General features: G+C 37.3%; 20 protein-coding genes, 1 long non-coding RNA gene and 1 pseudogene across 51 annotated transcripts; 12 read left to right on the forward strand and 10 right to left on the reverse strand.

Moving 5' to 3' along the window:
• Positions 1-56,559: 56,559 nt before the first annotated feature.
• On the reverse strand, positions 56,560-58,856 carry LOC129355916 (gastrula zinc finger protein XlCGF8.2DB-like; annotated as a pseudogene).
• A 13,037-nt stretch (positions 58,857-71,893) lies between these two features.
• LOC129355915 (gastrula zinc finger protein XlCGF8.2DB-like) lies at positions 71,894-73,348 on the reverse strand. Its single transcript, XM_055025561.1, has one exon. It carries the CDS (start codon positions 73,142-73,144, stop codon positions 72,104-72,106), a length of 1,041 nt encoding a protein of 346 aa, XP_054881536.1. The 5' UTR covers positions 73,145-73,348; the 3' UTR covers positions 71,894-72,103.
• A 5,432-nt stretch (positions 73,349-78,780) lies between these two features.
• LOC129355926 (uncharacterized) lies at positions 78,781-82,858 on the reverse strand. Its single transcript, XR_008605334.1, has 3 exons — positions 82,766-82,858; positions 82,568-82,666; positions 78,781-78,810 (listed from the first exon to the last, which is right to left on the reverse strand). It is a non-coding gene; the product is annotated as an uncharacterized LOC129355926 (long non-coding RNA).
• Positions 82,859-85,920: 3,062 nt separating this feature from the next.
• Positions 85,921-88,855, forward strand: LOC129355904 (gastrula zinc finger protein XlCGF57.1-like). The gene has a single exon (XM_055025537.1). It carries the CDS (start codon positions 86,199-86,201, stop codon positions 87,723-87,725), a length of 1,527 nt encoding a protein of 508 aa, XP_054881512.1. The 5' UTR covers positions 85,921-86,198; the 3' UTR covers positions 87,726-88,855.
• Positions 88,856-90,235: 1,380 nt separating this feature from the next.
• Positions 90,236-93,142, forward strand: LOC129355908 (gastrula zinc finger protein XlCGF57.1-like). The gene is made up of 2 exons (XM_055025551.1): positions 90,236-90,484; positions 91,683-93,142. The coding sequence occupies exons 1-2, from the start codon at positions 90,421-90,423 to the stop codon at positions 93,098-93,100; spliced, it is 1,482 nt and encodes a 493-aa protein (XP_054881526.1). The 5' UTR covers positions 90,236-90,420; the 3' UTR covers positions 93,101-93,142.
• A 2,883-nt stretch (positions 93,143-96,025) lies between these two features.
• Positions 96,026-101,509, forward strand: LOC129355895 (zinc finger protein ZFP2-like). Of its 2 annotated transcripts, none has more exons than XM_055025515.1 (3): positions 96,026-96,461; positions 96,784-97,587; positions 99,618-101,509. In XM_055025515.1, exons 1-3 carry the CDS (start codon positions 96,293-96,295, stop codon positions 100,796-100,798), a joined length of 2,154 nt encoding a protein of 717 aa, XP_054881490.1. In that variant the 5' UTR covers positions 96,026-96,292; the 3' UTR covers positions 100,799-101,509. The 2 variants fall into 2 exon arrangements, with proteins under 2 accessions (XP_054881490.1, XP_054881491.1); XM_055025516.1 differs by having other exon boundaries at positions 96,784-97,503.
• Positions 101,510-105,750: 4,241 nt separating this feature from the next.
• LOC129355912 (gastrula zinc finger protein XlCGF57.1-like) lies at positions 105,751-112,928 on the reverse strand. Of its 3 annotated transcripts, XM_055025558.1 has the most exons (5): positions 112,675-112,928; positions 111,682-112,125; positions 109,772-109,919; positions 107,679-107,813; positions 105,751-106,195 (listed from the first exon to the last, which is right to left on the reverse strand). In XM_055025558.1, the coding sequence occupies exons 3-5, from the start codon at positions 109,833-109,835 to the stop codon at positions 105,834-105,836; spliced, it is 561 nt and encodes a 186-aa protein (XP_054881533.1). In that variant the 5' UTR covers positions 109,836-109,919; positions 111,682-112,125; positions 112,675-112,928; the 3' UTR covers positions 105,751-105,833. The 3 variants fall into 3 exon arrangements, with proteins under 3 accessions (XP_054881533.1, XP_054881532.1, XP_054881531.1); XM_055025557.1 differs by lacking the exons at positions 105,751-106,195; positions 107,679-107,813 and having other exon boundaries at positions 108,839-109,919; XM_055025556.1 differs by lacking the exons at positions 105,751-106,195; positions 107,679-107,813; positions 109,772-109,919 and having other exon boundaries at positions 110,678-112,125.
• Positions 112,929-117,645: 4,717 nt separating this feature from the next.
• On the reverse strand, positions 117,646-136,769 carry LOC129355888 (zinc finger protein 568-like). Its single transcript, XM_055025506.1, has 5 exons — positions 136,514-136,769; positions 133,933-135,253; positions 133,553-133,583; positions 120,456-120,591; positions 117,646-119,436 (listed from the first exon to the last, which is right to left on the reverse strand). Exons 1-5 carry the CDS (start codon positions 136,680-136,682, stop codon positions 117,833-117,835), a joined length of 3,261 nt encoding a protein of 1,086 aa, XP_054881481.1. The 5' UTR covers positions 136,683-136,769; the 3' UTR covers positions 117,646-117,832.
• Positions 121,660-127,503, forward strand: LOC129355914 (gastrula zinc finger protein XlCGF8.2DB-like). The gene is made up of 2 exons (XM_055025560.1): positions 121,660-121,832; positions 125,672-127,503. The coding sequence occupies exons 1-2, from the start codon at positions 121,769-121,771 to the stop codon at positions 126,685-126,687; spliced, it is 1,080 nt and encodes a 359-aa protein (XP_054881535.1). The 5' UTR covers positions 121,660-121,768; the 3' UTR covers positions 126,688-127,503.
• Positions 136,770-137,238: 469 nt separating the features above from the next.
• On the reverse strand, positions 137,239-140,984 carry LOC129355909 (gastrula zinc finger protein XlCGF8.2DB-like). 3 transcript variants are annotated; one of them, XM_055025554.1, is made up of 3 exons: positions 140,750-140,984; positions 138,737-139,243; positions 137,239-137,533 (listed from the first exon to the last, which is right to left on the reverse strand). In XM_055025554.1, the coding sequence occupies exons 1-3, from the start codon at positions 140,907-140,909 to the stop codon at positions 137,478-137,480; spliced, it is 723 nt and encodes a 240-aa protein (XP_054881529.1). In that variant the 5' UTR covers positions 140,910-140,984; the 3' UTR covers positions 137,239-137,477. The 3 variants fall into 3 exon arrangements, with proteins under 3 accessions (XP_054881529.1, XP_054881527.1, XP_054881528.1); XM_055025552.1 differs by having other exon boundaries at positions 137,239-139,243; XM_055025553.1 differs by having other exon boundaries at positions 137,239-139,243; positions 140,742-140,809.
• Positions 140,985-141,864: 880 nt separating this feature from the next.
• On the reverse strand, positions 141,865-144,649 carry LOC129355898 (gastrula zinc finger protein XlCGF57.1-like). The gene is made up of 2 exons (XM_055025518.1): positions 144,376-144,649; positions 141,865-143,805 (listed from the first exon to the last, which is right to left on the reverse strand). Exons 1-2 carry the CDS (start codon positions 144,530-144,532, stop codon positions 142,055-142,057), a joined length of 1,908 nt encoding a protein of 635 aa, XP_054881493.1. The 5' UTR covers positions 144,533-144,649; the 3' UTR covers positions 141,865-142,054.
• A 1,222-nt stretch (positions 144,650-145,871) lies between these two features.
• On the forward strand, positions 145,872-149,797 carry LOC129355902 (gastrula zinc finger protein XlCGF57.1-like). Its single transcript, XM_055025533.1, has 2 exons — positions 145,872-146,149; positions 147,179-149,797. The coding sequence occupies exons 1-2, from the start codon at positions 145,981-145,983 to the stop codon at positions 148,723-148,725; spliced, it is 1,716 nt and encodes a 571-aa protein (XP_054881508.1). The 5' UTR covers positions 145,872-145,980; the 3' UTR covers positions 148,726-149,797.
• A 720-nt stretch (positions 149,798-150,517) lies between these two features.
• Positions 150,518-162,239, forward strand: LOC129355892 (chimeric ERCC6-PGBD3 protein-like). 3 transcript variants are annotated; one of them, XM_055025511.1, is made up of 5 exons: positions 150,524-150,616; positions 151,369-152,710; positions 153,851-154,349; positions 159,299-159,354; positions 160,187-162,239. In XM_055025511.1, exons 2-5 carry the CDS (start codon positions 151,454-151,456, stop codon positions 161,963-161,965), a joined length of 3,591 nt encoding a protein of 1,196 aa, XP_054881486.1. In that variant the 5' UTR covers positions 150,524-150,616; positions 151,369-151,453; the 3' UTR covers positions 161,966-162,239. The 3 variants fall into 3 exon arrangements, with proteins under 3 accessions (XP_054881487.1, XP_054881486.1, XP_054881485.1); XM_055025510.1 differs by lacking the exons at positions 159,299-159,354; positions 160,187-162,239 and adding exons at positions 154,885-155,518; positions 156,381-158,312; XM_055025512.1 differs by lacking the exons at positions 151,369-152,710; positions 159,299-159,354; positions 160,187-162,239 and adding exons at positions 154,885-155,518; positions 156,381-158,312 and having other exon boundaries at positions 150,518-150,616.
• Positions 162,240-162,619: 380 nt separating this feature from the next.
• Positions 162,620-166,678, forward strand: LOC129355894 (oocyte zinc finger protein XlCOF6-like). 2 transcript variants are annotated; one of them, XM_055025514.1, is made up of 3 exons: positions 162,620-162,878; positions 163,531-163,549; positions 164,229-164,309. In XM_055025514.1, the coding sequence occupies exons 1-3, from the start codon at positions 162,695-162,697 to the stop codon at positions 164,269-164,271; spliced, it is 246 nt and encodes an 81-aa protein (XP_054881489.1). In that variant the 5' UTR covers positions 162,620-162,694; the 3' UTR covers positions 164,272-164,309. The 2 variants fall into 2 exon arrangements, with proteins under 2 accessions (XP_054881489.1, XP_054881488.1); XM_055025513.1 differs by lacking the exon at positions 163,531-163,549 and having other exon boundaries at positions 164,229-166,678.
• A 1,022-nt stretch (positions 166,679-167,700) lies between these two features.
• LOC129355897 (gastrula zinc finger protein XlCGF57.1-like) lies at positions 167,701-171,456 on the forward strand. Its single transcript, XM_055025517.1, has 2 exons — positions 167,701-167,920; positions 168,520-171,456. The coding sequence occupies exons 1-2, from the start codon at positions 167,770-167,772 to the stop codon at positions 170,316-170,318; spliced, it is 1,950 nt and encodes a 649-aa protein (XP_054881492.1). The 5' UTR covers positions 167,701-167,769; the 3' UTR covers positions 170,319-171,456.
• A 977-nt stretch (positions 171,457-172,433) lies between these two features.
• LOC129355889 (gastrula zinc finger protein XlCGF26.1-like) lies at positions 172,434-176,870 on the forward strand. Its single transcript, XM_055025507.1, has 3 exons — positions 172,434-172,660; positions 173,711-175,342; positions 176,860-176,870. Exons 1-3 carry the CDS (start codon positions 172,498-172,500, stop codon positions 176,868-176,870), a joined length of 1,806 nt encoding a protein of 601 aa, XP_054881482.1. The 5' UTR covers positions 172,434-172,497.
• A 2,051-nt stretch (positions 176,871-178,921) lies between these two features.
• Positions 178,922-183,244, forward strand: LOC129355906 (gastrula zinc finger protein XlCGF57.1-like). Its single transcript, XM_055025539.1, has 2 exons — positions 178,922-179,091; positions 181,641-183,244. Exons 1-2 carry the CDS (start codon positions 179,043-179,045, stop codon positions 183,110-183,112), a joined length of 1,521 nt encoding a protein of 506 aa, XP_054881514.1. The 5' UTR covers positions 178,922-179,042; the 3' UTR covers positions 183,113-183,244.
• Positions 183,245-184,361: 1,117 nt separating this feature from the next.
• LOC129355903 (gastrula zinc finger protein XlCGF57.1-like) lies at positions 184,362-188,993 on the forward strand. 2 transcript variants are annotated; one of them, XM_055025535.1, is made up of 2 exons: positions 184,362-184,783; positions 185,972-188,993. In XM_055025535.1, the coding sequence occupies exons 1-2, from the start codon at positions 184,594-184,596 to the stop codon at positions 187,477-187,479; spliced, it is 1,698 nt and encodes a 565-aa protein (XP_054881510.1). In that variant the 5' UTR covers positions 184,362-184,593; the 3' UTR covers positions 187,480-188,993. The 2 variants fall into 2 exon arrangements, with proteins under 2 accessions (XP_054881510.1, XP_054881511.1); XM_055025536.1 differs by lacking the exon at positions 184,362-184,783 and adding an exon at positions 184,804-184,992.
• Positions 188,994-190,010: 1,017 nt separating this feature from the next.
• Positions 190,011-201,242, forward strand: hsf1 (heat shock transcription factor 1). 4 transcript variants are annotated; one of them, XM_055025532.1, is made up of 16 exons: positions 190,011-190,441; positions 191,926-192,034; positions 192,154-192,290; positions 192,748-192,872; positions 193,105-193,180; positions 193,356-193,417; positions 193,624-193,702; positions 194,103-194,224; positions 194,304-194,373; positions 194,449-194,530; positions 195,305-195,458; positions 195,836-195,907; positions 197,201-197,306; positions 197,395-197,448; positions 198,187-198,229; positions 198,305-201,242. In XM_055025532.1, exons 1-16 carry the CDS (start codon positions 190,310-190,312, stop codon positions 198,490-198,492), a joined length of 1,611 nt encoding a protein of 536 aa, XP_054881507.1. In that variant the 5' UTR covers positions 190,011-190,309; the 3' UTR covers positions 198,493-201,242. The 4 variants fall into 4 exon arrangements, with proteins under 4 accessions (XP_054881507.1, XP_054881505.1, XP_054881504.1 ...); XM_055025530.1 differs by having other exon boundaries at positions 194,304-194,530; XM_055025529.1 differs by having other exon boundaries at positions 194,304-194,530; positions 198,187-201,242.
• Positions 201,243-201,302: 60 nt separating this feature from the next.
• On the reverse strand, positions 201,303-216,260 carry si:ch211-80h18.1 (uncharacterized protein LOC555593 homolog). Of its 9 annotated transcripts, none has more exons than XM_055025521.1 (29): positions 216,191-216,260; positions 215,602-215,663; positions 215,435-215,506; positions 213,638-213,676; positions 213,200-213,244; positions 212,420-212,449; positions 212,012-212,071; positions 211,449-211,484; positions 210,882-210,905; positions 210,376-210,672; positions 210,210-210,272; positions 209,921-209,950; positions 209,154-209,213; positions 208,879-208,923; positions 208,202-208,252; positions 208,033-208,125; positions 207,074-207,190; positions 206,923-206,976; positions 206,433-206,459; positions 206,306-206,347; positions 205,421-205,492; positions 204,620-204,661; positions 204,511-204,537; positions 204,370-204,432; positions 204,074-204,139; positions 203,948-203,983; positions 203,753-203,790; positions 202,648-202,710; positions 201,303-201,860 (listed from the first exon to the last, which is right to left on the reverse strand). In XM_055025521.1, the coding sequence occupies exons 1-29, from the start codon at positions 216,199-216,201 to the stop codon at positions 201,732-201,734; spliced, it is 1,794 nt and encodes a 597-aa protein (XP_054881496.1). In that variant the 5' UTR covers positions 216,202-216,260; the 3' UTR covers positions 201,303-201,731. The 9 variants fall into 9 exon arrangements, with proteins under 9 accessions (XP_054881496.1, XP_054881497.1, XP_054881498.1 ...); XM_055025522.1 differs by having other exon boundaries at positions 210,231-210,272; positions 210,882-210,908; XM_055025523.1 differs by having other exon boundaries at positions 206,923-206,955; positions 210,882-210,908.
• A 9,432-nt stretch (positions 216,261-225,692) lies between these two features.
• Positions 225,693-240,179, reverse strand: LOC129355907 (dentin sialophosphoprotein-like). 10 transcript variants are annotated; one of them, XM_055025541.1, is made up of 31 exons: positions 240,081-240,179; positions 239,170-239,228; positions 238,195-238,212; positions 237,946-237,978; positions 237,822-237,857; positions 237,648-237,674; positions 237,504-237,545; positions 236,785-236,817; positions 236,387-236,431; positions 236,147-236,179; positions 236,015-236,056; positions 235,878-235,928; positions 234,936-234,956; positions 234,704-234,730; positions 234,583-234,624; positions 234,359-234,400; positions 233,985-234,020; positions 233,819-233,866; positions 233,691-233,738; positions 233,557-233,598; positions 232,471-232,518; positions 232,354-232,395; positions 231,571-231,597; positions 231,414-231,449; positions 230,139-230,186; positions 229,940-229,960; positions 229,066-229,107; positions 227,862-228,257; positions 226,714-226,758; positions 226,527-226,576; positions 225,693-226,135 (listed from the first exon to the last, which is right to left on the reverse strand). In XM_055025541.1, the coding sequence occupies exons 1-30, from the start codon at positions 240,089-240,091 to the stop codon at positions 226,551-226,553; spliced, it is 1,467 nt and encodes a 488-aa protein (XP_054881516.1). In that variant the 5' UTR covers positions 240,092-240,179; the 3' UTR covers positions 225,693-226,135; positions 226,527-226,550. The 10 variants fall into 10 exon arrangements, with proteins under 10 accessions (XP_054881516.1, XP_054881515.1, XP_054881521.1 ...); XM_055025540.1 differs by having other exon boundaries at positions 235,857-235,928; XM_055025546.1 differs by lacking the exon at positions 236,147-236,179.
• An 11,469-nt stretch (positions 240,180-251,648) lies between these two features.
• On the reverse strand, positions 251,649-256,826 carry si:ch211-133n4.6 (uncharacterized protein LOC797776 homolog). Of its 2 annotated transcripts, none has more exons than XM_055025567.1 (10): positions 256,693-256,826; positions 256,201-256,262; positions 256,082-256,108; positions 255,960-255,992; positions 255,370-255,402; positions 253,976-254,008; positions 253,451-253,483; positions 253,279-253,308; positions 253,140-253,181; positions 251,649-252,436 (listed from the first exon to the last, which is right to left on the reverse strand). In XM_055025567.1, exons 1-10 carry the CDS (start codon positions 256,701-256,703, stop codon positions 252,225-252,227), a joined length of 516 nt encoding a protein of 171 aa, XP_054881542.1. In that variant the 5' UTR covers positions 256,704-256,826; the 3' UTR covers positions 251,649-252,224. The 2 variants fall into 2 exon arrangements, with proteins under 2 accessions (XP_054881542.1, XP_054881541.1); XM_055025566.1 differs by having other exon boundaries at positions 251,649-252,439; positions 256,693-256,825.
• Positions 256,827-268,035: the final 11,209 nt, after the last annotated feature.

Below are 268,035 nucleotides of genomic sequence, written 5' to 3' on the forward strand. Positions count from 1 at the left end.
AACAGCAAATGGCTTAAATGTCCCTGGAAGTCCTTTCAGGATCATGGCGATCAAAAGTCCATCGCTCAGCACCTCACCTGCATTCCTTAAAGCGGTGATCGCGGTCTCAGCTCTGATGATGTACTCTGTAACCGATTCACTGGTGATTTCTGCAGCGAAGTCAGTTCAGTGTACAAGTTAATTACTCTGGGCTTTCCTTTGCCGGCGTAATGGGCCGGCAGGATTCCAAGTGCCGCACGTCCATCGTCTGCCGCGTCATGCATGATAAGTGAGACTCTTGTCATCCAAAAACTGAATGAGCTCGGCATAAGCTTCAGCATTTTTCTTCGCGTGTTCCTCTTCATCGTCATCATCGGAGGGACTTGTCAAAATTGTCTGTTTCAACCCTTGCAGTCGAATATGTCCTAAAAACTTGGTTTCCCATAGTTCATAATTTTTCTCATCTCCATCAAAAAGAAGTCTTGACCAGCGGCTGTGTGCCATGTCTTTTTCTTTCTGTTCATTTTCCTCGTTTACTTACACAGCAGGTGTTCACGGTCTGTCGAGACATTCACCTGTTTCTTCATTGATTCTGGCCCATAACCTGTTAGCAGAATCAGTTTTCGGCACAGCGTTCAGCGTGACATCAAGAAACTCGCACCGGTTTGGCTTTCGTGTTGTTCTCCCTTTGTTTGGAGGACACACCCTTTTATGTACAGAAGTGTGTTCAATTAGACAGGTCACGTGATGTGACACACAATATCCAATAATGAGAAAAAAAAACAACAACAACAACAACAAATGAGAGCACAAAAACATTCATAATGTCAACAGAGAGTCAGTGGAGTGGAGCCTTTTTTCATTCAGTGTAAGAGAACCAACAGTAAGATAAAAAGGCAGGAAGAAACGATATAGACGATAATTGAAATGAGGTTGATAGTTTTAATTTATTGTGTGATTAATTGATTTATCGTTTATCGCGACAGGCCTATATCGGAAATACTTCTACGGCTTTTCACCAGTGTGAATCCTCATGTGCTTAGTTAAATGCTCTTTTTGACTAAAACTTTTTCCACAGTTTCCACATGAAAACGGCTTTTCACCAGTGTGAATCCTTATGTGTCGAGTTAAATTCTGTTTTTCACTAAAACTTTTTCCACAGTTCACACACATGAAAAACGTTTTTCATTGGTGTGAATTCTCATGTGCAGAGTTAAACAATGTTTATGACTAAAACGTTTTCCACAGTTCACACATGAAAAAGGTTTTTCATTAGTGTAAATTCTCATGTGCCGAGTTAAACAAAGTTTTCGACTAAAACTTTTTCCACAGTTCCCACATGAAAACGGCTTTTCACCAGTGTGAATCCTCATGTGCCGAGTTAAATGATGTTTTCGACTAAAACTTTTTCCACAGTCCACACATGAAAACGGCTTTTCACCAGTGTGAATCCTCATGTGCTCAGATAAATTCTGTTTATGACTAAAACTTTTTCCACAGTTCCCACATGAAAACGGCTTTTCACCAGTGTGAATCCTCATGTGCCGAGTTAAACACAGTTTATCACTAAAACTTTTTCCACAGTTCAACATGAAAACGGCTTTTCACCAGTGTGAATCATCATGTGCCGAGTTAAACACAGTTTATGACTAAAACTTTTTCCACAGTTCACGCATGAAAACGGCTTTTCACCAGTGTGAATCATCATGTGCCGAGTTAAACACAGTTTATGACTAAAACTTTTCCCACAGTCCACACATGAAACGGCTTTTCACCAGTGTGAATCATCATGTGCAGAGTTAAATTCTGTTTACGACTAAAACTTTTTCCACAGTTCACACATGAAAAAGGCTTTTCACCCGTGTGAGTTCTCATGTGAGCATCAAAAACAGATTTGAAAGTAAAATCTTTTTACAAATGACACAAAAAAGGTTTCCTTCTTTCCTGATTTTGTTCTCAGTTTCATCAGGATTTGTTAAGATGTCTTGGTTCCCATTTGGTTCTGATTCAGTTTGGTATGTTTGCTCATCAACAGGAACCACCATGCAGGTATCAGTCTCCTGTTTTTAATTCAATCAGTTCTTCACCCTGACTGCAGTAAACTTCTTTCTCTTCCTCTTTTATCTGCAGGTGTTCTAGATCCTCCTGTTCTTCTTTTATCTGATGATCTTCTGGTTTCTTCCTGTTCTTGTTTCACCTGCAGAGGTTCAAACTCATCCTGGTCCAGAGTGGATCTCCTCTCCTGTTATAAACGTTACACTTCAGGAAATCTGGATAAGCAAACAGAGAAAAGAGTAATTGTTAACTTTACTGAATTAAATAGGAGAATTCATTCAACATTAAAACAGTTCCTTTGTTACTTGCTTTTCTAAGTCAGACAGGAAGAACTGTGGGTCCATTTCCTGTAAGTATAGGGACTGGTAAGGACCAGCATGCACTGGTTGGGCCTGTGGGTTTTGACCAGAGCAGGAGAAGAAACAATGAAAAGTAGTGATGGTGAGATGAAGCTTCATGAAGCTCTGAGGAACTCCATCCCATCATGGACTCATGAGCCGATGCACCGCGGTGCTTCATATGCTCCACTGTGACATCAAGTGGACAATATATGTAAAATAGGCAACGTGAAAACAACACGAAGCCTTACAATGAGTAAACAAGTAAAAGATGTTTGTGATTCTGATTAATCTGTTTGTATGAAACAATGGCTGCATCATAAAGGAAACTAGAAACAAATAGAAAACAGAGAGTTGTGATTGGCTTGTTATTCGCTGTTTCACCAGGGGCAACGATTTATTACTAAAAATAAAAACTTTAACTGTATTCTGGTTTAGGTGAGTTCTCTCTTTTATGTGCTTCATTAAAATCCTCCTGGATTACTCGACACATCACTAATGAAAAGTTTATTTTATTATTTGCTTCTTAAACTAGAAAAATAAACTATAAAAGGAATCTTAAAGTTTTTTGAACTTTGAACTTCTTTTATCTAAGTATGAAGCAAACAATCGCCACAACAATTTATTTATTACAAATTATTACATTTTACAGCTTCTAACACCGCTATTATTAGTTTATGCTGCTTTCTTAACTAACCTCGCGCTGCATTGTTCACATTTCTCCCGTTTTCAAAAGAAAGACTCAGTAGTTAAAGGAGGAAGAGCCATAAAAGGTCATTTTCTCTCCATAAATCAGTCATTCTCATTGTGATGTCTGCGTTCATCCCCCTGCTAACAAACCATCTATCCGGGCAAAGAGCGTTTACTAAAATGATCCTCATGCAGAAAGGTGCAGACATTTAGACCTTAACCTGCATCCAAACGCTGCTGTTTCCTACCTATTCGGTGTAAGATGATCTGGGGAGTCCGGGAGAAATCAAGCAGTCTGCGCTGATCATCCATCTCTTCCTCCGACTGGACGATGATTTCTTTAAACTCTGTCAATGTTTCTGCAGTCACTGCTCGCCGATTCACTCGTTTAAGCTGGACTGGAGATATTTATTAGAGAAACACTCAAACACTCAACAACACAGACCACGTGCTGTCCTCTTTGTCTTCTACTTCTTTTTCTTCTACTACTACTTTTTCTTCTTCTTCGGGGTTTTAAGACTGTCGTTCATTCATGTCATCGCATTACCGCCACCTTGTGGATCCTACGATCATTACAGCTACAGATTTCTCATAAAGTGCCAGTTCTCTTTGCAGAACCTAAAATCTTTTCCTAGTAACAGAATAAGCTGCAGCAGAAAAGAGAAAAATACAACTAAGACAAAAGAAACACTAAATTATTGAAGACAATAATAATCAACCAACTACAGAGACAACATGCAAGTTTTTATACAATGATAAGGAAGGAAAAACAAGGGCAAGACGGTCTGGTTCTTATTCAGCTGTGGAAAACACCTTCCAGCCTTGTACAAGTAACCCAAATAGTTCTTTACAAGAATTCAATTCTTTTGGTCAGAGTTCACAAACATTCACATGACATGACTAGAGATGTGACCTTACTGTAATTTTTCCATGACAACTCGTTAAGCTGGACTGGAGATATTTATTAGAGAAACTCAAACATTCAACAAAACAGAACATCCGCCATCTCATTGTTCTTCCTCCTATTCTTCTTCTTGGAGTCTTTATGACAGTCGACATTCACATTGTTTATTCTGGATAATTTGAGCAAATAGGGTGAAATATCATTCACCTAGCACTCGAAAAGTGAGACAAAGATGGGCAACCGCCGGTCAGAGATTCGGTTGTTTTCCGAGTTTTCAAATCAGTTTCAATCTCATTTTACTTTAAAGGCAAAACTATCACTAATACTTTTCTGCTAATTTTTTTTTTTAACAAACTCAATCATCATATACATTCTATTGTCGAGTTAAAAAATAATAATGATAATAATCCCCACAAACTTTCTCTATTGTACAGAATAATACAAATCAATCCCTCAAGTCCAATCAAGTGGGAATGTTCTGGAAGGGAGTCAAACTGATAATGCATGAAATTAGTCACAATGGACCACAATGTCTCTTCATCTATCAGCATCATACTGGCTCTCCTCAGGGCTCTGAGCTGAGCCTCTGCTCTTCACATTGCACACACTACATACAGTTTGACATAACAGCATGTTAATACAATAACATACAGTTTATCATAATTCTTTTTTGATACAGAATATGCCAAAAACTACAACAGATCTCGGAAGGAAAATGTCATGGCTGCACATCTCCAAGTATCTAAAGGTGAAGATCCAAATGATCCCATTTAACAAATACAACAATTTCAGCTCTATAGACATGAAATCCCTCCAGTCTTTCATTCCAATTTTTAACAAAATCAATTCTTTCGTGAACCTCAACATAGAATATGTTTGGAAATTAGGCCTGTCACGATAACAGATTTTGCTGGGCGATTAATTGTTTCAAAAAATTTGTGCAATAAACGATAATATTATTTGAAGACCTTTATACACTGATTTAATGGAAATTACGTAATAATACATGCGGTTTCCTGCCAAAGATAGAAACACTTTACTTTCAAAAGGACACTTAACACTGGGACTGATACACAAAATAAATAAAACCAAAACCAAAATAAAATAGATTCTCAGTCTCCATTAACAATAAATGTACTTGAATAAAAACTAACAACATAAGCCAAAGTGGAAATAAACACTGCATTCACCAAAAGAGTGCAGATTATGAGTCAGTATTGTATATTGGCCTTCAGTAATAATTAGATTTAAATAGAGAAGAATCCGACTTCCTGATGCAATAGTTTAAAATACAGGATTTTTTACCCCGATGACAATCTTAGAACGATATTCGTTCAGAGATTGTGACTTGTGTGGTTTACGGAAGATCGTTGTGGCCGCTCCGATCTAAATCAAGGATTTACCCAGACTGGGAGAGTGACGCAGCTTGTTGACTGTGACCTGTAGCCAATCAGAAAGCGCGGATTCTCCTCGCGCTTTCTGAGGGGAAACACGGAGGGAATCCCGAACAGCTGACACGATGCAACCCGAAGTCCAGCGGACATCGGAAACAACATGAATGTTTATTCAACAGTTCGTGCAAAAAAAAACCCATAAATAAACTAGGGGAGAAGTTAAATTTCTACCAGAAAACCCCGTAACTTTTCAGCTTTCTTCGTTAACGTGACATAAATAGGTTATAATGATTTTCATTTAGTCAGGACTGACACAGCCACATGCATTGCAGATAGATTGTAGTGAGGAATTGATTAATGCCTGGTTTCAAAGTTAGTGAACTGGACTTATTATTTGTGCCCATTGTTGGACACAAACACGGTTCGATCAAACCTTTATATCTAGGATTTCTGTCGGCTAATGTGTCTCTGAGGTTTTGATAAAAGAGTCAACAATTCGCGACATAATGTGTGCTGGGCATTACACTAAGGAAGTAAGGAAGGGAGGTGTTAGCAGAATCAGTTTTCGGCACAGCGTTCAGCGTGACATCAAGAAACTCGCACACCGGTTTGGCTTTCGTGTTGTTCTCCCTTTGTTTGGAGGACACACCCTTTTATTGTACAGAAAGTGTGTTCAATTAGACAGGTCACGTGATGTGACACACAATAATCCAATAATGAGAAAAAAAAAACAACAACAACAACAACAAATGAGAGCACAAAAACATTCATATGTCAACAACCCCACTTGCTCACATTTGGGTAGCTTCCTCTAACTCTTAATATTTCAACCAAATACATTCATGATTCGCCAAACATAAACATTTCATACTTCCTCAACTTAATCTTTGTTGCTGGTTTAGTTAGTACATCTGCAACCATTTCATTAGTTGGACAGTACTCTAGAAATACTTTTCCTTCATTTACAACTGTTCTGACAAAATGATATTTAGTATCAATATGTTTAACATCTTTGTCTATTCACAGGATTTTTGGCTAAGGATATGGTACCCTGATTGTCCTCATAAATCTTAGCTAAATAATCCAGACCATCCATGTTGAACAACAGTTGTTTCAAGTATAAGCATTCCTGTATAGTAGCAGCTAGTGCCATGTACTCTGGTTCACATGTAGATAGAGCTACTGTAGGCTGTCTTTTGGTCTTCCATGAGACTAACGGACCATCTTTATTTAGACTCATACAGTAACCTGTTGTACTCCTTCGATCGGATACGTCACCTGCCCAATCAGCATCACTGTATGCATATATAAGGTTATCACAGGCACCCCTTTTAAAACATAGTTCTTTATCTTGTGTGCCTCTTAGATACCTAAAAACATGCTTTACAGTATTCCACTGCTCTGTGGTTGGGTTTGCAAAGTACTGTGTCAGTTTACTTACTACATAGCTTAAATCTGGTCTTGTACATGTTGACAAATAGATTAAGCTTCCTACTGACTCCCTGTATTTTCTGACATCACTCATTACTTCAGCATTATCATCATAATTAAGTTTCTGCTCACAAGGGGTAGTTCGTGGCTTACAGTTCTGCATGTCAAACTTTTCCAGTATTTTCTTCACATACTTCGACTGTGACATTTTAACACTGTCAGCCTCTTTTTCAAAGTCAATGCCAAGAAAATGTGTCAACTTTCCTAAGTCCTTCATCTTAAATTTGGATGCAAGTTTCTCTTTTACATCTTTAAGGATATTTGTATCACTGGCAGCAATAATCAAATCATCGACCCATGATGAATGATATGTACAGTTTCAGTATCATTAATCTTGTGTAAACACAATTATCAGCAGGGTTTTGAACAAACTTGATTTCACATAGGTAGTCATGCAACATTTTGTTCCAGTTTCTGCCCGACTGTTTGAGTCCATAAAGAGATTTTTGCAGTTTATACACCAGTTTCTCATTTTCTTGAGATTCCTTCTTGTAGCCCTCTGGTTGTTCAATATAAAGTTCACATTCAATTGGAGCATGTAAATATGCTGTCTTTACATCCATCTTGTGAACAAACATGTTCTCCTGTGCTACCTTTTGCATCAACACTCTGATGCTCGTCATGCTAGCAGTTGGTGAAAAGGTTTCTTCATAGTTCACACCTTTCTTTTGACTGAATCCTTTAGCAACATATCTAGCCTTGTATTTATCTGATCCATCATTATTCTTTTTGATTGTATACACCCATTTACCCCCCACTACAGCTTTACCCTCAGGTAAGTTGGTCAGGGAAAAAGTAACATTGTCCTGTAATGACTGCATTTCCTCATCCATTGCTGTAACCCACTCTTTGCATTCACAGACGTTACAGCTTCTTTGTAGGTTTGAGGTACTCCACTTATCAGTCTGTAACAATGATCAATGTTAGCTATTTGCTCTTCATCATCAATGCTACATACATAGTCATCTAAATAATCTGGTTTCTTTCTTTCTCTGACAGGGTATCGCCTCTCAGGTTCTTCATGTTTTGTTGTGTGACTGGTACTCGCCATTGGTTCTTTTTCTATGCTCGGGTCCTGATTTACTGGATCAGCATCTGAAGTTTTGGTTGCTTTGGGACTAATTCTTATCATATCATCATCATCATCATCCAAAGTTACAGTCTCATTTTTCTCTCTGGATACAATTTCCACAAGCCTATGTTTGTATAGTTTCTGGATTTTCCTGCTGTTTGGATAGTAGACCATATAAGCTGGGCTATTCTTGTCATACCCTATAAAAATGCCTTTTTCACACCTTGAATCCAGCTTCCCTTTCTCTCGTTTGTAAGTGTAACAAACGCATCCAAACTTGTGCATCCTAGAAATGTTAGGCTGTCTGCCTGTCAACATGAAGTAAGGTGTTTGTTTTGTGCGATTATTAAAACATCTGTTTCGCACTACAGCAGCTGTCTGAACTGCATATGGCCATAACATTTTTGGTAACTCACCATCGATTAACATACATCTAGCCATGTCAAATAAAGTTCTCCAGTTTCGTTCTGCCGTACCATTTTGATGTGGAGAATATGGTGCGGAGGTCTCGTGTCTGATACTATTTCTGCTCAGTAATGCCTGATACTCTTTTCCTGTGAATTCTGTACCATTATCTGACCTCATACATTTAATCTTTCCATGTGGATTCATGTCAGCAATAAACTTTTCAGTAGCTTGTACTGTATCACTCTTGTTTTTCAAAAAATATACAAAGACTGCACTGGAATAATCATGTGTGAAGGATAATGCATATCTGTGACCATCTTTTGACATTGGATCTATAGGTCCTGCTAAATCTGTGTGGACCATTGCTAGTGGTTCTTTAGCTCTTGCATCTGGCTCCTTGTTCCTAGTTTGAACAAATTTTCCTTTTGTGCAAACTTCACAATATGGCATTGGTTCACCTCTCCCTTTAATTTCCATGCCATGAACAACATTTTCTAGCTTCAGTACATCTCTGGAATTGCAATGTCCAAGAATCTCATGCCAACCTTGTAAGTCATAACATTTTTTACACTGATCACCACATTCATTGTCCGTCGTTTGCAAATAATACAATTTGCTACATACGTGAATGGGGAACTTGGTATCGTCTCTGAGAAGAACGTTCTTTCCTTCTTTGAAGATCACCGTTGCTCCGCTGGATGTTGCAGCTTTCACTGAGAAGATGTCCTGCGGATATGAAGGGATGTACAATGCGTTCCTCAGCACCGTTTTAAGACGTCGACCTCTGTTGTCGATCAAACACACTTCCGCGTCTCCTCGTTGCTTAGCAACCCCAAAACACCTGGATCCATCAGCCAATTCCACGCAGTGCGTCTCGGCCTGGAAACTCAAGCTTCCGAAACTTCCCGATGTCGGTGATTATATGCGATGTTGCACCAGCGTCCACCATCAGACCTCTCCTCCTGATGTCCACTCGCGTGTCAGCGTCGCTCACCCGGAATGCAAACTCTTTGTCGCCGCCCGTCTCTTCGGCTACTTTCCGTGCGTTGTCCCGTTGTTTTCTCCGTCTGCAGGTTGCGTTGCTGTGACTGTTATTCTTACAGTAACTGCACCATTGCTTCCGTTGGCAGGTTCTGCTGATGTGGCCTTTCATCCCACATTTAAAACACACGATCTCAGAATTTCCTGCTCCAGGATCATTTGCGCCTCTTGGTGCGCATTTTGTGCCAGAATGTGCTTTAGCTTTCATCACATCGTCTTCAGATACTGTAGCACGCATATTCTCAATGTCTTCAAAACTTCTGAGTTTAGTCTTAAACTCTGCAAAAGTCAATTTATCACCATCTTCGCTTTGCGTAATGTAAACAGCAAATGGCTTAAATGTCCCTGGAAGTCCTTTCAGGATCATGGCGATCAAAAGTCCATCGCTCAGCACCTCACCTGCATTCCTTAAAGCGGTGATCGCGGTCTCAGCTCTGATGATGTACTCTGTAACCGATTCACTGGGTGATTTCTGCAGCGAAGTCAGTTCAGTGTACAAGTTAATTACTCTGGGCTTTCCTTTGCCGGCGTAATGGGCCGGCAGGATTCCAAGTGCCGCACGTCCATCGTCTGCCGCGTCATGCATGATAAGTGATAGACTCTTGTCATCCAAAAACTGAATGAGCTCGGCATAAGCTTCAGCATTTTTCTTCGCGTGTTCCTCTTCATCGTCAACATCGGAGGGACTTGTCAAAATTGTCTGTTTCAACCCTTGCAGTCGAAGATGTCCTAAAAACTTGGGTTTCCCATAGTTCATAATTTTTCTCATCTCCATCAAAAAGAAGTCTTGACCAGCGGCTGTGTGCCATGTCTTTTTCTTTTCTGTTCATTTTCCTCGTTTACTTACACAGCAGGTGTTCACGGTCTGTCGAGGCATCACCTGTTTCTTCATTGATTCTGGGCCCATAACCTGTTAGCAGAATCAGTTTTCGGCACAGCCCCAGCCAGCACGCATGAGTGGGCCCCACTTGTGTTTGATGTGGGCTACATGGGTAATGAGTGGGCATGGGTTTTATCTGGGCGAACTGCATGGGACACATATGGTTAACCTAAAAGGAGACCCATATGGGCTGGCCCATATGGGCTAAATGCATGGGCCCTATTCAGCAACTAGGTGGGCTATCTGGGAATGGGATAGTACTGGGCAACACTATATGGGGCCTATGTGGTTTCAGTATCATGGGCCCAACATGGGAAGCCCATGTGGGCAGACCACATTGAACCCACATGACATCAGCATGGGCTGACCATATATGGGTTAGACCTGGGTGTGGATATGTAGGCCCCAGTCCTTTTTTAAGTGGGCTATCTGGGAATGGGATAGAAACGGGCAACACTATATGGGGCCCATGTGGTTTCAGTATCATGGGTCCAACATGGGAAGCCCATGTGGGCAGACCACATTGAACCCACATGACATCAGCATGGGCTGACCATATATGGGTTAGACCTGGGTGTGGATATGTAGGCCCCAGTCCTTTTTTAAGTGGGCTATCTGGGAATGGGATAGTACTGGGCAACAGTATGTGGGGCCCATGTGGTTCTAGTATATGGGCCCAACATGGGAAGCCCATGTGGGCTGACCACATTGAACCCACATGACATCAGCATGGGCTGACCATATATGGGTTAGACCTGGGTGTGGATATGTAGGCCCCAGTCCTTTTTTAAGTGGGCTATCTGGGAATGGGATAGAAACGGGCAACACTATATGGGGCCCATGTGGTTTCAGTATCATGGGTCCAACATGGGAAGCCCATGTGGCAGACCACATTGAACCCACATGACATCAGCATGGGCTGACCATATATGGGTTAGACCTGGGTGTGGATATGTAGGCCCCAGTCCTTTTTTAAGTGGGCTATCTGGGAATGGGATAGTACTGGGCAACAGTATGTGGGGCCCATGTGGTTCTAGTATATGGGCCCAACATGGGAAGCCCATGTGGGCTGACCATTGAACCCACATGACATCAGCATGGGCTGACCATATATGGGTTAGACCTGGGTGTGGATATGTAGGCCCCAGTCCTTTTTTAAGTGGGCTATCTGGGAATGGGATAGTACTGGGCAACAGTATGTGGGGCCCATGTGGTTCTAGTATATGGGCCCAACATGGAAGCCATGTGGGCAGACCACATTGAACCCACATGACATCAGCATGGGCTGACCATATATGGGTTAGACCTGGGTGTGGATATGTAGGCCCCAGTCCTTTTTTAAGTGGGCTATCTGGGAATGGGATAGTACTGGGCAACAGTATGTGGGGCCCATGTGGTTCTAGTATATGGGCCCAACATGGGAAGCCCATGTGGGCTGACCACATTGAACCCACATGACATCAGCATGGGCTGACCATATATGGGTTAGACCTGGGTGTGGATATGTAGGCCCCAGTCCTTTTTTAAGTGGGCTATCTGGGAATGGGATAGTACTGGGCAACAGTATGTGGGGCCCATGTGGTTCTAGTATCATGGGCCCAACATGGGAAGCCCATGTGGGCAGACCACATTGAACCCACATGACATCAGCATGGGCTGACCATATATAGGTTAGACCTGGGTGTGGATATTGTTAAGAATTATAAAGATGAAGAACTTGATCTTAGCTCGTTAATTAATTCTTAGTCCCGAATTCCTGTGTCTGTGTAAGTGTGCAGAGAGAAAAGAGCAATCGTACGACGTCAGACTTCAGATATTCAGAGTTTTATCCAGAGAAAATCAATCCAAGAAGAACTTTACAATAAGCCTCTCACCTAGAGCAAAAGTCCAAGATATTACAAAACAGAGACAAAGAACTGAGTAAAAAAGACAACAGATTAACAGAAGATGCATCCTCCGGGAAAACTCTCACTCAGCACAAAGAGATTCCAACTTCTGCTGTAAACCAAATCATTTTATAGAATGCGTAATCTCATCATTTAAATATATGCATTAGGAGGTGTGTTCTTTTCCTTTGTGGGTTGTCTCAATGTTAATTTTATTACCTCCTGCTAAAGAGCCCCGAAAGCAGATATACGGCAAACCCTTCTCGTATCAGCCGCTGTCCAGTTTGATATATGATTGCAGCTGCAGCGCTATCTGTGCCTCAAAATGTTTCCACAAGAAAGTAGTTTGTATTTTTAACCAAGCTTGCACACAATGTAATGCTAAATAATGACTATAAGTTTGGATCTAATAAGTAACTAATTAAAAACATGCTTAAAGAAATATAGTTAATTCTAATATAGATAAAATTATTTATAAAAAGTTTTAAGATCCTAGTGAACTCTTGAACCATGCTCAGGAATTCGTTAATTGCCTGGCATATAGGCTCCTTATCTCAAGAGATCCAAGGAGTCTAGGCTGTTCAGCGTGACATCAAGAAACTCACACCGGTTTGGCTTTCGTGTTGTTCTCCTTTGTTTGGAGGACATACCCTTTATTGTACAAAGTGTGTCAAATTAGACAGGTCACGTGATGTGACACACAATAATCCAATAACGATAAAAACAAAACAAAAAAACAAATGTGAGCACAAAAACATTCATAATGTCAACAGAGAGTCAGTGGAGTGGAGCCTTTTTTCATTCAGTGTAAGAGAACCAACAGTAAGATAAAAAGGCAGGAAGAAACGATATAGACGATAATTGAAATGAGGTTGATAGTTTTAATTTATTGTGTGATTAATTGATTTATCGTTTATCGCGACAGGCCTACATCGGAAATACTTCTACGGCTTTTCACCAGTGTGAATCCTCATGTGCTTAGTTAAATGCTCTTTTTGACTAAAACTTTTTCCACAGTTTCCACATGAAAAAGGCTTTTCACCAGTGTGAATCCTTATGTGTCGAGTTAAATTCTGTTTTTCACTAAAACTTTTTCCACAGTTCACACATGAAAAACGTTTTTCATGGTGTGAATTCTCATGTGCAGAGTTAAACAATGTTTATGACTAAAACGTTTTCCACAGTTCACACATGAAAAAGGTTTTTCATTAGTGTAAATCCTCATGTGCCGAGTTAAACAAAGTTTTCGACTAAAACTTTTTCCACAGTTCCCACATGAAAACGGCTTTTCACCAGTGTGAATCCTCATGTGCTTAGTTAAATGATGTTTTTGACTAAAACATTTTCCACAGTCCACACATGAAAACGGCTTTTCACCAGTGAATCCTCATGTGCTCAGATAAATTCTGTTTATGACTAAAACTTTTTCCACAGTTCCCACATGAAAACGGCTTTTCACCAGTGTGAATCATCATGTGCCGAGTTAAACACAGTTTATGACTAAAACTTTTTCCACAGTCCACACATGAAAACGGCTTTTCACCAGTGTGAATCATCATGTGCCGAGTTAAACACAGTTTATGACTAAAACTTTTCCCACAGTCCACACATGAAAACGGCTTTTCACCAGTGAATCATCATGTGCAGAGTTTAAATTCTGTTTACGACTAAAACTTTTCCCACAGTCCACACATGAAAAAGGCTTTTCACCAGTGTGAATCCTCATGTGCTGAGCTAAGTTCTGTTTTTGACTAAAACTTTTTCCACATTTCACACATGAAAACGGCTTTTCACCAGTGTGAATCCTCATGTGCCGAGTTAATGCCTGTTTTTCACTAAAACTTTTTCCACAGTTCACACATGAAACGGCTTTTCACCAGTGTGAATCCTCATGTGCTTAGTTAATGCCTGTTTTCACTAAAACTTTTTCCACAGTCCACATGAAAAAGGCTTTTCACCCGTGAATCCTCATGTGAGCATCAAAAACAGATTTGAAAGTCAAATGCTTTTTACAGATGACACATGAAAAAGGTTTCCTTCTTTCCTGATTTTGATTCTCAGTTTCATCAGGCTTTTTTAAGATGTCTTGGTTCCCATTTGGTTCTGATTCAGTTTGGTATGTTTGCTTATCAACAGGAACCACCATGCAGGTATCAGTCTCCTGTTTTAATTCAATCAGTTCTTCACCCTGACTGCAGTAAACTTCTTTCTCTTCCACTTTTATCTGCAGGTGTTCTAGATCCTCCTGTTCTTCTTTTATCTGATGATCTTCTGGTTCTTCTTGTTCTTGTTTCACCTGCAGAGGTTCAAACTCATCCTGGTCCAGAGTGGATCTCCTCTCCTGGTTATAAACGTTACACTGCAGGGAATCTGGATAAGCAAACAGAGAAAAGAGTAATTTCTTAACTTTACTGAATTAAATAGGAGAATTCATTCAACATTAAAACAGTTCCTTTGTTACTTGCTTTTCTAAGTCAGACAGGAAGAACTGTGGGTCCATTTCCTGTAAGTATAGGGACTGGTAAAGGACCAGCATGCACTGGTTGGGCCTGTGGGTTTGACCAGAGCAGGAGAAGAAACAATGAAAAGTAGTGATGGTGAGATGAAGCTTCATGAAGCTCTGAGAACTCCATCCCATCATGGACTCATGAGCCGATGCACCGCGGTGCTTCATATGCTCCACTGTGACATCAAGTGGACAATATATGTAAAATAGGCAACGTGAAAACAACACGAAGCCTTACAATAAATAAACAAGTAAAAGATGTTTGTAATTCTGATTAATCTGTTTGTATGAAACAATGGCTGCATCAAAAAGGAAACTAGAAACAAATAGAAAACAGAGAGTTGTGATTGGCTTGTTATTCGCTGTTTCACCAGGAGCAACGATTTATTACTAAAAATAAAAACTTTAACTGTATTCTGGTTTAGGTGAGTTCTCTGTTTTATGTGCTTCATTAAAATCCCCTGAATTACTCGACACATCACTAATGAAAAGTTTATTTTATTATTTGCTTCTTAAACTAGAAAAATAAACTATAAAAGGAATCTTAAAAGTTTTTTGAACATTGAACTTCTTTTATCTACGTATGAAGCAAACAATCGCCACAACAATTTATTTATTACAAATTATTACATTTTACAGCTTCTAACACCGCTATTATTAGTTTATGCTGCTTTCTTTACTAACCTCGCGCTGCATTGTTCACATTTCTCCCGTTTTCAAAAGTAAGACTCAGTAGTTAAAGGAGGAAGAGCCATAAAAAAGTCATTTTCTCTCCATAAATCAGCCATTCTCATTGTGATGTCTGCGTTCATTTACCTGCTAACAAAACATTTATCCGGGAAAAGAGCGTTTACTAAAATGATCCCATGCAGAAAGATGCAAACATTTAGACCTTAACCTGCATCCAACGCTGCTGTTTCCTACCTATTCGGTGTAAGATGATCTGGGGAGTCCGGGAGAAATCAAGCAGTCTGCGCTGATCATCCATCTCTTCCTCCGACTGGACGATGATTTCTTTAAACTCTGTCAATGTTTCTGCAGTTCACTGCTCGCTGATTCACTGGTTTAAGCTGGACTGGAGATATTTATTAGAGAAACACTCAAACACTCAACAACACAGACCACGTGCTGTCCTCTTTGTCTTCTACTTCTTTTTCTTCTACTACTACTTTTTCTTCTTCTTCGGGGTTTTAAGACTGTCGTTCATTCATGTCATCGCATTACCGCCACCTTGTGGATCCAACGATCATTACAGCTACAGATTTCTCATAAGTGCCAGTTCTCTTTGCAGAACCTAAAATCTTTTCCTAGTAACAGAATAAGCTGCAGCAGAAAAGAGAAAAATACAACTACAAAGGAAACACTAAATTATTGAAGACAATAATAATCAACAAACTACAGAGACAACATGCAAGTTTTTATACAATGATAAGGAAGGAAAAACAAGGGCAAGACGGTCTGGTTCTTATGCAGCTGTGGAAAACAACCTTCCAGCCTTGTACAAGTAACCCAAATAGTTCTTTACAAGAAATTCAATTCTTTTGGTCAGAGTTCACAAACATTTCACATGACATGACTAGCAGACGTGACCTTACTGTAATTTTTCCATGACAACTCGTTAAAGCTGGACTGGAGATATTTATTAGAGAAACTCAAACATTCAACAAAACAGAACATCCGCCATCTCATTGTTCTTCCTCCTATTCTTCTTCTTGGAGACTTTGACAGTCGACATTCACATTGTTTATTCTGGATAATTTCAGCAAATAGGGTTAAATATCATTCACCTAGCACTCGAAAAGTGAGACAAAGATGGGCAACCGCCGGTCAGAGATTCGGTTGTTTTCCGACTTTTCAAATCAGTTTCAATCTCATTTTACTTTAAAGGCAAAACTATCACTAATACTTTTCTGCTAATTTTTTTTTTTAACAAACTCAATCATCATATACATTCTATTGTCGAGTTAAAAAATAATAATGATAATAATCCCCACAAACTTTCTCTATTGTACAGAATAATACAAATCAATCCCTCAAGTCCAATCAAGTGGGAATGTTCTGGAAGGGAGTCAAACTGATAATGCATGAAATTAGTCACAATGGACCACAATGTCTCTCTTCATCTATCAGCATCAGTACTGGCTCTCCTCAGGGCTCTGAGCTGAGCCTCTGCTCTTCACATTGCACACACTACATACAGTTTGACATAAACAGCATGTTAATACAATAACATACAGTTTATCATAATTCTTTTTTGATACAGAATATGCCAAAAACTACAACAGATCTCGGAAGGAAATGTCATGGCTGCACATCTCCAAGTATCTAAAGGTGAAGATCCAAATGATCCCATTTAACAAATACAACAATTTCAGCTCTATAGACATGAAATCCCTCCAGTCTTTCATTCCAATTTTTAACAAAATCAATTCTTTCGTGAACCTCAACATAGGATATGTTTGGAAATTAGGCCTGTCACGATAACAGATTTTGCTGGGCGATTAATTGTCTCAAAGAATTTGTGCAATAAACGATAATATTGTTTGAAGACCTTTATACACTGATTTAATGGAATTACGTAATAATACATGCGGTTTCCTGCAAAGATAGAAACACTTTACTTTCAAAGGACACTTAACACTGGGACTGATACACAAAATAAATAAAACCAAAACCAAAAATAAAATAGATTCTCAGTCTCCATTAACAATAAATGTACTTGAATAAAACTAAACAACATAAAGCCAAAGTGGAAATAAACACTGCATTCAACCAAAGAGTGCAGATTATGAAGTCAGTATTGTATATTGGCCTTCAGTAATAATTAGATTTAAATAGAGAAGAATCCGACTTCCTGATACAATAGTTTAAAATACAGGATTTTTTACCCCGATGACAATCTTAGAAACGATATTCGTTCAGAGATTGTGACTTGTGTGTTACGGAAGATCGTTGTGGCCGCTCCGATCTAAATCAAAGATTTACCCAGACTGGGAGAGTGACGCAGCCTGTTGACTGTGACCGGTAGCCAATCAGAAAGCGCGGATTCTCCTCGTGCTTTCTGAGGGAAACACGGAGGGAATCCCGAACAGCTGACACGATGCAACCCGAAGTCCAGCGGACATCGGAAACAACATGAATGTTTATTCAACAGTTCGTGCAAAAAAAAAAAAAACATAAATAACTAGGGGAGAAGTTAAATTTCTACCAGAAAACCCCGTAACTTTTCAGCTGTTCTTCGTTAACGTGACATAAATAGGTTATAATGATTTTCATTTAGTCAGGACTGACACAAGCCACATGCATTGCAGATAGATTGTAGGAGGAATTGATTAATGCCTGGTTTCAAAGTTAGTGACTGGACTTATTATTTTGTGCCCATTGTTGGACACAACACGGTTCGATCAAACCTTTATATCTAGGATTTCTGTCGGCTAATGTGTCTCTGAGGTTTTGATAAAGTCAACAATTCGCGACATAATGTGTGCTGGGCATTACACTAAGGAAGTAAGGAAGGGAGGGTGTTAGCAGAATCAGTTTTCGGCACAGCGTTCAGCGTGACATCAAGAAACTCGCACCGGTTTGGCTTTCGTGTTGTTCTCCCTTTGTTTGGAGGACACACCCTTTTATTGTACAGAAGTGTGTTCAATTAGACAGGTCACGTGATGTGACACACAATAATCCAATAATGAGAAAAAAAACAACAACAACAAATGAGCACAAAAACATTCATAATGTCAACAACCCCACTTGCTCACATTTGGGTAGCTTCCTCTGACTCTTAATATTTCAACCAAAATACATTCATGATTCGCCAAACATAAACATTTCATACTTCCTCAACTTAATCTTTGTTGCTGGTTTTAGTTAGTACATCTGCAACCATTTCATTAGTTGGACAGTACTCTAGACATACTTTTCCTTCATTTACAACTGTTCTGACAAAATGATATTTAATATCAATATGTTTACATCTTTGTCTATTCACAGGATTTTTGGCTAAGGATATGGTACCCTGATTGTCCTCATAAATCTTAGCTAAATAATCCAGACCATCCATGTTGAACAACAGTTGTTTCAAGTATAAGCATTCCTGTATAGTAGCAGCTAGTGCCATGTACTCTGCTTCACATGTAGATAGAGCTACTGTAGGCTGTCTTTTGGTCTTCCATGAGACTAACGGACCATCTTTATTTAGACTCATACAGTAACCTGTTGTACTCCTTCGATCGGATACGTCACCTGCCCAATCAGCATCACTGTATGCATATATAAGGTTATCACAGGCACCCCTTTTAAAACATAGTTCTTTATCTTGTGTGCCTCTTAGATACCTAAAAACATGCTTTACAGTATTCCACTGCACTGTGGTTGGGTTTGCAAAGTACTGTGCCAGTTTACTTACTACATAGCTTAAATCTGGTCTTGTACATGTTGACAAATAGATTAAGCTTCCTACTGCCTCCCTGTATTTTCTGACATCACATTACTTCAGCATTATCATCATAATTAAGTTTCTGCTCACAAGGGGTAGTTTGTGGCTTACAGTTCTGCATGTCAAACTTTTCCAGTATTTTCTTCACATACTTCGACTGTGACATTTTAACACTGTCAGCCTCTTTTTCAAAGTCAATGCCAAGAAAATGTGTCAACTTTCCTAAGTCCTTCATCTTAAATTTGGATGCAAGTTTCTCTTTTACATCTTTACATCATTACTGGCAGCAATAATCAAATCATCGACCCATATAATGATATGCACAGTTTCAGTATCATTAATCTTTGTGTAAACACAATTATCAGCAGGGTTTTGAACAAACTTGATTTCACATAGGTAGTCATGCAACATTTTCTTCCAGTTTCTGCCCGACTGTTTGAGTCCATAAAGACATTTTTGCAGTTTATACACCAGTTTCTCATTTTCTTGAGATTCCTTCTTGTAGCCCTCTGGTTGTTCAATATAAAGTTCACATTCAATTGGAGCATGTAAATATGCTGTCTTTACATCCATCTTGTGAACAAACATGTTCTCCTGTGCTACCTTTTGCATCAATACTCTGATGCTCGTCATGCTAGCAGTTGGTGAAAAGGTTTCATCATAGTTCACACCTTTCTTTTGACTGAATCCTTTAGCACATATCTAGCCTTATATTTATCTGATCCATCATTATTCTTTTTGATTGTATACACCCATTTACCCCCCACTACAGCTTTACCCTCAGGTAAGTTGGTCAGGGAAAAAGTAACATTGTCCTGTATTGACTGCATTTCCTCATCCATTGCTGTAACCCACTCTTTTGCATTCACAGACGTTACAGCTTCTTTGTAGGTTTGAGGTACTCCACTTATCAGTCTGTAACAATAATCAATGTTAGCTATTTGCTCTTCATCATCAATGCTACATACATAGTCATCTAAATAATCTGGTTTCTTTCTTTCTCTGACAGGGTATCGCCTCTCAGGTTCTTCATGTTTTGTTTTGTGACTGGTACTCGCCATTGGTTCTTTTTCTATGCTCGGGTCCTGATTTACTGGATCAGCATCTGAAGTTTTGGTTGCTTTGGGACTAATTCTTATCATATCATCATCATCATCATCCAAAGTTACAGTCTCATTTTTCTCTCTGGATACAATTTCCACAAGCCTGTGTTTCTGGATTTTCCTGCTGTTTGGATAGTAGACCATATAAGCTGGGCTATTCTTGTCATACCCTATAAAAATGCCTTTTTCACACCTTGAATCCAGCTTCCCTTTCTCTCGTTTGTAAGTGTAACAAACGCATCCAAACTTGTGCATCCTAGAAATGTTAGGCTGTCTGCCTGTCAACATGAAGTAAGGTGTTTGTTTTGTGCGATTATTAAAACATCTGTTTCGCACTACAGCAGCTGTCTGAACTGCATATGGCCATAACATTTTTGGTAACTCACCATCGATTAACATACATCTAGCCATGTCAAATAAAGTTCTCCAGTTTCGTTCTGCCGTACCATTTTGATGTGGAGAATATGGTGCGGAGGTTTCGTGTCTGATACTATTTCTGCTCAGTAATGCCTGATACTCTTTTCCTGTGAATTCTGTACCATTATCTGACCTCATACATTTAATCTTTCCATGTGGGGTCATGTCAGCAATAAACTTTTCAGTAGCTTGTACTGTATCACTCTTGTTTTTCAAAAAATATACAAAGACTGCACTGGAATAATCATGTGTGAAGGATAATGCATATCTGTGACCATCTTTTGACATTGGATCTATAGGTCCTGCTAAATCTGTGTGGACCATTGCTAGTGGTTCTTTAGCTCTTGCATCTGGCTCCTTGTTCCTAGTTTGAACAAATTTTCCTTTTGTGCAAACTTCACAATATGGCATTGGTTCACCTCTCCCTTTAATTTCCATGCCATGAACAACATTTTCTAGCTTCAGTACATCTCTGGAATTGCAATGTCCAAGAATCTCATGCCAACCTTGTAAGTCATAACATTTTTACACTGATCACCACATTCATTGTCCGTCGTTTGCAAATAATACAATTTGTTACATACGTGAATGGGGAACTTGGTATCGTCTCTGAGAAGAACGTTCTTTCCTTCTTTGAAGATCACCGTTGCCCGCTGGATGTTGCAGCTTTCACTGAGAAGATGTCCTGCGGATATGAAGGGATGTACAATGCGTTCCTCAGCACCGTTTTAAGACGTCGACCTCTGTTGTCGATCAAACACACTTCCGCGTCTCCTCGTTGCTTAGCAACCCCAAACACCTGGATCCATCAGCCAATTCCACGCAGTGCGTCTCGGCCTGGAAACTCAAGCTTCCGAAACTTCCCGATGTCGGTGATTATATGCGATGTTGCACCAGCGTCCACCATCAGACCTCTCCTCCTGATGTCCACTCGCGTGTCAGCGTCGCTCACCCGGAATGCAAACTCTTTGTCGCCGCCCGTCTCTTCGGCTACCCAGCCAGCACGCATGAGTGGGCCCCACTTTGTTTGATGTGGGCTACATGGGTAATGATGGGCATGGGTTTTATCTGGGCGAACTGCATGGGACCATATGGTTAACCTAAAATGAGACCATATGGGCTGGCCCATATGGGCTAAATGCATGGGCCCTATTCAGCAACTAGGTGGGCTATCTGGGAATGGGATAGTACTGGGCAACACTATATGGGGCCCATGTGGTTTCAGTATCATGGGCCCAACATGGGAAGCCCATGTGGGCTGACCACATTGAACCCACATGACATCAGCATGGGCTGACCATATATGGGTTAGACCTGGGTGTGGATATGTGGGCCCCAGTCCTTTTTTAAGTGGGCTATCTGGGAATGGGATAGTACTGGGCAACAGTATGTGGGGCCCATGTGGTTCTAGTATCATGGGCCCAACATGGGAAGCCCATGTGGGCTGACCACATTGAACCCACATGACATCAGCATGGGCTGACCATATATGGGTTAGACCTGGGTGTGGATATGTGGGCCCCAGTCCTTTTTTAAGTGGGCTATCTGGGAATGGGATAGTACTGGGCAACAGTATATGGGGGCCATGTGGTTTCAGTATCATGGGCCCAACATGGGAAGCCCATGTGGGCAGACCACATTGAACCCACATGACATCAGCATGGGCTGACCATATATGGGTTAGACCTGGGTGTGGATATGTGGGCCCCAGTCCTTTTTTAAGTGGGCTATCTGGGAATGGGATAGTACTGGGCAACAGTATGTGGGGCCCATGTGGTTCTAGTATCATGGGCCCAACATGGGAAGCCCATGTGGGCTGACCACATTGAACCCACATGACATCAGCATGGGCTGACCATATATGGGTTAGACCTGGGTGTGGATATGTGGGCCCCAGTCCTTTTTTAAGTGGGCTATCTGGGAATGGGATAGTACTGGGCAACAGTATGTGGGGCCCATGTGGTTCTAGTATCATGGGCCCAACATGGGAAGCCCATGTGGGCTGACCACATTGAACCCACATGACATCAGCATGGGCTGACCATATATGGGTTAGACCTGGGTGTGGATATGTGGGCCCCAGTCCTTTTTTAAGTGGGCTATCTGGGAATGGGATAGTACTGGGCAACAGTATGTGGGCCCATGTGGTTCTAGTATCATGGGCCCAACATGGGAAGCCCATGTGGGCTGACCACATTGAACCCACATGACATCAGCATGGGCTGACCATATATGGGTTAGACCTGGGTGTGGATATGTGGGCCCCAGTCCTTTTTTAAGTGGGCTATCTGGGAATGGGATAGTACTGGGCAACAGTATGTGGGGGCCCATGTGGTTCTAGTATCATGGGCCCAACATGGGAAGCCCATGTGGGCTGACCACATTGAACCCACATGACATCAGCATGGGCTGACCATATATGGGTTAGACCTGGGTGTGGATATGTAGGCCCCAGTCCTTTTTTAAGTGGGCTATCTGGGAATGGGATAGTACTGGCAACAGTATATGGGGGCCATGTGGTTTCAGTATCATGGCCCAACATGGGAAGCCCATGTGGGCAGACCACATTGAACCCACATGACATCAGCATGGGCTGACCATATATGGGTTAGACCTGGGTGTGGATATGTGGGCCCCAGTCCTTTTTTAAGTGGGCTATCTGGGAATGGGATAGTACTGGGCAACAGTATGTGGGGCCCATGTGGTTCTAGTATCATGGGCCCAACATGGGAAGCCCATGTGGGCTGACCACATTGAACCCACATGACATCAGCATGGGCTGACCATATATGGGTTAGACCTGGGTGTGGATATGTAGGCCCCAGTCCTTTTTTAAGTGGGCTATCTGGGAATGGGATAGTACTGGGCAACAGTATATGGGGCCCATGTGGTTTCAGTATCATGGGCCCAACATGGGAAGCCCATGTGGGCTGACCACACTGAACCCACATGACATCAGCATGGGCTGACCATATATGGGTTAGACCTGGGTGTGGATATGTAGGCCCCAGTCCTTTTTTAAGTGGGCTATCTGGGAATGGGATAGTACTGGCAACAGTATATGGGGCCCATGTGGTTTCAGTATCATGGGCCCAACATGGGAAGCCCATGTGGGCAGACCACATTGAACCCACATGACATCAGCATGGGCTGACCATATATGGGTTAGACCTGGGTGTGGATATGTAGGCCCCAGTCCTTTTTTAAGTGGGCTAACTGGGAATGGGATAGAACTGGGCAAAACTATGTGGGGCCCATGTGGTTTCAGTATCATGGGCCCAACATGGGGAGACCATGTGGGCAGACCACACTGAACCCACATGACATCAGCATGGGCTCATGTCATGGGCCCAACATGGGGAGACCATGTGGGCTGACCACACTGAACCCACTGTGGGTTCAGTGTGGTCAGTACATATCCACGCCCAGGTTGGACCTGGGTGTGGATATGTAGACCCCAGTCCTTTTTTAAGTGGCTAAATGAGACAAAATTGTAGAACAATGTACAGGGGTTGGACAATGAAACTGAAACACCTTTCATTTTAGTGTGGGAGGTTTCATGCCTGAATTGGACTAGCCTGGTGGCCAATCTTCATGAATTGCACATTGCAACAGTAAGAGCAGAGTGTGAAGGTCCAATTAGCAGGGTAAGAGCACAGTTTTGCTCAAAATATTGCAATGCACATAACATTATTTGGGACATACTGGAGTTCAAAAGAGGGCAAATTGTTCACCAGACAGCAAGTCTTTGTGATTATCAAGAGCCACAGTATCCAGGGTAATGTCAGCATACCACCAAGATGACGAACCACATCTAACAGGATTAACTGTGGATGCAAGACGAAGCTGTCTTAAAGAGATGTTTGGGTGCTAACCTGGATTGTATCCCAAACATAAAACCACGGTGCCCAAATCACGGTAGAATTAAATGTGCACCTCAACTCTCCTGTTTCCACCAAAACTGTCCGTCGGGAGCTCCACATGGTCAATATACACAGCCGGCTGCTATAGCCAAACTTTTGGTCACTCGTATCAATGCCAAACGTCGGTTTCAATGGTGCAAGGAGCGAAAATCTTGTGCTGTGGACAATGTGAAACATGTATTGTTCTCTGATGAGTCTACCTTTACTGTTTTCCCCACATCCGGGAGAGTTACGGTGTGGAGAAGCCCAAAGATGCATTCCAGCCAGAGTGTTTATGCCAGAGTGAAGCATGGGGGTGGATCATTGATGGTGTGGGCTGCCATATCATGGCATTCCTTGGCCCCATACTTGTCCAAGACGAATTGATGCTGTATTGGCCTCAAAGGAGGCCCTACACCACGCTAATAAGTTATTGTGGTCTAAAACCAGGTGTTTCAGTTTCATTGTCCAACCCCTGTAGTTAACCTGTCACTTTCAAAATTTTGACTGTATGTCAAAGCAAAAGCTGCAAGAGCAAGATTCTCAAAACTTGGAAAGAATTACCCGAGATGTCAGCTTTATAGTCTTTGCCAAGGCAATTGTTACTCAGCTGGCCTCTAATGGAGTTGATGTAAGGTAAATTGTAGAATTTAATTTTTTCCTTGTAGGAAACCTCGACGATAGTAAAGGTTGGTGACCTTGACCATTGTCGAGGTCTCCAGGACGAAGGTGACCTCGTCTTGGAGATCACCCAAGGATATATTTTGCTGATAGAACAGAACATCCATGTCTTCCTAATGTTTGAACCTAAAACATGTTCACTGTGTGATATCTATGCCTGGCTCATTTACAAACAATAGGCTTCCAGAGGACCAGGATATTAAAACATTAAAAATAATTCTACAATGCTTTATTTTTTTAAACCAGTTCAGTATTGCTCTAGCCACACTTTGAACCCTTAACATTTTTTCATGTTATTATTTTATGCTAGAACAGTCCAGTCCAGTCTCCAAGCCAGTACGCATGAGTGGGCCCCCCTTGGGTTTGTAGTAGGCCATATGGGTAATGAGTGGTCATGGGTTTTTATCTGGGCAAACCTTATGGGACACATATGGTTAACCTAAAATGGTACCCCTATGGGCTGGCCCATTTGGGCTAAATGTATGGGCCCTATTCAGCAACAATGTGGCTAACTGGAATGGGACAGCAATGGGCAACACTATTTGGGGCCCATGTGGTTTCAGTATCATGGGCCCCACATGAGAAGCCCAATGTGGGCTGTCCACATTAAACTAACATGACATGAGCATGGGCTAACCATACATGGGTTGGACCTGGGCAGGAAAATGTAGCCCCTAGTACTTTTTTTCATGGTCTAAATGGGACAAAATTGTAGAACATTTTAATCGACAATGTGGTTACCCTGTCACTTTCAAACTTTTCACTGTATGTCAAAGCAAAAGCCAGTTCAGTATTGCTCTTGCTACACTTTGAACCCCTAACTTTTTTTTCATTTTATTATTGCAGTCTGAATGTCTTAAAACATTTTTTTGAAATAATCTGTTTGAAATATATACGTAAACTCATATTCTGGTGCTTACTCAAAATTAAGCACAGAGTGGTCATGGTTGAGCTTTAGTTCTTGTTTTATTTTTAATAATAACTTTTTATTTTATTTTTATTATTATTTTTTATCAATTGGATGTTTAGACATCCATAGAGTTTACTGCAGCCTGTTCGCAGCAAGATTTAAATTTTTATTTGGACAAATAGTTCAGATCAGACCATTGTGAAAAATATCACAAAATGTTTAGAAAATAAACAAAACTCATTAGCAAGTGAGAGACAAGAGTAAAATTTTGAGCATCTGTTTTTTTCATATATTTGCAAACATTTTCCAAGTCATCAGTATAAATAAAAATAAAAAATAAAAAACGTAACATTTCTGTTAATGATTCATTTGGTTCCAATTACCTTTTTGTTCATTGTTTGCTCTGAGGCACCGTTGCCAATAAAGGTTGGTGAATTGAAGTACCGGTAGGCACTTTACACATCCACTGAAGAAAATAGTTCCAAAACATATTTGAATAAGGAGGACAACGAAATGTATTTATTTACATTGAGAACTTTTGCTACATCGGTTTTACATTTGTTAAACCGATGTAGCACTCTCAAAAATTAATCTTGTGTTTCTTGGAAAACGTAAAATGACCCGCGGATGGATATGCGGTTTCAAAATCAAGCCTGTTCTCTTCATCAGTCCGTTGGCGCGGAGTCTGCCGGCTGATCTACGAAAGAATCTGTAAGTACATTTCTTCTGTTTTACCTAGTACCAAATTTTAGGGAGAGATTTTAAATCGCTTGTTAAAAAAATTGTTGCTCGTAACAAATCGGACGACAGTATCCCAAAAGAGACTTAATTGTTATTGTTATTTTTGCTTTTCTTTAGGTGATACTTTTTCTGATATTGCTAACACACACAGCTACACACAATAAGCAGATTTTAGTGCAGACCGATTTCAAACGCAGCGTTGTGGCCAAACCATTTTCAAACCGCCGCCATTCTATTTGTTGAGCTGCCATTGGTTCATTTGAGCGCCAACGAGGCAGAATGAAATCGGTTCACTGAAGAATCTATGTTGCTAGCAGAGGTTGTTACAAAGTGTCTGGACACAATAAAACCATTTGTATGATTTAAAAAGAGTAACTATTGTGCTTTCATTCTATGTACTTGGGCTTTTAATAATCTTTCTCACAGTCACATCAGCATGCATGGGTGGGTCTCATGTATGGATTCAGGCTGGTTTGGCTGGGACCCATGCAAGATTATTATTGTCGTTTTTTTCAATAAAACTGCATTGAATCGTTTAGCTTTGGGCTATATAGGTAATGATAAGAGGGCATGGGTTTTATCTGGGCCAACTGCGTGAGGCTCAAAAGGTTAACCGAAATGGGACTCATATTGTTGGCTCAATTGGGTTAAATGTATGGGCCCAATTCAGCATTAACGTGGGCTAACTGGGCATGGGACAGAAATGGGAACACTATATGGGGCCCATGTGGTTTCAGTATATTGGGCCTAAAAGGTTTTTTGTAAATAGGATGAAGGCATTGTAGTTCATATTTTTAAATTCTTTTTTTAATTGTTGTGTGACACTTTAAAGCGTTTTGTTATGTCATAGTTTATTTCAATCTGCCTATTGTGTTGGTCTAGAGTAGTCATCAGTGTCAGGGTTCCTGTGTGTGTGTATGTGAGTGTCGCATCTTATTTCAGCGAGGATCTTTGTGAGGAGCCCGTGGAGCTTGGCACAGGTGGAGGAGCAGCAGAATCTTCAGTCTACGCTAGATTGACTGAAGATTCTACTGGTGTATGCTAGATGGTTGCATACACCGGTAGTCACTCTGGCCTCTCCTGTTGTGACAGTTTTCTGAGAACGTTTCTGTGTCTACTAGAAGTCACCTGGTCTCTGTGTTTGTTCGATCCTAGGGGTTTTGTCGCCTCATTCGAGAACTCACCAGTGAATACCTGCGTGCTCGCTCCGCCGATTCCACTGCCTCCACTCCACCCTTCGAGCTTCCAGCTCTCTTCCATTCCCACCTCGCATTTACCTTCGGAACCGCTGCACACCCTCTCTCAGGAACCTGGCATCTCACACCCACGCCTCGAAAGACCCGCACCGAAGTAAGCCTGTTCCTGTTTCCCCTCCAATCACTCATTCTAAGCCCGTCATAACTAAGTTCTCGTTTCAGGCCAACCTGGTCGAGTGGTCCTCACCCTTCCGCTGATGTCCGGGAAATAGATTTTATTTTGTCCTGTTGTAAATAAATCACTCACTCATCCCTATCCAACGTGTGGTTACTGCATGTGGGTCCGTAAATTGAAACCCATCATGTCAATCAGTGGCCAAGCCTGAAACAATATTGAAAGATGAAGAAATTCTTTTTGATATTTTTGCAATATTTAGCTAGCAGTTATGTGAAATGTACTTATATTTAATTGTAGCTCTAATTTTTTTATATGTACATGTTTTAGGCTTTATTAGTTACATTTATAGTGATTTTCTAAACTTCTCTTAAGAGTAATACTACTGTCTTAGTCCTGTCACGTTAACAAAGAAATTAGGATAATTGCAAAACTGTTCAGTGTTTACAATATAAGGCTTCAGTAGTTAATCTATACAAAGGCTGTTTTGCCTTAATTTTTTAATTTTTTTGAAAAGTCTAAATGTTATATTGCACTAATAAAATATATATTTTTGCAGGCTTCAAGAGGATCAGCGTGTGAAGATCACTTTATAATGATTTGAAAAAGGTAGATTAATATGTTAGTAAAATTAAGCACATAAGAGTGATATAATGACAAACTGATGAACAAAAACAAAATGTTGTCCTGTTATTGTCATTGTACTTAAGGTTGCCATGGCTACAGAAATTGGAGGAGCATCCTTAGATGACACAATACAACCAGCTGTGCGATTCCTCATGTCCCATGAACTGGAAGTCCAGTTCAACCTTTTTGGCCACATTGGAAACAAGCTCTTGGACCTGCGTCTCTTTGATGTTTTGTATGGTAAATATCAGTTTTTATTGTCAGAGTAACTTTTTTTTTTCACTTTTCTTTCTTAAACATAGTTAATTTATTTGGTTGTTTTATGCTTTTGTTTGTTATTTTTAGTAATGTTTTTAGGTTAAAATTGAGTCTTCAATTTTTGGTTTTATTTGAACAGTATTCTTTCACTGTTGTTAAGAACTTAAAATTTGAAGGTAATATTGTTTGCATTTCAAACAATATTAAAATAACCACGATAGAACCTAGTAGTTGATTTATATAGATGGATATATTTTAAATTTACAGTAAGAATATAGTTTCTGTACATAATAATGATGACTCAGAGTCCTTTTGATTATGGCATATCTGCAAGCATTTTTGCCCCATGAAGGGGGAGATGCAAATCTCATGAATGTTACATTGTGCTAAAATGAAACACTAATACAATTTCTACCTTTGCTTGTTATTTCAGGGGACTTAAAAGAAATTATCCATCTACAGAATCACACAAGCATACAGCAAAGACTCTCGAAGTGGTTTACTGGAGCCCGAGTGGAAGTGAAATAGACTAGAGAGACTGCCAGTTCAAACTCAGGTTGGGGAGGTCTTTCAAGATGGACAGTTTCAGTAAAGTATGAGAGATTTCAAATTTAAGCATGCATATGGCATGTAGGTTATTTTTAAAAATGTTTAACAAAAATGTATTGTGAAAGATCTATATAGGTGTGTATATTCACATTGTGTGTATCAATGTGAATATACGTGTATAAAGTTATATAGATAGTATTTAGATGTATACATTTATAGACCTGTAGGAAAATATGTAGGTGTCTTTATTTGTGTGCATCTATAGATATATATTTATAGATCTGTTTATAAGTTTGTTATAGTAAACTAGCTTCTGTTATTTTCAAAGATGTCGTGAATAATTGCAGATTTCTTTTTGTGGCACCATTCCCTGAGTATTAATGAAGTTCTAATAATTGCTGTAGTGAGGTAAAAAATAACTCCTGACAATATTTTAAATTACTAAATAAAGCCTTGAGCAAAATAAATTTTTCATCTCTTTTTTTTTTTTTTTTTATTTGAACACGTTTTAAGCTGGACTTTGGATTGTTGATCAAGATTGCATATCTATGAATGTAATTCACATCCAGGTTAGATGAGAATTGTTCCTACAGGATTAAGGCATCTGGGTCCCGCTGAAAGCCCGTTAGCACCCATTAAATCTACTTGGGCAAACCCATGTGGGGCCACCATGGAACCGTGGACAACCCACTTGGTACCCATATTCTAGCTCAGTTCAGACCCATTGGGACCCAGGTAAATATTCCTGACAGCACCCTAGTGGGCCACAGATGGGCCCACTAGGGTGGGCCCATGTGGGGCCACCATGTTGAGTTAACCATGTGGGACCCACTGAAAGCCCAGTTAGCACCCATTGAAATCACCTGGGCAAACCCATGTGGGGCCACCATGGAAACCGTGGACAAACCACTTGTTACCCATATTCTCCCAGTTCCCAATTCAGACCCAGGGACCCGTAAATATTCTTGACAGCACCCTAGTGGGCCACAGATGAGCCTCATGTAAGTTAACCATGTGGGACCCACTGAAAACCCAGTTAGCACCCATAAAAATTTACTTGGGCAAACCCATGTGGGGCCACCATGGAAACCGTGGACAAACCCACTTGGTACCCATATTCTAGCCCAGTTCAGACCCAATAGGGACCCACGTAAATATTCTGACAGCACCCTAGTGGGCCACAGATGAGCCTCATGTAGTTAACCACATGGGCCCCACTGAAAACCCAGTCAGCACCCATTGAAATCACCTGGGCAACCCTTGTGGGGCCACCATGGAAACCGTGGACAAACCCACTTGGTACCCATATTCTAGCCCAGTTCAGACCCATTGGGACCCATGTAATATTCTGACAGCACCCTAGTGGGCCACAGATGGGCCTCATGTAGTTAACCATGTGACCCACTGAAACCCAGTCAGCACCCATTGAAATCACCTGGGCAAACCCATGTGGGGCCACCATGGAAACCGTGGACAAACCCACTTGGTACCCATATTCTAGCCCAGTTCAGACCCAATTGGGACCCAGGTAAATATTCCTGACAGCACCCTAGTGGGCCACAGATGGGCCTCATGTGAGTTAACCACATGGGCCCCACTGAAACCCAGTCAGCACCCATAAAAATTTACTTGGGCAAACCCATGTGGGGCCACCATGGAAACCGTGGACAAACCCACTTGGTACCCATATTCTAGCCCAGTTCAGACCCAATAGGGACCCACGTAAATACTCTTGACAGCACCCTAGTGGGCCACAGATGGCCTCATGTAGTTACCATGTGGGACCCACTGAAACCAGTCAGCACCCATTGAAATCTACTTGGGCAACCCATGTGGGGCCACCATGGAAACCGTGGACAAACCCTTTTGGGACCCATATTGCCTGCCCACTTATATCCCATATGGGGCCCACCTAGGTGTGCTGGCTGGGCTGTTAGCAGAATCAGTTTTTCGGCACAGTGTTCAACGTGACATCAAGAGACTCCAACAGTTTTGGCTTTCGTGTTCTCCCTTTGTTTGGAGGACATACCCTTTATTGTACAAAGTGTGTCAAATTAGACAGGTCACGTGATGTGACACACAATAATCCAATAATGAGAAAAAAAACAACAACAACAACAAATGAGAGCACAAAAACATTCATAATGTCAACAGAGGGTCAGTGGAGTGGAGCCTTTTTTCATTCAGTGTAAGAGAATCAACAGTAAGATAAAAAGGCAGGAAGAAACGATATAGACGATAATTGAAATGAGGTTGATAGTTTTAATTTATTGTGTGATTAATTGATTTATCGTTTATCGCGACAGGCCTATATCGGAAATACTTTAACGGCTTTTCACCAGTGTGATCCTTATGTGCTTAGTTAAATGCTCTTTTTGACTAAACTTTTTCCACAGTTTCCACATGAAAAAGGCTTTTCACCAGTGTGAATCCTTATGTGTCGAGTTAAATTCTGTTTTTCACTAAACTTTTTCCACAGTTCACACATGAAAAACGTTTTTCATTGGTGTGAATTCTCATGTGCAGAGTTAAACAATGTTTATGACTAAAACGTTTTCCACAGTTCACACATGAAAAAGGTTTTTCATTAGTGTAAATTCTCATGTGCCGAGTTAAACAAGTTTTCGACTAAAACTTTTTCCACAGTCCACACATGAAAACGGCTTTTCACCAGTGTGAATCCTCATGTGCTCAGATAAATTCTGTTTATGACTAAAACTTTTTTCCACAGTTCACACATGAAAACGCTTTTCACCAGTGTGAATCATCATGTGCAGAGTTAAATTCTGTTTACGACTAAAACTTTTTCCACAGTTCACACATGAAAAAGGCTTTTCACCCGTGTGAGTTCTCATGTGAGCATCAAAAACAGATTTGAAAGTAAAATACTTTTTACAAATGACACATAAAAGGTTTCCTTCTTTCCTGATTTTTGTTCTCAGTTTCATCAGGATTTGTTAAGATGTCTTGGTTCCCATTTGGTTCTGATTCGTTTGGTATGTTTGCTCATCAACAGGAACCACCATGCAGGTATCAGTCTCCTGTTTTAATTCATCATTCTTCACCCTGACTGCAGTAAACTTCTTTCTTCCACTTTTATCTGCAGGTGTTCTAGATCCTTCTGTTCTTCTTTTATCTGATGATCTTCTGGTTCTTCTGTTCTTTGTTTCACCTGCAGAGGTTCTAACTCCTCCTGGTCCAGAGTGGATCTCCTCTCCTGGTTATAAACGTTTACACTTCAGGGATCTGGATAAGCAAACAGAGAAAAGAGTAATTGTTAACTTTACTGAATTAAATAGGAGAATTCATTCAACATTAAAACAGTTCCTTTGTTACTTGCTTTTCTAAGTTAGACAGGAAGAACTGTGGGTCCATTTCCTGTAAGTATAGGGACTGGTAAAGGACCAGCATGCACCGGTTGGGCCTGTGGGTTTTGACCAGAGCAGGAGAAGAAACAATGAAAAAGTAGTGATGGTGAGATGAAGCTTCATGAAGCTCTGAGGAACTCCATCCCATCATGGACTCATGAGCCGATGCACCGCGGTGCTTCATATGCTCCACTGTGACATCAAGTGGACAATATATGTAAAATAGGCAACGTGAAAACAACACGAAGCCTTACAATGAGTAAACAAGTAAAAGATGTTTGTGATTCTGATTAATCTGTTTGTATGAAACAATGGCTGCATCAAAAAGGAAACTAGAAACAAATAGAAAACAGAGAGTTGTGATTGGCTTGTTATTCGCTGTTTCACCAGGGGCAACGATTTATTACTAAAATAAAAACTTTAACTGTATTCTGGTTTAGGTGAGTTCTCTGTTTTATGTGCTTCATTAAAATCCTCCTGGATTACTCGACACATCACTAATGTAAAGTTTATTTTTATTATTTGCTTCTTAAACTAGAAAAATAAACTATAAAAGGAATCTTAAGTTTTTTGAACATTGAACTTCTTTTATCTAAGTATGAAGCAAACAATCGCCACAACAATTTATTTATTACAAATTATTACATTTTACAGCTTCTAACACCGCTATTATTAGTTTATGCTGCTTTCTTTACTAACCTCGCGCTGCATTGTTCACATTTCTCCCGTTTTCAAAAGTAAGACTCAGTAGTTAAAGGAGGAAGAGCCATAAAAAGGTCATTTTCTCTCCATAAATCAGCCATTCTCATTGTGATGTCTGCGTTCATTTACCTGCTAACAAAACATTTATCCGGGAAAAGAGCGTTTACTAAAATGATCCTCATGCAGAAAGGTGCAGACATTTAGACCTTAACCTGCATCCAAACGCTGCTGTTTCCTACCTATTCGGTGTAAGATGATCTGGGGAGTCCGGGAGAAATCAAGCAGTCTGCGCTGATCGTCCATCTCTTCCTCCGACTGGACGATGATTTCTTTAAACTCTGTCAATGTTTCTGCAGTTCACTGCTCGCTGATTAACTGGTTTAAGCTGGACTGGAGATATTTATTAGAGAAACACTCAAACATTCAACAACACAGACCATGTGCTGTCCTCTTAGTCTTCTTCTACTTCTTTTTCTTCTACTACTACTTTTTCTTCTTCTTCGGGGTTTTAAGACTGTCGTTCATTCATGTCATCGCATTACCGCCACCTTGTGGATCCTACGATCATTACAGCTACAGATTTCTCATAAAGTGCCAGTTCTCTTTGCAGAACCTAAAATCTTTTCCTAGTAACAGAATAAGCTGCAGCAGAAAAGAGAAAAATACAACTAAGACAAAAAAAAACACTAAATTATTGAAGACAATAATAATCAACCAAACTACAGAGACAACATGCAAGTTTTTATACAATGATAAGGAAGGAAAAACAAGGGCAAGACGGTCTGGTTCTTATGCAGCTGTGGAAAACAACCTTCCAGCCTTGTACAAGTAACCCAAATAGTTCTTTACAAGAAATTCAATTCTTTTGGTCAGAGTTCACAAACATTTCACATGACATGACTAGGAGATGTGACCTTACTGTAATTTTTCCATTACAACTCGTTAAAGCTGGACTGGAGATATTTATTAGAGAAACTCAAACATTCAACAAAACAGAACATCCGCCATCTCATTGTTCTTCCTCCTATTCTTCTTCTTGGAGACTTTATGACAGTCGACATTCACATTGTTTATTCTGGATAATTTGAGCAAATAGGGTGAAATATCATTCACCTAGCACTCGAAAAGTGAGACAAAGATGGGCAACCGCCGGTCAGAGATTCGGTTGTTTTCCGACTTTTCAAATCATTTTCAATCTCATTTTACTTTAAAGGCAAAACTATCACTAATACTTTTCTGCTAATTTTTTTTTTAACAAATTCAATCATCATATACATTCTATTGTCGAGTTAAAAAATAATAATGATAATAATCCCCACAAACTTTCTCTATTGTACAGAATAATACAAATCAATCCCTCAAGTCCAATCAAGTGGGAATGTTCTGGAAGGGAGTCAAACTGATAATGCATGAAATTAGTCACAATGGTCCACAATGTCTCTTCATCTATCAGCATCAGTACTGGCTCTCCTCAGGGCTCTGAGCTGAGCCCTCTGCTCTTCACATTGCACACTACATACAGTTTGACATAAACAGCATGTTAATACAATAACATACAGTTTATCATAATTCTTTTTTGATAGAGAATATGCCAAAAACTACAACAGATCTCGGAAGGAAAATGTCATGGCTGCACATCTCCAAGTATCTAAAGGTGAAGATCCAAATGATCCCATTTAACAAATACAACAATTTTCAGCTCTATAGACATGAAATCCCTCCAGTCTTTCATTCCAATTTTTAACAAAATCAATTCTTTCGTGAACCTCAACATAGGATATGTTTGGAAATTAGGCCTGTCACGATAACAGATTTTGCTGGGCGATTAATTGTCTCAAAAAATTTGTGCAATAAACAATAATATTTTTGAAGACCTTTATACACTGATTTAATGGAAATTACGTAATAATACATGCGGTTTTCCTGCCAAAGATAGAAACACTTTACTTTCAAAAGGACACTTAACACTGGGACTGATACACAAAATAAATAAAAACAAAACCAAAAATAAAATAGATTCTCAGTCTCCATTAACAATAAATGTACTTGAATAAAAACTAAACAACATAAAGCCAAAGTGGAAATAAACACTGCATTCAACCAAAAGAGTGCAGATTATGAAGTCAGTATTGTATATTGGCCTTCAGTAATAATTAGATTTAAATAGAGAAGAATCCGACTTCCTGATACAATAGTTTAAAATACAGGATTTTTTACCCCGATGACAATCTTAGAACGATATTCGTTCAGAGATTGTGACTTGTGTTTTACGGAAGATCGTTGTGGCCGCTCCGATCTAAATCAAAGATTTACCCAGACTGGGAGAGTGACGCAGCTTGTTGACTGTGACCGGTAGCCAATCAGAAAGCGCGGATTCTCCTCGTGCTTTCTGAGGGGAAACACGGAGGGAATCCCGAACAGCTGACACGATGCAACCCGAAGTCCAGCGGACATCGGAAACAACATGAATGTTTATTCAACAGTTTCGTGCAAAAAAAAACATAAATAACTAGGGGAGAAGTTAAATTTCTACCAGAAAACCCCGTAACTTTTCAGCTGTTCTTCGTTAACGTGACATAAATAGGTTATAATGATTTTCATTTAGTCAGGACTGACACAAGCCACATGCATTGCAGATAGATTGTAGTGAGGAATTGATTAATGCCTGGTTTCAAAGTTAGTGAACTGGACTTATTATTTTGTGCCCATTGTTGGACACAACACGGTTCGATCAAACCTTTATATCTAGGATTTCTGTCGGCTAATGTGTCTCTGAGGTTTTGATAAAGAGTCAACAATTCGCGACATAATGTGTGCTGGGCATTACACTAAGGAAGTAAGGAAGGGAGGGTGTTAGCAGAATCAGTTTTCGGCACAGCGTTCAGCGTGACATCAAGAAACTCGCACCGGTTTGGCTTACGTGTTGTTCTCCCTTTGTTTGGAGGACACACCCTTTTATTGTACAGAAGTGTGTTCAATTAGACAGGTCACGTGATGTGACACACAATAATCCAATAATGAGAAAAAAACAACAACAACAACAAATGAGAGCACAAAAACATTCATAATGTCAACACCCCACTTGCTCACATTTGGGTAGCTTCCTCTGACTCTTAATATTTCAACCAAAATACATTCATGATTCGCCAAACATAAACATTTCATACTTCCTCAACTTAATCTTTGATGCTGGTTTAGTTAGTACATCTGCAACCATTTCATTAGTTGGACAGTACTCTAGAAATACTTTTCCTTCATTTACAACTGTTCTGACAAAATGATATTTAATATCAATATGTTTACATCTTTGTCTATTCACAGGATTTTTGGCTAAGGATATGGTACCCTGATTGTCCTCATAAATCGTAGCTAAATAATCCAGACCATCCATGTTGAACAACAGTTGTTTCAAGTATAAGCATTCCTGTATAGTAGCAGCTAGTGCCATGTACTCTGGTTCACATGTAGATAGAGCTACTGTAGGCTGTCTTTTGGTCTTCCATGAGACTAACGGACCATCTTTATTTAGACTCATACAGTAACCTGTTGTACTCCTTCGATCGGATACGTCACCTGCCCAATCAGCATCACTGTATGCATATATAAGGTTATCACAGGCACCCCTTTTAAAACATAGTTCTTTATCTTGTGTGCCTCTTAGATACCTAAAAACATGCTTTACAGTATTCCACTGCTCTGTGGTTGGGTTTGCAAAGTACTGTGCCAGTTTACTTACTACATAGCTTAAATCTGGTCTTGTACATGTTGACAAATAGATTAAGCTTCCTACTGCCTCCCTGTATTTTCTGACATCACTCATTACTTCAGCATTATCATCATAATTAAGTTTCTGCTCACAAGGGGTAGTTTGTGGCTTACAGTTCTGCATGTCAAACTTTTCCAGTATTTTCTTCACATACTTCGACTGTAACATTTTAACACTGTCAGCCTCTTTTTCAAAGTCAATGCCAAGAAAATGTGCCAACTTTCCTAAGTCCTTCATCTTAAATTTGGATGCAAGTTTCTCTTTTACATCTTTAAGATATTCGTATCACTGGCAGCAATAATCAAATCATCGACCATATAATGATATGCACAGTTTCAGTATCATTAATCTTTGTGTAAACACAATTATCAGCAGGGTTTGAACAAACTTGATTTCACATAGGTAGTCATGCAACATTTTCTTCCAGTTTCTGCCCGACTGTTTGAGTCCATAAAGACATTTTTGCAGTTTATACACCAGTTTCTCATTTTCTTGAGATTCCTTCTTGTAGCCCTCTGGTTGTTCAATATAAAGTTCACATTCAATTGGAGCATGTAAATATGCTGTCTTTACATCCATCTGTTCTCCTGTGCTACCTTTTGCATCAACACTCTGATGCTCGTCATGCTAGCAGTTGGTGAAAAGGTTTCATCATAGTTCACACCTTTCTTTTGACTGAATCCTTTAGCAACATATCTAGCCTTATATTTATCTGATCCATCATTATTCTTTTTGATTGTATACACCCATTTACCCCCACTACAGCTTTACCCTCAGGTAAGTTGGTCAGGGAAAAGTAACATTGTCCTGTAATGACTGCATTTCCTCATCCATTGCTGTAACCCACTCTTTTGCATTCACAGACGTTACAGCTTCTTTGTAGGTTTGAGGTACTCCACTTATCAGTCTGTAACAATAATCAATGTTAGCTATTTGCTCTTCATCATCAATGCTACATACATAGTCATCTAAATAATCTGGTTTCTTTCTTTCTCTGACAGGGTATCGCCTCTCAGGTTCTTCATGTTTTGTTGTGTGACTGGTACTCGCCATTGGTTCTTTTTCTATGCTCGGGTCCTGATTTACTGGATCAGCATCTGAAGTTTTGGTTGCTTTGGGACTAATTCTTATCATATCATCATCATCATCATCCAAAGTTACAGTCTCATTTTTCTCTCTGGATACAATTTCCACAAGCCTGTGTTTCTGGATTTTCCTGCTGTTTGGATAGTAGACCATATAAGCTGGGCTATTCTTGTCATACCCTATAAAAATGCCTTTTTCACACCTTGAATCCAGCTTCCCTTTCTCTCGTTTGTAAGTGTAACAAACGCATCCAAACTTGTGCATCCTAGAAATGTTAGGCTGTCTGCCTGTCAACATGAAGTAAGGTGTTTGTTTTGTGCGATTATTAAAACATCTGTTTTCGCACTACAGCAGCTGTCTGAACTGCATATGGCCATAACATTTTTGGTAACTCACCATCGATTAACATACATCTAGCCATGTCAAATAAAGTTCTCCAGTTTCGTTCTGCCGTACCATTTTGATGTGGAGAATATGGTGCGGAGGTCTCGTGTCTGATACTATTTCTGCTCAGTAATGCCTGATACTCTTTTCCTGTGAATTCTGTACCATTATCTGACCTCATACATTTAATCTTTCCATGTGGGGTCATGTCAGCAATAAACTTTTCAGTAGCTTGTACTGTATCACTCTTGTTTTTAAAAAAATATACAAAGACTGCACTGGAATAATCATGTGTGAAGGATAATGCATATCTGTGACCATCTTTTGACATTGGATCTATAGGTCCTGCTAAATCTGTGTGGACCATTGCTAGTGGTTCTTTAGCTCTTGCATCTGGCTCCTTGTTCCTAGTTTGAACAAATTTTCCTTTTGTGCAAACTTCACAATATGGCATTGGTTCACCTCTCCCTTTAATTTCCATGCCATGAACAACATTTTCTAGCTTCAGTACATCTCTGGAATTGCAATGTCCAAGAATCTCATGCCAACCTTGTAAGTCATAACATTTTTTACACTGATCACCACATTCATTGTCCGTCGTTTGCAAATAATACAATTTGTTACATACGTGAATGGGGAACTTGGTATCGTCTCTGAGAAGAACGTTCTTTCCTTCTTTGAAGATCACCGTTGCCCGCTGGATGTTGCAGCTTTCACTGAGAAGATGTCCTGCGGATATGAAGGGATGTACAATGCGTTCCTCAGCACCGTTTTAAGACGTCGACCTCTGTTGTCGATCAAACACACTTCCGCGTCTCCTCGTTGCTTAGCAACCCCAAAACACCTGGATCCATCAGCCAATTCCACGCAGTGCGTCTCGGCCTGGAAACTCAAGCTTCCGAAACTTCCCGATGTCGGTGATTATATGCGATGTTGCACCAGCGTCCACCATCAGACCTCTCCTCCTGATGTCCACTCGCGTGTCAGCGTCGCTCACCCGGAATGCAAACTCTTTGTCGCCGCCCGTCTCTTCGGCTACTTTCCGTGCATTGTCCCGTTGTTTTCTCCGTCTGCAGGTTGCGTTGCTGTGACTGTTATCTTACAGTAACTGCACCATTGCTTCCGCTGGCAGGTTCTGCTGATGTGGCCTTTCATCCCACATTTAAAACACACGATCTCAGAATTTCCTGCTCCAGGATCATTTGCGCCTCTTGGTGCGCATTTTGTGCCAGAATGTGCTTTAGCTTTCATCACATCGTCTTCAGATACTGTAGCACGCATATTCTCAATGTCTTCAAAACTTCTGAGTTTAGTCTTAAACTCTGCAAAAGTCAATTTATCACCATCTTCGCTTTGCGTAATGTAAACAGCAAATGGCTTAAATGTCCCTGGAAGTCCTTTCAGGATCATGGCGATCAAAAGTCCATCGCTCAGCACGTCACCTGCATTCCTTAAAGCGGTGATCGCGGTCTCAGCTCTGATGATGTACTCTGTAACCGATTCACTGGGTGATTTCTGCAGCGAAGTCAGTTCAGTGTACAAGTTAATTACTCTGGGCTTTCCTTTGCCGGCGTAATGGGCCGGCAGGATTCCAAGTGCCGCACGTCCGTCGTCTGCCGTCATGCATGATAAGTGATAGACTCTTGTCATCCAAAAACTGAATGAGCTCGGCATAAGCTTCAGCATTTTTCTTCGCGTGTTCCTCTTCATCGTCAACATCGGAGGGACTTGTCAAAATTGTCTGTTTCAACCCTTGCAGTCGAAGATGTCCTAAAAACTTGGGTTTCCCATAGTTCATAATTTTTCTCATCTCCATCAAAAAGAAGTCTTGACCAGCGGCTGTGTGCCATGTCTTTTTCTTTTCTGTTCATTTTCCTCGTTTACTTACACAGCAGGTGTTCACGGTCTGTCGAGGCATTCACCTGTTTCTTCATTGATTCTGGGCCCATAACCTGTTAGCAGAATCAGTTTTCGGCACAGCCCCAGCCAGCACGCATGAGTGGGCCCCACTTGTGTTTGATGTGGGCTACATGGGTAATGAGTGGGCATGGGTTTTATCTGGGCGAACTGCATGGACACATATGGTTAACCTAAAATGAGACCCATATGGGCTGGCCCATATGGGCTAAATGCATGGGCCCTATTCAGCAACTAGGTGGGCTATCTGGGAATGGGATAGTACTGGGCAACACTATATGGGGCCCATGTGGTTTCAGTATCATGGGCCAACATGGGAAGCCCATGTGGGCTGACCACATTGAACCCACATGACATCAGCATGGGCTGACCATATATGGGTTAGACCTGGGTGTGGATATGTAGGCCCCAGTCCTTTTTTAAGTGGGCTATCTGGGAATGGGATAGAAACGGGCAACACTATATGGGGCCCATGTGGTTTCAGTATCATGGGTCCAACATGGGAAGCCCATGTGGGCAGACCACATTGAACCCCATGACATCAGCATGGGCTGACCATATATGGGTTAGACCTGGGTGTGGATATGTAGGCCCCAGTCCTTTTTAAGTGGCTATCTGGGAATGGGATAGTACTGGGCAACAGTATGTGGGGCCCATGTGGTTCTAGTATATGGGCCCAACATGGGAAGCCCATGTGGGCTGACCACATTGAACCCACATGACATCAGCATGGGCTGACCATATATGGGTTAGACCTGGGTGTGGATATGTAGGCCCCAGTCCTTTTTTAAGTGGGCTATCTGGGAATGGGATAGTACTGGGCAACAGTATGTGGGGCCCATGTGGTTCTAGTATATGGGCCCAACATGGGAAGCCCATGTGGGCTGACCACATTGAACCCACATGACATCAGCATGGGCTGACCATATATGGGTTAGACCTGGGTGTGGATAGTAGGCCCCAGTCCTTTTTTAAGTGGGCTATCTGGTAATGGATAGTACTGGGCAACAGTATGTGGGGCCCATGTGGTTCTAGTATCATGGGCCCAACATGGGAAGCCCATGTGGGCAGACCACATTGAACCCACATGACATCAGCATGGGCTGACCATATATGGGTTAGACCTGGGTGTGGATATGTAGGCCCCAGTCCTTTTTTAAGTGGGCTATCTGGGAATGGGATAGTACTGGGCAACAGTATGTGGGGCCCATGTGGTTCTAGTATATGGGCCCAACATGGGAAGCCCATGTGGGCTGACCACATTGAACCCACATGACATCAGCATGGGCTGACCATATATGGGTTAGACCTGGTGTGGATATGTAGGCCCCAGTCCTTTTTTAAGTGGGCTATCTGGGAATGGGATAGTACTGGGCAACAGTATGTGGGGCCCATGTGGTTCTAGTATATGGGCCCAACATGGGAAGCCCATGTGGGCAGACCACATTGAACCCACATGACATCAGCATGGGCTGACCATATATGGGTTAGACCTGGGTGTGGATATGTGGGCCCCAGTCCTTTTTTAAGTGGGCTATCTGGGAATGGGATAGAAACGGGCAACACTATATGGGGCCCATGTGGTTTCAGTATCATGGGCCCAACATGGGAAGCCCATGTGGGCAGACCACATTGAACCCACATGACATCAGCATGGGCTGACCATATATGGGTTAGACCTGGGTGTGGATATGTGGGCCCCAGTCCTTTTTTAAGTGGGCTATCTGGGAATGGGATAGTACTGGGCACAGTATGTGGGGCCCATGTGGTTCTAGTATATGGGCCCAACATGGGAAGCCCATGTGGGCTGACCACATTGAACCCACATGACATCAGCATGGGCTGACCATATATGGGTTAGACCTGGGTGTGGATATGTGGGCCCCAGTCCTTTTTTAAGTGGGCTATCTGGGAATGGGATAGTACTGGGCAACAGTATGTGGGGCCCATGTGGTTCTAGTATCATGGGCCCGACATGGGAAGCCATGTGGGCAGACCACATTGAACCCACATGACATCAGCATGGGCTGACCATATATGGTTAGACCTGGGTGTGGATATGTAGGCCCCAGTCCTTTTTTAAGTGGGCTATCTGGGAATGGGATAGTACTGGGCAACAGTATGTGGGGCCCATGTGGTTCTAGTATCATGGGCCCAACATGGGAAGCCCATGTGGGCAGACCACATTGAACCCACATAACATCAGCATGGGCTGACCATATATGGGTTAGACCTGGGTGTGGATATGTAGACCCCAGTCCTTTTTTAAGTGGGCTATCTGGGAATGGGATAGTACTGGGCAACACTATGTGGGGCCCATGTGGTTCTAGTATCATGGGCCCAACATGGAAGCCCATGTGGGCTGACCACATTGAACCCACATGACATCAGCATGGGCTGACCATATATGGGTTAGACCTGGGTGTGGATATTGTTAAGAATTATAAAGATGAAGAACTTGATCTTAGCTCGTTAATTAATTCTTAGTCCCGAATTCCTGTGTCTGTGTAAGTGTGCAGAGAGAAAAGAGCAATCGTACGACGTCAGACTTCAGATATTCAGAGTTTTATCCAGAGAAAATCAATCCAAGAAGAACTTTACAATAAGCCTCTCACCTAGAGCAAAAGTCCAAGATATTACAAAACAGAGACAAAGAACTGAGTAAAAAAGACAACAGATTAACAGAAGATGCATCCTCGGGAAAACTCTCACTCAGCACAAAGAGATTCCAACTTCTGCTGTAAACCAAATCATTTTATAGAATGCGTAATCTCATCATTTAAATATATGCATTAGGAGGTGTGTTCTTTTCCTTTGTGTGGGCTGTCTCAATGTTAATTTTATTACCTCCTGCTAAAGAGCCCGAAAGCAGATATACGGCAAACCTTCTCGTATCAGCCGCTGTCCAGTTTGATATACGAGTGCAGCTGGCAGCGCTATCTGTGCCTCAAAATGTTTCCACAAGAAAGTAGTTTGTATTTTTAACCAAGCTTGCACACAATGTAATGCTAAATAATGACTATAAGTTTGGATCTAATAAGTAACTAATTAAAAAACATGCTTAAAGAAATATAGTTAATTCTAATATAGATAAAATTATTTATAAAAAGTTTTAAGATCCTAGTGAACTTTTGAACCATGCTCAGGAATTTGTTAATTGCCTGGCATATAGGCTCCTTATCTCAAGAGATCCAAGGAGTCTAGGCTGTTCAGCGTGACATCAAGAAACTCGCACGGTTTGGCTTTCGTGTTGTTCTCCCTTTGTTTGGAGGACACACCCTTTTATTGTACAGAAGTGTGTTCAATTAGACAGGTCACGTGATGTGACACACAATAATCCAATAACGAGAAAAAAAAAACAAAAAAACAAATGTGAGCACAAAAACATTCATAATGTCAACAGAGAGTCAGTGGAGTGGAGCCTTTTTTCATTCAGTGTAAGAGACCAACAGTAAGATAAAAAGGCAGGAAGAAACGATATAGACGATAATTGAAATGAGGTTGATAGTTTAATTTATTGTGTGATTAATTGATTTATCGTTTATCGCGACAGGCCTATATCGGAAATACTTCTACGGCTTTTCACCAGTGTGAATCCTCATGTGCTTAGTTAAATGCTCTTTTTGACTAAAACTTTTTCCACAGTTTCCACATGAAAACGGCTTTTCACCAGTGTGAATCCTTATGTGTCGAGTTAAATTCTGTTTTTCACTAAAACTTTTTCCACAGTTCACACATGAAAAACGTTTTTCATTGGTGTGAATTCATGTGCAGAGTTAAACAATGTTTTATGACTAAAACGTTTTCCACAGTTCACACATGAAAAAGGTTTTTCATTAGTGTAAATCCTCATGTTCCGAGTTAAACAAAGTTTTCGACTAAAACTTTTTCCACAGTTCCACATGAAAACGGCTTTCACCAGTGTGAATCCTCATGTGCTTAGTTAAATTATGTTTTTGACTAAAACATTTTCCACAGTCCACACATGAAAACGGCTTTTCACCAGTGTGAATCCTCATGTGCTCAGATAAATTCTGTTTATGACTAAAACTTTTTCCACAGTTCCCACATGAAAACGGCTTTCACCCAGTGTGAATCATCATGTGCCGGTTAAACACAGTTTATGACTAAAACTTTTTCCACAGTCCACACATGAAAACGGCTTTTCACCAGTGTGAATCATCATGTGCCGAGTTAAACACAGTTTATGACTAAAACTTTTCCCCAGTCCACACATGAAAACGGCTTTTCACCAGTGTGAATCATCATGTGCAGAGTTAAATTCTGTTTACGACTAAAACTTTTCCCACAGTCCACACATGAAAAAGGCTTTTCACCAGTGTGAATCCTCATGTGCTGAGCTAAGTTCTGTTTTTGACTAAACTTTTTCCACATTTCACACATGAAAACGGCTTTTCACCAGTGTGAATCCTCATGTGCCGAGTTAATGCCTGTTTTTCACTAAAACTTTTTCCACAGTTCACACATGAAAACGGCTTTTCACAGTGTGAACCTCATGTGCTTAGTTAATGCCTGTTTTTCACTAAAACTTTTCCACAAGTCCACACATGAAAAAGGCTTTTCACCGTGTGAGTTCTCATGTGAGCATCAAAACAGATTTGAAAGTCAAATGCTTTTTACAGATGACACATGAAAAAGGTTTCCTTCTGTCCTGATGTTGGTTCTCAGTTTCATCAGGCTTTTTTAACATGTCTTGGTTCCCATTTGGTTCTGATTCAGTTTGGTATGTTTGCTTATCACAGGAACCACCATGCAGGTATCAGTCTCCTGTTTTAATTCAATCAGTTCTTCACTATGACTGCAGTAAACTTCTTTCTCTTCCTCTTTTATCTGCAGGTGTTCTAGATCCTTCTGTTCTTCTTTATCTGATGATCTTCTGGTTCTTCTTGTTCTTGTTTCACCTGCAGAGGTTCTAACTCCTCCTGGTTCAGAGTGGATCTCCTCTCCTGGTTATAAACGTTACACTGCAGGGAATCTGGATAAGCAAACAGAGAAAAGAGTAATTCTTAACTTTACTGAATTAAATAGGAGAATTCATTCAACATTAAAACAGTTCCTTTGTTACTTGCTTTTCTAAGTCAGACAGGAAGACTGTGGGTCCATTCCTGTAAGTATGGGGACTGGTATAGGACCAGCATGCACTGGTTGGGCCTGTGGGTTTTGACCAGAGCAGGAGAAGAAACAATGAAAGTAGTGATGGTGAGATGAAGCTTCATGAAGCTCTGAGGAACTCCATCCCATCATGGACTCATGAGCCGATGCACCGCGGTGCTTCATATGCTCCACTGTGACATCAAGTGGACAATATATGTAAAATAGGCAACGTGAAAAAACACGAAGCCTTACAATGAGTAAACAAGTAAAAGATGTTTGTGATTCGATTAATCTGTTTGTATGAAACAATGGCTGCATCAAAAAGGAAACTAGAAAACAATAGAAAACAGAGAGTTGTGATTGCTTGTTATTCGCTGTTTCACCAGGGCAACGATTTATTACTAAAAATAAAAACTTTAACTGTATTCTGGTTTAGGTGAGTTCTCTGTTTTATGTGCTTCATTAAATCCTCCTGGATTACTCGACACATCACTAATGAAAAGTTTATTTTTTATTTTGCTTCTTAAACTAGAAAAAATAAAACTATAAAAGGAATCTTAAAAGTTTTTTGAACTTGAACTTCTTTTATCTACGTATGAAGCAAACAATCGCCACAACAATTTATTTATTACAAATTATTACATTTACAGCTTCTAACACCGCTATTATTAGTTTATGCTGCTTTCTTTACTAACCTCGCGCTGCATTGTTCACATTTCTCCCGTTTTCAAAAGAAAGACTCAGTAGTTAAAGGAGGAAGAGCCATAAAAAGGTCATTTTCTCTCCATAAATCAGCCATTCTCATTGTGATGTCTGCGTTCATTTACCTGCTAACAAAACATTTATCCGGGAAAAGCGTTTACTAAAATGATCCTCATGCAGAAAGGTGCAGACATTTAGACCTTAACCTGCATCCAAACGCTGCTGTTTCCTACCTATTCGGTGTAAGATGATCTGGGGAGTCCGGGAGAAATCAAGCAGTCTGCGCTGATCATCCATCTCTTCCTCCGACTGGACGATGATTTCTTTAAACTCTGTCAATGTTTCTGCAGTTCACTGCTCGCTGATTCACTGGTTTAAGCTGGACTGGAGATATTTATTAGAGAAAACACTCAAACATTCAACAACACAGACCATGTGCTGTCCTCTTTGTCTTCTACTTCTTTTTCTTCTACTACTACTTTTTCTTCTTCGGGGTTTTAAGACTGTCGTTCATTCATGTCATCGCATTACCGCCACCTTGTGGATCCAACGATCATTACATCTACAGATTTCTCATAAAGTGCCAGTTCTCTTTGCAGAACCTAAAATCTTTTCCTAGTAACAGAATAAGCTGCAGCAGAAAAGAGAAAAATACAACTAAGACAAAAGGAAACACTAAATTATTGAAGACAATAATAATCAACAAACTACAGAGACAACATGCAAGTTTTTATACAATGATAAGGAAGGAAAAACAAGGGCAAGACGGTCTGGTTCTTATGCAGCTGTGGAAAACAACCTTCCAGCCTTGTACAAGTAACCCAAATAGTTCTTTACAAGAAATTCAATTCTTTTGGTCAGAGTTCACAAACATTTCACATGACATGACTAGGAGATGTGACCTTACTGTAATTTTTCCATTACAACTCGTTAAAGCTGGACTGGAGATTTATTAGAGAAACTCAAACATTCAACAAAACAGAACATCCGCCATCTCATTGTTCTTCCCTATTCTTCTTCTTGGAGACTTTATGACAGTCGACATTCACATTGTTTATTCTGGATAATTTGAGCAAATAGGGTGAAATATCATTCACCTAGCACTCGAAAAGTGAGACAAAGATGGGCAACCGCCGGTCAGAGATTCGGTTGTTTTCCGACTTTTCAAATCAGTTTCAATCTCATTTTACTTTAAAGGCAAAACTATCACTAATACTTTTCTGCTAATTTTTTTTTAACAAACTCAATCATCATATACATTCTATTGTCGAGTTAAAAAATAATAATGATAATAATCCCCACAAACTTTCTCTATTGTACAGAATAATACAAATCAATCCCTCAAGTCCAATCAAGTGGGAATGTTCTGGAAGGGAGTCAAACTGATAATGCATGAAATTAGTCACAATGGTCCACAATGTCTCTTCATCTATCAGCATCAGTACTGGCTCTCCTCAGGGCTCTGAGCTGAGCCCTCTGCTCTTCACATTGCACACACTACATACAGTTTGACATAAACAGCATGTTAATACAATAACATACAGTTTATCATAATTCTTTTTTGATAGAGAATATGCCAAAAACTACAACAGATCTCGGAAGGAAAATGTCATGGCTGCACATCTCCAAGTATCTAAAGGTGAAGATCCAAATGATCCCATTTAACAAATACAACAATTTTCAGCTCTATAGACATGAAATCCCTCCAGTCTTTCATTCCAATTTTTAACAAAATCAATTCTTTCGTGAACCTCAACATAGGATATGTTTGGAAATTAGGCCTGTCACGATAACAGATTTTGCTGGGCGATTAATTGTCTCAAAAATTTGTGCAATAAACGATAATATTTTTTGAAGACCTTTATACACTGATTTAATGGAAATTACGTAATAATACATGCGGTTTCCTGCCAAAGATAGAAACACTTTACTTTCAAAAGGACACTTAACACTGGGACTGATACACAAAATAAAAAACAAAACCAAAAATAAAATAGATTCTCAGTCTCCATTAACAATAAATGTACTTGAATAAAAACTAAACAACATAAAGCCAAAGTGGAAATAAACACTGCATTCAACCAAAAGAGTGCAGATTATGAAGTCAGTATTGTATATTGGCCTTCAGTAATAATTAGATTTAAATAGAGAAGAATCCGACTTCCTGATACAATAGTTTAAAATACAGGATTTTTTACCCCGATGACAATCTTAGAACGATATTCGTTCAGAGATTGTGACTTGTGTGTTACGGAAGATCGTTGTGGCCGCTCCGATCTAAATCAAAGATTTACCCAGACTGGGAGAGTGACGCAGCCTGTTGACTGTGACCGGTAGCCAATCAGAAAGCGCGGATTCTCCTCGTGCTTTCTGAGGGGAAACACGGAGGGAATCCCGAACAGCTGACACGATGCAACCCGAAGTCCAGCGGACATCGGAAACAACATGAATGTTTATTCAACAGTTCGTGCAAAAAAAACATAAATAACTAGGGGAGAAGTTAAATTTCTACCAGAAAACCCCGTAACTTTTCAGCTGTTCTTCGTTAACGTGACATAAATAGGTTATAATGATTTTCATTTAGTCAGGACTGACACAAGCCACATGCATTGCAGATAGATTGTAGTGAGGAATTGATTAATGCCTGGTTTCAAAGTTAGTGAACTGGACTTATTATTTTGTGCCCATTGTTGGACACAACACGGTTCGATCAAACCTTTATATCTAGGATTTCTGTCGGCTAATGTGTCTCTGAGGTTTTGATAAAGAGTCAACAATTCGCGACATAATGTGTGCTGGGCATTACACTAAGGAAGTAAGGAAGGGAGGGTGTTAGCAGAATCAGTTTTCGGCACAGCGTTCAGCGTGACATCAAGAAACTCGCACCGGTTTGGCTTTCGTGTTGTTCTCCCTTTGTTTGGAGGACACACCCTTTTATTGTACAGAAGTGTGTTCAATTAGACAGGTCACGTGATGTGACACACAATAATCCAATAATGAGAAAAAAACAACAACAACAACAACAACAAATGAGAGCACAAAAACATTCATAATGTCAACACCCCCACTTGCTCACATTTGGGTAGCTTCCTCTGACTCTTAATATTTCAACCAAAATACATTCATGATTCGCCAAACATAAACATTTCATACTTCCTCAACTTAATCTTTGATGCTGGTTTAGTTAGTACATCTGCAACCATTTCATTAGTTGGACAGTACTCTAGAAATACTTTTCCTTCATTTACAACTGTTCTGACAAAATGATATTTAATATCAATATGTTTACATCTTTGTCTATTCACAGGATTTTTGGCTAAGGATATGGTACCCTGATTGTCCTCATAAATCGTAGCTAAATAATCCAGACCATCCATGTTGAACAACAGTTGTTTCAAGTATAAGCATTCCTGTATAGTAGCAGCTAGTGCCATGTACTCTGGTTCACATGTAGATAGAGCTACTGTAGGCTGTCTTTTGGTCTTCCATGAGACTAACGGACCATCTTTATTTAGACTCATACAGTAACCTGTTGTACTCCTTCGATCGGATACGTCACCTGCCCAATCAGCATCACTGTATGCATATATAAGGTTATCACAGGCACCCCTTTTAAAACATAGTTCTTTATCTTGTGTGCCTCTTAGATACCTAAAAACATGCTTTACAGTATTCCACTGCTCTGTGGTTGGGTTTGCAAAGTACTGTGCCAGTTTACTTACTACATAGCTTAAATCTGGTCTTGTACATGTTGACAAATAGATTAAGCTTCCTACTGCCTCCCTGTATTTTCTGACATCACTCATTACTTCAGCATTATCATCATAATTAAGTTTCTGCTCACAAGGGGTAGTTTGTGGCTTACAGTTCTGCATGTCAAACTTTTCCAGTATTTTCTTCACATACTTCGACTGTAACATTTTAACACTGTCAGCCTCTTTTTCAAAGTCAATGCCAAGAAAATGTGCCAACTTTCCTAAGTCCTTCATCTTAAATTTGGATGCAAGTTTCTCTTTTACATCTTTAAGAATATTCGTATCACTGGCAGCAATAATCAAATCATCGACCCATATAATGATATGCACAGTTTCAGTATCATTAATCTTTGTGTAAACACAATTATCAGCAGGGTTTTGAACAAACTTGATTTCACATAGGTAGTCATGCAACATTTTCTTCCAGTTTCTGCCCGACTGTTTGAGTCCATAAAGACATTTTTGCAGTTTATACACCAGTTTCTCATTTTCTTGAGATTCCTTCTTGTAGCCCTCTGGTTGTTCAATATAAAGTTCACATTCAATTGGAGCATGTAAATATGCTGTCTTTACATCCATCTGTTCTCCTGTGCTACCTTTTGCATCAACACTCTGATGCTCGTCATGCTAGCAGTTGGTGAAAAGGTTTCATCATAGTTCACACCTTTCTTTTGACTGAATCCTTTAGCAACATATCTAGCCTTATATTTATCTGATCCATCATTATTCTTTTTGATTGTATACACCCATTTACCCCCCACTACAGCTTTACCCTCAGGTAAGTTGGTCAGGGAAAAAGTAACATTGTCCTGTATTGACTGCATTTCCTCATCCATTGCTGTAACCCACTCTTTTGCATTCACAGACGTTACAGCTTCTTTGTAGGTTTGAGGTACTCCACTTATCAGTCTGTAACAATAATCAATGTTAGCTATTTGCTCTTCATCATCAATGCTACATACATAGTCATCTAAATAATCTGGTTTCTTTCTTCTCTGACAGGGTATCGCCTCTCAGGTTCTTCATGTTTTGTTGTGTGACTGGTACTCGCCATTGGTTCTTTTTCTATGCTCGGGTCCTGATTTACTGGATCAGCATCTGAAGTTTTGGTTGCTTTGGGACTAATTCTTATCATATCATCATCATCATCATCCAAAGTTACAGTCTCATTTTTCTCTCTGGATACAATTTCCACAAGCCTGTGTTTCTGGATTTTCCTGCTGTTTGGATAGTAGACCATATAAGCTGGGCTATTCTTGTCATACCCTATAAAAATGCCTTTTTCACACCTTGAATCCAGCTTCCCTTTCTCTCGTTTGTAAGTGTAACAAACGCATCCAAACTTGTGCATCCTAGAAATGTTAGGCTGTCTGCCTGTCAACATGAAGTAAGGTGTTTGTTTTGTGCGATTATTAAAACATCTGTTTCGCACTACAGCAGCTGTCTGAACTGCATATGGCCATAACATTTTTGGTAACTCACCATCGATTAACATACATCTAGCCATGTCAAATAAAGTTCTCCAGTTTCGTTCTGCCGTACCATTTTGATGTGGAGAATATGGTGCGGAGGTTTCGTGTCTGATACTATTTCTGCTCAGTAATGCCTGATACTCTTTTCCTGTGAATTCTGTACCATTATCTGACCTCATACATTTAATCTTTCCATGTGGGGTCATGTCAGCAATAAACTTTTCAGTAGCTTGTACTGTATCACTCTTGTTTTTAAAAAAATATACAAAGACTGCACTGGAATAATCATGTGTGAAGGATAATGCATATCTGTGACCATCTTTTGACATTGGATCTATAGGTCCTGCTAAATCTGTGTGGACCATTGCTAGTGGTTCTTTAGCTCTTGCATCTGGCTCCTTGTTCCTAGTTTGAACAAATTTTCCTTTTGTGCAAACTTCACAATATGGCATTGGTTCACCTCTCCCTTTAATTTCCATGCCATGAACAACATTTTCTAGCTTCAGTACATCTCTGGAATTGCAATGTCCAAGAATCTCATGCCAACCTTGTAAGTCATAACATTTTTTACACTGATCACCACATTCATTGTCCGTCGTTTGCAAATAATACAATTTGTTACATACGTGAATGGGGAACTTGGTATCGTCTCTGAGAAGAACGTTCTTTCCTTCTTTGAAGATCACCGTTGCCCCGCTGGATGTTGCAGCTTTCACTGAGAAGATGTCCTGCGGATATGAAGGGATGTACAATGCGTTCCTCAGCACCGTTTTAAGACGTCGACCTCTGTTGTCGATCAAACACACTTCCGCGTCTCCTCGTTGCTTAGCAACCCCAAAACACCTGGATCCCAATTCCACGCAGTGCGTCTCGGCCTGGAAACTCAAGCTTCCGAAACTTCCCGATGTCGGTGATTATATGCGATGTTGCACCAGCGTCCACCATCAGACCTCTCCTCCTGATGTCCACTCGCGTGTCAGCGTCGCTCACCCGGAATGCAAACTCTTTGTCGCCGCCCGTCTCTTCGGCTACTTTCCGTGCGTTGTCCCGTTGTTTTCTCCGTCTGCAGGTTGCGTTGCTGTGACTGTTATTCTTACAGTAACTGCACCATTGCTTCCGCTGGCAGGTTCTGCTGATGTGGCCTTTCATCCCACATTTAAAACACACGATCTCAGAATTTCCTGCTCCAGGATCATTTGCGCCTCTTGGTGCGCATTTTGTGCCAGAATGTGCTTTAGCTTTCATCACATCGTCTTCAGATACTGTAGCACGCATATTCTCAATGTCTTCAAAACTTCTGAGTTTAGTCTTAAACTCTGCAAAAGTCAATTTATCACCATCTTCGCTTTGCGTAATGTAAACAGCAAATGGCTTAAATGTCCCTGGAAGTCCTTTCAGGATCATGGCGATCAAAAGTCCATCGCTCAGCACGTCACCTGCATTCCTTAAAGCGGTGATCGCGGTCTCAGCTCTGATGATGTACTCTGTAACCGATTCACTGGGTGATTTCTGCAGCGAAGTCAGTTCAGTGTACAAGTTAATTACTCTGGGCTTTCCTTTGCCGGCGTAATGGGCCGGCAGGATTCCAAGTGCCGCACGTCCGTCGTCTGCCGCGTCATGCATGATAAGTGATAGACTCTTGTCATCCAAAAACTGAATGAGCTCGGCATAAGCTTCAGCATTTTTCTTCGCGTGTTCCTCTTCATCGTCAACATCGGAGGGACTTGTCAAAATTGTCTGTTTCAACCCTTGCAGTCGAAGATGTCCTAAAAACTTGGGTTTCCCATAGTTCATAATTTTTCTCATCTCCATCAAAAGAAGTCTTGACCAGCGGCTGTGTGCCATGTCTTTTTCTTTTCTGTTCATTTTCCTCGTTTACTTACACAGCAGGTGTTCACGGTCTGTCGAGGCATTCACCTGTTTCTTCATTGATTCTGGGCCCATAACCTGTTAGCAGAATCAGTTTTCGGCACAGCCCCAGCCAGCACGCATGAGTGGGCCCCACTTGTGTTTGATGTGGGCTACATGGGTAATGAGTGGGCATGGGTTTTATCTGGGCGAACTGCATGGGACACATATGGTTAACCTAAAATGAGACCCATATGGGCTGGCCCATATGGGCTAAATGCATGGGCCCTATTCAGCAACTAGGTGGGCTATCTGGGAATGGGATAGTACTGGGCAACACTATATGGGGCCCATGTGGTTTCAGTATCATGGGCCCAACATGGGAAGCCCATGTGGGCTGACCACATTGAACCCACATGACATCAGCATGGGCTGACCATATATGGGTTAGACCTGGGTGTGGATATGTAGGCCCCAGTCCTTTTTTAAGTGGGCTATCTGGGAATGGGATAGAAACGGGCAACACTATATGGGGCCCATGTGGTTTCAGTATCATGGGTCCAACATGGGAAGCCCATGTGGGCAGACCACATTGAACCCACATGACATCAGCATGGGCTGACCATATATGGGTTAGACCTGGGTGTGGATATGTAGGCCCCAGTCCTTTTTTAAGTGGGCTATCTGGGAATGGGATAGTACTGGGCAACAGTATGTGGGGCCCATGTGGTTCTAGTATATGGGCCCAACATGGGAAGCCCATGTGGGCTGACCACATTGAACCCACATGACATCAGCATGGGCTGACCATATATGGGTAGACCTGGGTGTGGATATGTAGGCCCCAGTCCTTTTTTAAGTGGGCTATCTGGAATGGGATAGTACTGGGCAACAGTATGTGGGGCCCATGTGGTTCTAGTATATGGGCCCAACATGGGAAGCCCATGTGGGCTGACCACATTGAACCCACATGACATCAGCATGGGCTGACCATATATGGGTTAGACCTGGGTGTGGATATGTAGGCCCCAGTCCTTTTTTAAGTGGGCTATCTGGTAATGGGATAGTACTGGGCAACAGTATGTGGGGCCCATGTGGTTCTAGTATCATGGGCCCAACATGGGAAGCCCATGTGGGCAGACCACATTGAACCCACATGACATCAGCATGGGCTGACCATATATGGGTTAGACCTGGGTGTGGATATGTAGGCCCCAGTCCTTTTTTAAGTGGGCTATCTGGGAATGGGATAGTACTGGGCAACAGTATGTGGGGCCCATGTGGTTCTAGTATATGGGCCCAACATGGGAAGCCCATGTGGGCTGACCACATTGAACCCACATGACATCAGCATGGGCTGACCATATATGGGTTAGACCTGGGTGTGGATATGTAGGCCCCAGTCCTTTTTTAAGTGGGCTATCTGGGAATGGGATAGTACTGGGCAACAGTATGTGGGGCCCATGTGGTTCTAGTATATGGGCCCAACATGGGAAGCCCATGTGGGCAGACCACATTGAACCCACATGACATCAGCATGGGCTGACCATATATGGGTTAGACCTGGGTGTGGATATGTAGGCCCCAGTCCTTTTTTAAGTGGGCTATCTGGGAATGGGATAGAAACGGGCAACACTATATGGGGCCCATGTGGTTTCAGTATCATGGGCCCAACATGGGAAGCCCATGTGGGCAGACCACATTGAACCCACATGACATCAGCATGGGCTGACCATATATGGGTTAGACCTGGGTGTGGATATGTGGGCCCCAGTCCTTTTTTAAGTGGGCTATCTGGGAATGGGATAGTACTGGGCAACAGTATGTGGGGCCCATGTGGTTCTAGTATATGGGCCCAACATGGGAAGCCCATGTGGGCTGACCACATTGAACCCACATGACATCAGCATGGGCTGACCATATATGGGTTAGACCTGGGTGTGGATATGTGGGCCCCAGTCCTTTTTTAAGTGGGCTATCTGGGAATGGGATAGTACTGGGCAACAGTGTGTGGGGCCCATGTGGTTCTAGTATATGGGCCCAACATGGGAAGCCCATGTGGGCTGACCACATTGAACCCACATGACATCAGCATGGGCTGACCATATATGGGTTAGACCTGGGTGTGGATATGTAGGCCCCAGTCCTTTTTTAAGTGGGCTATCTGGGAATGGGATAGTACTGGGCAACAGTATGTGGGGCCCATGTGGTTCTAGTATCATGGGCCCGACATGGGAAGCCCATGTGGGCAGACCATTGAACCCACATGACATCAGCATGGGCTGACCATATATGGGTTAGACCTGGGTGTGGATATGTAGGCCCCAGTCCTTTTTTAAGTGGGCTATCTGGGAATGGGATAGTACTGGGCAACAGTATGTGGGGCCCATGTGGTTCTAGTATCATGGGCCCAACATGGGAAGCCCATGTGGGCAGACCACATTGAACCCACATAACATCAGCATGGGCTGACCATATATGGGTTAGACCTGGGTGTGGATATGTAGACCCCAGTCCTTTTTTAAGTGGGCTATCTGGGAATGGGATAGTACTGGGCAACACTATGTGGGGCCCATGTGGTTCTAGTATCATGGGCCCAACATGGGAAGCCCATGTGGGCTGACCACATTGAACCCACATGACATCAGCATGGGCTGACCATATATGGGTTAGACCTGGGTGTGGATATTGTTAAGAATTATAAAGATGAAGAACTTGATCTTAGCTCGTTAATTAATTCTTAGTCCCGAATTCCTGTGTCTGTGTAAGTGTGCAGAGAGAAAAGAGCAATCGTACGACGTCAGACTTCAGATATTCAGAGTTTTATCCAGAGAAAATCAATCCAAGAAGAACTTTACAATAAGCCTCTCACCTAGAGCAAAAGTCCAAGATATTACAAAACAGAGACAAAGAACTGAGTAAAAAAGACAACAGATTAACAGAAGATGCATCCTCCGGGAAAACTCTCACTCAGCACAAAGAGATTCCAACTTCTGCTGTAAACCAAATCATTTTATAGAATGCGTAATCTCATCATTTAAATATATGCATTAGGAGGTGTGTTCTTTTCCTTTGTGTGGGCTGTCTCAATGTTAATTTTATTACCCTGCTAAAGAGCCCCAAAAGCAGATATACGGCAAACCCTTCTCGTATCAGCCGCTGTCCAGTTTGATATAGAGTGCAGCTGCAGCGCTATCTGTGCCTCAAAATGTTTCCACAAGAAAGTAGTTTGTATTTTTAACCAAGCTTGCACACAATGTAATGCTAAATAATGACTATAAGTTTGGATCTAATAAGTAACTAATTAAAAACATGCTTAAAGAAATATAGTTAATTCTAATATAGATAAAATTATTTATAAAAAGTTTTAAGATCCTAGTGAACTTTTGAACCATGCTCAGGAATTTGTTAATTGCCTGGCATATAGGCTCCTTATCTCAAGATATCCAAGGAGTCTAGGCCGTTCAGCGTGACATCAAGAAACTCGCACCGGTTTGGCTTTCGTGTTGTTCTCCCTTTGTTTGGAGGACACACCCTTTTATTGTACAGAAGTGTGTTCAATTAGACAGGTCACGTGATGTGACACACAATAATCCAATAATGAGAAAAAAAAAAAAACAACAACAAATGAGAGCACAAAAACATTCATAATGTCAACAGAGAGTCAGTGGAGTGGAGCCTTTTTTCATTCAGTGTAAGAGAACCAACAGTAAGATAAAAAGGCAGGAAGAAACGATATAGACGATAATTGAAATGAGGTTGATAGTTTTAATTTATTGTGTGATTAATTGATTTATCGTTTATCGCGACAGGCCTATATCGGAAATACTTCTACGGCTTTTCACCAGTGTGAATCCTCATGTGCTTAGTTAAATGCTCTTTTTGACTAAAACTTTTTCCACAGTTTCCACATGAAAACGGCTTTTCACCAGTGTGAATCCTTATGTGTCGAGTTAAATTCTGTTTTCACTAAAACTTTTTCCACAGTTCACACATGAAAAAACGTTTTTCATTGGTGTGAATTCTCATGTGCAGAGTTAAACAATGTTTATGACTAAAACGTTTTCCACAGTTCACACATGAAAAAGGTTTTTCATTAGTGTAAATCCTCATGTGCCGAGTTAAACAAAGTTTTCGACTAAAACTTTTTCCACAGTTCCCACATGAAAACGGCTTTTCACCAGTGTGAATCCTCATGTGCTTAGTTAAATTATGTTTTTGACTAAAACATTTTCCACAGTCCACACATGAAAACGGCTTTTCACCAGTGTGAATCCTCATGTGCTCAGATAAATTCTGTTTATGACTAAAACTTTTTCCACAGTTCCCACATGAAAACGGCTTTTCACCAGTGTGAATCATCATGTGCCGAGTTAAACACAGTTTATGACTAAAACTTTTTCCACAGTCCACACATGAAAACGGCTTTTCACCAGTGTGAATCATCATGTGCCGAGTTAAACACAGTTTATGACTAAAACTTTTCCCACAGTCCACACATGAAAACGGCTTTTCACCAGTGTGAATCATCATGTGCAGAGTTAAATTCTGTTTACGACTAAAACTTTTCCCACAGTCCACACATGAAAAGGCTTTTCACCAGTGTGAATCCTCATGTGCTGAGCTAAGTTCTGTTTTTGACTAAAACTTTTTCCACAGTCCACACATGAAAACGGCTTTTCACCAGTGTGAATCCTCATGTGCCGAGTTAATGCCTGTTTTTCACTAAAACTTTTTTTCACACATGAAAACGGCTTTTCACCAGTGTGAATCCTCATGTGCTTAGTTAATGCCTGTTTTTCACTAAAACTTTTTCCACAGTCCACACATGAAAAAGGCTTTTCACCCGTGTGAGTTCTCATGTGAGCATCAAAAACAGATTTGAAAGTCAAATGCTTTTTACAGATGACACATGAAAAAGGTTTCCTTCTGTCCTGATGTTGGTTCTCAGTTTCATCAGGCTTTTTTAACATGTCTTGGTTCCCATTTGGTTCTGATTCAGTTTGGTATGTTTGCTTATCAACAGGAACCACCATGCAGGTATCAGTCTCCTGTTTTAATTCAATCAGTTCTTCACTATGACTGCAGTAAACTTCTTTCTCTTCCTCTTTTATCTGCAGGTGTTCTAGATCCTTCTGTTCTTCTTTTATCTGATGATCTGGTTCTTCTTGTTCTTGTTTCACCTGCAGAGGTTCTAACTCCTCCTGGTTCAGAGTGGATCTCCTCTCCTGGTTATAAACGTTACACTGCAGGGAATCTGGATAAGCAAACAGAGAAAAGAGTAATTCTTAACTTTACTGAATTAAATAGGAGAATTCATTCAACATTAAAACAGTTCCTTTGTTACTTGCTTTTCTAAGTCAGACAGGAAGAACTGTGGGTCCATTTCCTGTAAGTATGGGGACTGGTATAGGACCAGCATGCACTGGTTGGGCCTGTGGGTTTTGACCAGAGCAGGAGAAGAAACAATGAAAAGTAGTGATGGTGAGATGAAGCTTCATGAAGCTCTGAGGAACTCCATCCCATCATGGACTCATGAGCCGATGCACCGCGGTGCTTCATATGCTCCACTGTGACATCAAGTGGACAATATATGTAAAATAGGCAACGTGAAAACAACACGAAGCCTTACAATGAGTAAACAAGTAAAAGATGTTTGTGATTCTGATTAATCTGTTTGTATGAAACAATGGCTGCATCAAAAGGAAACTAGAAACAAATAGAAAACAGAGAGTTGTGATTGGCTTGTTATTCGCTGTTTCACCAGGGGCAACGATTTATTACTAAAAATAAAAACTTTAACTGTATTCTGGTTTAGGTGAGTTCTCTGTTTTATGTGCTTCATTAAAATCCTCCTGGATTACTCGACACATCACTAATGAAAAGTTATTTTTTATTATTTGCTTCTTAAACTAGAAAAATAAACTATAAAAGGAATCTTAAAAGTTTTTTGAACATTGAACTTCTTTTATCTACGTATGAAGCAAACAATCGCCACAACAATTTATTTATTACAAATTATTACATTTTACAGCTTCTAACACCGCTATATTAGTTTATGCTGCTTTCTTTACTAACCTCGCGCTGCATTGTTCACATTCTCCCGTTTTCAAAAGAAAGACTCAGTAGTTAAAGGAGGAAGAGCCATAAAAAGGTCATTTCTCTCCATAAATCAGCCATTCTCATTGTGATGTCTGCGTTCATTTACCTGCTAACAAAACATTTATCCGGGAAAAGAGCGTTTACTAAAATGATCCTCATGCAGAAAGGTGCAGACATTTAGACCTTAACCTGCATCCAAACGCTGCTGTTTCCTACCTATTCGGTGTAAGATGATCTGGGGAGTCCGGGAGAAATCAAGCAGTCTGCGCTGATCGTCCATCTCTTCCTCCGACTGGACGATGATTTCTTTAAACTCTGTCAATGTTTCTGCAGTTCACTGCTCGCCGATTCACTCGTTTAAGCTGGACTGGAGATATTTATTAGAGAAACACTCAAACATTCAACAACACAGACCATGTGCTGTCCTCTTTGTCTTCTACTTCTTTTTCTTCTACTACTACTTTTTCTTCTTCTTCGGGGTTTTAAGACTGTCGTTCATTCATGTCATCGCATTACCGCCACCTTGTGGATCCAACGATCATTACATCTACAGATTTCTCATAAAGTGCCAGTTCTCTTTGCAGAACCTAAAATCTTTTCCTAGTAACAGAATAAGCTGCAGCAGAAAAGAGAAAAATACAACTAAGACAAAGGAAACACTAAATTATTGAAGACAATAATAATCAACAAACTACAGAGACAACATGCAAGTTTTTATACAATGATAAGGAAGGAAAAACAAGGGCAAGACGGTCTGGTTCTTATGCAGCTGTGGAAAACAACCTTCCAGCCTTGTACAAGTAACCCAAATAGTTCTTTACAAGAAATTCAATTCTTTTGGTCAGAGTTCACAAACATTTCACATGACATGACTAGCAGACGTGACCTTACTGTAATTTTTCCATGACAACTCGTTAAAGCTGGACTGGAGATATTTATTAGAGAAACTCAAACATTCAACAAAACAGAACATCCGCCATCTCATTGTTCTTCCTCCTATTCTTCTTCTTGGAGACTTTATGACAGTCGACATTCACATTGTTTATTCTGGATAATTTCAGCAAATAGGGTTAAATATCATTCACCTAGCACTCGAAAAGTGAGACAAAGATGGGCAAACCGCCGGTCAGAGATTCGGTTGTTTTCCGACTTTTCAAATCAGTTTCAATCTCATTTTACTTTAAAGACAAAACTATCACTAATACTTTTCTGCTAATCTTTTTTTTAACAAACTCAATCATCATATACATTCTATTGTCGAGTTAAAAAATAATAATGAATAATCCCCACAAACTTTCTCTATTGTACAGAATAATACAAATCAATCCCTCAAGTCCAATCAAGTGGGGAATGTTCTGGAAGGGAGTCAAACTGATAATGCATGAAATTAGTCACAATGGACCACAATGTCTCTTCATCTATCAGCATCAGTACTGGCTCTCCTCAGGGCTCTGAGCTGAGCCCTCTGCTCTTCACATTGCACACACTACATACAGTTTGACATAAACAGCATGTTAATACAATAACATACAGTTTATCATAATTCTTTTTTGATAGAGAATATGCCAAAAACTACAACAGATCTCGGAAGGAAAAATGTCATGGCTGCACATCTCCAAGTATCTAAAGGTGAAGATCCAAATGATCCCATTTAACAAATACAACAATTTTCAGCTCTATAGACATGAAATCCCTCCAGTCTTTCATTCCAATTTTTAACAAATCAATTCTTTCGTGAACCTCAACATAGGATATGTTTGGAAATTAGGCCTGTCACGATAACAGATTTTGCTGGGCGATTAATTGTCTCAAAAAATTTGTGCAATAAACGATAATATTATTTGAAGACCTTTATACACTGATTTAATGGAAATTACATAATAATCTGGGTAAATCTGATCTAAATCAAGGATTTACCCAGACTGGGAGAGTGACGCAGCCTGTTGACTGTGACCGGTAGCCAATCAGAAAGCGCGGATTCTCCTCGTGCTTTCTGAGGGGAAACACGGAGGGAATCCCGAACAGCTGACACGATGCAACCCGAAGTCCAGCGGACATCGGAAACAACATGAATGTTTATTCAACAGTTCGTGCAAAAAAAACCCATAAATAACTAGGGGAGAAGTTAAATTTCTACCAGAAAACCCCGTAACTTTTCAGCTGTTCTTCGTTAACGTGACATAAATAGGTTATAATGATTTTCATTTAGTCAGGACTGACACAAGCCACATGCATTGCAGATAGATTGTAGTGAGGAATTGATTAATGCCTGGTTTTCAAAGTTAGTGAACTGGACTTATTATTTTGTGCCCATTGTTGGACACAACACCGTTTGATCAAACCTTTATATCTAGGATTTCTGTCGGCTAATGTGTCTCTGAGGTTTTGATAAAGAGTCAACAATTCGCGACATAATGTGTGCTGGGCATTACACTAAGGAAGTAAGGAAGGAGGGTGTTAGCAGAATCAGTTTTCGGCACAGCGTTCAGCGTGACATCAAGAAACTCGCACCGGTTTGGCTTTCGTGTTGTTCTCCCTTTGTTTGGAGGACACACCCTTTTATTGTACAGAAGTGTGTTCAATTAGACAGGTCACGTGATGTGACACACAATAATCCAATAATGAGAAAAAAACAACAACAACAACAACAAATGAGAGCACAAAAACATTCATAATGTCAACACCCCCACTTGCTCACATTTGGGTAGCTTCCTCTGACTCTTAATATTTCAACCAAAATACATTCATGATTCACCAAACATAAACATTTCATACTTCCTCAACTTAATCTTTGTTGCTGGTTTAGTTAGTACATCTGCAACCATTTCATTAGTTGGACAGTACTCTAGAAATACTTTTCCTTCATTTACAACTGTTCTGACAAAATGATATTTAGTATCAATATGTTTACATCTTTGTCTATTCACAGGATTTTTGGCTAAGGATATGGTACCCTGATTGTCCTCATAAATCTTAGCTAAATAATCCAGACCATCCATGTTGAACAACAGTTGTTTTCAAGTATAAGCATTCCTGTATAGTAGCAGCTAGTGCCATGTACTCTGCTTCACATGTAGATAGAGCTACTGTAGGCTGTCTTTTGGTCTTCCATGAGACTAACGGACCATCTTTATTTAGACTCATACAGTAACCTGTTGTACTCCTTCGATCGGATACGTCACCTGCCCAATCAGCATCACTGTATGCATATATAAGGTTATCACAGGCACCCTTTTAAAACATAGTTCTTTATCTTGTGTGCCTCTTAGATACCTAAAAACATGCTTTACAGTATTCCACTGCTCTGTGGTTGGGTTTGCAAAGTACTGTGCCAGTTTACTTACTACATAGCTTAAATCTGGTCTTGTACATGTTGACAAATAGATTAAGCTTCCTGCCTCCCTGTATTTCTGACATCACTCATTACTTCAGCATTATCATAAATTAAGTTTCTGCTCACAAGGGTAGTTCGTGGCTTACAGTTCTGCATGTCAAACTTTTCCAGTATTTTCTTCACATACTTCGACTGTAACATTTTAACACTGTCAGCCTCTTTTTCAAAGTCAATGCCAAGAAAATGTGCCAACTTTCCTAAGTCCCTTCATCTTAAATTTGGATGCAAGTTTCTCTTTTACACTTTAAGAATATTCGTATCTGGGCAGCAATAATCAAATCATCGACCCATATAATGATATGCACAGTTTTCAGTATCATTAATCTTTGTGTAAACACAATTATCAGCAGGGTTTTGAACAAACTTGATTTCACATAGGTAGTCATGCAACATTTTGTTCCAGTTTCTGCCCGACTGTTTGAGTCCATAAGACATTTTTGCAGTTTTACACCAGTTTCTCATTTTCTTGAGATTCTTCTTGTAGCCCTCTGGTTGTTCAATATAAAGTTCACATTCAATTGGAGCATGTAAATATGCTGTCTTTACATCCATCTGTTCTCCTGTGCTACCTTTTGCATCAACACTCTGATGCTCGTCATGCTAGCAGTTGGTGAAAAGGTTTCATCATAGTTCACACCTTCTTTTGACTGAATCCTTTAGCAACATATCTAGCCTTATATTTATCTGATCCATCATTATTCTTTTTGATTGTATACACCATTTACCCCCCACTACAGCTTTACACCTCAGGTAAGTTGGTCAGGGAAAAAGTAACATTGTCCTGTAATGACTGCATTTCCTCATCCATTGCTGTAACCCACTCTTTTGCATTCACAGACGTTACAGCTTCTTTGTAGGTTGAGGTACTCCACTTATCAGTCTGTAACAATAATCAATGTAGCTATTTGCTCTTCATCATCAATGCTACATACATAGTCATCTAAATAATCTGGTTTCTTTCTTTCTCTGACAGGGTATCGCCTCTCAGGTTCTTCATGTTTTGTTGTGTGACTGGTACTCGCCATTGGTTCTTTTTCTATGCTCGGGTCCTGATTTACTGGATCAGCATCTGAAGTTTTGGTTGCTTTGGGACTAATTCTTATCATATCATCATCATCATCATCCAAAGTTACAGTCTCATTTTCTCTCTGGATACAATTTCCACAAGCCTGTGTTTCTGGATTTTCCTGCTGTTTGGATAGTAGACCATATAAGCGGGGCTATTCTTGTCATACCCTATAAAAATGCCTTTTTCACACCTTGAATCCAGCTTCCCTTTCTCCGTTTGTAAGTGTAACAAACGCATCCAAACTTGTGCATCCTAGAAATGTTAGGCTGTCTGCCTGTCAACATGAAGTAAGGTGTTTGTTTTGTGCGATTATTAAAACATCTGTTTCGCACTACAGCAGCTGTCTGAACTGCATATGGCCATAACATTTTTGGTAACTCACCATCGATTAACATACATCTAGCCATGTCAAATAAAGTTCTCCAGTTTCGTTCTGCCGTACCATTTTGATGTGGAGAATATGGTGCGGAGGTCTCGTGTCTGATACTATTTCTGCTCAGTAATGCCTGATACTCTTTTCCTGTGAATTCTGTACCATTATCTGACCTCATACATTTAATCTTTCCATGTGGGGTCATGTCAGCAATAAACTTTCAGTAGCTTGTACTGTATCACTCTTGTTTTTCAAAAAATATACAAAGACTGCACTGGAATAATCATGTGTGAAGGATAATGCATATCTGTGACCATCTTTTGACATTGGATCTATAGGTCCTGCTAAATCTGTGTGGACCATTGCTAGTGGTTCTTTAGCTCTTGCATCTGGCTCCTTGTTCCTAGTTTGAACAAATTTTCCTTTTGTGCAAACTTCACAATATGGCATTGGTTCACCTCTCCCTTTAATTCCATGCCATGAACAACATTTCTAGCTTCAGTACATCTCTGGAATTGCAATGTCCAAGAATCTCATGCCAACCTTGTAAGTCATAACATTTTTTACACTGACCACCACATTCATTGTCCGTCGTTTGCAAATAATACAATTTTGTTACATCCGTGAATGGGGAACTTGGTATCGTCTCTGAGAAGAACGTTCTTTCCTTCTTTGAAGATCACCGTTTGCTCCGCTGGATTTGCAGCTTTCACTGAGAAGATGTCCTGCGGATATGAAGGGATGTACAATGCGTTTCCTCAGCACCGTTTTAAGACGTCGACCTCTGTTGTCGATCAAACACACTTCCGCGTCTCCTCGTTGCTTAGCAACCCCAAAACACCTGGATCCATCAGCCAATTCCACGCAGTGCTCTCGGCCTGGAAACTCAAGCTTCCGAAACTTCCCGATGTCGGTGATTATATGCGATGTTGCACCAGCGTCCACCATCAGACCTCTCCTCCTGATGTCCACTCGCGTGTCAGCGTCGCTCACCCGGAATGCAAAACTCTTGTCGCCGCCGTCTCTTCGGCTACTTTCCGTGCGTTGTCCCGTTGTTTTCTCCTCTGCAGGTTGCGTTGCTGTGACTGTTATTCTTACAGTAACTGCACCATTGCTTCCGCTGGCAGGTTCTGCTGATGTGGCCTTTCATCCCACATTTAAAACACACGATCTCAGAATTTCCTGCTCCAGGATCATTTGCGCCTCTTGGTGCGCATTTCGTGCCAGAATGTGCTTTAGCTTTCATCACATCGTCTCAGATACTGTAGCACGCATATTCTCAATGTCTTCAAAACTTCTGAGTTTAGTCTTAAACTCTGCAAAAGTCAATTTTATCACCATCTTCGCTTTGCGTAATGTAAACAGCAAATGGCTTAAATGTCCCTGGAAGTCCTTTCAGGATCATGGCGATCAAAAGTCCATCGCTCAGCACCTCACCTGCATTCCTTAAAGCGGTGATCGCGGTCTCAGCTCTGATGATGTACTCTGTAACCGATTCACTGGGTGATTTCTGCAGCGAAGTTCAGTTCAGTGTACAAGTTAATTACTCTGGGCTTTCCTTTGCCGGCATAATGGGCCGGCAGGATTCCAAGTGCCGCACGTCCATCGTCTGACGCGTCATGCATGATAAGTGATAGACTCTTGTCATCCAAAAACTGAATGAGCTCGGCATAAGCTTCAGCATTTTTCTTCGCGTGTTCCTCTTCATCGTCATCATCGGAGGGACTTGTCAAAATTGTCTGTTTCAACCCTTGCAGTCGAAGATGTCCTAAAAACTTGGGTTTCCATAGTTCATAATTTTCTCATCTCCATCAAAAAGAAGTCTTGACAGCGGCTGTGTGCCATGTCTTTTTCTTTTCTGTTCATTTCCTCGTTTACTTACACAGCAGGTGTTCACGGTCTGTCGAGGCATTCACCTGTTTCTTCATTGATTCTGGGCCCATAACCTGTTAGCAGAATCAGTTTTCGGCACAGCGTTCAGCGTGACATCAAGAAACTCGCACCGGTTTGGCTTTCGTGTTGTTCTCCCTTTGTTTGGAGGACACACCCTTTTATTGTACACAAGTGTGTTCAATTAGACAGGTCACGTGATGTGACACACAATAATCCAATAATGAGAAAAAAAAAACAACAACAACAAATGAGAGCAAAAAACATTCATAATGTCAAAAGAGGGTCAGTGGAGTGGAGCCTTTTTTCATTCAGTGTAAGAGAACCAACAGTAAGATAAAAAGACAGGAAGAAACGATATAGAACGATAATTGAAATGAGGTTGATAGTTTTAATTTATTGTGTGATTAATTGATTTATCGTTTATCGCGACAGGCCTATATCGGAAATACTTCTACGGCTTTTCACCAGTGTGAATCCTCATGTGCTTAGTTAAATGCTCTTTTTGACTAAAACTTTTTCCACAGTTTCCACATGAAAACGGCTTTTCACCAGTGTGAATCCTTATGTGTCGAGTTAAATTCTGTTTTTCACTAAAACTTTTTCCACAGTTCACACATGAAAAACGTTTTTCATTGGTGTGAATTCTCATGTGCAGAGTTAAACAATGTTTATGACTAAAACGTTTTCCACAGTTCACACATGAAAAAGGTTTTTCATTAGTGTAAATCCTCATGTGCCGAGTTAAACAAAGTTTTCGACTAAAACTTTTTCCACAGTTCCCACATGAAAACGGCTTTTCACCAGTGTGAATCATCATGTGCCGAGTTAAACTCTTTTTTGACTAAAACTTTTCCACAGTCCACACATGAAAACGGCTTTTCACCAGTGTGAATCCTCATGTGCTCAGATAAATTCTGTTTACGACTAAAACTTTTTCCACAGTCCACACATGAAAACGGCTTTTCACCAGTGTGAATCATCATGTGCCGAGTTAAACACAGTTTATAACTAAAACTTTTCCCACAGTCCACACATGAAAACGGCTTTTCACCAGTGTGAATCCTCATGTGCTGAGTTAAACACAGTTTATGACTAAAACTTTTCCCACAGTCCACACATGAAAACGGCTTTTCACCCGTGTGAGTTCTCATGTTAGCATCAAACACAGATTTGAAAGTAAAATGCTTTTTACAAATGACACATGAAAAAGGTTTCCTTCTTTCCTGATTTGGTTCTCAGTTTCAGCAGGCTTTTTTAAGATGTCTTGGTTCCCATTTGGTTCTGATTCAGTTTGGTATGTTTGCTCATCAACAGGAACCACCATGCAGGTATCAGTCTCCTGTTTTAATTCAATCAGTTCTTCACTATGACTGCAGTAAACGTCTTTCTCTTCCTCTTTTATCTGCAGGTGTTCTAGATCCTTCTGTTCTTCTTTTATCTGATGATCTTCTGGCTCTTCCTGTTCTTGTTTCACCTGCAGAGGTTCAAACTCATCCTGGTCCAGAGTGGATCTCCTCTCCTGGTTATAAACGTTACACTTCAGGGAATCTGGATAAGCAAACAGAGAAAAGAGTAATTGTTAACTTTACTGAATTAAATAGGAGAATTCATTCAACATTAAAACAGTTCCTTTGTTACTTGCTTTTCTAAGTTAGACAGGAAGAACTGTGGGTCCATTTCCTGTAAGTATGGGGACTGGTAAAGGACCAGCATGCACTGGTTGGGCTTGTGGGTTTTGACCAGAGCAGGAGAGGAAACAATGAAAAGTAGTGATGGTAAGATGAAGCTTCATGAAGCTCTGAGGAACTCCATCCCATCATGGACTCATGAGCCGATGCACCGCGGTGCTTCATATGCTCCACTGTGACATCAAGTGGACAATATATGTAAAATAGGCAACGTGAAAACAACACGAAGCCTTACAATGAATAAACAAGTAAAAGATGTTTGTGATTCTGATTAATCTGTTTGTATGAAACAATGGCTGCATCAAAAAGGAAACTAGAAACAAATAGAAAACAGAGAGTTGTGATTGGCTTGTTATTCGCTGTTTCACCAGGGGCAACAATTTATTACTAAAAATAAAAACTTTAACTGTATTCTGGTTTAGGTGAATTCTCTGTTTTATGTGCTTCATTAAAATCCTCCTGAATTACTCGACACATCACTAATGAAAAGTTTGATCTTTATTATTTGCTTGTTAAACTAGAAAAATAAACTATAAAAGGAATCTTCAAGTTTTTTGGACATTGAACTTCTTTTATCTACGTATGAAGCATCACCTCAGTGCAGCTTGTTGATTGAACTTTTATAGGATGTTTGGTTTGACAATTTATTTATTACAAATTATTACATTTTACAGCTTCTAACACCGCTATTATTAGTTTATGCTGCTTTCTTAACTAACCTCGCGCTGCATTGTTCACATTTCTCCCGTTTTCAAAAGAAAGACTCAGTAGTTAAAGGAGGAAGAGCCATAAAAAGGTCATTTTCTCTCCATAAATCAGCCATTCTCATTGTGATGTCTGCGTTCATTTACCTGCTAACAAAACATTTATCCGGGAAAAGAGCGTTTACTAAAATGATCCTCATGCAGAAAGGTGCAGACATTTAGACCTTAACCTGCATCCAAACGCTGCTGTTTCCTACCTATTCGGTGTAAGATGATCTGGGGAGTCCGGGAGAAATCAAGCAGTCTGCGCTGATCATCCATCTCTTCCTCCGACTGGACGATGACTTCTTTAAACTCTGTCAATGTTTCTTGAAACTTTTTTCACTAAAACTCCAACATTCGACGAAACAGACCAGGCGCCATCTTCTGTTTCTTCTACTTCGTCTGCTGCTTCTTCTTCTTTGGAACTTTTTTAATGTTTACTTATTTATATTCCGCCACCTTCTGGATAGTATGAGCATGACATCTAATGATTTCTAATAAAGTAATAGTTATCTTTGAAAACACTAAAATCTTCTCTTCCACTTGATTTAAATGAGACAAATACAATATTAGTATTCTGGTTCTCCGTAAATACATAGGCAATATGGGGAGTCCAGGAGAAATCAAGCAGTCTGCGCTGATCCTCCATCTCTTCCTCCGACTGGACGATGATTTCTTTAAACTCTGTCAATGTTTCTGCAGTTCACTGCTCGCTGATTCACTGGTTTAAGCTGGACTGGAGATATTTATTAGAGAAACATTCAACAAAACAGACCATGTGCCTCTCTGTCTTCTTCTTCTGCTTCTTCTTCTGCTTTTCACTGTAACGGCGGTATGCGTCCATTGCTCTTGTGCTACTGCCACCTATTGGATCCTCATGTCAATGTCTCAAATTCTCATAATGATCCCAGTACTTTTTTAAAAAGCCCAAAATCTTCTTTTCCCTCTCAATAGTATTTAACTGATCAACCACAGGCTCAATGGATCACAATGTCTCTTCGTCTATCAGCATCAGCTCTGTGCTGCGGCCACTTGAAATATCACAGCCGGGAGAAGCTGCTCCTTGGTCTAGGGGTATGATTCTCGCTTCGGGTGCGAGAGGTCCCGGGTTTAAATCCCGGATGAGCCCATTTGAAAGCTTACGTGTTGCAAAAATGTTACTATTTCCTATGAACCACTAAGAAAACAGTAGCACAAAATCAAATCAGCCTCGTGGGACATGTTATTCATGCCGACAGACTTTTAAAACAAGTATTAAACAAATTAAAGCGTTGGAGGCTGTTGCAGCTCAACGCCGCTCTGTCCTTATTGTGTCTGTGTGAGCTCCATCAAAGCCACTCGCTCGCCACTATCAACTTTCTCACGCAGTTCCCACACCTGTCCGTTATACACTGTTGTGTTCAGCAGTGCTCCATGATGATGCACAAAAAAATCTGCTGCAAATCTGTGAGATATAAAGGAGAAATAGCTGTTGGAATATCCTAGGTGGCGCAGTGGAGTGACATTACAACTGAATGCCATTGGGTTCTACAGAGGTTAACAAAAGTCAGTCATAACAAGATCAGTGCAAATATAATGATGCATGTATGATTTTGAAACAAAGGTATGGAAACAGTGAGGGATTAGTATTCGCCATTCAGCCACATCCACATGCTGCCGCCAGCCGGTGTTGAGAGAAGGATTTACCATCATGTTGTTCAACTTGCTTAAACACAGGTTGAAATCTGCATGAACAGCCGAGTAAAGGGAAGAGAAAGAGCAGGAAAACATGTTACTTCCTGTTGAATGGGGCAGGAGTTGTGATGTCACTAATTGATTATGTGAATGTGATGAGCTCTGGTCTGTGATGCCACAAATGAAGCTTTATCCATCTGGGAGCTTATGTGGGGATGTTATTCCACCTTGATGTTTCATGGCAAATGGTCAGATTTGAGGCTTTGGTGAACAATTTTTTTTACCACCCACCAAGATGTACATGTGTGGTGAATTTTATGATTGTCGGCCAAAGCGTGGCTTGGGGCTGATTTTTGATATGATTCTAGGGGACGCTGTGTAAAAATTAGGCCAAACCCACCAAATATTGGACCGCATTCCTGCCAGAGGTTGGACAAGGATCAATCAGTGAATTTGGTCCAGCTCGATTAAAACAGGTGGGATTTATAGCCAAACGTATGGCAGCAGCGTAAACCGTCACGTCGCCGCGCCACCATTGCCACTTTCAGAAAAGTGAGACCAGCTTGTTGTCTGTCATCAGACACACGATCACACTGATTATGTCAAGACAAGGAACTTTTCAAGAAAAAGTAACTTCCTGTTTAGAGGGGGAGGGGCTCAGATGACGTCAGATTATGACAACATTGTCAGGGATCCAACCAGGATCATTCATGCCAAGTTTTGTGCCAATTGAACTTAAGTGAACATCATAACGTTTTGTTTGTGTTGGTGAGTACACCAAATTCACCACACCACCTGAACATATACAAAAACTCAATTTGTTTGATAACTTTTAAAGCCCCACCCCTTAACTGCATCCTGGCCAAAAATGAAGCCTATAGGTTGAAATCCACAGTAGTTTGTTAAAGTTATATGTGAATGAAAGTGAAAAATGACAAATTTTTGCACAGAGGAAGACTCTGCAGAGAATCATGAAATTTGCCCAGAGGACTATTGGCTGCTCTGCCTTTTCTCTAAGAACATTTTAAAAGACTCCTCACAACCCGGTCACAGTTTGTTCCAACTGGCTGCAGATAAAGGAGCATTGAAACAAGGACAAACAAACTGAAGATCAGTTTATACCCAGTAACCACAAGAGCATTTAATGTCACGTAATACAATGTATCACCCAATTTATTTGTAAGAATTCATGTCATTTATTGAATTGTTTATAGAATAAGAATACAGTTTGTCATGATATTTGATGCAGAATAGAAAAAAAACCACATCTCTCACGGAAAATGTTTCACATGTCTAAATATCCAAATGTCAAAATGTATAGACATGAAATCCCTCCAGTCATTAATTTTAGTTTTTAACCAAATACATTTAATAGTGAACCTCAACATGAGACACAAATGGAAAAATACTTCTACGGCTTTTCAATTGTGTGAGTCCTCATGTGCCGAGTTAAATGCTGTTTTAGACGAAAACTTTTTCCACAGTTCACACATGAAAACGGCTTTTCACCAGTGTGAATCAACACGTGATAAATTAAAGTTTGTTTTTGACTAAAACTTTTTCCACAGATTCCACATGAAAAAGGCTTTTCACCAGTGTGAATCATCATGTGCTGAGTTAAACTCTGTTTTTGACTAAAACTTTTTCCACAGTTCACGCATAAAAACGGCTTTTCACCAGTGTGAATCATCATGTGATGAGTTAATGCCCGTTTTTGACTAAAACTTTTTCCACAGTTCACACATAAAAACGGTTTTTCACCAGTGTGAATCATCATGTGATGAGTTAAATTTTGTTTTTTACCAAAACTTTTTCCACAGTTCACACATGAAAACGGCTTTTCACCAGTGTGAATCTTCATGTGCTGAGTTAAATCTTGTTTTTGACGAAAACTTTTTCCACAGTTCACACATGAAAATGGCTTTTCACCAGTGTGAATCATCATGTGCTGAGTTAAATTTAGTTTTTTACGAAAACTTTTTCCACAGTTCCCACATGAAAAAGGCTTTTCACCAGTGTGAATCCTCATGTGCTGAGTTAAACACAGTTTATGACTAAAACTTTTCCCACAGTTACCACATGAAAATGGCTTTTCACCAGTGTGAATCCTCATGTGCTGAGTTAATGCCGGTTTTTGAATAAAACCTTTTCCACAGTTCACACATGAAAACGGCTTTTCACCAGTGTGAATCATCATGTGCCGAGTTAAATTTAGTTTTTTACGAAAACTTTTTCCACAGTTCACGCATGAAAATGGCTTTTCATCAGTGTGAATCATCATGTGCCGAGTTAAGTGCCATTTTACACTAAAATTTTTTCCACAGGTCACACATAAAAATTTTCTTCTTTCCTGATTTTTGTTCTCAGTTTCATCAGGCTCTTGGAAGATGTCTTGGTTTCTGTTTGGTTCTGACTCAGTTTGGTATGTTTGCTCATCAACAGGAACCACCATGCAGGTATCAGTCTCCTGTTTTAATTCAATCTGTTCTTCCCTCTGACTGCAGTAAACTTCTTTCTCTTCCTCTTTTATCTGCAGGTGTTCTAGATCCTTCTGTTCTTCTTTTATCTGATGATCTTCTGGCTCTTCCTGTTCTTGTTTCACCTGCAGAGGTTCTAACTCCTCCTGGTCCAGAGTGGATCTCCTCTCCTGGTTATAAACGTTACACTTCAGGGAATCTGGATAAGCAAACAGAGAAAAGAGAAATTGTTAACTTTACTGAATTAAAAAGGAGAAATCATTCATCATTTAAGACAGTTCCTTTGTCATTTTCTTTTCTAAGTTAGACAGGAAGAACTGTGGGTCCGTTTTCTGTAAGTATAGGGACTGGTATAGGACAAGCATGCACTGGTTGGGCCTGTGGGTTTTGACCAGAGTAGGAGAGGAAAAAAATCATTTGATTTATTACAAAATTAAACATTGTAGGGATTGTTGTTAGTATTTATAGTAAACTGTATTATTTAAATATATTATTTTTTTATTACTTTGAATAATAGTTAAATGTAATTTAAATCTAATTTTCGTACACTTTAGATCTTTGGGGTTGAGTTATAAACATGAGTTTATTTGTAGGTTAATAGTTGTTTAGGTTTTGTTCCTTTATTATTTGCTTTTCTAAGTTAGACAGGAAGAACTGTGGGTCGATTTCCTGTAAGTATAGGGACGGGTAAAGGACCAGCATGCACTGGTTGGGCTTGTGGGTTTTGACCAGAGCAGGAGACGAAACAATGAAAAGTAGTGATGGTGAGATGAAGCTTCATGAAGCTCTGAGGAACTCCCATCATGGACTCATGAGCCGATGCACCGCGGTGCTTCATATGCTCCACTGTGACATCAAGTGGACAATATATGTAAAATAGGCAACGTGAAAACAACACGAAGCCTTACAATGAGTAAACAAGTAAAAGATGTTTGTGATTCTGATTAATCTGTTTGTATGAAACAATGGCAGCATCAAAAAGGAAACTAGAAACAAATAGAAAACAGAGAGTTGTGATTGGCTTGTTATTCGCTGTTTCACCAGGAGCAACGATTTATTACTAAAAATAAAAACTTTAACTGTATTCTGGTTTAGGTGAATTCTCTGTTTTATGTGCTTCATTAAAATCCTCCTGGATTACTCGACACATCACTAATGAAAAGTTTATTTTTATTATTTGCTTCTTAAACTAGAAAAATAAACTATAAAAACAATCTTCAAGTTTTTTGGACATTGAACTTCTTTTATGTACGTATGAAGCAAACAATCCACAACAATTTATTTATTACAAATTATTACATTTTACAGCTTCTAACACCGCTATTATTAGTTTATGCTGCTTTCTTTACTAACCTCGCGCTGCATTGTTCACATTTCTCCCGTTTTCAAAAGAAAGACTCAGTAGTTAAAGGAGGAAGAGCCATAAAAAGTTCATTTTCTCTCCATAAATCAGCCATTCTCATTGTGATGTCTGCGTTCATTTACCTGCTAACAAAACATTTATCCGGGAAAAGAGCGTTTACTAAAATGATCCTCATGCAGAAAGGTGCAGACATTTAGACCTTAACCTGCATCCAAACGCTGCTGTTTCCTACCTATTCGGTGTAAGATGATCTGGGGAGTCCGGGAGAAATCAAGCAGTCTGCGCTGATCATCCATCTCTTCCTCCGACTGGACGATGATTTCATCAAACTCTGTCAAAGTTTCTTCAGCAGGAGTTAACTGCTCGCTTATTAACTCTCTCTGGGACTAAAGTGGAGACAGAGTTACTACAAACACTCAAATATTTGCTAAAATACACCAAACCCAAACAATTTAACTGAAGAAAGGCTAGCAACTAACTGTGCTTTGTTTTCATTTCTTGGGTGTTTCACGGAGGCTCCACTGAAGAAACACGAAACTTATTTTTAGTTCCGCTTTGAATTTCTTAATTCCCTCTCAATGTGAAGCAGACTGTATGAGTAAAAATGATGTTTTTAATCCTCCTGCAGTCTTAATGTGAGGCGCTGTCAAAACAAAAAGTAAAACATGAGAAAGTTTTCTCATCTTTGTGAATCCTCGTGTGACAATTTAAACCTTTTATTTCCATTTTTCCCCCCATCAATTATACAGGTGAAATGATTCTCACCTATATGAGTCCTTGTGTGGTTTGTCAAGGACTCGTTTTAGAAAAAGATTTTATCACAAATTTTACAGGAATACACATTTTGGTCAAGGTGCGTTTTTTGGGGCTTATTTTGTTTTGAACCTTCAGTAGTTCTTTTTTTGCTATCTTGTTTTATTTCTGCTCTTTGTCTCTCTGGTTCCTCTAAGTCCAGTTTTATTTTAAAAGGCTCTGGTTTCTCCTTTCTCAAGTGGACTTACTCTTTTTGTGAACATTTCACTTTAATCTATTGGTGCATCTGAATAGGCTTTATTTTGATTGAAAACGAAAAAATTTCCCTCTGACTGCTAGGATATTTGTCAAAATATATTACGTTGTACCAGAGATCTCAGAAAAGAAAAAATGATCAGTTTTAAATGTTATTTGATGAGACAAAGAAAAGACAGAATTCTTCTCCACATAATGCTCAACTCAGTTTCTTTATCTTTAGTGTCTTAACTTTTATTATCCAGTGAAACAAAATCAGAAAAAAATAACTCTTTGCAAACAGGCTGCAAAGGCCTGTTTGCAGCGAGGCGCTCCAAAGGTCTAATTTAATCGTACTGTTTCTTCTTATTTTCCTTCTGTCAAATGAATTGGCTTTTTTGATGCCTTAACATTTCACATCTGAACACTGAGCAATTTTAGTGAATGCTTCTGGACTGCATGAAAATTATGTATCTTAAGGTAGACCCAAAAAATCGCAACAGATATGGCTTTCAAAACACCCTTTGCATTGAGACATCTCAGTCCAGAAATGTGCAGTCCAAGGCACAGCCAAGACACTGCACAGGACCCTCTAGCTCCCAGGCCTCTGGTAGAGGACCCGAGCTCAGAGGATAAGAACCACCCGTGGTGGGTGAGAATTTTAATATTCAGTGATTTACTTTATTATGTAGATGTGACATGGAGGTTCATGACAAACTGCCAGGCTTTGTAATGCATACGAGAAGTATGTACATGCAAATCATTTGTGGTCCATAATTTCCTACAAAAAGAATTTCACCGCCTTGGATGTTTTACTCTTTATTGCCTTACAAAATCATGACTAAATTAGGCTTTTCGTTCAAAAAAAGAAAGCAATTGAATATCAAAGAAAACTATTTTCTACAAAATTACTAAAATACAAAACATAAGTGATTTCATATTCAGTCCAGTCAATTCAGTTGTAAATGCATTTATGTTATCTAGATTCAATTTTAGAAAATATTAATCCAAGTAAAGGTAAATCATGCAGCCTACTAGTCTGCACATTTGAACATGTATCCAGTAACAAAAATATTTAAAGAAAAATACAAAGTACAGCAAAAGAACAAAACTTTTTGTCTTTACTTATTTTCACACATTTGTATCTACATATGCACATAGCTGAGTGATTCTATTTCACATATACTATTGTAACAAAAGTCAAAGTAAAAAAAATCCACTGCAAAAGAACTGAAACCCATTGTTCTTTAAAAAAATACATTCAAAACAATTTTCTGAAGACACTGATGATCTCACTGAAAAAAAAAATTTAAATGTTAAAGTGAAAGTCCAAAAAATTATTAATTTTATAAAGTATTTCAGCTAAACTTATTATTTGAAGACATTACATGTGATTCATTCAGTCTTCATGAAATTACTCTTTTCTAAACAAACATTTCCTACCTTGATAATTCAAGTTCGCATCACTTTGTCTCACATTTGTGTGATGTAGTAAAGGACATTTCTGCTCAAAAGCTTCTCAACAGAACAGCAGCAGAAAAGGCTCCTAGCCTGTATGAGTTTTCATGTGAACAGTTAACCCTTTTTATGGCATAGCTTTTCTCACATATTGTGCATGTGAAAGGTTTCTCCCCAGTGTGACTTCTTATGTGCAAAATTAAATGAGAATTATGAACAAATCTTTTTCCACAGGTCACACACAGAAATGGCTTTTCCTCTGTGTGATTCTCATATGGTAATTGAAACTACTTTTATTATGATAACCTTTACCACAAGTTGAACATGAGAAATGGCTTCTCATTTGTATGAGTCTTCATGTGAAAAGTTAAGTTACATTTCACAGAGAAACTTTTTCCACATGTCATGCATGAGAAAGGCTTCTCCCCTGTGTGACTCCTCATGTGACATATTAAATGAGACTTTCTAAGAAACCCTTTTCCACAGGTCACACATGAGAAAGGCTTTTCCTCTGCATGATTTTTCATGTGGTAATTTAAACTACTTCTTCCACGGAAACTTTTACCACATATTGCACATAAGAAAGGCCCTTCATCCCTATGAGTTTTCTTGTGAATAGCCAATTCACATTTCTCAGTGAAAGTTTTTCCACAGGTCACACATGAGAACGTCTTCTCAATTGTGTGAGTTTTCATGTGATGTGTTAAAAAGGATTGTTTTCGGAAACTTGCCTTACAGGTCACACAGGAGAAAGGTCTCTCAGCTGTGTGAGTTTTGACATGATAAGCTAAACCACTTCTCTCACTGTAAGTCTTTCCACAGGTGGTACATGAAAAAGGCCTCTCACCTGTGTGTCTTCTCATGTGATTTCTTAAAAGGCTTTTGTGACTGAAACATTTCCCACAAGTAGAACATGAAAAAGGCTTCTCACCTGTGTGAGTTTGATGTGCTCAGATAAATTACCTTTATGAGTGAAAGTTTTTCCACAGGTCATGCATGAAACGGGTTTCTCACCTGTGTGAGTCATCATGTGATACCGTAACTGACTTTCTGACTAAAACGTTTCCACAAGCAATACATGAGTAACGTTTCTCACCTGTATGAATTATAAGGTGAGAATTTAACACGCTTTATTAGAAAACCTTTTTCCACAGGTTGTGCATGAATAAGGCTTCGATCTGAGTGAGTTCTCATGTGAGTATGTAAAGCTGAACTTTGACGGAAATCTTTCCACAAACAAACACATTTGAACCCTTTCCCCTGTGTGAGTTCTCATATGAAAATGTAAAGAAACCCTGCTACCATAGCTTTTTCCACAGGTTGCACATGTGAACGGTTTTTCCCCAGTGTGGGCTCTCATGTGCAGATTTAAACCACTTCTGCTATAGTAACGTTTTCCACAGGTTGTACATCCATATGTTTTCTCACGCATGTGATTTCTCATGTGTATTGTAAAACCCTTTTCTCCAGAAAAGATTTTATCACAAATTTCACAGGAATACAAACTGTGGCCTGGGAGAGTCCCTGCTGTTTTGGTTTCTGACGTCTCTCATGTTCTTTCTGATCATCTCTATTTTTCCTTGATTTTCAGAATCAATTTCTTCTTGATCCCGATTCTCAACTTCAGGAGAATCAGTCCTGTTTTGCACAAGCTGCTCTTCATCCTGACTGATGCAGAGTTGGTTTTCTTTAAATGTTGATGTTCCGGTTCCTCTTGCTCCTGTTTTATCCCCAGAGGTTCTGGTTCTCTCGATCTAAAGTGGAATTCTCATCCTGGTTATTGAGCTCAACGGGAACCTCCTCCTTCTTTAACTACAATGCATCGTGAGAGATCTGGACAAAAACACAAAATAAAAGCTTATAAATGTGAGTAAAAGAAAACACCTTTCAATTTTACTTATTAGAATCAAGTTATTGAAGAATGAGTTGATCAATCCTTTCAACCAACTAAAGATTAATTAATAAGCAACCATTTTCCTAAAAGCTAAGATTTCTCATGTATGAATAGGTTCTTCTATAATATGAAAGACATTTTTTTAAATGAAAAAAAAAATACATGTGAAGCACTATTTCCCATGAAAGAGGTGTAAAACTATAATTTAAAGACAGCAACATTAAAAAAAACAGCTAACACACTTTCAATGTGTCAGTATAACCACTGACAAATTTGAAAATTCCAGCAAAGTCAGAATTTATCTTTATAGCACATTTACAAAAGTCTCAGCTCTCCAAAGCGCTTTAAAAAAACAAAAACATAAACCAATTATAAAACAAAACATAAAAATAAAGTTTGTTTAAAAAAATAAAATAAAATAAATAAAATTCACAGAAAATACCAAAAGCTAATAAAAACCAAGACAGCTAAAACAGTTTACAAAAATTTTAAAAAAATTAAATCAGTGAAGTACTAATATTCTCCCTTATTTTGAACTAGTTTTGAAGGCCAGAGAGATAGACGTGGTTTTTATCCAAAATTAAACTGACCAACTGACTGAGAAAGCTCAACAGATAGAATGATAACCTTCTCAAAATCAGGCAGAGGAAGATAAAATGTTATCTTAGCAAGTTTCCTCTGCTAAAAGAATAACCGTGCTAATATGGTTATCAAATTTAAACAGAGGATCAACAATCACACTCAGATTTTTTCATAAATGGATGACAATGGAGGTCAGGGGGCCAAACAGCACTGTCATGGCCAAGCAGAGGATTGCATTTACAAAAAAAATTGTTCTTAGCCATGCCTGTACATCTTGAAGACGACCTGAATCAGACTGGCTGTCATTAGTAGTCACAGGTAGATAGATTTCAACGTTGTCTGCAGAGACTTGGTGCTTTTTAAAAATACAACCCAGAGGCAGCAACTAAAGGCAAAAGAGAAGAGGCAAATATTGCCATCCAGGGAACCCGTACTTCAGAGAAGAAACAGAATAGGAATGCTGTCCTAGATTCACAGACAACTCAAATTTGAAAGATGGGACAGGAACCAATTTACCATATTTTCCCACTCTAAAGCACACATCAGAGGCTTGAATTTTCTCAAAAATCGCCTTATAATTCACCTTATAATCTGTCCCTAATACGTCTCTGTGTCAGGGACAAATCATAAGTCACATACCTGACATAGGTATGAGTACAATACGGTACATAATCTAGCAGCAATACACCAATCAGAGGACATTACGTAATACATACACTTCTGCCACACCTCCGGAAGGAATACCACTGGTATACTGGAATCAACATTTGTTTTTCTGAGGCGCCGTGAAGAGACATGCTTACGGTAACTACTGCTGGACATGGGTAGGGCTTTCAAAGTGAAATTGCAAGCTGCGTGGGAGCGATGGATGACGGGCGGCGAACACACGTTTACTAAGACAAGGGACGCAGCACTTAGCGAGTTACGCCACTGTATGTGACTGGACTGTGGATTCTGGTACTAAGGTACCTGCTTTAACTGTTGTCCAAGCTTTCGCCAAAGCTGAACGGCCAACTAGCAACGAGACTCCGACAATGATGAGAGGGAAACTAGCATGTCTGATGACAAAACGGGTCAGACACAGAAGATGAGGGCTTTGATGGATTTGTGGAAGAAGAACGATAAAAAAAAAATAATGTGAGTGTATTGACACATAGTGGAATAAAGTTAAACTAAACTCACTGTTTTGCTTCAGTGACCTTTTTTTGTAGATAGTATGTTTTAGCTTTCACCTTATAATCCGGTACGCCTTATGGTCCAGAAAATATAGTGAATACCAACAGATGACTCCAGATGGGTCAAAAGGATCATGCTGTGATCCAAAAGCAGCAGACAACAGAAAAGTAAAATAACTGCTGATTTTACTGCATCAGTTAAAAAAAGACAATTTAAACTTTTAAAAGGGCAAAGTGGTTGCCATGGAGATTGAAGGATTTCTCAAACATGCAAAAAATAACATTAAAACATGACATAAAGCTAAAAATATAATTATATAATACTGTCCTTTAAACTTTAGAAACATTCAGCTGCCTGAAGGAGGCCGAGACGGTTTTAACCAAAATAACACAGAACTAAACAAATTTACACAAAATATCAAAATTTGCACAGAAACTATATTTAGACAGTTAGGTCAAATAAAGTAAACTGTCAGGCCCTCTTTTCTCCTGCAGCAAAACAATCCCACAACATGATGCTGCCACCACCATACTTCACAGTTAGGGTGGCACAACCATCACACTTTTCCCTCCAAATGTAACAATGATCATAAAGGGCCAAAAATGATTCCGCTGTAGCTTCAGTGAGCCACAGGACATGTCTCCAAACATGACGATCTTTGACCCTGTGTGCATTTACAAACTTGAATCTGGATTTTCTGTTTTCTTTGGAGTAATGGCTTCCTCAGTATTGAGTGGCGTTTAGCCCATTTGGGTGCAGAACAGGTTTTACTGAAGATAATTACACTGTTCAGTCAACATCTTATGTTTATGTATTTTGTTCTTGGATCAATCTGGACGTTTTGGACCAAAACACTTTCATTTCTGGGATACAGAACCCATCTCCTTCCTGGTAGGTATGACGGTTGGACATTCCCATCATCTACTTGTTTGGTGCTTTCAAGCATCTGTAAATTGTTCACAAGGATGAACGAGATTTGCGCAGCTCTTCCAGATGTCTTGGCTGATTTCATGTCACACAAGAAAGCAGTGTGTTTCAATTCTGGCATTAAAAACATTTACGGATGTCCCTCCAGTTAACTCAAATGTGTCAGCTAACCTATTAGACGTTGGTCAAAGGAAACCCAAATGATTTGACCCAAATCAAACAGCTTAAAAGACAGTTATCCCTGACCAAACATATGTAAACTTATTCCCTCAAAGAAAGTTATAAAAAAAATCTTTAAAATAGGTTCTTGCAAAATTTTCTGGCATTTAGCAAATATAAATAATTTAGGTAATTCTAGCAAAACTAAGACGAGAAGCTTGGCCTTATTTAATTTTAGAAAGTAAAATAAATATATTTTTATTTGGTATGAAAAAAATATATAAACTTCTGGTTCCAACTGGATAATTGAATTGAAATTATCATGTCTTTCTGGAAATCTTTTGATATTGTGAATTGATAAAGTGCATGGGCCACTGACTGGTTTCAAGATTTACCAAAACCACTGGTCAGAAATAAAGTGCACCAGTGGTAAGCTACTAGCTCTGCAAATCTATGAGTTTAATACATCTGATGCAAGAGATAGTTCAAACATAATTATGTGCTTTTTTTGTTTTCAATTCAGCATAATATAAAAATGGCCCCTCAAGACCTTCGAGTCTCTTGGTGTAACTGATAAGCCAGTTTTTCAGAAGATGGCTGCTTCTTTGAACATTAGTTGATCAATAGGATCAATAAATTTTACAGACGTGGCTTTAAATATTCTGATATTTGTGTATTTTATTTATTTTTTTTTTACTTGAGCTCATTAGATATTATCTAGTTTTTAGCCATTTTCCCAATCGGAAACTGCAATCGGACACCAACTTCAGCTTCATTTGACGGTTGATCTTTTCGAGTATTTAATTTTTACAGCCGTTATTCTGTTTGCTAAAACGCGAGGGTGTAACCTACCTATTTGGCATAAGATGATCTGGGGAGTCCGAGTGAAAACCAGCAGCCTGCGCTGATCGTCCATCTCTTCCTTCGACCTGGCGACGATTTCTTTAAACTCTGGAAACGATTTTTCAACAGGAGTTAAACACTCGTTGATAAGCTGGCATTGAAGATGGATTGGAGATATTCTTTTATAGAAAACACACATGTATTTACCTAAAACGCCGAATCCGCCTTCAAAACACTTTCTAACAAAGGAAAAGCTAACGCTGCTATTTGTGCTCCGTCTTTATTTCCCGTGTGTTCCACTGTGGCTCCACTGACAAAACAATGAAAGATGTTAAGTTCCGCTTTCAATTTTATGGTTCCCACTGAAACGCTTTCTTTACATTACATTACATTTATATTCTGAATATATTTAGAATATTGTTGCAGAGTTTATTTATTTAAAGAGCACAATTCACTAAATAAAACGCAGATTAATTACACATTGTGTAGTTTTCCACCATTTATTTATTTTTAGTTCAGCTAATGAAAACACTAGGTTTAAGATGAAAATATTACACCAGGCCAATAATTTAAAAATATATATTTTAATGAAAAAAAGTGCGCTTGATGAAGAGAAGACAGCTTAAAGATTTTCAGAATTAATTTCAATCTAATAAAGGTACCTATACCTGAAAAGAGAAAGGAAGTATAACGTTAAAAAAAGATGAATTTGTCACAATCAAATTACGTTTTTCCAAAATCTATTTATTTAACTCCACTTGATTATTTGTACCAAATTATTTAGTTTTTTAGAAAAAGTTTTAGCATCTGAATTTCTTTCAGTTTAATTAAAATATCTAATTTATTTAATTTGTTTAGATGTTTAAGCTTGGACAACAGGACTTAGCATTTTTTCATATCGACACATCAGATTGTAGTTTTAAAACAAATACAAATAGTATGTATAAATAAAATGGACAAAGGCCACTTCAACAAAGAGTGATAATCTGGTTTATATGTAAAGTTTGTCATCCAGTTCTGGAGAATTAATGGTAATGGTGCTATTATGAACAATTGTTACAATTTCAAAAGTAATAAGATAAATACAAAACTAGAAAATACATTCTAATGATGCTTGTAGTGAAATATAAAGTACCTTCTGAAAATAAACTTTAGAAAGTTTTTTTTTAACTTAAATGTTGCATTTTCATTAGCTTTAAGTTGAAAATTACCAAATTAATTATTCAAAAGTTTGAAACATCAGACAGGGAAAAATTTACAAAGCGTGTTTCACTCTGAGAATTCAGACAGTAAAATAAAACAAAATTAATGTTTGTTTTTTATTTTCTTTCAAATTCTCAGGATTTGGAAAATTCAAAGCGGAACTAAATATCTTTACCAGTTTCCTCAGGGGAGCTACAGAGAAACGCACCGGAGATAAAACAGAGCACAGCTAGCAGTGTTAGCATAACCTTTGTTAGAAGGCAGTTTGAAGACGAGCTTGTAGGTTTGATTTATATTTGAGTGTTTGCAGCAACAATGTCTTCAGTTCAGCCTCAGAGAAAATGGATTAAGGATCAGTTAACTGCTGCTGAAGAAACGGAGTTTAAAGAAATTATCGTCAAGTCCGAGGAAGAGATGGATAATGAGCGCAGACTGCTGGATTTTTCCCGATTACCTCGGATAATCTTACACCGAATAGGTACGAAACACCCTCACGTTTTACTGATGAGAGAGGTTAAAGGGTGGAGCTAAAGTCAGTTGGAGAAAAATTAAATGAAGTTGTTTGGGACGACAGTAAACTCGGCAACCTATTTAAAGTACAACAAAGTAAATAGTAAAGTAAATGACAAATCAGCTGTATCTGTAAAGGACAAACCCATACGAACATGAACCACAATAGACACGTGATCAGAATGAATCAAAACTACTTCCGATAAAACGTTGACGGGCCGCACAGCACTCTGGGAGATGAAAAATATCAGCACTTAAATTTGCAGTACGGAACTTTTAGAAAAGAAAAACATTATTTTCGTTCTTTTGTAGAAAGAAAATAAAGTTTCTAAGACAAGTTTGTTTTATTTAAATAGACCTCCTCTGCCTTCTCCCAGTGCTCCCAGTACTAACTACAAAAATGCACAGTTCAGTCAGAAACACACAATCAGAATCAGGAGAAGGGTCTTAGCGCTGTCAATCAATCTTGTGCACACCCACTCGCTCTCTGATTCAATACTGTTTGTTCACTGCAATGGAGCCTGCCACAAATGCTAAGGCTAGTTAGCATGGTTACTGATGATGGCGGATAAATGGGTGTGATTGGTTGTTTCTGACCAGTAGGTACCAGAAACGGCTATTATCGCCTTCAAATGCCAATAATAAGGAGGAGGAGAATGAGAGTATTTGTCTCATATATTGTCACGATATGGTGACAGCTTTAACAAATATGGAAAAATATACTTTTGTAAAAGTTACAGCTTTAATGAACCAATCTAAGTAAAAGCTCTCATTGAACACCACCTCTGACGACATTGGCATTGGCATGATTTGCCTGCCCACCGATTTTGCTTGTTTTTGCCTCGGAGTGGCCAAAATTGTATTATTGTATCGATTTGAAAAATTGATCGATTTGATACAGTAGGAGCTCCTAGACTTTCTGTCTCTGTCCTGTTTGACCCCTGCACGTTTTTCAGCCGTTACAAGCCAGCATATAACAAAGAACTTTGCACAATTTTTCCAAACAAGCCGTGTGAGTTGAGTATTGTTAAGATTTGAAGATGATGTCAGCTAAATGATGACTAGTAAATCCATGCCAGTATTATGTTAAGCTTGTTAACAAGAATGTTAACTAATTAACTGGTGGGAGGTTGAGTAACGTTTTGTAAAAAAGGATGCTTATATGTAGTTTCACTGCACTGTATTTCTAACTTTTACTTGAGTAGATTGAGTCAGAGATGGAAACTTTAGATTCTTCCTGCAACGTGTCAGCTAATGTTTATGCTAATTACGCATAATTACGCAGGATTTTCAACATGTGACTGTTTGCATTGTTGTTTATTTTCTATTAACAGCATGGTCTTTTCATCAAAAAAGTTGCATAAATGTTCCTTTATTTATATTAAATATACATACTATTTACACATCTACTTACCTTTTGATCAGAAAAATATCAAGCTAATTTTTATACCAAATAAAGCCTATTTAGATGTCCCTCGTTATTAACTTTTTAACTTAAATTTCAAAGCTTCTTTTTGTCTGTTGGTCCAGATCTTCCACAATGTTGTGTAAGTAAAAAGGAGGAGGTTTTCACTGAGCTCAACAACCAGGATGGGGACTCCACTTTACATCAAGAGAAATAGAACCCTTGGTGATAAAAAAAGAACAAGAAGAACCAGAGCATCTGGAAATAAAACATGAGCAAGAAGAATTAGAACATCTGGAGATAAAACATGAGCAAGAAGAACCAGAGCATCTGGAGATAAAACATGAGCAAGAAGAACCAGAGCATCTGCAGATAAAACTGTTCAAAGTGGAAGAGAATCAACCCTTCTCCAGTCAGGATGAAGAGCAGCTTGTGCTGAAACAGGAGACTGGAGACATTTTGGTGACTCCTTCCAATGTGCAAAGAAACAGCAATAAAACAGAACCAAACAGGAACCAAAAAATGTTAAAGAAAAGTGACCAAGACCAAAATTTATTTGCCTGTAAAATTTGTGATAAGACTTTTTCCGTTAACAATAACCTGACTAAACACATGAGAAGTCACTCAGGGAAGAAGTCTTATTCATGTAAAACCTCAAAAAGTTTAGATCTTGACTTTACAACTCATAAGGGAAAGACACTTTCCTCCTGTGTTGTTTGTGGAAGAAGTTTCAGGAACAAAAGTAATTTAAGTAATCATATGAGAGTTCACAAACCTCAGAAGACTTTCCCATGTCCAAACTGTCAAAAATCGTTTAACCAAAAAAGTAATTTAACTACTCACATGAGGATTCACACAGGCAAGAAACCTTTCTCTTGTGAGACCTGTGGAAAGAAATTCAAAAACAAAGCTCATTTAATTTCTCACATGAGAATTCACACTGGTGAAAAGCCTTTCACATGTTTGACTTGTGGAAAAAGTTTCACTCAAATAGGTCATTTAGGTAGTCATATGAAAAGTCACACAGGTGAAAAGCCTTTCACCTGTGTGACATGTGGAAAACAATTTAGGGAAAAAAGGGGTTTGATTTCTCACATGAGAAGTCACACAGGCGAAAAACCTTTCTCATGTGGGACTTGCCGAAAACATTTCTTCACAAAAGATGGTTTAACATGCCACCAGAGAATTCACAAAGGTGAGAAGCCTTTCTCATGCAAGAGCTGTGAAAAAACATTCACTAGTAAAAGTTGTTTAGCTTCTCACATGAGAACTCATACTGATGAAAAGCCTTACTCATGTGGGACCTGTGGAAAAAGCTTAAAGAGCAGATCTCATTTTAACTATCACGTGAAGACTCACACTGGTGAGAAACCTTTCACATGTTGTACTTGTGGAAAACATTTCATTCAAAAAAGTCATTTGGCTATTCATATGACAGATCACACAGGCGAGAAGCTTTTCCCATGTAGGATCTGTGGAAAAGGTTTTACTATAAAAAGTTGTTTAACTATTCACATGAGAACACACACAGGTGAGAAGCCTTTCACATGTGGGACCTGTGGAAAATGTTTTTCTACAAAAGATGGTTTAAACTCTCACATGAGGATCCACACAGGTGAGAAACCATTCTCATGCAAGTGCTGTGAAAAAAATTTTACCAATAAAACCAATTTAACTTTTCACATGAGAAGTCACACAGGTGAGAAGCCTTTTTCATGTACGACATGTGGAAAAAGTTTTAGGGTCAGAAGTTCTTTAACTATTCACATGAGGACTCACACCGGTGAGAAGCCTTTCTTATGTGTGACTTGTGGAAAGAGTTTTAGTGCAAGAAATTGTTTAACTATTCACATGAGAACTCATACAGGTGAGAGGCCTTTCTTATGTGTGACATGTGGAAAGAGTTTTAGGGAAAAAGGGGCTTTAAAGTCTCATATAAAAATTCATACAGGTGAGAAGCCTTTCTCATGTGAGATCTGTGGAAAATGTTTCGCCTATAGAAAGAGTTTACCTGTTCACATGAGAACCCACTCTGGTGAGATGGCATAATGTGGAACTGAAGTGCCAAGTTGCTCTGTAATGTACCTTTTATTCTGAAATTACAACTGGATCACATTTTAAAGGGGCAGTATTACGTAAAAGAGCACCCCTCTCCTACTACTTCCCACTTGGCTCCTTCAGACTAGCCAGCAGCTGTTAGCAAACGCCTAGTGGAACCGGAAACCTGTTGAGCTCATATGAGCTACTTCTTGGTACAACACTGGTAAAAATGTTGTTGAAGGTTTTATAGTGGGACGATGTTATGATGCCTTTCTGAAAGGCAGTAGTTCAGAAATAGCAAGAGTTGCAACAAAACACTCTACAAACCATTTTTACAGTGAAACACTTTACTGTAACTGTTTTTTTTTATTATTCATTCATACCGCTTCCTGCACCCCCCTGCAATGGCACTGTGTCCCCCACAGGGGCTGCGCCCCACAGTCTGGGAACCACGGTGTTAAGAAAAGATTTCAAATATTTTAAGTTGAAATAATGAAAATTTTCTGATGTCACATTTCTAAAGGTATTTAAGTGAAAACTAATCAAAAGAATGATGGATCTAAATGATTTTATTTTTTATCTTTTTATCTTTTTTAAAGTCTCTGTTTTTAATGATTTTTTTGGATCTACATTGGTTTTTTTTCCAGTTATCATGGGGGTGACCGTATCGATTGATATATCACAAAAATAATTAGATTTTGATTAAAAACTAAATATTTGACATTGCTTTCATTCTATTTTTCATTTTGAAATTCTGCTGATTATGCTGGGTTTCCTTCTAAACTTTTTAAACTATTTATAATAATTAACTGAACTCACCGTACTTTGTCATAACTGGAATCAATTGAAATGTTTGTGTGATTAAACTGAAATGATCTTTTGGTAAAGTTCCTTGAGATGACATTTGCTGTGAATTTGTGTCATATAAATAGAACTGAATTACTTACTTTTTTTTAATAATATCTTCATATAATTCTTCTAAAAAGTACTCTAAATTGTATGTTTGTTTTTGACACAGTTTTGTTTGAAAAGGTTTTTATTTTTTAACATGTTAGAAAATGTATTGATGTAAATTCAATTTGTGATTCAAAAATTGAAGTGAAAAACATTATATTTGTAATTCTCATGAAATAAACTCAATTTACCAACAAGATGGTTTTCTTTCAGTTTAGCAGTGGATTCTGAGTGACATAATAGTATAAGCAAATTCCTGCTGTCGTAATAGAAAATTTTGTTTTTAGCTTTATTTCATCTTTGATGGAACTGATGATACTTTTTGCCATTTATTTACTGATTTTATCTGCTGTGTTTTGTATTTCTGCAAGATGTGTTTTTCCATTAAAGAAGTTTCTAGATAATGTTTAGACATTTCTGCAGTATCAGGCTACACGGCTGCATTAACATATCAATGAGCTGCTCTTTGCTGTAGTTGTTTGCTGATGAACAAGATGAACATTTATGTGGCAAAAACAATTATTTTTACATTAGCTTCTCCAGAAGCTGTTCAAATTATTTGAAGACACATAATCTGTGAAGCCCTGGTCTACATTCTCTGACAAAAAATACTCACCAGTATAAATAACATTTTTAGCTGTTAAGAGTTGCACCCAAGAGAAATTAATTTTATCAAAGTAATTCATAAAGATGTGTGTATGTATTTCATCTTAATTATTATTTTGTGTGTTTCTGATTCAAGGTCAAAATACTGAATCAGAGTGAATGCCAGATTTTGTGGTTCTTATGTAATAAAGTCAATTTCCCATTGTGATGGTTTTCTTTTTTTCAGTTTAGCTGTGGATTGTGACTCATTTAAAGGTGTAGTGGGTGGCTGCATGTATCAGTGAAACCAAGCATAGACTAGTTGGACACCATCTGCTTTATTCACCAAGCTTATATTCAAATTGAAAAATACTTTTTCTGATACAAAAATGCAGGGCCGGCCCAAAGCAAAACCTGGTTTTGGCACCTCCAGTTCTGCTGACAATGTGGACTGACTGCAATCTGCACTCTGATCATTAGGTCATTCACACACCTGCTATAAACTTATTGCGTCTCTGGCAGTGCTGTTTACATTATATACATGTATAATAGGATGCATTTAGTAGCCAACTGATTTATTGACCAGTTGATTTCTGAGCCTTCAAATTATCTTAATGGACGTTTCACATAACTTAGAAGTTGATGTAAAAATAATGTTTGTTTTAGCCACCATTATGCTCAGCAGCAAACAACTACAGCATAGAGCAGCTAATCCGTGTAGCAGCTATGCAGCCTGATGTAAAAACATTTAGCTAGACAATGTCAAACATTGAGAAGTTTTAATTATTATATTCAAACGTCTAAAACATACAGGGCAGCGAGCACTGAGGACCAGATTGGGAAATACTGTTTCATTGTATGTAGTCTGTTCCACATTCAGAGGGAATTAGGAAATTCAAGTCGGAACTAAAAGTCGGTTTCGTGTTTCTTCAGTGGAGCCTCCGTGAAACACACATGAAATGAAAACAGCACAGACAGCTGTTAGCTTTTCTTCAGGTTTAATGTAGCTTGAAGACGGGTTTGGTGTATTTTATAATATATTTGAGTGTTTGTCGGAACTCTGTCTTCACTTTAGTCCCAGAGAGAGTTAATAAACGAGCAGTTAACTGCTGCTGAAGAAACTTTAACGGAGTTTGATAAAATCATCGTCCAGTCGGAGGAAGAGATGGAGGATCAGCGCAGACTGCTTGATTTATCCCGGATTCCCCTGATCATCTTACACCGAATAGGTAGGAAACAGCTTTACTGATGATACAGCTGAGAGTTGGAAAAAGTTTAAATAAAGTTTTCAGTTAAGCAAAGTTGTTTTTGAAGCTGAAGTTGGTTTTCGATTGCAGCCCCTGATTTGCGAAATGGCTAAAGGGCGATTCCACCTAATTTTTCACCACATTCAGCATCTTTACTATAGTTTTAAAACTACAACGCCGAGACTCTTCAAACGTTGGCTAGAGTATTCTCAAGTAATGGGAGAATATTTAAAACTAAGTTTAGGATTTGTGAAACCTTTATATGATTTGTGAAACTTCAATAAAGGACCATTTCAGCCCTTTTTATGCATCTGGACTCAATAAGAACTGAATTAATCCTGACATTTTCATTATTTTGCTGTTGTGTCCAACAACAGCAAGGTGTGAAAAGTAAGGCAATTAAAATATGCTCAAGGTAGATACAATTAGGTGAAATTGTTCTTTATTAAAGATTCACAAATGTCAAACTTGGTTTTAGATATTCTGATATTAGTTGCCAATAATCTAATCCAGGCTTGAAGAGTCTGGGTTCTGTAGTTTTTGAACTAAAGTAGATGAAAGAAGCTGAAGGTAGTGAAAAATTAGGCAAAGTACATTTCCTTTTCTATGGAGGTCTTAGTACTTTGTTGTGACATAATGTTGCACGTTTCGTTATTGTAGTATTGTTTTGGACATATAACGAGTTTCAGTTTGGACTTGGAGCACATTTCTATAACAGCCTTAAAGTGATCAATAAAGTTAAGGCTTAATATTTGTCTGTTCACAAATATTAAGCAGACAAATATTGGCCTGCTTGATATTTATCAAATTTGATTTTGAATAATTTTTAAATGTATTTTTGATTGAGAAAAAGCCAGGCTGCCAAGCTAACATGTTCTTTGAGACGGGCTGTAACAACATTTAAAACAGATTTTTTTTCTCTGGAAGAATGCAATATACAACTCTGGAAAAATTAAGACACTGTGGCAGAATTATCCATTTCTCTGATTTTACTCTTTACAGGTGTATGGTTGAGTGAAATGAACATTGTTCTTTTAATCTATGAGTTACTGACAACATCTCTCCAAAATCAGAGGACAAAGCTTAGTATGTATTTGCAGAACATGAAAAAGGATTAAAATTAATGTGAAATGTTTATGTTCCACTTAAAGTTATAAGCTTTTGTTTTGTCTGTTTCCAGACTTCCCACAATGCTGTGTGTGTAAAGAGGAAGAGATTCTCAAAGAGTCCAGCAAGAAGAAGGAGGAACCAGAACCTTTTAAAATAAAACTGGAGCAAGAGGAACCAGAACCTGTCCAGATAAAACTGGAGCAAGAGGAGCCAGAACCTTTTAAAATAAAACTGGAGCAAGAGGAACCAGAACCTGTCCAGATAAAACTGGAACAAGAGGAACCAGAACCTTTTAAAGTAAAACTGGAACAAGAGGAACCAGAACCTTTCAAAGTAAAACTGGAGCAAGAGGAACCAGACCCTGTCCCAATAAAATTGGAACAAGAGGAACCAGAACCTTTCAAAATAAAACTAGAGCAAGAGGAACCAGAACATCAACAGTTCAGAGAGGAAGAGAATCAACTCTGCATCAGTCAGGATGAAGAGCAGTTTGTGCTGAAACAGGAGACTGAAGACATTTTGGTGAGTCCTTCTATTGAGCAAAGAATCAATAATGAAACAGAACCAAACAGGAACCAACTCGTCTCTCATGCTTCTCCTGAAGATGAGAACCAGGATCACGAAGGAAGCAATTCTGGAGATCCAGGAGAAAAGAAAGACAAAGAGCAGACACAAAACAAGAGATGTCAGAAAAACAAACAGAAAGAAGGAACTACTGAACGTCCAAAACAAAAACAGGACAAAAAATCTCACCTGGAAAAAAAATTATATCACTGCAAAGTTTGTGATAAAAGCTATTCTCGAAACAGCAAATTGATGATACACATGAGAATTCACACAGGTGAGAAACCTTTCACATGTATTAGTTGTGGAAAGAGTTTCACTAAAAAAATTTGTTTAACTACCCACATGAGGGTTCACACAGGTGAGAAACCTTTCACATGTATTAGTTGTGGAAAAAGTTTCGCTGAGAAAGGTATATTAACTTCTCACATGAAGATTCACACAGGTGAGAAACCTTTCACATGTATTACTTGTGGGAAGAGTTTCACTAAAAAATTTAGTTTAACTACCCACATGAGGGTTCACACAGGTGAGAAACCTTTCAAATGTATGACATGTGGAAAAAGTTTTACGGCAAAAGTAAGTTTAACTACTCACATGAGGAGTCACACAGGGGAGAAGCCTTTCACCTGTATAAAATGTGGAAAAAGTTTTACGGAGCGAAAAGGCTTAACTGTTCACATGATGCTTCACACAGGTGAGAAGCCTTTCACATGTTTGACATGTGGAAAAAGTTTCATAGAAAAAAAAAGTTTAACTATTCATATTAGGCTTCACACAGGTGAGAAGCCTTTCACCTGTATGACATGTGGAAAAAGTTTTACGGAAAGAAAACGTTTAACTATTCACATGAGGAATCACACAGGTGAGAAGCCTTTCACCTGTATGACATGTGGAAAAAGGTTTACGGAAAAAAACGTTTAACTATTCATATGAGGAGTCACACAGGTGAGAAGCCTTTTTCCTGTGTGATTTGTGGCAAAGGTTTCACTCAAAAACAAAGTTTAGATATCCACTTGAAGACTCAACATGGGTGAGAAGTCTTTCACATGAGTTAGTTGTGGAAGGAGTTTCACTCACGAATGTATGTCAACTTTCCACATGAGGATTCAAACAGGTGAGAAGCCTCTCTCATCTATTAGTTGTTTTAAAAGTTTCACTCATGAAAATAGTTTATTATTCATATGAGAAATCACAGTGGTTAGACTGTTTAATATGAAACTCAAGTATCAAGTTGCTCTGTAACTTTTATTCTGTAATTACACCTGAGTGAAGTTGCCCCTCCATAACTCTTCCCTTTGTCTTCAAATTTAACAAAATCGCTGTCAAACATTTGTGCAGTGAAAAAAAAAAATCACTGCTTCTTGTGCCTTGAAGATATTGATGATGACCTCTGGAATTTCTTTTATGGATTTACTGTTTTCTTTTTTGTTTTGTTTTTTTACAGAATTTCCAACAGGATTTTTTCTTTGTGATTTAAAAATTTTTTTACGTTTTCAGAAAATTTTTAAATTATGAAAAAAATTCTGCCAGGAATTCCGTAAAAAAACAGTAAATGTGGGAGAAAATTACAAGAATATGGTTTGGGGTTTTTTAATGGAATTTCCATCAAAATGTTTCCTGCATAATGTTTAAATGTTCCAACATTTCTGTTTTGCCAAAATTTAAATTATCTGTGTTTTTACAGTTCTGATATATTCACAAACCTTGCACATTTTCAAATATTTTTGTCTTCCAAACCATTGAAGTCTGTATTCTATACCACGTATTAATTAAACTTTGAAATACATTAAGGTTAATGTGTTTAATGTATTCTTAAAATAATTTTGAAACAAAACTAAACTTTAAATCCAAAAGAAATGTAGTTCTAGACCACAAAACACTTGAAAGTAATTCATGCAGTGATATAAAAAATAAAACTATTGTACAAATAATTTGCAGATTTTATTTTGCAATTTAAGAGCATAAATTGTCACATCATCTAGAGTCTTTAAAAATAACATATGCTACTACATATTAATAGCAAAACATATTCTTGAGCTTACTAAAATTTATCTTTTGTACATCAAAACTAATTTATTGCATTTTACTATACAAATTTTCAATGTATCAATTAAATTTACAGCAGTCTTGACTCTAGTTTTTGAAGTCAAATAAACAATTTTATTAAGTTACTATAATATGGGACATAAAACAATTTGCTTTGGAACATGAAAATCATGGTTGTAAACATGGTTGTAAAATAAATGCTGAATGTCAACCACTATTCTTTGAGACATACGGGTTTAAATATTTAGTTAAAAATCAAATCCTGCATGACCACAGCCTAATGCCAATGGCAGTGGAAGACACTGGATTGAGGAGTGTGTGCTCTCATTACCTCTCGCCGCTGTGAACATAAAACAATCCGTTTTATGTTCTGCAAAAAAGAAGGTTAAGCCTACTTTTAATCCAACCAAAGTCCAAAAGAAAGATGTCTCAACGTCCAGTTACTGAGAGCTTGAATTGTCATCTTACCAGTTTTTGCCCTTTGCAAATGTTCTTGTTCCCATGATGCAATGCATAAAATTGAGAATACAGTACAAATACCTGTTAAAAATAAAAACGGAAAATTCCTTCAAATTTTTACTGTACATTTACCCATTCTATTACAGATTTTTTTTTTTTACAGTGCAGCACAAATGTTTCTGATTGAGGAAAGAAATCCTGAATAGGAGTGAATGCCAGATTCTGTGGTTTTTATGTAATAATGCAAATTTCTCATTTTGACGGTTTTCTTTTTCCAGTTTAGCTGTGGATTGTGACTCACTAAAAGGTGTAGTGGGTGAATGAGAATCAGTGAAACGAAGCTTAGACTAGTTGCACACCATCTGCTTTATTCACCAAGATTGTATTCAAATTGAAAAATACTTTTTCTGATACAAAAATGTCTGTAAATAAAACATTGTATTTTTAATTTTTATGTAATAAACTCCATTTAATATTCAGATGGTCTTATTTTGTAGCAGAAGTTTTTTTACTTTAAACTTGTGCAAATACCTGCTGCCTGATTTACACTACGTGCGTCTCCCCAGCCTTCATCGGATCATTATCACTTCTCAACTGCTGTATTTGAAGGACTGGTGCTCTGTGTTTCTCAAGTCTCCTTTTTTTTTGAACCTTGACACTCTGGATGTTCTCTGTTTCTGCAATGCTCCGCTTGTTTTGTGTCCACATCTGAGCTATTCTGATTCCCTCGTTGAAGAATTTGTCTCCATAATAAATGCTTAAACCTGTCTCCTTGTCTGGCATCTTCAATCCACTTGAGTGCATAACCTGTCAGTCCTCCCAGGTGACGCTTCCTGGTGTTCTCATTGTCTCTTGTCTGGCTCAAGAATCTTCTGTCAATGTCAACACATGAAGAAGAGCACCTGGTGTTCTGCAGCTAGCAGCCAGTCCCTGCCACCTCCATGTACAACTCAAAGTAAGCATGTTTCATATTTTCATATTACATCCCTCATTTTTGTACAAAAGTTTTTTTTGTCACGATGCTTTTCACATATTTAAAATAAATCATATTGTCACAATAGAAAGAGCAATGTCAGGGAGCAAATATAGACCAGCAGCAGGTAAGGAGTGATTGTAACATGGTAAGGAGAAGGAAAGACTTTAAAATATTATTATTTAGTATTTTAACCTATGTAGTGTGTCAGTTAGTAAATTGGGATTCTGAAAAAGAAAATTCTTACGTTGTAATTTATTTAATATCACTGTTAAAAAAGGTGGATCAAGGAGAGTTTGAAAATTCAAAGCGGAACTAAAAGTCGTTCACAGTTTCCTCCGTGGAGCCACAGTGAAGCACACAGGAAACAAAAACAGCGCGGATAGCAGCGATAGCTGTTCTTCTGCCAGAAGGCATTTTGATGAAGAGTTTTGGTGTTTTGTAGGAATATTTGAGTGATTACAACAGCATTATCTTCGATTGAGCCATAAATAGTCGTTCACCGTTTCTTTAGTGGAGCTACAATGAAACAGGAAATAATACCAGGACAAATAGCAGCGTTAGCTTCCCTTCTGTTAGAATGAAGTTTGGAGACGCGTTTGGTATTTGGAGTGAATAGAGTGTTTGCAGTAAAAATGTCTTCAGTTCAGCGTCAGACAGAGTTAATCAGCGAGCAGTTCACTGCTGCTGAAGAAACATTAACGGAGTTTAAAGAAATCATCGTCAAATCGGAGGAAGAGATGGATGATCAGCGCAGACTGCTGGGCTGCAGGCGGACTCCCCAGATCATCTTACACCGAATCGGTAGGAACCACTGAACCGTCCTAATCATTAGAGACAAGTTAAAGACAGTTGTTTGGGACCGACGCCGGAATGGGCATGAAACTAAATACTAAAAGATCACAACAATAAAAACTTGAAACAGATCAGTTCCATTCCATGACTTAGTTTGATCAACCCACCGAATCAGTGACGGACGTTTTGGGTGGTTCAAAATAAAATAATCAATATTCCGGACACAAAACGTAATTAAAAAATAAAGCCCATTTAGATGAACCAAAAGATTCAAGTGAAGACTCTGTGTTTTACTTGCATTTATAAGCTTTTGTTTTGTCTGTTTGTCCAGATTGCCCACGATGCCGTGTGTTGACAGAGGAAGAGATTCTCAAAGAACCCAGGAACAGGAAGGAGGAACCAGAACCTGTCCCGATAACAGTGGAGCAAGAGGACCCAGAAACATTTAAAATAAAACTGGAGCAAGAGGAACCAGAACCTCTCATGATAAAACTGGAACAAGACGAACCAGAACCTGTCCCGATAAAACTGGAACAAGAGGAACCAGAACCTCTCCTGATAAAACTGGAACAAGACGAACCAGAACCTGTCCCGATAAAACTGGAACAAGAGGAACCAGAACCTTTTAAAATAAAACCAGAACATCAACAGTTCAGAGAGGAAGAGAATCAACTCTGCATCAGTCAGGATGAAGAGCAGTTTGTGCTGAAACAGGAGACTGAAGACATTTTGGTGACTCCTTCTATTGAGCAAATAATCAACAATGAAACAGAACCAAACAGGAACCAACTCGTCTCTCATGCTTCTCCTGAAGTTGAGAACCAGGATCAGGAAGGAAGCAATTCTGGAAACCCAGGAGAAAAGAAAGACAAAGAGCAGAAACAAAACAAGAGATGTCAGAAAAACAATCAGAAAGAAGGAACTACTGAAGGTCCAAAGCAAATAAAGCACAAAAAATCTCACCTGGAAAAAAAATTATATCACTGCAAAGTTTGTGATCAAAGCTTTTCTCGAAAAGACTCCTTGACGAGTCATGCAAAAATTCACACAGGTGAGAAGCCTTTCACCTGTATGACTTGTGGAAAAAGTTTCACAAAAAAAATTTATTTAAACACTCACATAAGGATTCACACAGGTGAGAAGCCTTTTACATGTATTAGTTGTGAAAAACGTTTTACTGACAGAAGAAGTTTAACTTCTCACATGTGGGTTCACACAGGGGAGAAGCCTTTCACCTGTATGACTTGTAGAAAAGGTTTCACATTGAAGAGTAGTTTAGATATTCACATGAGAATTCACACAGGTGAGAAGCCTTTCACATGCACAACTTGTGAAAAACGTTTCTCACAGAAATGTCATTTAACTTGTCACATGAGAATTCACACAGGGGAGAAGCCTTTTACATGTATGACTTGTGGGAAAAGTTTCACTCTGAAAAGCAGTTTAATGACTCACATGAGAATTCACACAAATGAGAAGCCTTTCACATGTGTGACTTGTGGAAAAAGTTTCAATCAAAAATGTAGTTTAGATCTCCACTTGAGGACTCACATAGGTGAGAAGCCTTTTCCATGTATGACTTGTGGCAAACGTTTCACTCAAAAATGTAGTTTAGATATCCACTTGAGGATTCACAGAGGTGAGAAGCCTTTTTCCTGTATGACTTGTGGCAAAAGTTTCATTCAAAAATGTAGTTTAGATATCCACTTGAGGATTCACACAGGGGAGAAGCCTTTTTCCTGTTTGATTTGTGGCAAAGGTTTCTCTCAAAAACGTAGCTTAGATATCCACTTGAAGACTCAACATGGGTGAGAAGTCTTTCACATGAGTTAGTTGTGGAAGGAGTTTCACTCACGAATGTATGTCAACTTCCCACATGAGGATTCACACAGGTGAGAAGCCTCTCTCATCTATTACTTGTTTTAAAAGTTTCACTCATAGAAATAGTTTATCATTCATATGAGAAATCACAGTGGTTAGACTGTTTAATATGAAACTCAAGTATCAAGTTGCTCTGTAACTTTTATTCTGTAATTACACCTGAGTGAAGTTGCCCCTCCATAACTCTTCCCTTTGTCTTCAAATTTAACAAAATCGCTGTCAAACATTTGTGCAGTGGAAAAAAAAACACTTTGCTCCTTGTGCCTTGAAGATATTGATGATGACCACTGGAATTTTTTTTTATGGATTTCCTGGTTTGTTTGTTTTTTACGGAATTTCCGACAGAATTTCTTTCTGTATGTGTGACCTTTTGAAAAAGTTTCACTCAAAAATGTAGTTTAGATATCCACTTCAGGATTCACATGGTAATAGTTTCTGATGCATTAGTTGCAGAAAATGTTTCACCCATGGAAAAAGTTTTTATATTCACATGAGAACCCACACAGGTGAAAACTCATCGATGAAGAAAGTTAATATAAGACGTGTGACACTGGTAAATATGATTAAAGAAAATTGTTGGTGTGTGAAAGTGTAATTGGTTCCTATTGTTTTGAAGTATTGAAGTATTGTTTTGAAAGCGATTGTGTTTTCTCCTTCTTTTCTCATTCGTCTTATGATTGATTGGTTTTGGGGTGCCGTGGTGGCGCAGTGGAAAAGCACAACCCATGTTGTTGAGGCCTTAGTCCTCATGTTGGTGGCCGCAGGTTCGATTCCCGGCCTGGTGACATTTGCTGCATGTTCTCCCCCTCTCTCACAACCCACTTTCCTGTCAAACTACTTTCAAATAAAGGCCACTAGAGCCAACAAAACTTTTCAAATAAACTATTGATTGGTTTATCCGTTTGGTCATTTGTTCCTGACCTAAATGTTTAAATGAAATGTTTATTCAGATACAAATATGTAGGAATTAGCATAAATAGCACAAATAACGGCTTCTAAGCAGATTTTTCAAAATAAATTCTGAAAACTTCTGAAAAATTTAAGTGTTTTATTTGCTTCAATATACATAAAGTGGGTATCAGTGGAAAGGACAATTAAGAAACTTTAACAGTCATTTTGCTTTTGGAAAAAAAATAATTTTAGAAAGACGTTTGATGATGAAGTAAGGCCATTTTCCATGATCAGCATGATTTCTCTCTTATTCCTGAGTGAAAAAGTACCTAATTAAAGTGGAGTTTGTTTTTTACTTAAATTTATAAGCTTTTGTTTTGTCTGTTTGTCCAGATCGACCACAACGTTGTGTGTGTAAAGAGGAGGTTCTCAAAGAGCTCAGCAACCAGAAGAGGAAGTCCAATTTAACTAAGAAGAAACTAGAAGATAAACAAGTCAAAAAGGAAGAGAATCAACTCTGCATCAGTCAGGATGAAGAGCAACTTGTGCTGAAACAGGAGACTGGAGACATTTTGGTGACTCCTTCTATTGAGCAAAGAATCAACAATGAAACAGAACCAAACAGGAACCAACTCATCTCTCATGCTTCTTCTGAAGATGAGAACCAGAATCAGGAAGGAAGCAATTCTGGAAACCCAGGAGAAAATAAAGACAAAGAGCAGACACAAACCCAGAGATGTCAGAAAAACAAACAACAAAATGGAACTACTGAACATCCAAAACATAGAAAATCTCACCTAAAAAAATATACATATCTCTGTAAAATTTGTGAAAAAATCTTTTCTCGAAACAACTCCTTGAAAAGACATATGAGGATTCACACAGGTGAGAAACCTTTCACATGTGTGACGTGTGGAAAAAGTTTTATGGATAGACAAAATTTAACTTTTCACATGAGAATTCATACAGGTGAGAAGCCTTTCACATGTATTAGTTGTGGGAATAGTTTCACTCGGAAAAGTTATTTAGCTACTCACATGCGGATTCACACAGGTGAAAAGCCTTTCACATGTATTAGTTGTGGGAATAGTTTCACTCGGAAAAGTTATTTAGTCACTCACATGCGGATTCACACAGGTGAGAAGCCTTTTACATGTATTAGTTGTGGAAAGAGTTTCACTCTAAAAAGACTTTTAGCTAACCACATCAGGATTCACACAGGTGAGAAACCTTTCACATGTATTAATTGTGGAAAGAGTTTCACTCGGAAAAGTCATTTAGCTACTCACATGAGGATTCACACTGGTGAGAAGCCTTTCACATGTAAAAGTTGTGGGAAGAGTTTCACAATGCAAAGTCATTTAGCTTGTCACATGAGAATTCACACAGGTGAGAAGCCTTTCATATGTACAACGTGTGGAAATCGTTTCACACAGAAATGTCAATTAACTTGTCACATGAGAATGCACACAGGGGAGAAGCCTTATACATGTATGACTTGTGGAAAAAGTTTCACTCAAAAATGTAGTTTAGATTTCCATTTGAGGAATCACATAGGTGAGGATCCTTTCTGATGTATTAGTTGCAGAAAATGTTTCACACATCGAGAAAGTTTCTCTATTCACATGAGAGCTCACACAGGTGAAGACTCAGGTGAAGAAAATTAATATAAGATACTGTATATGAGATGCTGGTAAATAAGATTAAAGAAATTTGTCATTGTGTGGAAGTGTAATTGGTTTCTGAAGTATAGTTTTGAAAGCATGTGTGTGTTTTCTCCTTTTCTCTGTCTTCTTATGATTCATTGATTTATCCGTTTGGTAATTTGTTCCTGACCTAAATGTTTGAATGAAATGTTTATTCAGATACAAATATATGTGTGTCATTGGAACCCATGCAAATTTAGACTGTATGTGTGTGAATTGTATTTCTATCCCTATTAAGAATATAACAAATGTATGAATGATTCCTATAAATATAGTGTTTTAAAAAAAAACAATGCAGTTCTAAGTGTTTTATGTGATTAAAAACACAATAACAGAAATAAATTTCCCATTGTGATGGTTTTCTTTAAGTTTAGCTGTGGATTGTGACTCGTTTAAAGGTGTCGTGGGCGGCTGCACGTATCAGTGAAACCAAGCTTAGACTAGTTGGACAGCGTCACCCAATCTGCTTTCTTCACCAAGCTTATATTCAAATTGAAAAATACTTTTTCTGATACAAAAACGCCTGTAAATAGAACATTGTATTTGTAATTTTTATGTAATAAACGCCATTTATCATCACAGTGGGTTTCTCATTTTCTGTTTTTGACTTTAAACCTGTGCAAATACCTGCCGCTTTATTATCCTGATATACACTACGTGTGTCTCCGGTCCGAACCACTGCGAACCGAGACGTTCTCTGAGAAACATGAAATGTGAGATCATCATTCAATCAAGTTTATTTTTATTGCAACAAGGAAAGTTGAAGTGCATTATATCATAAAACACAAAGTCATAGAAGACACCACACAATCAATCAGAGGTTGTGCTAGACTTTTATGTTATCCTTTGTGTTGCCACAAGGTTTCTTTGCAGTATCCACTCGCGTGTTTGTAGAGGAAAATAAAAACTTCCACAGCGCTCCGAAATAAGGATGCAAAACAAAAATTTATTCCACAGTTTTTGTGAGATATCCTTTACAAGAGCAGTTGTATTTTATCTAACCTTCACAAACAACTACGGTTGAAAAACCGTGTGGCTCTGTAGATAAACTAGCAGCGCCTTTCCTTTCTTCCTCCTTAACGCTACAGCGTCCACACCTCATTTGCATAAATTGCGAAATGGACACTTAAACTATAAACATACAACTTAAAATAAAACACTCACTGACAACAAAACATTACAAAATTAGCTACATGCAGTACTAATAATTCTTCCTAAACTTCAATAAATTCACTTATTAAATTACATATTAAACAAAATGTTTTAACAATAACTGAATATTACTTCACGTTAACTTGGCCTCCACATCCTTCATCAGCTTTAAAAACTGTTTTTACCCATCAAATTATAATCATACCACCATAGGCTATTTAACTGAATTTTTATGCGGTTTAGATAATATTCTTAGTTCAATCGTGAATCCAGAGTCTGTCACATATGAAGCAGATGAATGCATCTAAGTTTCTCTCCGTAGTGACACAAACCACTGTCTGAAGCCAAATATTTATGATCAATTCAATTAAATGACTCCACTTAAATTTTACCTGCTGCCGCCGGAGTCTGAACACAGAGCCTCACAAATTCCTCCTGGTCGCATCTGCAGAGAAATCTGCGCTAGTTTATCAGTCAGTTTGATTCCCATCGTTAGTTAAATATAAACATTTCTCAAGGAATATTTGGTATTTTGTGGTTGTTCTGCAATAAACAACCAGAAAATATAAATGGATCACTTTGTTCTTTCACATCTCACTTTGGCCCCTTTATGTTGAGCACAACATATTTGGTGATTGCAAGTAAAAAATATAGCATTCGTCTCGGAACAACTTGGGAGACGAAGGAAATTGTTAGAGTTTATATGTGACCCAATACTGGCTTTTTTAAATCCATGCAGTGTTGTAAATACAGGAAAAGTCGGCATGTTCCATCCTCTACAAGTTAAAAACCTCCATCAGATCTTGCAGAGGATCATATTTCTCAGATAAGACAAAGTGTTTGGTCAAGCTATGCTGCAGACTCTGGGATGACTTTAAGTCCTTATTCTGTGGCAGAATGTTATAATTGATTTTGAGGCATAAAGAACATGGTTTGATCATGAAGTGAAAGGATGAGCTGAAAGACTCCAGCTGAGAATTTAACAAGAATCACTCATGATTATACCTCAAAGTTTTGTCAAAATACAGCTCATGTAAAAATGTTACACGTTCAGGATGCAACAGAGTAAGGCATCTAGCTTGCATGCAGTTTCATGTGTTTATTCAAACTACATTTAATGCTGAAATAGACTGAAAAGGCTTCTCTCCTGTGTGACTTCTCATGTGTTCAATTAAATGAATCTTTTGCCTGAAGCTTTTTCCACAGGTGGAACATTGGAAATTTTAAGGTCAATCTTCTGTGAAGTAGACAGTATGCAGCTGCGGCATATTTATTTGCTTGACAACCTATGCCTGCAATAAATTTTAAATAAAATTTAATGCTGGAGAAAATTTGATTTTCTTTTAAAGTCAATGAGAAACTGCATCAAATCAGTTTTCACCCAGAAGTCAGTCATACATACAAATATTTAGAAAATAACAGCACGATATAATGATATATATATATTTTTTATCTGCAGTAGCTGAATGGACAACTCATCGTCTGGAGTCAATATTTGCAATGAATGAAAAGACAAACACAAACATGGTGGCTTTTCACTGCAACTGATTTTTGGGAAGGAAATCTATAATCTGTAAGAGGAGGAGCAGGAAGGCCATCTTAATTGTTATGGTGTTATGGTTGTTATGGTTCCTTGAATGAGTTAGGACTGTGGGCTACACAAAACACCTTCATAACATTTTTCACCCAGAATAATTCTCAGACACAGATTTAGTCAGTTCTGACTATTTTGAGCTCCTTTCAGAATGAGCTGTTTTAGGGCCTCTTGCCTTTTCCAGCAGCCATTGTACAGCACATACAGCAAAACCAGCTGACCAAACATGCTCGAGCTTTGTAACAAGGCAATGCCTGTTGCTATGTAACATTATATTACAAAAGGTTTTTGAAACTGTTTGCTGTCTAGACACCAAAAAATATTAACTCTTTGTTCTTTTTTAAACACGTGGAGTCTTTCTAGAATCAGTAGAGACCCAAATGGATGTATAAAAATGTACAATAATTTTTTGAAGAACCTTTAATTGATGAATTGCAGCAACATCTAATTTCTATTTGGGATCAATAAAGTATCTTTTGAATTTGAATTGAAAAAGTGAAAAAGCCAGACTTTAGGCCAACATTTGATTTTATGAGAAATAATTTATATGTAAATCCCCTGAGCTTAATGTGTTTAATAATACTGAACAGACTGAGGATTTGGCAATAATTTTGCCTTTGGAAGAAATGACAACTATTTTGATCTGTTTTTTCTTAATCCATTGGCCTTATTTGACTTTAGATTATTTAATAATTAGCTTTATGTCCCCATTATATACAAGGAAGTAGTAAAACTCACATTGCACATTCTTATTTGCAAAATTTAAAGTGAACACTACATAAGAATTTTGATTTATTGTTGCTATTATGAACTCCAATTAGTGATATTTAAAAATCCCTAGAAGAGTCATTATTATCAGAGTTGATAGTTTTACTATTTTCTCCACTGGTTGTTCAACAAAAACATCAATAAATATCATTACATTTGAATATTCAAGAAGTGATATAAATTAGACTTCTTTACAAAACTAGTATTTTTCCTAAAGAAGCGCATTACAAATGGGAATGTTTTTCAAGAGCAGTCGTAGTCATAAAGTTACCTAAAAAAGATGTAATAAATAGTTCTTGTCACTTTTATAATTATCACAACGGCACCACAAAATTTAATAATAAAGTTTAAGTCCAGTCATAGTGAACAGTCACTATTTCCATATCACATTAAAATATGAGCTTTCATGTTAGTGGTTACTAACATCTTTATCTCTACACTGTATAGGCCTACAGAAGAAATGCTCCTAGCAGATGTGAGTCTTCATGTGTTTGGTCAAACTACTCTTTAGGCTGTAGGTTTTAGTACATGCATTACATGTAAACGGTTTCTCCCCTGTGTGAGACCTCATGTGTCTATTCAGACGACTCTTTAACGTGAACGTTCTTTCACAGGTGTCACATGAGAAAGGCTTGTCACCTGTATGGGTTCTCATGTGGTTATTCAAGCTACTCCTCAGGCTGAAGGCTTTCTGACACATATCACAAAGAAAAGGTTTCTCCCCCGTGTGAGTTCTCATGTGATCCGTTAAACAACTTTTCTGAGCGAACCTTTTTCCACAGATCACACAGGAGAAAGGCCTCTCACCTGTGTGGACTCTCAGGTGTTTATTCAAATGGTTTTTAGAGTTAAAACTTTTGTCACAAGCCAAACACTGAAAAGGCTTCTCACCAGTGTGAGTCCTCATATGTTCAGTTAAATTACACTTCAGACTGAACCTTTTCCCACAGGTGATACACGAGAATGGCCTCTCACCAGTGTGAATTCTCAAATGCTTATTCAAATGGTTTTTGGATGGGAAACTTTTCTCACAGGCCAGACATGGGAAGGGTTTCTCACCGGTGTGAGTTCTGATGTGCTCAGTTAGAATACATTTTAGACTGAAGCTTTTTCCACAGGTCATGCACGGAAAAGGCTTCTCACCTGTGTGAGTTCTCAAGTGAAGGGTTAAATTCGATTTTGTTGTAAAACCTTTGCCACATGTCTCGCACGAGAAAGGCCTCTCCCCGGTGTGACTTCTCATGTGTATCGTTAGGTTATTATTCTGGGAAAAGCTTTTATCACACATTTTGCAAGAATATTGTTTCTTTTCTTTGTGAGCACTGTGCCCTTCTTGATTTGAGTTCTTAGAATACTGATTATATTGTCTCGTTTCCTGATCCTGCTCATTTAGCATTTGCTCTTCATCACTCTTTGACCCCCAGTCTTCTGAAATGCTTCCTTCCTGATCCTGGTTGTCACTTTCAGGGAGTCCTGAGAGTCAAGCGGGTACCAGTTTGGTTCTGGTTCGGTGTGAAAGCTTTCCTCATCAGTAGGCGTCACCATGAAGGTGTCAGACTCCTCCTTCAGCTCAAGCTGCTCTTCATCTTGACTGACGAGGAGCTCCATATCTTCCTCTTTTATCTGCAGATGTCCAAACTCAACCTTCTCCTCTTTAATCTGCAGAGGTTCTGGATCCTCTTCATCAAAACTGGAGCTCCTCTCCTGGTCAGCGAGCGCCTCCTCTTTCCAAACGTCATCCTGGTGGACATCTGGAGGGTCGAACAGAAAAAACCTGGCTCAGTTCCTGGTCTTAAACTCCCTCTAATAAAATTCCAGCTAACACTAAAGTTAGGTGGTGATTTTGCAGCAGTGTGTGTCTTATTACCTCTGTTTTCTTGGGTTGAAAACTAAAGGATAAAATATTTCACTGTTTTTAGCATAATGCTCTTTTGAAAGTGACGTTTACAAAGCAGGGGTCTACAACTTAAGTCCTGCAGCACTCCTGAATCAAAAGGCTGAAATACTTCAATGTTGCCAGAAGTTTTTCAAAGGCCTGGTTGTTAACTCATTTGATTTGGGTGCATTGGAAAAGGGCTGCACCCAAAAGTTTGAGGACAGCAGCACTAGAGGCTGGAATTACAGACTCCAGAGGTAAAGTTTTATAGCACTCTGCTCATTGAGGAGAACAGTAATCAACAAAAAAATCTGACTGACTTAAATTTTATTTGATCACGTCTAAGTTCGTCAAGATCATATGCAACTAATTTTATTGTTGCATGATGCAGGTTAAGAAATGTACATAGAGAGTATTGTGTTTTCATGCAATACTTGTGAGTTAACTCTCAATAATGCAGCTAGTGTTCAGATTATAAAGTATCTTGAATTTTTCAATGTCTTGTTTTTCTATATAGAAATTCTATGTTTACATCTTGTTTGAGTTCTATAAAGTTTCATATTTTTGTCTTTATGTGAAAAATACCAGAGCAAAATAGGTCAAATATGTTATTTTCATTCCTACATAAACATGACAAACTTTCTGTAAGAAAGTAAATAAGCTACATCAAAATTATTTTGACTACTTGAGTTCTATTCACAGGGTAATGTCATTATCTAACAGTTGTGGTTGTATTAAGAAATAGTAGTTTTGACATACAATATTAGATAAACAAAAATGAATACAACAGTAAAATCAATTTTCAACCAGTTTTCTGCAGCAAATAGTTAATGTATAAACATGTTTTCATTGAGGATTTTTAAAGGTGTACATATGTGAAATGTTGAATTGACATTGATCACCATGTCTGTATACAAAATAGACCATGGTGTATGTAATTTATTGCGATTTACTGCGAACGAAAAAAAAGTTCCCTTAATGTCCCATAGGGCTCTTTTAGATTAAAGTAAAATAAATGAGGTGGAATCATATTTTGGTGGTTTCTAAAATTCCTAGTACAAGTCGAAAATAACTTTCTCTTCATTTCTAGATTTAAACACAAAATAAACAATTTAACTTGCAGATATTTCGCAGTAGTATGCGTCAAATACGGATTTCCTGAGATGCAACCCGTCAGGAGTGTTTAAATATAGTTTATCGCTCCAACGTTCGCAATTTTGCGCGCAGCCATGTTGGATGCTCACTTCCGGGGAGCTTCATGAGCTCCCTGGCTCTCTGGGTCGGGATCCAGAAAATAAAACGCACACAGACTTCAGAATTTAGCAGAGAAAAGACGCTAGCATCGCTCATTTTAATACCTTCTTGGGAGAAATCCAGCAGACTGGACTGATCATCGAGCTCGTCCTCCGATTTCACGATTACTTCTTCAAACCCGGGGTCGGTTTGTTCAGCAGGAGTTAACTGCTGGTTGATAAACTTCCTCTGAGACTGAACTGAAGACATAATTCACAATATTCACATATTCAGAGAATACAACGGGGAGCAATCTGTTTCTGTCCGCCGCCTCTTCTTCTACTGGTGTTTTTATTTTTTTTTCCAGCGAGTGAACACATTATCACCCCCTAGCGGATGAAAGTAGAAGATAACAAAATACACGGAGAAAATCTGATACATTTCTTAACTTTTTCTTCATATAGATTAAATCCCCGTAAAATTAGAAACCAATTTATTAACTGGTCCATATAAAACGTTCAAATATTACTTTTATTCCAATATTACTGTTTTTTCCCAACTAAAGATGAAAAACAGTATATAAAAAAAATCCCAGCAGAAAATAGTTAAATGTTGCACAAGAGTATTTTTTCAAAGACAAATGTTAAGACAACTATTAAACATAGAAACATGACGAAAAAACTTGAAAATTGGTTGGTAGAATTCACTCCATTTTATTTTTAATGACTGAAAGCATTTTATCAACAAAGCAAATTACACCGTCTTTTTTTTAATAACTAATCTTGTAAAGGGACACAGAGTGCCATTTTATATCACAATGAAGCAACTGTTCCCTTCAGTTGTTATAAAATTGTATCAAATATGATTTAAAAATAGCATGATCCATGATCTTTATTTTATATAATACTGCCCCTTCAAATGTCCTATGTTAAATGACAGACCTAGGTAAAAAATTACAATATCAGCATTTCATATCAGTCAATATAAATATTTACCATATTAATTTGTGTTTTTAATATATTTACATCCCACCTTGTTTAACATGGACACGTGGAAAAACTATTCGATGCGTCTTTGTTCATAATTTTGACAACAGCGCTTCAGGACAGCCAGTAGGTGTCGCCAAAGCTCCCAAAACCTGGAGTCCGCCCGCTGATCGCAGTATTAAGGCCCTAATTTATGAATTAACGTTTTAAATATAAGCTTTTAGGTAGAAAACGGATGAGGAAATGAGAAAACCTGTCCCGAATAACCACAAAGACTTTACGTGTTTATAAATATTGCATTTTTAGAAAAAAAATTATCACGCAAATCGGGAAACGTCTCAAAATGCTTTTATTTTGAAAGCGGACAGGAAATGAGAATACTGCATCCTATTAACTGTTCCAAATTTAAATACTTAAGCGTACAGTATGTGTTACGTCTCTATAAAGGGGAGTAATGAAAACACGGACACAATGTTACTCTTTGCATGTCCGGTGTTATAATTTCAAAACAGTTTCAGACATTACTCTGTAACATTGAACATTACACACATTCTAGTTATGCCGGCACAGTGAAACAAATCGAACACACACAGTAGCCTACGCAGTTAACCAGGAAGCTAAGTATAGCATAGCAGCTCTTAAACTAGTTATCAAAATCACCGCAGCGCTCTCTGTTAATTAAACAAACATCGCTATAACAATCACCACAACATTCTCTGTTCATTAAACAAACATCGTGTTAGAGCAATTTCTTATGAGTTCGAACTTTACCTATTCGAACTCATAAGAATAGGTAAAGTAATGAAAACACGGACACAATGTTACTCTTTGCATGTCCGGTGTTATAATGGAGCATAACCGTTACGTTCCTCTACATTCCAACAGACAAAACAATCGAGACTCGAACGACCAACAAACTCAAAACATTCGATTCAAAATGTTAGACTTTTCAAGAACCACAAACAAACATAGGCGGAAAAGCAACAAAGAAAAGTAACACAGAAAAGTAACAGTAATGAAAAATAAATTTCTTTTAACTTCTTTAAACTTAGGCTACCTTTTGCCGTATCTGTACCGTTATCTGCCTGTAGTGCTGAACTTGAGAGACCAGAATAATCGATCGCAGATCAGTAGATCTTGTTTTCCTTTTTTGTTGTTTGAAATAGTTTTATAACCACTACATATGCATCCTTCGTCTTCAGTAAAACATTATAATCTCAGGTGTTTCGTACCTTTTCGGTGTAAGATGACCTGAGGTGACCCAGTGAAATCCAGCAGTCTGCGCTGATCATCCATCTCGTTCTCGGCCTCTATCTCTTTAAACTCTGCGAATCTTTCTTCTGCAGGAGTTAACTGCACGTCGTTGATCTTCAATTGAAGCTGAAACGAAGACATTTGACTGCAAACTCTCACATATTCAGCCAACAGATGACCAGACTCTCAAGAATGACTTCAAGCAAAAGAAGCTGCTAACACATTGTTCTTCTTTTATATAATGGTGGACTTCAAGGTGTATATCGCCAAGAGTATTTATTGGCGGTTGATAAACAACAAATGAGATAATTAGAGCCACCAACTAATTAGGAGGGTGAACAGCAACGTCACTTTGACCGAAGATAATCAAATATTGCCAGAAAACTATTGAGTAATTTTAAAGTAAGTTTTATTATAATTCTGTTTGATCAATTCTTTGTTTATAAGTATGTTATAAACAAATATATCGTCCCCTCATCTCCACAGCAATCAAAGTTTTGATAATTCTGACCTAAAACAAGAGAAGTTGGGTTTGATTAACTTCAGACAACATGAATAAACCTGCTTTTTTTTTTACTTGGTGTATATAAACTTCAACTTTTTCTTAAACCAGACTTTATTTTTCTCACATCTAGTAACAAAAAAAATACAATAAATGGGGTTACTATTGTAGACAACATTGTTGGTACCCTTTTGTTTATAATCAGAAAGCTGAAATAAGTAGAAATGGACAAGTGACAAAAATTTACTGAAAATGAATAAATGAAAACCAGACTTTGCTTTTGATGTAATTGCTTCAAAAAACTAATTAATGAAATCGGTCAGGACAAAATTGATGGCACCCATAACTCTGGAAATATTGGTGAAAATCAGAAACAAAAACGTTTAATGTTGCTTTCTTCTTTAATTTCAGCAAGTATTGCATTAACAGGACACTATGACATGAGTCATACTTCTTTATTATTCATTCACTTATTATTCTTTATGATTGGTTTCATTTTAATCCTACCTAAAATCTGTAGTCTTTGACTTTATTTTCTACCACAAAATAAAAAGAAACATTCTGACAAAAACTGAATTTTACATTGGTGCCTGTGGCCATATGTTAATCTGTTTTTCTCATAACTTTCACGGAAGGAAAAAGCTTCTCATTTGTGAGTTAGCAAATGAGCTTTAAAGCTGTTATGGTGGATGAATGCTCTTCCACAGATCTTGCACAAAAAGGGTTTCTCACCTGTGTGAATTCTCATGTGTCTTTTCAATGCATCCTTTCTTTTAAAAGATTTTTCACAGATATCACAGGGAAAAGGCCTATCATCTGTGTGATGCGTCATGTGATAAGCCAAATGCTCTTTTTGAATAAAGCCTTTGCCACAAATTGTACAAGAGAAAGGCTTCTCACTAGTGTGAATTCTGACATGTCTTTCAAAATTAGACTTGGTTGTGAAAGTTTTTCCACAGAAAGAGCAAAGCTTCCCATCTGTATGAGTTTTCATGTGAATTGTGAAATGTACTTTTTCTTTGTAACTTTTTCCACATGTTCTGCACTGAAAAGGTGTCTCTTTTGTGTGAGTCATCAGGTGAGTTCTTAAGCTACTGCTTTCTTGGAAAGCTTTTCCACAAATCCCACACAAAAAGGGATTCTCAACTGTATTATTGCTCAATGGATCTTTTGATGTGTACGTTTTCTCATGGGTATTCCAGGAAAAAGGCTTTTCATTTTTGTGGCGCCTCATGTGATAATTCTTAGTATAATTTCGACTAAAACTTTTGCCACAAATGGCACAAGAAAATCGCTTCACCCCTGTGTGGGTTCTGACATGAGAGTCCAGAACAACTTTTGTAGTGAAACTGTTCCTACAGAGCCAACATTTGAAAGATCTCTCACCTGAATGAATCCTCATGTGATCTGTTAAATCTCTTTTTTTAGAAAAACCTTTTCCACATGTCCGACATGGAAAACGTTTCTCAGCTGTGTGACTTTTCAAGTCTTGAGTGACGTTTTCCTTAGGAATAAATGATTCTTTTTTAAAGTTCTGAGAGACAACTTGGTTACTGATTAGTTCTGATTGAATGTGGTTCTTTTCTTCATAATTAGGAGTCAACATTAATGAATCTTCAGTCTCCTGCTTCAGTTCAAGATGCTCTTTATGTTCATTTATGCAGAGCTCCAATGGTTCCTCTTTAGTCCATGGATGTTCTGGCTTTTGCTGCTCTTCTTTCAGCTGCAGAGGTTCTGGTTTCTCCTGGTCCAAACTGGGACCTGTCTCAGGTTTACAGAGATGCTGGTCAGAGAAAACCTCCTCTTTCCAAAACTGATCCAGTAGGTGGTCTGAAAAACATAAAAATGGTCTGAAACATCCTAATCTCAGTCTAGAACAATCCAGTCTATGATTAAAGAGTCTAAGTTTCATAGTTTACCAATTAGAGCAGACTGGAGATGCTCAAAGTAATAAAATGAAAATTATGGACAAGCCTGACCATCCTTTTATGAGACTGACTTGGGAAAACAGAGCGTCTTCAATCAGAGGCTTCTTCAAATTCTCTGTAATACAGACTGCTCACAAGAGATCTTTCCTCCCAATACAACCAGTATTTTAGATTATAGTCATTGCAATCTACAATAACTCTCTTAAGAATTAGGATTAATATGTTACAACAACATTTATTCTTCCTTTGGGCTCCATAAATTATTTTTGAACTCGAAAACAATCGGTGGAATCGCCCTTTAGTCTGTTTTGAAAGTGGAAGCCACAACCGGAAGCAAACTTTAGCTTCGTTGCATAATCTCCGCTAATGAAGCTCCCAAATGAAAGCTTTATAGCCACAATCTGCATCCTGAGTCATCGGTAAAAAAGTTGCCATCGCGGGTGTTTCATACCTATTCGAAATAAGATGATTTGAGGTGTCCGGGTAAAAACCAGCGTCTGGTCATCCATCTCTTCCTTAAACTCTGTGTATGTTTCTTCAGCAGCAGCTCGTTTAAAACCTCGTGTTGAATCCAGACTGGAGATATTTTTTACTGCAAACACTCACATGTTCGGCTCACAGATGGTCTGACTCTCTATGATGGCTTCAAGCAGAGCGAAAGAAAGCTAAAGCAGCTAGCATCACATTTAGCTTAATTCTTTTGGTGTTTATTGACGGTTGGCAAACAACGAATCGGGTCATTATCGCCACCAACTGGTGTGGAGGATGAACTGCACCGTCACTTTGGTATAAAATTCTACAAACACGTGCATTTGTCTTAAGATAATTAACTATTGCCTGTGTAAGTTGGGAATTTTAATTTTGTAGCATTATTATAGTGTAATGATTGAAAACATGTTGATATCTTAGGAAGTTCATGAGACACACTTTATTGTTAGCAATGACCCTTACAACACACACTTCTGTCTGTTGCACTGTGAGGTTAATCTGCCTTTATTGCATTGTTCCTGGGTTACTTGGTCTCGGGAACTTGGTATTCTGGAATCATATTTTCGCTGGATCTTGACTGAACCCTGAGACTTGGGTTCTGATCAGTATGTAGTCTGGATATTGGATCAGTTCATGCACTGCATGTTAGCACGGGGATTTTCAACATGGTTTTGGGCTCTTCCTGCTACGTCTTGTCCTCAGTTGAGAGTACGTCAATTGTGACATCCTCACAATGTCAGTTGGCCGCAGAGGGGTGGTGGTGGTTCTGTGTAGAGATGATCCAGCAGTCTCTATGTGAGTCTGTCAGGGTTGGGGTCGCTGAGCTCTCAATGTTCTGGACTTCACAACAACCATCCCCTTGTACCAGGTTAGGATTGGCTTTTTTATTTATCACTTGGTGACCGAGATGTTTATGGACCTGTGAGGTGTTCCTTTCTTTTTGGTGTGTTGGCTATTCTGTGGCATCCTTCCTTCTGGTGATGTTGTTGGTGGGTTGAGAGGTTTGTGTTTTTGGCTCATTTGTGTATTAAGTGGTGAAGGTGTTTGTGTTGGCTAGTGTTTGCATTTTAATTGGCTCCTTTCTTTGGGGGTCTGGTATTGTTTGCTGTCAGTCTTGGTGTTGGTATGGGGTGTGATAAATTGCTTTGCTAGCCTATTTGTGGCCACAACCTGGTGCTGGGCTGGGATTCAGGGTTGTGGGCTGGTATTCTTGTTCTGGATATTGCGCTGGTCCATTTCTTGCATTGGGGTTCTCTCGGTCAACCGCATACCGTGTCCTTTTTCATTGGGACTAGATGGACCCTTTGGTTGGCTGGCTGGGTCTGTGACTTGGGATAGGGGTTTGATTGAATGTTTCTGAAGCTGGTGGTCCTGGTTCTGGTTGGTTGTTGGAACTCTGTGTATGAGGAATTCAAGTGGGTGTATAGCATCCATTTTTTTGTTTTATTTTGACATTGGATGATTGGGTTTGAATGTGTACACATCAGAATGGGAACATGTGATTTTGCCTGTCAGGTTAGGTCTCTGGCTCCCCCTCTCTGTGATCACCTGTATGTCAAGTTGGATGAGAGGAGGGTGCCCCTATAAAACTTTTTTCTCACCTTTCTTTTCTCTTCTGCTTTCTTCTGTCTCATTAGAATTGAATAAAATAAATCCAAAGCAGTTTCTTATAAAGTTTCATGTAAATATATCAGGCAGGAGCTGTAATGCTTCACTTATGCAAGTCTTTAGGGCTTAACCTTGGTACTCTACATGCTGAATGCCACACTGCCAGACAGGACCAGTTTAATAAAAAACAGAACAAAAAGACAAAATTCAAGTGAATAGTTAATGGTTGATGCACAATCGCTGCCATCTGACTTCTGACTAACAGCAGGCAAGGCAGGTTTGATGCCTTGCTTAAGGACTCAACAACCTAGATGGATGTGGGGAATTTGAGTCGGCAACCCATCAATTACAGGAACAACAGTGACTACACCCAGTACGGGTGGAATGCTGCCATCTTCTGCGTTCAAGGAGAAGGCATAACGTACACTAAAGGAAAACTCAAAACATTTAATCTTAAATGAGGTGTTACACTTTTATTTCTTTCTAAAATACATATATGAATACACAGAAAAATTGTTCCAACATAAAAAGACAGTAATCCAACAGCTGCAGCAGAAAAGAGCAAACAATTGAAATTTATCACATGTACTATGTGCAATCGATGCATGAAAATTAGTTTGTGATGAATCTTGCATTTTATGTAAAATGCAAATGCATTTTCTAAAAATATGAATAGTTGTTAATTAGGTAGAGTAAAACTGGTTAATATAATTTGAAAGAAATTAAATCAGTTTCAATCTCATTTTACTTTAAAGACAAATACTTTTTTGGAGATTGTTTGAAAACACTCAACCATTACATACATTCTATTGTCAATTTTATAAATTTAAAAAAATAAAAGCACACAAACTCTACTGTACATAATACAGCCCAAAAAAATCATTGGCGACCCTCTCCACTCACTGGAAGACTTGTACAATGACCGCTGTCTAAAAAAAGCACATCACAAAGGACACTTCCCACGCCGGACACTCTGTTCACACTGTTGCCTTCAGGAAGACGATACAGAGCAATCAGAACAAGAACCAACCGACTTAGAGACAGTTTTTATCCGAAAGCAATAACAAAACTAAATGTAATCAAAAAAATAACCATCAATCATCATGAATGATGTGTATTAGGTATTTGTTATTTATTTCTCTAACCCTAACCCTACCCTAACCCTAAATTGTGAGTTTGTTAAGCGTATGGACTGACTGACGGCACTTTTTTAAATTTCGTTGTTCCTGTCACAATGACAATAAAGACTTTTATCTTCCATCCATCCTTTCATTTCCTGATCACCTTTCTCCCTAACGGGGTCGGGAGTCGCTGGTGCCAATCTGCAGCTGCGTTCGGCATCTCTATGACATTTGATAAAGTCATAGAGACTTTATCAAATGGATTGGTGTGCTATACTCTGGACCCACATCCAAAGTACGGGTGAATGGATGCTCCTCAAAGAAATTTGGTTTAAAAAGAGGAACTAGGCAAGGATGTCCCCTCTCGACTCTACTATTTGCCATTAGTATCGAGCCCCTGGCAGAAATAATACGGACAGATTCTAGAATTTATGGAATAACAGCAGGTGGAGTCACCCATAAAATTTCGCTTTATGCGGATGACATTATTTTGTATATTTCTAATCCTCAGAGCTCAATACCTTGGCTTATGACTTGTTTAAAAGATTTTGGAGAAATCTCAGGCTATAAAGTTAACAAAACCAAGTCAGAAGCTATGATGCTGGTGGGGAAATGGCCGACTGGTTTAGATAAAGAGGTCACCTTTAACTGGTCCAAGAGGGGATTCAAATATTTAGGTGTGATGATTACACCACAAAACTCGCAACTATTTAATGGAAATTATAGCAGATTAATCACACAAATAAAATCAGACTTGGCTAGATGGGAGATTCTCCCTCTGTCCCTCCTGGGCAGAATAGAAACAGTGAGAATGAATGTGCTCCCACGATTAATGTACCTATTCCAGGCACTCCCGATTTGGATACCTGCCTCCACTTTTAAAATTTTTGATAAAATTATTAATAACTTTATTTGGCAAAGGAGGAAACCAAGAATCATACAGAAATTATTGTTAAGCCTAAGAGAAAAAGGTGGCCTTGGTCTGAGTTACAAAATAAATATGGACTATGCTCAAAAGATTTCTATAAGTACCTACAATTAAGGGATTACCTTTTATCGCACAAAGAATGGCCTACCTTGAAACAAAATACATCGCCCGTAGAAATATTCCTGATAAAATGTGTAGAGGACCATAATAAGAGGAAGATTGTATCTAATGTATAGAAACATTTACAGATGCATTTCTCTGACAATTCTACAGACATAAAGCAAAAGTGGGAACTAGAAATGAATATTGTTATTGAAGATGAGGAGTGGGAGGAGATCTGTGTACAAAGTTTTAAGATCACCCACAGACCAGGATGGAAGGAATTTGACTGGAAATTAAAAATGAGGTTCTTCAAAACACCTTTCAGTATTTCAAGATATGACAGAAAAGCCACAAAATTTGTGCTGGAGGGGCTGTAATCAGATTGGGGATTACACTCACATTTTTTGGGACTGCCCAGTGCTGATTCCATTCTGGCAGGGGGTTCAGACAGAAATCAAAAAATATTTAAGTTTACATTACCACTGAACCCACTGCATTATATACTGGGTTTGACCTTAAGAGAAGATAAAAAGGAAGCCCAGTTATTACAGATTCTGTTACTGATAGCAAGGAAAATGACTCTTTCCTGGCTAAAGCCCTTACCTCCCACCCTTCAACAATGGAAAGAAAGATTGAAGAATGTGTATATAATGGAAAAGATAACAGCAAAACTTCATGTAAAAATGGACATCTTTCTGAGTATATGGACCCCAGCTATTTCCCACTTTGGATGGCCACATGGGTAAAGGTGTCAATGGGCTATAAAAAGATGTGTCAGCGCCCTTTGTATATCTCTCTTTCTTAATGGAATACACTGGATATGTACACTTCCCTGTCATGTGACGAGGCCTTCTGTATGGTATATATATTGCTGAAATGGATTTAACTGTTTGCTGACCCCTTTTATTTTATTTTTTTTCTTTCTTTCTTTCTTTCTCTTGTGGTATTATGGAAGCCCATGTATAAATGTGCATATGCATATATGTTGGATTCACAATATTGTTAAATAAAGAATGTTCAAAAAAAAAAAAATTGTCACAATGGACCACAATGTCTCTTCATCTATCAGCATCAGTACTGGCTCTCCTCAGGGCTCTGAGCTGAGCCCTCTGCTCTTCACATTGCACACACACAACATACAGTTTGACATAAACAGCATGTTAATACAATAACATAAAGTTTATCATTATTGTTTATTGATACATAACATGACAAAAAAAAAGCATCTCTGAAGGAAAATACAACAAATACAACAGTTTTCAGCTTTATAGACATGAAACTCCTCCAGTCTTTCATTCTAGTTTTTTAACCAAATCAATTTTATAGTGAACCTCAGCATAGGACAAGTATGGAAACTACTTCTATGGCTTATCTCCAGTGTGAATCATCATGTGCTGAGTTAAAAGCTTTTTATGTCTAAAACTTTTTCCACAGTTCCCACATGAAAACGGCTTTTCACCAGTGTGAATCTTCATGTGCTGAGTTAAATACTGTTTACGACTAAAACTTTTTCCACAATTCACACATGAAAACGGCTTTTCACCAGTGTGAATCCTCATGTGCTGAGTTAAAAGCTTTTTATGTCTAAAACTTTTTCCACAGTTTCCACATGAAAACGGCTTTTCACCAGTGTGAATCATCATATGCTGAGTTAATGCCTGTTTTTCACGAAAACTTTTTCCACAGGTCACACATGAAAACGGCTTTTCACCAGAGTGAATCCTCATGTGCAGAGTTAAAAGCATTTTATGTCTAAAACTTTTTCCACAGTTCACACATGAAAACGGCTTTTCACCAGTGTGAATCCTCATGTGCTCAGTTAAAGTCCTTTTAGATCTAAAACTTTTTCCACAGTTCCCACATGAAAACGGCTTTTCACCAGTGTGAATCATCATGTGCCGAGTTAAATTCTGTTTATGACTAAAACTTTTTCCACAGTTCACACATGAAAACGGCTTTTCACCAGTGTGAATCATCATGTGCTGAGTTAAAAGCTTTTTATTTCTAAACTTTTTTCCACAGGTCACACATGAAAACGGCTTTTCACCAGTGTGAATCATCATATGCTGAGTTAATGCCTGTTTTTCACGAAAACTTTTTCCACAGGTCACACATGAAAACGGCTTTTCACCAGAGTGAATTATCATGTGCCGAGTTAAACCCCGTTTCAGAGTAAAACTTTTTCCACAGTTCCCACATGAAAAGGGCTTTTCACCAGAGTGAATCATCATGTGCTGAGTTAAAAGCTTTTTATGTCTAAACTTTTTTCCACAGTTCACACATGAAAACGGGTTTTCACCAGTGTGAATCCTCATGTGCCGAGTTAAATACTCTTTTCGATTAAAACTTTTTCCACAGTTCCCACATGAAAACGGCTTTTCACCAGAGTGAATCATCATGTGCTGAGTTAAAAGCTTTTTACGTCTAAAAGTTTTTCCACAGTTCACACATGAAAACGGCTTTTCACCAGTGTGAATCCTCATGTGCTCAGTTAAACCCTGTTTCTGACTAAAACATTTTCTACAGTTCCCACATGAAAAAGGTTTTTCACCCATATGAGTTCTCATGTGAGCATCAAAAATGGATTTGCAAGTCATACGCTTTTTACAGATGACACAAGAGAAAGATTTTCTTCTTTTCTGATTTTTGTTCTCAGTTTCATCAGGCTTTTTTAAGATGTCTTGGTTCCTGTTTGGTTCTGATTCAGTTTGGTATGTTTGCTCATCAACAGGAACCACCATGCAGGTATCAGTCTCCTGTTTTAATTCAATCAGTTCTTCACCATGACTGCAGTAAACTTCTTTCTCTTCCACTTTTATCTGCAGGTGTTCTAGATCCTCCTGTTCTTCTTTTATCTGATGATCTTCTGGCTCTTCCTGTTCTTGTTTCACCTGCAGAGGTTCTAACTCCTCCTGGTCCAGAGTGGATCTCCTCTCCTGGTTATAAACGTTACACTTGAGGAAATCTGAATGAGCAACCACAGAAAAAAAGTAATTGTTAACTTTTTTTGAAGTAAATAGGAGAAATTGTTCACAGTTTAAGACAGAAATGAACAAAAAAACATTAAAAATTTAACAGCGTAGACAGAGATACACATCAGTCGACAAATCCAGCTGACATCTGGAGAATTCTCAAATGAACTGATTAAAAAAAAAAAAAAAATATATATATATATATAAAAATATAATATATATATATATATATATATATATATATATATATATATTTTGTTACTTTGAATAACAGTTATATCAAATTTTTGTACACTTTAAATCTTTGGGGTTGAGTTATAAACATCAGTTTATTTGTAGGTTAATAGTTGTTTAGTTTTTGTTCCTTTATTATTTGCTTTTCTAAGTTAGACAGGAAGAACTGTGGGTCCATTTTCAGAAAGTATAGAGGCTTGGAAGTGACGTCACTGCGTGTGACGTTTACGTCCCTGGACGCCATCTTGTATGGCCACATACCAAAACAAACCTTTTCTGATGGTTTTATCGCGTTTCCGCTGTATCTTCCTCTTCCATAATGCTGAAAAGCAGTTTGAAACAAAGTGGGCTATATTGCGAAAAGCTTCTCCCAGAAGCCCCAAAAAAACGCTACATGGAAAAAATATCTAAACTTGGACAAATCGACCCGTTAGAAATAAAGAGTTGGAGCAGAGACCCTGATCATCCTCTAATAACAAGATAGAAAGACTTTGAATTAATTTGGATTTACACATGTACAATGAAAGAAAATCCAGTTGGAAAAGTGCAACTAAAGTGTGAAATATGTACAATATAAACCTAAATATGCAACTGCCGGAGATGCATCAGAAACTCCATTTTCTCTCCATAAATCAGCCATTCTCATTGTGATGTCTGCGTTCATTTACCTGCTAACAAAACATTTATCCGGGAAAAGAGCGTTTACTAAAATGATCCTCATGCAGAAAGGTGCAGACATTTAGACCTTAACCTGCATCCAAACGCTGCTGTTTCCTACCTATTCGGTGTAAGATGATCTGGGGAGTCCGGGAGAAATCAAGCAGTCTGCGCTGATCATCCATCTCTTCCTCCGACTGGACGATGATTTCTTTAAACTCTGTCAATGTTGCTTCAAACTTTTTTTCACTAAAAGTCTCCAATATTCAACGAAAAAGACCAGGCGTTTAAGCTGGACTGGGCATATTTATTTGAGAAACATTCAACAAAACAGACCTGGCGCCATCTTCTTTTGGTTCTTCTTCTTTGGAGTTTTATGATTGTCGTTCATTCATGTCATCGCATTACCGCCACCTTGTGGATCCTACGATCATCACAGCTAAAGATTTCTCATAAAGTGCCAGTTCTTTTTGCAGAACCTAAAATCTTTTTCTAGTAATAGAATAAGCTGCAGCAGAAAAGAGTACTCAGGGAAAAGGAAATAATAGGAAAGGTCTGGTACTTGAAATTCAACATAGCTCATTTGGATTATATAGAGGTGGCATTGATATTCGGTTCTGTTGGGTATCAGCACATGAAGGTGTAAAAAGCAATGAAAGGGCAGATAAATTAGCAAAAAGGGCTTTAGATCAGGCAATAACGATTGCCTGATCTAAAGGCGATTTTCCTTCCCCTTTTCCAATAGGTATCTATTGGAAAAGGGGAAGGAAAATCAATTATTAAGAATAAAGAAATGCATATATGGTAAAAAAAAAAAAAAAGAGGTGGAATGAAGATAAGAAAGGAAGGAAATTATATCAAATAAAGAAGTCAATATTTAGTAGAAATATTAAGGAGTGAAATAGAAGGGAACAAATAATTATTAGATTAAGAGTAGGGCATACATATTTAAATGATACTTTATATTTAATAGGGAAGAAAAATAATGATATGTATGAAGAATGTGGAGAGAAAGAAAATGTAGAACATGTGTTGATGAACTGTAAAACATGAAAGTGAAAGTGAGAAATTGAGAAGAATAGTTGGAAGGTCAGATCAAGAATAGAGTTTGAAAGAAATACTGGGAAATGATGGGAATATAATGGATATTTGCATATTAAGGAAAGCATTATTTATTTATCTACAAAATTAAAAAATAGAATCTGACTGACGTAAAATACCTTTGCTACACACTCGTGTACAGTAGGTGGCGGTATGCACCTTAAAGTTTCTTACGATCCTCCATAATAGAAAATAAGAAGAAGCAGCAGACGAAGTAGAAGAAACAGAAGATGGCGCCTGGTCTGTTTCGTTGAATGTTGGAGAGTTTTAGTGAATACAAGTTTGAAGAAACATTGACAGTTTAAAGAAATCATCGTCCAGTCGGAGGAAGAGATGGATGATCAGCGCAGACTGCTTGATTTCTCCCGGACTCCCCAGATCATCTTACACCGAATAGGTAGGAAACAGCAGCGTTTGGATGCAGGTTAAGGTCTAAATGTCTGCATCTTTCTGCATGAGGATCATTTAGTAAACGCTCTTTTCCCGGAGAAATGTTTTGTTAGCAGGTAAATGAACGCAGACATCACAATGAGAATGGCTGATTTATGGAGAGAAAATGGAGTTTCTCACAATCTGAGCTTTGTGCTGCGTCAGTGTTTCGTTGTGTAGTGGAAGTAGTGTCAGTAGTCAGTTAAAACGTTGTAGCTCTGGAAGAAGGGACTTTGTAACGGGTGTTATGCCGAGAAATGCATCCCCTGTCGCGGGAGCGCGCATCGCTCTAAACTCTCGCATATTGATGAGTAAACGGGCTGAAATCCGACCGAAGAGGAAACTTTTAAAGATATTCGTAACATTATCAAGTCTATTAATCATGTAAGCGCTAAAATTGTGGGTTTTATTTCGCAAATTAATTAAAATAAACACTGATTTTTTTTCACGTTTACTGAGCCATATTTGTCGAACGTTCTTCAGTGTCTGATGAACAAGTTCTCCGCAGCTGCTTTGAAATTCCAAGATTTTTCTTTTAACACCATAATAGCTTAAAAACTTTACAAAACCGAGGCCCAATTACGTAGAACATTTTATATCACGCTTAGCTGTCTAGTGTATTAATGTAGGGGAGATGCATTTTAATTTCTGAGCCTGCTAATATTTGCATCCCCTGTCTATTGTCCTGTTCATATGAAACTTATAGCGGTAACTCAGGGAACAAGTGACATTATGTAGAAAAAATATAATTTCCAAGTTAGCAGGGGATGCAATTTTTGGCAATATGGATTTCTAGCTTGCCAAAATCTGCATCCCCTCTACTTTCATCAAATATGATAGAGTTGTCATGAAACTCATACCAGCAGTTCTTAGAGCTACTCTGGTGATGTAGAAAAAGTTTTTTCACTCTCAACTCTGTGTTTCTCCAAGTTAGCAGGGGGATGCATTTTCCGGCAATTTTTGGCAAGCTGAAAATCCATGTTGCCAAAAATTGCATCCCCTGCTAATTTGGAGAAATAAAGAATTAAGACTGAAATACGTTTTTCTACATGACCAGAGTAGTTCCATGAACTACTGGTATTAATTTAATGTCATATCAACAATATTTGATGAAAGTAGAGGGGATGCAAATTTTGGCAAGCTAGAAATCCATATTGCCAAAAATTGCATCCCCTGCTAACTTGGAAATTATATTTTTTCTACATAATGACACTTGAACAGGACAATAGACAGGGGATGCAAATATTAGCAGGCTCAGAAATTAAAATGCATCTCCCCTACATTAATACACTAGACAGCTAAGCGTGATATAAAATGTTCTACGTAATTGTAAAGTTTTAAGCTATTATGGTGTTAAAAGAAAAATCTTGGAATTTCAAAGCAGCTGCGGAGAACTTGTTCATCAGACACTGAAAAACGTTCGACAAATATGGCTCAATAAACGTGAAAAAATCTGTTTATTTTAATTAATTTGCGAAATAAAACCCACAATTTTAGCGCTTACATGATTAATAAACGTGATAATGTTACGAATATCTTTAAAAGTTTCCTTCGGTCGGATTTCAGCCCGTTTACTCATCAATATGCGAGAGTTTAGAGCGATGCGCGCTCCCGCGACAGGGGATGCAATTCTCGGCATAACAACGGCAGCCCCAAAACAAATACACACATCATGTGCAAATAAAGTTGCCGAAACTGAAGAAGAGTCTGTTTCGTGAGTGCAACACTATTTGTGTGTTTGGTTTCCATGCATCCGTTTTCTAACTCGCTTATCGCGAGAGATGCTGATGCATCTTGTTGAACTTGGAGGAATAAAATTTACTTGGCTCGTTAATTTTCCTCTAGTCTCCCAGATCCAGGAACTCTGCATGCACAGTGGAAAGCACAGAGAACAACCATTCAACATCAAACTTCAGACATATCTAGAGATTTTCAGTGAATTGAATGCATATAGAATGTTACATCAGCATTACACTCAGATTATCAAGAAGTCCAAACACATAACAAAACATACAATTACCTGCAACAAGTTGGAAAGGAAAACACAATAGGAGACACAAAAATGCATTCTTGGGAATTGCTCTCACGCTGCAAACAAAGAAATTTTATTTATTTATTTTTTTTTTTTTGCTGCAAAACAGACATTTTATAAGGAGGTGTATTCCCTTAATTTAAAAATATGCATTTGAAGTTGTGTCCTCCCCTTGTAGGACTGTTTAAAGTTAATTTTATTACCTTCTTTGAGACCTGTTCAAACCCAAAAGCAAATATATGGAGAGAACAAAGGTCATTCTCAAACAGGGTCTTCCCGTACCAGTCCTCCTTTAAACATTCCAGACCAAAATTTATGCTTCAGCAAGACCTCAGAAACTGATTCCTGTTATAAACACACTGACACAGAAATCTGGTGTCAGCTGATAACTGTGAGTTTGGATCTAAACGTTGCAGGATTATCTTCTTTTAGAAAAAACTCTTTTAGAATACCTGAAATATTTTACTTCTAAAACTTTTAGTTTCCTAATCATGTTCTATTTTAGTAATCTAAGATGCATGCAAATTAATATGGATAAACACTCACTAGTTCAGAACATGCTGTTAATACTTAAAAGAAATATCTTAATACATTTGATCATAGTTCTAGAAGAATTGTTTTCTAAAGGTTTTAGTGTTTTACTGAACTCCTAAACAAACACCAAAGAATTTGACTCATCTTGTGAACAGGCAGACCCCCTCAACATCTGCTTTCTATCCGCTGGTACAACACTCCCTTTCTGAAGGCCCTCTTTAGTGATTTATCTAAGTTCAGAAAGTCAGCAGTTGTTTTACTTTGAATCTTTATCCAAATTTACCTAAGTTAAAATCTACTAAAAATATTCATGCTACATCTAATATTTCATATGCACAAAGGTTAAGTGTTTCTATAATGAATATAACCAAACTTATATTGCCAACAATCTCCAGCAGTTGCATATTTAGGTTTATATTGTACATATTTCATACTTTAATTGCACTTTTCCAACTGGATTTTCTTTCATTGTACATGTGTAAATCCAAATTAATTCAAAGTCTTTCTATCTTGTTATTAGAGGATGATCAGGGTCTCTGCTCCAACTCCGTATTTCTAACGGGTTGATTTGTCTAATTTTAGATATTTTTTACATGTAGCGTTTTTTTGGGGCTTCTGGGAGAAGCTTTTCACAATATAGCCCACTTTGTTTCAAACTGCTTTTCAGCATTATGGAAGAGGAAGATACAGTGGAAACGTGATAAAACCATCAAAAAATGTTTGTTTTGGTATGTTGCCATACAAGATGGCGTCCAGCGACGTAAACGTCACACGCAGTGACGTCACTTCCAAGCCTCTATACTTTCAGCAAATGGACCCACAGTTCTTTCTGTCTAGCTTAGAAAAGCAAATAATAAAGGAACAAAAACTAAACAACTATTAACCTACAAATAAACTCATGTTTATAACTCAACCCCAAAGATTTAAAGTATACAAAAATTACATTTAACTATTATTCAAAGTAATAAAAAATAATATATTGAAATCATACAGTTTACTATTAAATACTAACAATAATCCCTACAACGTTTAATTTTGTAATAAATAAAATATATTTTTTTTATCAGTTCATTTGAGAATTCTCCAAATGTCAGCTGGATTTGTCGACTGATGTATATCTCTGTCTACGCTGTTGAATTTTCAAATGTTATTTTTTTCATTTCTGTCTTAAACTGTGAACAATTTCTCCTATTTACTTCAGTAAAGTTAACAATTTCTCTTTTCTGTGTTTGCTTATCCAGATTCCCTGAAATGTAACGTTTATAACCAGGAGAGGAGATCCACTCTGGACCAGGAGGAGTTAGAACCTCTGCAGGTGAAACAAGAACAGGAAGAGCCAGAAGATCATCAGATAAAAGAAGAACAGAAGGATCTAGAACACCTGCAGATAAAAGAGGAAGAGAAAGAAGTTTACTGCAGTCAGGGTGAAGAACAGATTGCATTAAAACAGGAGACTGATACCTGCATGGTGGTTCCTGTTGATAAGCAAACATACCAAACTGAATCAGAACCAAACAGAAACCAAGACATGTTAGAAAAGCCTGATGAAACTGAGAACCAACATCAGGACAGAAGAAAACCTTTGTCAGGTGTCATCTGTAAAAAACAATTGACAGCTAAATATGCTGTCAGTGATCATATCAGAATTCATAAGGGTGAAAAACCGTTTTCATGTGTGAACTTTGGAAAAAGTTTTAGTCGTAAACAGTATTTAACTCAGCACATGATGATTCACTCTGGTGAAAAGCCGTTTTCATGTGTGAACTGTGGAAAAAGTTTTAGACAAAAACAGCATTTAACTCAGCACATGATGATTCACACTGGTGAAAAGCCGTTTTCATGTGTGAACTGTGGAAAAAGTTTTAGTGAAAAACAGAGTTTAACTAAGCACATGAGGATTCACACTGGTGAAAAGCCGTTTTATTGTGGGAACTGTGGAAAAAGTTTTAGACAAAAACAGCATTTAACTCTGCACATGAGGATTCACACTGGTGAAAAGCCATTTTCATGTGAGAACTGTGGAAAAAGTTTTAGTCGAAAAGAGTATTTAACTCTGCACATGAGGATTCACACTGGTGAAAAGCCGTTTTCATGTGGGAACTGTGGAAAAAGTTTTAGTCAAAAACAGCATTTAACTCAGCACATGAGGATTCACACTGGTGAAAAGCCGTTTTCATGTGGGAACTGTGGAAAAAGTTTTAGACATAAACTTTGTTTAACTCAGCACATGAGGATTCACACTGGTGAAAAGCTGTAGAAGTATTTTCCATACTTGTTCTATGTTGAGGTTCACTATAGGATTAATTTAGTTAACTACTAGAATTAAGGACTGGAGGGGTTTCATGTCTATAAAGCTGAAAATTGTTGTATTTGTTAAATGTGATCATATGGACGTTGTGCAACCATCCAACAATAATGATAAACTGTATGTTATTGTACTTATATACTGTTTATATCAAACTGTATGTTGTGTTTGTACAATGTGAAGAGCAGAGGGCTCAGCTCAGAGCCCTGAGGAGAGCCAGTACTGATGCTGATAGATGAAGAGACATTGTGGTCCATTGTGACTAATTTCATGCATTAACAGAGTTTGACTGGACATGGACTCCCTTCCAGAACATTCTCACAAGATTGGACTTGAGGGATTGATTTGTATTATTCTATTCTGTATAGACAAAGTGTGAGGGATGGATGATGTTTTTCTTAATAGACTTATTATCAAAAATACAATGTGTTGTTATGCACTGATTTTACATTTTCTTTGATGATTATATAAAAAATCCATTTTAAAAACTTTATGAAATCACTCATTGATTGTTCTTGATTTTTTAAAGTTTGGTTGATTATTATTGTCTTCAGTAATTCTGTGTGTCTTTTGTCTTAGTTGTATTTTTGTTTTTTCTGCTCTTTTCTATTACGAGGAAAACATTTCACGTTCTGCCACGAGAAGTGGCACTGAGAAAAATCTGTAGATGTGATGATCGTAGGATCCACAAGGTGGCAGTAATGCAATGACATGAATGCAGTTAGTCATAAAACCCCAAAGAAGAAGACAAAGAGCAAAAGAGATGAACTGAGGTTATGGCTGTTCATAACAATATGTGAACAAAATAAAAATGTAATATAATTTTGGATTCCTGCTCATGTGGGTATTTTGGGTAATGAAAGAGCAGATAGGTTGGCTAAGGAGGCTATTAAACAAGAAGTTGTTGATATGCCAGTAAAGTGATTTAAATATGAAGGCAAAAGTATAGTTTGGAGAGGAAGCAAAAAGATTTGGAAAATTAGGTGGGATGATGAAATAAATAGAATAAGAAGCATTCACAGTTTTTTAAATGAGGATCCAATAGGTGGCAGTAGTGCAAGAGCAATGGATGCAAATGCCTGTTACAATGTAAAGGAGAAGAAGAAGAAGAAGAAACATTCGAAGATTTTTGATTTTGATTGATTTTTAACAAACCGTGTATCATACAATAAACCCAATTATTACATTATTTCCTCAAGTCAAGGCACTAATAAATACATAAGTAAATAGACATATTCACGATAACAATTTGTTATAAATTAATACCTTCTGGTCTGAAATGGTGCACAGTACATTTTGAAAAACCCACAAGTCTAAAAAACCCGACAAATTCCCAGTGACTCTGTGGAAACAAAACTCCAACCTCAACCTGGCTTTGATGTTGACCGTCCACAGAGCCGCAGCGTCAAGTTGATGTCCAGCCTGCATTCTGTCCCGTCGAGTGATATAAATAGCCATTTTCGCTTCGGAAATTAAATAATTTAAAATCCGGGATTTAAAACTAGTGGTTTTACTGTGATGTACACCATTGATAAAGACATATTCAAATTCACATCCATACAACCCAATGTGTTTTATTTATTTAATTAATTAATTGATTTCTAACAAAATTTTCCTAAAAACTTTGTTACGGCCCAAGGCTATTCCTTTGGGGTTTAGCACCCTTGCTCCAGATATTCTCATTGGTGCTGATTGGAAGTGGAGGCAGCTGGCCAGTGTCTCCATCAATGACATCAGATGAGCATAAAATTTTGAGCATAAAATTTTCTCATCAGCCCATCCCTTTTCTTTCTGTCTGTCCACTTCTCCTCTTTTTTCCCTTTCCTCTCCAACCAGCTATGATTTTTGTTAAATAAATCCTATTTTAAGTTATCCCATGCGTTGCTTCCTTTAATTTGTTATGGTATTAGAGCCAGACCATAACAAATTGGGGGCTCATCCAAATTTATGTTATAGTTTGGCATGACAGTTTTCTTTTTTGTTAGTAAGTTTTGTTTATTAATTTAATTGGGAAATTAGTGTGGGAATCTTGAGTTAATCTGAGAGAAATGTTTTTCTTTTTCTCTGCTTTTTCTGGTTTGGGGTTTGCTTTCATTTCATCTGATGACTCAAATAGTAAGTGTGATTGTTGACTGGTTTGTGCAATTAAGTATGACTGATCTGATTCTCCTTTAGGCCTCAGCGTGTCTCCCCTTTGGGATTCATGTGCTCAAAAATAGTAGTGTGAGGTCATATGGTTGGAGCATTTGTCTCAGGGTCACTGCCATAGTATTGGGGGGTTTGCCAGTTTTCTGGTCGCTTTTTTCCACTCTACTGGAATTAATGCATAAGTACCCACTGTCCCAGATCTCTGAAGTTGAGCTACAGTAGTTAGTTTCTGATAGGCAGTTAGAGGGGAAGTTCAGGTTGGTTTTTTTGTGTTGCACAGATTGTCAGCAATTTACTTTAAATTTTGAAAAACAGTTTTCTTATTAAGAACTTAATTATGTCTGTTGAAGATTTTAATAAAAATCCATCAGCAGGATTTCTGGATTTGTGTTCAAGAGAACAATTAGTAAAAATTGCTGAGCACTATAAAATAAGTGTTGGTGATAAACGGTTGAAAGAAAATGTTAAAGCAATTTTAAGGGAAAACTTAATTGAAATGGGCGTTTTGTCTTTGCCTTCAATGAAGAGTTGGATTCAGAGGTTGTAAAGCCTAAACTTTTGGATTTTGAACAACAAAAAGAGATGTTAAGATTAAGAATGCAACTGGAGAAGGAAAAGGAGTTGGCTTTGGAGAATTTACGACAGCAAGCAGATTTGGATAAGGTTCTTGCTTTGGAAAAACTAAGACAGGAAACTGAATTGGCAAAAATAAATTTGGAAAGTGAGAAATTACATCTGATGAAAGAAGTGAAATTGTCTGTGGAATCTTGTGTTATGGACTCAAAATGTAAGGCCTCTGACATTTTAAGTGACTTGTGTTTGGTGCCTAAGTTTAGTGAAAAAGATGTTGAAACTTTTTTCACTTTGTTTGAAAGGGTTGCAGAGACAAGAGACTGGTCTGATTCAGACCGCATAGTTTTGCTTCAGTGTGTTTTGGTTGGTCGTGCTCAGGAAGCTTTTGCTATGTTGAGCTTAAATGATGGCCAGAATTATGCCAAGGTTAAAGCCGCAATGCTGAAAGCGTATGAATTAGTCCCTGAAGCATACAGGCAGAAGTTTAGAAACTGGAAAAAAGGTGACAAAACTTATGTAGAGTTTGCAAGGGATCTGGAGATTCATTTCAATCGTTGGTGCTCTTCCTCTGAGGTTAAAACACTTGGTGACCTCTGTAATTTAATGGTTCTTGAACAATTTAAGAACTCTGTTTCTCAAGGCATTGCAATGTACATTAATCAACAGAAGGTAAAAACTGTATCAGAAGCTGCAGTGTTGGCAGATGATTTTGTCTTGACACATAAAGATACTGGTGGAGAACACACAGATGGGATGAGTGCTCCAAACTGGCGTTCAACACGTTCTGGAGGGTTTTTTTCAGACCGTAGTATCCGTGAGCCGGACAAAATTTGTAATTATTGTCACAGAAAGGGTCACTGGAAGAAAGACTGTGCTTTGTTGAAATCTAAAAATAAAAATGGAAATCAGGTTAAACCAGCAGCACTTGCTGCATCAGTTTTAAATGTTTCTAACAAAATGACTGAAGTGCCATTTGCCGGAAAACCTGATTTGAGTTCTTATAAACCATTTCTTATGGAAGGAGAAGTTTCTTTAATTGGAAGTGACGTCAGGGTACCAGTTACCATTTTAAGAGATACTGGTGCATACGATTCATTCATTCTGGCATCAGTGTTGTCTTTTTCAGATGAGTCTGACACTGGATTATCAATACCTGTGTTGGGTATGGGCATGTCTGTGTTTTGTGTTCCAGTACATAAGCTTATGCTTCATTCGGAGTTGTTTGAAGGAGAAGTAAGGATGGGTGTTAGACCTGCGCTACCTGTGGTTGGTGTCACAGTTATATTGGGGAACCATATAGCTGGAGGGAAAGTCTGGCCTGATAAACCAGAATCTCCAGTTATTGTTTCAGTGAAAAATCACACCCAGAAGTTTTCCAAGCATGTGCTGTGACACGAGCAATGAAAGCATCCAGTGATGATCATCAGGATGAAAACTTTGAAAAAGATACACAGACGTCCTCTTTTTGTTGGTCTAATATTCCTTTTTCTATTTCACAGAGTGATTTGGGACAGGAGCAAAGATCTGACCCCACAATACAGCATTTGTTTCAGTCTGCATTACCTGCTGAGGAGATGCAGAACCATGCTCATGGCCACTTTGTTGAGAACGAGGTACTGTTAAGGAAGTGGATGCCATGTGGTGACGATGTTATTGGGCAGCCAGTTTATCAGGTTGTGGTGCCTTTGAAATTGCGTGACTTGGTTTTGCAGGTATCCCATGATAAGTCCGGACACATGGGAGTCAGAAAAACCTATGACCGCATTTTGAGAAGTTTTTTTTTGGCCGCGGCTGAAAAAAGATATTGCTTCATATATCAAAACTTGTAATATATGACAGGTGTGACACCTGTCACAGGTGTGACAGGTGTCACACCTGTCAGTTGACTGGTAAACCCAATCAAGTCATAAACCGGGCACCACTGTATCCTATTCCAACTATTGGTAAACCATTTGAGCACTTAATAATTGACTGTGTGGGTCCTCTTCCACCTTCACGTTTGGGTGCTAAGTATCTTTTGACAGTTATGTGCCAAAGTACCAGGTATCCAGCAGCCTATCCATTGCACACACTTACTGCAAAGTCTGTGGTGCGAGCGCTTGGGCAATTTATTGGTATTTTTTCATGAAATTCTTGGGTTTAGTTGGGTATTATAGAGCCTTCTGCAGAAACTTTTCGAAGGTGGTTGCACCTCTGACAGATCTTTTGAAAAGTAATGTGAAATACAGCTGGTCCTCTGTCTGTCAGCAGGCTTTTGAAGATGTGAAGAGGATGCTATGTGATTCTCCTGTTTTGTTGGCTCCAGATATGAATAAGTCTTTTAAACTACAGGTTGATGCCAGTCATGTTGGTGCAGGGGAGTCCTTTTGCAAATGGATGACTTTTTGATTGAGAGACCTGTGAGTTTTTTCTCTAGGAAGTTTAATAGACATCAACTGAATTATTCAGTCATAGATGCTCTTATTTGGTCATTACAACATTTTGAGGTTTATGTGGGCTCAGGTCCTTTAACTGTCTTTACAGATCACAATCCTCTGACCTTTTTGAACTCTTTTCGATGCCCAAATCAGAGACTTGTGAGATGGTCGTTGTTTCTGCAGTCATTTTCTTTAGATATTCGTCATATCAAGGGAAAGGATAATGTCATCGCAGATGCTTTGTCAAGAGCGCAAAGTCAGTAACTTTTTTTCCCTTTTACCTGTCTGAGTCACTTCATGGTACCAGTTGTCGACTTGGACATGGGATATAAAAGGATCTGTTTCTGTTTCATCTCAGCTTGTCTGAGATATCGTGAGTGTATTTAAACTTGTTTTTCTATTTTTTTCAGATGTTGATACATAGGTTGCCCAGGGTTCCAGTAGGGACCCTGTTTTGAAGAGGGGGGGTGTTACGGCCCAAGGCTAGTCCTTTGGGGTTTAGCACCCTTGCTCCAGATATTCTCATTGGTGCTGATTGGAAGTGGAGGCAGCTGGCCAGTGTCTCCATGAATGACATCAGATGAGCATAAAATGCACCACCTTTTTCTCATCAGCCCAGCCCTTTTCTTTCTGTCTGTCCACTTCTCCTCTTTTTTCCCTTTCCTCTCCAACCAGCTATGATTTTTGTTAAATAAATCCTATTTTAAGTTATCCCATGCGTTGCTTCCTTTAATTTGTTATGGTATTAGAGCCAGACCATAACAACTTGATCATAGAAAATCATTATTTTCTTTATATTTAGTAAGTACTTTTATTCTTAACATATTTTACAGACTCCATTTTTTCCTGTTACAGATCCCACTTCACTTTTTATGCCCTTATTTTTAAAAAAGAAATATCATTTTTATTGCTCATGGGAGGAATTTAATTTGTCTACACTTTTTTCTCAATGTACACACTTTTGAAATATAAGTATATAGACACGGTTTTGTTTTTGCACTTTCGTCAAACTTCAACAGCTTCAGATCATCAAAATAATTTTAACGCTGGTGAAAAAGCCAAAAACGTCAGTTTGTGACATTGTTTATCATTGTGAATGCCTTTTGCATATTTAGATATTTTCTTAATACTAAGTTTTCAATTTATGTTTTTGTAGAAAAGCGCCACCTAATGGACGTAATTGAAAATCCGTAAAATGCTGTTTTGATTTTAGGCAAAGAAATTTGAATGTGTCGGGTTTTCATTGGCTCTTTCTTGATGAATGATTAAAGAATCATTTGTATCATCTGCTCAAAAAAAGTAAAGTCGATCTTGTGTGGATTTTTAGAAGTACTTCTTTAATTCACTAAGAGATGCACAAGAGCATACTGTGGAACAGAAACACGTCAAGCTCAGAGCTAAGCTAATGGATGTAAACAAAGGAGAGAAAACCAAGGCTTGTTGAACTATATAGTGGCTTTAAACAGAACGAAATAGCAGCCACTACAGCTGGAATGAGATAACCTTATTACAGTATAAAAAACACATTTCAATTTATTAAAGGAAAAAGTAAATCAATGTAATTCATTAAACTTGCTTGTAGACTTGATTGGGCAAAGATTCTCGGTCATGCCAGATTCTTTGTCTGTTTGCACTCTGGCTCTAAACAGAAATGAAAACTGTGATTTTTCTGTTTGTACCTGGATGAAAATGGACTTTTCCATTTGTCTCCTGCAAATGTAATAACACAAAAAAGACAATCGAATTTCCCAGTATGCTCAACTACATGCACAACAACACATAGTAACTTCAAAAACATCAATTCAACATAATAAATTGGCATAGCTTTACAAAACTGCTATATACATTCCATTGCAACTTCTTCATATTTATAAACACTGCATTGGAAATCATTATAAGAACAGTTTATCCTATCCAAGTCAGGTTTAGACTTTTTCTAAGTCTAGAGATGGTGAGGTGTTTCCATAATTTTGCATACATATGTGCAAATCTGTGTGTTTTATTACAGATATTTCCAGTTTTGTTTGAATGTTTTTTTTTTTTTTTGGAAGACTTCTACTCTGTGTGAGTTTTCATGTGTAAATTCAAATTACTTTTTAGGCTAAACGTTTTATTACACATGTTGCATGAGAAAGGCTTCTCACCCGTGTGAATTCTCATGTGATCTGTTAAATGAGTTCTTTGAAGGAACCCTTTTCCACAAGTCATACACAAAAAAGGCCTATCACCAGTGTGAATCCTCATGTGATCCGTTAAATGAGTCTTTTGAAGAAAACTTTTACCACAGGTCAAACAGGAGAAAGGTCTTTCACCTGTGTGAGTTCGGAGGTGTTTGTTTAAAAGACTTTTGATGGTGAAACTTTTTCCACAGGTCAGACATGGAAAGGGCTTCTCTCCTGTGTGAGTTCTCAAGTGACAAGTTAAATTTCCTTTTTGACTGTAACTTTTTCCACAGGTCACACATGAGAAAGGCTTTTCACCTGTGTGGCTTCTCATGTGTAGTTGTAACTGACTTCTTTGAGTGAAACCCTTTCCACAGATGCTACAGGAGAATGGCATCTCACCTGTGTGGATTCTCATGTGATAAATCAAATTACCTTTCTGATTAAAGCTTTTTCCACAAGTCACACACGGGAACGGCTTCTCGCCTGTGTGGATTCTGACGTGTATATTCAAACTGCTTTTGAACCTAAATGTTTTCCCACAGGTCAAGCATGAAAAAGGCTTCTCATCTGTGTGAGTTGTGGAGTGATGAGTTAAATGAGTTTTTTTAGTAAAACCTTTTCCACAAATTGAACATGAGAAAGGCTTTTCACCGGTGTGAACTCTCGCATGGTTGGTCAAACAACGTTTCTGAGAAAAACTTTTTCCGCAAGTCGGACATGAGAAAGAATTTTCCTTTGTGTGATTTTCAATGCTTTGAGACAAAAGACTATTGTGAGGAGTAAATTCAGCACAAATTTCACAAGAACAGATACTGTTATTATGTTGGCATCTCTTGCTTTGAATTTGCTCTTCTTCATCTGTCTCTAATTCTGATTCTTCATCACTGCTTCCTTTCTGATGCTGGATCTCAGGTTCAGACGGATCCTGAGAGATGACCTGGTTCCAGTTTGGTTCTAGTTCAATGTGGTATTTTTCCTCATTACAAAGAGTCACCATAACGGTCTCAGTCTCCTGCTTCAGCTCAAAACGTGCTTCATCATGACTGACGCAGAGTTCATCCTCTTCCTCTTTAATCTCTGGATGTTGTAGCTCATTCAGTTCTTCTTTGATCTGCAAGGGTTCTGGTTCCTCCTGGTCCACTGGGAGGATCCTCTCCTGGTCCCCAAGCTGCTGGCCAATGAGAACCTCCTCCTTCTCAACATAATGCTGTGAATCTGAAGAAGCAAACAGAAAAGAAAATAGCTTATATTGTGGATTTTTTTTTTAACCAAACACTGTCAGGTGTTTGGTTGTGCACAATATAGAGAGCTTGTGTGACAATCAATAATGAAGCAGGTCTGGGTGAAAAGCTCTGCTGAGCAGAGTCAATACAGGTTTTATACCAAAGTAAGGAATTCAAAACAAGGGGCGACAGTCTGGTTCCCTTGCAGCTGTAGAAAACAACTTCCAACCCTGTACAGGTCACCCAAAGAGTGTTATATTAAAAGGCATTTAATATAACATGATCAGCAGATGTTAACTTAGTGATTTTCCACCACAGTTATTAACCAAGTAAAATAAAAGCACTTAAAAAAATCAGCACAATATTATGGGGCTGAGCTGACAACAGAGACACGTGTTATGCTTCATTCAATAACTCAGCAGCAACCGCTGGCAGCTGTGTCAAACATTCACTGTTTACAACTCAGTGAATGTAAACAGTAGCTCAATGGTCTGGTTCTGTCAGCCACTTGTCCTGTAATGCAACCAGGTAAGATCAGTGCAACCAAGCAGTTAATCATGATGCACAACTACAAATTACCATTACGAATTTAAGTAAACTTACTCAGCTGCACATTCCTTGCACAGTTGTGCAGTATTGTTCAAGTTATAATCTCATAATTACTTACAGTATATTCTCAATGGTTTTTTTTTTTACATTTGATATGTTTTAATAGTTTTTTTTATGTCTTAGTGTGAACCTGCATGCTGTTGTTATACCTGAATTTTATTTTATATATATGTGTGGAAGATTTGCCCCAAGAGTAAAATAAATAAATAAATAAATAAATAAATAAATAAATAAAATAAAAGACAAAATTCTGAGAAAATATTCTTAGAATTTTGGTTAAATTAAAAAGAACCAAATGAAACGTGAGACTCCTCTCTGATGGATGTTTATAACTAACAGATCGCAAACACCTGCCCCAAAGAGCTCTAACGCCGTAATACACCGCATATGAGCGGCGCTTAATTTCAGCCCAGGGCGACCGTTGGCTTGTTAGACCACTAATGAAAAACGGTTTGAAGATTGACTTAAGAAAAGGCAAAACCTGGTAAACAAGAAACGGTGTGGACGAAATGAAATGGATAACGCCATTAAACTTACGTGACTGGTCTGTAATACGTAAACATTAAAAATGAACTGCAAACCGAATCAGTTTGCAGTTCATTTTTCTCATCAGGTAAAGGTCTGAACTCCTGGTGTTTCATACCTATTTGGTGGACGATAATCTGGGGTATCCGGTTGACATCCAGCAATCTGCGCTCGCCACCGATCTCTTCCTCGGACTTTACGATTATTTCATTGAGCTCCGTGGATGTTTCTTCGACATGAGTTAATTCGTCGTCACTAATCTCTTCCTTACAACTTACTGAAGACATTTTGATTATCGAAACCCATAAATTCAGCTCAAACGCCACAACGGGACCCAAAATGACGCCAGACAAAGATAAGCTAACACCGTTAGCATCTCATTTGGAAGATTCTTCTTCTACTACTTCTTCTTCTTCTGTGATGAATTATTGCCACCCCATGGATGAATTGTGTATCACAATGGCTTTACAGCATGTCTATGGCAAAAAGTATTTTAATACGAACCGATAAATAAATATTTAAGGAAACAAAACCATATATAAATAATTAATTTCTACACTTATTTAGTTATGTTGGATTTTATGTCATCTATTGTCAAATTTGGTAGGGTAAGTCCTCCTCATTTTAAGGTCCACATTTTCCTGAAATACACCATAACTTTAAAACTGAAAAACCAAAACAGTCTGAAATAAATTGACTAAACTTACTCCGGCCTGTATTATGCTGATTAGTCTTCATGGGTTTAGTCTTGAAAATTATATACAACACATACAAGCACACATGATCAAAAACAGCTGTAAAGTTAGATATACCATCTCTTATGAACAACCAAATAACACAAAGTAATGATTTTTATTATTTATTTGTATATTTCATCAATAAAATATAAATACAACTGCTCTCAAGTACAATGCCGGGATTGTTCTGTTATGTGCTGTAAAGAAAAGTTACATAGATTTGATAACGGGGTCATAATCAACTTACTTGCATTCAACAACCAAGATATAAAACGAGACATATTTACAAACCTTTACACATTGACCTCTGAACTCCTCATGACGTCACATCCAGTTTAAGTTTGATCACGTTGCAAAGTGGGAACCAATGGAGTCGCTGAGTCTGGTGCTCAGTGACAAGGCTGTTAGTAGCAATGCAAATCAATACCTTTGTCAGTATGTTCAGGTCATTTTAACAATAAGGCAGCATGTCCTAAAATATTATCAAAAACCGATGTGCTCACAGTTTTAATGAGACACAAAATTAGTTGTTCAAAGTTGTTGACCATTTTAAAAACTCATATCATGTGATTGACTATGTTTAAAGTTTTTCTTTTGAACAAACTTTACAGCCCCAATTTTGCTCTGTTGTTGCCGTTCCATTCATGGTAAACTTTAGTAGGAGAGATAGTTTTTACATGAAGCTGGTGTTTATTTAGCTTGAGTTTGTTTTGTATGACTTAATGTCACTCTATAGTGATCCTCTGTGTGTGTAAAAGCAAACAGTAGTTTTATTTTTCCTTATTGCTCTTACGGTGTGTTCAACACAAGATTGTACTGAAGACACATTCATTTATTAGAAATGTGTTCAAGTGAACATTACTCAGACAAGGATACTTTGGATTTTTACATTCAAGTAACCAAAAAGCAAAATAAGAAATAAGTGAGGGGATAATTTAAAGTTCACAGCTATATAAAATGCTTCTTAGCTCCTTAAACTGAGACACTTCTCACAGGTCACACACAGGACTTTTATCTTGTGTGAATTCTCACGTGTTTTTTTAAACGACTTCTTCGACTGAAGGTTTTTCCACAGGTGCTACATGGAAACGGCCTTTCACCTGTGTGAATTCGCATGTGAACTGTCAAATGGCCTTTCTGACTGTAACTTTTTCCACATGTCAGACATGAAAATGGCTTCTCACCTGTGTGAGTTCTCATGTGATCAGTCAGGTGACCTTTGTGACTGTAACATTTCCCACAGGTCGCGCATGAAAAAGGTCGGTCACCCGTGTGACTTCTCATGTGAAGCGTTACTTGACTTCTTTGACTGAAGCTTTTACCGCAGGTCACACATGAGAAAGGCTTCTCGCCCGTGTGGATTCTCATGTGCTGCTTCAGATTGCTTTTCAGGTTAAAAGATTTATCACAAGCATTGCACAGAAACGGTTTCTCACCTGTGTGAATTCTCATGTGATCCGTTAACTTATGCTTGAGAGTGAAACTTTTTCCACAGGTCAGACATGAAAAGGGCTTTTCACCTGTGTGTATTCTCAGGTGATTGTTCACAATACTTTCTCTACTGAAACATTTTCCACAAAACTTGCATGAGAAAGGCTTCTCACCTGTGTGTGTTCTCATGTGGTAGATCAAGTGAGTCTTTTGAGAAAACAATTTATCACACATCGTACATGAATACAGATTTTTGTCTTTGTGAGTTTTCTTCTGCTCTTTTTGTTTTAATTTGCCAGAATTGTTATCATACCCTCTGGTTTTCTGACGTTTGTTATTTTGTTTCGGTTCTTCATCGCTGCTTATTTCTGTGTCTTCATCGTTGCTTTCTTCCTGATTTCGGTTCTCAGCATCACAGCCGTCCTGAGAGATGAGTTGCTCCATGATTAGTTTGGGTTCACTGCAGCTTATTTCTACATCGGTAGGAGATGCAGGGAAGGTTTTCATTTCCTGCTTCTTCACCACAAGTTGTTCTTCATCCTGGGTAATGCAAAGCTCATTCTCTTCTTCTTTTATCTGCAGATGTTGTAGCTCACCCTGTTCTTCTTTCATTGTCAGAGACTGTGGTTCCTCCTGGCCAGAAAAATCCTCCTCCTTCTTTACATCATGATGTTGAAGGTCTGCGCATGCAAACAAACATAAAAAATGATCAATTGTCCAACTTATCCCCAAAACAACAAATGATTTAATACCAACTGAATTGAAACCTAAAATAACCGAACTTTGTTATGGTGAGCAACAAGAATTCACAAAAAGAGAAAATCTTCTAAAATAAAAATATGGACTGCATATTATGTTAAGACTGGATGCACGGCTGCTTCTGTATCTGCATCATGTCATCTCTTCAGTTTTCTCTTTCTTTAAATTGTCAGTTTGTTTCACTTAAACCTTTACAAGTAAGCATTCTATTGCTCATTTTGGAAAATCTTGTCCTTTACTGTTATTCTCCCTTCTTTAAAGTATTTCCCTATTCCAAAACGTTTTCTGAGCCAAATTCCTTCCTCTAACCCTCACTGGATCCACTTTGGTCTGCTTTGTTAACATAAAGAACTCCAAATGAAGAGCAAATTCACTCAGTGTGGTGCTGCAGAGGCAGGTGTGGAAATGGAAATTGATGAGCAAAAATTAAACATTTCTTTCACTTGCAAATATTGCGAAAATGCGCAAAATCTCAGACAAAATCTTTAGTCTTTCTCAAAATCTTTTAGGACAACAAAAATGATGACTATTCACTAAATGCAAGAATAAAAACAAGAGATCAATTTTAAAGCATTCACCAAAATCAGTAGTTAAACTACATTTATGAAACATTTGGTAGAAGGATGAACCACAGCTCCACAAATCTCTCCTCCAACCATTGAAGAGTTAATTGAGCTTTTCCAAACTTAAAACTTTGGATTATTATTATTGGCATAATATAAGCAATGTGACAGGTTTACTTTGTAATACCTAAAAAGATAATACACTAAAATTAACTTTTTAAAGAAGTTTCTGACAACAGGGAAGAAAAACATTTTTTTAAATTGTTGGCTGAATTTGTCCTCTTTAAACAGATTTAGAGAATATTCTGAAATATTTCCGTATTGTAGATAATATATATTTTAATATGCAAATATTTATGAAAAGTTTTTTTTTTTTTATGTTAGTTCATATCCCTAATTTCTAGGTGTGTATTTTATCGAAATATTTTTGCAAATAAGCATAAAAAGGCTAAAGTATCTTTTATTTTATTTTTATTATTACATAATTAAACTCCGTATTTTAAGTGATTTCAATAATAACCAACTTGAAGTTCACAGATGCAATAGCAGCACACAAACAATACTGAAACCGTAATACACAGTGTATATGCGCAACTAATACACAGACAAACGGTCGGGTAGCTTGGCTGCTCTTTTGCCTCCCTGTTTCAAAAACTCCCATGTAAAGGCGCTCCTTACAGTATAATTATACTATTAAAAACCGCACCAAAAATATTAAATACTTCAGCTTTGCGTCCGTATAACCACAGCTTATGTAATTGGATGTTCTCTGTAGCTCTAAAATTAAATTTAAACGGCATCACACAACATTCAGACACACGATCTTAGCGGCATAAAGACGTCACCACACCCGGACCTTCACACCTGTACGTTTTACGACGAGCTGGGTTTTTTCGCTGAAATCCAAGCTGTCATCGATCTCTTCCTCGGATTTTACGATAATTTCTTTAATGTCTGGTAATGTTTCTTCGGCAGGCGGTGAAGGCGCGTTGGTGAACTCTCTCTGAGAGGAAAGCGAAGACATTGTTGCTCCAGGTTGTCATTTACTCAGCTCAAACAAAATGTAAACAAAGCTGGCTAGCAGCAACGTTAGCTTCCGTTGTTTCATTGAGTGACGCGCCGGAAGTACGTCATTCTCCGACAGCTGAAATTCAACAGCCTGCATTACTGCCATCTTCTGGAGAACGTCGGTATTACCTGTTTTCCAAACGACCCCAAAAACATGCAGAGGTGTTTATAACTACATTCACTTCAATTCCTTTTTGAAAAATAAAATGAAATAAATAAAATCAAGAAGATAAAGCAAACACCATAAACCTTGTTCTAACATGTATACACCACCTGCTGTACATTTTAGTCTTATATTTTTTTCTATTGAAAGGTTTTGATTTGATAAAGCATTTCTTATCCCTGAATTTTGTTTTGTAATTATGTCACTTTCATGGTCATATACCAGAAGTTTTTTCAGAGAAATATTAAAATAAATATTTATTTCATGTTCTGGTCAGTTAGGCACTTAAGTACATTTTTATTAAATACTTTTTTTTTGCTTTTACTGTAGATTGAAAAACACTTTACTTTTATTTGCACATTGTTCACAGACAATAAACAAACTCGTTCAGTCACTCTTATGAGCAAGGTTCAGCAATCTGAATAATGTCTTCAAGCAGCATCATGTGATGCAGCATCTTGACACACTAAGTTCTCACTTATTGTGCTTTGACTGAATTCATAGTACCTGGTTTGCAAATAATTAGTGGAATTGCACCAAGCAGGATAAGAACCTTTTAAATATTAATTTTTTATATCTATTATTTTAACTTTCCTACATTAGCGCTAATGTATGATCTTGTACTTGTGAATGTGGTTCCTAACCTCCAGAAATACTGGGGGTCCATTTTATTTGCCTTCTGAAAAGGAATAAAAACAGACACAATATATGTAGAAGAACATCTTTAATTTATTCAAAAACTGCAAGCATTATACACTATTAAATACATTACATGCTTTGAAATGTTTAGACATGTCTGAAGGCATTTTTGCAGTTATTGTTTTTAAATGTGAAGCTTTTTTACATTTTGCTTACTTCAGGTTCTAAAAACGTGCCCAAGCTCCTTGAGGCTAAAAAACTTCAAAGCATTCACCAAATTACATCCTCTCTACATCTTCTCATCTTCTCATGCAGGATTCACATGAATCCTGCATGAGTTCATGTGAACTCATGTGAGTTCGCATGTGACAAATCAAATGAGCCCTTTGCCTGAAAGTATTTCCACAAGCAGAACATGAGAAAGGCTTCTCGCCTGTGTGGGTTCTCATGTGAACTGTTAAAAAGCTTTTCCGAGTGAAACATTTTTCACAGGTAGAACATGTGAAAGGCTTCTCACCAGTGTGAACCCTTAGATGAACTGTTAAAAAACTTTTGCGAGTAAACTGTTTTCCACATGTGTTACACAAGAAAGGCTTCTCACCTGTATGGCTTCTCAAATGAGATTTGAAAATATCTTTTTTGCAGAAACTTTTTCCACAAGTACTACATGAAAACGGTTTCTCGAGCGAATGTATTCTCATGTGATACGTTAAGCTACTTTTTTGAATATAGCTTTTCCCACAGATTTTACATGTGAAAGGTTTCTCACCTGTGTGAGTTCTTAGGTGAGTATTAAAACTCTTTTTTTGGCTGAATGATTTTCCACAGGTAATACATGAAAAAGGCATCTCACCTGTGTGAATTTTCAGATGATTTGTAAAGTTTTCTATCTTACAGAAATTTTTTCCACAAGTGACACAGTGGAACGACTTTTCACATGCGCGATTTTTGGTGTGATATATTAAATTGCCCTTCAAAGTAAAACTCTTTCCACAATTTATGCATGAAAAAGGTTTTTCACCAGTGTGACTTCTCATATGATACGTTAAACTACTTTTTTGACCAAAACATTTTCCACAAGCACTACACGAAAAAGGCTTCTCGCCTGTGTGACTTCTGTTGTGATAAGCTAATTGACCCTTCTGGCTAAAATTCTTTCCACAGATCATACAGGAGAAAGGCTTCTCATCTGCATGAATTCTCATATGAATCGTTAAATGGCTCTTTTGACTGAAGTTTTTTCCACAAATGCTACACACAAAGGGTTTCTCGCCTGTGTGAGTTCTTATGTGATCAGTTAAATGACCCTTTTGTCTGTAACATTTTCCACAGGTTGTACATGAAAAGGGCTTCTCTCCTGTATGAGTTCTCAGATGCCTAATACAAGTGCTGTTATGAAAAAATGTTTCATTACATATTTTACAAGAATACCTGCTCTTACCTAAAGATATTCTTTTCAGGCTTTTTTGTTTTGCATTGTCAATGTTGTTTTTATGCTCTCTGGTTTTCTGAAGTCTTTTATTCTGTTTTGGTGATTCTGCTCTAGTTGATTCTGAATCTTCTGGCTTTCTTCCTCCCTGGTTCTGAGCTTCAGGAAAATCACAAGAGTTCTGTTGGTTTCTGTTTGGTGCTGGTTCACTGCAATATTTTTCCTCATTAGTCAGCGTCGCTGTTAAGATATCAGTCTGCTCTTGCAACCGAAGCTGTTCTTCATCTTGCCCCACAAAGCCAGGATGATGTTCTATATCTTCTTCTTTTATTTGCACACGCAGTATTTCCTCCTTGTCCTCTTTTATTTGCAGATGTTGTATTTCTTCCTGCTTGTCTTTAATGAGGAGATGACCTAGATCGTCCTGGTCTTCCTTTATTAGAAGATCTTCTGGTTCTCCTTGCTCTTCTTTTATCTGGTGATACAATAGTTCCCCAGACTCCTTTTTTATTTGTAGACCTTTTAGTTCCTTCTGGTCGAAACTGGAGGTTGACTCCTGGGTACACTGTTGCTGGTCAATTAAAACCGTCTTCCCCTGAAAATCGTAATGTTGACGCAGGTCTGGAGAACGAAAAAGAAAAGCAAAAAATAAAAACTTTAAAAAGGAGGTAAAATACAGCAAAAGTCATATTAATTCATTAGTGCATCTGAAGACTATTTTCTTAGTCCATATGTCTCCATAAAAATGAAACTTCAGTAGTTCAGGATAACATTTCCACAACAAAATTACATTAAAGTACTAGTAATGTTTACTTTGATCTATTTTTATTAGACATAAAACTGTGAGGAAACATCAACACCCCCTATCAGTGTAAAATATTTCTGTTCAGGTTTGGATACCGTTGTTGTACAATTTTGTCCCCAATCCCCCCAAAGAACATTTTAAACAAATATAAAAGATAGGTTAATTGTTCTTAAAATTTAAATGATCTATTCATATATTGTACATTTCTAGCTAAGTTCCTTCTACAACAAGGTCCCACAAACAGAAAGTTGGTGGAATAGCCCTTTAATCCAGCTCCACATCAGTCGTAAAACACCGTGTAGAAGCGCAACAGATACGGAAACACAATCAGCTCGACACAACAATCATTTCCTTAGTAAAACGTTATAATCGCTGGTGTTTCATGCCTGTTTGTTGTGAGGTGATCCGAGGAGTCCGGGTGAAATCCAGCAGTCCACTCTGACCATCCGTCTCTTCCTCGGACTTGACGATGATTTCTTCAAACTCTGTGAATTTTTCTTCGGTGGGATTTAGCTGCTCGTTCTGAAGCTGAACCGAAGGCATTTTTACTACAAACACTCACATATTCAGCTCGCACACATTTCTCGTTTTCAAATTCACTAGAGCTGAAGGAAAGCTAACGCTGCTCATGTTGTTATGTTTTGGCTTTTCCGTGTGTCACACAAATACGACACGGAGAAACAATAACTTAGTTTAGTTCCGCTTTGAATTTTGACTGCACGTCTTCTTCTTCTTTTACTCTTGTGGCGGTTGGTAACCTACTTAAAGTGCTTTCCTGCCACCGACTGGGAGGGAGTTTAACCAGATCCCGAACTACTGTACAGCGTGGCCTATAAGTTTCTATGCATAGGAGAATGTAAAATGTATATTTCTTTTATATTTCAGATACCCAAGAAGATGCGTTTGACAAAAGAGGAAGGAATTGAAATTGTACTGATGGCTGGATCGGGAAGCAGATGCATGGTTGCACAAAACTTTAACAGAAAACATGGAACAAGATTCACACGCACATGACATTGTGGTGAAACTTATTTGCAAGTTTCAGAAAACTGGAAATGCTGCAGATTAACAATGATGTGATCCAAGACATGCAGCAATTACAGAGTCCCACAAAATAAAAACGGTTGTCCAAATATAAAGCGTTTATTTTTTCTATGTATGGAAACTTAAGGTCCACCCTGTATTTTACTAATGTGCTAAGATAATTATTGTCTGATAACTTTTATTTCTAGTTATTTCTAAGTAACTAAACCAAATATAGTTTCATTTTAATCCTATTTAAAATTTTGAAATGATGAATCGTTATCTTGCTTCCTCTTACTTTTGACAGTGTAATACAACATCCCTTCATCCTCCTATTATTATTATTATTATTAATTATACATCCATGTATTCTAAATAATTTTGTGTTTTTTTAATGGAGAGAACATCTTTCACAAATAGAAAGGCAAACAAATGAACAGAATACAGCATATGAATAAGTATTGCAGGGATGTGTACTTCCACAGTAAATACTTTGGTACAAATACAACAACAACAACAACAATAAAAAGCATACGTTATAACAAATTAAAAATATTAAATTGCCTATAACCTTTATATGTGTTCACATATGGGAATAGTGAACAAATACTTCAATTTCCTTAATCAAAATCAAAACTGCAAAAAGGGGAGAAGATGATGAACATTTATATTAATTGCCAATCTTGTACTTATATTAGTATTTTCACCATGAAAACCAAACATAGTATGCTCATACCTTAGCAAAAAAGTAACATTAGAAATTGGGGATTTTTTGTTGTTTCCTCTCTTTTCTCCAGCAGGTGGCGGTAAAGCGCCTTGCAGTTGGTCTGTCTTGCGCTACGAAGCACAAAGAGGAGAAGCAGAAGAAGAGAAACTCAGGAATGGGATGAGATGGTGAAACATCCGACAGCAACGTTTATATCGGAGTCTTTTTGGAGACTCGTATCTTCTGTGGTTCAGCTGTAAAAATGTCTTTAGTTCACCCCGAATGGGAGTTCATGAACGAACAGTCAACCTCCGCCGAAGAAACACCAGCAGAGTTCAAAACAATCGTCGTGAAGGCCGAGGAGGAGGTGGACGATCAGCGCAGGCTGCTGGATTTAACCCGAACACCGCAGATTATCTTACACCGAATAGGTACGAAACACCTGCAGTGCTAACGTGTAATTAAGAAAGAAATGGCTCTTTGCAGATTAAAGCAGTAACTTCTGGAGCTTTTAACAACGGAGACCCAGTATTTAGACATATAAACATGTCGAAAAAGGGAAAAGTAATTGTTGAAACGCTGTTAAAATGACGTAAAATGAGTGAAAATTGGCTTCCTTTCATCCCAAAGGAAGCGATGCTAACTGCACCGAGCAGCAGACTGCCTGATAGTGTTAAAACATATCGGCCTTCAAGCGCTACAGGTAACCTTGGTCTGAATCTGCAGCTGTTCATCTTACAGAGAGAAACACCCTGCTGCAAAAATACTCAGTATCTTAAAGCCTCTACTTCACAACAGTAGTGCATATAAGAAATGGAACAAACTAGGATATTTTTGGATATATTGAAATGTTGAGCTAAAATCAAGAAAATGACCAGAAATCCTCTACAATTTGTATTTTGTTAAGCATCTGTTACAAATTTTGAGAAATTACTTTTAATGGAACTACACAGTTCATTATTGGTTGTGTTGTTGCCACACATCAATTTATGACAGTAACTCTGAAGAAAAAATTTGAAAGTCACTGAATGGTTTTGCACAAAATATACAAATAAAGACTTTTTGGTTACCTAGCAACTCACTAGGTACTTGTTCAGCAGCTTAAATTTCCGCCACTGTTCCTCAGAGCTGCTTAAAATAAAAATAAAAAAACAACAGCGTGGATTAGGGGTTGCACCTATTAGTCAGCTGGTCGATTCTTTTTTCTGCAATGACTTTTTTTCGGGCCAGTCGACTAGTCGCAATCACGTGACAAAACAGATTTTTCCAAAGAAATGAAAGAAGGTGAACTAGATGAGTTTGAGTTTTGAAAGCTCAAATTGTATAAAACTATAAATAATTTACCAAAGAGAAGCTAGTAGCTAATTTCATTTCTATCCGTGCAGTTTTTAAGATGATTTCAGAACAAACTGTCTCAAATTCTGTTTTTGATAAAAGCTTCTGTTTGCTTGCCTGACCAGACTTTCTGCATCCTGATGATGTGAAGGAGGAGCATCTGTTTAAAAAAGAGAACATCTCTAGTTTGGACCAGGAGGAACCAGAAGCACTGAGGATAAAGGAAGAACAAGAGGAGCTGCCATGTCAGCAAATAAAAGAAGAGATGGGAGACCTGGAACATCAGGAGTTAAAAGAAGAGCAAGAGAGCCGGGAAATAGAGCAAGTCGTGGTGAAGTGGGAGACGGATGAGTTCATGGTGACTCCTACAAACAATCACAAAGAATCAGAATCAGAAAGAGATGAAGAGCCGCAGCAAAATGATGATGAGAATCATCATAGTACAAAACAAAATCAGCTCACCGGAACTCAAGATAAAAATTTGTATTCTTGTAGAATTTGTGATGAAACGTTTACTGAAAACAGTTCATTGACTAAACACTTGAAAATTCACACAGATGAGGGACTTTTTTCATGTACAATATGTGGAAAAACTTCCAGTCGAAAATGTCATTTAGATGTTCACATGAGAACTCACACAGGTGAGAAGCCATTCATGTGCAACCTTTGTGGAAAGGGTTTCAGTCAGAAAGGACATTTAACCATTCATACAAGAACTCACACAGGTGAGAGACCTTTCTCTTGCAAGATTTGTGAAAAAGGATTCATTGAAAAAGGTTTGTTGACTGATCATATGAGCATTCACACAGGCGAGAGGCCTTTTCTGTGCAAGGTTTGTGGAAAAGATTTCCGTCTAAAAGCTGATTTACGTCGCCACACGATGACCCATACAGGTGGGAAGCGTTTCGCTTGTGTGATTTGCTTCAAAACATTTTGTCGAAAAGGCCGTTTGACTCTTCACATGGAAAGTCACACAGGTGAAGACCCTTTCTCGTGTAAGATTTGTGGAGAAGGTTTCTGTGAAAAAGATTTTTTAACTGAACACATGAAAATTCATACTGGTGACAGGCCTTTCCCTTGTAAGATCTGTGGAAAAAGCTTTAGCCGAAAAAGTAGTTTAACTGTTCACGTGAGGACTCATGTTGCGGAGAAGCCTTTCTCTTGTGAGATTTGTGGGAAAGGGTTCTGTGCAAAAGCTTTTCTTAATCTTCACATGAGAATTCACACAGGTGACAGGCCTTTTTCTTGTGTCATCTGTGGAAAAACCTACACTCAAAAAAATCATTTATCTGTTCATTTGAGAACTCACACAAGTGACAGGCCTTTCTCATGCACACTGTGTGGGAAAAGTTTCCAATACAAACAGTCTTTAACGGAACACATGACTATTCACACAGGTGAGCGGCCGTTCTTGTGCAAGGTATGTGGAAAACGTTTCCGTGAAAAATGCCATTTAACCGTCCACATGAGAATTCACACGGGTGAAAAACCTTTCTCATGCAATGTTTGTGATAAACGTTTCTGTAAAAAATGCCATTTAACTGTCCACATGAGAATTCACACGGGTGAAAAACCTTTCTCATGCAATATTTGTGAAAAACGTTTCTGTAAAAAATGTAGTTTAATTCTTCATATGAGAAATCATGCGAGTGAGAATTCGGTCTCTTGCTAGACATGATGACTCATAAAGGAGAGAAACATTTTTGTGCGTGATTTGTGAAAAATGATTGAAAAATGTTGACTGAAAATCAGCAGTTAAAAAAAGTAAATTAACTACATTATTTAAATAGTCGAAAGTAGAAACAGTAGAATAGTAGAAACAAACTGTGGAAACTGTGGAAAATATTTCAAACAAACCTTTCTCACAAAACACTCCTGTCAGAGATGACTTCCTCTCAGATCGCCTTTTTATCATTCATAAATCAAATGAGCAAGATCTGGCACACGACCTTAAAAATGTCAGGAAACTAAGCTTGAAATGTCTGATACTTTAAGAAACTCCTTCCTGGTGTCATTTTTCAAAGTTTGAAAAATGAATGAAAATAAAGGAAAAATCACTAAAATCTGCAGCTCCCATTCTAATAATGTAACCTTTGAACTTTAATAAAGCTATGCATCGACTAATTTTCAGTGAATTCGGAGTGATGCTCTGCAAAAGTTTAGAAATGATTCTGGCTCTTTCTTGTCTTTAATTTGTAATTTAACCATTGTTTTAAATTTCTTTCATTCCTGCTGCAGTTGTTTTTCCATGTAGATTTTCTTCTTTTTGTGATGGAATAAGGCCAAAATTTAGCTTGGAGACATAAATACTTTTTTTCTGCTTTACTAAAAATTTTTGAGAAGTGAAATTAACCAAGATATTATAATGTCTGTATTTGTGCAGCACTTTATTTAGTCCTGAGGACCCTGAAACGTTTTACACTACATTCACTCAATCATGCACACATTCAGACACTGCTGATTTAAATTAATGTTGACATCAATCTAAAAGTCTGACCATTTCTTTTGAAGTAATTACTCACAGAGCCAACTTACTGTAAGCTAATTCTGTATGTTCATATATGCTAATCAGGATTTAAACAATATGTTTAATGTTTTAAATTGCGTACAATGCATAAAAATGTTATTGGTATGGTTTACTAATGCTTCATTTGTTCATTTTTTAAAAAATTGTATATGAAAACATGCACGGTTAAAGTGAATGAATCAACATGCAATTAAATAAAATTGAGTTTTCAAATGGTTTATATTCCTTATTTTTGTGAATTTGTTTTTCATTTTTATTTGAATAAATGTAAACAGCAACATTATTTCTGGAAGCCAGGAATAATGCGTGCTTTTTCCAAAACACGAGAAGGTGTAAAGAGGAAAAAAGTTTTTTTTTTTATTGACGAAAAAAAAAGATGTGCTATGTTCAGAGTTATTCATACACTTAACAATCATCAATAGAAAAATGTTTATTGGTTAGTACAGCAACTGATCATTGAGGATATTACAGACTCCCATAATGGATGTCTCTGCTGCCCAGTGTTTTTGCCAGTAGGCAAAATGAAAATAAAAAAAGAGATAAAATCTAATTTAAGGGATTATGTTTCATTATGTTGTTGGTAGAAGTCATCTCTTATGACAAACTGCTGTTTCTGGACTCTAGATGGCTGAATATTCAATCTGAACATTCAAATATTGTAAAAACTCTCTTTAAATCACTGTATCTCTTTAAGCAGTATAAAGTCAATAAAAGAGTTTGGAATCACCTCAGGTACACACCTAAAATAAATATATACATATAAATGCATAATTAAGAATGTATTTTTAAAAATATAAGGGATGACTTTTATTTAGTAAAGGGTAATATATTTGTTTCCGCCTCCTCGCTGTTCACCATCCAATCCAGTAGGGGTCAGTAATGGGCCTTGCAAACGGTTGAGTTGAACCCGAGCGGAAGATTTTGTTTCCGGGTGAAATTTCTCTCCATGATCTGCAGCGAGACGCTTCGGGAGGAACAACGCGCCAGCGTCGTACTTTGTTTTATTTTTTTGTGTGTTACTTTGAGGAAGGAGTAGGTGAGTGTTGAGTGTCTTCGGTTAATCTTCAGATAGATTTCATTAAGCAATAGTTAAAATCCACACTATGTTAAGAAATCATCGTCGAGTCCGAGGAAGAGCACGACGGACGCGCTAACCTACCGAACAGATTTGAAACACCGGTGTTGAGAACAATTAGGAGAAGTTGTTGAATGCAGTTCCGATGTTTGTATTGTCACCACTATTCCGTCTTAGATTATGTATACACGAGTTTTCTTGTATCCGAGGCTATCAGTAGATGGATTAAATAATTTTGTGCTTATTCTGACTGGGAAATAAAACAATAACACCCCTTGAAGTTCTTATTGCGAATAGCAAAGTCTCCGTTGGCCGAGCAATGTGTTTGGTATCCAATATGGCTGCCCGTCTGCAGAATGCGGTGTTAGTTTGTTAGTATGCTGTTTATTACAGTTTTTGATGGCTTATTTCGCATTTATCCGATTACACACATGCTAATTTAACATCTAGTTTTTAACAAGTTCCCCTAAGTGTTTTGTTTCCAGAAAATGGAGAGAAATATGTTATCGGGATTGTGTTGCTAGCATTAGCCACCATTCATCTATATTGGAACAGTTAGACTTGTTTCATACGGAGTATTAACAAAAATGAAAGGCTAAATGTGAAATAATATAAAGTTGTAAGTAACCAGTACTATAAAACCTGTTTGACTTGCGTTGAACCATGCGGCTTATGCGAAGGTGCGGCTTTTCTGTGTTTTCTTTAACCGCCAGGGGGCGCTTTAGCAAGAAGTGACTCATAGGACGTCAAAGTTGGAAATCAAAGAAGAAACTTCCGGTTTAAACTTTGCACAAACACATGGTAGCAGCAGGTTTTCTTTCAAACTCATACCTCATCATGGAAACCGCACGAAGAACTTCATATGATGCCGCTTTTAAGTTGAAGGCTATCGACCTGGCAGCACTGGAGGGAAATAGAGCTGCTGCACTTAAGCTCGGCGTGAACGAATCCATGATTCGGCGTTGGAAACGGCAGCAGGTAGAACTCAAGGAATGCCAAAAGACAAGAAAGGCTTTCAGAGGACATGAAAGCAGGTGGCCTGAACTTGAAGATGTTCTTGAGGAGTGGGTAAACACTCAGAGAGCAGGCGGCCGAGGCGTATCCACAATGCAAATCCGGCAGAATGCCCTATCAATTGCCCGCCAAATGAATATTGATGATTTTATTGGAGGACCGTCTTGGTGTTTGAGGTTTATGAGAAGAAAGAACCTGTTCATCAGGACACAGACAACTGTCTGTCAGCGAATCCCCCCGGACTACCAGGAAAAAGTTACAAATTTCCGACAATTTGTTGAAACACAGATCACGGAGAACACCATTGGAACAGACAATATTCTAAATATGGATGAAGTCTCATTGACATTTGATATGTCTCTGACCAAGACTGTAAACAAGACAGGTTCAATGGAGAAAACCAATGGACACGAGAGGACACATTTCACTTGTGTCCTGGGCTGCACCGCTTCTGGAAAAAAGCTCCCCCCGATGGTGATTTTTAAACGCAAAACTATGCCAAAAGACCAACTCCCGAAGGACATTTTAGTCAAAGTGAACCTGAAAGGACGGATGACAGAAAATCTGATGAAGAACTGGTTAACGGAGTGCTACGGAAAGCGCCCGGGAGGATTTTATCAGCGGCAAAAAGCGCTGCTTGTTTTGGATAGTATGAAGGCCTACATCACTGATTCAGTGAAAGAAGTCATCAAGAAAACCAGCTCAATTCCCGCCGTTATTCCTGGAGGTACAGCAAAGTATTTGCAACCCCTTGACATCAGTGTGAATCGAGCATTTAAAGCAGCACTCAGGAGTGAATGGGAGGCTTGGGTGAGTAGCGGGAATAAATCCTCCACAAAAACTGGCCGAATGCGAAGAGCGTCATTTTCTGAGGTCTGTCAGTGGATCCTAACAGCGTGGAGCAGAGTGAATGAATCCACCATCATCAGGGGGTTTCGAAAGGCTGGACTGCTGCGTGAAGAGGGAACTACAGCTTCAGAGCCAGCTGTGCCCCGGGATGACAGCGACACGGAGAGTAACACTGACATAGAGAAAGAAAAGGTATGTGATGAAGCTGTTCAACTCCGACACTAAAGAAGATGACTTCGGTGGTTTCAGTGCTCAGGAGGAAGATGAATAAACCAATCAATAACTTTTCTGTTTTGTTTTACTATGTTACAGGCACTGTTTGGAAATTACCTTAATCAGTTCATTTAAAGCTAAACTTGGCAGTTTTTTCTTTTTTTTCAACCTTAATAAATTTGTTTACAAATTAATGTGATGCCAAAAATGTTATGAATATGTTTGACTAATAATATATTGACCTGTTATGAATCAAACTTTGGGTTGTCTGTCCCCCTCTACTGTTTTGTTGGGGAGATATCAGCGGCTTGTAGCCCGGTGCAGCTTATCAATCAGTCAAATTTTATTTGTATCTCACATTTTAGCAACAAGGCATTTTGATGTGCTTTGCATCATAACAAACACAAAGTCATGTAACATAGAATCAACAATCAAAACATTACATGAAATCGAGTGTCATCATTCAACTTATAATCAATTACGTTTCAAATACAACTGTAAACAGGTGGGATTTTAGTTTTAAAGGAAGTCAGTGTTTTAGCTGTTTTGCAGTTTTCTGGAAGTTTGTTCCAGATTTGTGGTGCAGAGAAGCTGGATGCTGCTTCTCTATGTTTGGTTCTTGGGATGAAGAGGAGAACCAGAAGGCCTGAGAAGGTTGATACAACAACAGCAGATGTATTGTGGTGCTGAACCGTTCAGTGATTTATAAACAACAGTATTTCAAAGACTATTCTCTGAGCTACAGGGAGCCAGTGTAGGGACTGGGGTGATGTGCTCTACCTTCCTGGTTTTAGTGAGAAAGCGAGCAGCAGCGTTTGGATCAGCTGCAGCTGTTTGATTGATTTGTCTTATATATGTACTTTTCCTTTTTTCTTTCTTTTTTTTTTACTTTATGGCTGCGGCTTATAGTGAGGTGCGCTTTATAGTCTAGAAAATACGGTACTACGAAAAATTTAGATTGCAGCTATATCTGTGTACTTGTTGATCCACTGTATTTTTATGTATATTGTTTAATGTTGAGGTGCTAAATAATGCATTTGTGTAAGCAAAGAGTAAGGAAAGTATGGTTATTTGACCTACTATTTTTATTTTTTTCTGTTTTCCTTTCTACAACTATAGTATGTTGAAATGGAGCAGCACAGCAAGCAAGAAAGGAACTGCAATTTGCACCAGAAGAAAGCAGAACCTCTGCAGGTTAAAGAAGAGCAAGATGGGGCAGAAAATCAACAGATAAGGGGGCATCAGGAAGAACGAAATTCCCCACTACTTAAAGAAGAGCAGCAGGAGTTTGAAGCTTCCCAAATAAAAGAGGAAGAGGAGGAACACTGTGTCAGTCAGGATGAAGATCATCTTTTACTGAAGTGGAAGACTTATACCTTTGAGGTTTCTCCTGTACACGAAGAAAAATACCACCTTGAACCAGACGGACACCAAGTGGACCCCCTGGATGCTCCTGAAGCTGAGAACCAGGTTCAGGAAGAAAATGACTCACAATTAAGGCAAGACGAAGATCTGGAACCAAATGGGAAATGCTGGAAAAATCTGTTCTCTGAAGAAATGCATGATGGGTTTTTTCCTCAAGATGGCTCCAAGAGGAAACACATGAGAATTCACACAGGTGAGTTGCTTTTCTACTTAATGGAAAATCCTTGATTACAAAAAATATTTACTTGTCATATGACAATACAAATATTTCTTTTTATATAACCCATTATTTTTTTTAAACTAATATCATCTAGTACAGATGACTTAGACTCATACGAGCTGAGGCATATCACAAACACCTTCGCTAATCCGCTAATATTTTGCTAACTTTAAAAGCGTTTAGTGCAATTAGCTTCCCCTAAATTAATTTTCCCAGACAAATCCTAAAGTGCCATTTTAATTATTTTGCAAACTTTCAAAAACCTTCAGTTGACAAAAACCTTACCAAAGAAATAAATAATTTCGTTGAAGATAAGTTGTAATTGGTTGACAACGTGCCAACATAGCTCACCATGTGTCATGTGACAAGACGTGATGTGTGGGTGCTAAATAATGCATTCATTTAGTAATAAATGAATGCATTATGTAAATGCATTTAATTTATTCGACTCAGTGGTGGGAAGCTAAACGAAGCATTGTGTAACGCTGCAGTCTTCCGTTGTTTTCAGCTCGCTTACAAAGCGTTTATTTTGTGGATGAACCACGCGTAGAAGAGGAGTCGGCAACAACGGCTGTAGGTGAGGCAAAGTTCGCTGAGGTTGAGAGCCTGGAGTCTCACCCGTGGCCCCACCTGAAGGACTACTTTTTTTTCGAGGCCAGGGATAAGTCCAACGAAAAAACCCTCCACTTCCAGTGCGTCCTGTGCCAACCCAAGAAGATCACCATCAAGGGACAAGCGAAGAGTCTGTACAATTTAAAGTCGCATATCAACCGGAAACATCCGGCGCATGCCACCCAGTTCGAGGAGGACATCAAGGCCGGCTCTTCACGTGGGAAACACAGACTATCTGTTAGCAGCAGCGCGAGTAGCCAGTCGTCACAGCCATGTGCAAAGAGAGCGCGGCAGCCCAGCTTTGGTGAGACTTCTTCCAAAACTGCTGGAACTGATGTCAGCCAGTCTATGGTGGACAAACAGATTGTGGACCTGTTTGTCCACAACATTCTACCATTACATGTAGTGGAGTCCCCCACCTTTGTTGGCCTGATAAAGATGTTGAACCCCATCATGACGTCCATGTCCCGTCGCACCCTGAGCAGGAGCATCTTGGCCAGCCATGATCAGCTGGAAGAGTATCTCATAAGGTATTTGTTAATCAGTTTTCTTATTTTTAGAAAGGTGTAGTTTATAGTTCAATGATTGGCTAGTTTGACTTTGTTGATCGTAGTGTAATAAAAGAATAAACAAAGTTACATCGCAACAGTCGACGGCAGACAAATAGACTGACCTTATATTCCGACCATCCTCCATTCAGAGGTGGGTACAAAAATTGTACTCAAGAAATAATAGCACTGCTTAATGTATTTTTACTCTAAAAGTCAAAAGTAGCCATTCAAGAAGCTCCTTAAGAGGTTATTGAAGTACTGAGTAACTAATCAGAATATTTGATTTAATATTCTACAGGAACTTGTATAAAACAACAAATTGGAGTGTTGTGATGAACAGGGTTTGAATTGTTTGACACAGTGCAGTGTGAAAGCAAATCACACCAACATTTGTAAGACTACAATGTTTGAAAACACAGTTACAGTCAACCAACATCTATAATCAGTGTCCCTTTTAACCTTTTACACTTAAGGTGGTTAACATACATTTCTCTTCAGTATCTATACATTTATTTAGTTTACTTGTTGATAGTCATTTACACCACGCAGAACGTTACAGAGCACAACATGTATTTACCAAACAAAAACATCAAATTAACCAATTAATATTTCTGTCACATAATACACCAAGAATACCAAGGACAGTTTACACTGAATATTGTATGTGTTGCAATAAGCAATCATTTAATAATTTACTCACATGATGCTAAAATGAGCTCAGTAATTTCTGTTCTAATGAACTATCATATGAGAGATTAGTTTGATTGTTTTATATTGTGCTCAACTTTATCTATACAGAGTAAATTTATGTTAAATATTAATGTTTTGTTTTTAAATGCAGATTGCTTGAGGACATCCCGTGGGTTGCGACCACTGCGGACTGTTGGTCTGCCCACAACAGGTCCTACCTGGGCATGACGGCACATTGGCTGGACCCCAAGACTCGCACAAGACGCCACGCCCTCTTGGCCTGCACTCGGGTCAAAGGTCATCACTCCTCTGATGATCTCGCCCAGGCCATGCTGGTTACCCATTCCAAGTTCAATCTGCAAGACAAAGTGACCAGAACCACGACGGATAATGGTAAAAACTTTGTGAAGACGTTTGTGCAGTTTGGTGCAGAAGCCGAGTTCTTGCCAAACATTCCTGAAGCCGCTGCTGATTCGGAAGAAGATTGGATCCAGGATGTGGATCCCGAGGCTGGAGGCGTGGAGTACATCTCCGTTGATGCCACCCTTGACAAGTCCAGCAACCTGGGCCATAACCTGCCAACGCACATGAAGTGTGCAGCTCATACCTTTAATCTGGTAGCCAGTGTGGATGCCAGTGAGGCTCTGAACTGCGCTCTGTTCAGGTCAGCCTACAGGAAGGCCATGTCCAAAGCTCGGGCGCTGTGGAACCTGCAGAGCCGCAGCACGGTGGCGGCAGCCTGCATATTTGACGCGTTGAAGAGGAGGTTGGCGGTCCCCACCGGTACCAGATGGATCTCAACTTATGACTCTGTTGTAGTCCTCAACAGCCTGCTTGAGAAAAACAGGGATGCTGTGAACAGGGTGACGACACAGCTGAAGCTGCAGCCCTTCACCGACTCTGACGTCGGCTTCCTGAGTGAATACGGGCAGGTGATGTGTAACGTCGCCAAGGCTTTGGATAAAATCCAGGGGGAGGACCAGGCCTATCTCGGTAGCCTTCTGCCAACAGTAGCAGCCACCGTGATGAGGCTGAAGGAGGTCAAGTTAAAGCGTCTGCTGCATTGCAGTCCTCTGGTGGACGCAATACTGGCAGGAATCTCTAAAAGGTTTGGGCCCCTCCTGGAAGACCTGGAATGCCAGCTAGCTGCTGCCTTCCACCCCAAGTTTCGTCTGTTCTGGTTGGAGCAGTTCAATAGCAGCCAGGTTGGCAGAGTGACCAAAGCAATGGAGGCAGTCGTACTGGCAGCCCTGAGCGCGCTCAGTGAGGAGGGCAGTGACTCCCCCAGCAATGAGGAGGAGGAGGATGATGAGGAAGATGACTTCTTCAGCAACATCACTCGGTCCTGTGACGGCAGGAGCCACAGGTCGCTGAAGTGGAAGGCTCAGAACCTGGTGAAGACCTGGCTGGAGGCCGGATCCAAGGACGCCATGACGGATCGGGCCTTTCTGGGCGAGCAGGTTTTGATCGACTTGTTCACCAAATATAACACGCCCGTCCCGTCCAGCGCTGCCGTCGGGCGCCTGTTCTGTCAAGGCAACGACGTTCTGAGGGCAAGTTTGTCGGATATTAACTTTGAGAGTCTGATGTTTATGAAGGGAAACCAGCATCACATCGAGGACATGACCAAGGCCCAGTTAGAGTAGTCACACTGCAAAACACAATGTTTTTACCAACTTTCTCGTCCAAATATGTTTGAGCTTGAAATAACACAAAACTATCTTATATGCAACTTTTCAGAAAGCTAATGTTTTTTTTAAGTCAATCATTTCTAAATATTGATGAAAAAGTACGAATATCTGATTATTATTTTACTTCCTACATTTTTCTTGTGTTAAGTGAAACTAGAACTTTTTCACAAACTTTGAGGAATTATTTACCTAAAGCAAAGCTTCTATATATTGCTGAAAAGTTACTTAGAAATTATTTTTGCCTTATTTCAAGTGTACTAAGATATTTGCTCTACTTGGTAAAAATGTATTTTTTTTAAGTTCAGTTAAAGATACATATGAAATGAAATTAAGCTTTTATTTTTTAAATTCTGTTTACGCCATTTCACATGTTTTCCTACTTGATGTTTTTAACCGAGTGAAGCTGTTTTGTTTCATTTTATTCAATTAGTTATGCTTGTTATCTTGTTGAATTGATGTTTTGTTTTAAACATCAAATAAAGCAACTAAAAAAAAGTGACATTTGATTTTGCTCATGTGTACATCACTTGATCTTGGCATCATGTGTGTTTTTGCGGAAATAAAAGGTGCCGAAATACAAATTAGGGTCATTATCAATATCCTGTATTAAAAGTCGCAGTTATAGCCGATATTTAAAAATATTAAATACATATGATGTATCACAGGTGCAGACCTTTGAATTCTGAATTGATTCAAAATGCTCAAAAATTAACTTGTCTGCTTAATCATTTATAGAAATGTAATTTGAATAATTTTACTTAAGAAAATGCCTTACAGCAAAATTAACCTAATACTATAATTTAAATAAGTTTTGTGTAAACCCCCCTTGTTTTGGTTTGTTTTACGCTGTTCTCTCTTTAAACAGAATCTCCTGACTGAACTATTTGAAATGTTAACTATTTGCTTCAGATTCAAAGCAGTTTTACAAATGTCTTGAAAAACCTTTTGAGGTCTTTAGGTCTAAAGTTTAAAATTGTAAACTTTCAAAAAGATTGAAAGTTTAAAATTTTCAGTGATGAAGACATTTGGTGGAAAACTGGAGCCACGTTCTCCACCTGTGATCTGCTCCACTGCAGTAAATGACATTTAGTCTGTACCCAGAATGCATTGCTGCAGTTTGAAATCTACTTATGTCTTCGACTGAGTCCCTGCTGGGATCAATTAGGCAAAAATCAGAACCAGAGTTAGCAAAGCTCAAGTATAAAACTGAAACAATGAGCGAAAAGTCTGTCCAAAGACTCACTTCCTGAAGTTCAATCGTACAGGTACGTGTGAAAAAAAAAAAGTTTTTAATTTGTCCCTGTTGTGTGACGGTTAAAATGAATGTTTTAATTATTTATAAGTCACATTTTAATCACCACCTTTCTGTGTCGATTAGACCGTCCCACGTTGTTCAGAAGACAAACAACTAGACGTCAAAGCAGTGAAACACAGGTGAGAAAATCCACACACAAGTTGCTGAAGAATGTTTTAATTCACTAAATATTTATGCCATTCAAATTGGTATTTAGTAGCAGCACCAATCTATATGGATGTGTCTCAATCAAGAAGATCTAGATGCAGATCTTCTTGCAGCTAGCACATCCTGTTGTGATTGTTAGATACCATAGCCACGTAGGATGGTCAATAAACGGTTTTCCTGCAACATATAGTTGTTTCTCCACTATTAGAACAATTAGGAGCGAGGACACGAGATTGATTGACGGCACCAAGATCCTCCTCCTGGCTCTGATTGGTTGTTTTTGGTCAGACTGCTATAGTAGCTCAGGGAGGGGGAGACCAATCTTTCACAGATTATCTCATTAAATTTTAATGGAGTTTTAACAAAAATGTAAAAAAAAAAAAAATGTAAATAAAAATTACACACCACACTTTTAAAGTCTTTTTTTGTAATTTTATTTGTCAAAACAACCAAATTTTGTTGCTCATTACTGATTTGTAAAAATATAATAGGTTAAACATTCACTACTTTTGAAAGGCACTGTAAATGACAAGCAAATAAGAAAACGAGTGGTTTTATTAAAATACCAGGGAATGCAGAATAGAAATAAAAACTATTTATGTAACATTTAAGGGAAAAGTCCAATAAAAACAGAATCCTGCAGATTTGTACCTCTACCTTTAATAATAATAGTTTATTTTCATAGCACTTTTCTAAACACATAAATCTAGTAAAATTACAAGATGACCAAGAACGTCAAACAAAAATCATAAGAGGCGAGGACTTAAATATTTAAAAGCAGAACCTAATCATCGCTTTCTGCAGGACTGCAGGCTTCGAACCAGAGTCCCACCAGTGGAAAGCGATGACAGCTGCCTCAGTGACAGCGACGACAGCGATGAGGACAACAGACCTAAACCAGGTGATGAAAGCAGCAGTGATGAAGACTCCGACAGCGACAACGATCCAGCTGCCAGCACCAGCGCCGCTACCGCATGGGCTCAACCGGCCTCTGCAGAAACGAGACGATGGCGAAGGTTGTCGTGGGAGACGGTGCAGTCAGAGGACTCTGCGAAAAACATCCCAAAGTGGCGAGGTTCTCTTCCCACGTCTGATGGGTTCTCTGATGAAACCAGAGAACCCATTCAGTATTTCCGGGACTTCTTCGACGCGGATCTTTTGGATATTATTGTAGAACAAAGCAATCTGTATTTCTCTCAAGAAAGCACACGCAATCGCTACTCTGGCCTCAAGCTGGATCGAAATGAACTCGAGCAGTTTATCGGGACGTTAGTGTACATGAGTATTCTACATCTTCCAAATTCAGGAATGTACTGGTCCAGCGAGTGCAGAGTAGAGTATGTGGCTGATGTGATGACCCGGGAGCGATGGAAGAAGATTAAGGAGTTTCTTCATTTCAACGACAACAGCACCATGGCCGCCAACAGCGGAGACGCACTCTTCAAAATCAGGCCGGTTTTTGATTCACTTCTCCAAAAGTTTAACAACCTCCCGAAAGATCAGATGCTGTGTATTGCTCAGCAAATGGTCCCTTTAAAATGTGATTCTAGTCTGGTGCAATATATCCCTAAAAGGTTACGCAGATGGGGATACAAGATCTTCGTGTTGTGTGATACAAAGGGCCTGATTCACTCGTTCAATGTAGTTACAGGGAAAATGGATCCTCTACCTGGAGAACCAGACATCGGGGCAAGTGGAAACATAGTCCTGAAGCTTGCACAAGTCATCCATGGTTCTGTCAATCATCTTTTGTATTTTGGCAGTCAGTTTACGTCCATTGATTTGTTTGCAGCTCTCACAAATAAGGGGATACCAGCCCTTGGTGCTGTGGAGCAAAATGGCCTCCAAGGCTGCAACTTTAGCACCGACTCTGAGATGAAGAAGAAGGGATTGGGGTCTTTTGAGGAGAAACGGGTTGCCGTCGATGATTTGGAAATAAGAGCAGTCAAGTGGTTTTACTATAAGGGGGTGATCGTTGCTAGCACCTTTGCTGGTGCTCAGCCTATGACCAATGTCCAAAAATGGAACAGAAAGCTGAAGCAAAAACATTCAGTGGAATATCCCAACATCATCAACCTGTACAACAAGTTTGTGGCCGGCATCGATGCCCTTGATGTGCTGATTACATCCTATCGCACCCAGATTAGGTCCAGGAAGTATTACCACAGGCTGTTTTGTCATTTCCTCGATATGGTCATTGTGAACAGCTGGCTGTTATACAAACGTGATTGCGAATCGCTGGGTATTCCAAGACGGAGGCAGAAGGACTTTCTTGCTTTTAGGGTTTCAATTGCACAAGCTCTTTTCATGCAAGGCAAAGACCTGTCCAAGAAGAAGAGGGGATGGCCTTACTTTGACGTGGAAAGTGAATTTGAGAAGAAGAAACGTCGGGGCCCAGCTAAGGAGATCCCGACACTGAAAGTGCGTTCAGATGCTGTCGGTCACTGGCCGGTGGTGGAAAGAGGACGGCAACGCTGCAAGATGCCTCAGTGTAAGGGCCAGACCGTCTTCAAATGTTCAAAGTGCAAAGTGCACCTGTGCATCAAGAAGAACAAGACCTGTTTTCGACAATTTCACAAGTAACTTTTTTTTTGTTGGTTTTCTTTCTGCAAAAGAGGGGATGACAATCCTCTTCTGTGACTGCAGAAAAAATGATTGAACACTCTACATATCAGAGACTGGAAAATGTATATATTTACAATCACAGGGGATGTTAAAATGTATAATTCCTAAATTTAGATCTATTATACTCAGCAAATTTTGATTTAAAATTAAAATAAGCTTTTTCTTTTCTGATTCTTTGTGATTAATTCAGAATTCTGTTTTTTTTTAATTATGGTGATTCCACATATGAACAATACAGACCATTTTATTTTCTGCTATAACCCATTATGTGAAAAATAAAGTGCTAAATCTAATCTCTCACAAAGATAATATATATACGTGTGTGTATGAGAAGTACCTCATTTATTGATAAAACCTTTATTAAATTTCTGAAGGAAATGGGATTAAATACAAGAATATAGTTTAAGTAGCTAAGATAGATACTCTGGTCCACACTAAGCATGTAATGCCACAAAAAAGAAAATTACTGTTTTTAACAATTTAGATAGATGTGTATTTGTTTAGAGAATTAATTAAATCCTCATGAGCCACTCTCCTTACCACTAGGTAGCGGTAATGCTTAACTAACGGCTTTTGCCAACCGGCAATTAAACTCAAGAAGAAGAGCTGTGATGCTAGCAGCGTTAGCTTACCTTCTGCTTGGACTCACCCTGGAGACTTTTGACCATCTGCGGGAGGAATATGTGAATGTTTACCGTAACGATGTCTTCAGTCCCGCTAAAACGAGACTTGATCAGCGGGCAGTTAACTCCTGCTGCAGAAACATTCACGGAGTTTAGAGAAATGATCGTGAAGGAGGAGGAAGAGACGGGCGATGAGCGCAGACTGCTGGATTTCTCCAGGTCTCCTCAGTTCACTTCACGCCGAAAAGGTAGGGAACACAAATGATGCCAACGTCTCACTGGTGAGGTTTCGGTTTTAAAGCGTTAATTTTGGGACATATCGGCGGAAATTAGGCAATGAAGCTGAAAAAAACAGATATGATTGACAGAACCCTCTGAAATTAATTACCAAACACTGTATAGTTTTTTACTGAATATCTAGTTTCTTTACTCTGCGTTAATGTCACTGAATAATTCTTAGATCATTTAGATCAAGGATGTCAAACTCCAGTCCTCGAGGGCCACAGGTACAAAACACTGGATTGAAATGGCTGAATTACCTCCTCCTTGTGTTGATAAGTCCTCCAGAGCCTTCCTAATGACCTAATTGTTCCATTCAGGTGTGGTGCAGCAGAGACACACCTAAAAGCTGCAGGACTGGAGTCTGACACCTGTGATTTAGATCAGTTGCTTGTAATCCGCCATAACAGAAAAGAAGAAGAACATTGAGGACCAGGGTTGGGAAACACTGGCTTAGATGGATGCAACCACAAAAAAGTTGTTTTGTTTTCCATTTTATTGATCACACATTGATTTATTTTCTCCTATAATATTTTCTCCCTTCCTGTTTTCACCTTTGTTTATTTACAGATTTGTTTCTATTTTCCCTCATGTTTTGCTTTTCCTTCTGACTCTTTGTAGGAGGTAAAGTGACAAAGCGGTAAGGATGAGGGAAGGGAGTCAGTTTCTCTCTTATTGACCAACATCAAGATCCAAGCTCTAAGTTGGGAAAGTTCTTATTTTAAATTTTTGATGCAATATTTGCTACTTTATTTGCTTTATTGAGCCATTTAGTTATTCATATTTTTGTTGCCAATAAAGTATTCTATATGACCAAAGAAGTTCTAAAAAGGGGATAGTTCATTGCAGAAAGTTATTCTAGAAAGAGACGAGGCAGAGGAGAGAAAAAAAAGTTGGAGGAAAAGGAACAATTTAAATCAAATAGTTTAGATGATCTGTGATGCCAGCTCGGCAAATACAGAAATCATGTGTTCAATTAAACTATTTAGGAATTTTTTTCAACAAAGTTGTTACTATTGAGAGAAAAGCATCTGAGATAGAAAAATGATGAGGATATGAAGGCAAAAGGGAATAGAGAGCCACAAAAACTGTTATGATGACAAATAGACAAGAAATTTAAAAGGAACAGTGATTACAAAGGATGTATTTTTTTTAAAACATACCGTAGCTTATTAGACTACAATACATTCAGACTAAATTACTATTTTTCCAAAACATTTTAGAATTTAATACTTAAGTTAGCTACTTATACATTAAACTTAAATGTGTTTTTTTTAAACCCACAATAGAAAAACTTTCTACTGTGTTTTTGTTTCTAGACGATCAACAGAATTATGTTTGGCAAGAGGTGGTTTCTTCTGACCAGAAGCTCTGGAAACAGGAGACTGATTCCAGTTTGGACCAGGAGGAACCAGAACCTCTACAAATAAAAGAAGAGCAGCAAGATACAGAACATCCATGGACTAAAGAGGAAGTATTGGAGATCTGCATAGGTGAGCATGAAGACCAACTTGAGCTGAAGCAGGAGACTGAAGATACACTTATGGTGACTTCAAATGATGAAGAAAAGAATCACATTAAACCAGAACCAATCAGGAGCCAAGTCATCTCTCAGGACTTCAGTGAACCTGAGAATCAGGATCAAGAAGGAAATCATCATAAAGGCTCGGGATCAAAGCAAGATAAAGCACAGAAACCAGATAAGAGATGTCTGAAAACCATAAAGCGTGACAAATGTGACAATTCAAAACCCAGAGGGGACATTTTCACTCAAAACAGTCACTTGACCCAGCCGTTGAAAAGGCACATATGTGAGAAGCGTTTTCCATGTACAACATGTGGAAAATGTTTTATTAAAAAAGGACATTTAATAGTTCACATGAGAATTCACACAGGGGAGAGGCCTTTCAAATGTATTTCATGTGGAAAAAGCTTCACTAAAAAATCAGTTCTTGATGAACATGTCAGAATTCACTCAGGTGAGAAGCCTTTCTCTTGTGTGATTTGTGGCAAAAGTTTTGGCCGAAAATGTAATTTGACTTATCACATGATGCTTCACACAGATGAAAGGCCTTATTCCTGTAATAGCTGTGAAAAAACATTCAAATCAAAAGTTTCATTGAATGATCATATGAGAATTCACACAAACGAGAAGCCATTTTTGTGTGTGACCTGTGGGGAAGGGTTCATTCGAAAATGCCAATTAATAGTTCACATTAGAACTCACACTGGCGAGAAGCCTTTTACCTGTCAGTCCTGTGGAAAAAGTTTCATTACAAAATCTGATTTGAATAAGCATGTCAGAATTCACACGGGTGAGAAGCCTTTTAAATGTCTGTACTGTGGAAAAAGCTTTACTAGAAAATCAGATTTTAATAAGCACATCATAATTCACACGGGTGAAAAACCTTTTAAATGTCTGTACTGTGGTAAAAGCTTCGTAAGAAAATCAGATTTTAATAGGCACGTCAGAATTCACACAGGTGCGAAGCTTTTCTCTTGTACGATTTGTGAGAAAACTTTCAATGAAAAGGCTCATTTAACCAATCACATGAGATGTCACACAGATGAAAGGCCTTTTTCCTGTAATATTTGCAAAAAAACGTTCAGAGCAAGAAGTTCATTAACTGAACACATGACAGTTCACACAGGTGAGAAGCGCTTTTTGTGTGTTACCTGTGGGGAAGGGTTTAATCGAAAAGGCCAGTTAGTGGTTCACATTAGAAGACACACAGGTGAGAAGCCCTTTCTGTGTGGGATCTGTGGAAAAGCTTTCCATCATAACCACACCTTAAGAGTTCACTTCATGGCTCACACATTAGATACTCATTTTCAATGTACAACATGTGGAAAAAGTTATGAAGAAAAAGTACATTTCACAATTCACATGAGAACCCACACAGATGAGAAGTCTTCCTCTTGTACGATTTGTGGCGAAGAATTTGCTCAAAGAGGGGATTTGTCTGATCACATGAGAATTCACACAGATGAAAGATCTTTTCCCTGTGATACTTGTGAAAAACCCTTCAGATCTAAAGATGCGTTGAATAAACACCAGAGAGTTCACACAGGTGAAAAGCCATTCTTTTGTGTGGTTTGTGGCAAAGGTTTTTCTCAAAAAGTGCATTTGACTAATCACATGAGGACTCATACAGATGAAAGGCCCTTTCCCTGTAATATCTGTAAAAAAACTTTCAGAAGAAAAGATCTATTGAATAGACACATGCGGGTTCACACAGGGGAGAAACCATTTTTGTGCAAGACATGTGGAAAAGCATTTTGCCACAGCAGTAGCTTAAAAACTCATTTTGTAACTCACACAGATGAGAAACCTTTTCAATGTGTTGTGTGTGAAAAAAGTTAGCTTAGAAAAACAGATTTGATACTTCACATGAGAACTCACTAGTGAGTCTAAATTAGAACACTCAAGAGTTCTCATTCTAGTCAGTTCTCATGAAAGGAACAATAGTTTTGTTTTTGTTACATTAAATTAGAAACAAAAATATTGAACAAGTTGTTAAAGTTTTGTGCATTTCTTTATGATTCATTCCTGAAAATTTTGATTTTAATTATTTTCTCTCAAGTGAACATCTTCTTTTACAGATGATATTCTTTATAGTGTTGCACAGCTTTACCCAAAAGGTGAAGCCTGATAAAGCCTTATGTTTGTTGTAAATACAGTAAGTATGAACTTTGCTTTTGAACAGTTCTGTGAAAAAATTAGAATTGCAAAGATCATATGCAATAAAAATGTAAGACATGTATTTGATGTTTGGCGCTCATTTACATCACTAACTGTAGATCTCTTTTATCTGTGCAAATTATAGTTAGTGGTTTCAAGCAGGAACTGTTTACCCAGATCTGACTTTTTTGCAATGAAAAACACTTTCAGAGTGAAGTATCATAATGAAAACACGACAAATCCATTTTACAATATTTTTAATGAAGAGTGGTGTCCAGATCTCAGCAAGTGTGTTAATTGTTTTGAGAAAGGCACTAGCTGTGGTGAAAACCTTAATGCGAGAAAAGCAACAAAGCTACTGAGAAAAAATTTCAGAACTGAAACGTCCATAGTTGGCAGAATGTTTTCACTTTTGATTACATATTTTAGACTAACAGAGTTTAACTCTGCTGCTCAAGATAAATAATTGTGAAGCAGGAAAGATGTGACAGGCTAAATGTGATAATTTCTCATCTTTGTGGTTTTTTTAATCATTATTTTTTATGATTTCATTGTTTAGCTCTAGAATTTGTGTAACAAAAAAAATAATTTAGTAAAACTTGCAAAATATTAAAACTTCAGAATGTTAAGAACTTTGTTTACAGGCTGGCGTCAGTAGTTCACTTTTATTCTGAAATCCAAAAACCACAAATTATTTTTTCTTAAAAGTTAAACAGCATTAAAGTTGAGTTTATTTGAATTATTTGAAAATTTGAAGTTTGAATTATTGCTTAGTTATAAACTGCTTGATGTTTGGTGCTCATTTATCAGGCTTGGTGAATATGAAATATTCAGAATATAAAATCAAATCCTCTTATTTTCTGCCTCACATAACTTTTTTATGAGCTCCAAGCACTTCCACTAGAGCGTGTTTTTGCTCAAAGACATAAACCACCATCATAAAGTTACGCAATTATATTTTTGACTCTTCCACAGGCAATATTTTATCTTTTTCTGACATATTTTGCATGTCAGTATCTTGCGCTTTGCGGTCAGCCCAGTTGGTGGCGGTAACGATCTGTTTAAATGTTTGCTAACCGCCATAACATATCAAGAAAAAGAAGAAGACGAGCGTTAGCTTTTCTTCTGCTTGCAGAAGAGACTTTGATCCTCTGAATATGTGAGTGTTTGCAGTAGAAATGTCTTCAGTCCGGCTTGAGCGAGAGTTTTTCAACGAGCAGCGAACTGCTGTTGAGGAAACATTCACGGAGATTAAAGAAATCATCGTTAAAGAGGAAGAGACGGACGATCAGCACCGACTGCTGGATTTCTCCCTTTTACACGGAAAAGGTATTAAATACAGGCGATGCTAACGCTCTAATGCCGACGGCGGTTTTAATGTCATGTTTTTAGAGCTTTATTAACTTTATCTTGGTTTATCAACCAAGATAAAGTTGCCTTTCGGTTGTAGCTTCAGCTTTAAGAAACGGCTAACGGTGAATTCACCCAGCTTCTTTCTGCCATGAACATTTTAATCTGTTAAAGCTAGAGGACTTTTTAAACCTAGACAGGATTGTTTCATTTGAATGGTTCAGTCTTTCAGACATAGTTTTGTGATTTTCACAATAAAGTATAATTAGTTGGTAGAGACACTTGACTTACTGCACCATTGTAGCATGCCATATGGTGGAGCAGCCTCACATTATGAGGTTGTAAGGAAGTCCAGACTGCTTCTAGAGCTCAAATTAATTGTCATTTCCTTTGTGCAGATCTAAAACTGCCTCTTGTTACAGGATATTGTCTTTAATGGCTTGATAAACTGAAATGCGTAGAGACTAAAGTCTTCATCCGATTCAGTTAATTTTAGGACTAAATACTTCTCAAAGCCTGTTTATATGCATGAATTAAAGTGAATAGAAACCCTCTCTACTGTTTTGTTTAATTTCCAGATGATCTACAGGATTATGATTGGAAAGAGGAGCAGCAGCAGCTCTGTAAGCAGGAGAGTGATTCCAGTTTGGACCAGGAGGAACCAGAACCTCTGCAGATTAAAGAAGAGTGCCAGGAACCAGTACTTTCGTGGATTAAAGAGGAAGTATTGGAGATCTGCATAGGTGAGCATGGAGAGCAGCTTGAACTGAAGCAGGAGACTGAAGATACATTTTTGTTGACTCCTTCACACAAAGAAAATTACCACATTGAACTGGAACCAATGAGAGACCAAATAATCTCTGAGGACTTAAATGGTACTGAAAACCAGGATCAAGAAGGAAACCATCAGAAAGACTCAGGATCAAAGCACTATAAAGTGCCAAAACCAAATAAGAGATGTAAAACCAGGAAGCGTAAAAACTGTGCAAATTCAAAACCAAAAAGACATGGTAATTTGTGTTCTTGTAAGTTATGTGGTGATTTCTTACCTCAAAATAGTAACTTGGCTGAGCACTTGAATTATCACACAAGTGAGAAGCGTTTTCCATGTGCAACATGTGGAAAAAGTTATATAAACAAAGGACATTTAACTGTTCACATGAGAATTCACACAGGTGAGAGACCTTTCAAATGTCTGTCTTGTGAAAAAAGCTTCACTACAAAACCTTTTCTTGAGGCGCATGTCAGAGTCCACACAGGTGAGAAGCCTTTCTCTTGCACCATGTGTGGCAAAAGTTTTACTCAAAAAGGTAATTTGACCACTCACATGAGGCTTCACACAGATGAAAGGCCTTTTTCCTGTGATGCCTGTGAAAAGACTTTCAAAAGAAAAGATTCCCTAAATGAACACATGAGGGTTCATACAGGCAAGAAGCCATTTGTGTGCAAGACATGTGGAAAACACTTCAATCGGCGATATCTGTTGATGGTTCACACAAGAATTCACACTGGTGATAAGCCTTTCAAATGTCTGTCCTGTGGAAAACACTTCACTACAAAACCTGGTCTTGATGCACATGTCAGAATTCACACAGGTGAGAAGCCTTTCTCTTGTATGATTTGTGGCAAAGATTTTACTGACAAAGGTCATTTGACCAATCACACAAAGTGTCACACAGATGAAAGGCCTTTTCCTTGTAACACGTGTGGAAAAACATTCAGATCAAAACATTCGTTGAAAGAACATATAAGAATTCACACCGGTGAGAAGCCCTTTTTGTGTGTGACCTGTGGAAAAAGGTTTAATCAAAAAAATCAGTTAAAGGTTCACATAAGAAGCCATACAGGCGAGAAGCCATTTCTGTGTGTGACCTGTGGAAAGGGATTCAACCAAAAACACCAGCTAATTGTTCACACAAGAAGCCATACGGGTGAGAAGCCCTTTTTGTGCGTGATCTGTGGGAATGCATTCAGCGACGGCAGTAGCTTAAAAGCTCACTTCTTGACGCACACAAATGAGAAACCTTTCCAATTTGTGACATATGGAAAAGGTTTGATTCATAAAAGTCAGTTAACGGTTAACATGAGAACTCGCAAGGAAGAGAGGCTTTTCAAATGTCTGTTCTGTGGAAAAAACTTCACAAGAAAATCTGTGTTCGATGAGCATGTCAGAATTCACACAGGTGAGAAGCCTTTCACTTGTATGGTTTGTGGCAAGGGTTTTACTCAAAAAGGTAATTTGACTTCTCACATGGCACATCACACTGATGAAAGGCCTTTTTCCTGTAATACGTGTGAAAAGACCTTCAAAAGAAAAGATTCATTAAATAAACACATGAGAGCTCACACAGATGAGAAGCCACAAGAATGTACATAAGAGGCCTTTCATGCTAGTATGACTTGTGTAAAAATGTCCATGTGTCATTTTAATCTGTAATCCAACAGTTAATTTGAAAACATGTAACTGAAAAATGTAATATTGTAAACCTTGTAAAAATGTCCAACATCGCAATTCGAAAAATGTTTAAATCTGTTTCCCTCATTTGATTTAATGTTTAAATTTTTGAGTTTTATCATTTGACTTGGCAAAAAGCCGTTTGAATTAGAATACAAATTTATTTAGAGATGCTAAACTCCTCTATAAGTTTGGACTTTCTACTTTTTAGTTTCTTTAATGTGCAAATTCAATAACTAATTTCAGTGCTGCTGCTTTTGATTCTTCGGATGTGTTCTGTAAATTTGTGTTCTTTGTATCTTTGTTTTCTGTTGTGAATGTTGCTCCTTAAATGAATCGAAGAATTAAAAAATGCTTTGATTTTTAATATGGTTTTCTATGAATGACAAATATCTTTGTTTTCTCACATTTTCAGACAACCTAAAATCTTTATGTATATTTTCTAATGGTATTTTGTAAGAGTATGTTTACAGAATTTGATCAGTTATTATTTTTGTGGTCAATGTTTGGTCAATTTAGTTGTTTACTCAAGATAAAGTTTACTTAAACAAATAAGTTTGAACATGTTGGTTGGCTGTTGGTAAGAAAATTGGAACATTTCTTTAAAGAAACCTGAACACAGTATGGAACAGAAAACAAACATGTTTGGTGAGTTACTGGGGATAGTATGCTCCTTTTTCTATTTGGATGATTAGTCACATATTTATATTTTGTGTGTAAAATATGTTGGAAGGTAGAAAAGGTGAAAAACGTTGTCCTTAATTGTTGAATTGATGCGGAACAGAAAAGGTTAAGAGTAAAGTAAGAATGTCAAATATACTGAATCATTTTACAAAAGTAAATGTTTCAGTTAAGAAAACAGACACCTCCAGTGTTGCGTGGTTTTTCTCAGTTTGAGACAGGACAGCTTTTGGACATTGCACCAAATGAAAGACAACTTTCAGGGAAACTTTTGGCTCCACATTGAACCTGAGAGTCGTTGAGGACATTTCTGTTCACCTGCAACTGTGATTTATTTATTTATTTTTTTATGCTTTGAAAATAAATCTGCGCAGCTGGATCTGTGTTGATGCTATGACATGTTTAGCTCCAGTTTGGAGCTAAACATTTATTCTCTCATATCCCAGAAAGAAACAGCACCACCCTTATTTCTATGATTAAAAAAGACAGCAGTAAGTTAGTTGATATTTTAATTTCAGGTTCTAGATATTAAAGTGTCAATGTAGGAGCAAATTTAAAGTAAATTGTCCAGGAGTTTTTGTTGAATGAAGTAGAAGTAAAAGGAAAATAAATACCTATTTAATCCAGAAGATGGCAGCAGTAGGTGGAGTAAACATTCTTGGACAGTTTCACGTCACAAACAGTCCATTTTACCAGAGTTTTCACTCAAAGTAGGGAAAAGCATAAATAACAGTATTTCAGCATACACAGGAGATGTTATTGCAATATTAAATTCAGAACCATGAAAATCAGTTAATTGTTTGGATTCCAGTTCACAGCATAACAAGATAATTATTTGGTAGCAGATCAGAGATCTTAATATAAATTGAACTAAGAATGACATTATTTTTGAAACCCTGAGAAAAGAAAAGAAACTTAAAAGGGCAAATATTTAATTCAACAATGTCAATTGAAAATAAGTAACTAAAAAAATGCCCCACTTTACACAAGGAACTCTGCCACCTTTTCTTATCTATTGAAATTCATGGACAAATGAATTGTATAATAAACAATCTAAAACTACTGAAAAACCCCTGGTCGTTTTTTTTTATATATATTTTTCTCATTTATTTATCTATTTTGGTTTATAGATTACTTTTCTCTTTTTTTCTCACTTGATTGTGTTTGGAAGCTATTTCCGCTTCGAATACATCTGACATTGATGCCGTATTTGTTGTTAATAACTGAGAAAAAAAAAAGAAAAGAACATTAAAAATGCATCTTGCTGTTGACCCTCCAGACCAGCTGGTGGCGGTAAAGACCTGATTCGATGTGTGAAGAATAAGAAGAAGGAGCTAAAACGTGGTCATAGCAACGTTAGCTTTCCTTCTGCGTGGAGTCATTCTGTGGATTTTGGTCCATTTATGGGCTGAATATCTGAATGTTTGCAGTCAGAATGTCTTCAATCAAACCTCAACGAGAGTTGAGCAACGAGCAGGAAACTCCTGCTGCAGAAACAGAGTTTAATGGGACCGTAAAGAAGGAGGAAGAGATAAATGACTGGGACAGACTGCAGGATTTGCGGACCGCATTACACCCAACTGGTATGAAATAATGTTGCACTATATTATGTGATCAGCGTTTATTACTGCAGGGATGTCAAACTGTTGTGCCAGAATAAAACCCATGATCATACAGTTGACATACTAGTAAATAGATGTCTAAATTTGTTAAATACTTCTTAAAATTAAATGATATTGAACATTTTCCACATAGATCAATCCAGCTAGGACTTTATGATTGTATTTGCAATCAAAATAACTTCAAATTCAGAAATATTTGCAAGACATTTAGTAATATTTGTGCTGTAATTTTGATTTTTGTTCTTCTCCACCTTGATCAGACTATAATGTTAAATGTTTTTGAACATTTTTGCAGAAAACGTGTGATAAACTCACAAGTATACATTAGAGCTCCTTGTGAGATTGAGCTAAAGTTAGTTTCCTTTATATCTTCTTCCCTGTGTGGTTATTAGAGTTGCATCATTCTCTTTTGGTTCTGAACTCTACCCCTTTTCCTGTTTTCTCTTGCCTAATATTTTCTTTCTCTCTGTATACCTTTTTTTAAAATCTCTTTCTAGAAAAAATGTTTCTGCAATAAATCAGCGAGTTTTCATAAGCCGGCTCAAGGCATTTGCAAGTAACCAGTTGCTTAGGGCCCCGGCACCACTAGGGGGTTCCCAAGAGCATCATATGTTTTTATTTAGTATTGACGGATTTAATTTTTTTTTTTTCATATTTTACACAACTGCTCCTAATTCTCAAAACAAAACATACTAAACTTGTCACCTTAAAGTCAGGATTTGTCTGTACATACTTGCAAATTGTGAAAATAATTTTGAACCACTTTTTCAGAATGCAAATTAATTAAAGCATCTTTGCTTTATGATGCTCCTGTAAGGTTAAAATCATTATCCATATAAGTAGTACAGTATAATCTAATCTAATCACAAATTACACTTATAATAGGAGACATGTTACATTCATAGTGTAGCCTTGGAATAATGGTGGGGACCAAATTAAAATCGGTACTAGTAGCTCTAGCAGATGATAACCTACAAAGAGCATTTCTCCTATGTTTGTTTGCCTTTCTAGATCAACTACAGAATTATATTTGGAAAGAAGTGGCTCCCTCTGACCGGGAGCTCTGTAAACAGGAAACAGATTCCAATTTGGATCAGAAGGAACGAGAACCTCTGCAGATGAAAGACGAGCATCAAGAACCAGGATATCCCTGGACTAAAGAGGAACCATTGGAGCTCTGCATAAGTAAGCAAGAAGAGCAATTTGAATTAAAGCAGGAGAATGAAGATACATCAATAGTGAGTGCAACACATGAAGACAAGTACCACATTAAACCAGAACCAATTGTGGATCAAGCTGTCTCTCAGGATTATAGTCAAACTGAGCTCCAGGATTGCAAAGGAAATCCTAATAAAAACTCAGGATCACAGCAAGATGAAGGGCTGAAACAAAATAAGAGCCATCAGAAAACCATGAAGCGCAACAACTGTGTTAATTTGAAATGCAAAAGGGACAAGAAATCTCACACAGAAACTGCTGTGTATTCTTGTAAAATATGTGGTGAGGGTTTTAGTGAAAGTAGTAACTTGTCTCAACACTTGAAAAGTCACAAAGGTGAGAAGCGTTTTCAGTGTACGTGTGGAAAAAGTTTTACAAAAAAAGGAAATTTAACGGCGCACATGAGAATTCACACAGGTGAGAAGCCTTTTTCCTGTAACACCTGTGAAAAAACGTTCAGAATAAAACATTCATTAAATAAACACATGAGGATTCACTCGGGTGTGAGGCCATTTAAATGTCTGTCCTGTGGAAAAAGCTTTATCACAAAACCTGCTTTTGATAAACATGTCAGAATTCACACAGGTGAAAAGCCTTTCTCTTGTACCATTTGTGGTAAAGGTTTTATTGACAAAGGTCATTTGACTAATCATTTGAAGACTCACACAGATGAAAAACCCTTCCCCTGTAACTCCTGTGAAAAAACCTTCAGATCTAAATATTCATTAATTGAACACATGACAGTTCACACAGGTGTAAAACCCTTTTCGTGTGAGACCTGTGGACAAGGATTTATTAAAAAACGACAGTTAATGGTTCACATGGGACGTCATACAGGTGTGAACCCTTATTTGTGTGTCATCTGTGGTAAAGCGTTCAGCCACAGCGGTAGTTTAAAAACTCACTTCCTAACGCACACAAATGAGGAGCCATTACATTGTGTGACGTGTGGGAAACGTTTCATAAGCAAAACAGGTTTAACACGTCACATGAGAATTCACACTGGTGAGAACCTTTTCAAATGTCAGTTCTGTGGAAAAGGCTTCACTCAGAAATCTTTTCTGGATGACCATGTCAGAATTCACACAGGTGAGAAGCCTTTCACATGTGTTATTTGTCTCAAAAGTTTTGCTCGAAAAGTTAATTTGACTGATCACATGAGACGTCACACAGATGAAAAGGTGTTTTCCTGTAATACTTGTGAAAAAAGTTACAGATCAAAACCGTCATTGAACAAACACATGAAAATTCACACAGGTGAGAAGCCTTTTGTGTGCAACACTTGTGGAAAAAGCTTTTTTACAAAGGCTGAATGCAATAAACACATGAAAATTCACACAGGGGAAAAGCCTTTTGTGTGCAACACTTGTGGAAAAAGCTTCGCCGCAAGCTCTGATTGCAACAAGCACATTAGAATTCACACAGGTGAGAAGCCTTACTCTTGTACCATTTGTGGCAAACGTTTTACTCTGAAAGCTTATTTGCCTCAACACATGATGAGTCACACAAATGAAAGGCCTTTTCACTGTAATACCTGTGAAAAAACTTTCAAAAGAAAAGATTCACTGAGTAAACATGAGCGTTCACACAGACAAGAAGCCCCTTTTGTGCAGGACCTGTCAAGCATTGAGCTAAAGTAAAAACTTGAAAACAATTAATCACAAATCGGTGTACCGTGCAGAAAAAGTTTAGTCTAACACAAGTACCTGTTCCCTTCAAGTGTTATATAAATAGTGTGTATATTAAACATTGCTTAAAAAAATTTTTACTTTACAACGTGATGTCTTGAAAATGGCCTCTCTCTCTTTAAGAAGCTCCTATCCTATCCAGTAGAATATTTTTACTGTTGACAAACGTTCTTAGGAGTGTTGGACTAAAGAAGTTCATATAAGCTCAGCCTACAAGCAGTTCTACCAGGTGTTTACTAATTGCTGCTGCCACTAGTCTAGAAGAGCAGAAGCACATCTTGAGACGGCAGACTTTATGGAAATAGGTCGATCTTTATGATTGCAAGTGTTTAGCACCCCTGAATAGTTACCATGTACATTAAATGATTTCTCAAACATGCATGGAAGAATCAAAATACAAGTATGTTTTTGATGAGGGAATAACATAAGATGTTCAAAATTGATTTTTACATAATACCCCACATAAAAAAATAATAAAACATAAGGACTCACACTGGTGACAAGCAGAAGCCACAGCAGCCATTTGGATTTCCTAAATGACTCATATAGTTATAAACAAATGTGGATTTATTGAGAAAGATTCAATAGGAGAAGTTTACCACAATTTCTCTGATTAGAAATAATTTCTCACAACATTTTGTCTATTCTGCTCATTGTACTAGTTGCTTCTTATTCCTTCCTACAGATTGCAAATCTTGTTTCCATAGCATCCTCTGGTTTTTTATTTTGCATAATTTGCTTATGACGTGTCAAATTGTGCTGTCGGTATTAATGCTGAATTATCGTCGTTGAACTGTCAAGCCAATGTTTTTGTTCAGTTATTCCTGAAACTGTCTTCTAAATCAAACTTTTTCTGTCAGGTGGACCTCAGTACATTGCTTTCGTGTGTTATTGTTAATAAATTACCGTATTTTCCGGACTATAGAGCACACCATACTATAAGCCGCAAATATAAATAAAAATAAAACTGGAAACGTACAAATATAAGCCGCTGGAATCTCTGCCGCTCTCAGTTTTCCATAGTTCTAAATAAAAATCAGCACTTTCTTCTTTGATTTCCAAATTCGTCCGAAAAATACGGTCAAACTGCAAAGAGCATATGCGGTAAAAATGTCAAAGATATTCAGTACCTAACATACTGCAACTGTAGATTTGAAACAGCTTTGCAAGTATTTCTACAGTGCTGTCTTGAGTATTTTAGGGTACTATCACCAAGATCTGATTGTTTTTTGGGTTTTTTTTCTTTTTGTATAGGAAAACAGTGAATTGTCAAAATGAAAATATAAAGCCATTTGTAGGTTAACTTTTTGACGTTGGTTGTAATTGTTTTCAGAAACACACTAGTTGTGGCGCAAATGTTATGGTGAAAAATGCAACAACCAAACTGAAGGAAAAAAACTATAAAACCCAAAGTCCCCAAAGCCTGCTTTGACTCTTGATGACTTTTTGAGACTCTTTGTCTGATAAGCTTGAAGCTAAATTAAACTAAAAACTACTCTTTTTCTCCAGCAAACATATCATTGTATTGCTTGTATATATATTAAACTACAAACATGTTTATTGTTTACATGGTACTATGATAACTAATTCCTGATGATTTGTGGAAACCAGATTATTTTTGGTGGATTTTTATACCCGGCTGACTGTTGCCCTTCGCTAAGTGCGTGATCTCGACCTGATGAGGAAGTGGTTGTTTTATTAAGTGGTAATCCAACAGTTTTTATTTTATTTTACAAAAAGTTTGTAAATCTTGTCAACATCATGACGAAGTCTGTCGTTCATTACTAAGCTGAAGTCCTAAAACCACTGAAACATTTTTTTGTCCAAGAGTTTAATGAGATTAAAGCATTTTCATTTAATTTAAATGTGAAATTATTTTAGTTTTATCTTGATTTGACTTGATTAAAAACCCTTTTATGTTAAGAGACATAGAAAAGACAAATGTATTTAAAGAAATTGTACTCTTCTAGTTCAAACTGTATTTTTAGTAATTTAGTAGTTTTCTTTTTATGTGCACATTTGGCATCAACTAATTTTATTGTTCTGCTCTCTACTTGCTAACATTAGGGTAAACTATCCTTACCGTTTGTTATTGCATTATTTTCTGCTGTCTGTGTTTTTCATTGTTTTCTTCTTGATTGATGAACCAAACTGGAATTTATTGTTTTTAATGCACAAATTGTTAAAAGAAAAATTTAAGATGATTTTATATGAATTACAAAAGATCTTTCAATTAAAAAATTCCGAGGTTGTTTCAAAAACCTGCATGCACAGAGCATTTTGTATTTGTGGTAAATACTTTGTACATTTAATTGCTTATTTAATATTGAGCTTAACCAGCTGGTGTGATTTTGATGAAACTGTTGTGACAGTATGGTATGAGACATAACTTTATAAAAGTTGCATAATTCAGCTATAATAAAGCTAATAGAATAAATTCATTTGGGATTAACATTATTCTGTCCTTCCGTATATTCCAGTCCTGTAATGTTATTATAACACTGTATGCTGTTTTATCAACGCATCCTAAAATACTTTAGCTAAACTCGGGCCATGTTGGTTAATTTCTTTTTTTCCCCCAATGAGTACTCAATTGACCAGTGGTGGGCAGAGCAGTTAAAAATTGTACTCAAGTAGAGTAACACTGCTTAAACATATTCTTAATCAAGTTAAAGTAAGACATAGCAATCCAAGAAATTACTCTGAGTAAAAACGTATCTGGTAAAAAGTCTACTCAAGTACTTAATAACTGATCAAATGATCAATAATTTAATATTTAAAAATTACATAATCAGACAGGCCAAAATATAAAGGTAAGTGGAAATGTTGGTATTTTAAGGACCAAAATGATAATTTATTTAAGTGAAAACCACTAAATCAGGCAAGATAATATTTTTCCAAATCAGTTTCTTTCAATATAAAACTGCAGGTGTATGTCTGTGTTTGATGAGTTTTTGTTTTATTTTGTTTTTGTTTTTCATTCAGTGTGTACAAAATCCAGACGTTTTACTCAAGTAAGAGTAGTGAGACTATAATATACAGAGCCTCCTGTGTTTATGAAGAAGAGGAAGAACCAATAGAGCATAAATTCAAAAATATCTGGAATAAATTCCAGATAATAAAGTTTTAAAGAAGCACTATATTTAGCTAATTTAATTAGAAATAAACGCATTTCTTTTACATTCTAATTAGATTTGAAAGTAGTCTTCCAAACCAGTAGGTGGCGCTGATGACCTGATTGATTGAGCGCCAAGAAAAAGCAGAAGACGCTAACGTCGCTGCGATGCTAGCGGCGTTAGCTTTCCTTCGGCGCGGAGTCACTCCAGAGTTATCATATGTGAGTGTTTGGAGTTAGCGTGTCTTCGTTCCAGTTTTATCAAGAGTTGGACAACATCAACAACTAAGTTCTGCTGAGTTTAAATAAATCCGAGGAGGACATGGACGATCAGCGCACCATGACGCCACGGATCGTCTTACACCGAATAGGTATGAAACACCGGTGGTGCGAACTGATGACGCAGGGCGCAAATTGCGGTTTTAACCTGTTAATTTTGATACATTTGAACAGAAATTATTGTAGGTTTAAATGGACCGGAGACCAGTGGGGGTTTTGTGTGTGTTGGGGGAAACGTTGGGCTTTGAAATGGAGTCCCGCCATTTCCCTCCCTCAGCGAAGGAACAATGCGGATTTACGTAGTTTTTTTTCATAGTTTGGCCGGGGGTGCGATTTATACTCCAGAGCGATTTATAATCCGGAAAATACAGTAATTCAAATTAAATTAAGAAATAATTTAATAATCCCAAAGTCAAAATAAATGTTGTAACTCTCCAATTCTTCAAAGAATTATTGTAGGTAATTTGCAGGGCAAATCTCTTGTAGCCGTCTGTATTACATTAAATCTGAAGAAGCCTCTGACTGAAGACACTCTGCCTTCCCAATACAATCCCATGAAGAGGATGGTCACAGTTTCCCATAATCTTTATTTTATGAAGAAAACAGAAACTGTCTTCCCCAGAACAATACTGGAGCAGAACCAGCATCACAGGAAATCACAGGGGATGTGGAGGGGCCCATACCCCCCAAATTTAGAAAAAGTCTAGAATTATCCCCCCCAAAGAAATCATGAAAAATACCTTTGTATTTAAACAGTATCGATAAGAAAAAGTGAAAGAAACAAGAAAAAAATAAATAAATCTGCCATTCATCTTTAGAAAAACATAAGAATAAATGTTTATGTCCATCCACGCCATTGTGAGAACAATGCTTTAGTCCAGTGCTTCTCAAATAGTGGGGCGGGCCCCCTTTGGGGGGCGCGGTGCGATACCTGGGGGGGCGTGTGATCCTGGGGAACAGGCTTTTTTTTTGGCCGTACTAGTATAAAGTGTAATTGCGCACAGTAGGCGGCAGTGGCGCTCTCATTGTTACTTCTGTCACGTTTGCGACAGTGCAACATTTTACGACTTACAAGACAACAGGTTTGCCTTGGTTGGCAGTGTTAAGTCAACAAAAAGCTCCGACTGCGTTCTGTCTATGGCGTCCGTTATTCAACAACCCCCAACATGAAAAAGTTTTTCACAGGGATGAAAAGAAAAGCGGAGAGAGACAAAGATAATGAGACAACAGAAAGTCAACCGGAAGCTAAGAAGAGGAAATACGACGAAGCGTATTTAGCGCTTGGCTTCACTGTGACTACAGTTGGAGAAGAGGAAAGACCGCTGTGTTTGCTGTGTCTAAAAATGCTCGCAGCGGACAGCATGAAGCCAAATAAATTAGTGCGTCACTTAAATACGTTACATCCCAATCACGCCGATAAGCCGCTTGAGTTTTTTCAGCGAAAACGTGCTGAATATTGCCAACAGTCATCCCGCTTTGTGAAGGCTACTTCAGTAAACCATCGAGCGCTGCTAGCATCATATAAGGTGGCGTACCAAATTGCGCAGTGCAAAAAGCCCCACACCATAGCAGAGGAGCTGATACTGCCTGCAGCAGTAGACATGGATTTATTTATTTTTTATTTCAGGCATTGATGCACTTAAAATCTTTTCTGTTGCAGACTTAAAACACAATTTAATAAAGTTATTCTTTGTAAGTTTGACCATATGTCTTTCTTTTTTTCTTTAATGTTAATAAGGAAAAAATGTTATGCAGAGATGGATAGTCACGGTGGGGAGTGGGGGGCGCGAATAGTTTTCTTCTTGCTAGGGGGGGGCGTAACGGAAAATAATTGAGAAGCACTGCTTTAGTCCAATGTGTAGGAGGAGCAACCGTAGCCTCATTAGAGCCGCTGAAGTGAGGAGCTAGCTGTTAGCTGTGGCTCTGCAGCACAAACAAAAATCCCTACAGTAAGTAAATACTTAAAGCAAGATATTAACACTTTTTATTTACTTTCACTGCTCAATAGAAAGAAACATGTTAACAATAAAAATCAGACTGCAGTTTGTCATTTTATGACTGGCTGAATCATGATAAAGTCCTTCATTATGTCTTGTAAATCAAAACTAATAAAACTGGCTGCATTGCTTTGATAGACTTAAACTTTTTTTTTCATCAAAGGAGTTACTCATTACAACTTGTTTTTATTTAGAGCCTAAGCCCTTCTCAGGGTGCACCAAAGATTAGTTCACTGACACTCATCCAAACCCATTTCTAAATGTTTTAATGTTAGTTTGAATTCTATGTGTCAACAGTTTGCTTCCTGAAAAAGACACATGCATTGCCACCAACTACTCAGTTTTGATCCTGTAGCTTTAACACATTTCACATTACATTTCACTGGAACTTTGCTGACAACCCCAAAATTGGTCTTAGGAATTGTTGCTGTTTATTGTCTCCCCCCGACCCCCGAAATGTCCTCCCTTGAGAATCAGCCTTCTTTATGTGGCTGTTGAGCCTTTTTTAGGTCCCTGGCTCTTATGCTGCTCTCAGTGCTGGATACTTTTCTAAGCATCTTTATGTTCAGGGAATTATTAAATGAAGTGTTCTTTGTTTAGCATACAATAGAAAGTCTTTCTCCTGTGTGTGTTTTCCTTTTCAGACCATCTACTGGGTTATGTTTGGAAAGAGAAGGATCCCTCTGACCAGCAGCTCTGTGACCAAAATACAGATCCCAGTTTGGACCGGAAGGAGCCAGAACCTCTCCAGATGAAAGAAGAGCAGCAAGAGCCAGAACATCCCTGGACCAAAGAGGAAACATTGGAGCTCTTCATAGGTGAGCATGAAAAGCAGCTTGAACTGAAGCAGGAGAACAAAGATACATGCACTGTGTCACCTACCCATGAAGAAAAGAACCACAGTAACTCAGAGCCAGTTAGGAACCAAATCATCTCTCAGGAAATTGACAAAACTGAAAACCAGGATCAAAAAGAAAACCCTCAGAAATATTCAAGAACAAAGCCAGGAGAAGAACTGACACCAAATATGAAAGGCCAGAAAACCATGAAGCATATAACCAGTGTTGACAATTCAAAACCCAAAAAGGACAAGAAAACTGACACAGAGAGCTATTTGTATCGCTGTACAATTTGTGGGGATTTTTTTACTCAAAATACGACCATGGCACAACATTTGAAAAGTCACACAGTTGAGAATTGTTTTCCATGTATGACATGTGGAAGAATTTTTACAAAAAAAAAATATTTAATAATTCATGTCAAAATTCACACAGGTGAGAAGCCGTTCTCTTGCACGATGTGTGGCAGAAGTTTTTCTCGAAGACACCATTTGACTTATCATACGAGGATTCACTCAGATGAAAAGCCTTTTTCCTGTAATACCTGTGAAAAATCTTTTAGAGCAAAAGGTGTTTTGAAGAAACACATGCGCGTTCACACGGGTGAGAAGTCGTTCTCTTGCACAATTTGTGGCAGAAGTTTTTCTCGAAGACACCATTTGACTTATCACACGAGGATCCACTCAGATGAAAGGCCTTTTTCCTGTAATACCTGTGAAAAAACATTTAGAACAAAAGGTGTATTGAAGGAACACATGAGCGTTCACACAGGTGAGAAGCCGTTCTCTTGCACGATGTGTGGCAGAAGTTTTTCTCGAAAAAATAGTTTGACTTATCACATGAGGATCCACTCAGATGAAAAGCCTTTTTCCTGTAATACCTGTGAAAAAACATTTAGAACAAAAGGTGTATTGAAGGAACACATGAGCGTTCACACAGGTGAGAAGCCGTTCTCTTGCACGATGTGTGGCAGAAGTTTTTCTCGAAGAGATCATTTGACTTATCACATGAGGATTCACTCAGATGAAAAGCCTTTTTCCTGTAATATCTGTGAAAAAACATTTAGAACAAAAGGTGTATTGAAGGAACACATGAGCGTTCACACAGGTGAGAAGCCGTTCTCTTGCACGATGTGTGGCAGAAGTTTTTCTCGAAGAGATCATTTGACTTATCACATGAGGATTCACTCAGATGAAAAGCCTTTTTCCTGTAATACTTGTGAAAAATCTTTCAGAGCAAAAGGTGTATTGAAGAAACACATGAGTACACACAGGTGAAAAGCCATTTTTTATGTAAGACCTGAGGAAAAAGTATAATCAAAGATGCTAATTAATGCGTCACATAAAAGTTCACACAGGTGAAAAGCCTTTTCTCATTAGAGAGAAAAGTGAACATTTCTTGCTAATGGAATTAGACATTTGAATACATCATAAGAATATCAAAGCATTTAATAAAAAACCAAAGCTGTTTTTTTTTTTTTTTATACATATATATCTTAAGCGAATGCAGTATAAAGAATATTCTGCTGAGATGAAAAATACCTTCCATTGGCTGGTGTAGTAGCTCATTTACAGACATTTTGTCCAGTTCCAAACACAGACAAAAGAGTAAAGTGTGACCCAAAACGCGTATTGCGCGAGTCTCAATGTTTCTTAGTGCAAATGTGTGAGATTTTCAATGTTTACTAATGCCATTCTTACCTGAAACAAATTAAACCATACACTTTCTGTAAACGTGTATGGCTCTTAAAGAACAGTGACAGAACAAACATGACCTTTTCGAATATGATGCATTAAACAACCTAATAGTATTAGCTAAAAATGCAACAACCACATTAAAGCAGTGTTATTAATGTGAAACCATTAAATATAATGATTTCTCTTTTACGATTTGTGGCAAAGGTTTTCACAAAAAACCTAATTGTACTCAACACTGATTTTATCGGCAGGAGTCTGTAGTTTGCTATCAAAGTTAATCTTGAAATCAGTGAAAAATTTTCTTGATGTCTTTAAAGTTTAAATTGTTGGTTAGTTTGAACATTCTTGGTTAAAAAGCCTTTTGATTTTTTGTGTAAAAAATTATTTAATAAGATACTGTTTTGTTTTCCAAGCAGATAGTGCCATTTTACAGCACAGTTAAGTAACTATGGTACCTTCAGTTGTTCTTAAAATGCTGTATTTATTGACCATGAAAGATATGACTTCTTTGTTTAATTCCTACTCAAAAGTTATGCTATTAATCTGTCAAACATCAGAACCCATATTGTAATTCATTGTCACATTTTATTTTACCCAATATTTTTTAAGTGATTGAAAACAAATTAGAAGTTATGAAGAAATTATTAAAAATTAGATTAACATGCTTATTGTGAAGGTCATTCAACCACTGCTGCACTAACTCAGAAGACAAATTACCTTTTAATTATTTGCATTTTATTGATTTAGTTTAGTTCTTTGTGAGGAAAAAAATAGACAAGTGATTGGAGAGCTAAACAGAGTAAAAAAAGAACAATATTTGATTGATTTACTTAAGTATGCCTCATGAAATAATTATCAGGCAACATTTAATTATCTTAAACTAACTCATCTGGATTACATGACCGTATCATGACGCTGCAGTCCACCTTTCGGACCAGTTGGTGGCGGTAGTGACCTGCAATGTTGTTTCTCAACCGCCAATAAACAAACAGAAGAAGAAATGTGATGCTAGCAGCGTTAGCTTTTCTTCTGTTGGAAGTCTGGTCCTCTGTGGGCTGAATATGTCAATGTTTGCAGTAAAAATGTATTCAGTCCAGCTTCAAGGAGAGTCGATCAACGAGCAGCTAACTCCAGCTGAAGAAACATTCACAGAGTTTAATGAAATAATCGTGAAGGAGGAAGAGATGGAAGATCAGCGCAAACTTTCCCCGGATTTCATCACGACACCCCAGACAATCTTACACAGAACGGGTAAGAAACACATTTACTGATGAATCGGGTGGCATATCACGGTTTAAAGCGTTCATTTCAGGAAGATTTTTTTAACAGAAACTAGGCAACGAAGCTAAAGTCACTTCCGGTGGTTTATTTTTGAGAAACGTCTAACGGGCGAATCCACCGACTCTCGAAACCTGGAGTAGATGGTTCTACAACAAGGGCATTAAAATCGAGTCATCCAGGTTTGGTGTCCTGCAACTTTTAGATTTGCCTCTAATTCAGCTCACTGGACTCAGACCATAAGCTTAAACATTTTGTGCAAAAACAACAATGTGGCACTCCCTAATAAATACAGAGCTGCCTCCTCACATACAGATTAGTTACACACAGACTGATGTTTTAAATTATTTCTTTCAATGATGATTACTTGCTTAGACTTAATTAAAACGTGATATTTAAGATTAGAACATTAGACCAGGCCAATAAAGATTTTGTTTAATTCCTACTCAAAAGTTATGCTATTAATCTGTCAAACATCAGAATTCATATTGTAATTCATTGAATATGACTGTATATTTATAAATTCTTAATGAAAAAGTTAAAAATAACCAACTAATTCAATGAAATTCTAGGGCTTCTGCCAACTGTTTCAGACTAAGCGGCCACTTTGCTCTGTGACCCTGTGACTCGTTTGATTGATTTATTAATTTAGTTGCATCTCGACCAAACAAGGACTGGACCAGTTCAAAAACTGTGATGGTATAAATCAAATATATCATTTTTTGAATATAACAGGTTAACTGTTTTTCTTCTGTAGCCAAATTGTGGCATTTTAAAGATATGCATGTCTCCCAACATGCATAGTTGCAACTCTTAAGTTGCTGTAGAAACTCCTCTCTGTGTCTCATTCGAACTTAACCTGAACTTTTCCAAGTTATTGTAATTTATTTTAATTTCAAATGGTTATAGAAAAAATATTTTTATAGTCATTTGCTTTTATATGTAGAACTTAATAACATCATTTGATAACAGGATATTCCTTCAAAGCCTATTGGATTGAAATGTGTTTTTGATTAAAGAAATTTTTAAATCAAGGTTTTGCTAATATTAGGACTGGATACTTTTCTAAGCATCTGTATGTACAGTGAATGATTAAAGTCAAGTGTTCTTTGTTGAATATACAATAGAAAGTCTTTCTCCTGTATGTGTTTGCCTTTCCAGACCACCAGCTGGGTCATGTTTGGAAAGAGGAGGATCTCTCTGACCAGCAGCTCTATAAACAAGAGGCGGATCTCAGTTGGTACCAGGAGGAGCCAGAACCTCTGCAGATGAAAGAAGAGGAACCAGAGCATCCCTTGATTAAAGAGGAAGTATTGGAGATCTGCATAGGCGAACATGAAGATCAGCTTGAACTGAAGCAGGAGAATGAAGATACATTTATGGTGACTCCAACTCATGAAGAAAATAACCGCATTAAACCAGAACCAATGAAAGATCAAATCATCTCTCAGGACTTTAATGAAACTGAGAATCAGGAGCAAGAAGAAAACCACCATACAGACTCAGAATCAAAGAAAGACAATGGGCTGGAACAAAATGAGAGATGTCAGAAAACCATAAAGTGTAAAAACTGTGTTGATCATTCAGAACCCAAAAGGGACAAGAAAGCTCAAGCAGAAAACTTGGCTCAACACAGGAGAAGTTGCACAGATGAGAGGTCTTTTAAATGTCTCACTTGTGATGAAAGCGTCACTACAAACTGTAATATTCACGGGCACGTTAGAAATCATTCAGCTGAGAATCATTTTGTATGTGTGACATGCGGAAATAGACATAATCAGAGATTCCTATTACAGGTTCACATGAGCACCCACACAGGTGAAAATCTGTTCAAATGTCAGTCCTGTGGAAAAAGTTTCCCTAGAAAAGAGCATTTGACTAAACACACCAGAGTTCACTCTTGTGGCAAAGGTTTTACTCCAACAATGCATTTGACTACTCACATGAAGCTTCACACAGATGAAAGGTCTTTTTCCTGTAATACATGTGAGGAAACTTTTAAAAGCAAAAAAGGATTGACTAAACACATGAAGGAACACACACATGTGAAATCCATTTCGTGCGTGACCTGTGGCAAAAGATGTAGTCACAAACATCAGTTAATGAGTCACATAAGAAGTCACACAGGTGAGAAGCCCTTTTTATGTGTGACCTGTGGAAAAGCATTCAGCTATAGTTGTTGCTTAAAAACTCACTTAATAGTTCACACACGTGAGAGACTTTATCCATGTCAGACTTGTGGAAAAAGTTTTATGAGAAAAAACGATTTAAGAGTTCACATGAACTCTCACACAGGTGAGACACGTGTCCAATGTACCACATGTGGAAAATATTATATGGACAAAAATAGTTTAGCACGTCACATGAGAAATCACACAGGTGAGAGACCTTTCATATGTCAGTCGTGTGGAAAAAGCTTTACCCGTAAAGTTATTCTTGATCAGCATGAGAGAATTCACACAGGCGAGAAGCCTTTCTCTTGTACGATTTGTGGCAAAAGTTTTAATCAAAAAGCTTCTTTGTCTCATCACATGTTGCTCCACACAGGTGAAATGCCATTTTCCTGCAACACCTGTGGAAAATCCTTCAGATCAAAACGTTCATTGAATAACCATGAGAGTTCACACAGGGAAGAAGCCCTTTTGGAGACGCATTCAGCGACAACTTAAAAGTTCACTTCATAACAAACGAAAAACTTTTTTAATGTTAAAAAAGTTTTGCAAACAAGACAGAATTGAATTTTGAAAATCTAACAACATGGCTTCACTAGTAAATATCTCCCGATAAAGTACAGTACAATGTTAGAAATTTTTGAGTGCCGTGGTTAATGAAGATTAGTAACATACAGTAGATGGAGCTGTTCTGTTAGACCTGAGTTCTGCTTTTGACCTATTTGATTGCAATTTTCTGTCAGATAAAACTAAGGACTAAAATTGTTTATTTGTATATTTGTACATTTAAGTACTTCTTGCTAGTTATGCATCTCAGCTGAAGCGATACTTTAAAATAGCAGTTTTTAATTTCTAAAAGAATTGTGTGCAGTTCCACCGGGCTGTTGCTGAGGACCTTTATTGTTTTCCATTTTCACCAATGACTTGCCTTTTGTCTCATCACTAACACTTTCTTATCTCACTTGCAGTATTGCAACATTTGGTCCAGAGAAACATCTAAACCAACTTCAATTAGTCCAAAGTGAGGCAGCATTTCTTGTACAAACTGTCCCAGGTATAAAAATATTCTTGGCATGAACAGAGCTTTAGGTTGGTCATTGGTGAAAAATAAGACTGAGAAGACTTAGAAATATTTTGTTATTCTAAAATGCAAAATATTTTGTATGCTGTTTGCATTTTTCAATTCCCGTTTGTAAACAATAAGGTGTTTTTGAATTGAATTGAGTTGTAAACATGTTGCTAGGCAGCTTAAATTTGGTGTGTTGTGTCAACAGTTTGAAACTACTGGACTATTCAAGCTGTCTTCTGTTCATTTCAAGTTGTAATTCTTCACATCTTCTTGTCCACTTGATGTGAGTCAAGTGACATTTTGTTTTTCCTAATGAAGTTTGACAGGAAAAAAGAACATGTAGTGTCTAGACAGGAAAAGCCAAAATGGAAGAAGAGAATAAGCCTTGAATAAACAAATATTACAATTTTATTATTCTAATAATAAAAACTTGTTTGAAGTAAATCATAAGATAATTTGTCGGTATTTATAACTTTGTTAATTAATAATACGGAGTCCCCTAAGAAATATGGGAAATTTTTTTCTTTTGTGTTTCTTGGTCTATCCTAAAGAAAAATATATAAAATGTCAGATATCTCACAAATGATATTAACAATAAATGGAAAAACCTTATAACAGAAAGTGCGATGGCCACCCTAAGAAAGACGTTCAGTGTGCAATTCTGCTGCAGGAACTGATCAGTACATTATTGGAAGAGAATGCAAAACCTTTTGCAAGGTAATACAAAAAAAATCCTCTATACCTGCTAGGGGGTTCTGTAAGAAATGCACCACAAATAAAACTACGTGCAGAATGCAAAAAACAGGCCAAACATGGGTTTTCCATCTGTTTCCATCCCTTATAAAATATAAACACAAACTTTCTGTAAGAAAGAAAGAAAAAGAAAAATTACATCCAAACTATTTGGACTATTTTCACAGGTTAATAAAGTCATCTGACAGTTTTGATTGTGTGTGTATTTTTTTGGTTGTCTAAATGGTTAATAAAGAGACATTTTTATGTGCTGCTCCATCTCAACCCTAAAACAAACAGAGACATGCAGTGAATAAATCGATTTTCAGTCAGGTTTGCACCTAAGAGTTAACAACACATAAACAGGTTTTCACTGAGGCTCTTTAAAAATGTGTATATTTGAAATTTTAAATTGATATTTATGTTTTGTTTTCAAATGCAGGTATTGCAAATGGAAGAAATGTGAACATGTACATTTGCAAAAATATATTTTATAGTTACGTTTCACACTTGTTCCACATGCCTGACATGATAAGTGTTTTTAGTGCAAGCTTGACAGGATTTTGTTTATAGACATACAAATAAATTGTAATGAACACATTCAAAGTCTTAGTGAACTACATCAGGTTAAGATGTTGAATAAAAGGTTATTTTGAGCACTTACAGTCCTACAATATTGTAATAGTTTAAAAACACCCAGTGCTGAAAACACAGTAACCTGAAAAGCTTACTGTGTTTTCTGGTAGTTGTTTCTGATAGATGTTGAAAGTATTGTTCAAATCATCAGAGAAGAACGTAACATGTTTAAGCCATTATTTTCTAATACCAAACAGTTTGACAGGCTATATTAAAAATATTATAAACCACATTCACACCACTTCAGTTTTGCTTTAACAGGGTATTATTTCATTATTTTTTGTCTGGCCTTATTTTAAAATTCTTCATATGACAGTTTTTCCTTTATTTCACTGTGTTGTGCAATGAAATAGGTAAATGATCACTTATATTGTCTATTAGGACTCTGGTGTAGACAGGATTTCCTGTTTCATTTGTAAAAAATATGATCAATTAGAGTTACACTAGTGTTAGAAATTATGTTGGAAAAATCACACCCAAAGAAATATAAATACGATTTAACCCTTAGAATCTGTTATTTTTGTTAATTATGAAAAATCCACATCGCGGACGTGACATGAGGTTTTCTTATGACGTCATCGGTATGCGACAGAGAGACAGCCACCTAGCTACGCAGTTGTTTGCTTTATCGGATTTGTTGGAATTTTCCACTACGGAGTTTGTTTACAATATAGTTTAGAAGTACCGTGTAGACTGGAGGATAATATACCAAAACAAAACCGGAACGGAGCTTTTCGAGAAATAGTTGCGATCTCTCAGGGGCTACGTTTCGCAGTTCATCTGTTTTTTTGTTTTGGACTTTGAGGAGCGGATGGGGTTAACTAGCTGTTAGCATCGTTCGGTTAGATAAGCTACTGGAGCCCGGAGCGGGGTTAGCATTTAGTAGTTGAGATGGAGTTTATTGGAGTTGGCGGAGGAACAGGTGGAGTGGTGGTGAGCGGTGGTAACGTCCCGGCATTTCTTACTAAACTGTGGACGCTTGTGGAAGACCCGGAGACGGACCCTCTTATCTGCTGGAGCCCGGTACTCACTTCACCACACCTAGCTTAGCTTAGTCTAGCCTAGCCTGGTAAAGCTAACTCCACACGGGTTCATTAGAGTTGTCAAACAACAGATTTCAGACATTATTTTTGGAACAGGACACACTATTTGTGGACTTTGTTTTGTTAAGTGATGCTAATTATGCTAACCTTGCATCGTGAGGCAAATTAATTAAGCAGGGTATTTCGTTAGCTTTTAGGAAATTAAATCCAAGTCTTGTAAAGTGTTAAGTTGATTAGCGCTACATTTTTGGGTTTACTGGTCTTAAAATAATTGTTTTTTGATAATATATATTTTTTACAAATCGCATATCCTGAGGTGTAGGTATACTTGTTTTATAAGTGATCGAATGTATTAAATTGCTCACAAAATTGTTAGTTTTCTGTACTTTAGGCTGTACAAACCAATGCGTTTATTCTGAAATACAGAAGACAAGTGTGTAGCTGAAAAATTGATGTAGCAGAAATTTATGATGAGCAATTTACATTAACGCCTGTAAAAATACGTGACCCAAATTTACATTTAATTTTACACAAAGATATACCTTTACAAAGTATCAGTTATGTGACTATTTTGTCATTGTCTCGTGGTGTTGTGTACCTTTCAGCTTTTGCTCCTTGTAGTTTACTATCTACTTTTACTCGTGAGAAATGGTTGGTACCTATTTTAGTGCTCATGAGTACAATAGAAATATCTTTTATTGTCCCTTAGTGGGGAAATTCAAGTTTACTAACAGCAAGAGTGGTTAGACAAGGCAAAGCATGCAGCTTCACAAAAATAAGGAACTGAGGAGACTAAATTTAAGAAATGTACAAAATGAAACTCACACTGTCAAACTTCAGTTACTTAGTGTAGACCCACATTTAGGGACTACATTTATTTTTCTTTTGCAAAATATTCCTAGCTCTGTTATATTGGTTGGAGAACATCTGTGAGTGTTGATTTCTAATGAATATTTAATACTGGAACTGGAAGACAATTTGAATATCCAAAATAAACAAAACAACAGAAACAACAAATGAAGTGAATTATAAAGTTTTTGTAAACTAAATTATTGATAAGAAAAAGGTGATTTTGTAAATCTCTGAATATACCTGGTTTCACTTATTGTTAAAACTTGGTTAGAAAAAGACAAACGCTTTGTGTTGTACGTTACATTTCCATTGCAACAAAATGACAATTTAAAAGTCTCCATCTTCATCAACAGGCCAAATTTGTATTATCAGTCCCCCAGGCCGCATTTTGGACACCCATTTATTAAGACATTGTGTGCAATTTTTAGTTGTTAGTTATTATATGCTTCATAGGAAACAACAAATACATATTTTCAGAAAAGTTTATTTATGGTTGTAATATAGAGGAGTTGTGGATAATTTTTGTTCTGTTCTTTTGGAATATATATTAGTGTTGCTCCTCGTAACAATGATATAATTTGCCTGTCTGTATTTTTTCCCTTTTTTCTTCAGAGTGGAACCAGCTTCCATGTTTTTGATCAATGTCGGTTCTCTAAGGAAGTTCTACCAAAGTTCTTCAAACACAACAACATGGCCAGCTTCATTCGACAGCTCAACATGTGTAAGCATCAGATCCTCTAAGAAAGAATCCCATCTAACAAGTTCTTTAATTGTGATGCTGCCAGATTCTTTGGAGTTATGGCTGAAATGCTCAAAGTCTCTGTTGACGTTGCTCTGCAGATGGTTTCCGTAAAGTGGTGCACATCGAGCAGGGCGGCTTGGTGAAACCAGAGAAAGATGACACAGAGTTCCAACATCCATTTTTCGTCAGAGGGCAGGAGCACCTGCTGGAGCACATCAAACGAAAAGTCACCAACGTAAGTAACTGCAGATACACCTGGACACACCACTTTAGAGATCATTAACTTCCTGGCTTCTGAGCAGCTCTCAGTGGCAAAATTGTAAAGTTCACGACTCTGTAAAACTTTGATTTCACATAGACCAGGTCTTATAATTAAGAATAATCTCTGCTGAATGATAATAGCTCAAATTCTGTACAAAGTCAAAGTTTGGATAAATACTAAAGACCGGTGGACAAATGCCAAAGAGGAAAGACAAATGTCATCCGTGTATCTAGTATTCAGAAAATACCTAAAATTGATCAAAGTTTATTTTTGCTCTAATACCCTCCTCTCTTTTCTGTTTACCTTGAAAACACTCGAATTTTACAGTGTTTACCAACCACCCACAAATGCATAGTAATATGGTGACACACTCCTGCTGCCAGTTTCTCCCGTCTCCACGGTAACAAAAAATCCCGCAAAATTGTTGCAGGTGTCATCAGTCCGTCAAGAAGAAATGAAGATGTCGACAGACGAAGTCAACAAAATCCTGAGCGACGTTCAGTTGATGAAGGGTAAACAGGAAACCATCGACTCCAGGATCATCGCCATGAAACAGTAAGAATCGCAATCTGTTCACACCTTTACACTGAAAAAATAAAATAAAGTAAAATCCTCTTGTCCCACACAAGCTGGTAAGCAAAAACTGTTCCTATCCTGTGATTCAAAACTCCCAAGTCTTACAAATTAGGTCACTAATCTTTTTTCTTTTTGTCAAAATGATTTTGAAAAGTTTTTTCTGTCAACAGCTCACCTTCCGTTTGTTAAGCCCGATGTTTTTCTGTTTCAGTGAGAATGAGGCTTTATGGAGGGAGGTGGCCAGTCTGAGACAGAAACATGCGCAGCAGCAGAAAGTTGTCAACAAGGTAATAAAACACAAAATTAGTTTAATAAATACTTAAGAGGAAAAATGAAGAGCAGCAGTCAGTCCTGGTGTATGTCTCATTTCTATGTAAGTATTATAATGTGGGCACTGAGCCACATTATCACAGTTTAATAAAGTTACTGAGTGCACTAATAATGAACTCTCTTTGATTTCAGCTGATCCATTTTCTGGTGTCTCTTGTCCAGACCAACCGAATCTTGGGAGTCAAGAGGAAGATGCAAGTTTTCTTCTAATACATCTTCACACCTCAACCTGAATAGAAATACTAATTCAACTTACTGTAAACTCTAGATTGAGTTAAATTCCTGAAAATATTATTTTAATAATTTAGATTGTTAGATATGAAACGTGATTGTCTTGACACAGATTTAGATTTTATGATCACATTTGAAGTTTTTATTTTTTTTGTATCTCCACCTGCAGACCTCTGATGCTCAATGACTCTAGCTCCGCCCACTCTATGCCCAAGTACAGCCGACCCCTGACACTGGAGCACATTCAGGTAGTTCATCTAATTTTGTACCGGTGATGGAAAATATTGAAAAATGTCTGAAATATAGGTTTTGTGGATAAATCTAGGAGTATTGCAGCTCATGTTGGAGAACCATGATTAGTGTGGTGGAAATACCGTGAAGTAGGGCTGCATTGGCTCAACACACTAGTCAAGAGGGTCCACATATTTTCTTTTTGTTAGCATCAAAGCCATGGGTTGCTATGCGTTGTGCTTACTAAGATGGCGCGGATCACTTTCGATTCAGACTTGTGGGAACTATGTATTAGTAAAAATAAATTTTTCTGGAGCAGTTTTGACGTTCAGGTGTGACATGCTGCTACTTAAAGGCCGTTAGAAATTAGGCATTGACCATCATTGATTGTGCTGATGTGTCTGCTTGTCCTTTCAGAACGCAGCCGCCAATCTCCTCTCACCGGATTCACCCCTGAATTCTGGACCGATCATCTCGGACATCACAGAGGAAGCGCCGTCCTCCCCAGAGGACGCAGCCACTGACTGGAATGACCTGGAGTGAGGACCAATGAGACTAATTTACTTTATTCCACCCTGTTCATGCAGATGTGTGCAAGACCTCCTTCTATGTCTGCAGAGAGAACCAATCAACTTTTATCAAAGAGGAGCCATGCAGTCCTGAGGTGGAGGAGTGTCCTGTTCTGGAGGTGGAGCAGGATTCACTCCCGGCAAACGTTGATACGCCTCTGTCCCCCACCACCTTCATCAACTCTATCCTTCAGGAGGAAACGCAGCTGCCGCAGGTCACCTCCTCCTCCACCTCCACCACCACCACCACAGCTACCACCACCATCACCCCAGCAGGTAGCCATGGTGATAAAAGCACTCACACCCCTTTAACTGTTTCATTAATGTATTTTGCTAAAATTTGAAACGATTAATCGGATTGTCATTAATTAATTAGTGAAATAATTATCAACTAAATTAGTAATCACATAATCGTTAACTGGATTATATGGACTCTAAAAAAGTATTATTATTATTTTTTACCATTATCTTCATTTTTCTTTTATGACATTAAATTCCAATGAAATTCATTTTAATTTGTGGTTCCAACAAGTTAATACATGAAAAAGTTCAAGAAAAAGTTCATATTAGGGGTGCACTGATTTATCGGCCAGCCAATTTATTAACACCAGTATCTTTAATTTTAGGAAATTGGTGATCGGCTGATAATTACATGTGAAGCTGATCTTATCCACCAATCTTATCTACTTCAGCAAAGGTCTAAAAATCAACCACTCCCCTCTTCTGCTCTTCCATGAAACAGGTTTGACTGACAGACCGGCCCCCCAGGTCATCTGCATGCTTGGAATTAACTGTTACCAACTCAGCAACTATATTTAGTGACAATTCAGACAAAAAAATGTCTGAAATATTGCTAAATATTTGTAACAGCCAAAATTGGAATTGGCTGGTGAGGCTTTTTAAAGATCTTTGATTGGCATCGGCCCGAAAACCGCAGGCGATGCACCCCTATTTCTCGTGGTTCTGTACTGAATTTTCTAAACAAAGTTTAACTAGACCTCTTTCTTTACTTTTTCTCCCAGTTTGACCGTCTGTCTCTCTGTTTTTCAGCTCCGCCTGTTGTGACAAGCCCCGCCTCCGCCGGGCCTGTTCAGTCGGCTTCTGCTGTCAAAGCTCCGGCTCCTGTTTCCAGCTCAAACTCCGCCTCTGTCCCAAGCCCCGCCAAACCTAAACAGAAATGCCAGACCATCGCCCGACTCGACAGGTTACTGTGAAATCCATTGGCAACAGCAGGAAGTGCTGCTGGCCGCTAACCTCTGTCAGCTACTGCTGCCTGCTGATGAGCTTAGAGCTGCCTCAACCCTTTCACATAATAAACCCATCAGTAGTCATAACACTGCAACACTATCTGCTTAACCAGCTGCCAACGTTAGCTATTTTCTGCCTACCAGCAAATGCAGTCAGATATCTTTGGTGTACATCGCTGCATCAGGGGAGCAGCTGCAGTAAATGCCCGGCCTCCTTAGTGTTTCTTGTTTGTGACCGTCTATTTGCATTACAATCCCAACATACCAGCTCTTGTTACGTTTATTATCAGATAATTGTCAAGTGTTTCATTAAAAATCCTTGTGCTTCTCTTAGGTTCCTCCCCCCACCGCCTGCAGGTGGACACACACCTGATGTTTGGCGCATCCTATCGAAACATCCTGAGAAGTGAATCTTTAAATGATTATCCTAGACTGTATGTAAAAGATGGAGCCTAGCCTTTCCCCCTGCAGTTACATAAAATGAACCTGACCAATGCGTTCACTTTGCAGTGATTCTGAGGGTGTCTAAGATCTGCCTGTCGCTAAACAAAATGCTATCTGCCAACTTCTTGTTCAGAAAATTTTAGCCTACAATTATAATGACATCACTTTCGGCTACAGCTTTCTTTTATATAAAGTCTATGATGATTTCTGAAGTTTTTGAACATGAGTATCTACATGTCTGGTGTTATTCTGCATTTTCCTTTTTGTCTCAATGGGAGAAGAAACAGCAGTGTATATTTTTAGTGGGGAGTATGACAGTTCTGAGCGCCACTTTATAATCAATATCCAGGAAAAATACGTTAACTGTTTATAAGTTTGATCAACATTTAATTGCGAAATCCAGGTTTTTTTGCAGTTTAGTTGTGTTCCTCTCTTTTTTCCTCTGAGATGACGGTGATACTCCTAGATTGTGTTCTTAAGACGTTTTAAAGGGGACCTATTATGCATAATTCACTATTTTCATTTTTTTATGCTTCCACTTTAGTCTGACTTCTAAAAACAGCCAAGTCACTATAAAAAAAATCACCCAGCTGATTTTTGTCAACAAGTTAACATTTTGTGGTGTCTGGAAAATGAGCCGTTTCTAAACCTTCCCTAATAATCAGCCAGTGACGCCAGCTAACAGACCCCCGCCTGTTACAGAGCAACCTCTGAGGAACTCCACTCGTCAAACTAGCAGCCCAAGTTGAGCTCCAGCACGTTTTGGTCGGCTGGTTTTACTGCTGTATGCGCTGCACCATGGCTGCTGGGAAAGACAAGTGTTGCTGAAGTGAAGCCACTTCCTGTGTTCTTGTTGGTTGCTTTTCAAAGATGCAAGGTTGTATAATTGCGCATCTGTTTGCAGCCATTTTAAGAGAGAGTATTGATTTGGGGGCGGCTTATTTGGATTTAAAGGTACAAGAGACCCATTCAGAAACATTTTCTGAAAGAAAACAACAGTTTTCTGTATTGACAGTAGACTCATCCTAACTTGTTGAAGGAAGCATAATAGGTCACCTTTAAAAAGTCTCCTTTTCAGCAGACACATCTGAGGTGAGGGATCACAAACTTGAAACTGATAAGTTGCTGAAAAGAAGTTTGGTGGTATTGAGAAATGCACTGTTTTCTCCATGTGGGCAAAAGAAAAATGCAGCATAAGATCAGACCTGACAGGTCATCTCACGCCGGTGTCGCTCTCCCTCTGGTTGTGTCCCAGGTGCGAACTCTCCGATCACGTCGACAGTATTGACAACGGTTTAGAAAACCTGCAGGGTATTTTGAACTCTCAAACCTTCACCTTTGACCCCTCTCCCCTCATGGAGGTGAGTTTGGTCGTAATTCATTTATTCAATTCCGCGAGCCTTAAATTGTCAGTACGTGCATGAATTAATTGACTTGTTTGTGTCTCAGTTCTTCAGCTCATCCATTCCCTCTGCAGACTTTGACATCGAAAGTTTGGATAATGTAAGTTGAAATCCAGAATGTCACCTGTACATATGCTTTCAGGTGAAACTACTGCTGCAGAAGTTACGCAACAGGTTGTTGCCAGGTAACCATAGAGCGAGTCAGTTAGCCGATTGCACCTAGCTAGCTCTCTCTGCTGACTACATCTCCCAGAATGCTGTGCGGTTCTGAATCGAAGTTCAGTGAACATTCGGCAACACTTTAACAATACATCACAATAGACAGGTGATCAATATAAATGGATCATACATTTTGATAGATTCCATATGTAGAATATTCAGTAACATTTTATTTTATTGTGCATAAGACGGACATGACACTGTAATAAACATGAACGAGTCTTTGTGAATGATTGACTGTGGATTTTTCATGCAGCTTTGCAAAACAAATTTTATTATTGTCCAAAAAAAATCCTAATTTTGCAGTTTTTATGCACTTCCAATGCAACTTTGCATTTGAAGTGTCATTTTTTACCGAATAACACTTCAAGACAACAGTTATAAACATCCATGAAGACTTCATTATGTTCCTGACAGCATCATGTTAGTCTGATATGCACCCCTTTAAATAAAGTGTTACCAAATATTCTATTCTATCATATGTGTAATCAATTGGTATTGATCACGTATCTATTTTAGTTAGTAGTATGAACCCCCCAAAAATGAATTTCATCCAAAAAAAAAAAAAAATCAGAATTGATCATCTGTATGTTTGATTGATGAAACTGTTTCGTTTCAGCTGCTGTCTGACGAAGCCCCTAAAGAAAGTGAAGACAGAACAGGTAACCACCGTTTCCCCTCGCTCGCACCACGCCCTGCTGTCGTGACTGTGACCGTGTCTCCTCGGATTTGCGCAGGGAAGCAGCTGGTGCAGTACACCGCCACGCCTCTCCACCTGACCGAGCCGGTGGTCCTGGGAGAGGGCGACGCCGACCTCCCGTCCCTCCTGGAGTACGAGACGGAGCCGCTGTTCAGCTCGGAGGTGGCTGGCGACGATCCGCCGGAAGTCCTGCTGAGCCCCTCCCAACTGGACTCTAACCTCTAATATCCTGCAGAATGTAATGACTCCTCAGTAACAACATGACACCAGGCAGCAGGTCAGCAGCAGCAATAGACGACGACGAAGAAATCGATGGGTTGTAGATCAATCATTAGGTCAGATGTCATGTTTTTATCAGGCAGATGTTATTAATCGATATTAATCCATTTCTATACTTTAGGATTTTTATTTTAGGTTTTATTTTTGTGTTTGCCACCTAAATCAAAACCTTTCTTTGTAGCTTGTGAAAAAAAAAAAAAAAAAGATGAAAAGTAAGAAAAAAAAGCAAGCAAACCCGGGTCACATGCGCCTGCTGGACAGATCTGGAGGCGGTCGCACAGCGCGTGATGTCGGGATCATGTGACCCTGGTGATCGCCGCGTTGCATGTTTAAGTCACATTTGATGGCTGTATTTGTTTTCACGTGTATAATTTAAACATAAAGAAGAGGATCGGAATATTTTTGGAAGAATTTATTGCAGAGTGTTTATCCTCCTCCTGTTTCATCAGACAGAAACGCTTCGATCCAGACCTTTCCTGAGGTTTCCTGCGTATTTTCTAACGCTGGACCCCTGATTAGGCATGGGCCGCTACGACAATTTAACTGTGTGAAAAATGCTACTGTATCACTGTATGTACACAAACATGTATGACACGATCAGTCTGCAAATATCCCTCCTGCTACTAAAATTGCTGTTACGTTATCAGCAAAAGTTATGGATTATTTTAGATTTTTATACTTAGATTTAAGCAGAAATGTAGAATAAAACACTTGATTGTTTTTGTGATTTCTGAAACGCTTGTTGTGCTGAATATTGTAGCTTTTGTCAGTGTTTTTGCGAGTGGAAAAAGTTTTAATAGATGACCAGGAGAGCGCAGCAATAAGTCAGAAAATTCTGCCCTTTTTGTTTTTTTCTGAGCTTTTAGGAAGGAACAAAATGATGGAAAATTTCAACGGTTTTTGGAAGCGCAGCTTTTTAAAACCTTGGTAGACTCTGATACCGGTAGCCGGCCCATGCCTACTCCTGACAGTGCTGGAGTTTTGACAGAAAATTAAAGTATCTCCAAAACGAAAATAAGATGAAAAACTTTTAACAAGAGGTTTGTTATCTTAGAAGGTTTCTCTGTCTGGTCTAAAACGCATTAGTTTGTCAGCAGCTCCATCAGTTTCCTACATTTTTTCCAAAGTCAGTTTAGAGTGGAGGCATTTCTGTGTAATGGTACTTTTGTTGGGTCCAGTGTTGCCAGAACCAGAACAGATTTATGGCAAAAACTTACTTCAGGACATCAGGTGTCGCGTTTCAGTTTTAATGAAACATATCCGAGATTGTTTTTACTCACAGTCTGAAGCATGGATTCACCTTTTATACTCACGTTTGTTTTATTTGAATGAACTTCCAACTTCAGCTTCTGAAGGGTTATTAGAGCTTAAAGTTGAGTCACTTTATTTAAAATGTAAAAATGTATAAGGAAAGCTTGGCTGGGATTGTGCAGGTTTAATATATTTCAATAGCAAAGATGTGGGTTTGACACAAGGGCTGCACATTAAGAAAACATAAGATTGCAACTTTAGTGAAGAATATACACCACATTTTCCTCACTCTTAACTTCTCCATCAACACTCCACCATTGTTCTAGAGGTTTAGCCTCAAAAAACTCTGTCAGGTGTGAACAAATGCAAATCTTAATAACTTAATTATTGAAAGGTTGGTTCACTTCAAACAGATAAACTAATGAGTAGTCTTTACACATATTTCCAGTGGCTAACATCTAATGGAAAACAAAAATTCAGGTTCTCAGGATATTAAGTTACAATTTAAAAACAGGAAGTCTAATTCCTGAAGTTCAGGGAAACTGAAACAACATCTGCAGTTGGTAACTGGTTGAGACTCATTTTGCATGAATTAATGCATCAATGCGGTGTAGCATGGAGGTGCTGGTGATGTTTTAAACTTGGTTTTCAGCTTATCTGTATTGTTGGGTCTGGCATTTCATCTGCATCTTGACAGAACCCGGTAGATTCTCTGTGAGGGTGAGGTCAGTTTTGACTAAATTCCAATAAAATCATCAACTTGAAGTTTAGCAGCAGATAAAATCATTGAGTTCTCTGAAATTAATCTCAAGCAGACTCTTAGACTTTGCTTCTCTTCCTTATTGCACCTGTATTAGTTTATGTTGCTTGTACACCTTCCACCATACGTTTTCCCTCTACCCAACTTTCCATTTTTAGGCTTGATCAACATAATATGTTTGGATTAAAACTGTTTCTGTCACATTCACATTTTCAGAGAACCTGAATTTTGGGATTTAATTCGGTGTAAGCCACAATAATCTAAACAAAACCACGTTAAGCAAATCACTTGCTCCTTATCAAATGCATATGAAACAAAAATATAGATCACAAATGAGTGACTTGATTTATACTTTTCAGATGATTGGATCTGATCTACAATAAATTCTCAGTTTAAATGCATCAAGCACAAGTCTCTGACAGTGAGGTGGCTCCTGATGTCCTGATGCGTCGGTCCTCAGATGCGCTACAGGTTTGTCAGACGCTGTACAGACAGGAAGCTCTGCCATGTAAAATCCGCGGTGAATAATATATTGACTTTTATTTGATTTTTGCGTTTAATTCCAACAAACAAGCCATCCCTCTTTAATTTTTTTGACGGCTCTCTACTTGTTGGGAAGAGGAGGGTCGAATGTTTGAAGTATTCTGGTTGCAAAACTTTTGTTCAATAAATTGTTTTAAACACAGCTGCACAGCGAGTTATTATTTCACTGCAATGTAGTCGGACAAAAGGCAACAGTTTGATGTTCAAAATAGATGTAACTTTTATTGTTGAAGTTCAAACCACAATTTACAATCACATCCTGTGTGACGCGATTAGAGATTCACCTGAATTATTCTTATTAATTTAATTCCCCTTTAAGTGGCTCTTCACCACCCGCTGGTGGCGACTCAAGTTTTCAAACGCACTTAAAAAAGATGCGAAGCAAGTAATGAGTTGTCATGTTTACATTCCAGCTTGGGAAATGACCAGCAAGTGATTTTTCTTTATTTTTCACACACTTATCTCGTCAATAATTATTGACCCGTCTAGCCGGATCGTGCCCCAGTGGTAGATAAAGGAGCGGACCCAAAGATGGTCTAAAACAAAAATAAACGTCCACAAACATTCGTGTTTTAAATATTTAAACAACAAAAGGGAACATTTCTCATTTGTTGGGGGGTGGGCTCTACAACTAGTGGGTGGAGTCAGAATTCCTGGGCCATGCTGATTGGTCGGTACACGGGATTTGAAAACGGATAAACCGCACGCGGGGCTTCATGTGGAAGTCAGCAGGTATCCTCCAATTCCACATTTTCAGCACCTGAGACACAAATACAGTTTCAGTCCACAAAATCTGATTTAAGGATGAAGTTTTATGAATAAAAACAAACATTCGTAAACATTTAGCTTTGGTGAGCCTGAAGGTAACCGACATGTTATTGGTCAAATAAATGACCACAAACAAAAATAAAACTGTTAAGAATTGAAGAGGAAAATTAATTCTCAAATTATGTTTTGTATTCTGCTTTTTCAAGTAGTTTTAAAGAGGGTTACAGGAAAATATTACAAAGTTTCTTAAAGGAAAATGTAGGAGTGGATTTTGATGACCTGTTGAGAGATTTTTGTTAATATGTTAAATAGAAATTACATTATTTCAATTTAACACTTTAAAGAATAATCAGTAATGTATCTTTTTTTAAAATCACATATCAAAAAACCCTTCCAGTTTCCATTTTCTTGGGATTTTGCATAACAGAGCAACACAAAATACATAATAGTTAAGTACATTATTCTTTACAAAAATAAAAAAATACTCTGATTCCACTAAATAAAATCCAATAAATCTCACCTAATAACCAATTAGAGTGGACTGGTGGACAATTCAATATCTATACAAATACAGATGTTCTGCAGCTTAAATTGTTTGTGAGAACAGAAATGTAATATTTGCAAAAACAAGAATTATATATAAGTCAGTTCCCTACTACATAAATATGTACAATCAAGTTTTATCATCTGTAAAGAGGATCGAGGGGTGTAAATACTTTGTGAAAGTGAAAGAGCAGAGTTCAAAGGTGACTAGTTTAAATGAGACGGGCGTTACTAACCTTCAGGACCCTGACCAGATGGGTTGTACTGTTCAGTGACTGAACCTGCAGAGGACAAGCCCAACCAAGAAAAGAGAACAAACAAGCTTTAAGCAACTGATCGAAGACACTAACAGAAACCACTAACATCTCAGCTATTCGCCCTGTATACAAAAAAATCCACCATCTCAGAACAAGAACGTTTATTTGTGAACTGTGCATTTTGATCCCTCTTCCCTGAATCCTGAGCTGGAAACGGAAATGGTCAAAATGGCTACACAAAAACATTTGTTCCTAAAGATATAAATGTACCAATGTCTGAATAATACATAGAGGCCATTATTCATCCCGCATTTATCTTAACTTAAACTAATACCAATCAACTTGTACGATTTATATTTGCCCACCAGATGGCGCTATGCACCAACTTTCACATTTTTTACTCTTTTCTGCAAGGAAGTAATGCTGCTGAAATAAGTATTTATCACTGTTGATGTTGGATAATGATGTGTGTAAAACATTTTTAGATTAGGTGAAAAACATCTCTTAAGAAAAACAAAAATACTATGCAGACATATTGGCTTTTGCATGGGTTGAATCCCAAATTAATACTTCATTTGCATATTTCAGGCTTAATTATTTCAAATCTAAAATGTTTCAATAAAAATAGAAGAAGTAAAACTAGCTTTTTTTCAGCCCTTTTTTTATTAAAAGGTTTAAAATTTAACATTGTAGAAAAATAAACTAAGATGCATCAAAATTAATGTCTCTGTCAATCAAAGACCAATATTTAGGTCTTGCAACAATAATAACAAATAAGTGTTAAAAATATGTCATTTACATTATTTGTTTTTTAAATAAGAAAACTATGGACTTTAGTACATAAATTGCCCTTAAAATGGCTAAAATAAAAATAAAAGGAAAGCACATATTTTGCTGCTGTTGTCTGGGGGTAACAGATATATCTCTATGGCAAAATAAATACCTGTTAGGATTTTAAATGATATCTTAAAAATTATAAGGTTACTTGAATTGGTCAAACCCTTATGGAAAAAAACCCAAAAACCAGATGGAGATCTGAAATCAACCAGAAAGTTCCCGTTGATGTATCTTTAATATTAAACTTACCAGCCATTTGTGAGTGATCTGTCCCCACTGGATGACCTGAAAACAAACAAACAAAAACAAAAAACATTGAACTGGAAATATAGATGCGTTTATATGTCCACGCAGAGAAAGACATCCACATAAATATGCTGCAGGAAGCAAAACAGTAACATACAACCAAAGCGCCTGCCTTCAAAAATTAAACACAACTTACTGGAGTCAAATGGAGTCCCTGTTGGATGTGCTGTAACTAAAACACAGTGGCACTTTACTGACATGTCTGACCTTTGACCTGGAATCTGATACTATGGCAATGATTCTTGAATGCTGAGAGCCTTACCTATGTCTGTACCCGTGGAGTCTGCTGTCGCAGTAACCTGATCTGTGTTGGAATAAACACCTGAAACTGGAAAAGGGAAGAGATGCAGTAATAGACAGGTGTGTGAACGGACAGGTGTGTGAACAGACAGCTGTGTGAACGAAAAGGTGTGTGAACGAACAGGTGTGTGAACAGACAGGTGTGTGAACAGACAGGTGTGTGAACGGACAGGTGTGTGAACAGACAGGTGTGTGAACGGACAGGTGTGTGAACAGACAGGTGTGTGAACGGACAGGTGTGTGAACAGACAGGTGTACCTGGGCTCAGCGTGTTGGTGACGGCAGCTGCAGGTTCTATGCTTAAAGTGATGGGAGACAACTCTGCAACAAAATCATTCAACATAAAATGAAAAGTCAATCGATCACTGTCTTTTATTATGCTGTCGCTCTAATCTGTACCTGTGACATCACGGCCAAGACCTGAGTCTGGATCAGAACATGAAAATATTCAGTTTTATCAATGAGGTATTGGAATTATCTGCTGGACTCATTTATTGGTGAAACTTACTTAAGAACTCAACATGAAGATGAGTGACAGACTCTGATCCACCTGCAGGCAAAAGTTTTATTTCATTGTTATTGTTATGGAAGATTTTTTGACTTTTTTAACTCAGAAATTTTCATGCTTTTTTAACGAATCTCAAAATTTCAGATTTTTTTCTAGCAAATTTTCAATGCGTCACTCTTAGAAATTTTCACGTTTTTCTAGAACTTTTCTGAGATGAGTCTCAGTTTCAGATTTTTTTTAGGAAATTTTAAACTTTTGAAACTCAGAAATTTCCTTTTTTATTTTTATAGAAAATTTCCAAGATCAATCTCAAATTTTCCTTTTTTTTTCTAGAAATTTACTGAAATTTACTTTGTTTTTTCTTTCTATCTTTTATGGCCTAATCCGTCGTCATACATATTTCCGTTCCAACAGAGATGTAAGAGCTCAATAAGACAAACCTGGTTAAAAATGAATGAATGAATGAATGATGTCATTCTAATAGTGAAGGATGGTCAGAATCAACACTGTTTTAATTATAGATCATTTATCATTTTTAAGGCCTTTTTTAATTAAACAGTAACACAACTATTTAAAAAATATGCAGCTACAGATGTAGCGACATGTTCAATACATATATGTATCAAATAAAAAGAGGAATAATTACAGGTGAATAAAGCATTTATCTATTTGTAAAGTGAAGTGTTGATGCTCCCAGAAGCGATTCAGGCTGAATTTATTCACTAATGTTGACCAGAGATCCGACCTCTTTAGTTTTCTTTTACCAACAGTGGTCACATATGAATGAACCGGCAGGTTTACCTGTGAGATCAGTTTGCATTTGCAGGCTCTGAGTGTTAACATCATGGAGAGAAACCATTCTTTCCGTCACTCCTGCAAAAGACAAAAAAACTAATTAAAATCTTCAAAATAAAAGCATACAGATAACTGCTTATTTGCATTGATCTGATCTCATCTTCTTCTTCTGTAAAAGTACTGTATATAAATATATTCAGTAAAGCCTTTTAGTTTTATGTAATATTAAAATATATTTTATTCTATAATATTTTATATTTCTAAGTTTAAATTGTCGACATTGAGAACAAAGTGGAACCAAATTCAAATTCCTTGATTGTGTGCAACTGATTCTGATTATATTATATTATATTATATTATATTATATTATATTATATTATATTATATTATATTATATTATATTATATTATATTATATTATATTATATTATATTATGGGTGGAACATATTTGTATTACCGTATCCTAAATTGCAGAAAACACAAATTTGGACTCCCAAGAATAAATAAATTTAAATTTACTGGAATAAAGTAAATACAATAAAGAAACACATCAGTATCAGATTATTGTCAGTAGCAGCTTGCCACTGAGTTTATATTTAAACTAGTGCTCATAATTCCTTATTTCTACAACAAAATATCATTGTATGACTTAACAAGATGATCAGTAATTTTACTGTAGATGTAAAACTCTTTATGTATCAAAGTTTTCATTATTTTACAATTTTATTTTGATAATATTTTGACTTTATTCTGACACAAATTTCTTCTCATAATTTTATTACTTCATTCTTGAAACCAGAACTTTGAAAATCAACATTTTTTTCTTACCCTGACCATAAGTTTTGGTTGTAAAAATGAAACCTAACAGAAGGTAAGGATTTAGTGATTTACCTCCGTTCATCATGTCTGTCAGCACAGTCTGCCTGCCGTTTCCTGAAAATAAAAATCAAATTATCATTTGGGTTTCTGTATTTAGCAACCGAGCACTAAAAGAAAATAAAAAGTAGCACAATTTTACCGTTATTGTCAGGGGATTCTTCTCCATCTGAGGAGAAAAATAGAAAAGTCAGAGAAGTAAAAGACATTTAAGCAGCACTTGTGTACTGCAGTGACCCTACAGATCTGAGCATGAACAGTATTAGTATTTATTTATTTCAAACTAGTTTTTAAAACCAAAGAAAGCAAATAACCAGTAGGACAACAGAAAACGTGCATACATTAGCTAACAAAATAATTAGCTTGCCACTACTTTTCTGGAAGAAGTTAACACTTATTTGATCCTACCTTTTACCTCAATTTAATTAAATTTATCAGCTAACAACTCAGTATTTATCAGAAATGTCTCATTAAAAACGTGACATGGATATACATGTTCAATTTACTTTGCAAAAGAGCCGACAAATGAGTCATGATACATAAAATCATTATAAACTGAATAACAGAACAAGTTGTACAGATTAATTACCAATTAATTACATAATATAAAATAACATCAAATAATTTCTTACTTGTCTGCTGCTGGTGATCTCCGTTGCCATTGTCTATTAAAGATGTTGAGGAAACTGAACATGTTGAGCAAAAACAGGCTCTTATTTTCCTTTAAGAAAATCTGTGGGTTCTTCTGGGATTTCCACCCCAAACATCTTTTCCTTCACTTACCTGCAGAATGAGAGGAACCTGGGAAAGGCCTGGCCAGTGATTGGTCAGATCCGGATGTCAGCGAGGTGCCGCCTGTGCCTGATTGGTCAACCCTTTCCACAGCGTGATATGAAGAATCTTTACCACCAGGAAACATGAAGAAGAACGTAAAAAAATATTAGTTTTACTCTAACATAAAGCTGAACAATGAATCAGTATCAATATATATCACAATTGCACATAAGACAGAATATTCAATAGAAGATTCACTGAACCCTGATCAATAATTGCAAATAAAAAAAAATTAAGTGGAAATTTTGGTATTTTAAGGGCAAAAATGACAATAATTCATATAAGCAGCAAAAAATAATAAAATCAGGCAAGAGAATCTTTTTCCAAATCAGTTTCTTCCAATAAAAACTTTAACAAAAACTGCTGGCACTAATGAATCATTGGTTAAAACATGTCTGTTTTTCAGTCAGCGGGAAGAAAAGACAGAAATTTTACTCAAGTAAGATTAGAAATAATTCATAACTAAATTACTTTGGTGCAGGTAAAAAATAGTCCTAAATGTCCATTGAAAAAAAAAAGCTGAAGTAAATGTACCTGAGTAAATGTAACTCGTTAATGCTCAAATCTGAGTAGGTGGTGTCAATTAAATCACTCACTTATTGGTTACCTAGCAACGACCTGTTGAGTAACTGGCGCAGCAGCAATTTCATGTTTTGCCATTTTGCCTCAAAACTTAAAAATAAAAAAACAATGGCATGGAATGAAAACTGAGGAAAGGAGGAAAGATCATGCCACATGTTTGGCAGTATTTGCAATGTTTAAAACAATAAAACTAATCAGTATTTATCAATACTGACAACTATCAATATCGACTGATACGAATCGCTTATATTGTGAGTTTTTCAGCCGTACTATGCAGGCCAACTGTAAAATAAAAATCAAAGACAAACTGTAGGAGAAACTGCTACCTGCAGGCGAGCCTGGGATGTTCTGTCCACCAGATGGCGCTGCTGTGACTCCAGTGCCTGAGAAGTCATGGTGAGGCGGTGCAGTCAGGTGAGCTGCCAGAAGAAAACACAAGTTTCACAGTTTCAGAGTTCTAGTATTTTCTTCAGTGGTAAATCTGAGAGATCAGACCTGGAATATTTATGTGACCATCTGTACTGAAAGAATCCACCAAACCACCGCCTGAAAACAAAAATCAACAATTCACTTAAGTTAACATAACAGGAATTGCAATAAAGTATTTTTGTAAAAACATGTTCAGCCTTTTAAAAGTTCTTAAATAATTTTCAAGTTCACGTCAAATCATTAGTCTCAAGTCTCTTAAAAAACCCTGATATAAACATTTTTAAAGTAAAATCACAACATATAACCTCTTTACAAAATATGATTTAGGTAAATAATAATAAAAAGAAAAAGATTTTAGGGCATTAAGTCTCAAAGTACGAACGTCACATGACCTGAACAACCATTTGTTTTTTCTTAAAGATTGAAAACAAATCCGCCTCTTTATAAAACTAACTCTGCATTGCTGTAAACCAGGCATAAATTACCGTCTGAAAATTTAATAAACTTAGTTTATTACTAGCTATCATTGAATCTTTCAACATTTTTTCACCATAGGCTGTTTGAAAATTGATCAACTGTGGTATTTGCCCTGTTAGAAATACAAAGGTGCGTTTGAAAAACAAATCCTGTTAATGTTGAATTTCCAAATTAATCTGTGTTTTTGTCTTTTTGATGAGTTTTTAATATTTAATATTATATATTTAATATTAATCTTCAGGGAAAGTGAACTAATAGATCAGTACCCATGAGGTTGAGCAGGAAGTCATGACCGGATGGATCGACGATTCCTGATGAAACACAATATTTAAAGGTTTTATGCAAATATGAAAGTAATGTTAAATCAAAATTAAGTGAACTAGTTGGTTTCAGAGTGGATGTTTGCAGACCAGGAGAATAATCATGGATTGTATCTCCTCTCTTCAACAATGTGTCATTTTAATAGTACATAGAAATTTTCTACCCTGGTTCAAATTTCACTGATTTTAATTTTATTATTTTTTTTCCACCTTCTGCTCACCGGTCTGACTGTCGACTCCGGCTCCACCCCCTCCACCGTTCAGCAGCTTCTGTCCATTACCTGTAAATAACAACAACAACTAACTCAACTGATTTTGAAGCTGAAGTTTGTAACTTTTTTAAAATTCAGTTTTATTCATATTTGGTAAAATTGTCACTTTGTGAAAACAGTATGAGACAAATGATGTGTGAAAAGACTGAGGTCCTCCATCTTCACTCTACATCTGTCTGAAGAAATGCAACACTGTTTGTCAACCAATCAGAGCCAGGAGGAGGAGCTTTGCGCTGCCAATCACTTCATGCGTATGCTGCTCAATGTGCTTATGGAGGAGAGACAAATTATCATCCCAGAAAAACTGGAGAGCAGCAGAGAGTAAGTGGAGGGTGGGAACAGAGCATACACTAGAGTGATTGTCAGCCCTAAAATCCTCCTCCTGGTTCTGATTGGTTGTTTCAGACCACGTTCTGTATATTTGGCTGTTATTATTGGGAGCACTGGGAGAAAGAAAGAGTTTGATTTGATTACAGATTATCTGTTTTATATTATTCTGTAGCAACAAAGTTGACATTTTTAACAAATATGTATATATATTGAAAAAGCACTTTTGAAAAATTTATTACAAGTTTAAATTAGCCTTAAGAGATTCCCAGCACTTTAAGTAGTTCCAGTGATTTGCATTATTTTCCCATATGAAACCAACAATATGTATATGAAATTAGCTATACCATATGAAACAAAGTGTTTCAAGCAATTTTAAATAAATTCACCATTATTCTCTGAGTCTATCCCAGCAGGACCTGAAACGGAAACAAAACTTTTACACCAGAGAAACATAAATGTTGAAAAGTCTGTTTTATTCCTGCTCTTCTGCTAAATGTAATAATCTATTGGGTTAATAGGAGTTAGTGGGTAATAAATGATTTAAAGTTCATTTTAGATGTTTTATCTTTTATTATTTTGACATTTAAAGTTGTAGACTCTTGCTTGGCTAACTCCTACTAATGGCAGATTTCCACATACATCAAATTGCTCTGGACTAAGAGTGAGCTGACTTACATGAATGATTGGATATTTTACCGTTCATGTCTGTTTTAGACGGACTAGGTAGACGCTCGGATCCTGAAAGAACAAAAATTACTTTCATTGAACAGTTGCACTTGATTCACACCAGCACATTTATTTATATGATCCTGCTTTAAGTCAGATACACTCTCTTGGTTACCTGCTGGGTGAGTTTGACCTGCAGAAACACCAGAGATTTCAGCTGCTACAGAACCTGGAGGTCCTCCTGAGTCTAAAATAGCTGCAGAACCTACAGAACCGGGAGATCCTCCCAAATCTATGGAGCCTGCAGAACCTGGAGAGCCTGCAGAATCTATAGAACCTGCAAACCCCATGGAGCCTACAGACCCTGGAGAACCTGCAGATCCTGCTGAGTCCACAAAACCTGCAGATCCTGCAGAGCCTACAGAGGCTGCAGAACCCATGGAGCCTTCAGAACCTGAAGAAACTGCAGAACCTGGGCAATCAGAAGCGGAACAATAACAGGTTTTCTGGTCAAAATGTTGAACAAAATAATACTGAATAAGTTCAGTAAGATTTTAAATGGAGAGAAGCATTTGAAATGTTTTATAATTGACTTGCACAGAAAATGTTATTTAGTGAGCAGCCATCTTTATATTATTCATGATTTATTTATTATGAACTGAAACTGTGAATTTTGTTTACCTGAGGAGCTGCTTGGATGTCCAGCTGCTGTACAAAAAAATAAACATAAAAAACATCTCAATTAGAGTTTGATAATATGTAGCCATTGCTACCTCTCTGGTTGTTGTTGCAGCGCCCCTTGTGGTGGCTGTGAGTATTACAATGTTAGCTCCAGCTGTTCAAGTGTTACAAACAGCACTTGAACTGTTTGTAGCTCATGCTAATGCCGTGCTCCAGTTGCAGTCGGAAATGGGAGATTCTGACTTTTGTGAGATTCTGACCATTTCAAAATGGCCGCTCCTCGCAACAACAGCAGTAAGATGTAGTGGAAACATTTATTTTGCGAGACAGAAATGTAAGAATCAACGTGTCTCCTGAAACTCTGAACTGAACAAATTAAAAGTTTTCTTATGGAAAGTAAATCTTTAATAAAGTCCATCTTGCCATACTTTTTCCATCATATTTTTCAATCAGTCCTAAGATTTGTTGCTAGCAGTGCTTTGTGATACATGCCACTAGCAGGTGGTTTGTTTTGGTTTCCTGACTCAAGAAACATGGCTGACAGATGAACCACAATGTAGAAATTACCTGCTAAATCGACAGAGGAGAGATCACCTCCGTGACCTCAAAAACAACAAAAAAAAGAGACACTTTTAGATTAAAACACCAAACATACCTTAACATTCATTAAAATGAACAGTGGAAACTAAGAAATAGCACATTGCTACCAGTTACAGTCCACTTTTGGCTCACAACCAATCGGCACCAATGAAAGTCAGTGGCGCTCTTGGATTGGCTGTTTGTGAACACCAGCTAGCATGTCAAGTAGCATCTAGATATTTCATAATTTGGCTATTTTAGAAATACCCTATAAAAATAAAATCTGCAAATCAGTAAATTTGTAAATACATTGGAGTTAAATTAAACAGAAAACTGTGTGTCCACTAAAACAATTTTCAACTAAATACTGATCAAACATTTGGCTTCAGCTACGCAGGGCGAAATGTGGTTTTACCAACCAAACACAAGTAAACCATTAATGATGGTAATTACTAATCCGAATAACAACATAATAATAAAAAACTTTACCAAGGCATGCGCTGCACTCCAAATTGAGAAAAAAAAAAAAACAAACCCATGAACTCATTTACCTGCAGAGCTTCCTGCTGCCCCCAGATGAGACCCCATCTCTGGAGACTGACCACTGGAAACTGACAAAAAATCACACAACAACTTTAAGGACTAGAATATTACATTGGAAAAAAGTGTTTTGTTTTTTGGATTTCAAGATAGATGAAATCTGTTGTCTAAAAAACAACAGCAGTTTATTTTTAACTTGAGATCTGTCTGAGATTATACCAGAATCAGAATGTATTATTCACATATAATGTGTGCAATCTTGATGCCACTGTTCATAAGAGCAGATGTTGAAATCAAGAGTTTATACACAAATTGCTCAAATTCAACATGTTCAAAGTTAAATTTTTCTGGCTTGTCATGCAAATAACAAAGAAAAGACTTGTTTGTGTTTTAAAGTTGGATGCAAAGGGAAAACTCACCGCTCATATGTTGAACATTTGAGGAAATAACTTTGAAAAAAACAAAAACAAGATCTTTACTTGAGATTTTTACCTTTCAGTTACAATTTCAGTTTCTTAGCAAATTCCTGTTAAAAACATTTTTTAGAAATGAAAAATATTTGCAGTTATTTCTTAGAATGAACTCACTTTAACTCGTTGAACACTAATGCTTGTCAAATTTTCTGATTTTTAAAGGAAGTGATAAATCATGTATATATTTTTTTCTTCTGTTTCTCCTCACTTTGTTTTGGCTTTTCACCAAAAATCCGAGTAAAATGTATAAAAAAGTTTCTGAAAAAATGGAAAGGTGTAAAAAGATTAACAAAACCTAGATTAAGTAAAACACGAAGGATTAACCTGTTTCTGAAGAAAATGTAAAAAAAATATATTATTTTTATAATTAGTCCCATTTTTCTGTAGGCTACAATCAGAGTTTGTAAATTTAAAATGGTTTTTAGATTATTTAATTTCTGTTATTTATTATTTGGAATAAATAATTTTCTTTGCATACATTTAACCAGAAATGATTAATAGAGATTTTTTTTATCTTTAAGATTTTAGCTGTAATTCTGATCTTTGACAGCAGGTGGCGCCAATGGCTCTAACAAAGTCACCCTGCCACAATTGTGGAACTATTTTCTGGAAGTGAATCAGGTTAATCCTGGTCAGAATACCTGCCAGTTAATCTGGATTAAATGTGAAACCAAACTGGAAACAAGCAGACTTTTCAGGAGGAAAACCCGATCGGGTCTGACTCACCTGAACCTCCGGCTGCTGCTGCCGACACGGTGGTCTGCTGCGCTCCTGCAGGAGGAGGAGGAGAGGGGATCAGGTGTTCGGCATGAATAAACCTTCTGTCTCTATCAGGTTATTAAAAACACAGAGGATCCGTGGCATTAAAATCTGAAAAGGAATCCTGCAGCTGAGTTTAAATGCAAACTCAGTGAAATTTCAGATTTGCTCGTTTACTAAGGGAAAAAATGTTTATTAGTTTTTTTTATATATAAAAAAAAGAAATTCCAATGAGAAGAATGTAGGTTTATAGTCTAAATTACTGATTGTCTGATAAAGTTGGGCTTAGCCTCAGATTTTTATAAAATAATTAGTTTAAAAATAAATTTCATAGGTTTGACCTTCAATTTATATTTTTGTTTATGAAGGTTTATATGCCAAGGTCATGATGTTTTATCTGCTCACCATCAATATTATCCTGACTCTTGGAGTCATCATCATCATCTGAAAAGAAGAAAAATCCAACATTTATTTTTCTAATTAAAAAAGGTTTAACATCATTTTTATAGATTCAGACGAGAAACACGCCAGGAACTGTCTGCTCTCTGTCGGATGTTTAACGTTTAAATATTTATTCCATTATTATAATTTTTTAAATTCTGTTTGGCTGGAATTAATTTACATTGAGTTTGTAATTTTCCGACCTTTTTTTTTAAATTTTATTTTGTTTTGTTTAAAGCCACTTCAGTCTTCATACCAGCAGGGCCGGTTGCAGGAAAAATGGGGCCCTGGGCAGGAAGCAAAACTTTATTTTACCTCTGCAGACTACAAATGACTGTTATGTACACATAAACTTGATGATTTTAAGGCTTTGTCGCCATGAAAATGTAATTTTTCTGAGATGATCTTTGCCCTTTTGTGGAAATTGTTTTTGAAAACTCTGCAGAAATGTTTTAAAACATAAGAAATGATCTGAAATGTTGCAGTAACTTCGCCCAGCCTGTTTGTAGAGATGTAAGCAGTCACTATAATACACATATTTATGTCCAATATGATTAGAATATGGTTTCTGATGGGGCTCGTTTGTCAAATTAAAAATACCTTTTGAAAGTTACCTTTAAACTTAGGATGTGTGTATTGTTTTTGTTAGTCGGATAAAATATTCTGATTTTAAATGTTATGTTTTCTTGACCTGCAAGGAGAAAATGATCATAAATAAAAGAAATAAAGAGTTGGAAACAAATGTTAGTGTAATTGATCTATATAAGGTGTTTCATTAAGTGAATTTAGTTCCTGAAAAATGAACTTTGTGATTGTAAATAAAGCATGCTGTTGTTTTATCTGTGTTGTTGGGGTTTAAAGTACACAGTGCAGTGAAGTGTGGCTGTAATATTATAATTTTCAAATGGTTGAATATTAATCATCTGGAGAAAAAGACAACAAATGAAACATAAAAACTGCATCTGCAAGAGCAAATATTTCTAAACAAACCATAAAAATATTGATATCCTGACAAATCCTGGCTCAGTTTTCAGCACTTTTAGAAAAACATATTTTTAATGCTTGGTCGGTGTGATGACAAGTATTTGAAAAGCTGCACAGCAAAGTGTTTTTTTTTCCTTATCAGCTTTCTACTGAACATCTCTGTCTGGTATAACGACAACTTTTATCCATTAAAGGTGAAGGGAGAGTTACAGAAAAAACATCGTATCCTTACAGTTCTGATGTAGAAAACAAACATGTAAACAATGTTGAACTTATTAACGTCTAATAAAAAAAGTTTCGGTGTCATTTAAGTTATTTAATCACCCTTTGAAATACCAAACAGATTAAAATATTTAGTTTCCCTTCTGGAGTGAAGCGTCTCCTGTTTAACAAAACAAGAACTGCTAAAACATTTAAACTGCAACAATTCCAATTTTTAAGATAGTTTGACTTTTCTTCTCTAAATCAATATGTCTATATTTTCCTAAATCTAAACATTTTTTGATAGATTGATTAAAATAAAAGCATAATAAAGTTGTTAGTGTGGTTTGTTATTGGTATTGAAGGTTAAGAGTTAACATGTGAAGTTAGAGGTTCAATTTTTCACACGGTTTAATGCTTTTTCAAGTGTTTTTCATGAAGCAAAAAGTTTTAAAATATTTTTATGATCAGCTTAGTTTTGTGGTTATTATTCATTCATCAGATTAAGATGAATTAATTTGACCTTTTGTTTTTTAGTGAAATTATTTGATTCTTTTTTCTCATGCACAGCCCTACCCTCCTCCTCCTCAGACAACTCCCCCTCCAACATCTCTGTGGCCTCCGTTTCCACCTCCTCCACCTCCTTCTCTGGAAGACACAACACAAACTCTCATCTCCACCAGCTGCAGAACCCAGAATATAAAAAGTAAAACAATATTAATCTCATATTTTTCATTTTTTACCCTCCACAGGTGCTGTAGATGCTGTAGTTGCCAGGATGACTATCGACACGATCAATAGGTTTCTTTTTTTATATAAAAAAAATACATGGAGTATTCATTAATAAAGCAGATTTTTAAAGAAATTTTCTTATTTTTCTTTCCAGGAGTAAAAAACTAATAAATATAAGAAAATTAATAATTAGCTTTATAATTATGACCAATTTTCCTTAAAAAAATCTGTTAATCACAATCTGATAAACAGTCAGATTAATTAGAAAAAGGAGAAAAATATTTCAATATTGCTGCTTTGTAACTAGATAAACTATAAATAAGTAATTATATATATATTAAAATAAAATTTAACCCAACTCTAATATAAAAACATTTATTTAGTTGAAAAACCAGGATGGATATTGCAACAAAAAAATACACCAATAACCCAGAAGGACAGAATTATTTTGTAATCAGTAATATAAAAGCAAATTTCTCATAAAAAAAGTGGTAAAGATCAATATTATGAAGACAAATCAGCACAATAAAGATAAATTCATCCAGTAAATGACAACATAAAACCAGTGGCACAAATCTCAGGATAATCAGCGTTACTCACGGTGGCAGCATGCTGCTGTCTGACACTTTTTCTGTTGAACTAAAGAGATGAAGCTGAAGAGCTGCAGCCCCTCCTTCAAACCCTCAAATTTATACACAGACACCGAGGGGAGGGGCTGACAACGCTACCCCTAAAAACTACAAACACTTCTGCAAATACAAACTTCATGCCCCGGAAACGGCTGCAGTACAAATTGAATCTTCCTCATTCTGCTGCTTCTTCTCTGTAGCTTCTTCATCCATGCTAAATGTTCAGATTTTATGCAAGCTAAACTGAGAGACTTCCCATCATGCACTGGGGGTAAGGGTAGAGGCAGGTGACCTCTAACAATCAGAAGAACTCTTTGTGGACATGCTAATTCTTTGTTTTTGATAAAATATCTAAGGACACTTCAGGCGAATTAGTCCCACTTAACTATAACAATCTGTAACAATTTACATTGTGAAAACTATGTTAGTGTTTATCTACATGCAAAGGAAAAACAAATAAGTTTTATAAAGAGACAGATTTGTTTTCAATCTTTGAGAGAAACCTCACAGCTGTTAAGGACATGTGACGTTTCTGCCCTAAACCTTTTTTATTTTATTTTTACCAAGAGTTATTTATTTTGGTGCCTGCAGCGTCCTTTGGAAAGAAAAAGGTGGTAATATTTGTTACTAAAATCACTTCTGGAAAAAAGTAATTTCGTTCATCAGTTTAGGAAAGCGATGACATTAGATTCAGAATGCTTCATCAAACTACCTGCAGGTTTATCGCTTAAACCTTTGCAGTTTTGGCTTTTTTAGTCATGAAATAACACTTTTGCACCAGCGATGTGTCATATCACACAATATGTTTATGCTAGCAATCATGTTGGGGTATATTTTACCCCTATTAGAGCTTAAAGTAATTTTACCATCTGGTCATTGTTGCAGTGAATGGGTAAGTCCTCTAAACAACACTGTAGAAGTTTATTTGTATTTATATACTGAAAATCATATCAACCTTATAAAATTAAATACATTCAAATAAATCAAGTTTACTGTCAAATTAAGTTAAACAATAAACTATTCAATAAGGAAAAGATTAAAGAGATTTATATGACTAAATATAATAAACTGTTTATAGCAGCTTCATTGTCTGAATCATTATTTGTAATCTGTGAAGTTAAATGTATATTTTTTTATCAGAACAATTTGTTGCAATAAAGGCCTTTTTAATGGAATTGATGAGAGGAAAAGTATGTCTGAGATTTTGTGAGTTTTATAAATTAAACTTACAGAGTTTACTGTGAGGAAATGTTGTTTTGTGACTTTTAGATGATATAATCTACCACCAGGAGAGCAGCTGGCATTATTTGGTCTTCATGTAAGTAAATGTAAATCAAAGAAAACACAAAGTTGTTCAATTATCATTTTTAATTGAATTAAATTGTATTTAAAATCTAAGCATTTAACTTGCATTTATCTTTATAAGTCATGAAAATGATTAAATAAAAGTCTGCAGACTGCTGGTAATGGAATGATCTTGTTAGAAAAATGTAACAGATCCATAATTTATGGGAAAAAAAGCAATAAAAGGTTCTGACAAAAGTAACTCATACTTTATAATTAAATAATTAATTAAATAAAATAATCAACTGTGTGAAGTAAAACAGGCTTTGTTTATTCAATCAGGATAATAAAAATTAACAGTAAATAAAGCAGGGAGGAAATGCATATAAATAAATACAACAGAATAAATAAAACTAAAAGTAACTCAACAAACAAGGAAGAAAAAGGAAAAAACTCAGAAACATTTAGTTGTGACAAAATGCCTCCAAGCTAATTTTTCTAATTATTTTGCAGACAGAACATCAGTATCTTATTATTTTACAGACTTTTAGAGTTTTCTGATAAAATTCAACATTAAAGATCTAATCAAAAATTATGTCTCACATAAACAATGTGAATGTAAATGACAATTAAAAGGTGAAAACGTGTTTTATTGATGTTGAATTGTTGTGAATGGGTAAGTCCTCTAAGTCCCATTTAAATATGATTGTTTATTTAGGCTGATGTAAAATAGATTCATGGGTGAATTTATTTTTCTGGAAATAATCATGAATTTTAATTCTATCTAATGACATTTACAGATAAGCTTTGTGGACAGAATGTATTACATTTATGTAAAATATTGTTCTTATATAAGAGGTTGGGAGCTTTTCCTTTGGTGACATTAATAGTTTATCCACTAAACTCCATTTACTGTGTATTTTATGTTCAAGACAAACTCATGCAAACCAAACAAGCTGTTAATATTCAACATTTGGGATCGGTCTCCTTTAATAGATGCGTCACTTTAATTTAGAAAGAAAATCTCTGTGAAGTTAAACACAAAATGATTCAAACTGATGAGACAATTAAATTTAAAATTATTCCTATTCACCTCAGAAGTTTGTTCTGGTGTGAAACCAGGCAAAAAAAAAAAAAAAAAAAAAAAAATTTAAATAAGGTAATATAATTATGTCACATTTTCTTGAAAATGGCATGCTGAATATTATTCATACCGTCCTCAATAATTAATGTAAAAATCTTCATTGGTAAGAAATATAATAATGGACAACATTAAAAGTTAAGGTACTAAAAACTTTGAGTATTTGTTATACTTCTGTACAAACTAAGAAATTATAGAGTTAGTTGTTTTATATCAGTTAATACGAATAAATTCAACTGACTTTCTTAAAAACTCACAATCCAAACTGGACTTTATCAATACAAATATTTGGTTATTTATTTTAAAACAAATATCTGGAGATTTGAGAAGTATTAAAGAAAGAGTTTTAACCTCTTCTTCCTCTGAATTTAAGCCAGGAAGTGAAACAAGCTGCTTGGACTGATGACAGCTGATCCGCTGGGAGTAATCTGATCCAGAGATCAGTGTTAACCGCCAGCCAGTGGAGGGCACAGCTGACCTGCAGATCAACACGCAACATGTTAACATGCAGTAAATCACATGCAACTCTGAAAAACAAAGTAAAAAACCGCTGGAGCAAAAAGAAACATGGACATGTGTGAGTAACATGGAGCAGAGAATGAAAGATTGCAGCCTGTACGTCTGTTTTACCTTTCCGATACCGGGGCTCTCCACTCCGGGCTTCGCTCGGCTCGACTTGATCGTGTTTCATTTGTAATTAACTTCTGGGTTGGAACAGATGTGTATTGTTCAGGAGAAAGATAAGGCTGTCTGTACAATTCCTAGAAACACGAAAGGAAAATAGGTACAAGTCAGAGATCCACGCCGATCTGGGACATGTCAGTTTACAGACATGCAGACGTTTTGAGACTTTTTCTGTAAGTTCAGACATAAAGAAAACGGGGCAGAACTTTTGGTTCTACATGCAAGTATGTGATTTCACTGAGAGAGGTGGAGGTCACCATCCTCACAGCTTAGTGTGGACACAAAAGTCATTTATAAAAAGGTTTTAGTGTCAAACTGTAAAAACAAAAATCTTACCAAGTACTCCAGTGCAAACATCTTAATAGACTTGAAATAAGTTAAAAATAACTTAGAAGTAACTTTTTTTGCAAGATATGAGCTTATTAATTCAATAATTTCTTAGTTTTGGTGAGAAAGTTCTACTGGTAAATTATTACTCTTATAACAAGACATTTTTCTCATGTTATAAGTGAAATAATCTACCAGTAAAACTAGAATTTTTTCATCAATATTAACTTGAAATCAATAAAGTTTTCTCGCTGAAAAGTTACTTAGTTTTCTCTTATTTCAACTGTACAAAATACTTTTAGACTTACTACACTAGAAAATGTATTTTTCAGGAAGAAGAATTAACTTTATTTATTAGTTTTGATAAAAAAAAATATTTTACATATAAAATGAGAAAATGTCTTGTTATAAGTGAATTAATCTGCAAGTGAAACTAGAACTTTTCCATCAATATTATAAAAATAATTGACTCAAAACAAGCTCCTAGCTCTTGGTGAAAATTCATTTTAAGTTTTTGGGTTTTTTGCACTTGTCTGCTGTCACAATATCAAGAAAACAAAATATGATTTAGAGAAGGGCTTTAAATCAAAGCTGTTTTTTATAACGCTACTTTTTATTCTTTCATCAACCCAGTGAGTTTAGATGCATCTAAAACACATTTATTAAAATTATTTGACAGAAACCATTTAAACCATTTAAACCTTGAAGTTATGGAGAATATTTTCAGAAACTTCCAGGGATTAACTTGTTTGAGTTAGGATGGCTCTGCAATCCTTCCTCACATGAAAAAAAAAACTCCAATCATTCACCATCAACACAATAAAACTGATCTTTTTACACTTAAACATCTTATCAAATCTGATCAAAATACATGTTGCATAAAGGATATGATCTATTTGGGAATCAGGTGGATTTCGTCCTCAGCTGCACATGCAGAGTGTTTGGTTTCATGAAGGAAAATGGGCTGCTTGTTTGCAGCTTTTTGCTTCAGTTTCACCTCAGCGAACCTGCAGCTCTTTGTTTCTGCTCAGGCTAAGAGACGTATAGAAAGGAAGCTTTATTAAAGAGGCAGAGAGCTGCAGAGAAACGGCCGCCAACATTCCAGGGAAATAAATACATCACTGAAGGCCCACACCCACAACGACCTTCTGTCTGGCTTTGCAGTGACCTCTGACCTTTTGCTTTGTTCTGAACATGGAGACAACACAAAAACACATTGTTACTTTGAATGGAGTCCGATTACAATGGTAATATGTTTGAATTTTACCAGAAAGCATCAATTATGCTTACAGAATCTAAAGGAAAATAAGACTTTTAGTTATGCTAAAAATGCAAAAAATGTTAGGTTTTTTATCTTTTTTTTTAAGAAATATGAAATAGAACATGTGAATCTATACAAACATTTTTGAGATGATGTTTTTGTAAATCCATTTTGTTTAAATATATTTTTCAGGACAAAAAGGAGAGATATTATATGATATTTTTTCCTGCTGCTGCTCTAATTTTTCTATTCTATATAATTGTTTTGTTTTTAATCAAATGAATAAAATTTCCTAACTAACCTCAAGATGGACCAAAATATAAACTTAAGTGGAAATTTTGGTTATTTTAAGAACCAAAATGACAGTAAATTATTAAAGTAACAAAAAAATAACATCAGGCAAAATGACATTTTTCCAAAACAGTTTCTTTCAATATGAAGCTTATGAAACTTTTAATGAACTGCAGGTGTGTGTCTGATGACTTTTCGGTTAAAACATGTTTGTTTTTCATTCAGTGGGTAGAAAAATCCAGAAATTTTAGTCAAATAAGAGCAAAATTATTTCAAAATAAAAATATTCAAGTAAAAGTAAAATGTACAGCGTGGTAAAAATACTCCTAAAAGTATATTTTTTTTTCCCAAAAAATTATTCCAGTTACTAATCGACTCTGAACGTCACTGCACAAGACTCCACTGCTGAAGAAAAAGCACAGTGAAGTTTGTTTACAGGATGCTGGAGAAGATTTGGAAAAGTTGGGAGAAAATGAAATAAAACATTCTATAAAACTGAAATTAGAGATCAAACTAAAGCAGAATCTGTTACTAACTGTAATTGATGTCACTTAAATTTAACGTCATGAATGTTGCTCCTTTGTGGGAAAAGAAAACAGATTGATTGATTTCTGTTTTTGATTACAGAGATTTTTTTTAATTATTTATTTTTTGTGAAAACAAAGTAAAACCATCCGCCATTCTGGAAAACCCGGCGACCTTCTTTGCTGTTATTTTGAAATGAAACTTTCCCGCTGTCTGTGTGAATCAGGGCAGAACATGAGTTTCCATCTATCGACTGCGACACGTCCTGAAATCAGAACCAAGCTGGAACCGGCCCTGGACTCCGGGACGGGGTCCAGATGAAGAATTAGGGGCGCTTTTAAGACATGGCGTTCTGGTCCAGCTTGGTTCTGAATGACTGGAGCTCACCTGGACGTTGGACTGAAACAAAGAGCAGCGTGACGCCTGAGGAACCAGAACTGGAAGTTGGATCAATTTTCTCAAACATTGGGTGTTTGTCAGGAAAACACCTAATGTTTGCCTGACAAACTTTGGGTGAAAATACTCAAATAAAGGAGTTTATGTCTCAATAAATAGTACAGGCGACATTTTAATCAGCTAAAATATGCATGTAGATGTCATTTTTGCAGTTACTATTTACTTAAGTGTCAGTTTTATTTATTTGATTAGGATTATATGAACAATATTACAATTCATGGCAGTGTGAATATGCAAGTATTAGCATAATTTCATTCCATGACCGAAGAAAAAACAACCTCACTGCACAATACGAAACACATTGTTATACTAAAATAAGTCAAATTAAAAAACTATATATACAAATGAATTATTAATCAACATTTTAATGTGTGACGATGGCACTTGACACAATGTGATGCTTAATACCTGCATGTTCAATGACTTTTGTGTTTTTATGACGTGAAACACTTTGCTTTGTTGCTGAAATGTCATAAAAATCAACTTGATTGATTTTTAAAAAATCAACAGGAAACATTTACTCAAGAAATAACTAAAACTGTCCACTTCAAGCTTCCAGTTTGTTTTCAACCTGCTTGAGTTTCTTTTTAAAAATCGCGTCGTTTCTGCCTCTGGTAAATTCTGGTGGTTTATTCCCGATATGTTGCAGTTGCTGAATATAAAGAAGTTTCCATATTTTTGTGTGCAGCATAAGTTTTGCTGCTGTTTAGCGTCAGGAAGCGACCAGAACATGATGTACTTCCACACCTGGGCAGGTCTGCACGTCTCAGGTGAAGGTAAATCCCTTCTCACAGATATCGACCCATCGCCTCCTTCTGTGTGAAACTCACCTGAACAAAGCTTTATTTTACATCCCACCCCAACAGACGGAGACACACATGCATATCAGTCAGGGTCCAATAAGTTGCCGTGACCCCATTAACCAATCAGGGGACATTTTGAAACAAGCCTCCTTTATCTGGCAGGAAGAGCCCTCCTGCCCCCTTCTTCTGTGGTGTGTGAATCAGTTAACCTCTGCAGACCTGCAGGCCAGTTTTCATTTATCTGCTGAGAGGAACTTTATGGTCAGGAGTCGTTCTTCCACAACATCAACCTGTGGCATCGGGTAACCCGACTCATCCCACTTCAACACACCTGTTGGGGGATCAGTGCTTAAAAACCAGTGAAATGCTTTACAAACATTAGGATGCAGAAAATGAACTGATTGAAACTATTGTGTGAATTGAGAAAAGAATAAAACATCAGTTTCTCTCCAGAACCAAGAAGCAGCTTCTATGTGCCACAAATCTGGAACAAACTCCCAGAAAATTGTGAAAACACTTTAGAGCCACACTCCAAAAAAACATAATATTAACAAGTATATTTGGTCCAATTTGCAGTGCAAATATCTTAATACTCTTGAAATAAGAGAAAACTAACTTATAAATTACTTTTATGTAATATATAGAACTTTATTTTAAGTTAATAATTCCTTAATTTTGTTGAAAATACTAGACAGATTATATCCTGAAAAACATGCAGTGGATATAAAAAGTCTTACACGCCCCTGTTCAAACGCCAGATTTCTGTGATGTAAAAAAATGACAAGAAAAACATTTTCCCAACTTTTTTCCCCTTTAATGTGACCTTTAACCTGTTCAATGCAACTGAAAAACAAACAGAAATCTTTCAGGGAGGAAAATATAAAATAAAAAACGTACAATAACTTGGTTGCTAAATATGCAACCCTTAAACTAACAGTTTGTTGCAGCAGCTTTGGCTTTTATAACAGTTTTTTGGATGGGAACATAGACTCCCACTCTTTGTGAAACTGCTCCAAATCCTATAGATTGCTGGGCGTCTCCTGGACTCTGGCTGGGCCTTTCCAAAGCCTTAATCTGATTCCGGTGAAGCCATTTGTTTGCTGATGAAGACGTGAGCTTCGGGTCGTCGTCATGCTGAAAGACAAAGTTCCTCTTCATCTCCAGCTTTCCAACAGAAGGCCGAAGGTTTTGACTGATATTTGGATCTGTTCATAATTCCATCCACCCTGACTGAGGCCCCAGATCCAGCTGAAGCAAAACAGCCCCAAAGCATGATGCTGCCACCACCATGCTTCAGTATCGTTTGGTGATGATCACTGTTGTTTTTGTGCCAAATATACCTTTTGGATTTATGTCCAGAAAGTTCAACCTTGCTTTCATCAGACAATAGAACATTTTCTACGTGTGTTTGGGAGATTTCAGATGTGTTTTTGCAAAATTAAGCAGGACTTTGATATTTTTCTTTGTAAGATTAGGCTTCTGGACTAGACACATGAAGACGATGGGAGGTTGTTGTCATGTGTTTTGCACAGCCAGCACTTTCCAGACATTCTTGCAGCTCCTTCAGTGTTGCTGTCTTGTGAACATCCCTGACCAGTTTCCTTCTCATCAATTTTGGACGGACGTCCTGTTTCTCCTCTTGATGACGACAGTGTTCACAGTGTTCCATGGGATATTTAATGAATTGGAAATTCTTTTGTAGCCTTCACCTGACTGATACCTTTGAATAATGAGATCCCTCTGCTGCTGTGGCAGCTCTTCGCGGACCGTAGCCTGTGCTGCAAAGACACAAGCCATGGTCTCTGCATCATGTCAGGACAAGCTCACTAGAACAGCTGAACTTGATCAGAGGCTCTTTAATTGGTGGTTAATTGGTGGCAGGTGTGTGCTGACTCCAATTCAACATGAGTTTGAATATAACAGGTTAAATCTGAACACAGCCACACCCACAGTTGTAAAAGAATGTGCACACTTATGCAACCACATTACCTCAGTTGTTTGGTTTCACTTCACCTCCCTGAAAGATTTCTGTTTGGTTTTCAGTTGCATTGAACAGGTTAAAGGTCACACTAAAGGTAGAAAAAGTTGGGAAAATGTTTGTCTTGCTGTCATTTTTTTACATCACAAAAGCCTTGAATGTGAACAGGGATGTGTAGACTTTTTGTTCACTGTAGGATTATTATAAATGCTTAAATGTGAGAAAATATGAGTTTTCAATACAAAGTATCTTTTATTTTTACAGCAATCCGTCCAAAACACTTCTGACTGGCTGATTTTAGAGACATTTGAATGAGTAAAGTGCGTATTAGATGATTTGGCTTTTCTCTGGATAATTGTCGCTGCTTAGTAAAGTTTGCTCACCTTCTCTGGCTGTAATGAAAAACTTCTTTTTACACTTTTATCACCTGTTTGAATCCAATTATATCCAACGAAAGCTGCTTCCACCTATCAAAATGACGACATGGAGGCAGGAAGTGATGTCATGTTGCATCTCTCAGGAAAATCTGCGCTCTTTAAATTACATTTTACAAGTTATCGAATGGAAAAGTAAAGTAAAAATAAACCCAAAACACATTAAAACAGAAATTATCTTCTTGGTATTTCTATTCTGAAAATTTATATTGTTAAATACCATTGATATATAAAATAAGTAAGTAAGCAAAAACAAATTACTTGAAATTAAGTTATATTCACCAAATGATTATGAAAAACAGACTTTTTATTCTCAGAAAAAATTCAGGCAGTTTCTGACGGTTCACACTTTATTAGCCAATTTCTGTGTACAGTGAAGGACTCGACATTCGTCAATTTCTTGTAAAAAATAATCATTAATGTTTGCAAAGTAAACGGTGGACTGTATGTACACATTAATGTGTGAAATCAGACCCACAGAGCAGATCTAAGATCAGCAGCTGGGAAAATAATTCTGCAGAAAAGGTGAGAAAATGAGCTAAAATTAAACGAAACCCCAGAGAAGAACAAGGAGGAGACAGAAGACATTTTCTAAGATCTCTTCATGAAAAACATAAGCAGCCTCAAATCAAAAAGACACAAAACAAAGAGACAGCTGAGTTTAGTTGCAGGTTAGTTTGTTGTTTTTATCATGGCAGCAGTGAATCAGCATGGAGACACCGGAGCGCCGTTCTGTCAGGAAACAACATCACATCGTTCATTTACTCAATTATGTTAGCAGGACGCAAAAAAGCTTCGACTTCTTAGAAACTTCTGAATTATTTTTTTAAAGTAATTAAAGTCAGTTTTTAAATTACTGTGCAACAAACTGTGATTATGTTATGGCATATTTTAGCAACATAAAATGTTGTAAATATTTCATATTTGCAATAAATCTTGAAGTTCAGATAATAAACTAGCCTTTAAAAAATCCATTAAATCCATTGAAGTTTCTTTTTGCAACTCAAAAATAATGTAAGACAAAAATATATGTGTATGTTTCTGACATTTCATTTCCTCTTAAATTCAAGCTTGTTCCATAAACAAATGAAAAATGTTTTTATTTTTATATTCTCGGTGATACCTGGCATCAGAGAGCTTCCACGGTTCAGAGACTGGGCGTCTGGTTCCCAGCTATTAGAGAAAGACAGAAGCTTTCTTTAGTTAGCATGAAAAACATCAGTGAAAATCTTTATTTTTATGATCACAAACTAGGAATTAAATTTTCTGTTACTGAGTGAGATGTTGAGTCTGAAACAAAGGAAATCTACCTGCAGGAGTGGAGTCATCAAGTAGGTCCATGTCAGAAGTTTGTGCTGCAAAGGGATAAAACTTGTCACATTTGGATGTTTAACTCTTAATTAATTCTGTCTTTAAATTGTTTATTTTGAAAGCATGTCTACATTACATAATATTTATTCTCTTCCAGTAAAAATAACACAATTATTACAAACTACTGCATTGTAATTTAACTTTAATCATGGTAAATGTGGAAGTCAGATTATTAATCTTGTATATATTTTTATACAACCATATTTATGTGAATTTAAATATTTTACGTTTTGCAAATGTATTTAATATTATTGTTAAGCTGTCACAGTCAAAGTAACAACAATAACACTGGATAACTTTCCAGTGCTGAAAGTTTGGTTGGAAAAAGAGACATTTTGTTCTTTCATCCAATTAAATCTTTATGCATCCAAATGCAGATACACATTTTGGTCATGACACTGAAACATGTATCTGCATTTATTTATTGAAGTCTAGATTTTACAACCCAGAAAGTATTTTAGTGAATTCAATTGAGCTGAAGTTTTATGTTTCATTTTAAAACAGTTCACTCGCTCCACTACTCTGCGTAACTTTATGGGCTTTTCTATGTTTCCCTCCTTAAAGTTTGTCTTTTTGGTGCACAATGTTTATTTTTCACTAATTTAAAATTATGAAACGTTGAATTCCAGAAATGATATCTATTGTAAGATAATTTTAATGTGTCACAAAAATAACAATATTTTGAGAAAAGATTAAAGTTCATCTTGAAATGTTTTTATTCTCTTCCAGGTTTTAGGTGATCAAAGATGCTTAAAGCTTAGAAAGTTGATTTTGTTTGCAAAAGTTCCCTCAGCTGCCTGAAAACTCAAAATTTAATTGCACACAAGTGGGTAATACTTATTAATTAAAAATGCTTTTAGAAGTTACGCAGAATATTTAAAACAACAACACTGAAATAGGATTATTACAGATGGATGCTTTAACAAAAATATTAAGAAAAAATAAACATCGCAGGATTTTTTGAGGTACTGCAGCTTTGAGTTGCTCTGTCACCTAAAATTATGCAAAATCGTAATAAAATTTAGGATTGTAAGACGTGAGCAGGTCCTGAAGTCTGAACTTTGACCTGTTAGCCATAACCGTTTACCTTCGGTGGAGTCGGGCGTGTCTAGAGCCGGGTCGTCCGGCTCCTTAGTCTGTGAATCGTCTTCAAACATCTCTTCATCCAGCATGTCCAGCTCGTCTTCGTCTTTCTCTGCCTTGCTGTCGGTTTGGTTCGTATCAGTTTCTGCGTCGCCCAGTTTGTCGGTTTGATCTTCATCCTTGCTGTCTGGAGTCTCAGCCTCGACTTCATCCAGCTCCTCCTCTATCGCCTGGGCGTCCTGCGCAGCCTCTTTCTCGTCGCCGTCGTCTTTCGGTAGGTCTTCCTCATTTGATGTGACATCTGTAGCCTCCACCTCATCTTGATGAGCTAAGCTGTCAGTGCCCTGGTCTTTGTCAGTGACTTCATCTGATTCCTTCTTGTCGTCATCAACTGGAGTGTCTGTGGATTCAGCATAAATTAACAATCATAAATAAATCATTTAAGGCTTTCAACAATCTGGCTCTTTTAGATATTAACATATCTTTATAGAATAAAACATAAAATCATGGTAATTATCCAAATTAGTGCATTTATATAGACGTTTTGAGCTTATATCATGTTATAATGTTATTTCAGCAGAGTTTCTGCCTCAGCTCCTTCAAACTAGCGGCAGCAGCAATTAGCAAACAGCTGGTGGAAATACTAGCTACTTCTCAGTCCATCGCTCCTAAGAACGGTTGGAAACAGGTTAACAGTGAAGGTCTGAAGGCGCAAAGTTAGAAAGATTAGGTGCTTCTTAAAGAGACAGAGACCCAATTTTAAGGTGTCAAAATTTATTTTAAGCTAAATATATACAGTATTTTTTTTTTATCATGACTGAAGTTAACATAGTTACTCAATTGTTCTATAAATTGTTAACTTAAAAGTAACTTATCAGAAAGATATAGAAAAATAATCCCTTAATATTGATTTCACAAGTACTAATTGGCAGATGAGTTTATTTATAACAAGACAATTTCCTCGTGTTTTAGTGAAGTAATCTGCCTATGGAACTATTTTTATTATTATTTATTATCAATATCAAAGAATTATTTACTTAAAATAAGTTTCTATATCTCTCTGATATGTTACTATTAAGTAACTGCACTTGAATTAAGATATTTCAACTAGAAACTAATAAAAAAATACTTCATATTTTGTGTTTTTGCAGTGTAAATTATTTTACAACCTGGTGAATTACAGTTGATTCATAAAATTTTATATTTACCACCGTCATTCAGATCAGCGTCGTCACTCAGTTCATCCTGATCTGGAGAGAAAAAACAGGTCGATTACATTTAACGCAACATTTACAGTTTAAACGTTTAAAAAGTAAAAGATTAAAACTTTAGTATCAGCCTGCATTTTAATTTGCATTTAAAAATAAGCAAATCTGGATAAGATAGATCCTGACTTTAAAAAACAAATCAAATTATTAGAAAATACTTATGTCATGTCTAGTAATAATAAATGATAGGTTTTTAATTGTGATAAAAAGGAAAATTATATAATGTAGAAAATATAATGCAAGTAATTTTAGAGATAGTGAAGTTTTTAGAAAATAATTTGAAAAAAACCCCCAAACATTTCTATCCAATTGATGACTTTTGAGTGGATCAGACGGAAACCTGAGGAAAAGGATTAAGACCACTGAAAAAAATAAAAATAAAAATAATTCTGACTTAAATCTCAGAATTCAGACTTTGGTTAAAGTCAGATTTTTTACTTTTTCTCAATAGTACAGAACGTACAAACCTGTTAATGTGAATAATGATAAAAAATGTACAAAAACTGCTGATTTTTGCTCAATGTTTTCTTCAGCTTTATGCATTTACTACGGTAAAGGTGTGAAATATGATAATATAAATTAGTCGCCGCCTGGAATTAAACTAAGCAAATAGATGCAAGAATATGATTGGTTAATTTCTGGATTGGCGATTAAATCCTGACTTGCAACAAGCAATTTAATCCCAGCTGATTTAATGAGTTTCAAATTATTGGCATCAAATGAGAAACGACTAAACTTACGTTGAAAACCGTCCAGCTTGTCTGGTTTTAACACTCTGTGGAGGAATTTATTTGAAATTAGCACAAACTCTTACCTTTAGAATCAGTGGTTTCATCTGGGAAAAAAAAACATATTTATTTGTTAATAAGTCCTTGGTTTTGTTTCTCCATGCAGTAAACAGAGATTGTTTTTGCAGAAACGATATAAGTAGCACTAATGATGTCAGCGACTGTTTTAACCGCTACATGTTTCTTACTGTTGTTTTAATTTAAGTGTTTATAACATCGACTTACCGCCCACTTCACCTTTAAGCTCTTCTTCAAACAAGTCCTTTTCCATATCTACAGGGAAAATAACCAGACAGAAAAGATATATTAGCAATGCTGATAAACAGAAGGTCACAGATTAAAGAAATCAAGGAAAAGATTTACAAAAATAATCTAATTTTAAACTTCACAGAGGATTCACACCAGCAGCGTGTTAACTAAGGATACACACATCCAAAAATCTGTTAAAAGTAAGTAAGAGGGTATTTTTAGAGATCAAGAGAGTGAGAATTTCAGCAGCTAACAGGAAGGCTGAAGAGAGAACATTTTTGTGCTTTCAACCTTTGGTGCTGGATTTAGAAACATTAGCGTCAATTAATCTAAGGGATTAGACGACAAGTCTCCTGTTTTAGAAATGCTAATCGCACCAATGTGTGTTTCAAAATGTGAATCATAAAAGATCATTTTTAATCTGTCTTCCCAAAGGGAAGAAAGACAAAACAATACTTCAAAGACAATAACAATAAGTAATAGCGCACATAATTCAATAAACGTACATGAAAATGTGCAAAGTAGCACATTGGTTCACGATATTAATACGCAAAAGAAAATGTAAAGATTGTTTTTGAACAATAAAACTTTGTTTTTTGTAGTTAATAAAACAAATGTATCTACGTGAAATCTTAGCTGCATTTTTATCAGTTCAATTCAACAAAAAGCTGCACCAAATATTAGGAACTGTTCCATTAAAGGCTGTTAGTTGTACAGATTTCATAGAAAAGTCAAGAAACAAGACTGATTTTAAGGATCCAAAAGACGCTAATGTGATGAGAAATGTTTTTGTTTTTAAAAACAAAAAATTGGGCTCCAGAAATAGAAAACCAAAAAACACTGAAGACTTCAGCAGCCAAGATTTTAAATACTAAAAAATAAAATAGTTTTCGTAAACGTTTCCAGGTGTTTCCCTGTTAAAGTTATGAGAAACTTTTGTTTTCTTCTCGTCTCTCTTGTCTCAGATGAGAAGGAATTCATACAATAGAAGGAGGAAGGAGGAAGAAAAGCTCAGCTTAATGAGAAAACAAAAGATTTACCGTCAGACCGGCTATTTATGCAGACAAACGAGTTGAACAAGGATGAGACCACAGATCAATTATCTAGATTAGTCCTACGTTTAACTCACATAATAATAGTAGAAGTAAATTTCTTTTATATTTACAATATACTTAGAAGATATGCACAAAGAGCAGAATATTGAAAGAAAACATGGAGTTATTTTGATTAAACAGAATAATGAATATTTACTGGAGGTGGGTGCAGAGGCTGAATCATCGTTTACTTCTGCAGAAACAAAATGGATCAGATTTAGTTTTCAAAGCAACATGGATTTCAGTTTGTTGGAAATTATTAATAAAATAAAAATATTTAAATTTTAATTATTAATAGACTAAAATTTTGTTACCTCCAACTTCTTCAATGACGTCAGTTTCTGTGGAATTAAATATAAACATGTTAATAATTGTGTGTTTTTTGCAGCTATCAGTTTGTACAAAAACTCACAAAAAATTTTTTTAATTAATATGTGAACAGCAACACTTAGTTTCCCTTTGCAATAAATATGTTTTAATTAATTGAATTTGCAAAACTTGCATTAGTTTTAAATTCTATTTTTATAACATCTTAAAGCCGATATAATCAGTTTGAGTGTTTATTATTTTTTATTGCCCCTTTCTGGTCAAACCCCCCCCCCCAAAAATTAAAATAAATCCCTTATTACAGTAGTTTCATCCCTCAAAAGTCTCCAATTTTAACATGTTTTATTACAAAAGCATCACATTCCCCATTAATTAACCACCAGTGATTCTAAAAGTGATCAGTTTCTGGGAAATTAAAATGTCTAATCCATGATTTTCTGCTTATAAGCAGAAAGTATTTATATTTATAAACAGAAACAGTTGGGACTTATTTCTTCCAGCTACTCTTTGAAATGAAAAGAGTAAAAACAAAAAAACAGACTTTGATAGACAAAGTTGGACCAGGAACATTATTTATCTTGTCACTCATCACAGGATGAGGAAAGTAAAAAATAAAAACAAGCTTTCTGTTGGAAATCCCCGTCTTAATGAATGTCCTTAAACCAAATAAAATTGTTTCCCAAAATAATCAATGTCACTGTTATAAGAGGTTATTTTAAGTATTTTTTGTGTCTTTTTAGAGACATTCTGAATATAAAACAGAACCTGACCTTTAGTGTCTTCGTCTGACTCGGTGACCTGATCAGAAGCAACTGAAAGAAAGAAAAGATTATAAAGTAAAACCTCATTAAACTATTTTAATGGAATAAATTGATTCTGAGTCTCACCATCAGTGCTCTCCTCCGGCATCCGAACGTCGGTCATTTCAAAATTAACTAAAATTTAAAAAAAAGGGAAGGGTTTAAAATATTCAAAGGTTTTAGATAAACAGAGCAACTGCCTATAGATTTTACTGCCAGTTAAAAACTTTTAGTTGTGTTTATTTCCAAAATGAAACCAAGACAAAACTTCACTCTTTTTCTAATTTAGAGCGAACTTCAGTGTCATGGCTTCTATTTCCTTTTTGAGTTTTTTTGCACCATTTCTTTAACAGTTTAAAGAGAGTTTTTTCTCTCCACTGTGGCCACGTGCTTGATATGGAAGCACGTGATCAAGCAACAGATTCATAATTGCCTGAATTCTGTTAAATAAATAAGTTTTTACCAATTGAAATAGATTTTATGTGACTTAATTTAACCTGTCAATCTGATTGGATTGCAATGATCTGATAACATATTTCTGGATAATATTTTTTTGTTTTCTTAAATATAATTTAAATTAAATTATCTTATATTAAATTACAAGTTGTAGGAGAACCTACAACTGGTATTCAAGTTACAATATTTCAACATAAATTTACTCAAGTTAAAGTAAAAAGTAGCTCTAAAATAAATTATTCAAGTAAGAATAAAAAAGTATTTGGTAAAAAGTCTGAGTAACTGATCAAATTATCAATCACTTTATATTTAAAAATTGCATAATCAGATGGACTGAAATGGAAAATTAAATTGAATTTTTGGCATTTTAAGGACTTAACTGACAATAATTAGTATAAGAAACAAAAAATAAAATCAGGCAAAATAAACTTTTTCAAAATGTGCTTTTTTTTCTATATGAAATTTATGAAACTTGAACAAAAACTGCAGGTGCGTGTCTGTGTCTGGTGGAGGTTTAATTTTCATTCAGTGGGTAGAAAATACAGAAATTTTACAAATACTTCATAACAAAATAACTCAAAGTACAGCGAAGTTGTATTTCAAAAAATGTTCCAGAACTAAATGTAATTGAGTAAATGTAACTAGTTACTTCTAAAGTCTGATTACATTCATTTTGAATTTGCAAAATCTAAACCAACTACATTTAAAAAATCTCACCTTCAGGTTTTTCCTCAGACTTGTCTTTGTCTTCAGAAGCAGCTGAAAGACAGAAAACAAGATTTAAGTTGCAAAAGAACAATATTAAAAACAACAAGAAATACAAATTAAGTAACTACAACTATAATCTTTACTTTGAGGTTCGTCCTCTGATAATTCGTCACTTTTGGGTTCAGAAGCATCTATAAGAAAAAACGATCTAAACTAAGTAAAAATACAACATAAATCAGCATCAAAGAATGAATTTTAATTGTAATCTTACTTTCTGAGTTTTCCTCTGACTTGTTTCTGTCGAGCTCTTCAGACGGAGCTGATGGAGAAAAATAATGATTTAAAATAACACTTCAGAAAAAATAAAGTTTGCGGATGTGATAATAATCAGAACATTAAATATCAAATGGCTTCAATTAAATAAAAGTCAATCTGACCTCCAGCCACATCATCAAAGCCTTCATCAGGAGTACCTTCAAAATAAAAGCATTGATGATGCTGAGGGTCATGGAGGTCAAAATAATAAAAGTTTTCAGTCTAGTGTTTTAATCTCAACTATCCTTTTTTTGAAGGACGGTTTTGTTTGCAGACACTTAATAATGTATTTTATTTGTTGTTTCTGTTTTCTTGTTTATTTATTTTGGATATTTAAAATGTCTTCCAGTTCCAGTGTTAAATGTTCATTAAAATTCAAAGTTTATTGACAAGCAACAATATTATTGTTTATCGCAATGATTTCTTGAACAACTTATCATCTATCAAAAACCTTTATTGTGACAGGCCTACATAAATCAAACTAAATAAATCTCACCTTCAGCTTTCTCCTCAGAAATTTCAGGGTTATCACCAACATCTTGAAAAATAAAAAGTAAAAAAACAAAAACAAAACAAAAGCAAAAACACTAGATAAAATAATTTGAAGTAGAAATACTCAAAATGTTAAAATAATTAATAATTCATTAATAAACCACTTATCTCTGAACAGAAACTGAAGCACAATTGAAGACATAAATACATAAATTTTTACGTTCTTACCCTCGGCGTCTTCCTTCAGTTCTGTGTCCTCATCTGAAGCAGCTAAAAGATGAAAATAAAACATTTAACGTTGTGGATTTTAACAGCATGAAGTAATAAAATACATGAACGTTAAACTGACGTGGTTCCTCAGATGATTTTGAAACACCTAAAAATACAAATAGAGAGCAGAATTAAAGTTATAATAAAGATATTTTATCAAAGACTGGGCACACAGGTAAATACAGGAACAGGTAAACATGACGAAAACTCATTATATTATTGGATTACACAATTATAAGATTTCCATTTGCTGTTATGTCTCTGTTTTTATATAATCATGAATCTGTTGAATAAAATCAATAAATACTCACTTTTACTCAAAGTGTCGTCATCTGTAAAATCAAAATACAAATTTTATTTAATTATCTTTATCTTGAAGCGAAAGGTAGTAATACTGGTATGAATAGTTGACGGACTGATTTGTCTACATAAAAATGATTTTATATAAAAGTCCAAAACAAGAGTGAAGAATATCACCTGTAATGTTAACTAAATACAATTTGGGAAGGTTCAAAGGTTTTTTTATAGACTTCAACGTTTAAAATGACAAAAAAATTTAAACTAAAATATATTTTTTATGTAAATATATCTTTAGGAGTTGGATTTCCACTTTCTAAAAATCCTCCTTTTAATTTTCAACCTTGGAAATTTTGGCTATTTAGTAAAATAATTGTTTATTCATTTATTTTACTTTTTTCTTTTTCAAGGTTTTTCATTTCTTTTTTTAAATGATTGGAAGTTTTATGAACGTTGTAATTTATGGAAAACTCACAACCCATAATTAGGTGAATTTTATTAATTTTTGAGGATTTTTACTCATAGAAACAATATTAAACTATATGAAAACAAATAATTTGTAGTTGATTTCTTTGGAAACAACATGGAGTTATTAACTAAAGGACAGTAATACTGATATGTAATATTAAACCTAAAATGCCTCAGTTTTTATCTGCTGATTTTTAGTTTTACCTACTAATATGTTTTAGTTTTACATTAATAAAATAATTTTTCTGTAATGGATTGGGCACCAAAACTATCTCCAGTCCGGGGCCCCAAATTCTTAGTAATCCGGCCCTGGTTGGAAGTATGCTAAAAATGTTTTGTATGAAAAGTGACATATTTACAACATCCTTAGACTGTAAAACCACACTGAAGGTGGAAGAATCTTTGAACCAATGTAGAGGAGTTAATTAAACATAAAAATGGCTGAATGTGACGTTTCTCCGTTTTACGTGTTTTGTCTTCCTCGTCACCTTCAGAGCTCTTCATCATGTAAGGCGTCCAATGAGTCTCCACTGAACTGGCTGATAAACACAGGAAATAAGGAATTTAAACATTGCAATAAAAATAACTAAAAAGAGTGAAAATTGGTGATAAACTGAAGACTCACGCTGAAAAGGTGAATCTGTTTTCTCGTCTGATTCAGCAGACTCTGAAAAATGTATGCAGGTCAAAACATGGACATGGTGAGGTTTCAGGGAAACACACAGCTACAGATTCAGACAGGTGAAATAAATATTACCCAAAGTTTTCTCAGGAGAGTCTTTGCTTTCATCTACAATTAATAATGAGTCACATCATGTCAGATTTCACTGATAATGCTATAAGGTGAAATATTTGTGAACTGGAAAGAAGATCAATGCTTTTTTAGTTTTATTTGCCTCTCAGGCAAAATTTGTTCCAGTCTTAAATCTATTAAATAAAACACACAAAGCAGAAAAAGGAACAATGTCTGATTTAGACGTGGGTTAAATGTTTTTACCACTTTCAGCCACAGAAGAATATGCATCACTTTCTTCTTTCTCTTCTGGAAAACACGATATTAAAACATTTTGTCATTTATCCACATATGCACAAGGAGACAACATGCTAACTCCATGCTAACTTCATGCTAATTCCATGCTAACTCCGTGCTAATTCCATGCTAACTCCATGCTAATTCCATGCTAATTCCATGCTAACTCCATGCTAATTCCATGCTAACTCCATGCTAACTCCAGGTAGGTCTTGCGATTCCTTCTTGCTGTGAGGCAACAGTGGTACCAAGAATGTCACATCATATTGTATTAATATAGAAAAACAAAGATATGATAGTAAACATTCTTCTTTAATTAATTAAAACAAAAACATTTCCTTTACACTTAGAGAAAAAACACTGACCTGAAATCTCAGAGGCTTCAGCAGATTCTGGAGCTTTTCAGAGACAAACAAGACAAAAAACATCAGAAATAATATAAATCTTTACAACAGTGTCAGGCTACTGAATATGGAAACTATTTGTAAAAACAAGGGCTAAATACAAATGTGGAAGAATGTGATGTATTAAATAGAAAAAGTTGGTTGATATAAGTATAGCGCCACCTTTTTGGTGCTTTTGAAGTCACCATGTTCAATGGTGATAAAAATACTCTGCAAGAGATTAAATATGTTTACTGTGTAATTAGGTTTGTTTTACAATTTTTATTACTTTGTCATTTTGGCTTTGTTGAAATCTTCCATTGCTTCCTGCAGTGTAAAAAACAACAACAACAACAACAACAAAAAACTAAAGTTGTACCTGCAAATAATTTGCCTTCTAATCCAAATTCTGGATCTTAAATCTAGTTCTTAAAATGTAAATAATTATGAATAAACATTGCAGTTAATATTACATACTCATAAATTATTGTTTTAGCAGATTCTGGTTGGATATCTCTATTTTATGCCAAGTTTAAATATTATGTTATGTTTCATTAAAATAAAACAGGAAATGTAAAATTGGAAAACTGAAGGTTGTAAATCTTTAACCTCCATATTAATGATTTCCTTTATTTTTAAGCAATTACACAACAGGAAAATGATTAAAAACAACAAATTGACATGTGAAATATTTATATTACCTTCAGTCATTGCAGCGTCTGTGTCAACTTCATCTGACTCAACTAGAAGACAGGACAGATTATTGGTGATTAAACCTTATAACTCATCAATATAATAACATATTAATATATCCTGATGTCTCAGAGTTTTAATCTGAGGCTGACCTGGGATCTCAGTTGTCTCATCAGAGTCTGAATGAGTCAAAAGATAGAAATAAATATGATTTAGCACAGTAATTATGAGTTATATATTTTGTCTCACACACAAACAGAAGTGTGTAGAGTTTGTCCCAAGTGTGTCTTTGTTCTCTATATTTTAATAAAGTGTGTCTTTGTTACCTGGCTGTGAGGTCATAGGTTTATCTGTAGCTTCCTCTAAAAAACAAAATAATAAAAGAAAAAACATTATTAAAAAGCCTTCAATGGTTTCAGGATTACTGTTGACAGATTATTTAGCTGTTACCATTCAGGTGTTTCATCAGAGCTGCGATTCTGTCTGTAACCGAAGGAAAAAGAAACAAAAAGTAGCTGTAATAGAAATCTGATGAAGTTCAGAGCTGAAGTGACCGCCGCCACCTGAAGGGGGCAGTAGCTGCGAGAAACAGAAAACCTTCTCTTCTCTGATTGGTTGCTTCCTGAAGATGTCAATGGCTTCCCAGAGGTTGGACTTTTTTAAATACAATATATCGAAGCTGTAAACATTGATATTTACCATCTTCTGGAGCACTTGCTGTAAAACAAAGAAAATTAAAGATGAGTGAAACTTCTTGATCAAAAACAGATTATAAAAACACAATTTCAAGGCAAAGGACTTTAAATAAATAACTCCTCTCCTGCAGCAATATAAGATCACAATAAAATTCTTAGAAATACCCAAATGTCAATATCTGTAATAGAAATCTTTTACAGCAATATCAATATCAGTGCATTTATTTAGTGGGAACATTTTTAAAAACCAAAATACCAAACATCTCAAATGTATTTAAAATAAATACAACTGAAGCAGTTTGCAATTTATTCTTTACTTTTCTAAATTGATCAAATGTGGATTTTTAAATATTTTTAAGGCTTTCTGTTTCTCTGAAGTTAAAATATAAACATGTAACCCTAATCCTAACCTTACCCCTTGCCACTCTTCAAAATGGGAAAGAGAAGAGCACATGCTAGTTAAGTGAGCTAATTTTTAAAAGCATGGAAAAGAAAACACGAGCCTGTCTTTTTTTAAACCATCATAAATGTAAATGTATGGATTCTGTTAAATGCTACCAGGACTCAAACTAGATTTACCTGAACTTATTCAAAAACTTAAAATAAAAATACATTTTAAAGATAAATAATGGGCTGACTTTAAAGATTGGATTGCTCCTTTTTTTCTGCTTCAAGATTTCACCTGTTGGTCAAAGTGTGGAGGGAAAAGCTTTCGTTTAAATAATCCAACATAATAAATGATCTAACTGTAGAGCAGCTACAACTTAAACTTACAAATTATAAAATGACTCAGAAATGAGAATACATCAGGGATTGAACTGTAATAAGGGAAAGAATATTCAAATTTATGAAAATAACTAAGAGTTTTGTGAATATGCACTCTAGTTGATCGTTTCACAGAGGTTTCAGTGATTTGGCGGCTCAGTCTGCGTAAACACGATGAACAGTCGTTGGTGATGTTGATGACATAGCGGCTTACTTTGGAGCGGTGCTGCGAGGGAAACAGCGGCGAGAGCGCACAGCAGCAGAACAACACATCTAAAAAAAACACAAAAAGAAACTTTTCAGCACGTCTCCAATGCAAAGCTGACTTGACTGTTTGACTGCAGCTTCTCTTTGCAATCAAGTTGAACAACAAGAGACAAACTACAGATTTTCAGTCTGTGACTCCATCAAATTTAAAATATGGATTTTTATGACGCATTTAGAGACCTCCTCAAGAGATAAAACAACCAAAGATATCAGATTTGTGAGTGGAGATGGATGGTAAATGGCTGCTGATGAGTCTCAGGTGTGTTCAGTGGCAGCTGGGGGAAACCATTTCTCAGCCTGAAGGGTTAAATGACTTTCTTTGTGTTTCTCTACAGAACCTGGGGGGGAAAACTCACAAAGCGTCTCTTCTTTTCCAACGTATAGAGAAACTACAAGCTGCAATAGAAAACCAGCGCAGACGTTCAAAGAGATGCTTTTAGCTTCATGAAGGCAATCTGATGATGGGGGCTTCACTCAGGAACACTGAAGTTACTATAACAGAGTTAATTTAACCCAAAAAACTAAAAAAATAAAGTAAAACAGGTCAATAAAAAACACAAACACCTTTTTTAAGTGTTATTTTGATTTAAGAGATAGACGAGAACAACTTTTATATAAAGGGTTTCTCTAAACTCAGCATCAGCGAAATGAATTTGATCAAAACCAGCAAAATAAATCAAGATTTAAAGTGACAACTTAAACAGTTATGAAAGTTTAACTTTCATAAACAAGCAGGTGGAGAAGTGACGTAAAAGTGATTAAATTCCTTCGGTTGTTATAAACCTGACACACAATCTGGCAGCGAAAACAGGCGGATAGCACGAAAAACAAAAAAGAAAACATGAGGCGTTTACTCACCGTCCGAACATGTTGCTATTTTCAGCAGGAACTAAAAGTCGGACAAGGAAACTTCAGTGAATGTCTGAAGTCAGCTGAAGCGGCGCAGCAGCATTTTATACTCTGACTCACCTCCTCCTCTTCCTCATGCTTCCTCCTCCAACTTGTCCCTCCCTTCTTCCTCCTGATCACCTGGGTGTTTTCTTTTCAATCCACTTTGAATAACACAAAGATTCAGTTTGATCATTTTACACCAAACTTTCAATCTTATCAGTTAACAGAAAAGAAACTTGGAGTTGAGGGATTAGTTGGCATTTCTCACCTTTCCTAACTGAATTTGTTTTTAGTTATGGCTGCCGGATGTAAACAGCTAACCCTGATAGCTGGGAAATTGATGATTGGTGTCAAATTGGACTGGATCATTTCCAAAACTGGTCATGTTGACAGAAGCAAAAAGTTAAATCTAATGAGTTCAACATTATTGTCTGACGCATTCGCAGAGGTTTTCCAAGGTTGGAGCGTTTTGTTTTTGTCTCTGAACAAACAGCCTGAAAAAACAATGACCTTAATCATCCTTACACTCACTCTCATTGCTGCATGACTTTGTTTATAGATAATTTCATCTTTGGGAGTGTTCCTGATTGTTAGTCCAGAATATTTAGGCGTTGATCACAACGCTCAGATAAAAACCCATTTCTTTGAGAAACTTGGGAAAATGTAGTCAAAAAGTTACACAATGGAGATATTTAAGCTTATTTTACTACCACTGTTAGTTACTGGTGAAATACAAACCGTCCGGCCAGTTTATTAGGTACACCTTCAGATCTGCTTTACAAATCAAGAAGGTGTCAGAATGATGTTTCAGAGACTTTGGTCCATATTGGCATATCTGATGAGCAGATGTTTAGAGTAATCCAGGTGGATGTGCAAAACCTTCTCCAGCTGCACAGAAGCAAAACTAAAGTAATTATCTTTGGGCCTAAAGAGGAGCAAACTAGAGTCAACGCAGAGCCTGTGCATGTTTCAGGATGTTTTCTATGGAACCTGACTCCTAATTATTCACACTAAGATCGTCTATTCATAGACCGAGAACCTGAAATGATTCTTTTTTAGCAAAGCAACCAATAGAGGAGCATTTTCATTTTCCTTGTCCCTGATTGATTGAACCCCAAAGAGAAGAAATGAGGAAGAGTAAAACTGTTTACACTGCATATATTAATGCATTTTATGGTATATTTTGTGTTTAAACAGTTATAATAGGCACATATGGTTTAATTTCTCAGTATTTCCTTTCATCCCATCTATAGCTGTATTTCTATTGATCGTAAATTTGTACAATTTGACATTTTCAAAATTTGCTTAATGGAAACACCAATTTTGAAGAAACTTTGTTTTTTGATGAAATACATGCATGACATACACGCTCTGAGTCAGTTAGACTTATAAATGTTAAACATCCAGACTGAATTCAAAACATGCATGTAAAATCTGAACCCAGTCAGTTTCAGTTCACCCACACCCTTCTGACTGTAAACTGACGCCGCGTTTCCAAGCAGGAAGTGTGGTGCAATCATCCTCTGCATGTTTTTATGTGTGTGCATGATTGTGTAGTTGCTGATATGAAGGAGAACAGGTTTGACAATAAACCAGAAACCTCTGAATGCAGCTTAGCAAGGATAACATCTAAGAACTGCTGGGAGGAAGAACACAGAACTATTTTAAGGCTTTGTTTCAGGAAGTGAAGGCAGGTGAGAGAGGAGGCCAAAAATGTTGAATAGAAATACTAAAAGAAACTTTTAAAAAGCTGTGATAAATAAAATGTTTTCTATTAATCACTGAGAGACGATCCTGAACATGACACAGAATCTACATTTAGTGTGTTTGCCATGAGAAACAAACTTCTGCTTGAATCAGATATGAATCATAACATGAATAATTTTATTCAAGACAAAAAAATAAAATAGACATTTAATGCGTGACATTAATATATTCGATATGCTTAGTTGAAAGTTTTTGTGTAGTTTGATCTAATTAATTCTTACTTTCTTTAAAACCAAAAAGTGAGTTTATTTTTAATTTTTCTTTGTTCCAACATATTTGTCTGGAGATGGAAAAAAACAAAACACAAATCCGTCAGTGTCGTCAATTATTTTTATTGCTGTTTTTAATGAGACGCACAATAAGATAAACATAGTTTGCACCATTGGTACAACAGAGTTATTAAAATAAGCTTCAGCATTTGTTGCAGAGTGAAATAAAAAGCCAGAGAGAGAAATTAAATTAAGAATAAATTAATCTCTAACAGTAAAATGACAAAGACTAAACAGTTCTTGTCCAGAAAAGATGCCAAAACTTCTCTCCTCTTCATTTTTCTTATTTTAGTTTTTGTCCAGAAGACCAATAAAGCAAATTATAGCAAAACATTTTGATAGACAAAATTATGCTGTTCAAGTCGAGGGCTACAAAACATCACCATCAAATAAACGTTTCAACATTTTAAGTTGGAAAAATTCACAAAAATCCGTGTCACAAAGTTTAACATTTCTCATCAAACTAATCCGTCAAAATTTAAAATGGCTGCCCTGCAAACTCCTGTGGAAATAATCCTGCAACATGAAATCGATAAACCGGTTCCAACCTTTGAACTGGAACCAGGTTAGGTTGGGTTTAATCCCATTCTTAGATGAACTGGTTCACTGTGGTTCAGTTCAGGTTGGACTGGGATCTCTCAAAGCTGTCCTGGCAAATCAAACATCCTCATGTTGTTGTTGTTCTCTGATACAAATTATTTTTAAATTAGCACCGGCATTTCTTCTGAGCACAATGCACACAAGAGATTAAGAAAGATTACATGTAATCTGCTCTAGTAGTTATAACTAAAGTCGTCCAGATCCTGCACATTTCTTTTTGAGAAGTGGAGGATGTCTGAAATAAAAAAAAGTCCAAGAGAAGCTTTATAATCTAAGAAATTAAGAAATATTCTTTGGGTAATTATAGTGAAACACTGAGTCAATCAGATAAATATGCATTTGTCTTTATATATTTTATTTATAAAATCAGAGTAATAGAATAATTTATTCTCAGACTTTAGCAACTGAGAGGAGAAAAGGTGAAACTTAAAACATAGAATTGTTCTTTCAAATCATTTCAGTCATGAACGCTATGCTTCCCTCCCAGCTCTCTCCTGAAGGGAGTTTCAGTTTTTTCATTTCTAGTCAGTTGGTACCGCCGTCTCTAAATCAAACCCGGTTCAAAGGAGTTTCGGTGGAAAGGAGAAGAAAAACACCTCCTCTGAAACCTCTGATATCAGTCCATTCTTGCAAATAAGCCAAAGTTTATTCTGTTATAACAAAATGCAAATAGCAACACAGTAAAAATACAAAAAGCTTTAAGTTTGTAATAAATCTCAGAGCTCTTTGACAGCCAGTCAACAGCAGTTAATATAAAACACAAAGTTTTTGTAGATCCAACAGGAAGTTGTAGTTTTTTATAACATTGATTTATAACCAGTTTTTTAAAAAAACAGTTTTATTTTCCACAGACAGACATCATGATGATACCAAACAGCAAGAGGCGCGCTGCCTCAATATTAATCAAGCCGCCTTAAATTGATCCGAAAGTCAATGTGTTGCACCAACATGAGGTTCTAATTACTTCTATAAACAAATTGATCATCTAATGACAAGAATTATTAATAAGCTGCAAGAAGAATCAAACAGTAAATTAATCTTTTTTTCATCTGCTTCAAGCCTGAAACATACAAAATGTTCATGTTATTCACACGGTTCGGATCCTCCGTATGGTTTCCCTCACAGCTGGAGCTGCAGTCTCAACTTAGCAGGTGTTTCAATGGACTGTGTTACAAAACTAGTATTTTTTTTAAGTTTCAGTAAAGAAAAAAATAAAAAAGGACAAGTTTTGTTGTTACTTTACAGGGAAAAAAAGGTTTTTTATGGCAGTTTTAAAAATATTATGAATATTTATGTTTGATGGCCCTAATAAAACACCCAGAAATCATAAAATTGATCATAACTTTTAAAAAATCCTTTACTTATTATTTATGAGCGCCTTCTGTCATGTTTGAGTTTAAAGTTTTCCAACTTTACAAGAATGAGCTAAATGGTTGATTCTATGTGGCAACACTTTTTGAACGATAATGACTACAGGAATTTAAACTGAATATGGCAAGCACTAAATTAATATGATTAGGCATCACAGAAAACTGAGATATCAGACGACTATAAACGGCAAAGATAGGGAGCTTCTTATTGTGTTTGATAAGGAATAACATTTAAATACTAAATGTGGTGCAGGGGAGTTAAAATCATTTTAATCGAGATCACAAATGTCCTCAATGTGCCGGTTGTGACAGAATATATTGATAAAACTAATAAGTAAATAAGTATTTCTTGGTATTAAATAATATTGAACATATTTTCAAGTTCATGTAATTTGGCAGTTTAAAGATAAAAACTCATTTAATTTAGCATTCGATTTCCTCTTGGCATTATTTAAATACTTTTGAATTTGAATTTGATTGACAAAATAAATGTATGAATAAATATATAAAATAAATAAATTAATGAATAAATGCAAACAAATATCTTAAAAGTTCTGTTTATTTGTTCTTCAAGAGTCCAGAGGGCCGCATACGAACGTATGATGGGCAAGATTTGGTGCCTGCGCCTTCAGTTTGACGCTCCAGGGTTGTAAACATCTGAATGCTGTTAGGATGTTTTCACTGGCAGACGGGGAATATATAGAAGGCAAAAACTCAGAAAATATTTCCCATTTCTACTTGAAATCATAGATTGTGAGTCATATGAGCCACATAACAACAACAGCTCCCAAAAAATGTTGAAAACATGTTGAAAATGTGTTGAAAATGTGTTGAAAATGTGTGGTTGGTAGTGGGTAGTTGTGATTGATAGTCATTTTCAAGTTGATTTTCAACTACATTTGAGATATTTGGAGACATTTCATCAACTGGTCTTCAGATTGAGCTTATATTTGACATATTTATAGCATTCGGTCAGAAACCTGCAGCAAACCATCACTTTTTAAACTCAGTTGGTCGGTTAATAATGAGCAACAAGGACTGAAATCATTCATCTGAAACTCGTCTTTAATTAGGCCGTTATTAAGATGAGCAGGATCCTTCTGGATTGTATGAATTTGAAGTATTTCATCAGATTATAGACGTGTTGCTGCAGTGATAATCTAAACTGTGGGACAAATAAAACTATCACAGATATTCTTCTGATTCTGTGACACCAACTGCTTTTCCATTTACTTCAAAATTGTGCAAATTGGAGTTACAAAAATAAATTTGCTCAATGAAAAAACACTGTTGCGGTAGGATGAAGTTTTTTTTAGCAGCATCGATATTAATGTAGCTCACAAAACTGCAATCGAAACCCTGGTTTTGCATCACGAGTCATGTGATCAACATGCGGCTGTTTCTGCTGGCAGAAAAAACTAAGAACAAAACAGGAAGTGACAGAAGGACGATGATTTTAATGATCAGTTATTCACCTGCTTTTGACTGCAGTTCTTATTCAATAAAAACACAGCAATTGTGAAATTGTGTTGGGTTAAATATATATATTTTTTCTTCCTTTTGACAAAGTTTTGCGTACATTTGTAACAAAAACGCAGCTGGAGTTTCTGTATTTCTGTCGGTGTGCTGGGGTGTGCCGGGTTCTGCTATCTGATCGCGTCCTGAAGGTTTTCAAAGAGCAGCAGCTCTAATGAAAGAGGAAAACCCGGCAGAGAAATGTCGAGCCAAAGGTCAGGAAACATTTAATCTCTGGAGCCCCTGAAGTGTTTCAATTCTTGGTTCAACAAATGAGATTACAAGGAGTCTGGTTCAGGGCTGTGAAATACACCACTGTTATACATGATAAGCAGACAGATTTTGTTTATTGCTTAACTCCTACAGATTAATCAGAACAGAGGCCGGGTTTCCAGTGGCTGCGTTTTGTTCAGATGTGGTTGAATAGTCTTGGGTTACCGTGGCATTTTACCAGGAAACAAACATTTAGATTAAAAATCTCCTTTATAAGAGATTCCTGGTCAAGCTGGCATCAGTTTATAAAATGTTCACAGCAAAATGACAAAGCTGCAGTTTAATTCATTTCTCCTTCCACTCAACTTTCCTTTAAGATGTTTCACTACAGGCTTGTTCTTTAGCTTTTAGCATGTTTTACTGTCATCAGTCTTCCTTAATGTTTCTGGATTAAAAAGTTTTGCTTTCTGTTTTTTTTTAGATAAACTGGATTTTGGAATTTCAGCAACTAAACAACAAAATTAAATATGATAAACATTTGAATTATTATGTTGTGTAAAACAAATCTGTGCAGTTTCATTTTTAAAATCTTTTGCCAAATTGTATTTTTGAAATTCCAACATACTGGAATGCTCTTCATTTTGTTGATTTTTTAAGGGAAAATAATGTTTAGTTTTGGAGTCATTTTGCAAAGAGAGGCAAACACAAAACATAACAAACGTAAAAAGTAAAATCTTAGCCAGAAGCCGATTCAAGGAGCTGATGGAGAAATATACAAAGACAACGATACCTGGAATGATGATGATTTGAACTGCAAACAGAGTTTTAACATCCAACTTTCACGTTTCCCACTAACACAGCCGAACTTCATCCATTTATTAATGACAGGATTCAACAGCAGCGCTGAAACCAACAAACTCGCTTTTAATTGAAATATCCTGATGCTATCCAGAGGATTCCCGCTAATTAAAGTTTTTGGTGCGCCTCTCCCTCCCTGAGTGATGAAACTCAGAAACATGTAAAAAGTCAATCTCAGCATTCAGGTTTCTTTAGATGAGCAGGTAAAATCATGCATCGCATATCCATATTTCTCATATTTGTTGAAATTGCCACAGCGTTTTGACAATACGAGACAAATAAGTTTCCTGACGGTATTTAAACCCAAGAGTCTCAGAAGATTATTAAAGTACAGGAGTTGTAAAGAAAAACCAACCAAAGCTCTTTCTTTTGCAGGATTTCTGTCTTTTCAAGCAGTTTGAAAGTTATACCGTCTGATAAAACAGGGACTAAAAAGATGCTTGAACAGTTTTATGTACGCCAAGACAAAAAATAAACTTGAAAACAAATTATTGTATCCTATTTTTTTGTTTAATTATTTGAAATTCACAAATTCCCCACTGAGGATTTTGCAGCTTTCCGTGTTCATATGTGGGGGATTTTTTTTTTCTTGCATTCGGACAAAACATTTTATTTTGTTGATGTCAGGGTAAACCTCAGGCTAAATGGAGGCAGTTTCTCTGTGCTCAAGGCTGAATGATAACAGCGGTTATCACATTGGTTCACATTGTTCAGTACATTTTGTCCGCACGTGGAGTCTTTTTGCATTTTTCAGTAAATTTTGAGTTTGGAAAATTATAGTTCTGTTTTTACAACTAAGTTTAAGTAAAACATAGAGGTATAATTTCAGAAATACTCTATTGTCACAATTTGAGATAAAATGTACACATGATCTACCTTTTAAATTCAGCATACATTATTTTCAAAAAACAACTTGAAATGAAGAGTTTGAGCCTCGGGACATTAGCAGTGGCTTGATTTGACTCGAGTCTCGACTCGGGACTTTAGGATAAACACGTGAGACTTGCAAAGCAGCGACTTGGTCCCAACCTCTGATCTCTGTAAAGTGCAAGTTGTCAAGTAGAATTGAAAACACTTTTGGCCTTTGTATCGCACAGTTTGTTCATACTTCATGTTTTGTTCATGCATCCCCACCTGACCAGATAAATAGTCTTTGAAAGCTGGAACAAAGGACTCACTGTTCAAATAAAAAGAAACTATGACAAACCTTGCCAATCTTAACTGAGTTCAGTGTGGTGTTTGATCTCCATAGTTTCAGTTCAGTATTTCCTTGTCGGTGCAACATGATGGGAAACAATCCCTCCTTTAACCAACACGCAGAGCAACGCTTCTGATCAGCTTCATTCATTGTTAAGTGATTCCCCGATAAAAAGGATCAAAAACATGTTTTGATTCAGTTCTTGTTAAAATGCAAACTCTAAGAACTGTAGGTTACATGAGGACAAAAAACAGAGCGAGAAAAAGGACAGAAATAAATCTGTCGGTGTCTTATTGTGTGTGGGCGTTAACACATGTCAGTGTGTGTGTACTTGTGTGTCAGACTGCGTGCGCTATAGCATGCTAACAGCCTTTAATTAGGCTTCTGTCTCAACCGGAGTGGATAAATCAATTGTACAACAGAAACTTCTCAACAGGAAGTTTCAGTTTGAGGCAAAATGTTGATGTAACTTTAGTAAAGAAACTCTAGAAAGCACAAAGGAGTGAAAATATCAATAAAAGTTAAGAGGTTAGCTTGAAAATACAGTGTAATTTTAACTTTGGTTATTCTTTAATGTCTAAAAGTTAAATGACTCTAGATGAGGGGTGTCCAATGTGTGGCTTGGGGGCCATTTGTGGTCCATGGGCTGATTCAAGAAAGATACAAATTTGACCCGTCCAGCAAATGGAGAACTTTTATTTGTGATCAGGGTAAGAATTATTTCCAACATAATGTCTTTCCATTGGAAAATGCTAAGTTCAGCACAAAGTCTTTTCTTTTTTTTTTTGATCAAGTGTTTATAAAAAGCAGATCCGTGTCTATCCATGGATTTTAAGAGACTTTTTTGCACTCAAATCAACTTTTACTTAATTTATTAAACTTGGTTAAATATAGAAAGTGTTTTGAAAGAAGGTGACTCGAATCTTGTTTTTCTTCTGAGGAAAAAAAAAAGTTCAATCAAACCCAAAAAGAAATGGAAAAACTAGATGCCTTTCTTTTAATACAGCTAACAAAATAATCACATTATTTTTAAGTTTTCGATCTGCATTGAGTAACATTTATTTCTTACAATATAAAAATAAAACGAGACTGATGTATTTTTCGGACTATGAGCCGCTACTTTTTTCCCAGTCTTTGAACCATGCGGCTTGTAGCCAGGTGCGGCTTTTCTGTGGATTTTTTCTTCAACCACCAGGGGGGGCTCTTTTGCAGGAAGTGAATTATTGGAAGACAAAATTGGAAATCAAAGAAGAAAGTGCTGATGTTCATTTAGAACAAGCACATGTTAGCAGCATGACGGAGAAATGTCTTCAAGCTCAAAGCGCCTCTTCAAGGAAACAACACGAAGAAGTTTGTATGATGCAGCTTCTAAGTTGAAGACTATCGATCTGGTAGTTCAGGAGGAAAATAGAGCCGTTCCACGTGAACTCGGCGTAAACGGATCCATAGTCGGCGTTGGAGACGGAGGGCTGCATCCTTAATAGCAAATTTTTCCTTGTGGGAAAACCGAGAGCGACGGAGATACAAGCAGCTTAAAGCTCAGAGCGGCTTATATATGTATGTTTCTAGTTAAAAAAATAATAATTTATGGGCGCGGCTTATAAAGAGGAGCATTTTATAGTCTGGAAAATACGTTACTTTATTATTGTACTTTTTTTGGCTTGCAAGAACTTTTGACTTGATAATAAGTTTGTACACCCCGTCCTTGTTCTACCACTTGAAACCAATGAATTAAGTAAAACCAGGTTTCTGCAGAAGGTGACAAGATGCTTAGCAGATCATTTGTGTTGGACCAAAAGTAATTCTTAAAGGACATTGAGGTAAGAAACACCCAAACTTGGTGCTTCTAACCTCAATCGGAAACACAAACATGGCTGCAGAAACTCACACATTAAGACCGTTTAGAAATAATTGGAGCAGAAAAGAAAACAAACTCAGTGAAGAAAGGATGAAATTTGAGACGCAAAGCAGCGTCTAGTGTTTTAAAATGGCCTCCGAATACAAATTACCTGAATTTAGTGGGTCAGACTGATGCTATGACATCTGTCTCTCTCTTATGGAAGAACAAACCAGTTCCTTTGTTCAAGCAGTTAGAAACTGTTCCAGGTGTGGCCCTGTCTAAACACTGGGAACCACAGAGGCAGAAATAAACTTCTCAGATGAACAATTAAGTCCTTATTATGGGAATCTCACATTCTTGCATGCCAGGGTTCATTTCGTATGAAGTTTGACAACTTTGATTTTCTGAGCACATCTTGGTTTAGTTTCATGCCATCATTCTTTAAATTTGCTTTATTTTCTTATTGATAAATCAAAACAAGAGGCTTGTTTTGATTATTTATTTCACAAAAACTGAACAAACGAGCTGAAGCAGCAACAATCCGGAGAGAAAATAATCCTGAATATTTTGGATTTTCAGCTTTAAATTGATTGTCATGAATTCAAAGTGAGGAATAAACTTTAAACTTAAAATTAGAATAAAAACCGTTGCACTGAAAAAAACTCAATTGTGAAATGCATTATTGTTTCTCTGCTTTGATTCTTTATTAGTAAATAGCATTTTACTATATATTTCACTTTACTGCGTAGATTCTGCAGGAAAAACAGACTCAAAAACATTAGAAAAAGTGACGGGTTACATTTGCACACTGAGTCAGACTTCCCACCACCCTGTTGCTACCTTCACTGATAACACACTGCAAGCATGTGAAGAAAGTGGGCTGTTGTTTTACTGGGGATTTACCCTGCTTTGCTTCTTTTTTCCCTGACTGCTTTGTATCTGCAGCAACAAACTTCAGCCAAACAAGCATGCTATAAAAGACAAAACACCCACTCACACACACACCCGGCTGCACACTCATGACCAACACCAACCTTTCACACTCAACATTTTAACCTGAACCTAATCCTGTTAAAACTTACAACACAACCAGCTGCTAGCCCATAAATTTCACTTCACTCACATTAAGTCAGTTTTGATTTGATTGTGTTTCTCAGGTGGTTATTTGAAGGGTTCTGATCATCTTTGTCCACTAGGAGGCGCTGCTCATCACAGTTATTAATTCACAAGACACAACAACCTGTCAAATTCCACTTTTAGCATCAAAAATAATGTAATATCTTATAATAATATACCCGAAGCTCCACTTTCCAAACTTTAAAACTTGTGATCAGATTTGGTTTTAGGATTTTTAATGTCTAAATTAAATTGAAAAACAAGCTTCCAAACAGGAGCAAAACAAACCACACATAAAACATAAATATAGAGCATCCAGTTAACTAAACATACATGTTTCAGTCTGTGGGATGAATCGGTAAAAACTGAGAAATTCTAGGATTGCAAACCCAGGAATCAGCAGCAAATCTGCAGAATTTAGAAAAGTTTTAAAATCCTACAGTTACTTTAAAAAAGATATTTTTTCTGGCCGTTTTCATGCATCGTGCTTTATATTACCAGGAAGGATCAAAGAATATTCTTTTGTAGCAACAAACTGTGCCAATAGTTTGGAAACTATGTTGGTTTTTCTGGCATCAAGTCTGGAATCAATCAAACACATTTTCTCGTGAAAACAATTCTTGGCCTTTTCTGTGTTCAAATGAACATGAATATTCAGGAAAAGACTTTCTCCTTGGGGAGAAAAGTTCGATTACACGGTGCTGATTTCCACATCATGAAGTTCAGTCAAAAACTGGGATAAAAAGCAAGAAAATTGGTGTTTTCCTTTAAATAGAAAAAGACACAACATAGATTAATCTGATATTTATTACATCTCATTTTTCAATGCTTGTAATGTTTGGTTTCTGACAGGCAAAGGAGTTTTATTTAACCTTCATAAAATATGATAAAAGGAACAATAGAAGCGACATGTTTAATGGTTTCACAAACATTTACAAGAATGATAAAAACAAAATCACAAAACTGAGCAGATTTAATACTCTGAGGTCTGCTGAAGTCCACAGGCCCAAATCCTTAAGATAAAAACACACCAGAGGCCAGAGAGTCTCTGCAACCAAAAGCCCTAATTTAGAATTTAAAGTGTCACAAAGCATTTTTTTGTAATTATGTAGATCATCTTCATTTACTATCAGCTTCAAATGCATCAAAACATGTCAACAAATTCATCAATTCATGTTTCACAGCTGTGATTGAAACGGCGTGTTCCAGAAGCGTCTGACTGAGGTCTGTGTTCGTCCAATCAAACTGTCGGTTTCAGTTTCTAACTTTTGAGACTGGAGGTGAATATAAACCAAAGCACCAAAGTGTTTCCTCTTTACTGTTCAAAACATCGTTTCTGGGTGAGTTACATGTTTCTGGGTTGTTTTATTGTGTCTGACGGCGGTTGGTTCTGGACCGTCTCTTGGACGACCGGGTCCTCTGCAGACTTTTGGGCTGGGAGGCGACAGGCTGAGGCGGGAGGGCGGGGATCTGAACCATGTGGGCGGGGCTCTGGTTGTTGTGGGCGGGGCTTGGAGGTTTCGCTGAACGAGAGCTGAACTTTTTCTTTGCTCTTTCGTCAGAGTCATTTCCTTCATCTTCTGCAAGAAAAGAAATACAGCTCATAAATTAAACAATTTCAATGCAAAAACACCGGAATATATCGCCACCTTCCTAAAATAATGGAAACATTTTTTGACAAAAGTGATTTATTTTTTTAATCTAAGTAATCTTCTGGTGTTAAAAAGGTGGTGATTTCTCTTTGTTGTTTTGCTGCCAGAAATATTTTTTTATGTGCTTTTTTTGGTTTTTTTTTTTTACAAAACAAAAATAATAAAAATAATGGTGCAGTTTTTTGCTAAAAGTTATTTTATTTTTTTCTCTTTTCTTTTGCCCAAATCATCTTTTGGCAAAAAATGTTGTGATTTCTTTAGTTTTATTTTTGAAAATGAATAAATCAATAAAGGCATCATTTGTTGCAAGACATTTTTTGTTTTCTTTGGTTTTGTTTTTTGAAAAAATAAATTAATAATTCATCTTCTGGCAAAAAAGATGTGGCGAGTTTTTTATGTTTTTGCAATTTTAGGAAGGTGACAATATTCTAAATATATTTTAAACACAAGACCTCTCCTGTGTTAGTCGATAAAATTATATTTATGTTTCTCTAATTTTGAAACTAGAATTTACAGTTGCTTCTATTGTTACACTGTGTACCCTTGTTCATTGGCAAAATATGTTATTGATTAACATTTAAATATAGAGAGTGGAGGGTCAGATTAAAGCAGTGCATATCTTCCTCACCATCCTCTTCCTCTGTACTGCTTGGAGCGGCTGCAGCAGGCTCTGAAACAGTTAAACAACTTATAAACATTTAACACAGATGTAATGTTTTATTTATGTCAACATGTTTTAAATAAAAACACAGGAAAGTCTTTTGTACCAGGAGCTGCAACTTGCTCTGCTGCAGGAGCTAAACAAAAGAAAAACAAATATTAAATCAATACTGTTGAAACTCTAAGATGGTGAATGTAATTATAGGACTGGATGTTTAGATCATCTGGGTGTAAATAAATCCAGGTGTGAAAGTGGAAAATGGAGGAGAAAGGTCTTACTGTCTGCTGTCTCTGAACTGGTGCTGCTTGTGTCTGAAACCCGAGAAACAAGAAACAGATGAACTGGTGAATAATCAATAAGGGCTGAACTCACAATTTGCACCTAAATTCTGCTATTTCATAATTTTTTACTTCCATTTCTTGACTCTGAACAAACAATTTTTGTACCTGTGCATCAGTTTGAATTTATTTTTGAGGAATAATGGGAGGAATTTTTATAAAAAAGGATCAAATGTGACTTTTAACTCAGTTTAATTGTATACTATTTCCTGAAAACATTGCATTACAACTTTTTTCCCCATTTATTTTCTGATCGCTCTTTAGGCAGATTGACTGTTATGATTACTGATACGCGTAATTTCTACAGCAAACTGTGATTATAAATTTACTCAAGTCATTGGGGTTCAAAGAAGGCATGAAATGGTAAAGGACTGAAAGGACAAAGCGCTCACTTATTTAATAATAATGTCAGAGCAGAAAACAAAGTTTTTGTTTTAAAAGCATGTTAATCAAGGTGTTTCCTACCTGATGGTCCTCCACCATAATACTGAGATTCATCTGCAAAAAATGTTTACATTTGTTTATGTAAAGCTGACAATGTTCAGTTTGTACACAGAGAGGAAATATTTATATTTATGTTAATTTTTCTTTCAATTTGACTGTTAGAGACAACATGATCATCTGAACTCTTTAATCCCACCTCCACTAGTGGGAATTGACTTTAATTTGTTAATCATTCGTTATCATTTTAGTGTTCCTGGTTTTTATTTTTGTGAAAAAAAATCTAATAAATCCACTAAGTTTTTATTTTTGACCAGCTCAGTTTCCTATTGAAACTGTGAAGAAATCCCTTCTGATTCATTATTGCTTTCAACCTTTTTACTAGTAAATAGTAAATATTATTTTGGATTTCTGCTCCAGACCCAAAAGCAGAAATGTTAAATTATGTCTCTAAACTCGCTGTTTAAAGCCCAGATTCAGTTATCATGAGGAAATGAATGTTTTCAACAAATCTAAAGGTCTTCCACAAATCTAGGCATAATAATTGTAGTCCAGGCAAATTAATTGGTAAAATGAAAAGGACTTTTTTACATTGTAGCACAGAGTTTGCTATTCTACATTTAAAATGATTGTGAAGTTTTTTTAAATTTTTATATACAAGTATTTTCTCTGGTTTACCAAAGAACAACAAAGTTCTTCATGTATAAAAAGACAAGAAACTGCCTCCAAAACTGATTTTTATTAATCACTGATGTTATTGGTCCAAGGCATTTATATTCATTTACTTTAATGTAAAGGAAAACACTGATATTTAAAAGTCATATGTTCATCAAAAGCTCTAGGAAAGAATTAAATTGCAGTCTGACTAAGTCTAGTTATAGCAAGAAGTACAACATGGTTAATGTGAAAACAGTGATTTTTACTTTATAGTTGAAATTGCTGAATTTACTGAGTGGTCAATCAGATTCATCAGTAAATTCAGTTTTAACATCTTGAATATTTGGTATTGAGCTGGTTTATTTTCCTTAAAGCTGCAAAGCTTCTTTTAATAAACCTGATTACATTCATAGCTGCTTGTTATTATTTTTTTTAATCCCTGAATGGGATCTTTTAGCTGTAGGAGACAAAAAAATAATAAAAGGAAACAAACTTTTAATTGTTTTAGAATAAGAAGAATATGTTTAAAAACCAATGTTAGTACTTTAGGTACTAACATTGGCTGATAGGATGAAACATCTTTGTTTTCACATATCTTTTATAATCAGTGCTACTTTAATTACATCAAATATTGATTCATTCACCCAAATGTAACTGGAAGCTACACCCAATGTCTCCCATTTAATTTAAATATTTTAACTGTGATTTTAGCTAAATATTTTAAGCAGTGCTTGGTATCGTTCTGAAACAGTAAATCTTACCAGGCTGGTCAGGAGAGACAACGTTCATGCTCTCTGAAACATCAAGAACAGCAGTTGAGAGGAAATATTTTCAGTTGACTTAACAGTTTTGCGCTGTAGACTGCAGGTGGTGCTAATTGGCAACAAACTCAGTGATTTGCCAGCAACATGTTTATGAACAGCCCTCAACTAACTCATGAGCATGTAAAATTATTTATGTTATTTTACTAAAAAATCTCATTTTGTAAAAGTTTGTATCTTTTTATGTTGTGTTATTTAGCAGTGATTTAAAAGGAAACAAACTTTTTTTTTTTTAGAATAAGAAGAATATGTTTAAATGTGAAACTGTCATTCACTTTAATGGATGATTCGTCAATATGCTGATGACATATAACTGTTTATTCAAGCTGTCATAAACAAATGATTCACTGGGAAGATTAGCATTCTTTGAAGAAAATGAGAATAATCCGATCAAGATGTAAACCTTAATCACATTTTGAAACTTTAAAGTTTATGCTCAGTTTAATGTCAGTATTTTCATGTATTTATTTTTTAATAACAATATACTGAAATATCCAGACGTTTCTTCGGTTCAACAGTTTGTTACTGACCTGTAGGAGCTTCATCAGACAGTGAATCCTTATCTAACAAAAAATTAGAAATAAACATTTTAAGGACATATCATTACAGTGTTAGTACATTTTATGATGAGAGACATCTGGATGATTGTTACCTGTCGATATGGCTTGACTTCCCACATCTGAAATCATAAAACAGCATTATTGAACACAAATGTAATTTAAACAGAGGTGATTTTTAGATTATATTTTTAATTAAGATTACCGATCTTACCATTGGTATCAAAGTCTCCCTTTACAAGCAGGACAAACAGAGAGAACAGAAGAATAATTTTCCTGCAACACAAGCAAATGTTTAGGCTGAGTTTAGACTTTTCTATTCTGCTGTAGAACATTTATGAAGGATTTAATTTTTATTCATAAAGCTCAAACATGATAAGAATGCCCCACTAGACAAGTTAGATGTTTAACTATTTGACAAAATTGAGAATCAATCTACAATTTTACAATAAAGAAGTGTGCATGGAAAGACAGAAGAAAGATCCTTGATTACATCAAAAATTGAAATTTGTAAACTGGACTTAAACTTTACAAACAACTGGAGACAATAAATTTCTCCGACATACATTTTTCCAGTCGTTCCTCCTTATTTGGACCTGTGTTTCTCAACTCTGACTTTTTCCCGACTGTGTCTGTACAGATCTGCATGTTCGTGCCTACAGTCCTGCACTATGACGAAAAAAAACATAACAGAGCACCAACATACCTGGTGAGCATGATGCTTTGAGGTCAGATGGGTCCCTGATGGGTGCAACAGGAAGGCTGGCAGCTGAACAGCTCAGTTAGCAGACAAGAAAATGTTACAGTACTTCAGTATTGCTCTGCAGAAATCTTCTGACTGAGTCTCAGCCAGCGGTTTATATATCGGCCTAAATGTCATCCGGGAAGAGGACGGTCCAATGTGTGTGTGTGCGTGTGTGTGTGGTGTGTGCATGTGTGTGTATGTGTGTGTGTCAGTATGTTATGTATGTGTGTTTTAGCATGTGGGAGGCAGTTCCAAGTTTCTAGCAAAAGGATTTGAAGACGTTAAAATTTAGGCTCATAATTATCTGTGTCTGACTTAATTTCAGGAACAATAGAAAGAAGGTTACCACTTTACAACGAGTCTATTAAATCATCAGTCAGTTCATCAATAAACACTATACATTATTAATAATTGTTTATCGGTTATTAATTAAGCTCAAGAAGCAGAATACATGCTAAAATATTCCGTTTCCCGATGCTTATTGTGCTTACAAGGTATCTTAAATGTATAGTGTAGTAACTCTAAATGAAATCTGTATGTGAACAGATCTGGCTCACTATTTCACAAGAAACCAGTGGATTTAATCTACTTCTCAGCCTTCAGAAATACATAATGAACAGTTATAATGACTTATAAAGCGTTTAGTGTTGAATTAATAACATGTCTATGAACTATTTATTAGCCACCTATACAGGGAGCCTTTTTGTAAAGTGTTACCAAAAGAAGAATCTCACATTTTTATATAAATTTATCATTTTGATGATTTCAAACTTATACCTGGGTACATTTTTGATTGGTAAACAAACTTGTCAATATAACAGCAAAAGAGAAAAGTGAACTAATTAAAGAGCAAAAGAGACTTTCCATGGTACTATGTGCTAATAATTTATTTTAAAAAAATAAAATAGACATTTTTGTGGTGTTGCACTACATCAAAGCTAAATGCAAACACAGAGTTGTCCTTACAACAATTGAAGGGCAACGCACACAGACACAGTGTCCGTGGAATTTCCTGGCGTCCCCACAGTTCAGGGAATCCCCCTCGAAACAAACACACTCAGTGTGGACTCCTGCAGATGGAGTTTCACCGACTCAGATCCTCTGATAGAACCTGAAGAACAATCAGAGCAGAACAACAATGCCTCACCTGGAACCAGATCCACTACGGGCCCGAAGCTCTATAGTCTGAGGCCAGCTCAGATCGGATCCGCAGTTCTGACCAGAGAAAGTGGTCATTGTTGTTGAAACCTGTGTGTTTCTGAACAGCTTAATGTAAACAGGCGGTTATCCCCTTTTTTTTATATTTTTTTTATTTCCAGTTGCAAATACAATCCAACAGTCAGTTAATTTGCATTTAATTAAATTGGTGGTATTAGTTCACCAGTAAGCTCTAACCTTCGTTTCTCATAAGTCAGAGTTTACATTTACCTCACAGGTCCAGTTGATGATATCATGAACCAGTGAGATTTAGGACGCTTGTGCTTAACTATGATTAGCAACACAAGCAGGTAGCATGACGCTGCTCTGCATTGTGTGTAATCGAACACTAGGAGTTGGCACGTTGGGTCTGGTGGTTGGTTGGTTGGTTGGTCTTGTTGACTCATGGCTGAAAGGTCAAAACTCTCAGCTGGCACCAGATGTGCAGGAATGTAGGTTCTTGGCGGTGACTACATTTAAGCTGCCTCCATTGCATGTGACTAGTTGCATATACATGAGCATGCATGCCATGTTAATCATCAAGGCATTACAGTCCATGCATAAGATAAAACAAATTAGCTTAGCTCCTTATAAAGTTGCTTCCAGGTATTTTTGATCAAGTTTCTAGTGGAAATTTCTCAGAAATAAGATGAAACTAACTTACAAGTAACTTTTAAGCAAGATATAGGAGCTTGTTTTGAGAAGATAATTTCTTAATATTGATGATCCATTTGCAGATGTTTTCACTTATAAACATCTGTGGGAGAAAAATGTCTTGTTATGAGTGAAACTGTCTGCAAATGGAGCTAGTATTATTTAATCAATATTAAGAAATAATCAACTCAAATCATGCTCCTATATCTTGCTGAAAGGTTTCCTGAAAGTTTTGTCTTATTTCAAATGTACTAAGATATTTGGACTAGAAACTGGACCAGAAATGCTTGGTGAGGTTTTGGAGGGTTTTAGTGTAGTTTTTGTGATATGCATCGAATATAAGAATGTCAATTTCAGTCTTTAGAGACTTGGTGATCCAAGACTTTGCCCTTGACATGAACTTGGCAAAAATGACCTACTGCCATTAGTAGTCCAGTTCCACCATGTTGAAATAAATATTAAAGTAGGTGACTTCGCTCTCCAAGAAAAGATTCCAACTTTAGGGGACTTTCCAGGGTTTTTCCAACTTCAGGTTCCAACTTTTTTTTGTCATTTTAACAAAAAAAAAATAAATATAAAGTTTGAGGTATCACAATCCCCTCACAAATCGGACAACATGCAGGTAAAACTGAGGTTAGTTCACTCAGGTTTTAATGTGGTTACCTGAACTTTAATAAGCCTCAGTATCTCTGTTATCAGAAACCTGCCGCCAATCTCTGAGGAATTTCTCTGCTTTCGTTTGTACATTTTTCAGCCTTCCCTGCTCTGTGGAGTGAATTATGACTAGAAAGTAGCTAAAAGTTGAGAGTCCTTATTGCTATAACATATAACGGCACATAAAGATGTTGTTTCTGCTTTGAGGAACACAAAGCAGAAAGGCATAGATGTGTGTATGTATGTATGGGTCTGCTGCCGTAATGGAAACACAGGTAAAATGGATTCAGTCCCCAGAGATTCCCGCCTCCCCTCTTACGGACACGCAGAGTGATAATGGTTGCAAAGGGGGCGGTGGTAGGTAAAGGTTTTTTTTTTTCTTTGCGAGGGTTGTGTGGTATTTGTGTATCAAAGCCTCTTCTGTCTGAAAACGTCTTTCTGTGTAAAAGGAGAGTTGACTGAACAGGCGAAGAAGCTTTTTAAAGCAGCACAGCTTCATTCAGCCAACGCAGTAGCTTTGAAACACTGTAAGGTCAGATTTACATGTTTATAGAGCTTCCATCCATTAATCAGTCCATCCATCCTTTCATCCATCCATTTCTTGATCCTATGTCTGTCTGGGATTGTCCCACAGGAGGACGGATGTTCGCTGAACAGAGGATGACTGTAGGGAACACTTCTCTCCCGAAACTGGGTTTTTGGTGAAAATAATTACTATGATACTAACCTTTTCTCAAAGTACAGCGAAAGAAAGCCAGGAAATATTTATTGCAAACTGGATTTACCTCAAACAGAAACAGACGAAAGTTAGCACAGCCATACATGACGTATTCTTCTTTTGCATGTTCTCCGGATTTCTTCTGAGCTTTACGAATTTCGGTTTTGTGGTTTCTGCATAATCCCAGTTTTCAGTAGTGCTGGAAAATCCCAGTTTCCCAGCACTGGGATGGAAAACTGGGATGGGAGTTTTGTTTTTGGAAACCCCCACCTCTCGTCCGGATCGTCAGCTGGAGATTGGCACCAGCAGCTCCCATCCCCACTCGGGAGTGGGGCGTAAGAAAATGGATGGATGTTGTTGGGAACTATTTAACTTGTACAAATTAAACTCTCTTCTTGAACCAGCTTTAGTTACAAGTCAAAGAATACCAACCTGGTGCATTTTGATGACGTCATATCTCTGTTGATGCCGATTGGTCAGGACAAACCGTCATCTGTAGGTGTGAGCAGCATCATCTCTGGAGTAGTGATATTCCTCAATGTTCAATAAATATGGTCAAAAGTCCAACATACAAGTAGCAAAACAAGAAGAAATTAACTGTTTTAGTGTCAGTGATTCTCCTATAATTATACTTTAATAATTATTTTTAGTTTTCTAATCAGTTAGAAAAGAAGTGTCTATTTTGAAGCACTTCTGGAAATGAACATATTACAAACACTTTAGCAACTTTTATGGATAGAATATCAATAGAAGTTCTGTGAGAAACTCACTGTCCTCCATATCAGCCATGACCGGTCTGGTGAAGGAGGAAGTGACATCACAGGATGCGACCGCAAAAATAAAACTAACCTCTCTCAAAATTATCACATAGGTTTTGTAGTGTTTATTGGAAGAGAAATAAGAGATCACCTCAAAGAAATGGTCCACAGATCTCCAAGACCAGCTTGTGTGAAGACATGAATCTGGGGTAAGACACAGAAAAGCTTTTGGTGCTGCTGAATGTCCATAAAGGCATCAAGAAAAATATTTGGAACTTTCAAAATCCCAACTAGATCTAGCCCACAACCTGATTAATCAAAGAAGACAGACGTTGGTCAAAGAGGTGACAAAGAACCTAGTGATCATAAAGATAGAACTCCAACGCCCCCGAGTTGGATGATACCAGGTTGACCATTCCAACACACTGTACAAATTAGATCTTTATAGTAAAGCCTCTCGACCCCCAAGCCACATGACAGCCTGCTTGAATTTGGTCAAAAGCACCATGGAGATCATCAGACCACGAGAAACTAAGGTCTCTGCTCTTGAAATAAAAGATGATTTTCACATGGCTTGAACATCCTTGAACATTGTTGACGAAAAAGAGGCAAGATGCCAGTTCTTAAAGAAACCCAGTTCAGGAGCGCTCTGGGACATTTCACCTAAAGCAGAATAGCTCAAAGCACTCAACCAAGACAGCAGAGGGAGTCTGTGAGGCCCAGCCACGTTATAGTTGATATTCACTTGCAAAAAATCTTGTCTTCTTCCAATTGGACATTTCTGGCAATACGTAAAATTGGTTAGCTACCGATTCTATCCATCCAGCTTTACTGGCTTTGAGAGGAACTGACTGTGGTGCAGTGATGGCCTTGTTACTGTGATTGGGCTGGGTTCTGGTGGGCCTATCCCCTCCTCTTGGTCTTCCTGGAGGAGCTCTACTGGTGTTTTGGCACCAAGTCCTTATTTAGGCACTGATGGGCTGTTCCCTCTGTGGTGCTGGACAGACTTTCTGTTGGAGTCTTGTGCGTGCAAATGGCCTCTGAGGGAAAAATAAATTGTTTTTTTTTTCCAAGTGCAATTTTAGCAAAATACATTGAAGGCACAACTATGAACTGAAGCAACTGCACAATCACTGAGGAATTTCTAAAGTAATCACAACAAAAATGTTTTATGAAAGTTATATCTTTCGTAGAACCTCTTTGGTTTTTACCAAACTGTCTGGGAGGACAAAGGTCAAATTCCTCACACTGGACGATGTGTCCCATACCAATAACAGAATGTTCACATTTGGGACATGTCCTCCTGAAGGTGTTTTTCATTAAAGTCAGGAATTTATTTATTAGCCGTCAGGATCCCAGCAAGCTGATCTTTAAAAGTTATCTGGACGAGGTTCAGGCAGACGTTGGTGAGTCTGAGCGTGTGCCAGCACAGTAATAAGCTTCGTCTCTCAGGTCGCCATCATCAACGGGATGAATTACAGACATACCAGACGGGATCAGTGCATGAAACCGACCCAGGATCAGCTGATATGAAACTAAAGCTTATTGTGTCTGTCTCCATCAACTCATCCAGTCTGAAGCCACTTTGGTGACCATCAACCATAACAATTAGCAACGCTAAATCCCCTTTCTTGCATCTGGGCCATGCTGGATAATAAGGGGTTAGAGAAATCTGAATATGTTATTGGTGTGTCCAGTGTGGGAAATGTGGCTTCCTGAACATCTTTTCTAACTTTTTGAGAAAAATACTGCAATCAACAGAGACTATTATGAAGGAAAAAAACATCTTAATGTAGAGGCTACATTCACACATTAGCTGTTGATGCTCCATTTCAATTTTCACTGAAATCCTAATTATTTGTGTGGTTGTTCATACTGCTAGTTATAGCTAAAGATCCGAAACCTGGGAGTAGTGATGAACTCTGACCTGAATCTTCAGAGCCACATTAAGACAGTTACAAAGTCGGGCTTCTATAACCTGCAGAACATTTCCAGGGTTAAAGGATTAATGTCTCAATTAGATCTAGAGAAACTCATCCATGTGTTTATCTTTAGTATCATTGATTACTGCATCGTTTTCACAGGGCTGCCTAAAATGTTGAAAGATGACTTGGGTACTGTTTGGTTCTGATTCCATTTGGTATGTTTGCTCAAAAACAAGAGTTGACATGAATGTATCAGCCTCCTGTTTTAATGCAAGTTGCTCTTCACTCTTCTACTTTTATCTGCAGGTATTCTAGATCCAGTATTCTAGATCCTGTTCTTCTTTTAGCTGCAGATCTTCTGTTCTCATTTCACCTTTCAGAGGTTCTAACTCTTCCTCGTCCAGAATGGATCTCCTCCCCTGGTTGCCTCTCCTGAGGTCTTTAGCACCATTGCTTCCATTTTCATTTTATAGAATATGCCTTTCTAACAGCATAACTACGATGTCTGCGTTCATTTACCTGCTAACAAAACATTTATCCGGGAAAGAGCGTTTACTAAAATGATCCTCATGCAGAAAGGTGCAGACATTTAGACCTTAACCTGCATCCAAACGCTGCTGTTTCCTACCTATTCGGTGTAAGATGATCTGGGGAGTCCGGGAGAAATCAAGCAGTCTGCGCTGATCCTCCATCTCTTCCTCCGGCTGGACGATGATTTCTTTAAACTCTGAAATGCTCGTTGATGAATTCTTGTGGAAGCTCAAGACAAAATAAGTTGATCAAAGATCTTTTATAACTGTTGGCATCCATATTGTTGCATTATCGCCACCTTCTGCTTAATACAATCATCACTTCTAAACCACATGCACTTCTTCACAGATTTATTTTTATTTTCAAAAAGAAAATTCTGTTTCGATTTAACTTCAGACCATGATAACCATGTATGTAAACCTCTGATTTCTAGTTTATCTATTATTCCAACTCAGTAAATCACATGTATCTATATCTGCTGCTACCACCACCAAGAAGAACGGGCCAAAAATCATTCAAAATGGTGTAAAACAGTCATTATTGCAAGTATTTAACAAGAGATGGCGCTACCAAACATCCAGCTGTCTAGGATAGCCCTTTAATAAATAAAATAATTGAAATACTGCATTTTTGTTTCTTTAAGTTATTTTCATTGGGTATTAAAATTGACTGCAACCATTAGGAACATTTAAGTGACAAATAAAATCCAAAACAAAACAAAAAAAACCCGTATGGAGGTAGCCAGGTTTTCTCTATAACCCTCTGACACATTTATGCTGCCACCAACTAACATGTGATCTGTAAACAGATAAAATCAGGCAGTCAAAGAACGAGTTAAAACTGAAAAGCTTCCACAAAACTTTTTATTTGGCAATCTTTACGTAAACTATAAAAACAAGTCAATCACTACTGTAACTATTGTGATACAAATTCATGGACCTGCCTGACTGGACTACAGTTTATTAATTGATATAATTATTATTACCAGGTGTAGGACATATTGCAGGACTTACAATAGTTTTCAGTATATTTTACTTTTAGAAAGACTGATGTATATTCAGAAGGCCAGGCTAAGCTAATTTCTTGTTAATTTGAAAAGGTAAATTGTAAAATTAACACATTTAAACCATATTTTACAAAAAAAAAAAAAAAACAATCTACACAGGAATAATAAAATCTTTCTGAACATCAAGTTGAGAGATTAGCAGCTCCCTCTGCTGGAGTTTTTAATTTACTTCACCAGTCCATGGTAGAAAAAGGGAAAGAAAATAAACAACGAAAGCACCGTGCATCAATCATTTACATCCATTTAAAGAGATAAAAGCTTCTGCTGGGATGGACTGCTGTCATTTATTAGAAAGAAAACAAGTAATCTTAAAAAGTAATAAAATTAGATTCAAAGCTGGATTTTACTTTAAGGCTCTCCTGAGACCCATTGCTTTCTTTTGTAATATTGTCAAAGAAATCCAAAGAAATGATTCAAGACCTCACAGAAACAATCAGGTTCAGAATTGGGTGCAATTTCTGATGACTCGAGATGCAACATTTATCTCTTCTAACAAATCAATAGAAAATCCTTGTGAATATATTCTCATCATATTAACTACTAACACTATCCTTATGTCTGTGCTGTGTTTACAGTATGTGACCCTGTGTAGCTCAGCAGCAAACAGCTAATAAAAGGCTTGACTCTGGTCTCGTGACTTTGTGGGAAAAAGCAATGACAATTTCGACTTTTTTTTATTAATACGTTTTTTTTTTTTGTACTAATTTAATTCAACTTTAAGATTATAATCACTAAATACCCCATAACCAACTGATGTGGAAAAAGAACTGTGTGCTTTTTACTCAAGTATGTTTCAGGTGGCTAATTTTGTAGGTTTTTACTCATTTAAAACGTCTCCATCGCAACCATGCTTCTCATCTGTGGCTTTTCATGTGCTGAGTTAAACCATGTCGCCGACTGAAATCTTTTCCACAAGTTAAACATGAAAAAGGCTTCTCACCTGTGTGAATTGTCATGTGATCCGTTAAACTACATTTCTGATTGAAACTTTTTCCACAAGTCAGACACTGAAAAGGTTTCTCGCCTGCATGAATCATTATGTGACGACTTAAAGTACATTTTTGACTGAAACATTTCCCACAGCTTGCACATGAAAAAGGCTTTTCACCTGTGTGAGTGATCATGTGCTTAGTTAAGTGCTTTCTTTGAGAAAAACTTTTCTCACAGTTCACACATGAGAATGGCTTCACCATTGTGTGACTCCTCGTGTGAACAGTCAAAGAATATTGATCAATAAAACATTCTCCACAGGTCTTACACTGAAAAGGCTTCTCACCTGTGTGCCTTCTTACGTGAATAGTCAAAGAATTTTTTGTAGTAAAATATTTGCCACAAGTCACACACAAAAAGGGCTTTTCACCTGTGTGACCCATCATGTGCATAGCTAAATGCTGCTTTACACTGAAACCTCTTCCACAGGTCGCACATGAAAATGGCTTCTCCCCTGTATGAACTCTCATGTGAACAGTTAGATTATTTTGTCTACTGAAACTTCTGCCACAGTTGTCACATGAAAATGGCTTTTCGCCTGTGTGAACTCTCCTGTGAACAGTGAGTTCACTTGTGTAACTGAAACCTTTTCCACAAATAACATAAAAAAGGTTTGTGACCTTTGTGATCTGTCATGTTACAATTAAAGTCATCTTTTCGAATGAAACATTTCCAACACGAGAAAGGCCTCTGACGTGTGGTACTTGATGTATTTTTAGTCAAGTCACTACTTTGAGGAAGGTTTTCATGACCTTTTTGTTTTGAACAGTCAACATGCTGTTCGATTCTCTGATGCCTCTTTTGTTTCTTCTCTTCTTCTCTCTTTGCTCCAAAGTCATTAGGATTGCTCTTTTCCTGATTTTGGTTCTCAGCTTCAGCAGCTTCCTGGAAGATGACTTGGTTCCCGTTTGGTTCTGATTCAGTGTGATGTGTTTGCTCACAAACAGGAATTACCATAAAGGTGTTACTCTCCTGTTTTTGTAGTGTAACCTGTTCTTCACTCTGACTGAAAACTTTCTCTACTTTTATCTGCAGATGTTCTAGATCATCTTGTTCTTCTTTTATTGGCAGATGTTCTAGATCATCTTGTTCTTCTTTTATCTGCAGATGTTCTAGATCATCTTGTTCTTCTTTTATCTGCAGATGTTCTAGATCATCTTGTTCTTCTTTTATCTGCAGATGTTCTAGATCATCTTGTTCTTCTTTTATCTGCAGATGTTCTGGCGCTTCCTGTTTCAGAGAGGAGCTCCTGTCCTGGTTACATTGCTCCTGCATATAAATGTTACGCTGTATGTGGTCTGGGGGGAAAAAAAGAAAAATAAGTTACAAGTAAATTGGAGAAGAATGTTATTGTTTGACATGAAAATCACCAGACACTTGAAATTCAAGAGTGGAGGAAGACACATATCAAATATTTATGTCCTCTTTCTGTGTCAGTACTGTTAAGCATTCACAGTATTGAAATGTTTCTCTTTATTCTTGGTTTTTATTATTTTACATGCTATTTTTTGCCTTGCTACTCCAAAAATGTTTGTTCTATTTCAACCATTCAACTTCTACAATGTTTTAGTCATTCAGGACAATACGATTCTATCTTTTGGTGTAGATCATCTTCAACAAATTATGAATTATGATGGCAAATCACTCCCAAGCTTCAAGGCTTCCACCCATCGGGAATAGGACAATACATTATAGGCTATATAATCCTGTACCCTGTACTCCTCTGACTTCCACTACAACTCGGAGCTGTGTCACATACAGAAGTATGCTGATGACACAGCCATAGTCGGATGTATCAGGGACGACGGAGAGGAGGAATATCGCTGTCTGGTGAGGGACTTTGCTCTCTGGTGCCACACAAACCACCTGGAACTCAACACCTCTAAGACGAAGGAGCTGGTTATAGACTTTGGGAGGTCCAGACCAAAGCCGAGACCAGTCGTACTAGAGGGAACGGAGGTTGAGGTCATGGGCTCCTACAAGTACCTCGGGCTGTGGCTGGACAGTAAACTGGATTGGTCAAAACACACCAGCCACCTGTACGGGAAGGTGCAGAGCAGGATGTACTTCCTGAGGAGACTGCGGTCCTTTAACATCTGCAGCAAACTGCTGTGGATGTTCTACCAGTCAGTGATCGCCAGTGTCCTCTTCTACACCGTGGTGTGCTGGGGAGGCAGCACATCCAAGAAGGACACGTCCAGACTGGACAAACTGATCAGGCGTGCCGGCTCTGTGGTCGGCATGAAGCTGGACTCTCTGGTGACGGTGGCAGAGGCGAGGACACTGAACAAACTGCTGGACATCATGGACGATAGCAGCCACCCTCTACACGCCGTCATCAGCAGCCAGAGGAGCCTGTTCAGTGACAGACTGCTGCTTCCCAAGTGCCGGACCAATAGATTCAAGAACTCCTTTGTCCCCCACGCCTTCAGACTGTACAACTCCTCACTGGGGGGTCGGAGGTGACACAGGACAGAGGGAAGAAGGAGTAGTTTTTCTACAAATGTGAACTCCATATTTATCAGGCCAAACCATACAGTGCAATACCATATCACTGGTCAATCTATCCACCAAATTGCTATAATTTCCTTTTGTGTTGTATTTATATTCTTTGTTTTGTATTTAATTTGTATTTTTTTGTATTCTTTTGTGTATGCTTACTGTGTGCCACATTTTTGCCTGTGAGCTGCTGGTAACTATAATTTCCTGAGGGAGTCTTCCCAAGGGATCAATAAAGTCAAGTCTAAGTCTCTAAGTCTAAATGTGTGCCCTCCCTGAAGGGAAATGTGATCAGCTTCATTTTGTGTGTGT

This window comes from Poeciliopsis prolifica, unplaced genomic scaffold (genome assembly GCF_027474105.1).
Source record: "Poeciliopsis prolifica strain line A6 unplaced genomic scaffold, Auburn_PproV2 SCAFFOLD150, whole genome shotgun sequence".
NCBI lineage: Eukaryota > Metazoa > Chordata > Actinopteri > Cyprinodontiformes > Poeciliidae > Poeciliopsis > Poeciliopsis prolifica.

Excerpts from the sequence above, each read along its gene's own strand:
- LOC129355915 (XM_055025561.1), bottom strand. The coding sequence starts at position 73,144 with ATGGTGGTTCCTGTTGATGAGCAAACATACCAAACTGAGTCAGAACCA.
- LOC129355904 (XM_055025537.1), top strand. The coding sequence starts at position 86,199 with ATGTTAAAGAAAAGTGACCAAGACCAAAATTTATTTGCCTGTAAAATT.
- LOC129355908 (XM_055025551.1), top strand. The coding sequence starts at position 90,421 with ATGGAGGATCAGCGCAGACTGCTTGATTTATCCCGGATTCCCCTGATC. Across the intron at positions 90,485-91,682 it reads GATCATCTTACACCGAATAG|ACTTCCCACAATGCTGTGTG; the intron begins GTAGGAAACAGC and ends GTCTGTTTCCAG.
- LOC129355895 (XM_055025515.1), top strand. The coding sequence starts at position 96,293 with ATGTCTTCAGTTCAGCGTCAGACAGAGTTAATCAGCGAGCAGTTCACT. Across the intron at positions 96,462-96,783 it reads GATCATCTTACACCGAATCG|ATTGCCCACGATGCCGTGTG; the intron begins GTAGGAACCACT and ends CTGTTTGTCCAG. Across the intron at positions 97,588-99,617 it reads TCACATAAGGATTCACACAG|ATCGACCACAACGTTGTGTG; the intron begins GTGAGAAGCCTT and ends CTGTTTGTCCAG.
- LOC129355912 (XM_055025556.1), bottom strand. The coding sequence starts at position 112,732 with ATGGATGACCAGACGCTGGTTTTTACCCGGACACCTCAAATCATCTTA. Across the intron at positions 112,126-112,674 it reads AATCATCTTATTTCGAATAG|ACCACCTACTGGATCAGTTT; the intron begins GTATGAAACACC and ends TATGTTTTTCAG.
- LOC129355914 (XM_055025560.1), top strand. The coding sequence starts at position 121,769 with ATGGATGATCAGCGCAGACTGCTTGATTTCTCCCGGACTCCCCAGATC. Across the intron at positions 121,833-125,671 it reads GATCATCTTACACCGAATAG|ATTCCCTGAAATGTAACGTT; the intron begins GTAGGAAACAGC and ends TTGCTTATCCAG.
- LOC129355888 (XM_055025506.1), bottom strand. The coding sequence starts at position 136,682 with ATGTCTTCAGTAAGTTGTAAGGAAGAGATTAGTGACGACGAATTAACT. Across the intron at positions 133,584-133,932 it reads CACATGAAAACTCACACAGA|GAGACAAATGGAAAAGTCCA; the intron begins GTAGAAGTCTTC and ends TTACATTTGCAG. Across the intron at positions 120,592-133,552 it reads AAAAGTCCATTTTCATCCAG|ACTTTTAGTGAAAAAAAGTT; the intron begins GTACAAACAGAA and ends TGAATATTGGAG.
- LOC129355909 (XM_055025552.1), bottom strand. The coding sequence starts at position 140,909 with ATGTCTTCGCTTTCCTCTCAGAGAGAGTTCACCAACGCGCCTTCACCG. Across the intron at positions 139,244-140,749 it reads GCTCGTCGTAAAACGTACAG|ACCTTCAACATCATGATGTA; the intron begins GTGTGAAGGTCC and ends TTGCATGCGCAG.
- LOC129355898 (XM_055025518.1), bottom strand. The coding sequence starts at position 144,532 with ATGCCTTCGGTTCAGCTTCAGAACGAGCAGCTAAATCCCACCGAAGAA. Across the intron at positions 143,806-144,375 it reads GATCACCTCACAACAAACAG|ACCTGCGTCAACATTACGAT; the intron begins GCATGAAACACC and ends TTCGTTCTCCAG.
- LOC129355902 (XM_055025533.1), top strand. The coding sequence starts at position 145,981 with ATGTCTTTAGTTCACCCCGAATGGGAGTTCATGAACGAACAGTCAACC. Across the intron at positions 146,150-147,178 it reads GATTATCTTACACCGAATAG|ACTTTCTGCATCCTGATGAT; the intron begins GTACGAAACACC and ends TTGCCTGACCAG.
- LOC129355892 (XM_055025510.1), top strand. The coding sequence starts at position 151,454 with ATGGTAGCAGCAGGTTTTCTTTCAAACTCATACCTCATCATGGAAACC. Across the intron at positions 154,350-154,884 it reads ACACATGAGAATTCACACAG|CTCGCTTACAAAGCGTTTAT; the intron begins GTGAGTTGCTTT and ends CGTTGTTTTCAG. Across the intron at positions 155,519-156,380 it reads CTGGAAGAGTATCTCATAAG|ATTGCTTGAGGACATCCCGT; the intron begins GTATTTGTTAAT and ends TTTTAAATGCAG.
- LOC129355894 (XM_055025513.1), top strand. The coding sequence starts at position 162,695 with ATGTTTACCGTAACGATGTCTTCAGTCCCGCTAAAACGAGACTTGATC. Across the intron at positions 162,879-164,228 it reads GTTCACTTCACGCCGAAAAG|ACGATCAACAGAATTATGTT; the intron begins GTAGGGAACACA and ends TTTTGTTTCTAG.
- LOC129355897 (XM_055025517.1), top strand. The coding sequence starts at position 167,770 with ATGTCTTCAGTCCGGCTTGAGCGAGAGTTTTTCAACGAGCAGCGAACT. Across the intron at positions 167,921-168,519 it reads CTCCCTTTTACACGGAAAAG|ATGATCTACAGGATTATGAT; the intron begins GTATTAAATACA and ends TTTAATTTCCAG.
- LOC129355889 (XM_055025507.1), top strand. The coding sequence starts at position 172,498 with ATGTTTGCAGTCAGAATGTCTTCAATCAAACCTCAACGAGAGTTGAGC. Across the intron at positions 172,661-173,710 it reads GACCGCATTACACCCAACTG|ATCAACTACAGAATTATATT; the intron begins GTATGAAATAAT and ends TTGCCTTTCTAG.
- LOC129355906 (XM_055025539.1), top strand. The coding sequence starts at position 179,043 with ATGGACGATCAGCGCACCATGACGCCACGGATCGTCTTACACCGAATA. Across the intron at positions 179,092-181,640 it reads GATCGTCTTACACCGAATAG|ACCATCTACTGGGTTATGTT; the intron begins GTATGAAACACC and ends TTTCCTTTTCAG.
- LOC129355903 (XM_055025535.1), top strand. The coding sequence starts at position 184,594 with ATGTCAATGTTTGCAGTAAAAATGTATTCAGTCCAGCTTCAAGGAGAG. Across the intron at positions 184,784-185,971 it reads GACAATCTTACACAGAACGG|ACCACCAGCTGGGTCATGTT; the intron begins GTAAGAAACACA and ends TTGCCTTTCCAG.
- hsf1 (XM_055025529.1), top strand. The coding sequence starts at position 190,310 with ATGGAGTTTATTGGAGTTGGCGGAGGAACAGGTGGAGTGGTGGTGAGC. Across the intron at positions 192,291-192,747 it reads TCAAACGAAAAGTCACCAAC|GTGTCATCAGTCCGTCAAGA; the intron begins GTAAGTAACTGC and ends AAATTGTTGCAG. Across the intron at positions 197,307-197,394 it reads ACCCCTCTCCCCTCATGGAG|TTCTTCAGCTCATCCATTCC; the intron begins GTGAGTTTGGTC and ends TTTGTGTCTCAG.
- si:ch211-80h18.1 (XM_055025520.1), bottom strand. Across the intron at positions 215,507-215,601 it reads ATCTACAGCACCTGTGGAGG|AGAAGGAGGTGGAGGAGGTG; the intron begins GTAAAAAATGAA and ends TGTGTCTTCCAG. Across the intron at positions 205,493-206,305 it reads GACAGACATGATGAACGGAG|GAGTGACGGAAAGAATGGTT; the intron begins GTAAATCACTAA and ends TGTCTTTTGCAG.
- LOC129355907 (XM_055025540.1), bottom strand. Across the intron at positions 234,401-234,582 it reads ACTGAAGGAAGACGCCGAGG|ATGTTGGTGATAACCCTGAA; the intron begins GTAAGAACGTAA and ends TTATTTTTCAAG. Across the intron at positions 232,519-233,556 it reads GTCTGAGGAAAAACCTGAAG|TTAATTTTGAAATGACCGAC; the intron begins GTGAGATTTTTT and ends TTTAAATTTTAG.
- si:ch211-133n4.6 (XM_055025566.1), bottom strand. Across the intron at positions 256,109-256,200 it reads GGGAGACTTTGATACCAATG|ATGTGGGAAGTCAAGCCATA; the intron begins GTAAGATCGGTA and ends TTATGATTTCAG. Across the intron at positions 255,403-255,959 it reads GTCTGATGAAGCTCCTACAG|AGAGCATGAACGTTGTCTCT; the intron begins GTCAGTAACAAA and ends TTGATGTTTCAG.